Genomic DNA, 288,358 nt, shown 5'->3' with positions numbered 1-288,358 from the left:
GAGCACGTCAAGCTCGGTAACATCCTTTGGCCCAACTGTACGCTGAAATATCTGGGGTTGTCCATTTCTGGCACCTTGAGAGCCCTTGACTCTGAAGGGTCCATTATCGGCAGCGCATGCTATCAGCTGCCAAAACAAGCTCTGGAATTTTGTTTCCCTTCTTGAGTTCTTCATTTAAGATAACTCTCAGAATTTTGACCAAACATTTGGTTAACTGTGTGAAAATATCTCTTCTTGTGTTCGCTATCAAATTTTGTTTGAAGTGACTTGGGATGTTTGATGATTTATTAAAGGTGCGACATAAATAAAAGTTATTGCTCTTCCCCTGCTTTAAATTGGTTTTTATTTATTGTCAAAGAAACAGAGCATAAAGAGCCTTTTTCCTCCGCAGATGCTGCTTGGCCCACTGAGTTCTTCCATTGTTTTTTTTTGTTCCATATTCCAACATCTGTAGTCTTTTTTTTGTCTTCTTCCATTGTTTTTTTTTGTTCCATATTCCAACATTTGCAGTCTTTTTTTGTCTTCTTTGCTTATAATGAGTTTGATTAATCAGTTAATTATTCACAGATGTACCCAAGTAATAGCTCTGGCCATGTCATAAAATGGAATGGACAAAAAGAGTCCAACTCTCTCTCTGTGTTATCTCTTGATATTCTCCATTAATGATGTATTTGAAAGTGAGTAAAGAGGGACAAAGCTTACTTCTGAAGATCGAACCGCCTCATTTTTAAGTTGCTGATATTTTCCCTCTGCTGCTTGCAGGCACATTTCTTGTGATGGTTACTGCTTCAAATTTTTTATCTGTTGAACAGCACGTTGTTGGACATGTCATTGTCACAAATAATCCTTCCAAAAGGAGCACTGCAGTAACAAAAGGTAAAAAGAGTGACACTTTATTGCTCTTCCCCTGCTTTAAATTGGTTTTTATTTATTGTCAAAGAAACAGAGCATAAAGAGCCTTTTTCCTCCGCAGATGCTGCTTGGCCCATTGAGTTCTTCCATTGTTTTTTTTTGTTCCGTATTCCAACATCTGCAGTCTTTTTGTTTGTCTTCTTACATTGAAATTGGACATCTAACTTTTCAGATTCGAATGTTAAATTTGTTGGTAAATTATGTACCGTTGTGGGTAAGGTTCAGTTCACCAGCTGCCTGGTCCAGGTTTGTGCAGAGCAGGATGAGCTGATCTCCCTCTCGACCTCAGCTGGATGCGATAAAGTTACTATGCCATTTCATGCCAGGCCTCTGCCTGGAGGCCAGCTACAAGCACGAAGGGAAAACTTGAAACTTCCCTTTCATAGTTGAATTCATATTGAGCGGTGCCTCGTAGCGCCTTCTGGATCCAATGGAGGCGGGGCGACTGGTGCCGTAGCGCCACCCATCATAAATACCCTGCAGAGCAATAGCCATCCACCCTACCCTTAATCCTCACACAGCTGGAACTGCTGTGTTTCCCAGCACAGTTCCAGCTCCGTGGGGGATTATGGGTAGGGAAGATGGCCATTGCTCTGCCACATTTTGAGCTGCAGAGTGGCCTGGTGAGGCTGTCACAGCCCGCACTGGCCACCCCCTGACAGCTCCTGCCTGCTCCCGCTGCCCTGACAGCTCCCACTGGCCGCCCCGTCTTGAGGGGGTCATGGAGGGAGAGGGGTGAGTGGAGAGATGGGTTATGAATTATGGTGTCATCAGCCTTCCCCTAACCAGCCGCTTGCAGCGGCTGCATATTCAAGCCAGGCAGTGGAGCGCAGTGCTCTGCCGATTATCCTTCCCTGAGAAGGGTTGGACTCGGCACTTCTGAACCGGCCAAGGCACATTCAGAAAGGTAAGCCTTTATAGTCGGGCATTTTCCTTGCTTGGAAGGGCCTACAATTACACAGAACCATGTCCGTTACCATGTAATTGTGCTCACATGAATCATATAGCCAAGTAAAAGGTCAGATTTTTAGCATCTTGCTGAAATCACATCTTTGTCCAAACCACAATCAGAAAGACATAGATTGTACTGATTGCTCAAAGTTAAGATCGGAGTAATAAGATTTTACATCTCAACAGCTTTCTTCATGCAATGTAGTACATTATTTAAACATGAAGGTTTTCAAAAGTTGTTTAATGAAAAGATTATTCATCTTTTACAGATTCACAAAATATAAGGAGTGGTGCCAGAAGTAAAAGAGCTTTACCTGAAGTAAGTGATTATTGATGTTCCAAAATCAAATGTAATTTATGAGAGTTTTCAAGGTAATTACCACTGGTTTGTGGTTGCTGAGTTAATGTTTGTTGATTTATCGATGACTGATTACAAATCCGCACAGTAGCAATATTTGCAATACTTTCGAGCAGCCATTCTCAGAAGCGGCCATATCCCCCTCCCCATCCACCCCACCAGGGGCCACAGCACATGTAAGGGAGCCACGGACTGAAATCCTTAATAACGGGGGCCTGAGGTGTATGGGGGGGGTGGTGCATAGGAACTGAACGGATTAAATGTAAGGGCTTTGCTGTTAGGCTTTACTACATAGTTGCCAAGCAACGTGAGATTTTTTTAAGGTTGGTGGCATTTGGAGACTGTATGGAATGACCTAGCTAAATGCAGAAAATTAACAATGTTTTCAGAACGCTTCTTGCAGCAACATGATTGTGTTTCACATGGAGCTGCCTTTTGCTATGTAGTTGGTAGAAGAGAAGAACAGAAGAAATCAACTAAACAATTGCTTCACAGAGAAGGGAGCCCATAAATTTTGAGCAGAGTCCAAAAGGGGCCATAACCAAAAAAAGGGTTGAGAATGGATGTGACCAATCATCTGCTGAATGTGTTTAATTTTCCACGACAGACTATGAATTATTTTCACAGATGCTCTGGGCAACAGTAGAATAAAGGGTTCATGCAGGGTTCAGCAACCCTTTGAGTTTAGTAGGTCTTCTTCCACCCAGATTCAAGGACAGTGTAATTGATTATTATGACCACTGATGATCGATTGTTCTCAGAGGCTGACAGCATCTTGTTTACCAACAACATACCAGGTTCCTCTTTGGATTTGGTCAATTGGAGCAAAAGATCTCCTTGGTCCTGAGATGGTTCCTAAAGCAACGTTGTTGTTCCTGACACTGCAACAGCACCCAAGAGTAATACAAGGAAAAGTTCAAACATGTAATTTATGTCAAAGGGCATCATTGTAATTAGGCACATAGACAAGATGGTTTCCAATCATGAGTGAGGTCATGCCTACCCTGGTTGATTTAGTGAAGGTCTGTACATTTTCTTCAGCTGATTGATCTCCTTGCATTGGGACAAATGAAAGGTTCAAGAGTCAGGTGCTGGGTATACAGAATGAAAAGGTCAGCAGGGTCCTGGAGGATGGATTGCTGCTAGGCCCCTTCAGACGAGGTCCTTTCCTGCTGGGCCTGCAAACTCCGGGAGATGTGGTGCTGAAGGACGACATGAATATAGTCCTGATAAATTCCTGGTGCGATGAACTGTGGACTTTCAGGGGAGGGATTGTTTGTGTCTTGGAACTAAGGAAAACTCTGTTGTGGCTGAGCTTCCACTTTGTGGGATGTTCAACTCTTCTTCTGCCACCCTCCCTTGTGTGCCACTTCCAAACCATGTGGACACACACCCTATTGAGATCTTTCCGTTGCTATCTGACAGCGTGGGATCAACCCCCATTTCCACTCCATATGTGCAGCATTGTTTATGAAGACCAATCTCTTTATTGTCACATCACTTGTACTTCAATGCAGCTGAACTTGCTGACTCCTTCCAGCGTTTCTAATGCCCAGAAACTACAGTATTTAAATGTTGTACGATAGCTTCCTCTTCATTAAAACACCCTGCACTTTATAGAATGCTGTTACTTTTATTTCTTTTGCTACCTTTGCTCTCCTGCACTAGCCTGTCCTGACCTGCCTTCTTACGCGTATGAGATTCTTTACAAGGCACTGCCATAAAAAAGCATATTTAAAAGAATAGAAAAGTTTGACTGGACAACCATTTCTACTTTGCAGTGGTGGTGGGGGGGGGGGGGGGGGGTGGGGGTGGAAATGACCAATAGGGCATCAAAATTAGCAAGTCACTTATTTCAATATAGAATCCAGGAGGGATTCCAGTTGAGATGAATAGGAATTAACTTCACAAGAAAGGAAGGGAATAAAGCATCATCTCCACCATAAACCAGGTGGGCTGGAAGTCCTGTTTCTGTGCTGTAATTTCTCTCTGATGATAGAGAAACAGAGCGCTGAAACAGGGCCTTCGATGCACCAAGTCTGTGGTTGTGCTCGTCCAACCTTCTCCTTATGTTCCCACCACTTCTCCTCCTGGATTTTACTACTCAGCTGTTCACTAGGGGGGCAATTTAGAGAAGTCAATTAACCCATCAACCTGTGTGTTTTGGGGACGTGGGAGGAAGCTGGACCATCTGGACATGACCAATGTAGTCACAGAGAAAACATGCAAACTCGATGCAGACAGCAGTGGAGATCAGGACTGAATCTTGGTTGCTGAATTATGAGGCAGCTGCTCTATTAGCTGCTCGTGTGTGGTCTGCATTAGCTGCTCTATTAGCTGCTCGTGTGTGGTCTGCATTTGCTGCTCTATTAGCTGCTCGTGTGTGGTCTGCATTAGCTGCTCTATTAGCTGCTAGTGTGTGGTCTGCATTAGCTGCTCTATTAGCTGCTCGTGTGTGGTCTGCATTTGCTGCTCTATTAGCTGCTCGTGTGTGGTCTGCATTTGCTGCTCTATTAGCTGCTCGTGTGTGGTCTGCATTAGCTGCTCTATTAGCTGCTAGTGTGTGGTCTGCATTAGCTGCTCTATTAGCTGCTCGTGTGTGGTCTGCATTTGCTGCTCTATTAGCTGCTCGTGTGAGGTCTGCATTTGCTGCTCTATTAGCTGCTCGTGTGTGGTCTGCATTAGCTGCTCTATTAGCTGCTCGTGTGTGGTCTGCATTAGCTGCTCTATTAGCTGCTCGTGTGTGGTCTGCATTTGCTGCTCTGTTAGCTGCTCGTGTGTGGTCTGCATTAGCTGCTCTATTAGCTGCTCGTGTGTGGTCTGCATTTGCTGCTCTATTAGCTGCTCGTGTGTGGTCTGCATTAGCTGCTCTATTAGCTGCTAGTGTGTGGTCTGCATTAGCTGCTCTATTAGCTGCTCGTGTGTGGTCTGCATTTGCTGCTCTATTAGCTGCTCGTGTGTGGTCTGCATTAGCTGCTCTATTAGCTGCTAGTGTGTGGTCTGCATTAGCTGCTCTATTAGCTGCTCGTGTGTGGTCTGCATTTGCTGCTCTATTAGCTGCTCGTGTGTGGTCTGCATTAGATGCTCTATTAGCTGCTCGTGTGTGGTCTGCATTAGCTGCTCTATTAGCTGCTCGTATGTGGTCTGCATTTGCTGCTCTATTAGCTGCTCGTGTGTGGTCTGCATTAGCTGCTCTATTAGCTGCAAGTGTGTGGTCTGCATTAGCTGCTCTATTAGCTGCTCGTGTGTGGTCTGCATTAGCTGCTCTATTAGCTGCTCGTGTGTGGTCTGCATTTGCTGCTCTATTAGCTGCTCGTGTGTGGTCTGCATTAGCTGCTCTATTAGCTGCTAGTGTGTGGTCTGCATTAGCTGCTCTATTAGCTGCTCGTGTGTGGTCTGCATTTGCTGCTCTATTAGCTGCTCGTGTGTGGTCTGCATTAGCTGCTCTATTAGCTGCTAGTGTGTGGTCTGCATTAGCTGCTCTATTAGCTGCTCGTGTGTGGTCTGCATTTGCTGCTCTATTAGCTGCTCGTGTGTGGTCTGCATTAGATGCTCTATTAGCTGCTCGTGTGTGGTCTGCATTAGCTGCTCTATTAGCTGCTCGTATGTGGTCTGCATTTGCTGCTCTATTAGCTGCTCGTGTGTGGTCTGCATTAGCTGCTCTATTAGCTGCTAGTGTGTGGTCTGCATTAGCTGCTCTATTAGCTGCTCGTGTGTGGTCTGCATTTGCTGCTCTATTAGCTGCTCGTGTGTGGTCTGCATTTGCTGCTCTATTAGCTGCTTGTGTGTGGTCTGCATTAGCTGCTCTATTAGCTGATCGTGTGTGGTCTGCATTTGCTGCTCTATTAGCTGCTCGTGTGTGGTCTGCATTTGCTGCTCTATTAGCTGCTCGTGTGTGGTCTGCATTAGCTGCTCTATTAGCTGCTAGTGTGTGGTCTGCATTAGCTGCTCTATTAGCTGCTCGTGTGTGGTCTGCATTTGCTGCTCTATTAGCTGCTCGTGTGAGGTCTGCATTTGCTGCTCTATTAGCTGCTCGTGTGTGGTCTGCATTAGCTGCTCTATTAGCTGCTCGTGTGTGGTCTGCATTAGCTGCTCTATTAGCTGCTCGTGTGTGGTCTGCATTTGCTGCTCTGTTAGCTGCTCGTGTGTGGTCTGCATTAGCTGCTCTATTAGCTGCTCGTGTGTGGTCTGCATTTGCTGCTCTATTAGCTGCTCGTGTGTGGTCTGCATTAGCTGCTCTATTAGCTGCTAGTGTGTGGTCTGCATTAGCTGCTCTATTAGCTGCTCGTGTGTGGTCTGCATTTGCTGCTCTATTAGCTGCTCGTGTGTGGTCTGCATTAGCTGCTCTATTAGCTGCTAGTGTGTGGTCTGCATTAGCTGCTCTATTAGCTGCTCGTGTGTGGTCTGCATTTGCTGCTCTATTAGCTGCTCGTGTGTGGTCTGCATTAGATGCTCTATTAGCTGCTCGTGTGTGGTCTGCATTAGCTGCTCTATTAGCTGCTCGTATGTGGTCTGCATTTGCTGCTCTATTAGCTGCTCGTGTGTGGTCTGCATTAGCTGCTCTATTAGCTGCTAGTGTGTGGTCTGCATTAGCTGCTCTATTAGCTGCTCGTGTGTGGTCTGCATTTGCTGCTCTATTAGCTGCTCGTGTGTGGTCTGCATTTGCTGCTCTATTAGCTGCTTGTGTGTGGTCTGCATTAGCTGCTCTACTAGCTGATCGTGTGTGGTCTGCATTTGCTGCTCTATTAGCTGCTCGTGTGTGGTCTGCATTAGCTGCTCTATTAGCTGCTCGTGTGTGGTCTGCATTAGCTGCTCTATTAGCTGCTCGTGTGTGGTCTGCATTTGCTGCTCTATTAGCTGCTCGTGTGTGGTCTGCATTTGCTGCTCTATTAGCTGCTCGTGTGTGTTCTGCATTAGCTGCTCTATTAGCTGCTCGTGTGTGGTCTGCATTTGCTGCTCTATTAGCTGCTCGTGTGTGGTCTGCATTAGCTGTTCTATTAGCTGCTCTATTAGCTGCTCGTGTGTGGTCTGCATTCGCTGCTCTATTAGCTGCTCGTGTGTGGTCTGCATTAGCAGCTCTATTAGCTGCTCGTGTGTGGTCTGCATTAGCTGCTCTATTAGCTGCTCGTGTGTGGTCTGCATTTGCTGCTCTATTAGCTGCTCATGTGTGGTTTGCAGTAGCTGCTCTATTAGCTGCTCGTGTGTGGTCTGCATTTGCTGCTCTATTATCTGCTCATGTGTGGTCTGCATTAGCTGCTCTATTAGCTGCTCGTGTGTGGTCTGCATTAGCTGCTCTATTAGCTGCTCGTGTGTGGTCTGCATTTGCTGCTCTATTAGCTGCTCGTGTGTGGTCAGCATTAGCTGCTCTATTAGCTGCTCGTGTGTGGTCTGCATAAGCTACTCCATTAGCTGCTCGTGTGTGGTCTGCATTTGCTGCTCTATTAGCTGCTCGTGTGTGGTCTGCATTAGCTGCTCTATTAGCTGCTCTCGTGTGTGGTCTGCATTTGCTGCACTATTAGCTGCTCGTGTGTGGTCTGCATTAGCTGCTCTATTAGCTGCTCGTTTGTGGTCTGCATTAGCTGCTCTATTAGCTGCTCGTGTGTGGTCTGCATTAGCTGCTCTATTAGCTGCTCGTGTGTGGTCTGCATTTGCTGCTCTATTAGCTGCTCGTGTGTGGTCTGCATTAGCTGCTCTATTAGCTGCTCGTGTGTGGGCTGCATTAGCTGCTCTATTAGCTGCCGTGTGTGGTCTGCATTTTGCTGCTCTATTAGCTGCTCGTGTGTGGTCTGCATTAGCTGCTCCATTAGCTGCTCGTGTGTGGTCTGCATTTGCTGCTCTATTAGCTGCTCGTGTGTGGTCTGCATTAGCTGCTCCATTAGCTGCTCGTGTGTGGTCTGCATTTGCTGCTCTATTAGCTGTTCGTGTGTGGTCTGCATTAGCTGCTCTATTAGCTGCTCATGTGTGGTCTGCATTAGCTGCTCTATTAGCTGCTCGTGTGTGGTCTGCATTTGCTGCTCTATTAGCTGCTCGTGTGTGGTCTGCATTAGCTGCTCTATGAGCTGCTCCTGTGTGGTCTGCATTAGCTGCTCGTGTGTGGTCTGCATTAGCTGCTCTATTAGCTGCTCGTGTGTGGTCTGCATTAGCTGCTCTATTAGCTGCTCGTGTTTGATCTGCATTATCTGCTCTATTAGCTGCTCGTGTGTGGTCTGCATTAGCTGCTCTATTAGCTGCTCGTGCGTGGTCTGCATTAGCTGCTCTATTAGCTGCTCGTGTGTGGTCTGCATTAGCTGCTCTATTAGCTGCTCGTGTGTGGGCTGCATTAGCTGCTCTATTAGCTGCCGTGAGTGGTCTGCATTTTGCTGCTCTATTAGCTGCTCGTGTGTGGTCTGCATTAGCTGCTCCATTAGCTGCTCGTGTGTGGTCTGCATTTGCTGCTCTATTAGCTGCTCGTGTGTGGTCTGCATTAGCTGCTCCATTAGCTGCTCGTGTGTGGTCTGCATTTGCTGCTCTATTAGCTGTTCGTGTGTGGTCTGCATTAGCTGCTCTATTAGCTGCTCATGTGTGGTCTGCATTAGCTGCTCTATTAGCTGCTCGTGTGTGGTCTGCATTTGCTGCTCTATTAGCTGCTCGTGTGTGGTCTGCATTAGCTGCTCTATGAGCTGCTCCTGTGTGGTCTGCATTAGCTGCTCGTGTGTGGTCTGCATTAGCTGCTCTATTAGCTGCTCGTGTGTGGTCTGCATTAGCTGCTCTATTAGCTGCTCGTGTGTGGTCTGCATTTGCTGCTCTATTAGCTGCTCGTGTGTGGTCTGCATTAGCTGCTCTATTAGCTGCTAGTGTGTGGTCTGCATTAGCTGCTCTATTAGCTGCTCGTGTGTGGTCTGCATTTGCTGCTCTATTAGCTGCTCGTGTGTGGTCTGCATTTGCTGCTCTATTAGCTGCTCGTGTGTGGTCTGCATTAGCTGCTCTATTAGCTGCTAGTGTGTGGTCTGCATTAGCTGCTCTATTAGCTGCTCGTGTGTGGTCTGCATTTGCTGCTCTATTAGCTGCTCGTGTGAGGTCTGCATTTGCTGCTCTATTAGCTGCTCGTGTGTGGTCTGCATTAGCTGCTCTATTAGCTGCTCGTGTGTGGTCTGCATTAGCTGCTCTATTAGCTGCTCGTGTGTGGTCTGCATTTGCTGCTCTGTTAGCTGCTCGTGTGTGGTCTGCATTAGCTGCTCTATTAGCTGCTCGTGTGTGGTCTGCATTTGCTGCTCTATTAGCTGCTCGTGTGTGGTCTGCATTAGCTGCTCTATTAGCTGCTAGTGTGTGGTCTGCATTAGCTGCTCTATTAGCTGCTCGTGTGTGGTCTGCATTTGCTGCTCTATTAGCTGCTCGTGTGTGGTCTGCATTAGCTGCTCTATTAGCTGCTAGTGTGTGGTCTGCATTAGCTGCTCTATTAGCTGCTCGTGTGTGGTCTGCATTTGCTGCTCTATTAGCTGCTCGTGTGTGGTCTGCATTAGATGCTCTATTAGCTGCTCGTGTGTGGTCTGCATTAGCTGCTCTATTAGCTGCTCGTATGTGGTCTGCATTTGCTGCTCTATTAGCTGCTCGTGTGTGGTCTGCATTAGCTGCTCTATTAGCTGCTAGTGTGTGGTCTGCATTAGCTGCTCTATTAGCTGCTCGTGTGTGGTCTGCATTTGCTGCTCTATTAGCTGCTCGTGTGTGGTCTGCATTTGCTGCTCTATTAGCTGCTTGTGTGTGGTCTGCATTAGCTGCTCTATTAGCTGATCGTGTGTGGTCTGCATTTGCTGCTCTATTAGCTGCTCGTGTGTGGTCTGCATTTGCTGCTCTATTAGCTGCTCGTGTGTGGTCTGCATTAGCTGCTCTATTAGCTGCTAGTGTGTGGTCTGCATTAGCTGCTCTATTAGCTGCTCGTGTGTGGTCTGCATTTGCTGCTCTATTAGCTGCTCGTGTGAGGTCTGCATTTGCTGCTCTATTAGCTGCTCGTGTGTGGTCTGCATTAGCTGCTCTATTAGCTGCTCGTGTGTGGTCTGCATTAGCTGCTCTATTAGCTGCTCGTGTGTGGTCTGCATTTGCTGCTCTGTTAGCTGCTCGTGTGTGGTCTGCATTAGCTGCTCTATTAGCTGCTCGTGTGTGGTCTGCATTTGCTGCTCTATTAGCTGCTCGTGTGTGGTCTGCATTAGCTGCTCTATTAGCTGCTAGTGTGTGGTCTGCATTAGCTGCTCTATTAGCTGCTCGTGTGTGGTCTGCATTTGCTGCTCTATTAGCTGCTCGTGTGTGGTCTGCATTAGCTGCTCTATTAGCTGCTAGTGTGTGGTCTGCATTAGCTGCTCTATTAGCTGCTCGTGTGTGGTCTGCATTTGCTGCTCTATTAGCTGCTCGTGTGTGGTCTGCATTAGATGCTCTATTAGCTGCTCGTGTGTGGTCTGCATTAGCTGCTCTATTAGCTGCTCGTATGTGGTCTGCATTTGCTGCTCTATTAGCTGCTCGTGTGTGGTCTGCATTAGCTGCTCTATTAGCTGCTAGTGTGTGGTCTGCATTAGCTGCTCTATTAGCTGCTCGTGTGTGGTCTGCATTTGCTGCTCTATTAGCTGCTCGTGTGTGGTCTGCATTTGCTGCTCTATTAGCTGCTTGTGTGTGGTCTGCATTAGCTGCTCTACTAGCTGATCGTGTGTGGTCTGCATTTGCTGCTCTATTAGCTGCTCGTGTGTGGTCTGCATTAGCTGCTCTATTAGCTGATCGTGTGTGGTCTGCATTAGCTGCTCTATTAGCTGCTCATGTGTGGTCTGCATTTGCTGCTCTATTAGCTGCTCGTGTGTGGTCTGCATTTGCTGCTCTATTAGCTGCTCGTGTGTGGTCTGCATTAGCTGCTCTATTAGCTGCTCGTGTGTGGGCTGCATTAGCTGCTCTATTAGCTGCCGTGTGTGGTCTGCATTTTGCTGCTCTATTAGCTGATCGTGTGTGGTCTGCATTTGCTGCTCTATTAGCTGCTCGTGTGTGGTCTGCATTAGCTGCTCTATTAGCTGATCGTGTGTGGTCTGCATTAGCTGCTCTATTAGCTGCTCATGTGTGGTCTGCATTTGCTGCTCTATTAGCTGCTCGTGTGTGGTCTGCATTTGCTGCTCTATTAGCTGCTCGTGTGTGGTCTGCATTAGCTGCTCTATTAGCTGCTCGTGTGTGGGCTGCATTAGCTGCTCTATTAGCTGCCGTGTGTGGTCTGCATTTTGCTGCTCTATTAGCTGCTCGTGTGTGGTCTGCATTAGCTGCTCCATTAGCTGCTCGTGTGTGGTCTGCATTTGCTGCTCTATTAGCTGCTCGTGTGTGGTCTGCATTAGCTGCTCCATTAGCTGCTCGTGTGTGGTCTGCATTTGCTGCTCTATTAGCTGTTCGTGTGTGGTCTGCATTAGCTGCTCTATTAGCTGCTCATGTGTGGTCTGCATTAGCTGCTCTATTAGCTGCTCGTGTGTGGTCTGCATTTGCTGCTCTATTAGCTGCTCGTGTGTGGTCTGCATTAGCTGCTCTATGAGCTGCTCCTGTGTGGTCTGCATTAGCTGCTCGTGTGTGGTCTGCATTAGCTGCTCTATTAGCTGCTCGTGTGTGGTCTGCATTAGCTGCTCTATTAGCTGCTCGTGTGTGGTCTGCATTTGCTGCTCTATTAGCTGCTCGTGTGTGGTCTGCATTAGCTGCTCTATTAGCTGCTAGTGTGTGGTCTGCATTAGCTGCTCTATTAGCTGCTCGTGTGTGGTCTGCATTTGCTGCTCTATTAGCTGCTCGTGTGTGGTCTCCATTTGCTGCTCTATTAGCTGCTCGTGTGTGGTCTGCATTAGCTGCTCTATTAGCTGCTAGTGTGTGGTCTGCATTAGCTGCTCTATTAGCTGCTCGTGTGTGGTCTGCATTTGCTGCTCTATTAGCTGCTCGTGTGAGGTCTGCATTTGCTGCTCTATTAGCTGCTCGTGTGTGGTCTGCATTAGCTGCTCTATTAGCTGCTCGTGTGTGGTCTGCATTAGCTGCTCTATTAGCTGCTCGTGTGTGGTCTGCATTTGCTGCTCTGTTAGCTGCTCGTGTGTGGTCTGCATTAGCTGCTCTATTAGCTGCTCGTGTGTGGTCTGCATTTGCTGCTCTATTAGCTGCTCGTGTGTGGTCTGCATTAGCTGCTCTATTAGCTGCTAGTGTGTGGTCTGCATTAGCTGCTCTATTAGCTGCTCGTGTGTGGTCTGCATTTGCTGCTCTATTAGCTGCTCGTGTGTGGTCTGCATTAGCTGCTCTATTAGCTGCTAGTGTGTGGTCTGCATTAGCTGCTCTATTAGCTGCTCGTGTGTGGTCTGCATTTGCTGCTCTATTAGCTGCTCGTGTGTGGTCTGCATTAGATGCTCTATTAGCTGCTCGTGTGTGGTCTGCATTAGCTGCTCTATTAGCTGCTCGTATGTGGTCTGCATTTGCTGCTCTATTAGCTGCTCGTGTGTGGTCTGCATTAGCTGCTCTATTAGCTGCTAGTGTGTGGTCTGCATTAGCTGCTCTATTAGCTGCTCGTGTGTGGTCTGCATTTGCTGCTCTATTAGCTGCTCGTGTGTGGTCTGCATTTGCTGCTCTATTAGCTGCTTGTGTGTGGTCTGCATTAGCTGCTCTATTAGCTGATCGTGTGTGGTCTGCATTTGCTGCTCTATTAGCTGCTCGTGTGTGGTCTGCATTTGCTGCTCTATTAGCTGCTCGTGTGTGGTCTGCATTAGCTGCTCTATTAGCTGCTAGTGTGTGGTCTGCATTAGCTGCTCTATTAGCTGCTCGTGTGTGGTCTGCATTTGCTGCTCTATTAGCTGCTCGTGTGAGGTCTGCATTTGCTGCTCTATTAGCTGCTCGTGTGTGGTCTGCATTAGCTGCTCTATTAGCTGCTCGTGTGTGGTCTGCATTAGCTGCTCTATTAGCTGCTCGTGTGTGGTCTGCATTTGCTGCTCTGTTAGCTGCTCGTGTGTGGTCTGCATTAGCTGCTCTATTAGCTGCTCGTGTGTGGTCTGCATTTGCTGCTCTATTAGCTGCTCGTGTGTGGTCTGCATTAGCTGCTCTATTAGCTGCTAGTGTGTGGTCTGCATTAGCTGCTCTATTAGCTGCTCGTGTGTGGTCTGCATTTGCTGCTCTATTAGCTGCTCGTGTGTGGTCTGCATTAGCTGCTCTATTAGCTGCTAGTGTGTGGTCTGCATTAGCTGCTCTATTAGCTGCTCGTGTGTGGTCTGCATTTGCTGCTCTATTAGCTGCTCGTGTGTGGTCTGCATTAGATGCTCTATTAGCTGCTCGTGTGTGGTCTGCATTAGCTGCTCTATTAGCTGCTCGTATGTGGTCTGCATTTGCTGCTCTATTAGCTGCTCGTGTGTGGTCTGCATTAGCTGCTCTATTAGCTGCTAGTGTGTGGTCTGCATTAGCTGCTCTATTAGCTGCTCGTGTGTGGTCTGCATTTGCTGCTCTATTAGCTGCTCGTGTGTGGTCTGCATTTGCTGCTCTATTAGCTGCTTGTGTGTGGTCTGCATTAGCTGCTCTACTAGCTGATCGTGTGTGGTCTGCATTTGCTGCTCTATTAGCTGCTCGTGTGTGGTCTGCATTAGCTGCTCTATTAGCTGATCGTGTGTGGTCTGCATTAGCTGCTCTATTAGCTGCTCATGTGTGGTCTGCATTTGCTGCTCTATTAGCTGCTCGTGTGTGGTCTGCATTTGCTGCTCTATTAGCTGCTCGTGTGTGTTCTGCATTAGCTGCTCTATTAGCTGCTCGTGTGTGGTCTGCATTTGCTGCTCTATTAGCTGCTCGTGTGTGGTCTGCATTAGCTGTTCTATTAGCTGCTCTATTAGCTGCTCGTGTGTGGTCTGCATTCGCTGCTCTATTAGCTGCTCGTGTGTGGTCTGCATTAGCAGCTCTATTAGCTGCTCGTGTGTGGTCTGCATTAGCTGCTCTATTAGCTGCTCGTGTGTGGTCTGCATTTGCTGCTCTATTAGCTGCTCATGTGTGGTTTGCAGTAGCTGCTCTATTAGCTGCTCGTGTGTGGTCTGCATTTGCTGCTCTATTATCTGCTCATGTGTGGTCTGCATTAGCTGCTCTATTAGCTGCTCGTGTGTGGTCTGCATTAGCTGCTCTATTAGCTGCTCGTGTGTGGTCTGCATTTGCTGCTCTATTAGCTGCTCGTGTGTGGTCAGCATTAGCTGCTCTATTAGCTGCTCGTGTGTGGTCTGCATAAGCTACTCCATTAGCTGCTCGTGTGTGGTCTGCATTTGCTGCTCTATTAGCTGCTCGTGTGTGGTCTGCATTAGCTGCTCTATTAGCTGCTCTCGTGTGTGGTCTGCATTTGCTGCACTATTAGCTGCTCGTGTGTGGTCTGCATTAGCTGCTCTATTAGCTGCTCGTTTGTGGTCTGCATTAGCTGCTCTATTAGCTGCTCGTGTGTGGTCTGCATTAGCTGCTCTATTAGCTGCTCGTGTGTGGTCTGCATTTGCTGCTCTATTAGCTGCTCGTGTGTGGTCTGCATTAGCTGCTCTATTAGCTGCTCGTGTGTGGGCTGCATTAGCTGCTCTATTAGCTGCCGTGTGTGGTCTGCATTTTGCTGCTCTATTAGCTGCTCGTGTGTGGTCTGCATTAGCTGCTCCATTAGCTGCTCGTGTGTGGTCTGCATTTGCTGCTCTATTAGCTGCTCGTGTGTGGTCTGCATTAGCTGCTCCATTAGCTGCTCGTGTGTGGTCTGCATTTGCTGCTCTATTAGCTGTTCGTGTGTGGTCTGCATTAGCTGCTCTATTAGCTGCTCATGTGTGGTCTGCATTAGCTGCTCTATTAGCTGCTCGTGTGTGGTCTGCATTTGCTGCTCTATTAGCTGCTCGTGTGTGGTCTGCATTAGCTGCTCTATGAGCTGCTCCTGTGTGGTCTGCATTAGCTGCTCGTGTGTGGTCTGCATTAGCTGCTCTATTAGCTGCTCGTGTGTGGTCTGCATTAGCTGCTCTATTAGCTGCTCGTGTTTGATCTGCATTATCTGCTCTATTAGCTGCTCGTGTGTGGTCTGCATTAGCTGCTCTATTAGCTGCTCGTGCGTGGTCTGCATTAGCTGCTCTATTAGCTGCTCGTGTGTGGTCTGCATTAGCTGCTCTATTAGCTGCTCGTGTGTGGGCTGCATTAGCTGCTCTATTAGCTGCCGTGAGTGGTCTGCATTTTGCTGCTCTATTAGCTGCTCGTGTGTGGTCTGCATTAGCTGCTCCATTAGCTGCTCGTGTGTGGTCTGCATTTGCTGCTCTATTAGCTGCTCGTGTGTGGTCTGCATTAGCTGCTCCATTAGCTGCTCGTGTGTGGTCTGCATTTGCTGCTCTATTAGCTGTTCGTGTGTGGTCTGCATTAGCTGCTCTATTAGCTGCTCATGTGTGGTCTGCATTAGCTGCTCTATTAGCTGCTCGTGTGTGGTCTGCATTTGCTGCTCTATTAGCTGCTCGTGTGTGGTCTGCATTAGCTGCTCTATGAGCTGCTCCTGTGTGGTCTGCATTAGCTGCTCGTGTGTGGTCTGCATTAGCTGCTCTATTAGCTGCTCGTGTGTGGTCTGCATTAGCTGCTCTATTAGCTGCTCGTGTTTGATCTGCATTATCTGCTCTATTAGCTGCTCGTGTGTGGTCTGCATTAGCTGCTCTATTAGCTGCTCGTGCGTGGTCTGCATTAGCTGCTCTATTAGCTGCTCGTGTGTGGTCTGCATTAGCTGCTCTATTAGCTGCTCGTGTGTGGTCTGCATTAGCTGCTCTATTAGCTGCTCGTTTGTGGTCTGCATTAGCTGCTCTATTAGCTGCTCGTGTGTGGTCTGCATTAGCTGCTCCATTAGCTGCTCGTGTGTGGTCTGCATTTGCTGCTCTATTAGCTGCTCGTGTGTGGTCTGCATTAGCTGCTCCATTAGCTGCTCGTGTGTGGTCTGCATTTGCTGCTCTATTAGCTGTTCGTGTGTGGTCTGCATTAGCTGCTCTATTAGCTGCTCGTGTGTGGTCTGCATTAGCTGCTCTATTTGCTGCTCGTGTGTGGTCTGCATTTGCTGCTCTATTAGCTGCTCGTGTGTGGTCTGCATTAGCTGCTCTATTAGCTGCTCGTGTGTGGTCTGCATTTGCTGCTCTATTAGCTGCTCGTGTGTGGTCTGCATTAGCTGCTCTATTAGCTGCTCGTGTGTGGTCTGCATTTGCTGCTCTATTAGCTGCTCGTGAGTGGTCTGCATTAGCTGCTCTATGAGCTGCTCCTGTGTGGTCTGCATTAGCTGCTCGTGTGTGGTCTGCATTAGCTGCTCTATTAGCTGCTCGTGTGTGGTCTGCATTAGCTGCTCTATTAGCTGCTCGTGTTTGGTCTGCATTATCTGCTCTATTAGCTGCTCGTGTGTGGTCTGCATTAGCTGCTCTATTAGCTGCTCGTGTGTGGTCTGCATTAGCTGCTCTATTAGCTGCTCTCGTGTGTGGTCTGCATTTGCTGCACTATTAGCTGCTCGTGTGTGGTCTGCATTAGCTGCTGTATTAGCTGCTCGTTTGTGGTCTGCATTAGCTGCTCTATTAGCTGCTCGTGTGTGGTCTGCATTAGCTGCTCTATGAGCTGCTCGTGTTTGGTCTGCATTTGCTGCTCTATTAGCTGCTCGTGTGTGGTCTGCATTAGCTGCTCTATTAGCTGCTCGTGTGTGGGCTGCATTAGCTGCTCTATTAGCTGCCGTGTGTGGTCTGCATTTTGCTGCTCTATTAGCTGCTCGTGTGTGGTCTGCATTAGCTGCTCCATTAGCTGCTCGTGTGTGGTCTGCATTTGCTGCTCTATTAGCTGCTCGTGTGTGGTCTGCATTAGCTGCTCCATTAGCTGCTCGTGTGTGGTCTGCATTTGCTGTTCTATTAGCTGTTCGTGTGTGGTCTGCATTAGCTGCTCTATTAGCTGCTCATGTGTGGTCTGCATTAGCTGCTCTATTAGCTGCTCGTGTGTGGTCTGCATTAGCTGCTCTATTAGCTGCTCGTGTGTGGTCTGCATTTGCTGCTCTATTAGCTGCTCGTGTGTGGTCTGCATTAGCTGCTCTATTTGCTGCTCCTGTGTGGTCTGCATGAGCTGCTCGTGTGTGGTCTGCATTAGCTGCTCTATTAGCTGCTCGTGTGTGGTCTGCATTAGCTGCTCTATTAGCTGCTCGTGTTTGGTCTGCATTATCTGCTCTATTAGCTGCTCGTGTGTGGTCTGCATTAGCTGCTCTATTAGCTGCTCGTGTGTGGTCTGCATTAGCTGCTCTATTAGCTGCTCGTGTGTGGTCTGCATTAGCTGCTCTATTAGCTGCTCGTGTGTGGTCTGCATTAGCTGCTCTATTAGCTGCTCGTTTGTGGTCTGCATTAGCTGCTCTATTAGCTGCTCGTGTGTGGTCTGCATTAGCTGCTCCATTAGCTGCTCGTGTGTGGTCTGCATTTGCTGCTCTATTAGCTGCTCGTGCGTTGTCTGCATTAGCTACTCCATTAGCTGCTCGTGTGTGGTCTGCATTTGCTGCTCTATTAGCTGTTCGTGTGTGGTCTGCATTAGCTGCTCTATTAGCTGCTCGTGTGTTGTCTGCATTAGCTGCTCTATTTGCTGCTCCTGCGTGGTCTGCATTTGCTGCTCTATTAGCTGCTCGTGTGTGGTCTGCATTAGCTGCTCTATTAGCTGCTCGTGTGTGGTCTGCATTTGCTGCTCTATTAGCTGCTCGTGTGTGGTCTGCATTAGCTGCTCTATTAGCTGCTCGTGTGTGGTCTGCATTTGCTGCTCTATTAGCTGCTCGTGTGTGGTCTGCATTAGCTGCTCTATTAGCTGCTCGTGTGTGGTCTGCATTAGCTGTTCTATTAGCTGCTCTATTAGCTGCTCGTGTGTGGTCTGCATTAGCTGCTCTATTAGCTGCTCGTGTGTGGTCTGCATTTGCTGCTCTATTAGCTGCTCGTGTGTGGTCTGCATTAGCTGCTCTATTAGCTGCTCGTGTGTGGTCTGCATTTGCTGCTCTATTAGCTGCTCGTGTGTGGTCTGCATTAGCTGCTCGATTAGCTGCTCGTGTGTGGTCTGCATTAGCAGCTCTATTAGCTGCTCGTGTGTGGTCTGCATTAGCTGCTCTATTAGCTGCTCGTGTGTGGTCTGCATTCGCTGCTCTATTAGCTGCTCGTGTGTGGTCTGCATTTGCTGCTCTATTAGCTGCTCGTGTGTGGTCTGCATTAGCTGCTCTATTAGCTGCTCATCTGTGGTCTGCATTAGCTGCTCTATTAGCTGCTCGTGTGTGGTCTGCATTTGCTGCTCTATTAGCTGCTCGTGTGTGGTCTGCATTAGCTGCTCTATTAGCTGCTCGTGTGTGGTCTGCATTAGCTGTACTATTAGCTGCCGTGTGTGGTCTGCATTAGCCGCTCTATTAGCTGCTCGTGTGTGGTCTGCATTAGCTGCTCGTGTGTGGTCTGCATTAGCTGCTCGATTAGCTGCTCGTGTGTGGTCTGCATTTCCTACTCGATTAGTTGCTCGTGTGTGGTCTGCATTTTGCTGCTCTATTAGCTACTCATGTGTGGTCTGCATTAGCTGCTCCATTAGCTGCTCGTGTGTGGTCTGCATTTGCTGCTCTATTAGCTGCTCGTGTGTGGTCTGCATTAGCTGCTCTATGAGCTGCTCCTGTGTGGTCTGCATTAGCTGCTCGTGTGTGGTCTGCATTAGCTGCTCTATTAGCTGCTCGTGTGTGGTCTGCATTAGCTGCTCTATTAGCTGCTCGTGTGTGGTCTGCATTTGCTGCTCCATTAGCTGCTCGTGTGTGGGCTGCATGAGCTGCTCTATTAGCTGCCGTGTGTGGTCTGCATTTTGCTGCTCTATTAGCTGCTCGTGTGTGGTCTGCATTAGCTGCTCCATTAGCTGCTCGTGTGTGGTCTGCATTTGCTGCTCTATTAGCTGATCGTGTGTGGTCTGCATTAGCTGCTCCATTAGCTGCTCGTGTGTGGTCTGCATTTGCTGCTCTATTAGCTGTTCGTGTGTGGTCTGCATTAGCTGCTCTATTAGCTGCTCATGTGTGGTCTGCATTAGCTGCTCTATTAGCTGCTCGTGTGTGGTCTGCATTAGCTGCTCTATTAGCTGCTCGTGTGTGGTCTGCATTTGCTGCTCTATTAGCTGCTCGTGTGTGGGCTGCATGAGCTGCTCTATTAGCTGCCGTGTGTGGTCTGCATTTTGCTGCTCTATTAGCTGCTCGTGTGTGGTCTGCATTAGCTGCTCCATTAGCTGCTCGTGTGTGGTCTGCATTTGCTGCTCTATTAGCTGATCGTGTGTGGTCTGCATTAGCTGCTCCATTAGCTGCTCGTGTGTGGTCTGCATTTGCTGCTCTATTAGCTGTTCGTGTGTGGTCTGCATTAGCTGCTCTATTAGCTGCTCATGTGTGGTCTGCATTAGCTGCTCTATTAGCTGCTCGTGTGTGGTCTGCATTAGCTGCTCTATTAGCTGCTCGTGTGTGGTCTGCATTTGCTGCTCTATTAGCTGCTCGTGTGTGGTCTGCATTAGCTGCTCTATGAGCTGCTCCTGTGTGGTCTGCATTAGCTGCTCGTGTGTGGTCTGCATTTGCTGCTCTATTAGCTGCTCGTGTGTGGTCTGCATTAGCTGCTCTATGAGCTGCTCCTGTGTGGTCTGCATTAGCTGCTCGTGTGTGGTCTGCATTTGCTGCTCTATTAGCTGCTCGTGTGTGGTCTGCATTAGCTGCTCGATTAGCTGCTCGTGTGTGGTCTGCATTAGCTGCTCTATTAGCTGCTCGTGTGTGGTCTGCATTAGCTGCTCTATTAGCTGCTCGTGTGTGGTCTGCATTAGCTGCTCTATTAGCTGCTCGTGTGTGGTCTGCATTAGCTGCTCTATTAGCTGCTCGTGTGTGGTCTGCATTAGCTGCTCTATTAGCTGCTCGTTTGTGGTCTGCATTAGCTGCTCTATTAGCTGCTCGTGTGTGGTCTGCATTAGCTGCTCCATTAGCTGCTCGTGTGTGGTCTGCATTTGCTGCTCTATTAGCTGCTCGTGTGTGGTCTGCATTAGCTGCTCTATTAGCTGCTCGTGTGTGGTCTGCATTTGCTGCTCTATTAGCTGTTCGTGTGTGGTCTGCATTAGCTGCTCTATTAGCTGCTCGTGTGTGGTCTGCATTAGCTGCTCTATTTGCTGCTCGTGTGTGGTCTGCATTTGCTGCTCTATTAGCTGCTCGTGTGTGGTCTGCATTAGCTGCTCTATTAGCTGCTCGTGTGTGGTCTGCATTTGCTGCTCTATTAGCTGCTCGTGTGTGGTCTGCATTAGCTGCTCTATTAGCTGCTCGTGTGTGGTCTGCATTTGCTGCTCTATTAGCTGCTCGTGAGTGGTCTGCATTAGCTGCTCTATGAGCTGCTCCTGTGTGGTCTGCATTAGCTGCTCGTGTGTGGTCTGCATTAGCTGCTCTATTAGCTGCTCGTGTGTGGTCTGCATTAGCTGCTCTATTAGCTGCTCGTGTGTGGTCTGCATTAGCTGCTCTATTAGCTGCTCGTGTGTGGTCTGCATTAGCTGCTCTATTAGCTGCTCGTGTGTGGTCTGCATTAGCTGCTCTATTAGCTGCTCTCGTGTGTGGTCTGCATTTGCTGCACTATTAGCTGCTCGTGTGTGGTCTGCATTAGCTGCTCTATTAGCTGCTCGTTTGTGGTCTGCATTAGCTGCTCTATTAGCTGCTCGTGTGTGGTCTGCATTAGCTGCTCTATGAGCTGCTCGTGTTTGGTCTGCATTTGCTGCTCTATTAGCTGCTCGTGTGTGGTCTGCATTAGCTGCTCTATTAGCTGCTCGTGTGTGGGCTGCATTAGCTGCTCTATTAGCTGCCGTGTGTGGTCTGCATTTTGCTGCTCTATTAGCTGCTCGTGTGTGGTCTGCATTAGCTGCTCCATTAGCTGCTCGTGTGTGGTCTGCATTTGCTGCTCTATTAGCTGCTCGTGTGTGGTCTGCATTAGCTGCTCCATTAGCTGCTCGTGTGTGGTCTGCATTTGCTGCTCTATTAGCTGTTCGTGTGTGGTCTGCATTAGCTGCTCTATTAGCTGCTCATGTGTGGTCTGCATTAGCTGCTCTATTAGCTGCTCGTGTGTGGTCTGCATTAGCTGCTCTATTAGCTGCTCGTGTGTGGTCTGCATTTGCTGCTCTATTAGCTGCTCGTGTGTGGTCTGCATTAGCTGCTCTATGAGCTGCTCCTGTGTGGTCTGCATGAGCTGCTCGTGTGTGGTCTGCATTAGCTGCTCTATTAGCTGCTCGTGTGTGGTCTGCATTAGCTGCTCTATTAGCTGCTCGTGTTTGGTCTGCATTATCTGCTCTATTAGCTGCTCGTGTGTGGTCTGCATTAGCTGCTCTATTAGCTGCTCGTGTGTGGTCTGCATTAGCTGCTCTATTAGCTGCTCGTGTGTGGTCTGCATTAGCTGCTCTATTAGCTGCTCGTGTGTGGTCTGCATTAGCTGCTCTATTAGCTGCTCGTTTGTGGTCTGCATTAGCTGCTCTATTAGCTGCTCGTGTGTGGTCTGCATTAGCTGCTCCATTAGCTGCTCGTGTGTGGTCTGCATTTGCTGCTCTATTAGCTGCTCGTGTGTTGTCTGCATTAGCTGCTCCATTAGCTGCTCGTGTGTGGTCTGCATTTGCTGCTCTATTAGCTGTTCGTGTGTGGTCTGCATTAGCTGCTCTATTAGCTGCTCGTGTGTGGTCTGCATTAGCTGCTCCATTAGCTGCTCGTGTGTGGTCTGCATTTGCTGCTCTATTAGCTGTTCGTGTGTGGTCTGCATTAGCTGCTCTATTAGCTGCTCGTGTGTGGTCTGCATTAGCTGCTCTATTTGCTGCTCGTGTGTGGTCTGCATTTGCTGCTCTATTAGCTGCTCGTGTGTGGTCTGCATTTGCTGCTCTATTAGCTGCTCGTGTGTGGTCTGCATTAGCTGCTCTATTAGCTGCTCGTGTGTGGTCTGCATTAGCTGCTCTATTAGCTGCTCGTGTGTGGTCTGCATTAGCTGCTCTATTAGCTGCTCTCGTGTGTGGTCTGCATTTGCTGCACTATTAGCTGCTCGTGTGTGGTCTGCATTAGCTGCTCTATTAGCTGCTCGTTTGTGGTCTGCATTAGCTGCTCTATTAGCTGCTCGTGTGTGGTCTGCATTAGCTGCTCTATGAGCTGCACGTGTTTGGTCTGCATTTGCTGCTCTATTAGCTGCTCGTGTGTGGTCTGCATTAGCTGCTCTATTAGCTGCTCGTGTGTGGGCTGCATTAGCTGCTCTATTAGCTGCCGTGTGTGGTCTGCATTTTGCTGCTCTATTAGCTGCTCGTGTGTGGTCTGCATTAGCTGCTCCATTAGCTGCTCGTGTGTGGTCTGCATTTGCTGCTCTATTAGCTGCTCGTGTGTGGTCTGCATTAGCTGCTCCATTAGCTGCTCGTGTGTGGTCTGCATTTGCTGCTCTATTAGCTGTTCGTGTGTGGTCTGCATTAGCTGCTCTATTAGCTGCTCATGTGTGGTCTGCATTAGCTGCTCTATTAGCTGCTCGTGTGTGGTCTGCATTAGCTGCTCTATTAGCTGCTCGTGTGTGGTCTGCATTTGCTGCTCTATTAGCTGCTCGTGTGTGGTCTGCATTAGCTGCTCTATGAGCTGCTCCTGTGTGGTCTGCATGAGCTGCTCGTGTGTGGTCTGCATTAGCTGCTCTATTAGCTGCTCGTGTGTGGTCTGCATTAGCTGCTCTATTAGCTGCTCGTGTTTGGTCTGCATTATCTGCTCTATTAGCTGCTCGTGTGTGGTCTGCATTAGCTGCTCTATTAGCTGCTCGTGTGTGGTCTGCATTAGCTGCTCTATTAGCTGCTCGTGTGTGGTCTGCATTAGCTGCTCTATTAGCTGCTCGTGTGTGGTCTGCATTAGCTGCTCTATTAGCTGCTCTCGTGTGTGGTCTGCATTTGCTGCACTATTAGCTGCTCGTGTGTGGTCTGCATTAGCTGCTCTATTAGCTGCTCGTTTGTGGTCTGCATTAGCTGCTCTATTAGCTGCTCGTGTGTGGTCTGCATTAGCTGCTCTATGAGCTGCTCGTGTTTGGTCTGCATTTGCTGCTCTATTAGCTGCTCGTGTGTGGTCTGCATTAGCTGCTCTATTAGCTGCTCGTGTGTGGGCTGCATTAGCTGCTCTATTAGCTGCCGTGTGTGGTCTGCATTTTGCTGCTCTATTAGCTGCTCGTGTGTGGTCTGCATTAGCTGCTCCATTAGCTGCTCGTGTGTGGTCTGCATTTGCTGCTCTATTAGCTGCTCGTGTGTGGTCTGCATTAGCTGCTCCATTAGCTGCTCGTGTGTGGTCTGCATTTGCTGCTCTATTAGCTGTTCGTGTGTGGTCTGCATTAGCTGCTCTATTAGCTGCTCATGTGTGGTCTGCATTAGCTGCTCTATTAGCTGCTCGTGTGTGGTCTGCATTAGCTGCTCTATTAGCTGCTCGTGTGTGGTCTGCATTTGCTGCTCTATTAGCTGCTCGTGTGTGGTCTGCATTAGCTGCTCTATGAGCTGCTCCTGTGTGGTCTGCATGAGCTGCTCGTGTGTGGTCTGCATTAGCTGCTCTATTAGCTGCTCGTGTGTGGTCTGCATTAGCTGCTCTATTAGCTGCTCGTGTTTGGTCTGCATTATCTGCTCTATTAGCTGCTCGTGTGTGGTCTGCATTAGCTGCTCTATTAGCTGCTCGTGTGTGGTCTGCATTAGCTGCTCTATTAGCTGCTCGTGTGTGGTCTGCATTAGCTGCTCTATTAGCTGCTCGTGTGTGGTCTGCATTAGCTGCTCTATTAGCTGCTCGTTTGTGGTCTGCATTAGCTGCTCTATTAGCTGCTCGTGTGTGGTCTGCATTAGCTGCTCCATTAGCTGCTCGTGTGTGGTCTGCATTTGCTGCTCTATTAGCTGCTCGTGTGTTGTCTGCATTAGCTGCTCCATTAGCTGCTCGTGTGTGGTCTGCATTTGCTGCTCTATTAGCTGTTCGTGTGTGGTCTGCATTAGCTGCTCTATTAGCTGCTCGTGTGTTGTCTGCATTAGCTGCTCTATTTGCTGCTCGTGTGTGGTCTGCATTTGCTGCTCTATTAGCTGCTCGTGTGTGGTCTGCATTAGCTGCTCTATTAGCTGCTCGTGTGTGGTCTGCATTTGCTGCTCTATTAGCTGCTCGTGTGTGGTCTGCATTAGCTGCTCTATTAGCTGCTCGTGTGTGGTCTGCATTTGCTGCTCTATTAGCTGCTCGTGTGTGGTCTGCATTAGCTGCTCTATTAGCTGCTCGTGTGTGGTCTGCATTAGCTGTTTTATTAGCTGCTCTATTAGCTGCTCGTGTGTGGTCTGCATTAGCTGCTCTATTAGCTGCTCGTGTGTGGTCTGCATTTGCTGCTCTATTAGCTGCTCGTGTGTGGTCTGCACTAGCTGCTCTATTAGCTGCTCGTGTGTGGTCTGCATTTGCTGCTCTATTAGCTGCTCGTGTGTGGTCTGCATTAGCTGCTCGATTAGCTGCTCGTGTGTGGTCTGCATTAGCAGCTCTATTAGCTGCTCGTGTGTGGTCTGCATTAGCTGCTCTATTAGCTGCTCGTGTGTGGTCTGCATTCGCTGCTCTATTAGCTGCTCGTGTGTGGTCTGCATTTGCTGCTCTATTAGCTGCTCGTGTGTGGTCTGCATTAGCTGCTCTATTAGCTGCTCATCTGTGGTCTGCATTAGCTGCTCTATTAGCTGCTCGTGTGTGGTCTGCATTTGCTGCTCTATTAGCTGCTCGTGTGTGGTCTGCATTAGCTGCTCTATTAGCTGCTCGTGTGTGGTCTGCATTAGCTGTACTATTAGCTGCCGTGTGTGGTCTGCATTAGCCGCTCTATTAGCTGCTCGTGTGTGGTCTGCATTAGCTGCTCGTGTGTGGTCTGCATTAGCTGCTCGATTAGCTGCTCGTGTGTGGTCTGCATTTCCTACTCGATTAGTTGCTCGTGTGTGGTCTGCATTTTGCTGCTCTATTAGCTGCTCGTGTGTGGTCTGCATTAGCTGCTCCATTAGCTGCTCGTGTGTGGTCTGCATTTGCTGCTCTATTAGCTGCTCGTGTGTGGTCTGCATTAGCTGCTCTATGAGCTGCTCCTGTGTGGTCTGCATTAGCTGCTCGTGTGTGGTCTGCATTAGCTGCTCTATTAGCTGCTCGTGTGTGGTCTGCATTAGCTGCTCTATTAGCTGCTCGTGTGTGGTCTGCATTTGCTGCTCTATTAGCTGCTCGTGTGTGGTCTGCATTAGCTGCTCTATTAGCTGCTCGTGTGTGGGCTGCATGAGCTGCTCTATTAGCTGCAGTGTGTGGTCTGCATTTTGCTGCTCTATTAGCTGCTCGTGTGTGGTCTGCATTAGCTGCTCCATTAGCTGCTCGTGTGTGGTCTGCATTTGCTGCTCTATTAGCTGCTCGTGTGTGGTCTGCATTAGCTGCTCCATTAGCTGCTCGTGTGTGGTCTGCATTTGCTGCTCTATTAGCTGTTCGTGTGTGGTCTGCATTAGCTGCTCTATTAGCTGCTCATGTGTGGTCTGCATTAGCTGCTCTATTAGCTGCTCGTGTGTGGTCTGCATTAGCTGCTCTATTAGCTGCTCGTGTGTGGTCTGCATTTGCTGCTCTATTAGCTGCTCGTGTGTGGTCTGCATTAGCTGCTCTATTAGCTGCTCGTGTGTGGTCTGCATTTGCTGCTCTAATAGCTGCTCGTGTGTGGTCTGCATTAGCTGCTCTATGAGCTGCTCCTGTGTGGTCTGCATTAGCTGCTCGTGTGTGGTCTGCATTAGCTGCTCTATTAGCTGCTCGTGTGTGGTCTGCATTTGCTGCTCTATTAGCTGCTCGTGTGTGGTCTGCATTAGCTGCTCGATTAGCTGCTCGTGTGTGGTCTGCATTAGCTGCTCTATTTGCTGCTCGTGTGTGGTCTGCATTAGCTGCTCTATTAGCTGCTCGTTTGTGGTCTGCATTAGCTGCTCTATTAGCTGCTCGTGTGTGGTCTGCATTAGCTGCTCCATTAGCTGCTCGTGTGTGGTCTGCATTTGCTGCTCTATTAGCTGCTCGTGTGTGGTCTGCATTAGCTGCTCCATTAGCTGCTCGTGTGTGGTCTGCATTTGCTGCTCTATTAGCTGTTCGTGTGTGGTCTGCATTAGCTGCTCTATTAGCTGCTCGTGTGTGGTCTGCATTAGCTGCTCTATTTGCTGCTCGTGTGTGGTCTGCATTTGCTGCTCTATTAGCTGCTCGTGTGTGGTCTGCATTTGCTGCTCTATTAGCTGCTCGTGTGTGGTCTGCATTAGCTGCTCTATTAGCTGCTCGTGTGTGGTCTGCATTAGCTGCTCTATTAGCTGCTCGTGTGTGGTCTGCATTAGCTGCTCTATTAGCTGCTCTCGTGTGTGGTCTGCATTTGCTGCACTATTAGCTGCTCGTGTGTGGTCTGCATTAGCTGCTCTATTAGCTGCTCGTTTGTGGTCTGCATTAGCTGCTCTATTAGCTGCTCGTGTGTGGTCTGCATTAGCTGCTCTATGAGTTGCACGTGTTTGGTCTGCATTTGCTGCTCTATTAGCTGCTCGTGTGTGGTCTGCATTAGCTGCTCTATTAGCTGCTCGTGTGTGGGCTGCATTAGCTGCTCTATTAGCTGCCGTGTGTGGTCTGCATTTTGCTGCTCTATTAGCTGCTCGTGTGTGGTCTGCATTAGCTGCTCCATTAGCTGCTCGTGTGTGGTCTGCATTTGCTGCTCTATTAGCTGCTCGTGTGTGGTCTGCATTAGCTGCTCCATTAGCTGCTCGTGTGTGGTCTGCATTTGCTGCTCTATTAGCTGTTCGTGTGTGGTCTGCATTAGCTGCTCTATTAGCTGCTCATGTGTGGTCTGCATTAGCTGCTCTATTAGCTGCTCGTGTGTGGTCTGCATTAGCTGCTCTATTAGCTGCTCGTGTGTGGTCTGCATTTGCTGCTCTATTAGCTGCTCGTGTGTGGTCTGCATTAGCTGCTCTATGAGCTGCTCCTGTGTGGTCTGCATGAGCTGCTCGTGTGTGGTCTGCATTAGCTGCTCTATTAGCTGCTCGTGTGTGGTCTGCATTAGGTGCTCTATTAGCTGCTCGTGTTTGGTCTGCATTATCTGCTCTATTAGCTGCTCGTGTGTGGTCTGCATTAGCTGCTCTATTAGCTGCTCGTGTGTGGTCTGCATTAGCTGCTCTATTAGCTGCTCGTGTGTGGTCTGCATTAGCTGCTCTATTAGCTGCTCGTGTGTGGTCTGCATTAGCTGCTCTATTAGCTGCTCGTTTGTGGTCTGCATTAGCTGCTCTATTAGCTGCTCGTGTGTGGTCTGCATTAGCTGCTCCATTAGCTGCTCGTGTGTGGTCTGCATTTGCTGCTCTATTAGCTGCTCGTGTGTTGTCTGCATTAGCTGCTCCATTAGCTGCTCGTGTGTGGTCTGCATTTGCTGCTCTATTAGCTGTTCGTGTGTGGTCTGCATTAGCTGCTCTATTAGCTGCTCGTGTGTTGTCTGCATTAGCTGCTCTATTTGCTGCTCGTGTGTGGTCTGCATTTGCTGCTCTATTAGCTGCTCGTGTGTGGTCTGCATTAGCTGCTCTATTAGCTGCTTGTGTGTGGTCTGCATTTGCTGCTCTATTAGCTGCTCGTGTGTGGTCTGCATTAGCTGCTCTATTAGCTGCTCGTGTGTGGTCTGCATTTGCTGCTCTATTAGCTGCTCGTGTGTGGTCTGCATTAGCTGCTCTATTAGCTGCTCGTGTGTGGTCTGCATTAGCTGTTTTATTAGCTGCTCTATTAGCTGCTCGTGTGTGGTCTGCATTAGCTGCTCTATTAGCTGCTCGTGTGTGGTCTGCATTTGCTGCTCTATTAGCTGCTCGTGTGTGGTCTGCACTAGCTGCTCTATTAGCTGCTCGTGTGTGGTCTGCATTTGCTGCTCTATTAGCTGCTCGTGTGTGGTCTGCATTAGCTGCTCGATTAGCTGCTCGTGTGTGGTCTGCATTAGCAGCTCTATTAGCTGCTCGTGTGTGGTCTGCATTAGCTGCTCTATTAGCTGCTCGTGTGTGGTCTGCATTCGCTGCTCTATTAGCTGCTCGTGTGTGGTCTGCATTTGCTGCTCTATTAGCTGCTCGTGTGTGGTCTGCATTAGCTGCTCTATTAGCTGCTCATCTGTGGTCTGCATTAGCTGCTCTATTAGCTGCTCGTGTGTGGTCTGCATTTGCTGCTCTATTAGCTGCTCGTGTGTGGTCTGCATTAGCTGCTCTATTAGCTGCTCGTGTGTGGTCTGCATTAGCTGTACTATTAGCTGCCGTGTGTGGTCTGCATTAGCCGCTCTATTAGCTGCTCGTGTGTGGTCTGCATTAGCTGCTCGTGTGTGGTCTGCATTAGCTGCTCGATTAGCTGCTCGTGTGTGGTCTGCATTTCCTACTCGATTAGTTGCTCGTGTGTGGTCTGCATTTTGCTGCTCTATTAGCTGCTCGTGTGTGGTCTGCATTAGCTGCTCCATTAGCTGCTCGTGTGTGGTCTGCATTTGCTGCTCTATTAGCTGCTCGTGTGTGGTCTGCATTAGCTGCTCTATGAGCTGCTCCTGTGTGGTCTGCATTAGCTGCTCGTGTGTGGTCTGCATTAGCTGCTCTATTAGCTGCTCGTGTGTGGTCTGCATTAGCTGCTCTATTAGCTGCTCGTGTGTGGTCTGCATTTGCTGCTCTATTAGCTGCTCGTGTGTGGTCTGCATTAGCTGCTCTATTAGCTGCTCGTGTGTGGGCTGCATGAGCTGCTCTATTAGCTGCAGTGTGTGGTCTGCATTTTGCTGCTCTATTAGCTGCTCGTGTGTGGTCTGCATTAGCTGCTCCATTAGCTGCTCGTGTGTGGTCTGCATTTGCTGCTCTATTAGCTGCTCGTGTGTGGTCTGCATTAGCTGCTCCATTAGCTGCTCGTGTGTGGTCTGCATTTGCTGCTCTATTAGCTGTTCGTGTGTGGTCTGTATTAGCTGCTCTATTAGCTGCTCATGTGTGGTCTGCATTAGCTGCTCTATTAGCTGCTCGTGTGTGGTCTGCATTAGCTGCTCTATTAGCTGCTCGTGTGTGGTCTGCATTTGCTGCTCTATTAGCTGCTCGTGTGTGGTCTGCATTAGCTGCTCTATTAGCTGCTCGTGTGTAGTCTGCATTTGCTGCTCTAATAGCTGCTCGTGTGTGGTCTGCATTAGCTGCTCTATGAGCTGCTCCTGTGTGGTCTGCATTAGCTGCTCGTGTGTGGTCTGCATTAGCTGCTCTATTAGCTGCTCGTGTGTGGTCTGCATTTGCTGCTCTATTAGCTGCTCGTGTGTGGTCTGCATTAGCTGCTCGATTAGCTGCTCGTGTGTGGTCTGCATTAGCTGCTCTATTAGCTGCTCGTGTGTGGTCTGCATTAGCTGCTCTATTAGCTGCTCGTGTGTGGTCTGCATTAGCTGCTCTATTAGCTGCTCGTGTGTGGTCTGCATTAGCTGCTCTATTAGCTGCTCGTTTGTGGTCTGCATGAGCTGCTCTATTAGCTGCTCGTGTGTGGTCTGCATTAGCTGCTCCATTAGCTGCTCGTGTGTGGTCTGCATTTGCTGCTCTATTAGCTGCTCGTGTGTGGTCTGCATTAGCTGCTCCATTAGCTGCTCGTGTGTGGTCTGCATTTGCTGCTCTATTAGCTGTTCGTGTGTGGTCTGCATTAGCTGCTCTATTAGCTGCTCGTGTGTTGTCTGCATTAGCTGCTCTATTTGCTGCTCGTGTGTGGTCTGCATTTGCTGCTCTATTAGCTGCTCGTGTGTGGTCTGCATTAGCTGCTCTATTAGCTGCTCGTGTGTGGTCTGCATTTGCTGCTCTATTAGCTGCTCGTGTGTGGTCTGCATTAGCTGCTCTATTAGCTGCTCGTGTGTGGTCTGCATTTGCTGCTCCATTAGCTGCTCGTGTGTGGTCTGCATTTGCTGCTCTATTAGCTGTTCGTGTGTGGTCTGCATTAGCTACTCTATTAGCTGCTCGTGTGTGGTCTGCATTAGCTGCTCTATTTGCTGCTCGTGTGTGGTCTGCATTTGCTGCTCTATTAGCTGCTCGTGTGTGGTCTGCATTAGCTGCTCTATTAGCTGCTCGTGTGTGGTCTGCATTTGCTGCTCTATTAGCTGCTCGTGTGTGGTCTGCATTAGCTGCTCTATTAGCTGCTCGTGTGTGGTCTGCATTTGCTGCTCTATTAGCTGCTCGTGAGTGGTCTGCATTAGCTGCTCTATGAGCTGCTCCTGTGTGGTCTGCATTAGCTGCTCGTGTGTGGTCTGCATTAGCTGCTCTATTAGCTGCTCGTGTGTGGTCTGCATTAGCTGCTCTATTAGCTGCTCGTGTTTGGTCTGCATTATCTGCTCTATTAGCTGCTCGTGTGTGGTCTGCATTAGCTGCTCTATTAGCTGCTCGTGTGTGGTCTGCATTAGCTGCTCTATTAGCTGCTCTCGTGTGTGGTCTGCATTTGCTGCACTATTAGCTGCTCGTGTGTGGTCTGCATTAGCTGCTGTATTAGCTGCTCGTTTGTGGTCTGCATTAGCTGCTCTATTAGCTGCTCGTGTGTGGTCTGCATTAGCTGCTCTATGAGCTGCTCGTGTTTGGTCTGCATTTGCTGCTCTATTAGCTGCTCGTGTGTGGTCTGCATTATCTGCTCTATTAGCTGCTCGTGTGTGGGCTGCATTAGCTGCTCTATTAGCTGCCGTGTGTGGTCTGCATTTTGCTGCTCTATTAGCTGGTCGTGTGTGGTCTGCATTAGCTGCTCCATTAGCTGCTCGTGTGTGGTCTGCATTTGCTGATCTATTAGCTGCTCGTGTGTGGTCTGCATTAGCTGCTCCATTAGCTGCTCGTGTATGGTCAGCATTTGCTGTTCTATTAGCTGTTCGTGTGTGGTCTGCATTAGCTGCTCTATTAGCTGCTCATGTGTGGTCTGCATTAGCTGCTCTATTAGCTGCTCGTGTGTGGTCTGCATTAGCTGCTCTATTAGCTGCTCGTGTGTGGTCTGCATTTGCTGCTCTATTAGCTGCTCGTGTGTGGTCTGCATTAGCTGCTCTATGAGCTGCTCCTGTGTGGTCTGCATGAGCTGCTCGTGTGTGGTCTGCATTAGCTGCTCTATTAGCTGCTCGTGTGTGGTCTGCATTAGCTGCTCTGTTAGCTGCTCGTGTTTGGTCTGCATTATCTGCTCTATTAGCTGCTCGTGTGTGGTCTGCATTAGCTGCTCTATTAGCTGCTCGTGTGTGGTCTGCATTAGCTGCTCTATTAGCTGCTCGTGTGTGGTCTGCATTAGCTGCTCTATTAGCTGCTCGTGTGTGGTCTGCATTAGCTGCTCTATTAGCTGCTCGTTTGTGGTCTGCATTAGCTGCTCTATTAGCTGCTCGTGTGTGGTCTGCATTAGCTGCTCCATTAGCTGCTCGTGTGTGGTCTGCATTTGCTGCTCTATTAGCTGCTCGTGTGTTGTCTGCATTAGCTGCTCCATTAGCTGCTCGTGTGTGGTCTGCATTTGCTGCTCTATTAGCTGTTCGTGTGTGGTCTGCATTAGCTGCTCTATTAGCTGCTCGTGTGTTGTCTGCATTAGCTGCTCTATTTGCTGCTCGTGTGTGGTCTGCATTTGCTGCTCTATTAGCTGCTCGTGTGTGGTCTGCATTAGCTGCTCTATTAGCTGCTCGTGTGTGGTCTGCATTTGCTGCTCTATTAGCTGCTCGTGTGTGGTCTGCATTAGCTGCTCTATTAGCTGCTCGTGTGTGGTCTGCATTTGCTGCTCTATTAGCTGCTCGTGTGTGGTCTGCATTAGCTGCTCTATTAGCTGCTTGTGTGTGGTCTGCATTAGCTGTTCTATTAGCTGCTCTATTAGCTGCTCGTGTGTGGTCTGCATTAGCTGCTCTATTAGCTGCTCGTGTGTGGTCTGCATTTGCTGCTCTATTAGCTGCTCGTGTGTGGTCTGCATTAGCTGCTCTATTAGCTGCTCGTGTGTGGTCTGCATTTGCTGCTCTATTAGCTGCTCGTGTGTGGTCTGCATTAGCTGCTCGATTAGCTGCTCGTGTGTGGTCTGCATTAGCAGCTCTATTAGCTGCTCGTGTGTGGTCTGCATTAGCTGCTCTATTAGCTGCTCGTGTGTGGTCTGCATTCGCTGCTCTATTAGCTGCTCGTGTGTGGTCTGCATTTGCTGCTCTATTAGCTGCTCGTGTGTGGTCTGCATTAGCTGCTCTATTAGCTGCTCATCTGTGGTCTGCATTAGCTGCTCTATTAGCTGCTCGTGTGTGGTCTGCATTTGCTGCTCTATTAGCTGCTCGTGTGTGGTCTGCATTAGCTGCTCTATGAGCTGCTCGTGTGTGGTCTGCATTAGCTGTACTATTAGCTGCCGTGTGTGGTCTGCATTAGCCGCTCTATTAGCTGCTCGTGTGTGGTCTGCATTAGCTGCTCGTGTGTGGTCTGCATTAGCTGCTCGATTAGCTGCTCGTGTGTGGTCTGCATTTCCTACTCGATTAGTTGCTCGTGTGTGGTCTGCATTTTGCTGCTCTATTAGCTACTCGTGTGTGGTCTGCATTAGCTGCTCCATTAGCTGCTCGTGTGTGGTCTGCATTTGCTGCTCTATTAGCTGCTCGTGTGTGGTCTGCATTAGCTGCTCTATGAGCTGCTCCTGTGTGGTCTGCATTAGCTGCTCGTGTGTGGTCTGCATTAGCTGCTGTATTAGCTGCTCGTGTGTGGTCTGCATTAGCTGCTCTATTAGCTGCTCGTGTGTGGTCTGCATTTGCTGCTCTATTAGCTGCTCGTGTGTGGTCTGCATTAGCTGCTCTATTAGCTGCTCGTGTGTGGTCTGCATTTGCTGCTCTATTAGCTGCTCGTGTGTGGTCTGCATTAGCTGCTCGATTAGCTGCTCGTGTGTGGTCTGCATTAGCTGCTCTATTAGCTGCTCGTGTGTGGTCTGCATTAGCTGCTCTATTAGCTGCTCGTGTGTGGTCTGCATTAGCTGCTCTATTAGCTGCTCGTGTGTGGTCTGCATTAGCTGCTCTATTAGCTGCTCGTTTGTGGTCTGCATTAGCTGCTCTATTAGCTGCTCGTGTGTGGTCTGCATTAGCTGCTCCATTAGCTGCTCGTGTGTGGTCTGCATTTGCTGCTCTATTAGCTGCTCGTGTGTGGTCTGCATTAGCTGCTCCATTAGCTGCTCGTGTGTGGTCTGCATTTGCTGCTCTATTAGCTGTTCGTGTGTGGTCTGCATTAGCTGCTCTATTAGCTGCTCGTGTGTTGTCTGCATTAGCTGCTCTATTTGCTGCTCGTGTGTGGTCTGCATTTGCTGCTCTATTAGCTGCTCGTGTGTGGTCTGCATTAGCTGCTCTATTAGCTGCTCGTGTGTGGTCTGCATTTGCTGCTCTATTAGCTGCTCGTGTGTGGTCTGCATTAGCTGCTCTATTAGCTGCTCGTGTGTGGTCTGCATTTGCTGCTCCATTAGCTGCTCGTGTGTGGTCTGCATTTGCTGCTCTATTAGCTGTTCGTGTGTGGTCTGCATTAGCTGCTCTATTAGCTGCTCGTGTGTGGTCTGCATTAGCTGCACTATTTGCTGCTCGTGTGTGGTCTGCATTCGCTGCTCTATTAGCTGCTCGTGTGTGGTCTGCATTAGCTGCTCTATTAGCTGCTCGTGTGTGGTCTGCATTTGCTGCTGTATTAGCTGCTCGTGTGTGGTCTGCATTAGCTGCTCTATTAGCTGCTCGTGTGTGGTCTGCATTTGCTGCTCTATTAGCTGCTCGTGAGTGGTCTGCATTAGCTGCTCTATGAGCTGCTCCTGTGTGGTCTGCATTAGCTGCTCATGTGTGGTCTGCATTAGCTGCTCTATTAGCTGCTCGTGTGTGGTCTGCATTAGCTGCTCTATTAGCTGCTCGTGTTTGGTCTGCATTATCTGCTCTATTAGCTGCTCGTGTGTGGTCTGCATTAGCTGCTCTATTAGCTGCTCGTGTGTGGTCTGCATTAGCTGCTCTATTAGCTGCTCTCGTGTGTGGTCTGCATTTGCTGCACTATTAGCTGCTCGTGTGTGGTCTGCATTAGCTGCTGTATTAGCTGCTCGTTTGTGGTCTGCATTAGCTGCTCTATTAGCTGCTCGTGTGTGGTCTTCATTAGCTGCTCTATGAGCTGCTCGTGTTTGGTCTGCATTTGCTGCTCTATTAGCTGCTCGTGTGTGGTCTGCATTAGCTGCTCTATTAGCTGCTCGTGTGTGGGCTGCATTAGCTGCTCTATTAGCTGCCGTGTGTGGTCTGCATTTTGCTGCTCTATTAGCTGCTCGTGTGTGGTCTGCATTAGCTGCTCCATTAGCTGCTCGTGTGTGGTCTGCATTTGCTGCTCTATTAGCTGCTCGTGTGTGGTCTGCATTAGCTGCTCCATTAGCTGCTCGTGTGTGGTCTGCATTTGCTGTTCTATTAGCTGTTCGTGTGTGGTCTGCATTAGCTGCTCTATTAGCTGCTCATGTGTGGTCTGCATTAGCTGCTCTATTAGCTGCTCGTGTGTGGTCTGCATTAGCTGCTCTATTAGCTGCTCGTGTGTGGTCTGCATTTGCTGCTCTATTAGCTGCTCGTGTGTGGTCTGCATTAGCTGCTCTATGAGCTGCTCCTGTGTGGTCTGCATGAGCTGCTCGTGTGTGGTCTGCATTAGCTGCTCTATTAGCTGCTCGTGTGTGGTCTGCATTAGCTGCTCTATTAGCTGCTCGTGTTTGGTCTGCATTTGCTGCTCTATTAGCTGCTCGTGAGTGGTCTGCATTAGCTGCTCTATGAGCTGCTCCTGTGTGGTCTGCATTAGCTGCTCGTGTGTGGTCTGCATTAGCTGCTCTATTAGCTGCTCGTGTGTGGTCTGCATTAGCTGCTCTATTAGCTGCTCGTGTTTGGTCTGCATTATCTGCTCTAGTAGCTGCTCGTGTGTGGTCTGCATTAGCTGCTCTATTAGCTGCTCGTGTGTGGTCTGCATTAGCTGCTCTATTAGCTGCTCTCGTGTGTGGTCTGCATTTGCTGCACTATTAGCTGCTCGTGTGTGGTCTGCATTAGCTGCTCTATTAGCTGCTCGTTTGTGGTCTGCATTAGCTGCTCTATTAGCTGCTCGTGTGTGGTCTGCATTAGCTGCTCTATGAGCTGCTCGTGTTTGGTCTGCATTTGCTGCTCTATTAGCTGCTCGTGTGTGGTCTGCATTAGCTGCTCTATTAGCTGCTCGTGTGTGGGCTGCATTAGCTGCTCTATTAGCTGCCGTGTGTGGTCTGCATTTTGCTGCTCTATTAGCTGCTCGTGTGTGGTCTGCATTAGCTGCTCCATTAGCTGCTCGTGTGTGGTCTGCATTTGCTGCTCTATTAGCTGCTCGTGTGTGGTCTGCATTAGCTGCTCCATTAGCTGCTCGTGTGTGGTCTGCATTTGCTGCTCTATTAGCTGTTCGTGTGTGGTCTGCATTAGCTGCTCTATTAGCTGCTCATGTGTGGTCTGCATTAGCTGCTCTATTAGCTGCTCGTGTGTGGTCTGCATTAGCTGCTCTATTAGCTGCTCGTGTGTGGTCTGCATTTGCTGCTCTATTAGCTGCTCGTGTGTGGTCTGCATTAGCTGCTCTATGAGCTGCTCCTGTGTGGTCTGCATGAGCTGCTCGTGTGTGGTCTGCATTAGCTGCTCTATTAGCTGCTCGTGTGTGGTCTGCATTAGCTGCTCTATTAGCTGCTCGTGTTTGGTCTGCATTATCTGCTCTATTAGCTGCTCGTGTGTGGTCTGCATTAGCTGCTCTATTAGCTGCTCGTGTGTGGTCTGCATTAGCTGCTCTATTAGCTGCTCGTGTGTGGTCTGCATTAGCTGCTCTATTAGCTGCTCGTGTGTGGTCTGCATTAGCTGCTCTATTAGCTGCTCGTTTGTGGTCTGCATTAGCTGCTCTATTAGCTGCTCGTGTGTGGTCTGCATTAGCTGCTCCATTAGCTGCTCGTGTGTGGTCTGCATTTGCTGCTCTATTAGCTGCTCGTGTGTTGTCTGCATTAGCTGCTCCATTAGCTGCTCGTGTGTGGTCTGCATTCGCTGCTCTATTAGCTGTTCGTGTGTGGTCTGCATTAGCTGCTCTATTAGCTGCTCGTCTGTTGTCTGCATTAGCTGCTCTATTTGCTGCTCGTGTGTGGTCTGCATTTGCTGCTCTATTAGCTGCTCGTGTGTGGTCTGCATTAGCTGCTCTATTAGCTGCTCGTGTGTGGTCTGCATTTGCTGCTCTATTAGCTGCTCGTGTGTGGTCTGCATTAGCTGCTGTATTAGCTGCTCGTGTGTGGTCTGCATTTGCTGCTCTATTAGCTGCTCGTGTGTGGTCTGCATTAGCTGCTCTATTAGCTGCTCGTGTGTGGTCTGCATTAGCTGTTTTATTAGCTGCTCTATTAGCTGCTCGTGTGTGGTCTGCATTAGCTGCTCTATTAGCTGCTCGTGTGTGGTCTGCATTTGCTGCTCTATTAGCTGCTCGTGTGTGGTCTGCACTAGCTGCTCTATTAGCTGCTCGTGTGTGGTCTGCATTTGCTGCTCTATTAGCTGCTCGTGTGTGGTCTGCACTAGCTGCTCTATGAGCTGCTCCTGTGTGGTCTGCATTAGCTGCTCGTGTGTGGTCTGCATTAGCTGCTCTATTAGCTGCTCGTGTGTGGTCTGCATTAGCTGCTCTATTAGCTGCTCGTGTGTGGTCTGCATTTGCTGCTCTATTAGCTGCTCGTGTGTGGTCTGCATTAGCTGCTCTATTAGCTGCTCGTGTGTGGGCTGCATGAGCTGCTCTATTAGCTGCAGTGTGTGGTCTGCATTTTGCTGCTCTATTAGCTGCTCGTGTGTGGTCTGCATTAGCTGCTCCATTAGCTGCTCGTGTGTGGTCTGCATTTGCTGCTCTATTAGCTGCTCGTGTGTGGTCTGCATTAGCTGCTCCATTAGCTGCTCGTGTGTGGTCTGCATTTGCTGCTCTATTAGCTGTTCGTGTGTGGTCTGTATTAGCTGCTCTATTAGCTGCTCATGTGTGGTCTGCATTAGCTGCTCTATTAGCTGCTCGTGTGTGGTCTGCATTAGCTGCTCTATTAGCTGCTCGTGTGTGGTCTGCATTTGCTGCTCTATTAGCTGCTCGTGTGTGGTCTGCATTAGCTGCTCTATTAGCTGCTCGTGTGTGGTCTGCATTTGCTGCTCTAATAGCTGCTCGTGTGTGGTCTGCATTAGCTGCTCTATGAGCTGCTCCTGTGTGGTCTGCATTAGCTGCTCGTGTGTGGTCTGCATTAGCTGCTCTATTAGCTGCTCGTGTGTGGTCTGCATTTGCTGCTCTATTAGCTGCTCGTGTGTGGTCTGCATTAGCTGCTCGATTAGCTGCTCGTGTGTGGTCTGCATTAGCTGCTCTATTAGCTGCTCGTGTGTGGTCTGCATTAGCTGCTCTATTAGCTGCTCGTGTGTGGTCTGCATTAGCTGCTCTATTAGCTGCTCGTGTGTGGTCTGCATTAGCTGCTCTATTAGCTGCTCGTTTGTGGTCTGCATGAGCTGCTCTATTAGCTGCTCGTGTGTGGTCTGCATTAGCTGCTCCATTAGCTGCTCGTGTGTGGTCTGCATTTGCTGCTCTATTAGCTGCTCGTGTGTGGTCTGCATTAGCTGCTCCATTAGCTGCTCGTGTGTGGTCTGCATTTGCTGCTCTATTAGCTGTTCGTGTGTGGTCTGCATTAGCTGCTCTATTAGCTGCTCGTGTGTTGTCTGCATTAGCTGCTCTATTTGCTGCTCGTGTGTGGTCTGCATTTGCTGCTCTATTAGCTGCTCGTGTGTGGTCTGCATTAGCTGCTCTATTAGCTGCTCGTGTGTGGTCTGCATTTGCTGCTCTATTAGCTGCTCGTGTGTGGTCTGCATTAGCTGCTCTATTAGCTGCTCGTGTGTGGTCTGCATTTGCTGCTCCATTAGCTGCTCGTGTGTGGTCTGCATTTGCTGCTCTATTAGCTGTTCGTGTGTGGTCTGCATTAGCTACTCTATTAGCTGCTCGTGTGTGGTCTGCATTAGCTGCTCTATTTGCTGCTCGTGTGTGGTCTGCATTTGCTGCTCTATTAGCTGCTCGTGTGTGGTCTGCATTAGCTGCTCTATTAGCTGCTCGTGTGTGGTCTGCATTTGCTGCTCTATTAGCTGCTCGTGTGTGGTCTGCATTAGCTGCTCTATTAGCTGCTCGTGTGTGGTCTGCATTTGCTGCTCTATTAGCTGCTCGTGAGTGGTCTGCATTAGCTGCTCTATGAGCTGCTCCTGTGTGGTCTGCATTAGCTGCTCGTGTGTGGTCTGCATTAGCTGCTCTATTAGCTGCTCGTGTGTGGTCTGCATTAGCTGCTCTATTAGCTGCTCGTGTTTGGTCTGCATTATCTGCTCTATTAGCTGCTCGTGTGTGGTCTGCATTAGCTGCTCTATTAGCTGCTCGTGTGTGGTCTGCATTAGCTGCTCTATTAGCTGCTCTCGTGTGTGGTCTGCATTTGCTGCACTATTAGCTGCTCGTGTGTGGTCTGCATTAGCTGCTGTATTAGCTGCTCGTTTGTGGTCTGCATTAGCTGCTCTATTAGCTGCTCGTGTGTGGTCTGCATTAGCTGCTCTATTAGCTGCTCGTGTTTGGTCTGCATTTGCTGCTCTATTAGCTGCTCGTGTGTGGTCTGCATTATCTGCTCTATTAGCTGCTCGTGTGTGGGCTGCATTAGCTGCTCTATTAGCTGCCGTGTGTGGTCTGCATTTTGCTGCTCTATTAGCTGGTCGTGTGTGGTCTGCATTAGCTGCTCCATTAGCTGCTCGTGTGTGGTCTGCATTTGCTGATCTATTAGCTGCTCGTGTGTGGTCTGCATTTGCTGATCTATTAGCTGCTCGTGTGTGGTCTGCATTAGCTGCTCCATTAGCTGCTCGTGTGTGGTCAGCATTTGCTGTTCTATTAGCTGTTCGTGTGTGGTCTGCATTAGCTGCTCTATTAGCTGCTCATGTGTGGTCTGCATTAGCTGCTCTATTAGCTGCTCGTGTGTGGTCTGCATTAGCTGCTCTATTAGCTGCTCGTGTGTGGTCTGCATTTGCTGCTCTATTAGCTGCTCGTTTGTGGTCTGCATTAGCTGCTCTATGAGCTGCTCCTGTGTGGTCTGCATGAGCTGCTCGTGTGTGGTCTGCATTAGCTGCTCTATTAGCTGCTCGTGTGTGGTCTGCATTAGCTGCTCTATTAGCTGCTCGTGTTTGGTCTGCATTATCTGCTCTATTAGCTGCTCGTGTGTGGTCTGCATTAGCTGCTCTATTAGCTGCTCGTGTGTGGTCTGCATTAGCTGCTCTATTAGCTGCTCGTGTGTGGTCTGCATTAGCTGCTCTATTAGCTGCTCGTGTGTGGTCTGCATTAGCTGCTCTATTAGCTGCTCGTTTGTGGTCTGCATTAGCTGCTCTATTAGCTACTCGTGTGTGGTCTGCATTAGCTGCTCCATTAGCTGCTCGTGTGTGGTCTGCATTTGCTGCTCTATTAGCTGCTCGTGTGTTGTCTGCATTAGCTGCTCCATTAGCTGCTCGTGTGTGGTCTGCATTTGCTGCTCTATTAGCTGTTCGTGTGTGGTCTGCATTAGCTGCTCTATTAGCTGCTCGTGTGTTGTCTGCATTAGCTGCTCTATTTGCTGCTCGTGTGTGGTCTGCATTTGCTGCTCTATTAGCTGCTCGTGTGTGGTCTGCATTAGCTGCTCTATTAGCTGCTCGTGTGTGGTCTGCATTTGCTGCTCTATTAGCTGCTCGTGTGTGGTCTGCATTAGCTGCTCTATTAGCTGCTCGTGTGTGGTCTGCATTTGCTGCTCTATTAGCTGCTCGTGTGTGGTCTGCATTAGCTGCTCTATTAGCTGCTCGTGTGTGGTCTGCATTAGCTGTTCTATTAGCTGCTCTATTAGCTGCTCGTGTGTGGTCTGCATTAGCTGCTCTATTAGCTGCTCGTGTGTGGTCTGCATTTGCTGCTCTATTAGCTGCTCGTGTGTGGTCTGCATTAGCTGCTCTATTAGCTGCTCGTGTGTGGTCTGCATTTGCTGCTCTATTAGCTGCTCGTGTGTGGTCTGCATTAGCTGCTCGATTAGCTGCTCGTGTGTGGTCTGCATTAGCAGCTCTATTAGCTGCTCGTGTGTGGTCTGCATTAGCTGCTCTATTAGCTGCTCGTGTGTGGTCTGCATTCGCTGCTCTATTAGCTGCTCGTGTGTGGTCTGCATTTGCTGCTCTATTAGCTGCTCGTGTGTGGTCTGCATTAGCTGCTCTATTAGCTGCTCATCTGTGGTCTGCATTAGCTGCTCTATTAGCTGCTCGTGTGTGGTCTGCATTTGCTGCTCTATTAGCTGCTCGTGTGTGGTCTGCATTAGCTGCTCTATTAGCTGCTCGTGTGTGGTCTGCATTAGCTGTACTATTAGCTGCCGTGTGTGGTCTGCATTAGCCGCTCTATTAGCTGCTCGTGTGTGGTCTGCATTAGCTGCTCGTGTGTGGTCTGCATTAGCTGCTCGATTAGCTGCTCGTGTGTGGTCTGCATTTCCTACTCGATTAGTTGCTCGTGTGTGGTCTGCATTTTGCTGCTCTATTAGCTACTCGTGTGTGGTCTGCATTAGCTGCTCCATTAGCTGCTCGTGTGTGGTCTGCATTTGCTGCTCTATTAGCTGCTCGTGTGTGGTCTGCATTAGCTGCTCTATGAGCTGCTCCTGTGTGGTCTGCATTAGCTGCTCGTGTGTGGTCTGCATTAGCTGCTGTATTAGCTGCTCGTGTGTGGTCTGCATTAGCTGCTCTATTAGCTGCTCGTGTGTGGTCTGCATTTGCTGCTCTATTAGCTGCTCGTGTGTGGTCTGCATTAGCTGCTCTATTAGCTGCTCGTGTGTGGTCTGCATTTGCTGCTCTATTAGCTGCTCGTGTGTGGTCTGCATTAGCTGCTCGATTAGCTGCTCGTGTGTGGTCTGCATTAGCTGCTCTATTAGCTGCTCGTGTGTGGTCTGCATTAGCTGCTCTATTAGCTGCTCGTGTGTGGTCTGCATTAGCTGCTCTATTAGCTGCTCGTGTGTGGTCTGCATTAGCTGCTCTATTAGCTGCTCGTTTGTGGTCTGCATTAGCTGCTCTATTAGCTGCTCGTGTGTGGTCTGCATTAGCTGCTCCATTAGCTGCTCGTGTGTGGTCTGCATTTGCTGCTCTATTAGCTGCTCGTGTGTGGTCTGCATTAGCTGCTCCATTAGCTGCTCGTGTGTGGTCTGCATTTGCTGCTCTATTAGCTGTTCGTGTGTGGTCTGCATTAGCTGCTCTATTAGCTGCTCGTGTGTTGTCTGCATTAGCTGCTCTATTTGCTGCTCGTGTGTGGTCTGCATTTGCTGCTCTATTAGCTGCTCGTGTGGGGTCTGCATTAGCTGCTCTATTAGCTGCTCGTGTGTGGTCTGCATTTGCTGCTCTATTAGCTGCTCGTGTGTGGTCTGCATTAGCTGCTCTATTAGCTGCTCGTGTGTGGTCTGCATTTGCTGCTCCATTAGCTGCTCGTGTGTGGTCTGCATTTGCTGCTCTATTAGCTGTTCGTGTGTGGTCTGCATTAGCTGCTCTATTAGCTGCTCGTGTGTGGTCTGCATTAGCTGCACTATTTGCTGCTCGTGTGTGGTCTGCATTCGCTGCTCTATTAGCTGCTCGTGTGTGGTCTGCATTAGCTGCTCTATTAGCTGCTCGTGTGTGGTCTGCATTTGCTGCTGTATTAGCTGCTCGTGTGTGGTCTGCATTAGCTGCTCTATTAGCTGCTCGTGTGTGGTCTGCATTTGCTGCTCTATTAGCTGCTCGTGAGTGGTCTGCATTAGCTGCTCTATGAGCTGCTCCTGTGTGGTCTGCATTAGCTGCTCATGTGTGGTCTGCATTAGCTGCTCTATTAGCTGCTCGTGTGTGGTCTGCATTAGCTGCTCTATTAGCTGCTCGTGTTTGGTCTGCATTATCTGCTCTATTAGCTGCTCGTGTGTGGTCTGCATTAGCTGCTCTATTAGCTGCTCGTGTGTGGTCTGCATTAGCTGCTCTATTAGCTGCTCTCGTGTGTGGTCTGCATTTGCTGCACTATTAGCTGCTCGTGTGTGGTCTGCATTAGCTGCTGTATTAGCTGCTCGTTTGTGGTCTGCATTAGCTGCTCTATTAGCTGCTCGTGTGTGGTCTTCATTAGCTGCTCTATGAGCTGCTCGTGTTTGGTCTGCATTTGCTGCTCTATTAGCTGCTCGTGTGTGGTCTGCATTAGCTGCTCTATTAGCTGCTCGTGTGTGGGCTGCATTAGCTGCTCTATTAGCTGCCGTGTGTGGTCTGCATTTTGCTGCTCTATTAGCTGCTCGTGTGTGGTCTGCATTAGCTGCTCCATTAGCTGCTCGTGTGTGGTCTGCATTTGCTGCTCTATTAGCTGCTCGTGTGTGGTCTGCATTAGCTGCTCCATTAGCTGCTCGTGTGTGGTCTGCATTTGCTGTTCTATTAGCTGTTCGTGTGTGGTCTGCATTAGCTGCTCTATTAGCTGCTCATGTGTGGTCTGCATTAGCTGCTCTATTAGCTGCTCGTGTGTGGTCTGCATTAGCTGCTCTATTAGCTGCTCGTGTGTGGTCTGCATTTGCTGCTCTATTAGCTGCTCGTGTGTGGTCTGCATTAGCTGCTCTATGAGCTGCTCCTGTGTGGTCTGCATGAGCTGCTCGTGTGTGGTCTGCATTAGCTGCTCTATTAGCTGCTCGTGTGTGGTCTGCATTAGCTGCTCTATTAGCTGCTCGTGTTTGGTCTGCATTTGCTGCTCTATTAGCTGCTCGTGAGTGGTCTGCATTAGCTGCTCTATGAGCTGCTCCTGTGTGGTCTGCATTAGCTGCTCGTGTGTGGTCTGCATTAGCTGCTCTATTAGCTGCTCGTGTGTGGTCTGCATTAGCTGCTCTATTAGCTGCTCGTGTTTGGTCTGCATTATCTGCTCTATTAGCTGCTCGTGTGTGGTCTGCATTAGCTGCTCTATTAGCTGCTCGTGTGTGGTCTGCATTAGCTGCTCTATTAGCTGCTCTCGTGTGTGGTCTGCATTTGCTGCACTATTAGCTGCTCGTGTGTGGTCTGCATTAGCTGCTCTATTAGCTGCTCGTTTGTGGTCTGCATTAGCTGCTCTATTAGCTGCTCGTGTGTGGTCTGCATTAGCTGCTCTATGAGCTGCTCGTGTTTGGTCTGCATTTGCTGCTCTATTAGCTGCTCGTGTGTGGTCTGCATTAGCTGCTCTATTAGCTGCTCGTGTGTGGGCTGCATTAGCTGCTCTATTAGCTGCCGTGTGTGGTCTGCATTTTGCTGCTCTATTAGCTGCTCGTGTGTGGTCTGCATTAGCTGCTCCATTAGCTGCTCGTGTGTGGTCTGCATTTGCTGCTCTATTAGCTGCTCGTGTGTGGTCTGCATTAGCTGCTCCATTAGCTGCTCGTGTGTGGTCTGCATTTGCTGCTCTATTAGCTGTTCGTGTGTGGTCTGCATTAGCTGCTCTATTAGCTGCTCATGTGTGGTCTGCATTAGCTGCTCTATTAGCTGCTCGTGTGTGGTCTGCATTAGCTGCTCTATTAGCTGCTCGTGTGTGGTCTGCATTTGCTGCTCTATTAGCTGCTCGTGTGTGGTCTGCATTAGCTGCTCTATGAGCTGCTCCTGTGTGGTCTGCATGAGCTGCTCGTGTGTGGTCTGCATTAGCTGCTCTATTAGCTGCTCGTGTGTGGTCTGCATTAGCTGCTCTATTAGCTGCTCGTGTTTGGTCTGCATTATCTGCTCTATTAGCTGCTCGTGTGTGGTCTGCATTAGCTGCTCTATTAGCTGCTCGTGTGTGGTCTGCATTAGCTGCTCTATTAGCTGCTCGTGTGTGGTCTGCATTAGCTGCTCTATTAGCTGCTCGTGTGTGGTCTGCATTAGCTGCTCTATTAGCTGCTCGTTTGTGGTCTGCATTAGCTGCTCTATTAGCTGCTCGTGTGTGGTCTGCATTAGCTGCTCCATTAGCTGCTCGTGTGTGGTCTGCATTTGCTGCTCTATTAGCTGCTCGTGTGTTGTCTGCATTAGCTGCTCCATTAGCTGCTCGTGTGTGGTCTGCATTCGCTGCTCTATTAGCTGTTCGTGTGTGGTCTGCATTAGCTGCTCTATTAGCTGCTCGTGTGTTGTCTGCATTAGCTGCTCTATTTGCTGCTCGTGTGTGGTCTGCATTTGCTGCTCTATTAGCTGCTCGTGTGTGGTCTGCATTAGCTGCTCTATTAGCTGCTCGTGTGTGGTCTGCATTTGCTGCTCTATTAGCTGCTCGTGTGTGGTCTGCATTAGCTGCTGTATTAGCTGCTCGTGTGTGGTCTGCATTTGCTGCTCTATTAGCTGCTCGTGTGTGGTCTGCATTAGCTGCTCTATTAGCTGCTCGTGTGTGGTCTGCATTAGCTGTTTTATTAGCTGCTCTATTAGCTGCTCGTGTGTGGTCTGCATTAGCTGCTCTATTAGCTGCTCGTGTGTGGTCTGCATTTGCTGCTCTATTAGCTGCTCGTGTGTGGTCTGCACTAGCTGCTCTATTAGCTGCTCGTGTGTGGTCTGCATTAGCTGCTCGATTAGCTGCTCGTGTGTGGTCTGCATTAGCTGCTCTATTAGCTGCTCGTGTGTGGTCTGCATTTGCTGCTCTATTAGCTGCTCGTGTGTGGTCTGCACTAGCTGCTCTATTAGCTGCTCGTGTGTGGTCTGCATTAGCTGCTCGATTAGCTGCTCGTGTGTGGTCTGCATTAGCAGCTCTATTAGCTGCTCGTGTGTGGTCTGCATTAGCTGCTCTATTAGCTGCTCGTGTGTGGTCTGCATTCGCTGCTCTATTAGCTGCTCGTGTGTGGTCTGCATTTGCTGCTCTATTAGCTGCTCGTGTGTGGTCTGCATTAGCTGCTCTATTAGCTGCTCATCTGTGGTCTGCATTAGCTGCTCTATTAGCTGCTCGTGTGTGGTCTGCATTTGCTGCTCTATTAGCTGCTCGTGTGTGGTCTGCATTAGCTGCTCTATTAGCTGCTCGTGTGTGGTCTGCATTAGCTGTACTATTAGCTGCCGTGTGTGGTCTGCATTAGCCGCTCTATTAGCTGCTCGTGTGTGGTCTGCATTAGCTGCTCGTGTGTGGTCTGCATTAGCTGCTCGATTAGCTGCTCGTGTGTGGTCTGCATTTCCTACTCGATTAGTTGCTCGTGTGTGGTCTGCATTTTGCTGCTCTATTAGCTGCTCGTGTGTGGTCTGCATTAGCTGCTCCATTAGCTGCTCGTGTGTGGTCTGCATTTGCTGCTCTATTAGCTGCTCGTGTGTGGTCTGCATTAGCTGCTCTATGAGCTGCTCCTGTGTGGTCTGCATTAGCTGCTCGTGTGTGGTCTGCATTAGCTGCTCTATTAGCTGCTCGTGTGTGGTCTGCATTAGCTGCTCTATTAGCTGCTCGTGTGTGGTCTGCATTTGCTGCTCTATTAGCTGCTCGTGTGTGGTCTGCATTAGCTGCTCTATTAGCTGCTCGTGTGTGGGCTGCATGAGCTGCTCTATTAGCTGCAGTGTGTGGTCTGCATTTTGCTGCTCTATTAGCTGCTCGTGTGTGGTCTGCATTAGCTGCTCCATTAGCTGCTCGTGTGTGGTCTGCATTTGCTGCTCTATTAGCTGCTCGTGTGTGGTCTGCATTAGCTGCTCCATTAGCTGCTCGTGTGTGGTCTGCATTTGCTGCTCTATTAGCTGTTCGTGTGTGGTCTGCATTAGCTGCTCTATTAGCTGCTCATGTGTGGTCTGCATTAGCTGCTCTATTAGCTGCTCGTGTGTGGTCTGCATTAGCTGCTCTATTAGCTGCTCGTGTGTGGTCTGCATTTGCTGCTCTATTAGCTGCTCGTGTGTGGTCTGCATTAGCTGCTCTATTAGCTGCTCGTGTGTGGTCTGCATTTGCTGCTCTATTAGCTGCTCGTGTGTGGTCTGCATTAGCTGCTCTATGAGCTGCTCCTGTGTGGTCTGCATTAGCTGCTCGTGTGTGGTCTGCATTAGCTGCTCTATTAGCTGCTCGTGTGTCGTCTGCATTTGCTGCTCTATTAGCTGCTCGTGTGTGGTCTGCATTAGCTGCTCGATTAGCTGCTCGTGTGTGGTCTGCATTAGCTGCTCTATTAGCTGCTCGTGTGTGGTCTGCATTAGCTGCTCTATTAGCTGCTCGTGTGTGGTCTGCATTAGCTGCTCTATTAGCTGCTCGTGTGTGGTCTGCATTAGCTGCTCTATTAGCTGCTCGTTTGTGGTCTGCATTAGCTGCTCTATTAGCTGCTCGTGTGTGGTCTGCATTAGCTGCTCCATTAGCTGCTCGTGTGTGGTCTGCATTTGCTGCTCTATTAGCTGCTCGTGTGTGGTCTGCATTAGCTGCTCCATTAGCTGCTCGTGTGTGGTCTGCATTTGCTGCTCTATTAGCTGTTCGTGTGTGGTCTGCATTAGCTGCTCTATTAGCTGCTCGTGTGTTGTCTGCATTAGCTGCTCTATTTGCTGCTCGTGTGTGGTCTGCATTTGCTGCTCTATTAGCTGCTCGTGTGTGGTCTGCATTAGCTGCTCTATTAGCTGCTCGTGTGTGGTCTGCATTTGCTGCTCTATTAGCTGCTCGTGTGTGGTCTGCATTAGCTGCTCTATTAGCTGCTCGTGTGTGGTCTGCATTTGCTGCTCTATTAGCTGCTCATGTGTGGTCTGCATTAGCTGCTCTATTAGCTGCTCGTGTGTGGTCTGCATTAGCTGTTCTATTAGCTGCTCTATTAGCTGCTCGTGTGTGGTCTGCATTAGCTGCTCTATTAGCTGCTCGTGTGTGGTCTGCATTTGCTGCTCTATTAGCTGCTCGTGTGTGGTCTGCATTAGCTGCTCTATTAGCTGCTCGTGTGTGGTCTGCATTTGCTGTTCTATTAGCTGCTCGTGTGTGGTCTGCATTAGCTGCTCGATTAGCTGCTCGTGTGTGGTCTGCATTAGCAGCTCTATTAGCTGCTCGTGTGTGGTCTGCATTAGCTGCTCTATTAGCTGCTCGTGTGTGGTCTGCATTAGCTGCTCTATTAGCTGCTCGTGTGTGGTCTGCATTTGCTGCTCTATTAGCTGCTCGTGTGTGGTCTGCATTAGCTGCTCTATTAGCTGCTAGTGTGTGGTCTGCATTAGCTGCTCTATTAGCTGCTCGTGTGTGGTCTGCATTTGCTGCTCGATTAGCTGCTCGTGTGTGGTCTGCATTAGCTGCTCTATTAGCTGCTCGTGTGTGGTCTGCATTTGCTGCTCTATTAGCTGCTCGTGTGTGGTCTGCATTAGCTGCTCTATTAGCTGCTCGTGTGTGGTCTGCATTAGCTGTACTATTAGCTGCCGTGTGTGGTCTGCATTAGCCGCTCTATTAGCTGCTCGTGTGTGGTCTGCATTAGCTGCTCGTGTGTGGTCTGCATTAGCTGCTCGATTAGCTGCTCGTGTGTGGTCTGCATTTCCTACTCGATTAGTTGCTCGTGTGTGGTCTGCATTTTGCTGCTCTATTAGCTGCTCGTGTGTGGTCTGCATTAGCTGCTCCATTAGCTGCTCGTGTGTGGTCTGCATTTGCTGCTCTATTAGCTGCTCGTGTGTGGTCTGCATTAGCTGCTCTATGAGCTGCTCCTGTGTGGTCTGCATTAGCTGCTCGTGTGTGGTCTGCTTAGCTGCTCTATTAGCTGCTCGTGTGTGGTCTGCATTAGCTGCTCTATTAGCTGCTCGTGTTTGGTCTGCATTATCTGCTCTATTAGCTGCTCGTGTGTGGTCTGCATTAGCTGCTCTATTAGCTGCTCGTGTGTGGTCTGCATTAGCTGCTCTATTAGCTGCTCTCGTGTGTGGTCTGCATTTGCTGCACTATTAGCTGCTCGTGTGTGGTCTGCATTAGCTGCTCTATGAGCTGCTCCTGTGTGGTCTGCATTAGCTGCTCTATTAGCTGCTCGTGTGTGGTCTGCATTAGCTGCTCCATTAGCTGCTCGTGTGTGGTCTGCATTTGCTGCTCTATTAGCTGCTCGTGTGTGGTCTGCATTAGCTGCTCTATTAGCTGCTCATCTGTGGTCTGCATTAGCTGCTCTATTAGCTGCTCGTGTGTGGTCTGCATTAGCTGCTCTATTAGCTGCTCGTGTGTGGTCTGCATTTGCTGCTCTATTAGCTGCTCGTGTGTGGTCTGCATTAGCTGCTATATTAGCTGCTCGTGTTTGGTCTGCATTAGCTGCTCTATTAGCTGCTCGTGTGTGGTCTGCATTAGCTGCTCTATTAGCTGCTCGTGTGTGGTCTGCATTAGCTGCTCGATTAGCTGCTCGTGTGTGGTCTGCATTAGCAGCTCTATTAGCTGCTCGTGTGTGGTCTGCATTAGCTGCTCTATTAGCTGCTCGTGTGTGGTCTGCATTAGCTGCTCGATTAGCTGCTCGCGTGTGGTCTGCATTAGCTGCTCTATAGGCTGCTCGTGTGTGGTCTGGATTAGCTGCTCTATTAGCTGCTCGTGTGTGGTCTGCATTAGCTGGTCTATTAGCTGCTCGTGTGTGGTCTGCATTTGCTGCTCTATTGGCTGCTCGTGTGTGGTCTGCATTAGCTGCTCTATTAACTGCTCGTGTGTGGTCTGCATTAGCTGCTCTATTAGCTGCTCGTGTTTGGACTGCATTAGCTGCTCTATAAGCTGCTCGTGTGTGGTCTGCATTAGCTGCTCTATTAGCTGCTCGTGTGTGGACTGCATTAGCTGCTCTATTAGCTGCTCATGTGTGGTCTGCATTTGCTGCTCTATTAGCTGCTCGTGTGTGGTCTGCATTAGCTGCTCTATTAGCTGCTCGTGTGTGGTCTGCATTAGCTGCTCTATTAGCTGCTCGTGTGTGGTCTGCATTTGCTGCTCTATTAGCTGCTCTGTGTGGTCTGCATTAGCTGCTCTATTAGCTGCTCGTGTGTGGTCTGCATTAGCTGCTCTATTAGCTGCTCGTGTGTGGTCTGCATTTGCTGCTCTATTAGCTGCTCGTGTGTGGTCTGCATTAGCTGCTCTATTAGCTGCACGTGTGTGGTCTGCATTAGCTGTTCTATTAGCTGCTCTATTAGCTGCTTGTGTGTGGTCTGCATTAGCTGCTCTATTAGCTGCTCATCTGTGGTCTGCATTAGCTGCTCTATTAGCTGCTCGTGTGTGGTCTGCATTAGCTGCTCTATTAGCTGCTCGTGTGTGGTCTGCATTTGTTGTTCTATTAGCTGCTCTATTAGCTGCTCGTGTTTGGTCTGCATTAGCTGCTCTATTAGCTGCTCGTGTGTGGTCTGCATTAGCTGCTCTATTAGCTGATCGTGTGTGGTCTGCATTAGCTGCTCTATTAGCTGCTCGTGTGTGGTCTGCATTAGCTGCTCTATTAGCTGCTCGTGTGTGGTCTGCATTAGCTGCTCTATTAGCTGCTCGTGTGTGGTCTGCATTAGCTGCTCGATTAGCTGCTCGTGTGTGGTCTGCATTAGCTGCTCTATAGGCTGCTCGTGTGTGGTCTGCATTAGCTGCTCTATAGGCTGCTCGTGTGTGGTCTGCATTAGCTGCTCTATTAGCTGCTCGTGTGTGGTCTGCATTAGCTGGACTATTAGCTGCTCGTGTGTGGTCTGCATTTGCTGCTCTATTGGCTGCTCGTGTGTGGTCTGCATTAGCTGCTCTATTAGCTGCTCGTGTGTGGTCTGCATTAGCTGCTCTATTAGCTGCTCGTGTGTGGACTGCATTAGCTGCTCTATTAGCTGCTCGTGTGTGGTCTGCATTAGCTGCTCTATTAGCTGCTCGTGTGTGGACTGCATTAGCTGCTCTATTAGCTGCTCATGTGTGGTCTGCATTTGCTGCTCTATTAGCTGCTCGTGTGTGGTCTGCATTAGCTGCTCTATTAGCTGCTCGTGTGTGGTCTGCATTAGCTGCTCTATTAGCTGCTCGTGCGTGGTCGGCATTTGCTGCTCTATTAGCTACTCTGTGTGGTCTGCATTAGCTGCTCTATTAGCTGCTCGTGTGTGGTCTGCATTTGCTGCTCTATTAGCTGCTCGTGTGTGGTCTGCATTAGCTGCTCTATTAGCTGCTCGTGTGTGGTCTGCATTTGCTGCTCTATTAGCTGCTCGTGTGTGGTCTGCATTAGCTGCTCTATTAGCTGCACGTGTGTGGTCTGCATTAGCTGTTCTATTAGCTGCTCTATTAGCTGCTCATGTGTGGTCTGCAGTAGCTGCTCTATTAGCTGCTCGTGTGTGGTCTGTATTAGCTGCTCTATTAGCTGCTCGTGTGTGGTCTGCATTAGCTGTTCTATTAGCTGCTCGTGTGTGGTCTGCATTAGCTGCTCTATTAGCTGCTCGTGTGTGGTCTGCATTTGCTGCTCTATTAGCTGCTCGTGTGTGGTCTGCATTAGCTGTTCTATTAGCTGCTCGTGTGTGGTCTGCATTGCTCGTGTGTAGTCTGCATTTGCTGCTCTATTAGCTGCTCGTGTGTGGTCTGCATTTGCTGCTCGATTAGCTGCTCGTGTGTGGTCTGCATTAGCTGCTCTATTAGCTGCTCGTGTGTGGTCTGCATTATCTGCTCGATTAGCTGCTCGTTTGTGGTCTGCATTAGCTGCTCTATTAGCTGCTCGTTTGTGGTCTGCATTAGCTGCTCTATTAGCTGCTCATGTGTGGTCTGCATTTGCTGCTCTATTAGCTGCTCGTGTGTGGTCTGCATTAGCTGCTCTATTAGCTGCTCGTGTGTGGTCTGCATTAGCTGTTCTATTAGCTGCTCTATTAGCTGCTCGTGTGTGGTCTGCATTCGCTGCTCTATTAGCTGCTCGTGTGTGGTCTGCATTAGCAGCTCTATTAGCTGCTCGTGTGTGGTCTGCATTAGCTGCTCTATTAGCTGCTCGTGTGTGGTCTGCATTTGCTGCTCTATGAGCTGCTCCTGTGTGGTCTGCATGAGCTGCTCGTGTGTGGTCTGCATTAGCTGCTCTATTAGCTGCTCGTGTGTGGTCTGCATTAGCTGCTCTATTAGCTGCTCGTGTTTGGTCTGCATTTGCTGCTCTATTAGCTGCTCGTGAGTGGTCTGCATTAGCTGCTCTATGAGCTGCTCCTGTGTGGTCTGCATTAGCTGCTCGTGTGTGGTCTGCATTAGCTGCTCTATTAGCTGCTCGTGTGTGGTCTGCATTAGCTGCTCTATTAGCTGCTCGTGTTTGGTCTGCATTATCTGCTCTATTAGCTGCTCGTGTGTGGTCTGCATTAGCTGCTCTATTAGCTGCTCGTGTGTGGTCTGCATTAGCTGCTCTATTAGCTGCTCTCGTGTGTGGTCTGCATTTGCTGCACTATTAGCTGCTCGTGTGTGGTCTGCATTAGCTGCTCTATTAGCTGCTCGTTTGTGGTCTGCATTAGCTGCTCTATTAGCTGCTCGTGTGTGGTCAGCATTAGCTGCTCTATGAGCTGCTCGTGTTTGGTCTGCATTTGCTGCTCTATTAGCTGCTCGTGTGTGGTCTGCATTAGCTGCTCTATTAGCTGCTCGTGTGTGGGCTGCATTAGCTGCTCTATTAGCTGCCGTGTGTGGTCTGCATTTTGCTGCTCTATTAGCTGCTCGTGTGTGGTCTGCATTAGCTGCTCCATTAGCTGCTCGTGTGTGGTCTGCATTTGCTGCTCTATTAGCTGCTCGTGTGTGGTCTGCATTAGCTGCTCCATTAGCTGCTCGTGTGTGGTCTGCATTTGCTGCTCTATTAGCTGTTCGTGTGTGGTCTGCATTAGCTGCTCTATTAGCTGCTCATGTGTGGTCTGCATTAGCTGCTCTATTAGCTGCTCGTGTGTGGTCTGCATTAGCTGCTCTATTAGCTGCTCGTGTGTGGTCTGCATTTGCTGCTCTATTAGCTGCTCGTGTGTGGTCTGCATTAGCTGCTCTATGAGCTGCTCCTGTGTGGTCTGCATGAGCTGCTCGTGTGTGGTCTGCATTAGCTGCTCTATTAGCTGCTCGTGTGTGGTCTGCATTAGCTGCTCTATTGGCTGCTCGTGTTTGGTCTGCATTATCTGCTCTATTAGCTGCTCGTGTGTGGTCTGCATTAGCTGCTCTATTAGCTGCTCGTGTGTGGTCTGCATTAGCTGCTCTATTAGCTGCTCGTGTGTGGTCTGCATTAGCTGCTCTATTAGCTGCTCGTGTGTGGTCTGCATTAGCTGCTCTATTAGCTGCTCGTTTGTGGTCTGCATTAGCTGCTCTATTAGCTGCTCGTGTGTGGTCTGCATTAGCTGCTCCATTAGCTGCTCGTGTGTGGTCTGCATTTGCTGCTCTATTAGCTGCTCGTGTGTTGTCTGCATTAGCTGCTCCATTAGCTGCTCGTGTGTGGTCTGCATTCGCTGCTCTATTAGCTGTTCGTGTGTGGTCTGCATTAGCTGCTCTATTAGCTGCTCGTGTGTTGTCTGAATTAGCTGCTCTATTTGCTGCTCGTGTGTGGTCTGCATTTGCTGCTCTATTAGCTGCTCGTGTGTGGTCTGCATTAGCTGCTCTATTAGCTGCTCGTGTGTGGTCTGCATTTGCTGCTCTATTAGCTGCTCGTGTGTGGTCTGCATTAGCTGCTCTATTAGCTGCTCGTGTGTGGTCTGCATTTGCTGCTCTATTAGCTGCTCGTGTGTGGTCTGCATTAGCTGCTCTATTAGCTGCTCGTGTGTGGTCTGCATTAGCTGTTTTATTAGCTGCTCTATTAGCTGCTCGTGTGTGGTCTGCATTAGCTGCTCTATTAGCTGCTCGTGTGTGGTCTGCATTTGCTGCTCTATTAGCTGCTCGTGTGTGGTCTGCACTAGCTGCTCTATTAGCTGCTCGTGTGTGGTCTGCATTTGCTGCTCTATTAGCTGCTCGTGTGTGGTCTGCATTAGCTGCTCGATTAGCTGCTCGTGTGTGGTCTGCATTAGCAGCTCTATTAGCTGCTCGTGTGTGGTCTGCATTAGCTGCTCTATTAGCTGCTCGTGTGTGGTCTGCATTCGCTGCTCTATTAGCTGCTCGTGTGTGGTCTGCATTTGCTGCTCTATTAGCTGCTCGTGTGTGGTCTGCATTAGCTGCTCTATTAGCTGCTCATCTGTGGTCTGCATTAGCTGCTCTATTAGCTGCTCGTGTGTGGTCTGCATTTGCTGCTCTATTAGCTGCTCGTGTGTGGTCTGCATTAGCTGCTCTATTAGCTGCTCGTGTGTGGTCTGCATTAGCTGTACTATTAGCTGCCGTGTGTGGTCTGCATTAGCCGCTCTATTAGCTGCTCGTGTGTGGTCTGCATTAGCTGCTCGTGTGTGGTCTGCATTAGCTGCTCGATTAGCTGCTCGTGTGTGGTCTGCATTTCCTACTCGATTAGTTGCTCGTGTGTGGTCTGCATTTTGCTGCTCTATTAGCTGCTCGTGTGTGGTCTGCATTAGCTGCTCCATTAGCTGCTCGTGTGTGGTCTGCATTTGCTGCTCTATTAGCTGCTCGTGTGTGGTCTGCATTAGCTGCTCTATGAGCTGCTCCTGTGTGGTCTGCATTAGCTGCTCGTGTGTGGTCTGCATTAGCTGCTCTATTAGCTGCTCGTGTGTGGTCTGCATTAGCTGCTCTATTAGCTGCTCGTGTGTGGTCTGCATTTGCTGCTCTATTAGCTGCTCGTGTGTGGTCTGCATTAGCTGCTCTATTAGCTGCTCGTGTGTGGGCTGCATGAGCTGCTCTATTAGCTGCAGTGTGTGGTCTGCATTTTGCTGCTCTATTAGCTGCTCGTGTGTGGTCTGCATTAGCTGCTCCATTAGCTGCTCGTGTGTGGTCTGCATTTGCTGCTCTATTAGCTGCTCGTGTGTGGTCTGCATTAGCTGCTCCATTAGCTGCTCGTGTGTGGTCTGCATTTGCTGCTCTATTAGCTGTTCGTGTGTGGTCTGCATTAGCTGCTCTATTAGCTGCTCATGTGTGGTCTGCATTAGCTGCTCTATTAGCTGCTCGTGTGTGGTCTGCATTAGCTGCTCTATTAGCTGCTCGTGTGTGGTCTGCATTTGCTGCTCTATTAGCTGCTCGTGTGTGGTCTGCATTAGCTGCTCTATTAGCTGCTCGTGTGTGGTCTGCATTTGCTGCTCTATTAGCTGCTCGTGTGTGGTCTGCATTAGCTGCTCTATGAGCTGCTCCTGTGTGGTCTGCATTAGCTGCTCGTGTGTGGTCTGCATTAGCTGCTCTATTAGCTGCTCGTGTGTGGTCTGCATTTGCTGCTCTATTAGCTGCTCGTGTGTGGTCTGCATTAGCTGCTCGATTAGCTGCTCGTGTGTGGTCTGCATTAGCTGCTCTATTAGCTGCTCGTGTGTGGTCTGCATTAGCTGCTCTATTAGCTGCTCGTGTGTGGTCTGCATTAGCTGCTCTATTAGCTGCTCGTGTGTGGTCTGCATTAGCTGCTCCATTAGCTGCTCGTGTGTGGTCTGCATTTGCTGCTCTATTAGCTGCTCGTGTGTGGTCTGCATTAGCTGCTCCATTAGCTGCTCGTGTGTGGTCTGCATTTGCTGCTCTATTAGCTGTTCGTGTGTGGTCTGCATTAGCTGCTCTATTAGCTGCTCGTGTGTGGTCTGCATTAGCTGCTCTATTAGCTGCTCGTGTGTGGTCTGCATTAGCTGCTCCATTAGCTGCTCGTGTGTGGTCTGCATTTGCTGCTCTATTAGCTGCTCGTGTGTGGTCTGCATTAGCTGCTCCATTAGCTGCTCGTGTGTGGTCTGCATTTGCTGCTCTATTAGCTGTTCGTGTGTGGTCTGCATTAGCTGCTCTATTAGCTGCTCGTGTGTTGTCTGCATTAGCTGCTCTATTTGCTGCTCGTGTGTGGTCTGCATTTGCTGCTCTATTAGCCTCTCGTGTGTGGTCTGCATTAGCTGCTCTATTAGCTGCTCGTGTGTGGTCTGCATTTGCTGCTCTATTAGCTGCTCGTGTGTGGTCTGCATTAGCTGCTCTATTAGCTGCTCGTGTGTGGTCTGCATTTGCTGCTCTATTAGCTGCTCATGTGTGGTCTGCATTAGCTGCTCTATTAGCTGCTCGTGTGTGGTCTGCATTAGCTGTTCTATTAGCTGCTCTATTAGCTGCTCGTGTGTGGTCTGCATTAGCTGCTCTATTAGCTGCTCGTGTGTGGTCTGCATTTGCTGCTCTATTAGCTGCTCGTGTGTGGTCTGCATTAGCTGCTCTATTAGCTGCTCGTGTGTGGTCTGCATTTGCTGTTCTATTAGCTGCTCGTGTGTGGTCTGCATTAGCTGCTCGATTAGCTGCTCGTGTGTGGTCTGCATTAGCAGCTCTATTAGCTGCTCGTGTGTGGTCTGCATTAGCTGCTCTATTAGCTGCTCGTGTGTGGTCTGCATTAGCTGCTCTATTAGCTGCTCGTGTGTGGTCTGCATTTGCTGCTCTATTAGCTGCTCGTGTGTGGTCTGCATTAGCTGCTCTATTAGCTGCTAGTGTGTGGTCTGCATTAGCTGCTCTATTAGCTGCTCGTGTGTGGTCTGCATTTGCTGCTCTATTAGCTGCTCGTGTGTGGTCTGCATTAGCTGCTCTATTAGCTGCTCGTGTGTGGTCTGCATTAGCTGTACTATTAGCTGCCGTGTGTGGTCTGCATTAGCCGCTCTATTAGCTGCTCGTGTGTGGTCTGCATTAGCTGCTCGTGTGTGGTCTGCATTAGCTGCTCGATTAGCTGCTCGTGTGTGGTCTGCATTTCCTACTCGATTAGTTGCTCGTGTGTGGTCTGCATTTTGCTGCTCTATTAGCTGCTCGTGTGTGGTCTGCATTAGCTGCTCCATTAGCTGCTCGTGTGTGGTCTGCATTTGCTGCTCTATTAGCTGCTCGTGTGTGGTCTGCATTAGCTGCTCTATGAGCTGCTCCTGTGTGGTCTGCATTAGCTGCTCGTGTGTGGTCTGCGTTAGCTGCTCTATTAGCTGCTCGTGTGTGGTCTGCATTAGCTGCTCTATTAGCTGCTCGTGTTTGGTCTGCATTATCTGCTCTATTAGCTGCTCGTGTGTGGTCTGCATTAGCTGCTCTATTAGCTGCTCGTGTGTGGTCTGCATTAGCTGCTCTATTAGCTGCTCTCGTGTGTGGTCTGCATTTGCTGCACTATTAGCTGCTCGTGTGTGGTCTGCATTAGCTGCTCTATGAGCTGCTCCTGTGTGGTCTGCATTAGCTGCTCTATTAGCTGCTCGTGTGTGGTCTGCATTAGCTGCTCCATTAGCTGCTCGTGTGTGGTCTGCATTTGCTGCTCTATTAGCTGCTCGTGTGTGGTCTGCATTAGCTGCTCTATTAGCTGCTCATCTGTGGTCTGCATTAGCTGCTCTATTAGCTGCTCGTGTGTGGTCTGCATTAGCTGCTCTATTAGCTGCTCGTGTGTGGTCTGCATTTGCTGCTCTATTAGCTGCTCGTGTGTGGTCTGCATTAGCTGCTATATTAGCTGCTCGTGTTTGGTCTGCATTAGCTGCTCTATTAGCTGCTCGTGTGTGGTCTGCATTAGCTGCTCTATTAGCTGCTCGTGTGTGGTCTGCATTAGCTGCTCGATTAGCTGCTCGTGTGTGGTCTGCATTAGCAGCTCTATTAGCTGCTCGTGTGTGGTCTGCATTAGCTGCTCTATTAGCTGCTCGTGTGTGGTCTGCATTAGCTGGTCTATTAGCTGCTCGTGTGTGGTCTGCATTTGCTGCTCTATTGGCTGCTCGTGTGTGGTCTGCATTAGCTGCTCTATTAACTGCTCGTGTGTGGTCTGCATTAGCTGCTCTATTAGCTGCTCGTGTTTGGACTGCATTAGCTGCTCTATAAGCTGCTCGTGTGTGGTCTGCATTAGCTGCTCTATTAGCTGCTCGTGTGTGGACTGCATTAGCTGCTCTATTAGCTGCTCATGTGTGGTCTGCATTTGCTGCTCTATTAGCTGCTCGTGTGTGGTCTGCATTAGCTGCTCTATTAGCTGCTCGTGTGTGGTCTGCATTAGCTGCTCTATTAGCTGCTCGTGTGTGGTCTGCATTTGCTGCTCTATTAGCTGCTCTGTGTGGTCTGCATTAGCTGCTCTATTAGCTGCTCGTGTGTGGTCTGCATTAGCTGCTCTATTAGCTGCTCGTGTGTGGTCTGCATTTGCTGCTCTATTAGCTGCTCGTGTGTGGTCTGCATTAGCTGCTCTATTAGCTGCACGTGTGTGGTCTGCATTAGCTGTTCTATTAGCTGCTCTATTAGCTGCTTGTGTGTGGTCTGCATTAGCTGCTCTATTAGCTGCTCATCTGTGGTCTGCATTAGCTGCTCTATTAGCTGCTCGTGTGTGGTCTGCATTAGCTGCTCTATTAGCTGCTCGTGTGTGGTCTGCATTTGTTGTTCTATTAGCTGCTCTATTAGCTGCTCGTGTTTGGTCTGCATTAGCTGCTCTATTAGCTGCTCGTGTGTGGTCTGCATTAGCTGCTCTATTAGCTGCTCGTGTGTGGTCTGCATTAGCTGCTCTATTAGCTGCTCGTGTGTGGTCTGCATTATCTGCTCTATTAGCTGCTCGTGTGTGGTCTGCATTAGCTGCTCTATTAGCTGCTCGTGTGTGGTCTGCATTAGCTGCTCGATTAGCTGCTCGTGTGTGGTCTGCATTAGCTGCTCTATAGGCTGCTCGTGTGTGGTCTGCATTAGCTGCTCTATTAGCTGCTCGTGTGTGGTCTGCATTAGCTGGACTATTAGCTGCTCGTGTGTGGTCTGCATTTGCTGCTCTATTGGCTGCTCGTGTGTGGTCTGCATTAGCTGCTCTATTAGCTGCTCGTGTGTGGTCTGCATTAGCTGCTCTATTAGCTGCTCGTGTGTGGACTGCATTAGCTGCTCTATTAGCTGCTCGTGTGTGGTCTGCATTAGCTGCTCTATTAGCTGCTCGTGTGTGGACTGCATTAGCTGCTCTATTAGCTGCTCATGTGTGGTCTGCATTTGCTGCTCTATTAGCTGCTCGTGTGTGGTCTGCATTAGCTGCTCTATTAGCTGCTCGTGTGTGGTCTGCATTAGCTGCTCTATTAGCTGCTCGTGCGTGGTCGGCATTTGCTGCTCTATTAGCTACTCTGTGTGGTCTGCATTAGCTGCTCTATTAGCTGCTCGTGTGTGGTCTGCATTTGCTGCTCTATTAGCTGCTCGTGTGTGGTCTGCATTAGCTGCTCTATTAGCTGCTCATGTGTGGTCTGCATTAGCTGCTCTATTAGCTGCTCGTGTGTGGTCTGCATTAGCTGCTCTATTAGCTGCTCGTGTGTGGTCTGCATTTGCTGCTCTATTAGCTGCTCGTGTGTGGTCTGCATTAGCTGCTCTATGAGCTGCTCCTGTGTGGTCTGCATGAGCTGCTCGTGTGTGGTCTGCATTAGCTGCTCTATTAGCTGCTCGTGTGTGGTCTGCATTAGCTGCTCTATTGGCTGCTCGTGTTTGGTCTGCATTATCTGCTCTATTAGCTGCTCGTGTGTGGTCTGCATTAGCTGCTCTATTAGCTGCTCGTGTGTGGTCTGCATTAGCTGCTCTATTAGCTGCTCGTGTGTGGTCTGCATTAGCTGCTCTATTAGCTGCTCGTGTGTGGTCTGCATTAGCTGCTCTATTAGCTGCTCGTTTGTGGTCTGCATTAGCTGCTCTATTAGCTGCTCGTGTGTGGTCTGCATTAGCTGCTCCATTAGCTGCTCGTGTGTGGTCTGCATTTGCTGCTCTATTAGCTGCTCGTGTGTTGTCTGCATTAGCTGCTCCATTAGCTGCTCGTGTGTGGTCTGCATTCGCTGCTCTATTAGCTGTTCGTGTGTGGTCTGCATTAGCTGCTCTATTAGCTGCTCGTGTGTTGTCTGAATTAGCTGCTCTATTTGCTGCTCGTGTGTGGTCTGCATTTGCTGCTCTATTAGCTGCTCGTGTGTGGTCTGCATTAGCTGCTCTATTAGCTGCTCGTGTGTGGTCTGCATTTGCTGCTCTATTAGCTGCTCGTGTGTGGTCTGCATTAGCTGCTCTATTAGCTGCTCGTGTGTGGTCTGCATTTGCTGCTCTATTAGCTGCTCGTGTGTGGTCTGCATTAGCTGCTCTATTAGCTGCTCGTGTGTGGTCTGCATTAGCTGTTTTATTAGCTGCTCTATTAGCTGCTCGTGTGTGGTCTGCATTAGCTGCTCTATTAGCTGCTCGTGTGTGGTCTGCATTTGCTGCTCTATTAGCTGCTCGTGTGTGGTCTGCACTAGCTGCTCTATTAGCTGCTCGTGTGTGGTCTGCATTTGCTGCTCTATTAGCTGCTCGTGTGTGGTCTGCATTAGCTGCTCGATTAGCTGCTCGTGTGTGGTCTGCATTAGCAGCTCTATTAGCTGCTCGTGTGTGGTCTGCATTAGCTGCTCTATTAGCTGCTCGTGTGTGGTCTGCATTCGCTGCTCTATTAGCTGCTCGTGTGTGGTCTGCATTTGCTGCTCTATTAGCTGCTCGTGTGTGGTCTGCATTAGCTGCTCTATTAGCTGCTCATCTGTGGTCTGCATTAGCTGCTCTATTAGCTGCTCGTGTGTGGTCTGCATTTGCTGCTCTATTAGCTGCTCGTGTGTGGTCTGCATTAGCTGCTCTATTAGCTGCTCGTGTGTGGTCTGCATTAGCTGTACTATTAGCTGCCGTGTGTGGTCTGCATTAGCCGCTCTATTAGCTGCTCGTGTGTGGTCTGCATTAGCTGCTCGTGTGTGGTCTGCATTAGCTGCTCGATTAGCTGCTCGTGTGTGGTCTGCATTTCCTACTCGATTAGTTGCTCGTGTGTGGTCTGCATTTTGCTGCTCTATTAGCTGCTCGTGTGTGGTCTGCATTAGCTGCTCCATTAGCTGCTCGTGTGTGGTCTGCATTTGCTGCTCTATTAGCTGCTCGTGTGTGGTCTGCATTAGCTGCTCTATGAGCTGCTCCTGTGTGGTCTGCATTAGCTGCTCGTGTGTGGTCTGCATTAGCTGCTCTATTAGCTGCTCGTGTGTGGTCTGCATTAGCTGCTCTATTAGCTGCTCGTGTGTGGTCTGCATTTGCTGCTCTATTAGCTGCTCGTGTGTGGTCTGCATTAGCTGCTCTATTAGCTGCTCGTGTGTGGGCTGCATGAGCTGCTCTATTAGCTGCAGTGTGTGGTCTGCATTTTGCTGCTCTATTAGCTGCTCGTGTGTGGTCTGCATTAGCTGCTCCATTAGCTGCTCGTGTGTGGTCTGCATTTGCTGCTCTATTAGCTGCTCGTGTGTGGTCTGCATTAGCTGCTCCATTAGCTGCTCGTGTGTGGTCTGCATTTGCTGCTCTATTAGCTGTTCGTGTGTGGTCTGCATTAGCTGCTCTATTAGCTGCTCATGTGTGGTCTGCATTAGCTGCTCTATTAGCTGCTCGTGTGTGGTCTGCATTAGCTGCTCTATTAGCTGCTCGTGTGTGGTCTGCATTTGCTGCTCTATTAGCTGCTCGTGTGTGGTCTGCATTAGCTGCTCTATTAGCTGCTCGTGTGTGGTCTGCATTTGCTGCTCTATTAGCTGCTCGTGTGTGGTCTGCATTAGCTGCTCTATGAGCTGCTCCTGTGTGGTCTGCATTAGCTGCTCGTGTGTGGTCTGCATTAGCTGCTCTATTAGCTGCTCGTGTGTGGTCTGCATTTGCTGCTCTATTAGCTGCTCGTGTGTGGTCTGCATTAGCTGCTCGATTAGCTGCTCGTGTGTGGTCTGCATTAGCTGCTCTATTAGCTGCTCGTGTGTGGTCTGCATTAGCTGCTCTATTAGCTGCTCGTGTGTGGTCTGCATTAGCTGCTCTATTAGCTGCTCGTGTGTGGTCTGCATTAGCTGCTCCATTAGCTGCTCGTGTGTGGTCTGCATTTGCTGCTCTATTAGCTGCTCGTGTGTGGTCTGCATTAGCTGCTCCATTAGCTGCTCGTGTGTGGTCTGCATTTGCTGCTCTATTAGCTGTTCGTGTGTGGTCTGCATTAGCTGCTCTATTAGCTGCTCGTGTGTGGTCTGCATTAGCTGCTCTATTAGCTGCTCGTGTGTGGTCTGCATTAGCTGCTCCATTAGCTGCTCGTGTGTGGTCTGCATTTGCTGCTCTATTAGCTGCTCGTGTGTGGTCTGCATTAGCTGCTCCATTAGCTGCTCGTGTGTGGTCTGCATTTGCTGCTCTATTAGCTGTTCGTGTGTGGTCTGCATTAGCTGCTCTATTAGCTGCTCGTGTGTTGTCTGCATTAGCTGCTCTATTTGCTGCTCGTGTGTGGTCTGCATTTGCTGCTCTATTAGCCTCTCGTGTGTGGTCTGCATTAGCTGCTCTATTAGCTGCTCGTGTGTGGTCTGCATTTGCTGCTCTATTAGCTGCTCGTGTGTGGTCTGCATTAGCTGCTCTATTAGCTGCTCGTGTGTGGTCTGCATTTGCTGCTCTATTAGCTGCTCATGTGTGGTCTGCATTAGCTGCTCTATTAGCTGCTCGTGTGTGGTCTGCATTAGCTGTTCTATTAGCTGCTCTATTAGCTGCTCGTGTGTGGTCTGCATTAGCTGCTCTATTAGCTGCTCGTGTGTGGTCTGCATTTGCTGCTCTATTAGCTGCTCGTGTGTGGTCTGCATTAGCTGCTCTATTAGCTGCTCGTGTGTGGTCTGCATTTGCTGTTCTATTAGCTGCTCGTGTGTGGTCTGCATTAGCTGCTCGATTAGCTGCTCGTGTGTGGTCTGCATTAGCAGCTCTATTAGCTGCTCGTGTGTGGTCTGCATTAGCTGCTCTATTAGCTGCTCGTGTGTGGTCTGCATTAGCTGCTCTATTAGCTGCTCGTGTGTGGTCTGCATTTGCTGCTCTATTAGCTGCTCGTGTGTGGTCTGCATTAGCTGCTCTATTAGCTGCTAGTGTGTGGTCTGCATTAGCTGCTCTATTAGCTGCTCGTGTGTGGTCTGCATTTGCTGCTCTATTAGCTGCTCGTGTGTGGTCTGCATTAGCTGCTCTATTAGCTGCTCGTGTGTGGTCTGCATTAGCTGTACTATTAGCTGCCGTGTGTGGTCTGCATTAGCCGCTCTATTAGCTGCTCGTGTGTGGTCTGCATTAGCTGCTCGTGTGTGGTCTGCATTAGCTGCTCGATTAGCTGCTCGTGTGTGGTCTGCATTTCCTACTCGATTAGTTGCTCGTGTGTGGTCTGCATTTTGCTGCTCTATTAGCTGCTCGTGTGTGGTCTGCATTAGCTGCTCCATTAGCTGCTCGTGTGTGGTCTGCATTTGCTGCTCTATTAGCTGCTCGTGTGTGGTCTGCATTAGCTGCTCTATGAGCTGCTCCTGTGTGGTCTGCATTAGCTGCTCGTGTGTGGTCTGCGTTAGCTGCTCTATTAGCTGCTCGTGTGTGGTCTGCATTAGCTGCTCTATTAGCTGCTCGTGTTTGGTCTGCATTATCTGCTCTATTAGCTGCTCGTGTGTGGTCTGCATTAGCTGCTCTATTAGCTGCTCGTGTGTGGTCTGCATTAGCTGCTCTATTAGCTGCTCTCGTGTGTGGTCTGCATTTGCTGCACTATTAGCTGCTCGTGTGTGGTCTGCATTAGCTGCTCTATGAGCTGCTCCTGTGTGGTCTGCATTAGCTGCTCTATTAGCTGCTCGTGTGTGGTCTGCATTAGCTGCTCCATTAGCTGCTCGTGTGTGGTCTGCATTTGCTGCTCTATTAGCTGCTCGTGTGTGGTCTGCATTAGCTGCTCTATTAGCTGCTCATCTGTGGTCTGCATTAGCTGCTCTATTAGCTGCTCGTGTGTGGTCTGCATTAGCTGCTCTATTAGCTGCTCGTGTGTGGTCTGCATTTGCTGCTCTATTAGCTGCTCGTGTGTGGTCTGCATTAGCTGCTATATTAGCTGCTCGTGTTTGGTCTGCATTAGCTGCTCTATTAGCTGCTCGTGTGTGGTCTGCATTAGCTGCTCTATTAGCTGCTCGTGTGTGGTCTGCATTAGCTGCTCGATTAGCTGCTCGTGTGTGGTCTGCATTAGCAGCTCTATTAGCTGCTCGTGTGTGGTCTGCATTAGCTGCTCTATTAGCTGCTCGTGTGTGGTCTGCATTAGCTGGTCTATTAGCTGCTCGTGTGTGGTCTGCATTTGCTGCTCTATTGGCTGCTCGTGTGTGGTCTGCATTAGCTGCTCTATTAACTGCTCGTGTGTGGTCTGCATTAGCTGCTCTATTAGCTGCTCGTGTTTGGACTGCATTAGCTGCTCTATAAGCTGCTCGTGTGTGGTCTGCATTAGCTGCTCTATTAGCTGCTCGTGTGTGGACTGCATTAGCTGCTCTATTAGCTGCTCATGTGTGGTCTGCATTTGCTGCTCTATTAGCTGCTCGTGTGTGGTCTGCATTAGCTGCTCTATTAGCTGCTCGTGTGTGGTCTGCATTAGCTGCTCTATTAGCTGCTCGTGTGTGGTCTGCATTTGCTGCTCTATTAGCTGCTCTGTGTGGTCTGCATTAGCTGCTCTATTAGCTGCTCGTGTGTGGTCTGCATTAGCTGCTCTATTAGCTGCTCGTGTGTGGTCTGCATTTGCTGCTCTATTAGCTGCTCGTGTGTGGTCTGCATTAGCTGCTCTATTAGCTGCACGTGTGTGGTCTGCATTAGCTGTTCTATTAGCTGCTCTATTAGCTGCTTGTGTGTGGTCTGCATTAGCTGCTCTATTAGCTGCTCATCTGTGGTCTGCATTAGCTGCTCTATTAGCTGCTCGTGTGTGGTCTGCATTAGCTGCTCTATTAGCTGCTCGTGTGTGGTCTGCATTTGTTGTTCTATTAGCTGCTCTATTAGCTGCTCGTGTTTGGTCTGCATTAGCTGCTCTATTAGCTGCTCGTGTGTGGTCTGCATTAGCTGCTCTATTAGCTGCTCGTGTGTGGTCTGCATTAGCTGCTCTATTAGCTGCTCGTGTGTGGTCTGCATTATCTGCTCTATTAGCTGCTCGTGTGTGGTCTGCATTAGCTGCTCTATTAGCTGCTCGTGTGTGGTCTGCATTAGCTGCTCGATTAGCTGCTCGTGTGTGGTCTGCATTAGCTGCTCTATAGGCTGCTCGTGTGTGGTCTGCATTAGCTGCTCTATTAGCTGCTCGTGTGTGGTCTGCATTAGCTGGACTATTAGCTGCTCGTGTGTGGTCTGCATTTGCTGCTCTATTGGCTGCTCGTGTGTGGTCTGCATTAGCTGCTCTATTAGCTGCTCGTGTGTGGTCTGCATTAGCTGCTCTATTAGCTGCTCGTGTGTGGACTGCATTAGCTGCTCTATTAGCTGCTCGTGTGTGGTCTGCATTAGCTGCTCTATTAGCTGCTCGTGTGTGGACTGCATTAGCTGCTCTATTAGCTGCTCATGTGTGGTCTGCATTTGCTGCTCTATTAGCTGCTCGTGTGTGGTCTGCATTAGCTGCTCTATTAGCTGCTCGTGTGTGGTCTGCATTAGCTGCTCTATTAGCTGCTCGTGCGTGGTCGGCATTTGCTGCTCTATTAGCTACTCTGTGTGGTCTGCATTAGCTGCTCTATTAGCTGCTCGTGTGTGGTCTGCATTTGCTGCTCTATTAGCTGCTCGTGTGTGGTCTGCATTAGCTGCTCTATTAGCTGCTCGTGTGTGGTCTGCATTTGCTGCTCTATTAGCTGCTCGTGTGTGGTCTGCATTAGCTGCTCTATTAGCTGCACGTGTGTGGTCTGCATTAGCTGTTCTATTAGCTGCTCTATTAGCTGCTCATGTGTGGTCTGCAGTAGCTGCTCTATTAGCTGCTCGTGTGTGGTCTGTATTAGCTGCTCTATTAGCTGCTCGTGTGTGGTCTGCATTAGCTGTTCTATTAGCTGCTCGTGTGTGGTCTGCATTAGCTGCTCTATTAGCTGCTCGTGTGTGGTCTGCATTTGCTGCTCTATTAGCTGCTCGTGTGTGGTCTGCATTAGCTGTTCTATTAGCTGCTCGTGTGTGGTCTGCATTGCTCGTGTGTAGTCTGCATTTGCTGCTCTATTAGCTGCTCGTGTGTGGTCTGCATTTGCTGCTCGATTAGCTGCTCGTGTGTGGTCTGCATTAGCTGCTCTATTAGCTGCTCGTGTGTGGTCTGCATTATCTGCTCGATTAGCTGCTCGTTTGTGGTCTGCATTAGCTGCTCTATTAGCTGCTCGTTTGTGGTCTGCATTAGCTGCTCTATTAGCTGCTCATGTGTGGTCTGCATTTGCTGCTCTATTAGCTGCTCGTGTGTGGTCTGCATTAGCTGCTCTATTAGCTGCTCGTGTGTGGTCTGCATTAGCTGTTCTATTAGCTGCTCTATTAGCTGCTCGTGTGTGGTCTGCATTAGCTGCTCCATTAGCTGCTCGTGTGTGGTCTGCATTAGCAGCTCTATTAGCTGCTCGTGTGTGGTCTGCATTAGCTGCTCTATTAGCTGCTCGTGTGTGGTCTGCATTTGCTGCTCTATTAGCTGCTCGTGTGTGGTCTGCATTAGCTGCTCTATTAGCTGCTCGTGTGTGGTCTGCATTAGCTGCTCTATTAGCTGCTCGTGTGTGGTCTGCATTAGCTGCTCGATTAGCTGCTCGTGTGTGGTCTGCATTAGCTGCTCTATAGGCTGCTCGTGTGTGGTCTGCATTAGCTGCTCTATTAGCTGCTCGTGTGTGGTCTGCATTAGCTGGACTATTAGCTGCTCGTGTGTGGTCTGCATTTGCTGCTCTATTGGCTGCTCGTGTGTGGTCTGCATTAGCTGCTCTATTAGCTGCTCGTGTGTGGTCTGCATTAGCTGCTCTATTAGCTGCTCGTGTGTGGACTGCATTAGCTGCTCTATTAGCTGCTCGTGTGTGGTCTGCATTAGCTGCTCTATTAGCTGCTCGTGTGTGGACTGCATTAGCTGCTCTATTAGCTGCTCATGTGTGGCCTGCATTTGCTGCTCTATTAGCTGCTCGTGTGTGGTCTGCATTAGCTGCTCTATTAGCTGCTCGTGTGTGGTCTGCATTAGCTGCTCTATTAGCTGCTCGTGCGTGGTCGGCATTTGCTGCTCTATTAGCTACTCTGTGTGGTCTGCATTAGCTGCTCTATTAGCTGCTCGTGTGTGGTCTGCATTTGCTGCTCTATTAGCTGCTCGTGTGTGGTCTGCATTAGCTGCTCTATTAGCTGCTCGTGTGTGGTCTGCATTTGCTGCTCTATTAGCTGCTCGTGTGTGGTCTGCATTAGCTGCTCTATTAGCTGCACGTGTGTGGTCTGCATTAGCTGTTCTATTAGCTGCTCTATTAGCTGCTCATGTGTGGTCTGCAGTAGCTGCTCTATTAGCTGCTCGTGTGTGGTCTGTATTAGCTGCTCTATTAGCTGCTCGTGTGTGGTCTGCATTAGCTGTTCTATTAGCTGCTCGTGTGTGGTCTGCATTAGCTGCTCTATTAGCTGCTCGTGTGTGGTCTGCATTTGCTGCTCTATTGGCTGCTCGTGTGTGGTCTGCATTAGCTGTTCTATTAGCTGCTCGTGTGTGGTCTGCATTGCTCGTGTGTAGTCTGCATTTGCTGCTCTATTAGCTGCTCGTGTGTGGTCTGCATTTGCTGCTCGATTAGCTGCTCGTGTGTGGTCTGCATTAGCTGCTCTATTAGCTGCTCGTGTGTGGTCTGCATTATCTGCTCGATTAGCTGCTCATCTGTGGTCTGCATTTGCTGCTCTATTAGCTGCTCGTGTGTGGTCTGCATTAGCTGCTCTATTAGCTGCTCGTGTGTGGTCTGCATTAGCTGCTCTATTAGCTGCTCTATTAGCTGCTCGTGTGTGGTCTGCATTCGCTGCTCTATTAGCTGCTCGTGTGTGGTCTGCATTAGCAGCTCTATTAGCTGCTCGTGTGTGGTCTGCATTAGCTGCTCTATTAGCTGCTCGTGTGTGGTCTGCATTTGCTGCTCTATGAGCTGCTCCTGTGTGGTCTGCATGAGCTGCTCGTGTGTGGTCTGCATTAGCTGCTCTATTAGCTGCTCGTGTGTGGTCTGCATTAGCTGCTCTATTAGCTGCTCGTGTTTGGTCTGCATTTGCTGCTCTATTAGCTGCTCGTGAGTGGTCTGCATGAGCTGCTCTATGAGCTGCTCCTGTGTGGTCTGCATTAGCTGCTCGTGTGTGGTCTGCATTAGCTGCTCTATTAGCTGCTCGTGTGTGGTCTGCATTAGCTGCTCTATTAGCTGCTCGTGTTTGGTCTGCATTATCTGCTCTATTAGCTGCTCGTGTGTGGTCTGCATTAGCTGCTCTATTAGCTGCTCGTGTGTGGTCTGCATTAGCTGCTCTATTAGCTGCTCTCGTGTGTGGTCTGCATTTGCTGCACTATTAGCTGCTCGTGTGTGGTCTGCATTAGCTGCTCTATTAGCTGCTCGTTTGTGGTCTGCATTAGCTGCTCTATTAGCTGCTCGTGTGTGGTCTGCATTAGCTGCTCTATGAGCTGCTCGTGTTTGGTCTGCATTTGCTGCTCTATTAGCTGCTCGTGTGTGGTCTGCATTAGCTGCTCTATTAGCTGCTCGTGTGTGGGCTGCATTAGCTGCTCTATTAGCTGCCGTGTGTGGTCTGCATTTTGCTGCTCTATTAGCTGCTCGTGTGTGGTCTGCATTAGCTGCTCCATTAGCTGCTCGTGTGTGGTCTGCATTTGCTGCTCTATTAGCTGCTCGTGTGTGGTCTGCATTAGCTGCTCCATTAGCTGCTCGTGTGTGGTCTGCATTTGCTGCTCTATTAGCTGTTCGTGTGTGGTCTGCATTAGCTGCTCTATTAGCTGCTCATGTGTGGTCTGCATTAGCTGCTCTATTAGCTGCTCGTGTGTGGTCTGCATTAGCTGCTCTATTAGCTGCTCGTGTGTGGTCTGCATTTGCTGCTCTATTAGCTGCTCGTGTGTGGTCTGCATTAGCTGCTCTATGAGCTGCTCCTGTGTGGTCTGCATGAGCTGCTCGTGTGTGGTCTGCATTAGCTGCTCTATTAGCTGCTCGTGTGTGGTCTGCATTAGCTGCTCTATTAGCTGCTCGTGTTTGGTCTGCATTATCTGCTCTATTAGCTGCTCGTGTGTGGTCTGCATTAGCTGCTCTATTAGCTGCTCGTGTGTGGTCTGCATTAGCTGCTCTATTAGCTGCTCGTGTGTGGTCTGCATTAGCTGCTCTATTAGCTGCTCGTGTGTGGTCTGCATTAGCTGCTCTATTAGCTGCTCGTTTGTGGTCTGCATTAGCTGCTCTATTAGCTGCTCGTGTGTGGTCTGCATTAGCTGCTCCATTAGCTGCTCGTGTGTGGTCTGCATTTGCTGCTCTATTAGCTGCTCGTGTGTTGTCTGCATTAGCTGCTCCATTAGCTGCTCGTGTGTGGTCTGCATTCGCTGCTCTATTAGCTGTTCGTGTGTGGTCTGCATTAGCTGCTCTATTAGCTGCTCGTGTGTTGTCTGCATTAGCTGCTCTATTTGCTGCTCGTGTGTGGTCTGCATTTGCTGCTCTATTAGCTGCTCGTGTGTGGTCTGCATTAGCTGCTCTATTAGCTGCTCGTGTGTGGTCTGCATTTGCTGCTCTATTAGCTGCTCGTGTGTGGTCTGCATTAGCTGCTCTATTAGCTGCTCGTGTGTGGTCTGCATTTGCTGCTCTATTAGCTGCTCGTGTGTGGTCTGCATTAGCTGCTCTATTAGCTGCTCGTGTGTGGTCTGCATTAGCTGTTTTATTAGCTGCTCTATTAGCTGCTCGTGTGTGGTCTGCATTAGCTGCTCTATTAGCTGCTCGTGTGTGGTCTGCATTTGCTGCTCTATTAGCTGCTCGTGTGTGGTCTGCACTAGCTGCTCTATTAGCTGCTCGTGTGTGGTCTGCATTTGCTGCTCTATTAGCTGCTCGTGTGTGGTCTGCATTAGCTGCTCGATTAGCTGCTCGTGTGTGGTCTGCATTAGCAGCTCTATTAGCTGCTCGTGTGTGGTCTGCATTAGCTGCTCTATTAGCTGCTCGTGTGTGGTCTGCATTCGCTGCTCTATTAGCTGCTCGTGTGTGGTCTGCATTTGCTGCTCTATTAGCTGCTCGTGTGTGGTCTGCATTAGCTGCTCTATTAGCTGCTCATCTGTGGTCTGCATTAGCTGCTCTATTAGCTGCTCGTGTGTGGTCTGCATTTGCTGCTCTATTAGCTGCTCGTGTGTGGTCTGCATTAGCTGCTCTATTAGCTGCTCGTGTGTGGTCTGCATTAGCTGTACTATTAGCTGCCGTGTGTGGTCTGCATTAGCCGCTCTATTAGCTGCTCGTGTGTGGTCTGCATTAGCTGCTCGTGTGTGGTCTGCATTAGCTGCTCGATTAGCTGCTCGTGTGTGGTCTGCATTTCCTACTCGATTAGTTGCTCGTGTGTGGTCTGCATTTTGCTGCTCTATTAGCTGCTCGTGTGTGGTCTGCATTAGCTGCTCCATTAGCTGCTCGTGTGTGGTCTGCATTTGCTGCTCTATTAGCTGCTCGTGTGTGGTCTGCATTAGCTGCTCTATGAGCTGCTCCTGTGTGGTCTGCATTAGCTGCTCGTGTGTGGTCTGCATTAGCTGCTCTATTAGCTGCTCGTGTGTGGTCTGCATTAGCTGCTCTATTAGCTGCTCGTGTGTGGTCTGCATTTGCTGCTCTATTAGCTGCTCGTGTGTGGTCTGCATTAGCTGCTCTATTAGCTGCTCGTGTGTGGGCTGCATGAGCTGCTCTATTAGCTGCAGTGTGTGGTCTGCATTTTGCTTCTCTATTAGCTGCTCGTGTGTGGTCTGCATTAGCTGCTCCATTAGCTGCTCGTGTGTGGTCTGCATTTGCTGCTCTATTAGCTGCTCGTGTGTGGTCTGCATTAGCTGCTCCATTAGCTGCTCGTGTGTGGTCTGCATTTGCTGCTCTATTAGCTGTTCGTGTGTGGTCTGCATTAGCTGCTCTATTAGCTGCTCATGTGTGGTCTGCATTAGCTGCTCTATTAGCTGCTCGTGTGTGGTCTGCATTAGCTGCTCTATTAGGTGCTCGTGTGTGGTCTGCATTTGCTGCTCTATTAGCTGCTCGTGTGTGGTCTGCATTAGCTGCTCTATTAGCTGCTCGTGTGTGGTCTGCATTTGCTGCTCTATTAGCTGCTCGTGTGTGGTCTGCATTAGCTGCTCTATGAGCTGCTCCTGTGTGGTCTGCATTAGCTGCTCGTGTGTGGTCTGCATTAGCTGCTCTATTAGCTGCTCGTGTGTGGTCTGCATTTGCTGCTCTATTAGCTGCTCGTGTGTGGTCTGCATTAGCTGCTCGATTAGCTGCTCGTGTGTGGTCTGCATTAGCTGCTCTATTAGCTGCTCGTGTGTGGTCTGCATTAGCTGCTCTATTAGCTGCTCGTGTGTGGTCTGCATTAGCTGCTCTATTAGCTGCTCGTGTGTGGTCTGCATTAGCTGCTCTATTAGCTGCTCGTTTGTGGTCTGCATTAGCTGCTCTATTAGCTGCTCGTGTGTGGTCTGCATTAGCTGCTCCATTAGCTGCTCGTGTGTGGTCTGCATTTGCTGCTCTATTAGCTGCTCGTGTGTGGTCTGCATTAGCTGCTCCATTAGCTGCTCGTGTGTGGTCTGCATTTGCTGCTCTATTAGCTGTTCGTGTGTGGTCTGCATTAGCTGCTCTATTAGCTGCTCGTGTGTTGTCTGCATTAGCTGCTCTATTTGCTGCTCGTGTGTGGTCTGCATTTGCTGCGCTATTAGCTGCTCGTGTGTGGTCTGCATTAGCTGCTCTATTAGCTGCTCGTGTGTGGTCTGCATTTGCTGCTCTATTAGCTGCTCGTGTGTGGTCTGCATTAGCTGCTCTATTAGCTGCTCGTGTGTGGTCTGCATTTGCTGCTCTATTAGCTGCTCATGTGTGGTCTGCATTAGCTGCTCTATTAGCTGCTCGTGTGTGGTCTGCATTAGCTGTTCTATTAGCTGCTCTATTAGCTGCTCGTGTGTGGTCTGCATTAGCTGCTCTATTAGCTGCTCGTGTGTGGTCTGCATTTGCTGCTCTATTAGCTGCTCGTGTGTGGTCTGCATTAGCTGCTCTATTAGCTGCTCGTGTGTGGTCTGCATTTGCTGTTCTATTAGCTGCTCGTGTGTGGTCTGCATTAGCTGCTCGATTAGCTGCTCGTGTGTGGTCTGCATTAGCAGCTCTATTAGCTGCTCGTGTGTGGTCTGCATTAGCTGCTCTATTAGCTGCTCGTGTGTGGTCTGCATTAGCTGCTCTATTAGCTGCTCGTGTGTGGTCTGCATTTGCTGCTCTATTAGCTGCTCGTGTGTGGTCTGCATTAGCTGCTCTATTAGCTGCTAGTGTGTGGTCTGCATTAGCTGCTCTATTAGCTGCTCGTGTGTGGTCTGCATTTGCTGCTCTATTAGCTGCTCGTGTGTGGTCTGCTTTAGCTGCTCTATTAGCTGCTCGTGTGTGGTCTGCATTAGCTGTACTATTAGCTGCCGTGTGTGGTCTGCATTAGCCGCTCTATTAGCTGCTCGTGTGTGGTCTGCATTAGCTGCTCGTGTGTGGTCTGCATTAGCTGCTCGATTAGCTGCTCGTGTGTGGTCTGCATTTCCTACTCGATTAGTTGCTCGTGTGTGGTCTGCATTTTGCTGCTCTATTAGCTGCTCGTGTGTGGTCTGCATTAGCTGCTCCATTAGCTGCTCGTGTGTGGTCTGCATTTGCTGCTCTATTAGCTGCTCGTGTGTGGTCTGCATTAGCTGCTCTATGAGCTGCTCCTGTGTGGTCTGCATTAGCTGCTCGTGTGTGGTCTGCGTTAGCTGCTCTATTAGCTGCTCGTGTGTGGTCTGCATTAGCTGCTCTATTAGCTGCTCGTGTTTGGTCTGCATTATCTGCTCTATTAGCTGCTCGTGTGTGGTCTGCATTAGCTGCTCTATTAGCTGCTCGTGTGTGGTCTGCATTTTCTGCTCTATTAGCTGCTCTCGTGTGTGGTCTGCATTTGCTGCACTATTAGCTGCTCGTGTGTGGTCTGCATTAGCTGCTCTATGAGCTGCTCCTGTGTGGTCTGCATTAGCTGCTCTATTAGCTGCTCGTGTGTGGTCTGCATTAGCTGCTCCATTAGCTGCTCGTGTGTGGTCTGCATTTGCTGCTCTATTAGCTGCTCGTGTGTGGTCTGCATTAGCTGCTCTATTAGCTGCTCATCTGTGGTCTGCATTAGCTGCTCTATTAGCTGCTCGTGTGTGGTCTGCATTTGCTGCTCTATTAGCTGCTCGTGTGTGGTCTGCATTAGCTGCTATATTAGCTGCTCGTGTTTGGTCTGCATTAGCTGCTCTATTAGCTGCTCGTGTGTGGTCTGCATTAGCTGCTCTATTAGCTGCTCGTGTGTGGTCTGCATTAGCTGCTCGATTAGCTGCTCGTGTGTGGTCTGCATTAGCAGCTCTATTAGCTGCTCGTGTGTGGTCTGCATTAGCTGCTCTATTAGCTGCTCGTGTGTGGTCTGCATTAGCTGCTCGATTAGCTGCTCGCGTGTGGTCTGCATTAGCTGCTCTATAGGCTGCTCGTGTGTGGTCTGGATTAGCTGCTCTATTAGCTGCTCGTGTGTGGTCTGCATTAGCTGGTCTATTAGCTGCTCGTGTGTGGTCTGCAATTGCTGCTCTATTGGCTGCTCGTGTGTGGTCTGCATTAGCTGCTCTATTAACTGCTCGTGTGTGGTCTGCATTAGCTGCTCTATTAGCTGCTCGTGTTTGGACTGCATTAGCTGCTCTATAAGCTGCTCGTGTGTGGTCTGCATTAGCTGCTCTATTAGCTGCTCGTGTGTGGACTGCATTAGCTGCTCTATTAGCTGCTCATGTGTGGTCTGCATTTGCTGCTCTATTAGCTGCTCGTGTGTGGTCTGCATTAGCTGCTCTATTAGCTGCTCGTGTGTGGTCTGCATTAGCTGCTCTATTAGCTGCTCGTGTGTGGTCTGCATTTGCTGCTCTATTAGCTGCTCTGTGTGGTCTGCATTAGCTGCTCTATTAGCTGCTCGTGTGTGGTCTGCATTAGCTGCTCTATTAGCTGCTCGTGTGTGGTCTGCATTTGCTGCTCTATTAGCTGCTCGTGTGTGGTCTGCATTAGCTGCTCTATTAGCTGCACGTGTGTGGTCTGCATTAGCTGTTCTATTAGCTGCTCTATTAGCTGCTTGTGTGTGGTCTGCATTAGCTGCTCTATTAGCTGCTCATCTGTGGTCTGCATTAGCTGCTCTATTAGCTGCTCGTGTGTGGTCTGCATTAGCTGCTCTATTAGCTGCTCGTGTGTGGTCTGCATTTGTTGTTCTATTAGCTGCTCTATTAGCTGCTCGTGTTTGGTCTGCATTAGCTGCTCTATTAGCTGCTCGTGTGTGGTCTGCATTAGCTGCTCTATTAGCTGCTCGTGTGTGGTCTGCATTAGCTGCTCTATTAGCTGCTCGTGTGTGGTCTGCATTAGCTGCTCTATTAGCTGCTCGTGTGTGGTCTGCATTAGCTGCTCTATTAGCTGCTCGTGTGTGGTCTGCATTAGCTGCTCGATTAGCTGCTCGTGTGTGGTCTGCATTAGCTGCTCTATAGGCTGCTCGTGTGTGGTCTGCATTAGCTGCTCTATTAGCTGCTCGTGTGTGGTCTGCATTAGCTGGACTATTAGCTGCTCGTGTGTGGTCTGCATTTGCTGCTCTATTGGCTGCTCGTGTGTGGTCTGCATTAGCTGCTCTATTAGCTGCTCGTGTGTGGTCTGCATTAGCTGCTCTATTAGCTGCTCGTGTGTGGACTGCATTAGCTGCTCTATTAGCTGCTCGTGTGTGGTCTGCATTAGCTGCTCTATTAGCTGCTCGTGTGTGGACTGCATTAGCTGCTCTATTAGCTGCTCATGTGTGGTCTGCATTTGCTGCTCTATTAGCTGCTCGTGTGTGGTCTGCATTAGCTGCTCTATTAGCTGCTCGTGTGTGGTCTGCATTAGCTGCTCTATTAGCTGCTCGTGCGTGGTCGGCATTTGCTGCTCTATTAGCTACTCTGTGTGGTCTGCATTAGCTGCTCTATTAGCTGCTCGTGTGTGGTCTGCATTTGCTGCTCTATTAGCTGCTCGTGTGTGGTCTGCATTAGCTGCTCTATTAGCTGCTCGTGTGTGGTCTGCATTTGCTGCTCTATTAGCTGCTCGTGTGTGGTCTGCATTAGCTGCTCTATTAGCTGCACGTGTGTGGTCTGCATTAGCTGTTCTATTAGCTGCTCTATTAGCTGCTCATGTGTGGTCTGCAGTAGCTGCTCTATTAGCTGCTCGTGTGTGGTCTGTATTAGCTGCTCTATTAGCTGCTCGTGTGTGGTCTGCATTAGCTGTTCTATTAGCTGCTCGTGTGTGGTCTGCATTAGCTGCTCTATTAGCTGCTCGTGTGTGGTCTGCATTTGCTGCTCTATTAGCTGCTCGTGTGTGGTCTGCATTAGCTGTTCTATTAGCTGCTCGTGTGTGGTCTGCATTGCTCGTGTGTAGTCTGCATTTGCTGCTCTATTAGCTGCTCGTGTGTGGTCTGCATTTGCTGCTCGATTAGCTGCTCGTGTGTGGTCTGCATTAGCTGCTCGATTAGCTGCTCGTGTGTGGTCTGCATTATCTGCTCGATTAGCTGCTCGTTTGTGGTCTGCATTAGCTGCTCTATTAGCTGCTCGTTTGTGGTCTGCATTAGCTGCTCTATTAGCTGCTCATGTGTGGTCTGCATTTGCTGCTCTATTAGCTGCTCGTGTGTGGTCTGCATTAGCTGCTCTATTAGCTGCTCGTGTGTGGTCTGCATTAGCTGTTCTATTAGCTGCTCTATTAGCTGCTCGTGTGTGGTCTGCATTCGCTGCTCTATTAGCTGCTCGTGTGTGGTCTGCATTAGCAGCTCTATTAGCTGCTCGTGTGTGGTCTGCATTAGCTGCTCTATTAGCTGCTCGTGTGTGGTCTGCATTTGCTGCTCTATTAGCTGCTCATGTGTGGTCTGCAGTAGCTGCTCTATTAGCTGCTTTTGTGTGGTCTGCATTTGCTGCTCTATTATCTGCTCGTGTGTGGTCTGCATTAGCTGCTCTATTAGCTGCTCGTGTGTGGTCTGCATTAGCTGCTCTATTAGCTGCTCGTGTGTGGTCTGCATTTGCTGCTCTATTAGCTGCTCGTGTGTGGTCAGCATTAGCTGCTCTATTAGCTGCTCGTGTGTGGTCTGCATAAGCTGCTCCATTAGCTGCTCGTGTGTGGTCTGCATTTGCTGCTCTATTAGCTGCTCGTGTGTGGTCTGCATTAGCTGCTCTATTAGCTGCTCTCGTGTGTGGTCTGCATTTGCTGCACTATTAGCTGCTCGTGTGTGGTCTGCATTAGCTGCTCTATTAGCTGCTCGTTTGTGGTCTGCATTAGCTGCTCTATTAGCTGCTCGTGTGTGGTCTGCATTAGCCGCTCTATTAGCTGCTCGTGTGTGGTCTGCATTTGCTGCTCTATTAGCTGCTCGTGTGTGGTCTGCATTAGCTGCTCTATTAGCTGCTCGTGTGTGGTCTGCATTAGCTGCTCTATTAGCTGCCGTGTGTGGTCTGCATTTTGCTGCTCTATTAGCTGCTCGTGTGTGGTCTGCATTAGCTGCTCCATTAGCTGCTCGTGTGTGGTCTGCATTTGCTGCTCTATTAGCTGCTCGTGTGTGGTCTGCATTTGCTGCTCTATTAGCTGTTCGTGTGTGGTCTGCATTAGCTGCTCTATTAGCTGCTCATGTGTGGTCTGCATTAGCTGCTCTATTAGCTGCTCGTGTGTGGTCTGCATTAGCTGCTCTATTAGCTGCTCGTGTGTGGTCTGCATTTGCTGCTCTATTAGCTGCTCGTGTATGGTCTGCATTAGCTGCTCTATGAGCTGCTCCTGTGTGGTCTGCATTAGCTGCTCGTGTGTGGTCTGCATTAGCTGCTCTATTAGCTGCTCGTGTGTGGTCTGCATTAGCTGCTCTATTAGCTGCTCGTGTTTGGTCTGCATTTTCTGCTCTATTAGCTGCTCGTGTGTAGTCTGCATTAGCTGCTCGATTAGCTGCTCGTGTGTGGTCTGCATTAGCTGCTCTATTAGCTGCTCGTGTGTGGTCTGCATTAGCTGCTCTATTAGCTGCTCGTGTGTGGTCTGCATTTGCTGCTCTATTAACTGCTCGTGTGTGGTCTGCATTAGCTGGTCTATTAGCTGCTCGTGTGTGGTCTGCATTATCTGTTCTATTAGCTGCTTTATTAGCTGCTCGTGTGTGGTCTGCATTAGCTGCTCTATTAGCTGCTCGTGTGTGGTCTGCATTTGCTGCTCTATTAGCTGCTCATGTGTGGTCTGTATTTGCTGCTCGATTAGCTGCTCGTGTGTGGTTTGCATTAGCTGCTCTATTAGCTGCTCGTGTGTGGTCTGCATTAGCTGCTCTATTAGCTGCTCGTGTGTGGTCTGCATTTGCTGCTCTATTAGCTGCTCGTGTGCGGTCTGCATTAGCTGCTCTATTGGCTGCTCGTGTGTGGTCAGCATTAGCTGCTCTATTAGCTGCTCGTGTGTGGTCTGCATTAGCTGCTCTATTAGCTGCTCGTGTGTGGTGTGCATTAGCTGCTCTATTTGCTGCTCTATTAGCTGCTCGTGTGTGGTCTGCATTAGCTGCTCTATTAGCTGCTCATGTGTGGTCTGCATTAGCTGCTCTATTAGCTGCTCGTGTGTGGTCTGCATTAGCTGCTCTATTAGCTGCTCGTGTGTGGTCTGCATTAGCTGCTCCATTAGCTGCTCGTGTGTGGTCTGCATTTGCTGTTCTATTAGCTGCTCGTGTGTGGTCTGCATTAGCTGCTCTATTAGCTGCTCGTGTGTGGTCTGCATTTGCTGCTCTATTAGCTGCTCGAGTGTGGTCTGCATTAGCTGCTCTATCAGCTGCTCGTGTGTGGTCTGCATTAGCTGTTCTATTAGCTGCTCGTGTGTGGTCTGCATTAGCTGCTCTATTAGCTGCTCTATTAGCTGCTCGTGTGTGGTCTGCATTCGCTGCTCTATTAGCTGCTCGTGTGTGGTCTGCATTAGCAGCTCTATTAGCTGCTCGTGTGTGGTCTGCATTAGCTGCTCTATTAGCTGCTCGTGTGTGGTCTGCATTTGCTGCTCTATTAGCTGCTCATGTGTGGTTTGCAGTAGCTGCTCTATTAGCTGCTCGTGTGTGGTCTGCATTTGCTGCTCTATTATCTGCTCATGTGTGGTCTGCATTAGCTGCTCTATTAGCTGCTCGTGTGTGGTCTGCATTAGCTGCTCTATTAGCTGCTCGTGTGTGGTCTGCATTTGCTGCTCTATTAGCTGCTCGTGTGTGGTCAGCATTAGCTGCTCTATTAGCTGCTCGTGTGTGGTCTGCATAAGCTGCTCCATTAGCTGCTCGTGTGTGGTCTGCATTTGCTGCTCTATTAGCTGCTCGTGTGTGGTCTGCATTAGCTGCTCTATTAGCTGCTCTCGTGTGTGGTCTGCAGTAGCTGCTCTATTAGCTGCTCGTGTGTGGTCTGCATTAGCTGCTCTATTAGCTGCTCATGTGTGGTCAGCATTAGCTGCTCTATTAGCTGCTCGTGTGTGGTCTGCATTAGCTGCTCTATTAGCTGCTCGTGTGTGGTGTGCATTAGCTGCTCTATTTGCTGCTCTATTAGCTGCTCGTGTGTGGTCTGCATTAGCTGCTCTATTAGCTGCTCATGTGTGGTCTGCATTAGCTGCTCTATTAGCTGCTCGTGTGTGGTCTGCATTAGCTGCTCTATTAGCTGCTCGTGTGTGGTCTGCATTAGCTGCTCCATTAGCTGCTCGTGTGTGGTCTGCATTTGCTGTTCTATTAGCTGCTCGTGTGTGGTCTGCATTAGCTGCTCTATTAGCTGCTCGTGTGTGGTCTGCATTTGCTGCTCTATTAGCTGCTCGAGTGTGGTCTGCATTAGCTGCTCTATCAGCTGCTCGTGTGTGGTCTGCATTAGCTGTTCTATTATCTGCTCGTGTGTGGTCTGCATTAGTTGCTCTATTAGCTGCTCGTGTGTCGTCTGCATTTGCTGATCTATTAGCTGCTCGTGTGTGGTCTGCATTAGCTGCTCTTTTAGCTGCTCGTGTGTGGTCTGCATTAGCTGCTCTATTAGCTGTTCGTGTGTGGTCTGCATTGACATATTGCACAACTTGAGATGGTTTCTGTAGCATAGATAAAAGCTCAGACCTAACTGGAGGGAGAACTAACACTTCCTCTGGTGAATCTCAGTTCACTACAGGTTCCTTTGTGAAGTGAGTCCTTACTGGGAACTGCTACACTAACAGATGCAGATTACTCGTTCTGCAATATATCCTCTGATTCAATCTATCATATCTCGGCGAACTCTTATTATGTTATCATTTGCTCACACCGTTATGTATGTAACCGCAGCTTTCTTAAGATCTTCTACCTTCCATACTTGTTTCAAGATGCTCCGGCTCACGAAACATCATCAGCGCTTCAAAAAGAAAGTCCCATTGGTGCTGCTGACGTGGCATGTTGAATGCGGGATGCTTGGATCGCCTTTAGCATTTTACAGCAGGCAATCAGAGCAAATGATGGAACGCCAAATAAGTCTTTGCAGCATCCATCGTCAACCTAATTCACACATCCCTTGTGGGATCCTGTGAGATCTACATGTGCAGATTGGATGCCCTGGAGTGTGGAATAGGATATTTCTTGCTGAGAGCTTAACAGCGTCTTCAGTCTACCGACCACCAGACATGCTCCATGTTGATCTACAGATTTTAATGTCCACCTTATTTTTATTTTGGCAACCACAATTTTTCTGCTGAGACTCACTTTAAATAGCCATTGCTTCTATAATCCCTTGCTTTTGTTTTACTAAATGCTTAACAAGCTTATTCCTGGCTCTTGCAACTTGTATTTTTTTTCTCAGGCTCATATTTGAAGTTTGTAAATCTTTGTGCCATTTATACTTTTTTTATTACTTTCAACTTACCCCCCCCAACCCCACGTCTGTATGGCCATACAACTAATGGAAATTTGCCCTTGTTCAATTTACAAATCACAACATGAAAATTTGAGAAACAGAATAAAATTTGTTCTCATGGAATTTATGTGGAAAAAAAATAAATACAACATTTTATTTTTTCAACTCATGTATCATGACAGAGAGGTGGGCTTGCCTTATTGGAATTGGTGATGTGAAGTGTTCACTTAAAACCCCTCTCTGTAATGTGGGAATCACTTGGAATGGGGAAATGGGAGATACTCCGTGTAAAAAGGTGTGTCTAAGTATGAGGAAGTGAGCAGGAATGCTGCCTGGGTTCGGATTTGCCCACAATAGCAGTGAGATCAGCAGATGCTAGTGGTGAGCCAGCATCTCCCTCGTTGAGTAGAGCAGATGACATTAATGAACCTGAAAGGACCATGACAAGGGGTAGGGATCACCTGACTGCTTATGCTGGCCGGCTTGCCCAGTTAACTCTTTCCCCAAATCTGATGTTTAGGAATATATTAAAGAATTTGTTGACTACGTAGTAAATAAAACACATTATTTTGAAATTAAAATTGCACAAATAAAATGTGACTCTCCTTTACCTTTACACCAAGGATGATGACAAGGCCATTAAAATGATTAATCTTGTTTTATAGTATTTAAGGATTTGTACCACGAGATGTCCCGCTCCAGAGTCGGATATGACAGAGAAATTATTGGAAACTCTTCCACACTCTGAGGATTTTTTTACTGATGTTCCTGCAACTGAGGTCATGCAGGTAGAGGAGAGCATAAGATCATTTTATTTTTGCTGTACTTGAGAACTAACTTCCATATTGGCAAAAGGATGGGAGAAATGAAAAGAAAATATCCTCTGATGTTGAGAGAAACATCATGAACCTTGTACTGTAACATCCGTAGGGAAGTATGTGTTTATTCTGAATGCATGAATGATATTTTTGTGCTTTGGGGACTAAAGAGGAAAAGAGAAACATCCTTAGAGGGAGTGTGAGAGGTAATAGTATCTGCCACATGCTCAAACAATCTGTATGTTTGTTGAGGAAGGGGATAATCATTGTTATAATCTACAATTAGATCCACAGTTCATAAATGATCAAGTTTTCACATTCATTTGTATTTGTTCCCATTATTCCACACCAGCACCACAAACAGCGATTGTTGTTCTCACCACTGAAAGTCATTTCAAGAGATTTGGAAAGTAATGGTACATTTCACCACATTCCCATTTAAACAATAGAACAAATCTCCTGGGCCTGATCAGTTACATCTGTGGGGAAGCTAGAGAAGAAACTGCAGGTGCCCTGGCTGAGATTAAGTACAGGCGAGGTGCCAGAAGACTGGAGGGTGACAAATGCTGTGCCTCTATTCAAGAAGGGCTGCAAGGAAAAGCCTGGGATCTACAGGCCAGTGAACATAACATCTGTGGTTGGTAACTTACTAGAGAGTATTCTGAATGAGAAGATTTACGTGCACTTGGATGGACAAGGGCTGATTAGGGATAATCAGCATGGTTTTATGAGTGGGAGGACATGTGCCACAGATCTAATTGTTTTTTTCTATATATTGATTCAGCAAGGCATTCTATAAGGTTCCATACAGTAGACTCCTCTGGATGGTTAGATTGCATGGGATCTAAGGAGAGCTAGCAGAATGGATAGAAAGTTGGCTTCAAGGGTGATGGTAGAAGGTTGGATCTGGAGGCCTCTGACTTGTGATGTGTCACAGGGTTTGATGCTGGGTCCATTGTAGTTTGTCATCTATATCAACAAGTTGGATACAAAAAATGTACATCGCGTAATTGGCTAATTGGCGGATAATAACCAAGGTATCTAAAGATGGTTGCTAAAGACAGGATCTTGATCAATTGGGCAGGTGGACAGAGGAATGGTTGGTGGGATTTAATGCAGTCCAATGTGAGGTGATGCATTTTGGGAAGTTTGCCATGGGTAGGACCCTTCACATTGAATAGTAGGGATCTGAGGTATGTTGTAGAATAGAGGGAGCTTGGAGTACTGGTACATAGTAACTTAAAAGTAGTGTCACGGGTAGATAGAATGGTCAAAAAGGCCTTCATCATCAGAATATTGAATATAGAAGTTGGGAGCTTGTGTTGTAGTTGTATAAGGAATTATTGAGCCATCATTTGGCATATCGAGTTCACTTTGGTTACTGTGATAGAGTGTCAGGTTGGAGAGGGTGCAGAAAAGATTTTCAAGGCTGTTGACAGAACTTGGGGGGCCTTGACTATAGGGAGGCATTGAGCAGGTTAGGAGTGCAGAAGGATGAGAGGTGATCTCAATGAGGTGTACAAAATAATGAGAGGAATAGATTGAGGGAACTTGGTCTTTTCCCCAGAGTAGAGAAATTGGTGACCAGAGGACATGGGTTTAACGTGAGGGGGGAGAGATTTAACAGGATCCTGAAGATTAACTTTTTTTGCACAGAGTGTGGTGGGTGTATGGAATGGGCTGTCAGAGGAGGTGGTTGAGACCGGTTCTATTGCAACTTTGAAAAAGCTTGGACAGATATATGGATAGGATGGGGCCAAAGTGATATGAGCCAGATACAGGCAGGTGGGACATTTTGATCAGCATAGGCTGGTTGGGCTGAAGGGCCTGTTTCCAGGCTGCGTTTCTCTGTCTATGACCGCAGATTGTAGTTGATAAAATAGACAAGCAGATGCACATTCCTTAGAGTGAGAAACACGTCTCAGTGACTTTTTGCAGAGAAAAGGAAACCTGAAATAACCAATCTGATAATGAAACCTAATTTTAATGCTCTCCAATTTATAAACGGAGACTAGCAGTCTGCATTCTCAAGTTTGATAAAACAATCTTATTCGTTATCATTGTAAACTTCAATGTTGCTATCCCAAGCAAAGCAAAATGTCAGTCAGCGAAAGATTACGGTGTGCATAACTGAGTCAAGGTTATTAATTATGGAAGTTAGCATTATTAATCAAAATTATTGAAAATATGTGGGGGGAAGATCTGGAAGCAAATAATTATTTAAACAATTTAAAAATATCCAATTATTTAAAGATATTTACTGTATTTTAAATATAGTGAACATTTATTTTGAGGTGAAGGTCTGGTATTTCACACTTGGGGAGAGCCAATATATCTGATTCATTGAGATATTCCAAACTGCAATGTTAAATTCTCAAAAGTTCCAAATGAAACGATGTACTTTCTTTTCACATCAACCATCAAAGTGGTTTTGCATGTATTTGGGGAGGGTAACAGGTTGCACCATAAAATTCTGCTTTTGTCTTCATTTCCTACATGGTACTTCTTCCACCAGTCACTCCTCTGCTTTCATCTGTTTAGTCCACTGATCAGCATTTCCATCTTCCTCAAATATTTTATTTCTCATTTATTTCTCTAAGGTAATTGAAAACGTCTTACATAACCTTTCCGCGATAGCAGCAAATTCATCCTCCTCGAAGGGCATAATGAAAGCAAACACGTACCTTAATTATATAACCTCCCATCCTGACAAACTGACAGTCACATCACAGGTAGGATGAGCTTGTTTTGCTGTTGAAATGCTTCACCAATGAGAAACAACATTTAGTTGTAATGGCAAATCGCATCTTTCATTGAGGGTGGCAAGGTTAGCTTAGCGGTTAGCGCAATGCTATTCCAGCGCCAGCAGCCCCGGTTTGAATGCGATGTCACCTGTAAGGAGTTTGTATGTTTTCACCGTGTCTGCGTGGGTTTCCTCAGAGTGCTCCAGTTTCCTCCCACCCTTCAAAATTGTACAGGTGTTGTAGGCTATTTGGGCAGCATGGGCTTGTGGACTAGAAGGTTCTGTATGTCTAAATATTTTTTTTAAAGTAACATTTACAGAGGCTAACTTTTTTTTAAAAAAGCTTTCCCCAGATCTGAGCATCTCTGAAGGCATAATTTATTGGCCTTGCACGGTTAATTGATCTGCGGGCCATTTTAGTGTCACCATGGGTGTGTGGTCATATGCAGGTCAGGGTGAGGTCAGCAGATTTCCATCACCAATGGATGTTAGTGAATCAGATGAGTTCTTATTCATATTTACTATGATTATACACTTTTTAAATTCCTAATTACTTGAGTAATTGGATTTCCCTATCTGTTGAGGTGGGATTCAAAATCATTAGTCTGGGCCTCTCGAATACTAGTCAGCATAAGACTTTGTTGGTTTAGCAACCTGCTCAATGACAAGCTGCCTTTTCTCTTAGTTTTGCATTTGGAACAATGGCTGAGATGAGTCCATTCACACAGGAACAATGATGAGTTTCTGATGAGTTAGCTCAGGGAAACATTGAGATCCGTGGCATAGAAGAAGCTATTGTGTCACTACTGACTGAACCACTGCTGTTGAGACTAATCCTATTGTCCATTTCTCTCATCTCACCCCTCTCAGTGCTCATCCCCAACTGCCTCAACCAACACTTGACTCCACCATTTTTCAATAATGTTCTTTTCTTTTAATCTTAATACTTTAAATCTCTTACCTTTTGATCTTTCAGTTGAGGGAAATAGACTGTTCCTCTTGGGATGCTTGTCATGTCACAGTCCTCAATTAGATATGGTCTTCGCCTCCCACATTCTAAAGAAAACAACCCCAGCCAAGCTCATCATAATTCATCTCTATGCATGATTACCTCTCAGATGTCATCACACTTACTAGTAATGCGATGATTCGAACTATCCATGGCACTCCATCTAGCACATAAACATATTATAAATTCTATCAAAACCTTTCCCTCCCCATGTTTCTCTTTGTGTTCTGTAATTTTCCTTGTAATATGCAAAATCAACTTCAGGATAATTTATTAAACTATATTTATATAAAAGATTATTGTTTTAGTAATTTTAGGCTCAAATTTAACAATTGTGGGTAATTTAAACATATATTCCAGATGTCAGCTTTGAGCTCTAGTCATGCTTAGGTTTTTTTGAGCCTCCACTAATGCCTTACAGGATTATCATTCTAAAATTGAGTAATGCTTCCGAACATAAGCACTTCTCTGCTCAATGCATTCCTTAGGATCAGGAATATAGCTGATCTAGCGAAAGGCCAATCACCAGCAGTTATGGCCCTGCATAGGGTCACTCTGACTTTCATTTAACATTATAAGTTGTTACTCCAAAAACCAATAAAGTTAGGGATCCAGCCATCACTTGGCATTTGGTATTTTCAATAGACTTTCAAACTTCACTACATAGTGGACATCCTGATATGCGCCTTGTGGAACGGGCACCAGCTAATGGTAGATGTCTGAAGAGAAGTCCTCCTGAACTTGAAGACTTTTGAGCAATGAGCAGCTGAGATGCAGAACAGTTTCTGTGCCACCTTCCTTGTCCTCTGGATTTTCTGTTTGGTTGTCGAAATGTGTGGAGAGGATTGCAATGTTATGAAACAACTTCTTTTGAGCGTTAACTATTGAACAGATCTGGGGGGGAAAAATTAACAATGCTTGCCTGACAGCACTTGTTGAAACATACCTGTAACTTGGAGATTCACCTGTTCCTTTTTTCCAATCAGGACACAGCCAGTAAATCACTTCTGATGCTGAGTGACAAGCTAAACAATCTTCCAAATCTTAAGTCCAGTGACATCATGTGGAAACTCTCTGCAGCAAAGTCAGGTCTTTATGGGATTAGCAATCTGATAAATGCTTCAATTACAGCAAATGATTTAAATATGAAGAAAGAAAAGGTAAAGATCCTTCTAATCATAGAACTAAAAGGCTCGGAAAATAAAACAAATGTACAGTACAAAACAAAGGGGCAGCATAGTCACCTTGCAGAGGATTCTATTGCATGTCGGAAACTAATCAGATTTCATGTGAAACTTCAAGAAAGAATGCATGTAGTCTTACTGGACTCATGAGAGTATTGATAGGATGTCAAAAACTGGAAGGGAATTATGGGTGAAACTTGCAGCAAAACAACATTTGTGTAAAACCCACATGGTGAAAATGAGGACTTCAACAATAAATATAACAATGAGAGCAATAACATCCTCTGGGACAGATCTCTTCCACACCATATAAAAAACACCAAGATTGTTTTCCACTAATAAAATATCAAGCATGTCGAAATATAATTTCATTAATTTTGTTTTAAGGATGCCGCATATTACCAGCAAAGTTCCCATGCCACATGTTCCCAGAATAGACTGCTGAGACAATTCTGTTTGTGGGATTTGCTGGTCATTGGTGACGTTCTCCCTGTGACTGTGTGGGTTTCCTCTGGGTGCTCTGGTTTCCTCCCGTGTTCTAAGATGTGCGGGGTTAGTACGTTAATTGGTCACATGGGTGTATTTAGATGGTGCGGGATCATGGACCGGAAGGACCTGCTACAATGCTGAATATCTAAATTAAAATAAATTTAAATCAGAAGGCAAATATGAAGACAAATGGTATTTTAGACTTTATTGCAAGAGATTTTGAGTACAAGAATAAAGATGTCTTACTGTCATTATATGGGGTTTTGATGAATCTGTACACTGTTGATGGTTGACCTCACTACCTAAGGAAGGATGTGCATGCAAATGAGGGGGTTGGAACAAAATGTTCCTGAGATGAAGAGTTAGACCTGTGATGAAAGATTTAGCAGACTTGGCCTATACAATCTGGAATGAAAGGTGAAACCAAATCTGTGCAGGGCATCTCAGGGTAGATGCAGGAACTATATCTCTTGAGTATCTAGGACCAGGAATTGTGTCTTAAAATAGGGGTTGGCCATTCTGGATGGAGAAATGTCTTCATCCTGAGAGTAGTGTACATTTGAAATTCTCCACTAAAGAAAGTCATGGAGTTTCAGTATTTCAATATGTTCAAGGCTAGCACTTGTAGATTTTTGGACATCAAGAGAGTCGAGGGACATAGAACTTGTACTGAGACAAAGGATAAGATATTACCTTGGGCGATATGGTTAGCACAATGCTGTTACAGCACCAGCGACTTGGGTTTGAATCTGCCAATGTCTGTAAGGTGTTTGTACTGTCTGTCTGTGTGTGTTTCCTCTGGGTGCTCCAATTTTCTCCCACCCTTCAAAACATACGGGGGTTGTAGGTCAATTGGGGGTAATTGGGCAGCTTGGGCTCATGGGCTATTACCGTGCTGTATATATGCCTAAATTTCAAAGCATACATGAGGGGCCAATTGGACTACTACTTCTCTTTGTTCTAAAGAGTCATCAATACGATTGGACAGCAGACAAGAGCAGGTGTATTAACAATTCCTCACTATGAGCTCTTCAGCGCTTGACGTCCTGTTTTGCGGAAACTGCCAAAATATTTGGCCTGGAAGTCAGCCTGAAGAAAACTGAGGTCCTCCATCAGCCAGCTCCCCACCATGACTACCAGCCCCCCCACATCTCCATCGGGCACACAAAACTCAAAACGGTCAACCAGTTTACCTATCTCGGCTGCACCATTTCATCAGATGCAAGGATCGACAACGAGATAGACAACAGACTCGCCAAGGCAAATAGCGCCTTTGGAAGACTACACAAAAGAGTCTGGAAAAACAACCAACTGAAAAATAAGCGTATACAGAGCCGTTGTCATACCCACACTCCTGTTCGGCTCCGAATCATGGGTCCTCTACCGGCATCACCTACGGCTCCTAGAACACTTCCACCAGCGTTGTCTCTGCTCCATCCTCAACATTTATTGGAGCGCTTTCATCCCTAACGTCGAAGTACTCGAGATGGCAGAGGTCGACAGCATCGAGTCCACGCTGCTGAAGATCCAGCTGCGCTGGATGGGTCACGTCTCCAGAATGGAGGACCATCGCCTTCCCAAGATCGTGTTATATGGCGAGCTCTCCACTGGCCACCGTGACAGAGGTGCACCAAAGAAAAGGTACAAGGACTGCCTAAAGAAATCTCTTGGTGCCTGCCACATTGACCACCGCCAGTGGGCTGATATCGCCTCAAACCGTGCATCTTGGCGCCTCACAGTTTGGCGGGCAGCAACCTCCTTTGAAGAAGACCGCAGAGCCCACCTCACTGACAAAAGGCAAAGGAGGAAAAACCCAACACCCAACCCCAACCAACCAATTTTCCCCTGCAACCGCTGCAACCGTGTCTGCCTGTCCCGCATCGGACTTGTCAGCCACCAACGAGCCTGCAGCTGACGTGGATATTTACCCTCTCCATAAATCTTCATCCGCGAAGCCAAGCCAAAGAAAGACTATGACCATAGTATTTGCAAGGATTAATGGATAAGTGAGGTCACAGGGTGTGGCTTTGAGAAAATTCTGTTGGATCTGATAGATTTTTTTGCAGCAAATAATGAAATTCTGCAAGTTTTTGGGAAGACTTTTGTGTCCACTGTCTTATTTTTCTTAGGGGATTACTGAGTGCCCTGAATGAAGATAGATTCCGCTGGGAAGGAGAGGATTGTTCAGTGATGTGGTATTGTCATGGCTGAAACCAACGTGAGTGGACAAGTGAAGTTGGAAACGGTCATGGCAGAATTGCAAACATTCGATACAATTCAGAGGGGAGAATTAGAGGAAAATAACTTTATGAATTATAAAATACAGCAAGAAAGAGGACTAGTGCAATATCTTCAGGAAGTCAGGATGCAGGACAGTTAGGAAAGAACAAAGTAGTCGTTCATGGTACAATGGATAATTGCAGCCATTGGTGTACTTGATGCATATCATTAGCCTATGTTATATTTCATGTTAACGACGTTTATAAATTGTTCAATACAATGTTGTGGAGACAGGAGCAATAATAGTGCAGGATTAGATGTCTATAGCTTGTGTGGAGAATAGGGCTCCTGGAAATCCAGATGCTTGGAGTGGATGCTTAAGATACTTTCAATATGAATAGTATCATGCCATTAAATGATTAACCGATGGTACAGTTTTAGATGTAAATAGTTTGTATGCTTATTTTTTAAGACAGTGATATAGTTCATATGAGGTTGGTGCACTTTAGAGAACTGATTGTACACTATGGCATGTTCTTTGATATATTCTTGGGTCAGCCACTGTTTGGAGATAATTGGCTTCAATTAGAGTTTTATTGGTGCTCTTGCCCTGTTATCTGTTTTAGAATGTACCAACCTTCAGGCAGTATATAAACTGAATTGACTAAAATTGTTCTAGGTCATCCTTCTTCAATTTATGAAGGAATATAGTTAAATATTTTTTAAGGAATATATGGGTCAGCACAGCATTGAGGGCCAAAGGTCCTGCACTATGCTGTAGTGTTCTATAGTTTAGTAGAAAGACAAGAACTTTGAGTATATTTTGAATTTGTCCACCTTTCATCAATATTTACCCTCAAGTTATCGTAAAGCAGATCATCACGTTTCTTGCTTTGGGAATATGTTTTGTGTAAATTGACTGCCCAAATTCTGATGTTGCCACAGTTATTATACCTCAGATGTATTTCATTGGATGTCGTGAAAGGCACCTCTGTAAGTTAATGTTCCATTTTGTTCCACCAGCTCATAAACATGGCTGAGATCATGGCTTTTCAAAACTAAACAGTTGACTTTAATACAGTGTAATTTGAAGATATTTGCACAAATCTCAAACTATTTGTAATTATAAAATAAATCTATTATTCCCTTAAATTTTGTACTTAGATGACAAATGTATCCAAGATTCTCCTCACATCCATGGATAAAATGCATTCTTCTCTTGAGAGTCTTTTACACAAAGAGGACCCTACATTGCTTTTCCATACAAATTCCTTCAGCCTAATCTTAAACAGGTAAAGATCGAAGAGAAATAATTTTATGTAACTGCAAAAGATATTTTAAGAGCTTGTGTGTCAGTGATTATTGAAATTTGAGAGAACAAATAGAATTCGAGTTGTGAAAAATTGCATTGTAAATAGGATGGGTTTCTGGTTGTATAATTAGACTAATGAATGTATCAAAACAAAATGGAACCCTTAACAGCATTGATGTACAGAGGGATCTGGGGGTTCAAGTCCACAGCTCCCTTCAAGTATATATGGTGGTAAAGATGTCAAATGGGATGCTTAGCTTGAAGCATAAGAAGACCAAAAGATATAGGAGCAGAAATAGGCTATTCATCCCATGGAGTCTACCCGCCATTTAATCCTGAGCTGATCCATTTTCCATTCAGCCTCAGTGCCTGGCCTTTTCCTCATAACCTTTGATGCCCTGGCTAATCAAGAAGCTATCACTCTCTGCCTTAAATTCATCCAATGACCTGACCTCCATAACTGATTGTGGCAACAAATTTCACAGATTATCCACCGTCTGGCTGAAGAAATTCCTCCACGACTCTGTTCTAAGTGGAGCCCTTCAATCCTGAAGTTGTGCCCTCTTGTACTATACTCTTCCACCATGGGAAATGACCTTACTACATTTGTTCCGTCCATGCCTTTCAACATTTGAAATGCTTCAATGAGATACCCCCCTCATTCTTTTAAATTGCAAGTACTGACCATAAGCTGTCAAACACTCCTCATATGAGGTTACATTGCAGCGATATAAAACTTTGGTCAGGTTGCACTTAGATTATTACATGCAATTCTGGTCTTCCGATTACAGGAAGAATGTGGAAGTTTTGGAGATGGTGCAAAAGATATTTACCTGGATGCTGTAAAACACAAAAGTCTGCAGACCTGGATGCTCCCTGTATTAGGGGATATGAGCCACAAAGAGAGTTTGGCCAAACCTGGGTTGTTTCTTCTGGAGTGTTGGAGACTTGAGGGGAGACGATAGAAGTTTATAAAGTTATGGGAGGCATAAATAGGGTAGACAGAATCTTTTTCCCAGAATAAAAATATCAAGTTCTAGAAGGCATGGATTTAAGGTAAGATCGTAAAGTTTAAAGATGTGTTGGGCAATTCTTAAACAGCAAAGGGGGTTCTCAGGAGTTGTGGTGAAACCAGATAAAACAGTCCAATATAAGGGGCTTTTAGATAGAGAAATTAAGATGCTGTGTATGAAAGGATATTTGCAGGCAGAAGAGATATAATTTAATTTGGACTTTATGCATGACATGGGCATCATGGGCTGAAGAGCCTATTCCTGTGCTGTGTGTTCTATGTCCTTGAAACCATGAATGATATTTCAACTGAACAGTACAGATACATTTACAAATCAGATGAATGTATAGTCAGAAATCCAGACCACATGAGAATCTGGACTCTTTGAAAACTCTCAAACTTTTAAAATTTAGCAGGCTTTTATGTGTGTGTGTGTGTACCAGCATTTTTCTTTTTCTTTAAAACTGCTCATTTTCAGAAATAAATCATGCTGTATTTAATAATGAATAAACTATCAAAATTTACCTGTTCATCTCTTTATTCCTCCTTAAATTTGAATTTAAAAGTACTGCCCGAGAATCCGGAAAATCCAAAAATCCAACCCATCACAACCCTGATCTCAGTCTGGATTTTCTTTCATCAAAGCACAGCTAAACTAATGCAGAACGAAGCAAATGGAATTCTCTTCTTTATTTCTTTAGGCTTAATTCAAATGAGTTGAAATCAAGCAATGTTAGCACTGAAGAAAAGAATCCATTTAGCTGCACTTTTCCAGATTCTACAGATTTCCAGAATATTTCCGATAAATATATTCAGTTTAAAGTAAGTATCATCTCAGTCTTTATGATGAATCCGATGTTTAAATGATAATGTTCTGTTTTGGATTTACTTGGATGTGGTTGTATTAACATCCTACCTTATGGGGTTGAGTCATGAATTTGACCAATATTACATTAGTGGTGATAAACAAAGACTACATACTGTTGGTGGTTCTCATTTTGTCTCTGGATCTTCACATCTTAATGAACCACAGTTGGCTGTAGTCTGTGGGGATTCTTGAAGATTCATTCAACAGGTGGTAATGTGTGAAAGTTAGGGAATGTGTGTATTCAGTGTTGGGCATTCTGAACCCAATGATGCCCCATTGATGCCCTCATCTAAAATATGGTGCATTTAAGGAGTGATCTGGATGGTGATTAGGGCCACAAAGCTCCAAGTGGAAACCAAAAGGGAATTTTTGGATTGGTCAGAAACATTCCTGCTCCTTCCCTTTTCAGATTCAAGATACCTTTATTAATATGAAGGCCTAACGCACTTTTGGAAAACTGCCAAATGCTGTCCTCACAAATCTCTCTGTCCTTATCACACAACATTTATGTGTTACCTCTCTAACTGTATATTCTGAGAGCCAAAAACATTGTCCTATACAGTACAAAGCCTCTTCTATGTTATAGTCTATACTCTTACCTCCTATTCCCACAACTTATAATTTTTTGCTCTAACTGCCAATCACGCTAAATACAATCTATAACTCAACAATCAATTTTCCACCAACCAACACCGTGTGTGTGTGTGTGTGTGTGTGTGTGTGTGTTGCAAGTAGAAATAAGCTCCACAATATCCCTTGATATGGATAGAGTATTCACAGTGCCAGGAGTTTGTTAATTACCTCATGAATCTTTCTGCTCCTTCTCCAAGGGAAGATTGGAAACGATGGCTGAAGTAACTTCTCAACACAATGGATAGGTTGAAGAGGTGCCCAGTTTAACAAGAAGTCCACTGATATAGGGTTGAGGTTATTGCACTTGAGTGTGTTATGATACACAATCAACCAGCATAAGGGGCAGTCTCAGGTTTTCCTCTTCATTCTAGAATGTAAATCCTCAACCACTTTCTCTAATTCACATAGAACAGCAGAGGAACCAGTCCTGTGGGCTGCAACATGTATACTGACCTTGATGGTACGTAGTCTGCATTCCTCCATTCCCTTCCTAGCCATATGTCTGTCTAAATGCCCCTTAAACATTCCTATACCATCTGCTTCCTCTACTTCTCCTCGTGGCCGGCTCCAATGCACCTACCACACTCTGTTGAAAACTTTCTTTGTAAATCTCCTTTAAACTTTCTCTCACCTTAAAGCTTGAATCAGAATCAGGTTTATTGTCATGAACATGTATTTAGTTGTTTAAAAAAAACATGAATGGAGCTGTTAAAGACAAACTTTTAATCACATGGCAAAGCGTAGGAACTCTGTTACAGCCAGAAACAGCTAGTCTTACCCCAAGAGAGTCTCTCTCTCATGGCTTACAAATCATATCTTTCATACCTTCAGACCCCTACGTTTCTAGAACATTCAAACAGACCATAGATCTATCTAGGGTATAGGGCAACCATGGCACATGATGGAGGTGCCACTGTCCTTGCCTACCCTGCCCAATATCGAACTTCCAAGCCCAACAAAGCACCACTCCAGCACCTCATCGGGCTGCTCCAGGACCACTCCGGCACCTCACGGGCCGAATCAGCGTGATGGTGGCTCAATAGCCATCTTTGCTACCCATAATCCCCTATATAGTTAGGACCACTCTACCAGCGACAGGAAAATGGGAATTCCTGTCACATGGTGCCACCTGCTCCTAGGATCTGCAAGGTCGAGATTAGATGGGGAGGAGGGGATGACGGATGGGGCTAGGTTGGAATGTAGCCCCATCCATTGCGTCACGCCCCCACTCCCAATGCCCGACTGCCTTGGCCTCACTGATCAAACCATACAGTCCCATTGTCCCTCCCTCTCTTACCCCTCTCTCCCTCTCTCTCCCACCTCTCCCTCTCTCTCTCTCCACTGTCTCCTTCCTTCCTCACTCTCTCCACCACTCATTTTGGGAGCGCGCCCTAGCTGTTGGGAGTATGCCATTTTGTGTCAAACTCATTTCCTTGGGCCTTGTGCTTATTTCCTTCCTCCTCTGTGTTTGGAATCGTCCCAGGACAGAGAGAGAACCCCTCCCCCCACCTGCAGAGGCAGGTAACCCAAACCAAACTGTGCTACCCCAGGGACAAACACCCAGAGAAATCAATGTTTCAGTTCAAGAAATTTTTCACCAGACATTTTGGAAAGTTTCTCCCTCGCTCTCGGTTTGATCCTGATGGATCTGTTGGAGCTGTTGGAGGGGGTAGAGGGTTTGGTGACAGTGGAGAGGGTCTAAGTGCCCAGGGAGTGGGGGTTGAAACAATCCCATGAGCCGATCTTACAGAGAAGGGCAAGTGGGTTGTTTGTAACACGTTGCACACATGGTCTGTCTGTCCCGGGATGCAGCGAGCACTTTTCTCCTCCCTCCCCCTCTCTTCCCCATTCTTTCTCCCTAGGGTGCTGGGCAACTAGTATCTAGGACTAAATGCATGTGGTCCCCACTTCCTCCTGGAATTGAACCCCATCCAGGATAGAGGGTCTCTTTTAAATCAGCAAGCTCATGGTTCTGTCAGCCGTATCACAGTTTCATCACTGTGTACCATCCCAGAAACATCACACCCTCAAAAGTTGCCCAAAACCCCATAAGCATAAAACTTCCCATGGCCGATCTTCAAATCTAGCCTATTTGTGCGTGGAAATCGCCAAACTGGCAACTTTATTTGCAATTTATTTTTTATATATAATGGGGGTGAGGAGGGGGGGGGATAGGTGTGGTGTGCAATTTCAGTGTTTGCCATAGGCATATTTTACCTAGATACCCCAATGGAACAGTCTGCCCCATATAAGTACATATTCCTTAGAATTCTCCTGGGATTTCTTAATCAGTATCATGCCCAATGGTTAATAATCTTTTACTACCTTACTATTCACGCATGTCATAAAATTTCCCTCCTATTTGAAGCTTTCAACCAAGTAAAAAGATACTGATGATCTATTCTAGACCATCCATTCTCAATGGGGGCCCTATAACCCCCCCCCCCCGCCAGGGCCACAGCACATTTTAGTAAAAGCCTCGTTTTCTTTTCACCTCACGTAACATGAGTTTTTTATGTAGTCGGTAGGAGAGAAGTACAGAATAATTCAAAACTTGACTGCTTCACAGGGAAGGGGACCCATAAACTTTGCTCAAAATCCTGACAGGGGCCATAGTCAAAAAATGGCTGATCTGGACATTCTCTCACCCTATCCTTGTTTTTTGGTGCTTTCTTTCTACTGGACTTTTATACTGCCAAGCAGAGTTTTTCATATTGCTTCGAAAGGTCAAAATAAATACAAGATCCATACTTCAGGGGAGGAATCATCAATTAATTGTACAGTATTCACATTTGATGTGATCCAAGAACTTGGGCCTCATTGAATAAAAGGACAGTGACCAGTGAAAGATCTGATCATTCCAAATATCAGGTTTATTGGGTTGTACACAAGACCACAGTTAATTCAGGTTAACCGTGTGTGGAAATATTTACTGTATTCCATGGTTTTGCCATAACATCCATTTGATAACACTCGTGTAACAGCAGTAAATACCATGGGTGAAACCATATCAGAATTACTCGTGATGAATTTCTCTGACCTTAATCACTTGTGTCTTCTAGATGGTTAATTATAGAGAAAATCCCTTAATCTGGCTTGAACAAAGTAATGTCAGTGGACCTATGACGAATATATCTTTATCTTTGAATGGAAGTGAAGTAAAACTTGAGAATATGAAAGATACCTTTGAGGTAAATAGAATTAATAAGGAAGATGTGGATGGGTGTAATGTAAAATGCCATTTTTGTTTTTATTTACACATGGGGAAGTTTTTCACTCTTGGAGGCTAATTCAAATTTAATGGCATCTTTCCTTTTCTTTTCAGATTATACTTCCTAGATCCAATGCAACACGGACTTTCTCAACGACATTTACCACATTTACAAAGCCGGTCTTTCAGAGGTTGAATGTAGCAGATACTGAATCCGTTTTAATCATCTCAGTAGCAACTGAGCCTGTTATTTCAGTGCATCTGTACCTCAGCTATGGGTACAGAGCAAATGAGACCCATTATGACTTTGAAACTAGCTTCTTTCCAGAGAACAGTAGTGAAGGTAAAGTGGTACGGCATTACTTTGTTCTTCTGAAACCATGAGTGCAGCGACAATGGGATTAGTTTCTTTGGTAATTACAGTATTTGTGTCGAGTAAATTTAAACATGGATAGAGGAGGAGGAGAAGAGAGAGAATACAATGGAGTGGAGAGTAGGGGAACAGAAGAAAGGAAATGGGCAGGGGCCAGTAAAGAGGCAAGTTAGGTGGCACAAACAGGAATGTAGAGGGAGGGCACTGGGATGGGATTGAGTATAGGGAAATGGAAGAAAACTCGAGGAAAACTCGAGGAGATGGATGGGTTGACTCTGTCTAAATGAGGGGAATTGCAATGAACAGAGGAAACTGAGTTACTGCCAGTAGAAGGGCTGGTATTCATTCAAGGTGATACAAGTTCAAATTGGGTTGAGAGAGCTCAGTATTGCAGATCTGCACAAGGGATCTGCAATATTCATAGAACAGAAGGCACCTTGTTCCCACGGTGCGATTTACAAATTGTGGAGTTTACAATTCACCAACCGTGAACCAACTTTTGCCATTTCATCCAGTGATTCCCAATAAAACCTCAATATACCTTCCACTTGCTGGCCAGAAAATATTGACTTATCCCAATGTTTGAGATGTTCATTATATTAAAACAACAGTCATGTTCTTAAAGGGAAGAGAAACTGTGAAATGTATCGAATATATGAATGCAATACAATTGTAAACCTTTGCAACAAAAGGATTAAAAATCAGGAAATATATTAACTTTATATTTTAATTATCGCATGCATACCTTTAGCAATTCAATTTGAACGGTCACAATAAATCAACATCCTGGAGCAGGATCTGACTTAAAACATCGATGATTTCTTTCTCCCGCCCCCCGTCCCCGTCTCCACCCCTCCCCCCCCCACCTCGGATGTTGCTTGAGTTGCTGAGCTTCTTCTGCAGATCGTTTTGTGTTCAAATCCCAGCATCTACAATCTAGAGTGTCCATGAACTCAAAAACTAACTCAAATTACTTCTATAATAATTGATTAGAAATATTGAGATTTTTCTCAGAAGTATTAAAAATGTTAACAGAAGATTTAAAAGAAGTGTTTACATTAAAGTGCTGGAGATTGTGGTGCACTGTTAGACAGGTAAAAACTGAACAACAGGCTTTAATCCACAAAAACCTTCACAGAGCCAGGCTGGCTGTGGCTGCAGTAACTCAGTGTGAGGCCTTGGGAGGGCGGTGCAGGCTTATAATCCCAGAGGGTGATTGACACCCGACTGGGTGGGGCTTGATTTATTCAGGCTGTTAGAAATAGAAGTACCTTTAAAGAACATTTATTTTACAACAATGCAAAGTTGGGTGCTTCCCTTTACCCTGGGAATACACACATACACTGGGGCTCACCCAACTTTTATACAGTTGATTTCAGTATAGGAATACCCTCCCCCTTACATTCTTCTGCCTCCTGCTGGAGAGGCTTGGCATTAGGCAATCCTTCCTGCCTACGTGCAGTTTCAGTAGACTTGGAGGACCAGGGGGTATCCTGTCGGTGTCCCTTCATGTTATTGTCCTTATTCACACCTTCCTGATTCTCGGGGCTACAGTCTCTTGGTATGCAGAGTTGGCTCATCCTGTCTAGGGTTGGCTAATTTAATATGTATAAATCTGTGTAAGGTTAGCTAATTAGATATGTAGGACTTGGTACTTCTGTCCAGGGCTAGGAGACCCTTATCTGATCCAGACTACCTCAACTTCCTACATTCTATTGTTCCTTACCACTCCTTATCTTAGACTTATGGTGGCTCTTGTCACAAAGAGTAGAAGATTCTTATGTTAATCGTGCTGACTCTGCTTTCCTGCATCCTAATCCCCAAGCTCATCCTGTTTGTACTGGTTACAGCCATTAACTGATGTATGAATTTTAGTTTCCTTCATGTTCATAATTTTAGATCAGTTTTCCCATCTCTCACAAGGCCGACTGATTGGCAGCCGGCCAGGTGTTGTCCTGTCCCCTTACACTCCTGCAGGTACAGAGGTTTCCCCCTGCAGTAGGCTGGTGGTGTACCACCACAGAAATTTATTCCAGTACTGTTTAAAGGAAGTAAATATTTATGCAAGTGGGATCATTGATAATCAAAGAAGATGCATTTAAAATTGTTGGAAAACAAACCAATGAGGAAATCAGATCATTATTTTGTATGCAGTGAGATTTAATAATCTGGAATAGATATCTGAGTCATGTTATGGAAATGGGTTCAATTGTAACCTTGAAGACAAAGGATAAATTAAGTACTACAGAGATGAGGGATTAAGAATGGGAAAAGAGTTAGCACAAGTTCCTACTTGTGTACTTAAGGACTCAGTCCTTTGACCCCTACTTTCAGTAATACTGTATATGTCAATGAGTTAAAGTATGGGAGATGTTGAAGAAGTTTATCGATGTTCAAAAATATGCCGTGGTTTTTCAGTGAGGACTTTTCTATGATAATTCCCTTAATTTCATTTATATTGGAATTTTACAATGTCAAATATTCTTTATCTATTTTTAGCTGAAATGTACAGTTGGATTATTCATCCTGAAATGTTAATGGGCAGGAATGGAACTTATTACTTGACCGTCAAGCCTCTCCTGAAGGCAAATGTTTCAGAGGTCAATGCTACAACCTTCACTGTGACTACTTTCAATGCAAAATGCTTGTATTGGGATGAAGTCAATCACGTTTGGTCAACACAAGGATGTAAGGTGAGATGAATGGAGGACTACTAATGTGATACACTATCAAGAACTCAGAAGACTAGAGTTATGGAACTATAGGTTTTTATTTATAATCAAATTGTGCTGAGACCCAGGCTTTCTGGGGAGGGGTTATGGTGTTGGAGCCTTTATACAAGGTCAAGAGGGAGGAGCCATGGGTCCAGCCACAGGTCAGGGTGGAGCCAGATTAAAGCGTGTACAGCAGTTCATATCAATGTTAAACCATTGATTTAAAGGATCAAAAATAATTACAGGGCTGTTGGTTGAGCTTCACTGGGTAAATGTTGAGATCTTTGGTGATGGAGGCTGGATCAATGGGGACAGGTGAAAGACTTTTTAGACAGGCACCTGGATGCAGAAAAAAATAGAGGGATGTGGGAGTAAGATTGGGAAGGTTTAGATTGTTGAATAGGTTTATATAGGTTGGCACATCATGGGCCAAAGGGCCTGTTCTGTGCTGTAATGTTCTATCTTCATTCCAAGGAACAGTATAAACTTTCACTTACAAAGGTGCAGAATATTCAAGGATAGAAAGCATGATTTGTTAAGGACATGTCTTTTTTTAATTTAATTTTTTGAGGTGGGTCGACAGAGCAAGGTTTTTGATAACGTTCTGCCAGGTTAGCCAAAAAAAGTGAAGTCTATGGGATGAAAGGCAATTTAAGAAATGTCGGACTCTGGCTTTACCTTACTCTTAATTTAGTCTATGTGTAGTCTGAGTCCAGCATGTTCTTTGAATGAAGTGATAGGAGAAGGTATTTGGTTCAACAGTCAATTTATTACACAGCACAAGAATAAAACTTAACAGAGCTCTGGGTCAATCGTTAGTTCATAGGTCACCTGCACAGTGAGCTACTCCCCAAGACTGACCCCTATTGTCCAGTTGGCTCAGTTTATATAGATCAACCTTATCATACAGAACAAAAGTTGGCTTCCTTTGCTTGATTTCATTATCATACAGAACAAAAGTTGTCTTCCTTTGCTAGATCTTTTTGCATAAGGGTTATCACAAGTCATCTCCTGTTTTGCAGATATCTGGGGTGTAGCACTCCCATCTTAATCCTCCAAGCCAGACTATCCTGTTGATTGGATCAGAAATTAATTCATCCCCAGATATTTCTAATCACCATTCTGTCCCTGTCTGGCCAATTTCTGCTGTTCTCTTTAACACCTCCTCAGTTTGAGCATTCCTCCTAAATCGTTTTATGCATTTCCTCTCCCTGTATTTGGGAGCAGACCATTTTGCTCAGCCAACTTTGCTCCATGCTGTGATTGCCACTTAATCACATTGCTCTTTTTCCCTGAACCATGCAGTAAATATAAACTTATTAATTAATCATTTCTTTCATGTTTTAACCTCTAGATTCCAACAGAAATCTAAAATGAGCTCACTGGCAGGAAGCAAAGGATGGAAACAGAAGTTGGCAACAGGAGCAGCACTTTGAGCCTGATCTGTCACTGAACATGATCACGGCTGATTATCCAAGCTTAGTACCACCTTCCTGTCTCTTTCTCCATGCCCTTCATCTGTTCAGACTTTAGAACTATACCTAATTCCTTCTTAAATATTTTAAATGATTTTGCCTCAACTTCTTTTACTGTTAGAGAATACTGTGGTATTTCAGGTGAAGAAATTTCTCTTCATCTCGATTCTAAATAACCTTCTTTCTTTTTGAATATTTTGGATTTTCAAAGACTCCTGTAAATTCGACAAACAATACCTTACATTTTATCCCCACGACACGCAATATAATTTATGGAGTCCATCTTTTCCCCACTCCCTTGCTCCCTTCCCGTCCCCATCCCTTAAATTATACAAATCTTTGGCTTGGCTTCGCGGACGAAGATTTATGGAGGGGGTAAAAAGTCCACGTCAGCTGCAGGCTCGTTTGTGGCTGACAAGTCCGATGCGGGACAGGCAGACACGATTGCAGCGGTTGCAAGGGAAAATTGGTTGGTTGGGGTTGGGTGTTGGGTTTTTCCTCCTTTGCCTTTTGTCAGTGAAGTGGGCTCTGCGGTCTTCTTCAAAGGAGGTTGCTGCCCGCCAAACTGTGAGGCGCCAAGATGCACGGTTTGAGGCGTTATCAGCCCACTGGCGGTGGTCAATGTGGCAGGCACCAAGAGATTTCTTTAGGCAGTCCTTGTACCTTTTCTTTGGTGCACCTCTGTCACGGTGGCCAGTGGAGAGCTCGCCATATAACACGATCTTGGGAAGGCGATGGTCCTCCATTCTGGAGACGTGACCCATCCAGCGCAGCTGGATCTTCAGCAGCGTGGACTCGATGCTGTCGACCTCTGCCATCTCGAGTATTTCGACGTTAGGGGTGTAAGCGCTCCAATGGATGTTGAGGATGGAGCGGAGACAACGCTGGTGGAAGCGTTCTAGGAGCCGTAGGTGGTGCCGGTAGAGGACCCATGATTCGGAGCCGAACAGGAGTGTGGGTATGACAACGGCTCTGTATACGCTTATCTTTGTGAGGTTTTTCAGTTGGTTGTTTTTCCAGACTCTTTTGTGTAGTCTTCCAAAGGCGCTATTTGCCTTGGTGAGTCTGTTGTCTATCTCATTGTCGATCCTTGCATCTGATGAAATGGTGCAGCCGAGATAGGTAAACTGGTTGACCGTTTTGAGTTTTGTGTGCCCGATGGAGATGTGGGGGGGCTGGTAGTCATGGTGGGGAGCTGGCTGATGGAGGACCTCAGTTTTCTACAAAAACCACATAAAGACCGGTGAAATCTACAGTCGCCTTCAAGCTAGAGAACCCCAGGTGTTAAATAAAGATGGGTGGGGACAAAACTGCAGGTCTGTCCCACATTCCCCAATTCACACTCTTAGTCATTTACTTACCAGGATGGATTGTTTCTTTTCGCTTATTCATTTATTCGGGTGGGGAGGGGTTAGAGGTGGGGAGTGTAGATTTTATCTGCGCACCTATGTGCACAGATACAGTTGTCACACTTCAATGAATGTGTCATATCTCTTCTGTAAACTGTAGGCGATTTTCTCCAGGGGAATGCAACACTTTATTTCCTTATTTCCATCGTGTGATGTTTAACTGGGAGTCAGACTTCCACACAACCACTCTACACTTCCTGGTGATTGACAGGGCAACCTTCACAAACTGAATTTGGTGATTGGGCAGACTAAACTGTACTACCCCCAATGTCCCCTAGAAGGTACAACTCCAGATCTTGTGGAAAATCCATTTTCATAATTTCCCCCAGGTCTTCCCAGAAGGATCTCACCTTTGTACAATGCCAGGTGGAGTGGACAAAAGTTCCAACCTCCATACCACATCTACCACATCTAAAGCACATTTCTGAAATTTCTGGCTTTGGTTTGTGTAATTTTTGCAGTGTGAGATATGACTGATGCAAGAAATTATATTGCACCAGCATGTGTCTGGCATTGACAATTCCTGTCATGTTATTCAGACACAAACTTCCCACCATTGTTCATCAATTGTTATGCCCAAGTCCAACTCTCATCTTTCCCATGACCGATGTAAGCCTGGTTTCAGGCCCTCACTTTAGAATATGGAGTGCATCTTAGAGATAAATTTACACACATTCCCCTAAATAACCTTCTTAAGCAAACTTCTTAACTGTGCTTCCTAAAGTCCAAATCCTTTATACATACAATAGAAGGTCCTCTCCAATTCTCAGTTTCTGGGAGAAACATCCTAACTGCTACATCTACTGTTGTTTTCACATGAGGGAACTGTTCTAATCTACCATCTGTCACTTTCACAAGTCAACTTAAAGCCATTCCTTTCTCCTGGCTCTTCTTCTCTATGGATTAGAAACCCTTATTTCTCTTCCTACCTCGTACTGTGGGATGAGCAGCCATTTATGCACTGGGCCTTAGCAATGGAATTTGTAGTAGATGGATCAGGACTGAATGTAACATTATTCCATGTGGGACTATGACAAAAAGGACATAGAATGATCCATTTCAGGAGGTCGTTCAATTTCAAATTCTGTGATTGTTGGAAAAGTTTTGTTGTTTTGTGGCAGCAGTATTGTGTATTACAAGTGCAAAATTGCCATAGATTCTTCTTCTTTGGCTTGGCTTCGCGGACGAAGATTTATGGAGGGGGTAAAAAGTCCACGTCAGCTGCAGGCTCGTTTGTGGCTGACAAGTCCGATGCGGGACAGGCAGACACGATTGCAGCGGTTGCAGGGGAAAATTGGTTGGTTGGGGTTGGGTGTTGGGTTTTTCCTCCTTTGCCTTTTGTCAGTGAGGTGGGCTCTGCGGTCTTCTTCAAAGGAGGTTGCTGCCCGCCAAACTGTGAGGCGCCAAGATGCACGGTTTGAGGCGTTATCAGCCCACTGGCGGTGGTCAATGTGGCAGGCACCAAGAGATTTCTTTAGGCAGTCCTTGTACCTTTTCTTTGGTGCACCTCTGTCACGGTGGCCAGTGGAGAGCTCGCCATATAACACGATCTTGGGAAGGCGATGGTCCTCCATTCTGGAGACGTGACCCATCCAGCGCAGCTGGATCTTCAGCAGCGTGGACTCGATGCTGTCGACCTCTGCCATCTCGAGTACTTCGACGTTAGGGATGTAAGCGCTCCAATGGATGTTGAGGATGAAGCGGAGACAACACTGGTGGAAGCGTTCTAGGAGCCGTAGGTGGTGCCGGTAGAGGACCCATGATTCGGAGCCGAACAGGAGTGTGGGTATGACAACGGCTCTGTATACGCTTATCTTTGTGAGGTTTTTCAGTTGGTTGTTTTTCCAGACTCTTTTGTGTAGTCTTCCAAAGGCGCTATTTGCCTTGGCGAGTCTGTTGTCTATCTCATCGTCGATCCTTGCATCTGATGAAATGGTGCAGCCGAGATAGGTAAACTGGTTGACCGTTTTGAGTTTTGTGTGCCCGATGGAGATGTGGGGGGGCTGGTAGTCATGGTGGGGAGCTGGCTGATGGAGGACCTCAGTTTTCTTCAGGCTGACTTCCAGGCCAAACATTTTGGCAGTTTCCGCAAAGCAGGACGTCAAGCGCTGAAGAGCTGGCTCTGAATGGGCAACTAAAGTGGCATCGTCCGCAAAGAGTAGTTCACGGACAAGTTTCTCTTGTGTCTTGGTGTGAACTTGCAGGCGCCTCAGATTGAAGAGACTGCCATCTGTGCGGTACCGGATGTAAACAGCGTCTTCATTGTTGACTGCTCAACAATCAGACTGCTCAAACTACAGGGGAATCACGTTGCTCTCCATTGCAGGCAAAATCTTCGCTAGGATTCTACTAAATAGAATAATACCTAGTGTCGCCAAGAATATTCTCCCAGAATCACAGTGCGGCTTTCGCGCAAACAGAGGAACTACTGACATGGTCTTTGCCCTCAGACAGCTCCAAGAAAAGTGCAGAGAACAAAACAAAGGACTCTACATCACCTTTGTTGACCTCACCAAAGCCTTCGACACCGTGAGCAGGAAAGGGCTTTGGCAAATACTAGAGCGCATCGGATGTCCCCCAAAGTTCCTCAACATGATTATCCAACTGCACGAAAACCAACAAGGTCGGGTCAGATACAGCAATGAGCTCTCTGAACCCTTCTCCATTAACAATGGCGTGAAGCAAGGCTGTGTTCTCGCACCAACCCTCTTTTCAATCTTCTTCAGCATGATGCTGAACCAAGCCATGAAAGACCCCAACAAAATGCCATAGATTACATTTCTGTAAATAAACTATTTAAAAATAAATGATTAGTGCAAAAGAAGAGGAAAAAAAAAAATTTCACGTTGAACATACAATGATTTCCCTTCATTTTATTTTCCTCACTGCAGGTGGGTCCGAGATCCAACCCAGAAAGGATACAGTGCCTTTGCAATCACTTCAGCTTATTTGCCACCTCTTTCATTCTCTTGCCCAATACAGTGGATGTCACAGAAACGGTCGAGTTATTTTCTCAAATCAAAGACAACTCTGTGGTTGTCTCATTGCTAGCTGCTGTCATTGGATTGTACATCATCTTGATCATATGGGCTCGAGCGAAGGATAGGCAGGACTTAGTGAAGGTAAAAAAAATTGTTCAGAAGGTACTGTGATTTCAAAATTTATTAATATTAGTGAATTGAAAATATCCATAAGGCACATTCGTGAATTTGTTCCAAAATTTGTCACTATATATTAAATTCAAATAAGGTGAGAAACCAGTCTTAAATTATGAAAGTGAAATAAAATTGTTGAAAAATATAAATATTAATTTTCCCAATAAATAGGGATTGTAGAATAGTTTGACACTAACAGAAAGTAAGCATAAATTTGACCAAACTTAGAAATCAGATCAACTGTGTAAAGGAACAGGACTTAGATCAGAACCAGGGCTTCATATGCTCGCATGCTGTTTAATCACTCTGGTGCACACAGAACAGATAATATGGGTAAGATTCTGCTTTGATATAGTCTTATGTCCCTTGCTTTCAATCACCTTGCAAATAAATGGGTAATTGGTGAACTGGTGTCCCATTTTTAGTGATGAGAAATGATCCTGAACAATAATTAGGTCATCTGCTGCCGCATTGTCTTAAAATAAACATATGCCTAAAGATAGAACATTTTATGTTTGTCAATCTAGACCTCAGCATGATGTTCAGGAGCATTAATAGCTTTTCCTTATTTTGTTGCACATAGGTGAAAAGAACTGTTCTTGCAGATAATGACCCATTTGCTGAATACTTTTACTTGGTGAAAGTCTTCACAGGGCATCGAAGAGGAGCAGGAACTACATCTAAGGTCAATGGGAAATTTCTTCAAATGGTGTGAATGTTGAACAACAATTAAATGTTAAAAATAAGGGGGAGGGGGGTTTAATTCAAAATAAACTATAAATATGGAGAGGATAAAGTTGTTAAGAGTTGCATGTTAAGGACAACTAAAGAACCTGTTTCATAAATTGCAATTTTTAATGTAACCAAATGAAGTCATTTTTCTATTCTTTTGATTTGATACAGGAGGAATGGTGTAATTTATTGGTAATCTTTACCTATCTCAAAAAATGATTATGGCGTTAAGCTTCATTTAAACTTAAACATTATGTGGATTCATGAATCCTGGTTCAATGGCATCAAAACATTAGCAAAGTCCTTGGAGGAAGCTTTCAGGATGATTGTGTTCCATAATATTGCTGATCTTGTCTTTGGTGACGTGTGTGTGTGTGTGTGTGTGTGTGTGTGTGTGTGTGTGTGTGTGGGTGTATGTGTGTGTGTGGAGGGGGTGTGGGTGTGTGTGTGTGTGGAGGGTGTGGGTGTGGAGGGGGTGTGTGTGGAGGGGGTGTGTGTGGAGGGGCTGTGGGTGCGTGTGTGGAGGGGGTGTGGGTGCGTGTGTGGAGGGGGTGTTGGTTTGTGTGTGTGTGGAGGGGGTGTGTGTGGAGGGTGTGTGTGTGTGTGTGTGTGTGGAGGGTGTGTGTGTGTGGAAGGGTGGGTGTGTGTGTAGAGGTAGATGACATGTTAATAACACAAACAAAAATGAATGTATCTTTTATCTTGGATTGCCTCTCGTATTTCCCTCCTGGTCTCATGAAACCACCTGTCATACTACTGCCCTGAACAAGCTGATTTCTCTTCCCCACACCCTTCTACTCTGCACCTCCCCACTTAATATAAGCAACTTGGAGAGATGGGAAGAAATCTGAGGATCCCAATACAACTGTTGAAATGCACCTCGACTCTGAGTTGAAACAAAAGGGAAGTTCTTTGCAAAGCAGAGATTTCAAACAATCCAATAAGCTACAAACCTTGGTCAGGGGCAGAGAGGTAAAATTAGTTAAGAAGATGTTGAACTAAGTGAGGTATCCAAAGTTGTTGAATTTGATCGTGACAATATTTCGCAGCAAGAATTTACTGATATCTGTGACCCAGTGTTGGGTAAACTAATTACTCCTCACAAGATGGTAAAGAGTTATGTTGTCATTTGGTGTTGACTCTATATCCTTGGTGAATATTGCTAAGGAAAAACATGTGAAAATGAGAAACGAAGACGGTTTGCTGGCCAATGCCCAAGTTAATGGCCCAGAATGGAACAGAAAGTCATTGCTGGAGGTTCTCTTGATAAGATCGGGTTGGTAAAAGTTGATCTAAATGATCATTATTGCACTCAACTAAACAATGTTAAACCACTGTCCACTGCCACTGAACTACTTGGTGACCAACCATTTAGATACCATATTAGTTCAGTTTAGGAGGCAAAGAAAAAGATATCTCATGTGCAGGATGACAATTTGTATTTAAATTGATGAAGACAAAATTCATAGAAAGATGGACTTGTACAATGTGGCAATTGTAGAATGAATGAGATAGAGGCAGGGATTTGAAAATTACTGGAATAATTAGAGTTAACCATGCACATCTGATGGATTTGGTAATAACTCCACTGATCCAAGAAAGTCCATTCTTACATGAATGAAAGAATGAAAATAGTTGAAGGTGATGTGACTTGGGCATGGACACAGAATGAATGTGCGCTGGGACATTCAGTCACGTGTTTGAAAAAGGTATGAGGTTTCGTTGAAAAAAACCCAAGATTAAGACACTAAAGTTTAGAATTTGCTTCTTAATAGCCTAGATGGTCCATATGTTCCCCTGGCAACAATACTACATTATTTGTTTTCCTCAACTTGTCACAAAACCCAAGAAATTATTTAAAAAAAATCTTATTTGAAATTTATCTGAACTTTCAGACCCATTATCACACAGAAATTTGAGCCTGGGAATTTAGAAGTAATAAATGTCTCCGCTCATTCACAGGTAGTTATAACAATCTATGGTTCAGCTGGTAGCAGTGACTCCCACCATTTGACTGACCCAAACAAACCAGTATTTCAGCAAAGTTCAGAAGATGAGTTTCTTCTTGCCACTCCCTTTCCACTGGGGGACCTCACCAGCATCAGACTGTGGCATAACAACTCAGGACCAAGCCCATCCTGGTAAGTGCCAGTTCAAGTTCATTATCGTCATCCAATTGTAAAGTATAACTGGATGAAACAGTGTTTTTCGGTCCTCAGTGTAAAAACATGCAAACACATATATACACATGTATACAGTACATATACAGGATACCTTGTATAACACAGTTTTGAACAGCACAAGTTTTGATATAATGTGGTTTATAATTTTAATATAATAATAACTGAAAATTGTTCAACTTTATTAATATTGCATTACCAACAGCGGCACAATAATTTAACGTGTCAGCGACAATGTTTGCTGCTCAGCTGTGTTCATTCAACTTCATTATTGCTTAACTTGTTTTAGTATCGCTCTTGACCCTGAGCTGCCCTGTAATATTTTAATTGTGTTGTACAAAAGTGCACCCTTACAAACAATATGAGCGGCAAAAGGAAATGCAGTGAAGGTAATACACGTAATAAACTTAAGTGGCTGACATTGGAAAAGAAACTGGAAATTATTAAGCAACGTGAAGATGGCGCATCATTTGCTAAAATAGTGCAAGGCAAAGGCATGAATGAATTGTCTGTTTGAACTCTAATCAAGAATAAAGATAAAATTAAAGAACATGGAATGGAAGCAGCATCTTGTATGACCTAAGTGATTGTCAGACATAGAAGTTCTGCAATGGAAAATATAGAATGCCTTTTAATAATCTGGATTGAAGATTGCAACCAGAAAATAATTCCATTAGGTCAAATGACAATTCAAGCTAAAGCAGCAAGCCTCTATTGGACATGAAAATAATGATGCAGCTGCAAGCTTTCCGACTGAACTAAAAGAAGTGACTGACCAAGGAGGCTACAAAGATGAGCAAATTTTTAATGTTGACGAAACTGGGTTATCTTGGAAAAAGATGCCATCATGCACTTTTTTTAATCTCCAAAAGAAAAATCTCAACCAGGCTATAAAGTTTGAAAAGACCAATTGATACCTCTACTTGACAGAAGTAGACTTCAAATTAAAGCCTCTACTTGTGTACCATTCCGAGATACCAAGGGCTCTTAAATGCTATGCAAAAAAGTCCACTTCCTGTAACATGGCGATTAAATAAAAAAAGCCTGGGTGACAAGATAATTGTTCGAAGAATGGTTCACAACCTATTTTTGTCCTGCAACCGAACATTACTACAGAGATAATAACTTGGATTTTAAAATGTTATTGTTTTTTGAGAATGCCCCAGCATGTTTATATCAAGATCAGCTGCAAAATGATGATGTTAATGAAATTAAGGAATTCACCTTAGAGGAATTATCAACATTTATTGGGAAAACCAATGATACTTGCGATTACATTATGGACATAAAACCAAACATTGAGAGAAGCATTAGAGTTCGGCAAGAATTGCAAGATGCTATTTGATTTTATAAAGGTATCCATGATTTTTAAAAAAAAAGACTAAAGTGCAAACTACATTAAACAAACATTTTCTTAATGTTCACTTATTGCCAATAAAGATCTTTGTCATTTTTCAGTTTTATATATGGTGCATGCTCACACCAAGACACAAGAGCAACTTGCCCGTGAACTACTCTTTGCAGACAATGTCGCTTTAGTTGCCCATTCAGAGCCAGCTCTTCAGCGCTTGACGTCCTGTTTTGCGGCAACTGCCAAAATGTTTGGCCTGGAAGTCAGCCTGAAGAAAACTGAGGTCCTCCATCAGCCAGCTCCCTACCATGACTACCAGCCCCCCCACATCTCCATCGGGCATACAAAACTCAAAACGGTCAACCAGTTTACCTATCTCGGCTGCACCATTTCATCGGATGCAAGGATCGACAACGAGATAGACAACAGACTTGCCAAGGCAAATAGCGCCTTTGGAAGACTACACAAAAGAGTCTGGAAAAACAACCAACTGAAAAACCTCACAAAGATAAGCGTACACAGAGCCATTGTCATACCCACACTCCTGTTTGGCTCCGAATCATGGGTCCTTTACCGACATCACCTACGGCTCCTAGAACGCTTCCACCAGTGTTGTCTCCGCTCCATCCTCAACATTCATTGGAGCGACTTCATCTCCAACATCGAAGTACTCGACATGGCAGAGGCCGATAGCATCGAATCCACGCAGCTGAAGATCAAACTGCGCTGGGTAGGTCACGTCTCCAGAATGGAAGACCATCGCCTTCCCAAGATCGTGTTATATGGCGAACTCTCCACTGGCCACCGAGACAGAGGTGCACCAAAGAAGAGGTACAAGGTCTGCCTAAAGAAAGCTCTCGGTGCCTGCCACATTGACCACTGCCAGTGGGCTGATATTGCCTCAAACCGTGCATCTTGGCACCTCACAGTTCAGCGGGCAGCAACTTCCTTTGAAGAAGACTGCAGAGCCCACCTCACTGACAAAAGACAAAGGAGGAAAAACCCAACACCCAACCCCAACCAACCAATTTTCCCTTGCAACCGCTGCAACCGTGTCTGCCTGTCCCGCATCGGACTTGTCAGCCACAAACGAGCCTGCAGCTGACATGGACATTACCCCTCCATAAATCTTCATCCGCGAAGCCAAACCAAAGAAGAAGAAGAAAGATATCCCTTTTAAATATTTTAATCACATGTTTGCATAAGAGTTCTAGATAAAAGAATAAATAATTATAGGATTGGAACGTATTACATAAAAGTACAATGTAATAATGCTTCAAACATGGTGGTCCTCCATTACACTGAACCTTTTTGGATCATATTACTGTGTTATACAAATAAATAAATATTGTTAAATAAAAAGTAGATTCTCAGAGGGATTGTATGAGCAGTTCATCAGTTGTTCAGCATTCTCACTGCCCATGGGAAGAAGCTGTTTCTCAGCCTGGTGATTCTGGCTCTGATACTCCTATATCTCTTTCCTGAGTAGCTGGAAGATGCTGTGTGCAGGGCGGTAAGGGTCCTTAACAATTATGTGAGCTCTCTACAAGCAACGATCCCACATAAATATTCAGTCAAAGATTATTTATTGATGTTTTCCTTGGTGATTTCACTATTCAACAGACCTCTACCTCTACAAGGTGCATGCTTAATTATTTTTAAATCTGATGGCGCGCAACTTGTACAAGCAAAGATAACTGCAGAATAGATTCACGTGCTGCTTTTAACATCTCCCACGTTCTAGGTATGTTAATCATGTAATTATACAAGATCCAGAAACAAAGCAACAATGGTACTTCTTCTGCAATTGCTGGTTGGCTGTTGACCTTGGAGAGTTTGTCCTTGACAAGATCTTCCCTCTTGCTTCTGAGGCAGAAATGAAAGACTTCCGGTAAACTTCTAGATGAATAATTTGGCTTATATATTTGATTGAATTTCTTTCTCTTGTTTGCTTTTTCCTAACAAGTGGCAACGTGTAACAGTTTGAGACAGTCCATCATTAATAATGAATGTTAGTGTGAAATCCTCCTCAGACTTGTGGCAAATCACTTGATTTTAATTAGTCACTTTTGACTGTTTATTTTTCTTTCATTAATCATTGTCAAGACATTTTAAACAGTATTTTATCATTAAAGTTAAATCAACTAAAATTCTGATGCAAATTTCATACCTTGAAGTCAATGCAGCCATCATTGATATACAATGCCTGAACCTCATTTTCTCAATGTTCATCTTCTTGTTTAAATCCCTCCAAGACTGGGCCCTTTGCTGTTTCGTCAATTCATCCAATCTCCTCGGAAATTTGGCAGCATGTGGCAGGCATGCTGCACAAGATGATGGTTTTCCTACTTAAACCACAACACCAGAAATTCAATCACTGATAAACTGTTTTCGTTGTCAGATGTACCTATGTAATTTCCCACCTTGTCTAGGACAGTGAGGTCTAACGTGTGTATATATTGGTCATTCACTGACCATCCAAGTTTTCTTATTACCACTATTCAGCACTGCATGATTTAAAAGGGCTTCGTTGCTCAGATCCTAACTTGGTGTTGGCATCCTACTCAGTCAGGTCCGATTTAGGTTAATAAATTACTGTCCTTGCTACAGTATGCACCGTCTCTCCTCCCTGCTCCCACCTCTCTACCAAGATGGCAACTCCATCTCCCCACAAGCTTACGATCCACAGCCTCTTCCCCATGGCCTACAAACTCAGTCCTAGTCTTTGGTAGGCTGAACTCCATCAACAAATCAAGGGACTCACTTACTGATCATCTGGTAACCCTCCCACGTTCCCCCTCAAAGCAGTACTGATGACCTCACCTACCCCTTCCCTAGCAATTACTCCACTCGAGACCCCACATCCACCAGTTCTCTCCACCCCAACCACCATTCATGATGCCTCAACCTATCAGCAGCATGGTTGGCGAGGCAGTTAGTGCAACGCCTTTACAGTGCCAGCGATCGGGTCCAAACCGGGGATCGAGTCCTGAGCTGTCTAATTAATTTATAGATTCTCCCCGTGTCTGTGTGGGTTTTCTCCGGGAGCTCTAGTTTCCTCCCACCGTTCAAAATGTACCAGGGATAGAGGTTAATAGGGTGTAAATTAGGCAGCATGAACTCTTGGGGCTGAGGTGGCCTGTTACCATGCTGTATGTCTAAATCTATCACTAATTACAGCTTTCCAACTGACTGACTACCTGTCCACCCACAACCAGCAATCACAAAGCCCCACACCATGCATTACTGGCAGTGGGCCCTTACAATGCACAACACTATCTCTCCCCCGTGACCACAGACCGAACCCCAGCCCTTAGTTTTCCAGAACCACTGACTGACAAAGTCATTTTATAAAACATCTCAATGTCATCTCAGTCAGAAAAGAACTTCCCCTAATATGATGAAAAGTGTGTCAAAGTAGTTGAATGCTCAAGTTACAAAAAGGATGCTTGCTGGAAATACAGGATAGGGCTTTCAAAATTTTACTGAAAAAATAATGATTAAAGATTGGTGTAGCAAAGCTTGTCTAGTGAAGGTTATAAAGCCTAAAGAAAGACCATCTTGTATTTGTAATTTCTGGATGCCTCAAAATGCTGTACATCTCATTCTAGTGGGAGACCATTTAGAATGATAAATTACCCCTTGTTAAGCCTATTAACTACAGGAAGTCCCCAGATTATGAACAAGATCCATTCCTACGTCTGTCTTTAAGTTGAATTTGTAGATAAATTGGAACAGGTACGTAGGTTTCTTATTTAGTCAAATGTTTGTCATAGTACTATATAAAAAAAATTAAAGAAACAGTTCTTAAAGCAGTTTAGGTCGAAAAACAAAAGAAATAAGATCTTGATGTTACAGAGTATTTAGAGGTGGTTTGGGAGGAATTGTTAGAGCAGCTTGTGCACACATGTTTTAAAAACAGAATATTTGCAGGACTTTTGCAGAATGTGTTTTGCAGGAGGTAACAAAGTATCGACAACAGCTTGCTTGGGAGAGCATGTGATCTTTGCAGGCGGAGGAGAACTGTTTTGCTCTCAGAGAGGGAGGGTGTGAAACAGAGAGAGAGGAGACAGAAATCAGTTCCAGTAGGAGAAGCTGGCAAACTTCGGAAGGCTGCCTGGCGATCTGAAAGGTGACCTGAAAGAAAGAGGATAATCTGGAGAACCCTGAAGGGGGAAAGTTTCGTTAGCAAGACTGATTGAGAAGGAATCAGTTGTGGGTGTCCTGGAAAAGCAATCTCTCTCTGAAAACCAGCGAGAACCCTCCTGAGTGGTGACCATTTGCCTGTTCAGCACCAAACACTGGTGAACTTTGTTAATGCTAACTTCTATGCACAGAGCAAGAATTGCCTGCAACCAGTGAGATTGGACTGTGATGCAAATAACTTTTCTAATCTTAATTATACATTACACATATCTGCACTTAGTATTAGAGGGGGGATTAAGTAGTTAGGTAGGTAAAGTAATAAGATAAAGTTCAATTCTGTTTTCTTGTTCAATTGTAATTAAAAACGACTCTTGTTGAAGTAACCCTGTGTTATGGTGCCTATCTATTGCTGCTGGTTTTGGGGTCCTCTGGATTAAAAGTTAACACTCTCATTTTGTCGATGTCTTGCATACCGGAAGGGGCATTCGTGAGGTAACGTTATGCAAATGTGCGGATTGGGGCACAATTTGTTCATAACTATGAGTTGTCCGTAAGCTGAATGTTCATAACCCGAGGACTCCCTGTATTTCCAAAATGTTGTAATTTTATTGCTATCTATTTTGTTTACACGGGGAAAGCCGCAATACAAATCGTATTAGCAACGTAATAAAGAATTCTAGAATTTCCATTTAGATTTCATAATGTTTCTGCTATTTTATTCCAAGAACTTGTGGCTCATAAATCATTTTTGCTAATATCTTGATGTGGATCAAATGTACTTTAACATGGCATAACTTGCTTGTTAAATATGTATTAAGGGTGTAATGGTCTCAAAGAAATGATGAATCATGTTAATACAATTTAACATATTGCAGGAACTTGTTCTTTATGAAGACAGCTGAAAGCTTCACAGATCAACATATCTGGTTCTCTGTCATTGCTCGCCCTCCAAGGAGTTCCTTCACCAGAGTGCAACGTGTTTCTTGCTGTTTCTCCCTCCTGCTCTGTACAATGCTGACCAACATCATGTTCTGGGGCAGAGCAGCTAATGAAAATGAGCAGAATAAGGGTAAATGTCAGTGGTGAAAATGAGGTAACAGAACATGTTGGCATTGCACAGTGAACTCTTGAACAGATACTTTAGAATCATATTTCCAGTAGAGCCAGTTTTCTTTCAATGTGACTGACAAAAGACAAAGGAGGAAAAACCCAACACCCAACCCCAACCCACCAATTTTCTCCTGCAACCGTGCCTGCCTGTCCCGCATCGGACTTGTCAGCCACCAACGAGCCTGCAGCTGACGTGGACATTTACCCCCTCCATAAATCTTCGTCCGCGAAGCCAAGCCAAAGAAGAAAGATTCCTCAGTAAAAATCCATCTCCCAGTAGCTCCTAGTTTTATGTTTACCAGCACAGTCTTGGCAAGCTGTGGATGGCATCAAATTGAAATGAACCTGTCCGTTCCTCTAACCTACGTGGACATATTTTTTAGCAGGATTCACGTGATCAAATCAGCTGATTTGTCTAGAGGCCTACCTCTGGGTCTCATCCCTGACCAGTAATCAAACATGGTATCTGTAAAACTAGTAATGCTAATAAATATGTTGGTTTTTTTCTCCAGTTTAATTTGCAATAAACAGGACTCCACCACCCCTGCATCCCACCACTGTTTTACGAATCTCACAGTAGAATTCCTGCTTGAATGCCAGCTAAATATTATTAAGTACATTGTTTCTTGAATCCCACCTTCACGCTTTAGTGAAAAGGGTGCCACTTTCAGGTTAAATTTAGGTTCTGTATCCATCAAGAACTTAAAATTCCTGGACGTCAACATCTCCAAGGATCTGTCCTGGAGCCTCCACGACGATGCAATCACAAAGAAGGCTCGCCAGCAGCTACACTTTGTGAGGTGTCTGAGGCGGCTCGGTATGTCACCAAAGACTCTCATAAACCTCTACAGGTGTACCATGGAGAGCATTCTGGCTGGTTGCATCACTGTCTGGTATGGAGGCACCAACTCTCAGGACAAGAATAAACTCTAGAGGGTTGTTAACTCAGCCTGAGACATCACAGGCACCAGACTTCACTCCGTTGAGGACATCTACATGAGGCGGAGCCTTTAAAAAAGCAGCCTCTATCGTCAAAGACCCCCACCACTCAGACCATGCCCTCTTCATTCTGCTGCCATCGGGAAAGAGGTACAGGAGCCTAAAGACAAACACTCAGTGACGCAAGGACAGCTTCTTTCCCGCTGCCATCAGATTCCTGAACAATCAATGAACCAAAGACACTGCCTTACTTTTCGTGCACTAATATTTTAATTCCCCAGGAATGAGGAGAGGCAACAGCTAGTCAGTGAGATTTTATTGACCTGCATGTATCTTTTATTTATTGCAGATGGTGGTGCTGTCATCTGGAAGGAGTTATTCATTGGGATTGAAAGTGCCTTCATTATTTTTCCAGTGAATCTTGTAATTGTACAAATTTTTCGCAACGCACGTCCAAAGCCAATTAAGACGAGGAGGATGTTAAAGAAATCAGGCGGCGTCCGTGATTTATCCCAGTGTCAATGGACACCTGAAGATTTAATGATGGTGAGATCTCCCTTTTGTGTTTGCTTTACATGATGTGATTGACCTTGGATAGGTGTTCACAGGGTTTTGTAAAACTCCACATGGTCAGAAAAGTATCAGTTTCCAAATTGCTAGAAAGGTTATTTTCTCTTGCAATTTATTAAATAAACTTGCATTTTCTCTTCAGACATTTTACAGGTTTGTTGCTTCAGCACTCTTCTGTATTTGTAGCGATATGTCAACAGTTTATCCTGGGAACATTCTGCAGTGATTGGAAATTTCATTCTATTTCTGAAAGACCATTTCCTGAAGAAAGCACTGTGGACATGATAAAGATTCTACAGGATATGTACACTAAATACAAAGGAGAATTGGGCAGCAAGCGGAATCTTGTCATGATGCAGAGTTATGACTTTAGGAGTCTCTTGTCTGGCTCTACAAGGTTATCTGCGTGAAATTACTGATGAATCTTGACCATCAGGAGCCAACCTTATCAGGGAAGTGGAAGAGAGGGCCTAGAGGTTAAAAGCAAGAGGACAAAGAAGATTGTGAGAAGAAGAATTAAGGTAGAAGAGGATGCGAATTCGGAGAAATAAGAAAAGGGGCGAGAAGTGGTTTGGTTATGACTTCGCTACAGATTACAGTTGAGGAATTATTTTCCCTATTTGTATCCGTTTATCTTTCAGAGATTGAAACAAGCCTGTGTCTTTTTTCACAGCTCATTAGCCCTGCATTCTCAGCACCATTTGCCAGGCTGCAAACAACTGGTAAAGTTATTTGCTGCTGCTTCACCCTTTATATTTTGTGTTCTTCCTAATCATCCACAGTCCTTGATGAAGGTACTGCATCTGCTCTAATCAGTAAGGTTGAAGCCAATTCTCAGACTGTGATGAAAATTGATGGTGCTGGTGAACGGAAGCCACTTTTTGAAGATTGAGTTAATGTTATGTTCAATCTGTGGTGCTTAATATTTCAAATGTGAACTTTTGTTCCCTTCTAAAGAACAATACTCCCCACCAAAAACAGGACATTTATACATAGAAATAAAAGAAAATACAAGTTTACATCCCTAAGGGTTGAAATCATTTTTTTTTTAATCTTTAGGCCATCAAAAAGATTGCGAGGTGTTTGCCAGGAAAATTAAAAAACGCCATGCCATCGCTGGAAGAAGATATTCTAAACACAAATGACATGAATAAATTGTTGGCATTAATAGCAGACATTATTCAACACTACCATGAAATTGAGGATTCTGAGACCCAGGAAATTGCTGTTCCGGATCAGGGTCAGTCGATAGGTTTATCTGTTGCATTTAGAGGGCGAGAATGAAGCATTTATTCCCACAGCAATGCTATCAAGGCAAGGACAATGAAAACTTCATGACTGCTCCTGTTAGCTGCAGGTATTAAAGATGTAGATCTAAGGTGGGTTGTGGAGATGAGATCCACCACCAGGTTTTAATTTGACTATGGCAGGGTTATCTGGAGAGACATAAAAGCCTGCTCCTCTTCGAGTGTTCTGGAGACAACCTCGATTTCCCCTTAGAGGAACAAGAAATTAATCTTTGGGACCCTTAAGAAATAGTTAAACCCCTGGACTGCAGACTGCGCAGTGTTGCAGCTCTGAGGCCCAGTTCCGTTCCCACCTCCAGTGCCCTCGGTGGAGTTAGCATGTTCTCCCTGTGATTGTGCAGGCTTGTTCAGGCTTCCTCCCTCATCCTAAAAACGTTCTGGGAGATTAATTGGCCTTTGTAAACTGGAGGCTGGAAGGAAAACAAAGAGAAGTGGGGTGAGATTAATAAGGTAGTTCAGTTGGAAGATCAGAGGGGCTGAATGGCTTTTTCTTGCATCTTACTGAGTCACACCCTCTTCCCAGCACAGACATGCCAGTCAGAAAGTCGGCAATACCGTCCAAATTTGAAGATCCGTAGCTATTTAAAGACATTCCATCTGATTCAGCAGGAAGAACATTGACCATTTGTTAATAAACCCTGGGGCTGATGTTGCAGTTGGAAAGGAAACTTTTAAAAACACAAGCTGAAATCCCAGCTAAATCCACACAACATATCACCGCTATATCATCATTTTAACACCTGGAAATGCTAAGCAGATTGGGTAATATCTGTGCAGGGAAAGGTCAGGTTCCATTTCATGTTGTATCAGAACTGGCATGAGTTGTGAAAGCAAGGCCGTTTTTTTGAAGCTGGTGCTTTTGTTTTCGGTACAAAGTGGCAATGTAGATATAATTGATGCAGGACTGGGAGTATAGCTAATCAGTGATGTGAATGTTACATCACCCAGAGAAGGATGCTTTGGGAACGATCATTTAAAAAATAACCTCAATGAAATGTCGAGTCCATATTCCACTCAAATGATAGCTTGAGTCACTTAAGTATAGTTTTTTTTAATGTGAGGGGGTAATCGAATTTCTATCATTGTTATCCAGAGGTAATAATAGATTCTCAATGATGAGATTTTTTTTGAAAATAGAGCGAAATAATTAAATTCTAAATAAAAGCAAGAGACATTGAAGGAGTTTGTAGGACACTTTTCCCCCAAATAATGGCGACGGTTGTATTTTCAGAAAGTGATTCTTGTGTCGACTCCAGTCTCGATCATCAAAATGAGGGGAATGGTTCGATGGTTGGTAATCCTGAAGAAAATGATGAGTTTGCTTCCAGCAATTCTGACAAACACAAGGACCAGATCATGCGATACTTCTTTCACTATGTGAATCTTTTGCTTCAATTTGTGGAAACTGAGCTGCAAGAGATGGGCGTCAAGAAATTTCGCAACCCCTACACCCAGATCCATGCTTCCGATCAAGTTCAGAAGATGATACACTTCATCAAGTCCGCAGTTACCGCTGACGACGATAATTCTGACGATGATGGCAGCAGTGTGAAAGGGTAGCGTTGACATTTTCAAATGCCTACTGTTTGATGTTCATAGTTTGAAGAAATTTTTTAAAGTGGGGTGGCATGTTTAACGTAGCAGTTAGCACAACACTGTTACAGCGTTCAAACCCCGTACTGTCCGTGAGGAGTTTGTACGTTCTCCCCATGTCTGGGTGGGTTTCCTCTGGGTGGTCTGGTTTCCTCCCACCCATCAAAATGTACTGGGGTCGTAGGTTAATAGAGGTATTTGTGCAGCACAGGCTTGTGGTCCAGAAGGGCTTGTTACCTTGCAGTATGTCTAAACTAAAATTTTACAAAAGCAATGATGAATGTTGAATATTTCTGCAGAGATGGTACATGGGTGTTGGAAATTCCAGGACTACTGTATCCACATTCATGATTTAAAGTACATGTGATTTCCATGAGTCTTGAGTCAAAAATCCATGTATATAAACTGTCATTACAAATTGTATTCATTGCCCTATGTGTAAATTCCATTTAACAGTCGTTTGAAAATGATTGAACAGGGATGCTGCGCCTGGAAGTGAAAAGAAAAGCTGGAATTTGGAAAGCCTCCCGTGGTGGTTTGTTTATGTCGGCTGGCTCCTGGTCTTCCTCACAAGCGGCGTCTCGGCTTTCTTCACTCTGCTCTACAGCTTGGATTATGGCAAAGAACAGTCCATTCAATGGTTTGTGTCCATGACCGTCAGCTTCCTCGAAAGTATTTTCATCATACAGCCAGTAAAGGTAATGGCAGAATAGTCGGAATGAAATTAATCTGAAAATGTAATGAAAATCAGCCAGAAAAGCAGTGATTTCCAGCTTTTAACAAGAATGAGTTTATGGTCATATACATTGTGCAATGCATTGAGATTCATATTTGCTGCAGCCAAACAGGTATTTTGTTTTTTAAAAAAACCCAAATGCAATAGTGTTCAGTAAATAGTAGTGCAGAAAGAGATAAATGTGCAAAAGATGGATCATTAATTTTCACCAATAACACAGTGCAAGATGTGATGTTAAAATAGTGCAGGCCTTTTTGTGGTGCTGGGGCAGTTTGTATTTACTATAGGAAAGGAAGGCCTCATGAGTCTGAAGCTAGAGGTTATGGCTCTAAGGCTTCTGTACCTTTTTCCTTATGGCAGCAGTGAGAAAAGGTTGTGACCAAGGTAATGGCCTGCTTCTTGAGGCAGTGCTTCACATAGATGTCCTCAATGTTTGGGAAATCAGAGCTCAGGATGGGCTAGGCTATGTTTATTGCCTCCTGGGCTTTTGAAATCGGGCTGTGATGCAGCCACTCAGTATACATTCCAAAATACAGCTATTGAAATTTACGATCTAGCTAATATTGCCAAATACACTGAGGTCAGCTGGCATTCTGAATCTTGTGGAGACACAAAGCAATCTATGATTGGATGGAGGCAGGCTATCTATAAGCTGCAGTGTCTAAAGGACTGTTGCCCTTACTTTAAATTGATCAGAATCTTTGTTGTCAGAATTCTGTTAAAGCCCAAATAGACGGTGGCCAGTGGTATAGCAAGGGTGGGGGGGGTGGGGGGGGATGCAAGGGAAGCGACATTGGTGCCTTTCTCATCCTGGTCTGAAGCAGCCATCACCCCCCCCAAACTGGTTTGACACCGCCATCCCCCCCCCCATCCTGCCACGCCGAAAAATCAGTGAGGCCCACCATTCAACCACTGTCCATCTGGCATATGTCGTGTCGCTTTTTTTTATGTGATCGCTCCCCCTAACTTTAAAACCTGGTTATGCCCCTGATGGTGGCTGCAGTAAGATGAACAGAACTGGTGCTATTGATGGGGATAATTCATCCTGGAAACTTTCCCTCTCCTGTACCCTGTAACAGCAGAAATGAATGGAGATTTGGAAGCGGAATAATGCATTCATAGAGAGAGCACTGGCAATTAGAACAAGAGAGTGCTTGCAAAAGGATCGTCCTTTGGTCAAGCTTGGGTTTTTTTTCTGTATTGAGGGTATGTGTGCCTTTAGAGCACGAGCAACAACCATAGTATTTATGACATAATTTGTACAAGCAAACAAGTATTTGTTGCAGAAATAGCAAGAGGCCATTCACCCCCTCGAGTCTGTTCTGCCTTTAATAACATCACTTCTCTAATTAATGCTGCAATTTTGTAACTGACCATTCTTTCTAGAATAGTTCAAACTTGTAAAAGTCTACAAGGAATGGTGAAGATGTTACCGAAGAGCCTTTTCAGTACTGAACGGATTGATAGAAGTTTTAGCGAGAACTGATTGATAGATGTGGCCTCCCCAGTTAACTTCACCATTGAAGTTCTCCCTGCACTTGCTTCATCTGCAGCAGTGCTGACCAGTCAGGGGTGATGCTGATAATGAGCCACATAGTTATCCTTTGCATGCAGTATATGCAATTCAAATGTAGGCTGTATTTTAGTGAACAGGTCTTGGTGAATGGCACCTGCTAATCTGAACCTATTTTCACAGTGACCAGCTTGAACCATGTTGTAACCAGTTTTGTTTCTTTCTTCAAGGTTTTACTTGTTGCTGCTTTTGTTGCTCTTATTATCAAAAAGGTTGAGAGAAATGACACTGCTCAAAATTTCAATGAGGATTTTCTATCGACTGAGTGTAAGTCTTAATGCGATGACGAATTTGTATTGAATAACAAAATACAGTAACACAGTGTCTGTAAACGAGCGACTTGGCTGCTCATTTGCAGGGCTCCCTTGCGGCTGACATAGCCCTGCCACAATGTGCCATGAAAAGCTAGGTTAGCAGCAGATCTTTACTCCTCTATCCTAAACTGGTCATCTCTTTTCTCCTGGCTTGGAATAAATGGAGATGAGAAGCAGGATCTGACTTCACAAATGTCAGGAGATGGGTGCCAGAACCATGGGACAGATCTCTGATAACTCGAACAATTAATGATATTGCACAAGTGAGGCCATTCTTTGAAAAAGCTATCCAGTTCATCCTTCTTCATGGTCCTACAAATTATTCCCTTTCATTTTGATCCAAATTCTTGTGTGACAATTAATAAGGAATGCACTTTGACTATCTCCAAAGACAATGTGTTTCAAATCAAAACAGCTGGTTCAATTTTTTTTCTTGTGTGGTCTGTGGTTCGTCTGCCATTCATCTTGAATCTGTGTCCCCCTTGCTGATCCTTTCTCCAATGGAAATGGTTTCACTGTTTCCTCACTTTGAACACCTCCATCAAATCCCTCATTCTTCTGTGCTGCAGAAACACAAACCCAGCCTCACTAGTTTCTCCACATAGGGGAGGTTGTTCATCCCTGGGGCCATTCTCGTGCACTCAGCATTAGCTGGGATACTCCGGATGGAGCATAGCCAGCTAAGATAACTTCTTGCACTCAACCCCCCCACCCCTCACCCCCTCCTTCTGTTTATGAAAGGATCCCAAAGATCTTTTCAACAACTTTGCTCTGCATCTTCAAAGATTGTTCTTCCTGGACACTCCTCAGTATTGGCATGGAAACGAACCCATCATCCCAGTTCATCCGTGCCAAACAAGATGCTTTCCTGAGATAAGCCCATTTGTGTGGCTTTACCTCTTAACCTTTCTCATTTTGTATCTATTCTAAATGTCCTTTAAAAATTGTAATTGTTCTCGCCCCTACCACTTCTCCAGGCAGTTCATTCCATGTATCATTGCTCTGTACAAAAAAACCTGCCCTGAGCTCCCCTGTAAATCTTTCCCCTTCCACCTTAAATCTAAGTCCTCAAGTTTTAGACTTCCTTGGGGAAAAAGACTGCCTATCTACCTTATCCATGTTCATTATTGTAGGTTATCCCTCAGCCTTCTTCACTCCAGGGAAAACCATCCCAACCTGTCAAATCTCTCCTTATAACTCAAGCACTCTAAACCAGATGACATCCTTGTGAATCTTTTCTGCACTCTCTAGTTCCATCACATTCTATGGTGTGCCACCGGAAGTGCAATAATAAACCAACTGTGGTCTAAGTTTTGTGTCTGTATAAGGGCTTCCCAAACTCTTTGGCTTCCCAAACTCTGCACAGAGAAACCTATCCTTATGCAGGTTTTATTTCCTATGTGTCTGTCCATGTTGTCTATCACTGACATTCATTACTGCATTTCCAAGTTTTGTAATACATAATGTCTTGTGTACTCACAGTTTATGCTGAAAAGGTCAGTGGTCTTAGTACAGACCCTAGGAAGGCAAGACATCAACCCACATGATTCTTCAGTCAAAAAGATAACTGTTCATCACTGATCTTTGCTTTCTACCCTTCAGCTAATTAGATGTCAACAATATGCACAACACCCCTTCCTTTGATACTATGGCCTTCATTATTTTTCATAATTTTTCATAGAATTCCATAGACTCATTGCAATATTTCACTTTTAAAAAAATCAATACTCAAAACAACTTTTCTCTTAAAAAAAAATCCATGCAGGTTTCTCAGTTATTAACCCATATTTTACCAATTGATTTTGTTGTGGTTGCAAGCTTGTTTACCTGCATTACATTGACTGGTCATTGTCAAGTCATTGGGTGTATTTAAGGCAGAGATTGATAGGTTCTTGATTAGCCAGGGCACCAAAGGATGTGGGGAGAAGGCCGGGTAGTGGGGCTGAGTGGGAAAATGGATCCGCTCATGATTAAATGGCAGGGCAGATTCGATGGGCTGAATAGCCTATTTCTGCTCCTATAGCTTAAGGTCTTGGGGTTCATTATTACTAGATTTTTAGGGTTCTTTGTTCAGCAGTTATGTGGGCTCCTCCATTGGCCCCTCAGGAGCACCAGCTGTAGTCTTCCCTCAGAGATGTGAAGAGCCACAAACCACGGTTGAAAAGCTGAATGACTGAGGGTGGGAGTTGAATCCATCTGGTCTTCTACCGGTGAAAAGTTGCAGATTGTTACCATAGGGAAATCTCTGGGCTAGAGAAAACAATGCAACAAGTAAAGAAAGGGGAAGATGGCAGCTTCCAGCACATCCCACAGAAGCTGCCATCAACCCACAGAGTGGACACTGACCCCAGTAATGACCCAAACCCCTTGCTCCAACCGCAGTACAACCCTGAGACCCACATCTTAGTGCTGAATAGACTGCTCTCCCCAGCACCAGCAACCATAGGAAGCCTCTCCACAACAGGCCATGGGGTGATTCATTACAGGTGGGGGTGGGGATGTCAGCGGGGGCCAGGGTTTCATATCGCAACTTAGTACAATAGTATGCAGCTGAGTTGATGTATGCTATCATGTCCATGAGTATTTGGACTATAGAATCAACAACCCATAATGACCCAACACTCTGTGAGGAAGCAGTGGGTGGAGTGTCAGTGTAATAGACAATCAGTTGGCATTTTTGAGCAAATAGCTCAATGATGTGTTTCTTGCATCAAAAATATGAAAGGGATCAACTCAAGAAAAAAATATATTTGGATTAACTGTGCAGTTCCAGTAGATTATCTTGAATGTTAACCACAGTGAGGCCTTTGATGCCTGAGTGTCTTTGACATAATTTACAAACTGATTCTCTTACCTTGAAATTTTTCTTTCAATATTGTTATTAGTTTCATCACATAAATGTTACATACAATAATAACAAATCTTATAGAATAATAAAAATGGTATTGTAACCTATGTTATATTAAAAATGAGTGGGAAAAAGACTAAACTACGAACCTTGAAATTTCTAATTTCATCATCAGTTTTTGAACTGTCCTGTTGAAATCCTCAGGGTATATTTGATTAGTATAATTTAAACAGTTGAATATGATTATGAACTATACAGGTCATTGATATGCAAGGAAAAGCAAGGACAGGAATCATTGTCATTCAGTAGAGAGTTTTCACAGGAAGTTGTGTGGTTTTTAATCTTTTATTTCTGTGTGGATTTATTTTCTGTGTGGTGCATATCTGAAGTTATCGTAATAATGATGAGCGCAACTTCATCCGTGCACCACTAGATTTTAACAATGCAGGGGTGGAAGGGTGGATCTGCACCATTTACAGAAAATAAATTTGCAGAACTTCACTGTGGCGGAGTGGGCATCTCGGTGACGGGGGAGTGGGCGCCTCAGTGACGGGGGAGTGGGCGCCTCGGTGACGGGGGAGTGGGCGCCTCGGTGACGGGGGAGTGGGCGCCTCAGTGACGGGGGAGTGGGCGCCTCGGTGACGGGGGAGTGGGCGCCTCGGTGACGGGGGAGTGGGCGCCTCGGTGACAGGGGAGTCACTGTGGTGGAGTGGGTGGTGAAGCTCTGCCTTAATGTCGAGAATACGACCACAATCATTAGCGAGAGCTATTTCGATGGGTTTATTGAAATGGTACGGAAAGCCAATTATGTTTTATTTCATACACTTAAAAATGTAGTTTTAATATGCTTTCCAAGTTGGAAATCTTCTAAAAAGTATCAATTCACAAAAAAATGGAAATGTGATGGAAATTAAAGTTACAGGAGTTGGATACATGCCAGATGTACTTACCAAGTACCTCAACGATAAGAGAAGAAAGTGATATGAATATCATGTTGACGTCAGACCTGTATCTATCAAACTTTGAAATACAAAGGGGATGGAGGAATGTTTAGGGGGGGACATTAGTCATCAATAGAAATTTTTTTTTAAAACAGACAATTGTGGAATGCCTTGCCAGGGGTCGTGGTGGAGGCTGAAACATTAGGGGCATTTAAGAGAGGCATATGGATGAAAGAAAAATAGAGGGTTATGAGATAGAGATTTTTTTTGTTTTTCTGGGGGGTGGGGTAGGTATATAAAGGTTGGCACCACATCATTGTCTGAAGGACCTGTACTGTGCTGCAATGCTCCATGTATCAATTGCAACTATTAATGCTACTTGTATATGAAATGTCTATTAGCTGAAGCAGGAGACAAGTTGATTCCCAATCATTCCAAAAGAACTGATAGCACTATTTACAAACCCCCAACACTAAAAACCGTGGAGGAACTGAAAACACTGCACATCAAACAAAAGAAAATGTATGGCTTGGTTAAAGATATAATTGGTACGTACATTTATTTACTATATGTAATCGTTGTTTCTCTCCATCTCAGAAGCTGCTGTATTGCAAATTTTGTGAGAATTTTTTTGTCCTTCCAAAGATCAATTCGATAAGGAAGCAGGAAGAGAATAAAAGTATTATTTTGTTTCTATTATGAATTTCTGAGAGCATTTAGATTGGAACTGTGCAAAACCCATGAAAACAATCCCATTACTTTTTAAAAAGTTACCAATTCCAGAAAAAGTCACTGTATATGTGTGAAAAATAAATAGTGTATATCATGGCTAATGTGATTTATGCTGTGAAAAATAAAAAATTTAAAAAAAAAAGTTACCAATTCTTAAAGATTGGTTCTCTACTGTAGGGCAGCAATGATCTGAAATGTGGCACTTGGTGGTTGAATGTTGACCTTTGTTATATTTTTGCCACATTATCACTATTTCCAACTCCTTTGCTTCACGTTTTATGAAGCGGAGCCTTTGAACAAAACGGTTGAGTTTGATGACCTGGGATATGGCTGGTAGGCCATTAAGCAATCCGAGTAATGCCCACATTGTGAAAGGGGTTGTGTTCCTAGAAAATGGGCCACTTGGTGATTGTACGTGATGTGAAGCTAAGCCATCTTCATGTGTCAAGAAACGTGACCCCCCCCCCCACATAAATTTCATGAGAGCAAATTTAATTTAGTGTCGCTAATTTTTGGGTAGTTATTTGTGAATTCTTTAATGGCAATTTTCATAACCCAAACAGCTGTAATACAGGGGTCACCTGTTCTTTGGTGAGCCAACCACCAGGCCTTTTCACTCCACTGTGTAAAATGAAGATTCTCGGGAAATTTTCCTGGGAACCCTCCTGCGGTGTGAAAAGGTCGGCCCTGGAATTTTAAATGGGTCGGCAGCCCCACCTTGTAGGTGGCCCCGGGAATTTTCCTGGACTACCCTCTTCCTGTGGTGTGAAAAGGCAAATGGCCGAGCCGGGGAAGCCTCGTGACATCACCATGTAGGTGATTAAAATTAAAATACGCCTACCTCCTGAAACAGCAGGCCGCTTCACTCACGCAGCAGGATTCCCAGAGCAGGGGGTGGGGGGGGGGGAAGAGAGGGAGTTAGCTAGCGAGTGGGCAGGCGAGCAACCAACAGATGGACAGGGACTGAATTTACTCTCACTCCAGTGAGTGTGTAATGTGTCATTGGTTAGGGGCAGGACCCCCTAAATTGCCAAGGAGGACGAATTTGGACTGCAATATGAAAGGTTCCGGGGGCCCCTGGGAATTTCACCAGGACAAAGTAGGGTCATTACTCACCTGCTGTGTGAAAACGGCTACTGATTCTAAAGTTGTGATCAGGCTTTTATATCATTATGGCCAATGTGGAAAAATAAAGACACACACATTTCTTCTTTTCTTTAGCTCATGTGTTATTTCTGGTGTCATTGTCGATTATTGCCTATGGAGAACGAAATCCTCATTCATTTTATTTAAACAAAGTCCTCAATGATAGTTTTACCAAGAAGTTCAATGGCTCGATAACTGTCAATGACTTTTACAACTGGTCTGAAGAAGTCTTACTCCCCAACTTGTACGGAGCTCATGAAGGTAATGTTAGGATTGTAAAAACAATTTTACCTTTAAGTGCCAACTTCCACCCTGACCTCAGATTCATCTGGTGATCTCTCCCCTTTCTTGATATCTCTGTCTCCACCTTGGGAGATAAGCTTTCCCCTAACATATTTTACAAACCCACTAACTTCCATAACTACCTCGACTACACTTCTTCACACCCAGATCCTTGCAAAGATTCTATTCCTCTCTCTCAATTTCTCTGTCTTCGTTGTATCTGTTCCCAGGATGAGGTCTTGCCATCCAGATCATCCAAAAAGTCCTCCTCCTTCCAAAAACATGGCTTCCCCTCAGCTCCTCCATTTCCCGCTCATCTGCCCTGGTTCCTTCTGCCCCCAAGGCATAACAAACAGAGGATTCCCCATGTCTTTACCAGCCTTTACATCCAACACATTATCCTCCATAATTTCCACCATCTACAACATGATCCTACCACCAAGCACATCTTCCCATTTCTTCCCCTCTCCACCTTCCTCAAGGATCGCTCCCTCCATGACTTACTCGTCCACTTGTCTCTTCCCATTAATCACCCACTTGGCACTATCCCCTTGTAGTGGTACACCGGCGGCCTACCACAGGGGGAAACCTCTGTACCTGCAGGAGTGTAAGGGGACAGGACAACACCTGGCCGGCTGTCAATAAGTCGACCTGAATGGATCAAGCCCCATCCGGTCGGGTGTCAATCACCCTCCCGGATATAAGCCTGCGCCGGCCTCCCGAAGTCCCACTCAGAGTTACTGCAGCTACAGCGAGCCTGGCTCTGTGGAAGTCTTTGTGGATTAAAGCCTGTTCTACAGTCTTTACCTTGTGTGTGTCTGATTCTGGCTAACAGTGCCCCATACCCCTGCAGCTGCAGGAAGTGCCACTTGTGCCCACACCTCCTCCCTCACCACCATTTGGGGAAACACCTCACTTGTGTATCTGGGTGAGTTATCTACTGCATGTGGTGCCCCAGTTGTGGCCTTCTTTACGTCGGAGAGGCTGGACGCAGACTGGGAGATCGCTTTGCTGAGCACCTTCGCTCTCAGATCTCCCAGTGACCATCCATTTCCACTCTACTGACCAAGACCACCTGTAAATTGGAGGAGCAACACAATTTTCCATCGAGGGCCTCTCCAATTGGATGGCATTAACATCGACTTCTCCAGTTTCTGCTAACCTACTCTCCATTTTCTCTCTCTCTCTCTCTTCCCTTTCCCTTTGTTTTCCTTTCCTCTAATTCCCCACCCATTCCCTCTTCGATCACAGAGCTTTCCCTTCCACCGCCCCACCAACCCAGTTGGCGCTGTGCCCTCCCTCCCTTATCCATCTATTACTTCCTACATGTGGGACTGTGTTTTCCCCCCTGCTCCCCCTCACCAATTTGTTCAGACACCTGCCTACATTTTGTCATCCGTTGATGAAGGGCACCAGCCCGAAACGTTGGTTATGTACCTTTATCTTTGCGATATAAATTACACTGTTTGACCTGAGTTTCTCCAGCATTGTATTTTTGCACCAACCATGGTATCTGCAGACTTTTGAGTTTTACTTTTTTTTAAAGAAAAAGAATGTTTACTTTGGTCTTTTGATTCCCATTGAAATGGTTTGTAAATTTGAAATCCTGGATTTCCTTCTTCAAGGACTTTACTTATATCATTGTTCAGTAATTGGTAAACATTTGTCATAAGTGTACTGGTTCTAGGAGCTCTCGATATGCTGTCAAGTGTTTCTATATTATAGTTAATATATTACTTTAATATTTTCCCTAGACATCCCAAAATGACATCTGAAAATGGACCAAGTGCCATGTAATATTTTATATTCATAAATTGTCCTGTCACTGTTCCCAAGCATCATGTGCAAATAAATGTGATGATTGGGCTGCAAATCACATCATCACCGTGCGCTTTTTAACCAGGTTTTGTAACCGATGGGAATTCAAAGCTGATTGGCAGCCCTCGCATCCGCCAGGTGAGAGTGAAGCCAGCACCTTGTCCGGTGCCAACCAGGTTGCTGGACAGTATTGAGGAATGCCGCGCCCCCTACTCCTACAGCAATGAAGAGATGTTAGACTTCGGAAACCTGAGTGAAAATGCTGACTCCTCAAACCTTCGTTCCTCCTGGCAATATCAGAGTGAAGTACAGCTGAATGGATATCCGGTTTGGGGAAAGCTCGCAGTTTACCGAGGAGGTGGCTTTGTCGCTGAGTTGGGAACAGAGCTCAAAACTGCATCCAGGTAATTAAAAATAGTAAGGATAAAAACTTATTTTCCTTTAGGATCTGAATCATGGAAAACATACAGGAAAACTCCTGTTATCCGGAATCCACACAGCGTGCAATCTCAAGCAACCGTAAAATTCACTTATCACGCATCTACAAATCCGCATCTGTGCCGGATACCAGGGGCTTTACTGTAAAATAGATTATATGGTGCAAGTTTATTGTTATCACAGATAGTGGTGGCCTTTTCAAATCCTGACCTAACGCAGGCCATAATTAGATTTTCACATTGATCATTGCGGAGGGCGATTAATCAACCTTCAACTACATTTATTGTAAGAAAATAAAAACTGCAGATACTGGAAACCCAAAATAAACAGAAGCTGCTGGAAACCTGGGTAAGCAGGTAGACAAGAGAGATGACGTCTTTGGTGAAAGTCGTAGCTGTGAAGCCGGCGAGGTTGACTCTCATTCTGTAGTTGCTGCCTCACCACCTGCATCTATTAGATTTTGTTCCTTTGCATGAATCTGAATAAAAATGTTTGAAATGTTCTTACTTTCTCTATTTGTTCAAAATATAGTCATTTAATTCATCTAATGTTTATGTCTCTCTGTTATAGAGGAGTATTTTGTAACAGTTCATTTTTTAACCAATTAGATGGCATTCCTCTCCCTGCCTTAACTGAACCAATGGATAAGATCATTAAAACACAGTACAGGCCCACCATGTTATGCCAATCTATATATACCTAAAAAAATCTAAACCCTCCAATATCCATATGCCTGTCTCAGAGGCTCTTAAATGCCCCTATTGTTCCAGCCTTCACCTTCACCCCTGGCCATGCATTCCTAGCATCCAGAATTCTCTGTAAAGAAACATGCTGATGCCTCCCCTAAGACTGCAAGCAGAGTTTGCAGGACATTTGATGCTGTAATTGTGCTTATACTTTTACGGAGTCCAGAGGACCCCAAAACCCAGCGGCAATAGGTACGCACCACAACTCAGGGTTACTTAAACAAAAGTAGTTTTTAATTATATTTGAACAAGAAAACAGAATTAAACTTTAACTTATTACTTAACCTAACTACTTAATCCACCCTCTAATACTGAGCGCAGGTGTGTGTGATGTATATTTAAGATTAGAAAAGTTCTTTGGATCACAGTCCAATCTCACTGGTTGCAGGCAATTCTTGTACTGTGCACAGATGTTAGCATTAACAAAGTTCACCAGTGGCAAATGGTTACCTCTCAGGAGGGTTCTTGTTGGTTTTTAGAAAGAGATTCCTTTTCCAGAATGCCCACAACTGATTCCTTCTCAATCAGTCTTGCTAACGAAACTTTCCCCCTTCTGGGTTCTCCAGATGATCCTCTTTCTTTCAGGTCACCTTTCAGATCGCCAGTCTTCTCCTTTGACCAGGCAGCCTTCCAAAGTTTTCCAGCTTGTCCTTCTGGAACTGAGTTCTGTCTCCTCTCTCTCTGTTTCACACCCTCCCTCTTTGAGAGCAAAACAGTACTCCGCCTGCAAAGATCATATGCTCTCTCAGGCAAGCTGATGTCGATACTTTGTTTCCTCCTACAAAAAGCATTCTGCAAAAGTCCTGCAAATATTCTGTGTTTTAAAATGTGTGTGTGCAAGCTGCTCTAACAATTCCGCCTCTTTGGCTTGGCTTCGCGGACGAAGATTTATGGAGGGGGTAAAAAGTCCACGTCAGCTGCAGGCTCGTTTGTGGCTGACCAGTCCGATGTGGGACAGGCAGACACGATTGCAGCGGTTGCAAGGGAAAATTGGTTGGTTGGGGTTGGGTGTTGGGTTTTTCCTCCTTTGCCTTTTGTCAGTGAGGTGGGCTCTGCGGTCTTCTTCAAAGGAGGCTGCTGCCCGCCAAACTGTGAGGCGCCAAGATGCACGGTTTGAGGCGTTATCAGCCCACTGGCGGTGGTCAATGTGGCAGGCACCAAGAGATTTCTTTAGGCAGTCCTTGTACCTTTTCTTTGGTGCACCTCTGTCACGGTGGCCAGTGGAGAGCTCGCCATATAATACGATCTTGGGAAGGCGATGGTCCTCCATTCTGGAGACGTGACCCATCCAGCGCAGCTGGATCTTCAGCAGCGTGGACTCGATGCTGTCGACCTCTGCCATCTCGAGTACCTCGACGTTAGGGGTGTGAGCGCTCCAATGGATGTTGAGGATGGAGCGGAGACAACGCTGGTGGAAGCGTTCTAGGAGCCGTAGGTGGTGCCGGTAGAGGACCCATGATTCGGAGCCGAACAGGAGTGTGGGTATGACAACGGCTCTGTATACGCTTATCTTTGTGAGGTTTTTCAGTTGGTTGTTTTTCCAGACTCTTTTGTGTAGTCTTCCAAAGGCGCTATTTGCCTTGGCGAGTCTGTTGTCTATCTCATTGTCGATCCTTGCATCTGATGAAATGGTGCAGCCGAGATAGGTAAACTGGTTGACCGTTTTGAGTTTTGTGTGCCCGATGGAGATGTGGGGGGGCTGGTAGTCATGGTGGGGAGCTGGCTGATGGAGGACCTCAGTTTTCTTCAGGCTGACTTCCAGGCCAAACATTTTGGCAGTTTCCGCAAAGCAGGACGTCAAGCGCTGAAGAGCTGGCTCTGAATGGGCAACTAAAGCGGCATCATCTGCAAAGAGTAGTTCACGGACAAGTTTCTCTTGTGTCTTGGTGTGAGCTTGCAGGCGCCTCAGATTGAAGAGACTGCCATCCGTGCGGTACCGGATGTAAACAGCGTCTTCATTGTTGGGGTCTTTCATGGCTTGGTTCAGCATCATGCTGAAGAAGATTGAAAAGAGGGTTGGTGCGAGAACACAGCCTTGCTTCACGCCATTGTTAATGGAGAAGGGTTCAGAGAGCTCATTGCTGTATCTGACCCGACCTTGTTGGTTTTCGTGCAGTTGGATAATCATGTTGAGGAACTTTGGGGGACATCCGATGCGCTCTAGTATTTGCCAAAGCCCTTTCCTGCTCACGGTGTCGAAGGCTTTGGTGAGGTCAACAAAGGTGATGTAGAGTCCTTTGTTTTGTTCTCTGCACTTTTCTTGGAGCTGTCTGAGGGCAAAGACCATGTCAGTGGTTCCTCTGTTTGCGCGAAAGCCGCACTGTGATTCTGGGAGAATATTCTCAGCGACACTAGGTATTATTCTATTTAGTAGAATCCTAGCGAAGATTTTGCCTGCAATGGAGAGCAACGTGATTCCCCTGTAGTTTGAGCAGTCTGATTTCTCGCCTTTGTTTTTGTACAGGGTGATGATGGTGGCATCACGAAGATCCTGAGGCAGTTTACCTTGGTCCCAACAAAGCTTGAAAAACTCATGCAGTTTGGCATGCAGAGTTTTGCCGCCAGCCTTCCAGACTTCTGGGGGGATTCCATCCATACCTGCTGCTTTGCCACTTTTCAGTTGTTCGATTGCCTTATATGTCTCATCCAGGGTGGGAACCTCATCCAGCTCTAGCCTTTGGGGCTGTTGAGGGAGCTGGAGCAGGGCGGAATCTTGGACTGAGCGGTTGGTACTGAAAAGAGATTGGAAGTGTTCTGACCATCGGTTGAGGATGGAGATCTTGTCGCTGAGGAGGACTTTGCCGTCTGAGCTGCGCAGCGGGCTTTGGACTTGGGGTGAGGGGCCGTACACAGCCTTTAGAGCCTCGTAGAAACCCCTGAAGTCGCCAATGTCCGCGCTGAACTGTGTTCGTTTGGCGAGGCTAGTCCACCACTCATTTTGGATCTCCCGGAGTTTGCGCTGAAGATGGCTGCATGCGCGACGGAAGGCTTGTTTCTTCTCTGGACAGGACGGCTTTGTAAGGTGAGCCTGGTGGGCAGCTCGCTTCTTTGCCAGCAGCTCCTGGATTTCCTGGCTGTTTTCGTCAAACCAGTCCTTGTTTTTCCTGGAGGAGAAGCCCAGTACCTCTTCAGTGGATTGCAGTATGGTAGTCTTCAACTGATCCCAGAGGGTTTCAGGGGACGGGTCCGTGAGGCGGGTTGCAACGTCGAGCTTTGCTTTGAGGTTTGCCTGGAAGTTTCCTCTCGCTTCGTCTGACTGCAGTTTTCCAACATTGAACCTCTTTCTGGGGGCTTTATTGTTCCTGGGCTTTGGCTTGAAGTGAAGGTTGAGCTTGCAGCGAACCAGCCGGTGGTCAGTGTGGCATTCCGCGCTAGGCATGACCCTGGTGTGGAGCACATCTTGTTTGTCACTTTCTCGCACCAGGATGTAGTCCAGGAGGTGCCAGTGTTTGGATCGGGGATGCATCCAGGTGGTCTTAAGGCTGTCCCTCTGCTGAAAAAGGGTGTTTGTAATGACAAGCCGCTGTTCTGCGCAGAGCTCCAACAGGAGGCGCCCATTGTCGTTGCACTTGCCGACGCCATGCTTGCCCAGGATTCCTGGCCAGGTTTCTGAGTCTTTGCCGACACGAGCGTTGAAGTCGCCCAGGATGACAACCTTGTCGGCTGTAGGGGTACGTTGGATGAGGTTGCGCAGGTCGGTGTAGAACTTGTTCTTTTCTGCTGGTTCCGCCTGGAGGGTTGGAGCATAGACACTGATGAGGGTGATGTGACGCTTGTTTTGAAGTGCGAGTCGCATGGACATGATTCGGTCCGAGAGGCCTGTCGGAAGGTTTTCGAGTTTGGAGGCAATGAAGCTCTTGACCATGAAGCCTACACCAGATAGGCGTCGTTCATCCGAAGGCTTGCCAGACCAGTAGAGTGTGTAGCCCGCGCCGCGTTCTTGGAGGCTGCCTACATCTGCCAGGCGGACTTCACTGAGAGCGGCTATGTCGATGTCAAGTCTGAGGAGTTCATGTGCAATGAGGGCAGACCGACGTTCAGGTCGGTGGCTGTCAGTCTTGTCTAGCATGGTTCTGATGTTCCAGCATGCTAGCTTGAGTTTGTGAGCATCTTTTGAGGGGGAGGACGTGGAGGGGGAGGACGTGGAGGGGGAGGACGTGGAGGGGGAGGACGTGGAGGGGGAGGACGATGAGGGGGAGGACGTGGACCTGTCCTCGGGCCTGCGCAAAGGAGCTTTTAGGTGGAGTGCAGTGCGCGCAGTACTGGCCCCACCCTTTACACCCATGGTTCGTGTGCCGTGGCCAAGCAAGCTGGGACGTGGCAGCGAGGTCCTTGGGTCGTAGGTTTTATATCGGAGTGGCCTTCTCCTATGCAGGTTTCTTACCCGGGCTGGAGGGGCCTGCCTCCCCTCCTAGGTCGGTCCATACTGCCCGGACCGGGGCCGAGGCCGCCGCAGTTCACCCTGTGCCTGGACTGGGGCCACCGCCTCCCACTCCCTGTCCGGACCGGGGCCTCCGCCTGCCTCACTCGACCGAGGCCGGGGCCGCCGTCTCCCCCTTGCTCCTGCCCGTATCGTGGCCGCCGCCGTCTACCCTTCGCCCGGACCGGGGCCGGGGCCGCTGCTGCTCTCCCTGTGCCTGGACTGGGGCCGCCTAAACCACCTCTAAATACTCTGTCGTAACACCATTTAACGTTACTGCAATGTTGGCTTATATTAACAAATTTAAAAAGCAACGGCGTTACAGCTTCCTTACAGAACGATGTATTATGTCGCTGCTGAAGGTGTGATTAGTAATTAAAAGCTTCAGTTTCATGGATTCTCCCACCTCATTCGTCGTGTTCATGATGGAATAATTTGTGAAGAAATTCCTAGGGTAATTTAGAAAAGCAGGCTTTAGATTGTATTTGAAATGCCATGCATGTTGCTGTACAAGATGACTCGTGTATGAGACAAACCTCCTGAATTTCCACCTAAACAGTAGGTTTTGAGCTGTACTCACTGTATAAGATTACCCCAGGTCGGGTACTTATTGCTGACCAGTGGAGTGATGCTGCTAGGCACATTTAATACAGTAATTCACAATATTTTAAAAGCAAGTTACCCAGTAAAGGTTTAAATTGTATGAGCACAGTTTAAAATTAACCACCGTCGGCTCCTTTAACAGGCTGTTGTAAGCCTTTATGCCTCAGTCTGGGCAACAAACAACCTGCGGGAGGAACTCAGCAGATCGCACAGCATCATGGGGAGAAAATCATTATTGATGTTTTTATCTCACCCCGACCTACCGAGTTCCTTCCGCAGATTATTTCTTGCTCCAGATTCCAACAACTGTAGTCTCCTATGTGACTAAATATGGGCAATATTACCAGGTTACAAGGTTTCAAAAGCTGATAAACCAAAGTCAAACCTGCAATCAGTGGATGGCAGGAGAGGAGGTCATTAATAAAGTCTGTACTCGAGGCAGCACAAGGAGGTGTACATGAAAGGATACACATGAAGGATGCAAGAGGCTCAGATGAGGGGTAGAGAGGAAGGGAGATAGATGCCAGGCAGGTGAAGTGAGAGAGGGAGGGAGACAGAGGTAGAGGGATGGGCTTGAGAGAGGGTGTGGGGGGGGGGGGGGGTGGAGAGCAAGGGAGATGACAGCTACTTGCCCACTTTTGCAAATCAATGGCCATCCTCCTTTTGTTTCCACTTCAAGCCTTCTCGTCTCAACCAAAGGGTTAGAGAACTATTCTTTCCTCCTTCCATCCCTTTCTCTTTATCTCGCATCCCACAGTAATCTCTCTCTTTTTCTTCCTCAAACTCTCTCATCACTTTATTTTATCCCTTTCCATCCCCACGCCCACCCTTTCCCTTCCACAGTTGCTCCTGCTTCCATTCAGATGGAGGTGAGGGATTAATTTCTTTTAGAGATGCAGCATAGCAGGCCCTTCTAGTCCATGAGCCATGCTGCCCAATTACACCCATGTGACCAATCAACCTACCAAACCCATACGCCTTTAGAAAGTGGGAGGAACAGGAGCACCTGGAGGAAGCCCACGCAGACACAAACCTCTTACAGACAACACCTGGATTCGAACCCTGGTTAATGGATCTGTGATAGAATCTTACTAACCGTCCTGTCCAGTGGGAGATGAGGGAGTGTTCGATAACAATGTCAAGATGGAGGACCAGATGTGGCCCCAACTGATGATGTGTTCCATCTCTTTATGGATCCTTCTGTAATACCACATTTAAAATAATTATTGTTATGAAACAATCATTTAAAGCTTTTTTTTGTTTGATAAACTGAATCTATTCATGACCACTTCCTCCATCTTGGGTTTAGTTACTTTTCCTTTGTGAGATGAGATATTTAATAAATGATTTAAAAGTTCATATGGCTCTCTTTGTTGCTTTTCTGCCTCGAATGTACTCATTATAACTGGGGAATTCTCCAAAACTCTTGCTGCATTTCATTTTCACTACCACATGTACACTCATGAAGACCAGACAAGTGCCATCAATTAGTTATTCATGGATAATGTTCTAACTAAACTTGACCCTTTACACATTCAGCTGCACCATCCTGAACCACTGCAGCTTTTATTGACTGGTTGCTAACACACAGCCATCACTTTCTTGGAAAGTCATTATTTGAATCCTTCTTTCTAAGCATAATTACAGATTTTTATATGTTTCATCCACCAATCTCAAAATTGAGAGGAAATAAAGTTTGACTTTTCTTTGCAGAGTTATTAAGTATCTGAAGGACAACAGCTGGGTTGATATGTACACCAGAGCCATCTTTACAGAGTTTACAGTCTACAATGCAAATGTCAATCTGTTTTGTGTAGTCACACTGATGCTGGAGATGAAAGCTATTGGTAAGGCACAAAAATTATTGTACAGGGTACTTTAATTTCAATTATTAAAAGGATGACACTGTAAAGGAACTAAGTGGAGGAAGAATATAAAATCCATGCATGTAATGAAAATTATTGTTCTTGAGTATAAACAGCAGGGCAGCGTTTCTCAATGACTTGTTTCCATATTGTGATCTCTTTACAAATCACATCGTCAGTAATATGAGTTGTGCCTGTTTAGGTTCAGAAGTAGCTGGTAATACCTTTGACTGATGTTATTCTTTAGTGCCTCTGCTTTACGGTCTTTGTTCAATCCTCACTTCCTAATTCAGGACACATTGACTGAGATTGTATAGCATCACGAGATGAGACCTTAAGGCAAATCTTACTCACTAAAGTAGGGACCAGATGATTCCATTTTTGCTTCTTGGAAAAAAATGTAGTGGTGAACTCTCAGGGAAGTAAATCACTCGTGGATCCTGTCCACACTCTTGTTCCAAAGAAGGTTCAAGCATGAGGAGGCAGCAGAAGGATGATGACCCTGATCTGGACACCCTGCTGGGGCCCACTTCCTCTGCTGTTTTCATCCTGGCAGCCGGATAGCTTGGCAGGAAGACGATGACAGCCAAACAAGCAAGTCGAGCAGCATCTGTGATTGACGGATGCATGACAATTGAGGGGGATGCTGTCTCAGCATGTGTACACCCACGTCCTATCAGTTGCACTGGACCTCTGTTCAGCTAGTGGTCTCATCAATCACATTCTTGGATAGGAGCTGCAGCTCTCACCTCTATCTCTTTCTAATGAAATGCAATTTGCAGTTTTATAAATCTCTGGTGAGAACTTGAGAGTATTGTGTTCAGTTCTGGTGACCTCATAACAGCAAGGATGTGGAAGCCATGGATAGAGTGCAGAGGAGATTTACCAGGATGTTGCCTGGATTAGAATATGTGTCTTATGAGGCAAGGTTAGCAGAGCTAGGACTTTTCCCTTTGGAGCAAAGAAGGATGAGAGATTACTTAAAAGAGGTCCACAAGATTATGAGACAGAGATAAGATAGACACCCCACACCCTTTTGCCAGGGTGGGAGTAGCAAGCGACATAGGACCTTGTACAAAATGAAGGGAGGAAAGTTTAGGGGAAACATCGGGGGTAAACACAGAGAGTAGTTGGGTGCCTGGAATACATTGCTAGGGGTGGTGGTGGAGGCCGAAACATTAGTGGCATTTAGAGACTCTTAGACTGAAAGAAAGTTAGAGGGTTATAAGCAGGGAGAGTTTCAGTTTTTTTTGGGGGGGAGGGTTAGATATATAGAGGTCACAACATCGTGGGATGAAGGGCCTGTACTGTGGTGTAATGTTCTAACCTTGGGAATCTGCTCATCCCATAGTATAGTGTATAAAATTCTATGTAAATAAACTAACTCAACAATGCTAATTGTTTCTGGTCCATGTAGTGTAACATAGCAGCAAAGTTATTATACTTTGCTCGTCAACCCAGAGACATGAATTCAATCCCAAGTAGCCATTCAAATCAATGGACAGCTCGGGAGGGAGAATAAATCCTGGCTTTGCTCGTGATAACTATAACCCAGAAATGACTGCAACAAAAATCACTGACATTAGTAAAAGGAGACTGTAAAATTGGGATTTTATAAACTAATTAATAAATCAAGTCACATTTATTTGTCGTTTGTACCATAACCATTACAGTGCACAGTAAAAATGAGAATGGAGTTTCTCCGGACCGTGGAGCTGGTTATTTACATGGATAAATTACATCAGAAACTGTTTTTCATATCACTTATAAATATCATGATACATATGCTAGCCCTATGTCCCCAGAGCTCAGAAGCTTCATGGCTTGGCAGGGGGTGGGGGGGGGGGTAACTGTCTCGCAATCTGGTTGTGAGGGCATCTTCCTGGGTGGCAGGAGGGAGAATAGATTGCGGGAGGGGTATGTGGAGTCTTTCACACCATTTATGGCTTTCTGCAAACAACGGTCGTTATAAATGTAAATATACTGAAGAACTTGCCATTTGTAAATAATGCATCCAGTTAGTTATAAAACATGACAACGGAGTACAATATTCTTTCGTCTTCCTAACAATGAAAAACTGTAATAAAAATAAGTGAAATAAAATGTCATGCTCGTATAAAACCATGGTTATATCTTTGAAAATTATCTCCGTTGGTACTCTTCTTGGGGTGTGATATGCTTATCAAGAATGGTTATCAGGACTTGTGAATATTTGTGGATTAACTTCATGGGCTTGTTGGTGATACTGCAGTGCCTCCAGTATGGAGGCGGTTACCAGTGATGTGATGCCAGCAGTCAGTTTTGCAGCTGAATCTTTTGGCCTCTTTGGCTGGACACTCCTTTCCCCCTCCATAACCTCCAGTAGTTCCTAAGATTTTGAGTAGTTATAGAAGTTGCTTTCATGCTCCGTTATACATGGGGATGTGTCTTTATATCAAGCGCAGAACAAAAGAACATCACCAAACCTTGGGTGTTGTCAATCCTCATCAGTTGCAAACTTTCTTCCTCAGGTGTCTTTTTTGGCAATGTGGAGATGGAGATCATCCGCTTGTACCACCATATTGACAAAAGTTATTCTTCCATCATTGGAGCAGAAATTATTTTCATGCTTGTGGTTATTTATTATATGGTTATGCAGGTAGGTAGGTGAGATGTGGGTCGCCACACTATATATTATTTTATTAATGTGCTAAACATTAAAATTTGGAAAACTGTTTATGTATTATCATAATTTCCAGCTCTTCTTGCCATGGTTTTCTTTATAATTGAACTAGTACATCAATTGGCAGAGAACTCGAAAAAGAGTGGGTAGCACAGTGACTTACAGCGCCAGTGACCCAGGTTCAAATCCAGCACTGTCTGCAAGGATTTCTTCCCGTGTTTGTATGGGTTTCCCATGGATGCTCCAGTTTTCTTCTTTCCACCTTTCAAAATGTATGGGAGTAGTAGGCTAATTGGGGTATTTGGGCGGCAAGGGCTTGTGGGCAGGAAGGGCCTGCTACCATGCTTCACACATACTGTATTTCAACGATTAGATCATATGAAGCACGCCAAGGATGAAGACAGAGTGTTAACACACATCACGCAGGTTTGATTGGGACTAGGAACTTGTTAACTCTCAATCCTAGAATGACCGCAAGCTGTAGGGGACTGCAGCATCAACCAATTTGCTTGAGGAATTCAACAGATCTGACACAATCTGTGGAGGGGGAATGGGCAGTTAACTCTCCACTTCCCTCTGCAGATGCCGAGTTCATCCAAGCAACTTGCTCTTTGTTCGAGATTCCAGTATCTGCAGTTTCTTGTCTCTCTTCTGTGGAAAACTAAATGTTACTGTACATGTAAACTCTAGAAATAGATGGGGAAAAGGGGATGGGTACAGTAGGAGCTCTTGATATTTGCTATTTTACCTAAAGTGTTAATTCTTTTGTTTTAAACTAAAATAACAGCTAAAAGTATTTTGTCAAAAATTTGTGCTGAAATTCAGTGACTATATCCTATTCTCCTAGCCTTTCGATTCAGATTTGTTGTCAGAGTACATACGTGACATCACATACAACCTTGAGATAACTTTTTCCTGTGAACGAGACAGAATTACCACTAATTGGTAGCAAAAAAAACTACACATGTAAATAAATAAAGAACTATAAACAGATAATGAAATGTAAAGCAAACTGCAATACAGAAAAGAAAAATTTAAAAATCAATGAAGTGCAAAAGTAAGAGGCCTTAAATGAGTCTCTGAGTTTGTCGTTGAGGAGTCTGATGGTGGAGGGGGAGCAGCTGTTTCCGAACCTGGTGGTGTGAGACGGGGCACCTATGCCTCTTTCCTGATGGCAGCAGCGAGAACAGAGCATGTGCTGGGTGGTGTGGATCCTTGGTGATTGTTTCTGCTCTTCAACGGCAGTGTTCCCTGTAAATGTTCTTGATAGTGGGGATGGTTTTGCCTGTGATGTCCTGGGCTGTGTCCACTACCTTTTGGAGAGCTTTATGCTTAGGGGTATTGGCATCCCCATACTAGACCATAATGCAGCCGGTCAGCACACTTTCTACCACACACACATAAAAATTGCCATGGTTTCTGATGTCATACCAAACCTCCGCAAACTCCTGAGGAAGTAGAGGCCCTAACGTGATTTCTTTGCAATGCCATTAGTGTGTCGGGTGCAGGAAAGATCCACTGAGATAGTGACTGCCAAGAAAGGAAATTTGCTCACCCTCTCCACCTCTGATCCCCCAATGATCACTGGATCGTACATCTCTGATTTTCCCTTCCTGAAGTCAACAATCAGTTCCCTGGTTTTGGTGACATTGAGAGCATTGTTGGTGTCCCATTCATCCAAGTTAGCTTTAGTCAGCTCATATGGGACTGGACCAAATGTCACTCTATAACAATCACTGGTCTACTCTGCACACATTATAATCAACCTATCTATAGGCAAACCATCATTGTTTTCAAAATCTCCAGTGTTAATTAAAACTTTTGGAAAATTCGATTTGGTGTTTATAACTTATTCACTCCTGAGGCAATTTACTTGTTTCTGGTCCATGATTGTATTCATTTGCTGGTAAATTCATTTAAAATGTTCATGTTAAGTTCTGCTAGTTAAGCGCCAATGGGCTACTTAATGATTTATCTAAACTAGAGACTTTCCTCCGCCTTCAGTAGAGGTGATTGGAGAGTGGCCAAGATCCTGTCCAATTTTTTATCCTGGAATGAAGGCAAATCAGTACGTCAGCTATTCAGCATACGACCTTGCAGGTTTGTACCTGTGGTGGTACAGGGGTCAACCTCTGTACCTGCAGGAGTGTAGCCTGTTGTTCAGTCTTTACCTTGTGTGTGTCTGATTCTGTCTAACAGCACACCACAGTACCGTTCAGCAAAACATTTTATTAATCAGCTGAGCTAACACAAGGTTTACCACATTGTCAGGCAAAGTCACAATAAAGAGATTAATCCTGCAGTTTCAAACTTTTTGGAGCTGGGACATAGTAAAACAAGGACAACGCAACTCTAAAAGCTGATTAGATCAAGAAACATTTATTGTTAGCTTATCTTGTGTTATCTTGTTCTCAGGGAAAACTGCTAAAACAGAAAAGACTGAAGTATTTCTGGAACAAATGGAACATCATTGATATGACCATTATATTGTGCAGCTGGAGTTCATTTGGACTATATATAAAGCGAGCAGTGCTTGGAACTAGAGTTATAGAGGACTATCTCCAGAATCAGGACAGGTAGCTGGATTATTTAACTTATTCGCTGTAGAAAATTGGAGCTTTGTATTGTGATTGCTACCCATGTGAACTGTTCCAGAATTGATCTGGCTGGTGACCTCACTCATTGTTACATTCAACTTTAAATATTCTTGTGACAGAGATGATACATTTAACATTTTGACTCTAATGCTGGTCTGGTAAGTATAAACACTTTGTCTGGAACAAAAAGCTTGGAAAGATAAATCTCATTCCTGATTAAAGTGGGAAGTAGCAGCTGGAATTCTGCTCCTCTGGGAGCAAGACGAAATAGTTGCAAAATAATACTTTAAGCAATAAATGCCATTCAACTACTGAACTGTGCATGGTAGTTGCAAAACAGCAATCTTCATCTGTTCAACCTTTCTGAACAAAAATATTTGAACATGATGGTTATTGGAGATGGTAAATGTTTTGCCATCCTTTAGCAGCTTGCATACAAGCTCCTACAAGTTTGTGAGAAACGTCTGCTTTATACATCAACCAGGTTAAGCAGTAAAAAAAAATCTGAGCTGTTAATTTCATGCATCATGAATTCTGAGATTACCTTTGTGCATTAACTTCCAAGGCATTGGTTTCTCTTAAATGCTGCATTTTTTTTTGTTTTCTCTACGTTAACCATCAATTCACATTTTAAAAGAAATTCTAATTCATCATTATACCTTTTTTAGTCTCAATTTTGGCTGAACAATTTGCCAGCAAAAGTCTTTGTTTATACATCTTGTGTTTGTTCTAGGTTATCTAAGTGCCAGCTATTGGCCTTTAATTTTTTTTTTGTAGTTCTTTATTTATCGCACTATGAACTATATCAAACAATATATTTACAGATGCATCTCTTTAAATATTCACAGTGACATTTTCTCTTTTTTATCCCCCCATCCCTCTCTTCCCCCTTCCCACCCCCCTCCTCCCCCTTCCCACCCCCCTCCTCCCCCTTCCCACCCCCCTCCAAAAACAGTAAATATTGGACATATAAAATACAATAAAACAATATCTTTATACAAAAGGAATACAAACAAAAAAGACGTATCATCTACTTATTCACATTAAATCTGATCGTGTTTATCTTCTTATCATTTTAGATGGTGGTGGTCCTAGGCCTGCTCTTTCTGTTCCATATATGGTTCCCAGGTTTCCCCAATCATTATAACTTTGTCTTTTAAATTATGTGATTATTTTTTTCCAATGGGAAACACTTAAACTTGGTTATATATCCCATTAATGTTTATAGTCATTTAGTCCAACGTGGCCATCTTGTATCTTTATTTTCACTTCTTTTCCACCTCCAACCCTTTTTTCCATTACTGCTTTTTAAGTTTACCTTTTTAATCTCAATATATGACAACGCATTTAAGACATGAAATACCCCAACAATCCCCACAAGCAATACCCCTTTAACCCCAAATGAACCTCCCCTCCTTGGGATTGCCTCCTGTCTCTTGATGGCATCCACAACTCCCCTTTCCATTCGGTTTGCGAACTTACTCGCAAGCGTCAACCGATTTCGCAGTGACCCTTATTCTCCCCCCACCAGAGAACACTATTTTCCTATACTTATAACAAAGCTCTCTCTTTTTTTTTCCTTCTTCCCCTTCTCTTATCCATGTTTAAATCTTTATATATACATTATCTTTACTTTATATTTATTATATATTTTTGTATATTTTCTTGCCGGTCATCCTTCTTGTCACTCCTCCTCCTCCTCTCTTCTCTTGTCCTGCAAATGTACAGCAAATTCTTGGGCTTTCTTTGGGTCTGAGAACTGTCTATTCCATTCCCCAGGAATAAATACTTTGAGTACTGCTGGATGTCTTAATATAAAGTTATAACTTTTCTTCCATAAGATTGTTTTTACCGTGTTGAATTCCTTCCTCTTCTTTAAAAGTTCGAAGCTTATGACCAGGTAAAAAAATATTTTTTGTCCCTTATATTCCAAGGGCTTATTGTCTTCTCTAAGCTTCTTTCTTGTATGTTTTCTCTTGTCGTATACCTTAGAAATTTTGCCAATATGGATCTCGGTTTTTGATGTGGTGGTGGTTTCAGTACTAGCTCTCTATGCGCCCTTTCAATTTTGATTTCTTCATGTGAGTCTGTTATTCCCAGCACCTTCGGGATTCATCCTTTTATAAATTCCTTCATACCTGACCCTTCTTTGCCTTCTTTCAGGCCCACTATTTTTATGTTGTTTCGCCTACTGTAGTTTTCCAATACATAATTTTTTGGTGACAAGTCTTGTGTCTCTTTAATTTTTTTTGCTCTCTTCCAACTTCCCTCTTAAATCATTTATCTCCATTTCTACAGCAGGTTCTCATTTCTCCACATTTTCTACTCTTTTCCCTATTTCAGTCATGACCAACTCTAAGCTTTACATTCTGTCTTCAGCTCTTTTCATTTTTCTTTTGATTGAACTAAATTCTAATGATGGCCATTCTTTTAATGACCTCATTTGTTCTTCGAAAAAGGCTTTATCTAAACTTTGTCCTATTTTACCTTCTTCTTTCCTTTGAAATTCTTGGTCTTCTTCCTCCTCTTCTTCTGTGTCTGTATCTATGTCTGTGTTGTTGTCTTCTCTTCTCTGTATCTTTGTATCTTCATCCTTCAATGGTGAGCTGCTTCTGTATCCTTGCTGGGTCTCCAGCTGGTGTGTCTTCTGTTGTTGGGCCTTCCGCTGCAGGTCCACCTGCTGCTGGACCCCCTGCTGCAGGCCGACCCACTGCTGGGTCTCCTGCCGCAGGTCGTCCCCCCTGCCGGTCGCGTCATTGCCACATCCTCTTCCCGCCCTTCGTTCTCTTTCTCACCATTCTTCCTTTCTTCTTTCTTCTTTACTTCCCCCAGCCGAATGCCCCAATACTGGGCGTCTCTCAGCTGGCCACTCCGCAGCTGGCCGCTCCTCAGCTGAGTCCCCTGACTGTCGGCGTTGGCTTTTTTTTTTACTTGCTCACTGCGCATGTGCAACTTTTCACGCATACGCAGTTGCACACCTCTGGCTCTGAGAGGCATTTTTGAAGTCTGCCGGTTGAGAGGATACCGCTCCTCTGGGGACTCACCAACGTCAGAGATCAGCCGCTCCTCTCCACAGTGGCTCTCTGCTCCTACGTGCAGGTAAGACCTTCTTCCTTCTTCTCCAGTGATTTTCCTTCTTCCTTTTTCTCTGTTATTCTTACTTTTTCTCTTTTGGGTCCCATCTTCTGTCTCTTCTCTGTAACTTTCTCTTCCTGTATTTTATGTTTATTGAGCTGTTTTCGGCTGCATCATGTTGAAAAGGCTGCACCATTTCATCAGATGCAAGGATCGACAATGAGATAGACAACAGACTCGCCAAGGCAAATAGCGCCTTTGGAAGACTACACAAAAGAGTCTGGAAAAACAACCAACTGAAAAACCTCACAAAGATAAGCGTATACAGAGCCGTTGTCATACCCACACTCCTGTTCGGCTCCGAATCATGGGTCCTCTACCGGCATCACCTACGGCTCCTAGAACGCTTCCACCAGCGTTGTCTCTGCTCCATCCTCAACATCCATTGGAGCACTTTCATCCCTAACGTCGAAGTCCTCGAGATGGCAGAGGTCGACAGCATCGAGTCCACGCTGCTGAAGATCCAGCTGCGCTGGATGGGTCACGTCTCCAGAATGGAGGACCATCGCCTTCCCATGATCGTGTTATATGGCGAGCTCTCCACTGGCCACCGTGACAGAGGTGCACCAAAGAAAAGGTACAAGGACTGCCTAAAGAAATCTCTTGGTGCCTGCCACATTGACCACCGCCAGAGGCCTCGCAAAACTGTGTAAAAGAACTGGACAGCCTAATCAAGAAGACAGTGAAGGAGATCCTCCATCTCCCCCCAGAAACAGCAGATGGGGTCCTGTATTCCAGGAATAGAGATGGTGGACTTGCTCTCCCGAAACTGGAAACGCAAATACCATTTGCGGTGATTAGGAAGAGGTTAAGTCTCAGCTTCTCGCCTGACAAGGTCATTGCTGCGTCTTTTCGAATGGCCGACGTGAGCAATGATGAACAGATCGAGAGACTCAAAAGTCTCTCATCGCTCCGAGAGATCGAGCGATATCAGCGGGGGAACAGCAGGCCGGTTCCCCATACTGATGATCAACAGGGGAACAACACGGTTCCCCAGGAAGACGAGTCGGACAGAAGCTTTGACACTCTGATGACCGAAGTCGGGACCGCCAGTGGGCTGATATCGCCTCAAACCGTACTTGTCTCCTCAACATGATTATCCAACTGCACAAAAACCAACAAGGTCGGGTCAGATACAGCAATGAGCTCTCTGAACCCTTCTCCATTAACAATGGCGTGAAGCAAGGCTGTGTTCTCGCACCAACCCTCTTTTCAATCTTCTTCAGCATGATGCTGAACCAAGCCATGAAAGACCCCAACAATGAAGACGCTGTTTACATCCGGTACCGCACGGATGGCAGTCTCTTCAATCTGAGGCGCCTGCAAGCTCACACCAAGACACAAGAGAAACTTGTCCGTGAACTACTCTTTGCAGACGATGCCGCTTTAGTTGCCCATTCAGAGCCAGCTCTTCAGCGCTTGACGTCCTGCTTTGCGGAAACTGCCAAAATGTTTGGCCTGGAAGTCAGCCTGAAGAAAACTGAGGTCCTCCATCAGCCAGCTCCCCACCATGACTACCAGCCCCCCCACATCTCCATCGGGCACACAAAACTCAAAACGGTCAACCAGTTTACCTATCTCGGCTGCACCTTAACTTTCATGCATTCACTAACTGAACTCTAATATGCGAACTGCGCATGCACCAAATGAAGACTCGCGCGTGTGCACAGGAATCAAGATGGCCATGCTCAGCCTACCGATCCTGGGACGCCGACTAACAAGGTAAGTTCACTCATTTTGGCTTGCTCTTGCCCTGTAGCCCTGTTGTAGTTTGTCAAATACAACATAAGCTGCGTAAATTTTATTTTTTTTTCTTATATTTTTAACAAATGTTCCGTCGTATGAGCAGATGACGTAAATCACATAGATCGCAAGTTGGGGAGTACCTGTATTTATAATAAAAATCATTCTATTCCTGTGCATAACCTTCCACTGTTTTAGTTATATTTACATATAGTAATTTAATATTTATAGGGAATAACCTCTTTCCCTCATCATTATTTTAATATTGGTTATGATGCATCTGAAGATCAGCAGCCCAATTTGTGGATGTTTCACCAATTGTGCATTAAAAATGATCAGCCAGTCTATTTTTGGTTAGGGCAGTGGTATTAACCAAGGTTCTGGGTGAAATTCCTTCTACTTGGAACTGAAAAGCAGAGTACAACCTCCTTCATTTCTTTGCCAGATTCATTCTGAGATGGTACAGTAATTATGCCAGCTTGAATCTCTAAAGTACAGATGTTTCATTGTGACAATACCTGTTAATTTTCATGAGAACTACATTCCAGAAACCGCTGTGGAGCCCCCATACCCCAAATACTGACTATTCCCCACCAGCTTGCAGGGTCTTTCTTCAGAGTGGGATGGGTCACAAACTCTTAACCATTGGAAGGATATTTAATATTTTATTCATAGCAAACTACCTGGGCATTTAAATTTGAAATATGGATATACGGCACAGAAACAGGCTATTTCAGTCCATGTTGCCCAATTTACACCCAATTAACCTACACCCCACCCCAGTATATTTCAAATGGGGGGAGGAAACTGGAACCCCCGGAAAAAACCCACACAGACATGGGGATAACATACAAACTCCTTAAAGATAGCATGGGATTCAAACTCCTGTCCCGATCGCTAGTGCTGTAAAGGTGTTGCTGTAAAGGTGTTGCTCTAACTGCTACACCAACCAAAGGAATTTCACCCCCCCCCCCCCCCACACAGGAGTCAAAATTGAAATTCCTTGAATAACACCTATTAGCAGGAAAATTAACTTGCTCATTAGCAGAAGAATTGATGGTTCATAAATATCATCAAGCCAAGTCATCAAGTCAGTATGAATTGGGGACAACGACTCTTCCTCACTAACAATTCACACAGGCGCACCCCAAGGACATGTGCTTAGCCCACTGCTCTACTCGCTATACACTCAAATTTGCTGATGACACCACGGTTGTCAGTAGCATCACAAACGGCAATAAGGAAGCATATAGGAGGGAGATGGATCAGCTCGTTGAGTTTGAGGTCGCACCAACAACCTTTCACTCAATGTTAGCAAAACCAAGGGGATGATTGTGGACTTGAGGAGGAAATCAGTATATGAACCAGTCTTCATCAAGGGGTCAGCAATGGAGAGCGTCAACTTCAAATTCCTGGGTTTCAACATCTCTGAGGATCTGTCCTGGAACCTGATCAATCACGAAGAAGGTCGCCAAAGGTATACTTTGTAGGGAGTTTGAGAAATTCCATGGACATTTTTATGAAGTGTCAATTTCTTTAATTCCTAAAAAGGATAAGAACCTGAGCTTCCTTTAGCCAATATCATTACTGAATGTTGATTCTAAAATTCTTTCCAAGATTTTAGCTAATAGATTGGAAAATATTCTTCCTCAGATTATCTCCATAAACCAAACAGGATTTATAAAGAATCGATATTCACATTTTAATATCCATAGATTAATGAATATAATTTAATCCCCATCATTTAAAACTCCAGAATATGTGGTGTCATTAGATGCAGAAAAGGCTTTTGATAGAGAGGAATGAAAATATCTGTTTGAAGTTTGAAAACATTTAATTTTGGCCGTGGTTTTATCTCTTGGATTAATTTGATTTATCCAGCTCCAGCCATTGGTCTAATTATAAATAATCAAAAATCTTCACTTTTTAGGTTATTTTGAGGAACTAGACAGAGTTGTCCTTTTAGCCCTTTACTATTTAATTTAGCTTTGGAACCCATCACAATAGCACTTTGGGATTTCAGTGACATTCGGGAAATTAATAGAGGAGATGAAATTCACTGTATCTTTATGTGCAGATGATCTTTTAGTATATATTTCAGATCCTGAGAAATCTATTCCTCCAATGTTGTCTTTGCTTTCCCTATTTGGAAGTTTCTCTGGATATAAATTGAATCTTTATAAGAGGGAATTATTCCCAATAAACATGTACCTGTTTATAATCACTCACCTTTTAGAGTGGTTTAAGATCATTTTACCTATTTAAGGATTAAAATTTCCAAAACATTTAAAGATCTATATTAATGTAACTTTCTTCCTTTGGTAGTTTGTGTGAAACAATCTCTTTCTAAATGGTCTCCATTGGCTTTATCTTTAATAGGTTTTATTAATGCAAGTAAAATGATAATCTTACCTAAATTTTTGTATTTATTTCAAGGAGTCCCAGTTTTTACTCCAAAAATCCTTTTTTTATATATAATATTGACTCTAAAATATCTTCTTATATTTGGAATAAAAAGAATGCCAGATTTTATCTAGCACCATTTCTTTTAATTATTTTTTCAACCGTCTATAATTGATCAAGCCTTTTCTTTTTGGAAAGTTAAAGGAATCATTTATTTTTCAGATTTGTTTGTAGATGATAGCTTAATGTCTTTTCAACAATTATTCAATAAATATAATGTACATAAGTCATCTTTTAGATACTTCCAAATTAGAAATTTTTTTAATACTTTACTGCCTAACTTTCCAACATCGTCCCAACTGGATTTGATTGATACTTTTTTTTCATTTGAATCCTTCTCATAAGTAACATTTATAATAAGTTATTAAGATTGGAATCAAAATCTAGTGACAAAATTAAAAGGGCCTGGGAAGAGGAACTTAAGTCACATCTTCCAGCAGAATCATGGGAGAAGATTTTTGGATTTGTTATTACCTCTTCATATGTGCTCATCATTCTTTGATTCAGTTTAAAGTGCTACATCGGGCTCATATGTCGAAAGATAAATTGGCCTGTATTTTTTCTAACATTAGTCCTATTTGTGATAGATGTAAATCAGAAATGGCTTCTCTAACTCGTATGTTTTGGTCATATGGAGAGGTATTGGATAGATACTTTTTGACTTTTTTCAGCTATACTGGATATTAGTTTGTAACCTCATCCATTGACTCCTCTTTTTGGAATTATGGTTCCAGAATTGGGACGAGTTCCCATTTCCACACATCGGGTTGTAGCCTTTTCTATGTTGTTGGCTAGAAGAGCTATTTTATTTAAATGGTAATATTCTAATCCATCTACTTTGACTCAATGGTTCTCTCAAATTATGTCATGTTTAAGTTTAGAGAAAATTAGGAGTTGTACATTTGATACTTTCGTTAAATTTGAAGAGACTTGACAACCTTTTATGAATTATTTCCACGTGACTTCGTTAGTATAATTATTTCCCCTCTGGACTATATTTAATTTTATTTCTTTTCTCTTTGTTGGTGAAGACCAGATGATATTTTTTATTAATAAATTCTCAGAATAGGCTGCCCAGTCTTTTTCTTTTTTTTTCTTAGATTAGGTAGGGTTTTATATAAATAATTTTTTTTCTTTTTTTTTGCAGATTTCAGTTTGAGGAGATGAGAACATATTCATTAATTGTGGTGTAATGCGATATGTTCTATCATATGATGTCAAAGCGTGATTTTTTTCCCTTTTTGATTCTATTCTCTTATAATGTTTACCTATAATATGATTAATAAAAAAAGATTGAAAAAGAAAGAGGAGGTTTGGTATGTAACCGAAGACACTCAGAAACTTCTACAGGTGTACCGTGGAGAGCATTCTGGCTGGTTGGATCACTGCCTGGTATGGAGGCACCAACTCTCAGGACAAGAATAAACTCCAGAGGGTTGTTAACTCAACCTCCGACATCACGGTCACCAGACTCCACTCCATCAAGGGCATAGTGACATACATAACATAGTGTCTTAAAAAAGTAGTCTCTATCCTCAAGGACCCCCACCACCCAGGTCATGCCCTCTTCACTCTGCTACCACTGGGAAGAAGGTACAGGAGCCTAAAGACGAACACTGAGCAGCACAAGGGCAGCTTCTTCCCCACTGCCATCAGATTCCTGAATGATCAATTAACCACAGACACAACCTTATTTGTCTTTTTTCTTTCTACTATTTTTATTTATTTTGTAAGGTGATTTATATAAATGTTTGCAGTGTGATGCTGCTACAAAACAACAAATTATGTGACATGTTCATGACGATAAATTCTGGTTCCATAATAAGGGGCCACAAGAACTATGAAGTAGTAGATTTGAAACCATGATGATAAATTCTGGTTCCATAATAGGGGGCCACAAGAACTATGAAGTAGTTTGGTATGACTTTCACCAAGAATTCGTAAAACTGCAAAATTAAGGGTTCACTGTTGATTTAATCATAAAACATTTATTTTCAGAGTCATTATGTATATAAACCATTGGTAATTGTGGTTACTTCCAGGTTTATCAACTTCTATGAGACTGCAATTACTGATTCAGCACTGGGTTATGTGATTGCTTTCCTGGTCTTACTGGCTACTGTTAAATTCTGGAGTCTGCTGCACTTGAATCCAAAGATGCATTTGATTACTTCTTCCCTCGAGAGAGCCTGGGGAAACCTTCTGGGCCTTCTGGTCATCATGCTGGTGTTGTTAGTCAGCTACTCTTCTATAGTAAGCACTTTCTATTTCCACTCCCTTGTCTCCATAACCTCCCCCCCTCTCCTCCAGCCCTCTGAGATCTCTCCCTATTTTAATTGCATTGCTGCCATAAGCCATACACTCAAGAAATTTCTCTCTATGCCTCTTTGTTATTTTTAATGTATTCTTAAAAAAATACTTTTCTGATTATTTTTGAAGCTTTGTTTGGTGGAATATCCAGGGATGTTTCACCTGCCTAAACAATACACATAAATGCAAATTGTTGTTACCGTAGAAAAATATTTTATTACAGTTACTCATACCAACAAAAGTCACAAGCACATATAAATATGGAGAGGATATGGGTGGAAAAGTGGCAGATGGAGTTCAATCTGCATAAGTGTGAGGTGATGCATTTTGGAAGGTCAAATCTCAAGACAGAGTACATGGTCAATGGTCAGATATTTAATAGTGTGGAAGAACAGAGGGTCCTTACGGTCCAAATCTGTACACCTCACAAGGTTGCTGCACAGGTTGATAAGATAATTAAGAAGGCCGATGGAATGTTGGGCTTCATTAGTCAGGGAATTGAGGTTAGGAGTCGTGAGGTGACGTTGCAGCTCTATAAATCTATGGTGAAACCACACTTGGAAATATTGTATTCAATTCTGGTCACCTCATTACAGGAAGGTGGTGGAGGTTTTGGAGAGGGTGCAGAGGAGATTTACCAGGATGTTGCCTGGATTGAAAAATCTGTCTTCTGAGGCAAGGTTAGCAGAGCTAGGGCTTTTCTCTTTTGACTGAAGAAGGATGAGGGGTGACTTAATAGAGGTCTACAAGGTTATGAGAGGCATAGATAAGGTAAACAGCCAGCACCTTTTTCCCAGAGCGCAAGTAGCAAACACCAGAGGACATCTGTACTAATTGAAGGGAGGAAAGTATAGGGGAGATGTCAAGGGCAATTTTTTTTTTTACAGAGTTGTGGTGCCTGGAATGCACTGGCGGGGGTGGTGATGGAGGCTGGAACAATAGGGGTATTTAAGAAGCTCTACTCTTTGCAGACGATGCTGCTTTAGTTGCCCATTCAGAGCCAGCTCTTCAGCGCTTGACGTCCTGCTTTGCGGAAACTGCCAAAATGTTTGGCCTGGAAGTCAGCCTGAAGAAAACTGAGGTCCTCCATCAGCCAGCTCCCCACCATGACTACCAGCCCCCCCACATCTCCATCGGGCACACAAAACTCAAAACGGTCAACCAGTTTACCTATCTCGGCTGCACCATTTCATCAGATGCAAGGATCGACAATGAGATAGACAACAGACTCGCCAAGGCAAATAGCGCCTTTGGAAGACTACACAAAAGAGTCTGGAAAAACAACCAACTGAAAAACCTCACAGAGATAAGCATATACAGAGCCGTTGTCATACCCACACTCCTGTTCGGCTCCGAATCATGGGTCCTCTACCGGCATCACCTACGGCTCCTAGAACGCTTCCACCAGCGTTGTCTCCGCTCCATCCTCAACATCCATTGGAGTGCTTTCATCCCTAACGTCGAAGTACTCGAGATGGCAGAGGTCGACAGCATCGAGTCCACGCTGCTGAAGATCCAGCTGCGCTGGGTGGGTCACGTCTCCAGAATGGAGGACCATCGCCTTCCCAAGATCGTGTTATATGGCGAGCTCTCCACTGGCCACCGTGACAGAGGTGCACCAAAGAAAAGGTACAAGGACTGCCTAAAGAAATCTCTTGGTGCCTGCCACATTGACCACCGCCAGTGGGGTGATATCGCCTCAAACCGTGCATCTTTGCGCCTCACAATTTGGCGGGCAGCAACCTCCTTTGAAGAAGACCGCAGAGCCCACCTCACTGACAAAAGGCAAAGAAGGAAAAACCCAACACCCAACCCCAACCAACCAATTTTCCGCTGCAACCGTGTCTGCCTGTCCCGCATTGGACTGGTCATCCACAAACGAGCCTGCAGCTGACGTGGACTTTTACCCCCTCCATAAATCTTCATCCGCGAAGCCAAGCCAAAGAAAGAAGATATGTAGAAGTGTAGATGAAAGAAAAAGAGAGGGTTATGGAGGGTTTTTATGTAATATATCGATTGGCAAAGGATCATGAGTTGAAGGGCCTTTACTATGCAGTAATGTGCTATGTTCTAAATGAATTCACTGTTAAATCAATCTGTGGGGTTTCTATATCACATCATCAATATTATGACCAAATAAAGGAATTTTCTTCTCTTCCACAGTGTAACCTGGTACTGGGGTTGAACTTGTCTTCCTACAGAACCTTCAGTAGTGCAATTGTAACAATCATCCGCCTGCAGCTTGGAGTCTTCAACTATGATGAGGTGAAACTTGCAATATCACTACAGATTAGTGATAGATCACTGCATTCTCATCCTTTGTACATGTCTGCAATATAGTTCAATTACTGCGAGTAAATGTTTAATTCGGCCAATTTTGTATCATAAAGTATATTGGTAAAATTCACCCAGTTTATCTAGTGCTTTAATCCGATCCCAAAAGCCCATTAAAGCCTTTTTTAATTTATCTACTTCCTTAACACTAATTATTATATTTATAACTTTCATTTAAATGTTTACACCTTTCAGAAGTAGCAAGTCTGGGTAGTGAGAAGACTGTTAAGGGATGGACAAAAAGGTTAGCCTTCATTTAATTAATTAGATAGCAACATTAAAATCACCTGCATTTCTACAGTGCATTTAGCACAGTGAAACACAGTGTTATCAACAACATTTGATGCTAAATCCTCATTGATGAAAAAAGGTAGATGTCAGGAAGATTGTAGGTTGGATTTGGCAGAACTCTACTGTGTGTAGGAGGTGACATGACAATGGAATTGGAGACAGGGTGTTCACAAACAGCCATTGGAAGATATCTGAGGGTTGTAAGGTTGAAGCATGTAACAGACATGGGGAGAAGTGACTGAGAGATTTGGAAACAAAAGTGAAAACCGGTTTGCCGAACTGGCTGCCAATGTAGGTCGGGAGTAAAATAGGTGAATGAGGCTGATTGGAAGAAGCTGAGGATTGCTATAAAAGTGAGGGACTGTGTAGCAGAATGGTTGTTGAGGGGGCGGTCCTCATCAGAGTGGGCTGAGTCAGAGTGGTAAGGCTTTGGCTCAACAGGCTTTGGCAAGAACAGGAAAGAGGCGCGGGATAGTAGGAGTTGAAATAGGAAAGTGCCACTCTATTCAAAGAACAAAAAGGGTTCAGCAGGTCGGCACAGGAAAGGGCAAGTTTTGGATATCAAATATTTTGTCCTTCTAGTCATAAACAGTGGAATGGAAGTCAAGGCAGGGAAATGCTCTTGCAGAATGTGGGTCGTTGGGGAAGCCAGCAGTATCCCTGATGACTTCATCTGAGAGTGGTCCAGATGCATCCAGCTGCAGCTCCTGACAAGCTGAGTTAAGGAGTTAGAGCTGGAGTTGGATGAACTCCAGATCATTCGGAGGCAGAGGAGGTGATAGACTAGTTACAGGGACTCTATCACACTTAGGAGGCAGGAGGAAGGTAGATGGATGATGGTCAGGAGTGGAAAAGGGAACAGGTAGGCAGTGCCATTCCCCTCAATTACAAGTATACCATTTTGGATACTTTTTGGGGTGCCGAACTACCAGGGACCAGCCATAGTGATCAGGTCTCTGGCACAGAGTCTAGTCCTCTGGCTAGAAGGGAAGGGAGGAGAAGAGGGAAGTTTTAGTGATAGGGGATTCCATAGTTGGAGGGGTGGGGGACAGATAAGAGATTCTGTGAATTAGATCATTTCCCAGATGGTATGTTGCCTCCCTGGTGCCAGGGTCTGAGATTACTCAGATAGAGTTCACAGCATTCTCAGGAGGGAGGGTGAACATCTAGATGTTGTGGTCTACATAGGGACCAATGACATGGATAGGAATGGTGAGGAAGTCCTGCAAGGAGAGTTCAGGGAATTAGGCGCTAGGTTGAAGGACAGAACCTCCTGGATCTCAGGATTGCTACCCATGCCACGTGCCAGTTTGGATAGAAGGAGAGTAATGTAGCTAAAGACATGGCTTAGGAGGTAGAGCTTCAGGTTTCTGGATCATTGGGCTCTCTTCCATGGAAGGTGGGTCCTGCTCCAAAGGGACAGGTGGCATCTGGAGCTGGAGGGGGACTAAAGTTTGCTAGTGCTGCTCCAGTGGGTTTAAACTAAATTTGCAGGGCAATGGGAACCAGAGTGCCTGAGCAGATAGAGGAGTGGAGGAGGGAAAAGATTATTAAAAACTGATGCACCATTAGAAGTTGATGGGTTTTACATGGTGCAAATGTTCTCAGGAGCATCTATTTCAAAGCAAGGGGTATTATAGGAAAGGCAGACAAGCTTGGAGCGTGGATTGGCACGTGGAATTATGACATTGTGGCCATTAGTGAAACTTCTTTGCAGGAGGAATAGGACTGGCAGCTCAATGTTGTTTTTGATGCAATAGAATGGGGGGAGGGGGAGAATGAAAGGAGGAGGAGTGGCATTGCTCATCAGGGAAAATATCACAGCTGCGCTCAGGCAGGACAGACCAGAGAACTCATCTACTGAGGCCATATGGGTGGAGCTGAGGAACAGGAAAGGTATGACCACACTCATGGGATGGTATTATAGATGCTCCAATCGTCAACAAGAATCAGAGGAGCAAATCTGTAGAGATAGCAGACAGTTTCAAGAAACACAAGGTTGTGATAGTAGTAGATTTTAATTTTCCACATACTGATTGGGACTCCCATACTGTAAAAGGGCTGGATGGCTTGGAGTTTGTCAGATGTGTTCAGGAAAGTTTTCTAAATCAATATATAGAGGTACCAACTAGATTGGATCTCCTTTTAGGGAAATAGACAGGACAAGTGACAGAAGTACATGTAGGAAACCTTTTTGGGTCCAGTGATCATAATGCCATTAGTTTCAAGTTATTTATGGAGAAGGATAGGTCTGGGCCTTGGGTTGAGATTCTAAATTGGAGAAAGGCCAATTTTGAGGAAATGAGAAAGGAGCTTGAATTTGCGGATTGGGGTAAGTTGTTTTCAGGCAAGAATGTGTGAGGTAAGTGGAGAATCTTCAAAGCTGAAATTTTGAGAGTACAGAGCTTGCATGTTCCTATCAGGATTAAAGGCAAGATTAGCAGGCATAGGGAACCTTGGTTTTTGAGGAAAATTGGGGATCTGGTTTGGAAGAAGAAAGAAGTGTACAACAGATATGGGCATCATGAAGCAAATGACAATGAGGTACTTGAGAAGTATAAAAATGAGAAAAACCTCAAGAAAGCAATCGGGAACCTATACTGATTAAAGAGGAGGAGGTGTTTGCTGTCTTAAAGCAAATAAGGGTGGATAAATCCCCAGGGCCTGACAAGATATTCCCTTGGAGCCTAGTGTAGATGTTGCAGGGGGCCTGGCAGAAATATTTAAAATGTTCTTAGCCATGGATGTGGTGTTGGAGGATTGGAGGGTAGCTCATGTTGTTCCATTGTTTAAAAAAGGCTCCAAAAGTGACCCTGGAAATTATAAGCCAGTGAGGCTGCTATCAGTAGTAGATAAATTATTGGGAGGTGTTCTGAGATGTACAATTATTTGGATAGCCAGAACTGATTAGAGATAGTCAACATGGCTTTGTGCATGGTAGATCATGTTTAACCAAACGTAGAGTTTTTCGAGGAGGTTATCAGGAAAGTTGACAAAGGAAAGGCTATGGATGTTGTCCACCTGGACGTTAGTGAGGCCTTTGACAAGGCCCCACATGGGAGGTTGGTCAGGAAGGTTCAGACACTAGGTATTCATAGTGAAGTAGTGAATGGGATTTGGCAATGGCTGTACGGGAGAAGCCAGATAGTAGTGGTGGGTGATATTGCTTCTCAGACTGGAGGCCTGTGATTAGTGGTGTGCCTCAGGGATCAGTGCTGGGACCATTGTTGTTTGTCATTTATATCAATAATCTGGATGATAATGTGGAAATTGGATTAGCAAATTTGTGGATGACACTAAGATTGGAGGCATTGTGGACAGCGAAGCTTTTCAAAGCTTGCAGAGGGATCTGGACCAGCTAGACAAATGGGCTGAAAAATGCAGATGGGATTTAATGCAGACAAGTGTGGGGTGTTGAATTTTGGAAGGACAAACCAAGAGAGGATATGGTAAATGGTAGAGGATCTGAAACTACAGATATATAATTCCCTGAAAGTGGTGTCACATGTGGATAGGGTTGTAAAGAGAGCTTTTGGTTTATTGGCCTTCATAAATCAAAGAATTGAGTGCAGGAAATAGGATGTTATAGTAAAGTTGTATAAGGCATTGGTGAGGCTAAATTTGGTGTATTGTGTGCAATTTTGGTCACCTAACGACAGAAAAGATATCAATAAGATTGAAAGAGGGCAAAGAAGATTTATTAGGATGTTGCCCCGACTTACAGAGAAAGGTTAAACAGGTTAGGATTTCATTTCCTGGAAATGAAGAATAAGGGGAGATTTGATAGAGGTATTTAAAATTATGAGGGGGATAGACAGAATAAATGTAGATAGGCTTTTTCCACTGAGGGTAGGTGGGCTACAAACCTAAGTGAAAGGGGAAAAGTTTAGGGGAAACATTAAGGGGACCTGCTTCCCACAGAGTGGTGGGAGTGTGGAACGAGCTGCCAGCTGAAGTGGTGAATGCGGGCTCAATTTTAACATTTAAGAAGAATTTGGGCAGGTACATGGATGGGAGGGCTATAGATTAGGTGCAGGTCAGTGGGACTAGTCAAAAAAACATGTTCAGCACAGACTAGAAAGTCCGAAGAGGCAAGTTTCTATGGTTCTTGGTGCAAGTTTAAAGAAGTTGCATAAGATGCAAGGTCAAGTCTTGAGTCACACAAGGTCAAGAGTGACAGATGAGATTTCATCAGTCAGATGCATAAAGTTATCGATGGACTTAGGAGATCTTGGTGATGGCATGGGGTAGAATATCTGCTGACCTGGCAAACATCTTGATTCAGATTGATGAACGCAGAGAGTGTTGAGGATCAGTGACCAGGGAATAGACCTTGTGGTGGGGCTAAAGGTCATCGTTTCGGACTTACAAACATTTAATTGGAGAAAATTTCTGCTGATCTTGGAATGGGTGTGGCCAAATTGATTTAGGTTTGCTTTGAGATGGTGGTGGAATGTGGGGAGCTGAAGAGGAGATAGGTTGCTTCTGCCAGTGTTGTGGAAGGAACAGTGTAACAGGACCCCAAGTGGAACTAATGGCTGCAAACGAGACATTGCAGCTTTACAGAGATGCATGGATCACAGCTCAGGTGAGGTGTGAATGTTGGCAGGTGTGATGGACTGGTGAATGTTGTGTCAGAATGAGCTGACTGATGGCTCTGTAGGGAACCACTATTATACCTTCAGCACAAATCACGTTTTTGTATGTTGAACCTCCTACTCCCATTGAACATCATGTTGGAACACATGTTATTATTGCCAAGAGGGTTAGAGAACAAAAAGATGACACCATTTATTTGACCAACTTTGTGGGAAAAGAGAATGTAGACAAGTGCCTATTTCACTTTATTGCTTTAAAAAAACTTCAATCTTTGATAGCAGGTGCAGTGGGGTAGCCTCCCCAAACCTCCACATTTGGCAAGATCTAAATGGGCATTGCCCTGGTCCAGTGCAGCATCTTCAGAGGATTTCCGTCCTCCTGCCATCACCACCTCGTCAGTGACTCCCTCAAACTAAGTTTGAAGAACTCAGCTGCATGACATTTTGTTTTGTTTAGGTGCTGAGAACGAATCCAGTCTTGGGTGCATTTATCATCAGTACCTGTGTGATCTTCATGACGTTTATCCTAATAAATGTCTTTATTTCGGCCCTTCTCGTGTCCTTCAGTGAGGAGCGGCACAATCCTATGGTACGTACCCAAACACGGCCTGGGAAACCAACGGCTGAGCAATTTTCTCAGTGTTGTGAATCCTTGGAATCGTCCTTCTGAACTGGTGGTTACTCAGATCAAGACTGTTTACTTTTGGAAACTGAGAGGGAGTGGGTAAGAGTGTGAGTGACAGTGGTGGAGGATATTTCCTAACAGCAAAGGAAAATAGTATATTTCTGCTGAGTTTTTTCTGCATCACCTGACCTTGAGTATCACAGTGGGTTCAGCATTCTAGGACTCCAATGGCTACAAGCCAAGGTTGGTGAGCCAGAAATTTCAGCATCATTTAATTCAGGGTTGGCCAACCTTTTAATGCAGACATACAGCACGGTTACAGGCTATTTCAGCCCACGAGTTCTGTCGTGATACACCACTAGCCTACTGTAGGGGGCGATCCCTGTACCTGCAGGAAGACCACCAGAGGAAAGACTACACCTGGCTGGCTGTCAATCAGCTGACCTGAATAGACCCCTAGAGGGCTAACTCCGCCTGGCCAGCTGTCAATCACCCAACCAGGACATAGTCCTGAGCCAGTCACTCAGGAGCCACCATCACAGCCACTACTGTAGCAGAGACCTTTAGCCAAATAAAGCCTGTTGTACGGTCTTCAAGCTTGTGTCTGTTCACTGCTGCTGCAGTGCATTACAAGTATGTACCAGGGTGTGGGATCGTTGGGAGGCACGGACTCGAAGGCCGAAATAGCCTGTTACCATGCTGAACGTCTAAAAATCAAAAGATTGGTCACCCCCTGTTTCTTTTTTTTTTAATTTGGATTTATTTTGTCTCATTTGGTCTGTTTAAGATTTTAAAGGTTCCTTTTATTGTCACAAAATATTTTATTAAAAATGTAACATACATGATATACTTCAACCTTTGTCTGCTGTAAGTCATCATGAGCATTGCCCAGTGCTCCTAACACTAGAGGAAAGAGAAGCAGAAGAGGATCCCATCAGTTTACTATGCAAAACTGGAACAATTCTCATCTTTCAGCAAATCTGCTGGGGGTCGTGTACTCATGGAAATTAAAGTGAGCTGAAGGTCAAAGCTAGATCAGTGAAAGATTAAGAATATGATGTACAGCAAATGTATTAATTCCATAACCTTTTGAGAAATTTAAAGATAGAAAGACGTGTTAAAATTGATCTTTATTTTTCAGCCTTTGGAGGATGAAGAAATAGTTGACTTACTACTGGGAAAATTATGTGCTATTGTTGGAATTCAAAGGAAGAAGGGAAACTCTCCGTCAAATGATGGAAGCAAGGGAATTATTGCTCCAATGAGAACAGGCAAACTAACAGTGGAGAAAACCAGGGAATGTGTTGATTCCTTGTAGGATGTTTCAAAAGAAAGATACCATGAGGTTCAAATAATAAGGATGGAATATTTCATAACTAAATTAAAGCATTTTTAATACATTCTGAGAAGGCTAATATTATATAACGTTGCTAATGTGGTGTAAAGCCTGATTTTGATGTTCTGGAACACGGGAAGGGGAAGGAAGTCATTTAGCCTTTTTGAAACAGGAACAGAATGGTGGAAAACTCAGAGGGACTGGCAGCAGCTGTGAAGGTAGAAAGGTGGATGTCAAAGACCTGCTGAATTCTTCATGTAATCGAGTATTTGCAATCTCATCTTCATTTACACTTCTGAACCTCTTTTGTTATTGCAAGGTAAGGACTAATCTCTACTTCATTTTCTAGGTTTTGTCTGTAGCCCTTGAAGCCTATATTTTAAATAATCTATTGGCGACGGGCATGAACATTGTAGTTAAATCAATCACACAATGTAAAAACAGGCCCAGCTTGCCCATAATGACCAAACTGTCCCCACCCTCCTGTCTTTCTCCCATATCCCTCTAAACTCATCCTATCCATGTATCAATCTTATTTTTTTATTAAACTTTGAAATACTACCTGTCTCAACCACCATTTTCTGTGTTTAAAAAAAAAGTTACCCCTCAGTTTCCTGCTAAATCTCTCACCTTCAGCTTAAACCTGTGTCCTCTGGTTACTGATTTCCCCACGATGGGCAAAAGACTCTCTGCATTCACCCGATCTATTCCTCTCATGATTTTCTATATCTCTTGAGTTTACCTCTCATCCTCCTGAGCTCCAAGGAATAAAGCCCCAGTCTGCTCAACTGTTCCCTTCAGCTCACGCCCTCGAGTCTGGCTACATCCGTCTAAATCAATGGTTCTCAACCTTTTTCCACTCACATACCACTTTGTAAGAGATTGCTTAAGGTGGTGTGTGGGTGGAAAGAAAATGTTTGAAAACCACTGTTTTAATTGTTCCTAATTGACTCGTTATGTGCAAAGTTTCATAACTCCAAAGGAAATGGGCAATGACAATTTTTCTCAAGCAAAATATTTCAGTAACTGTTGGGTCTAGAGCAGTGATTCTCAACCTTCCCACTCACTACCGCCTTAAGCAATCCCTTACTAATCACAGAGCACCAATGGCATAAGGATTACTTAAAGTGGTACGTGAGTGGAAAGATAAAGAACCACTGGTCTAAATCTTCTCCACACCTTCTCAAGCTTGATAAAATCTAGCACAGAGATCTAAAATGAACACAATACTCCAACTGGGACCTCATCAACATCTTCTACAACATGACCACCTAACTTCTATGCAAAAGCCTTTTTAACCACCCTATCTAGATACAGAACCATTATTTCTCCTGACAAGCCTTTAGCATTAAAATAGGCACAACTCTGGAATTTTACCAGAAATGACTCCATCTCTGTAACTTTAACTTGAATATAGTTTCTAGATTTACTCATCAGTGGAAATGGTGGTTATTTAATTTATTTTTTATTTGGACATACAGCACGGTAACAGGCCGTTTTGGCTCACGAGTCCATGCCGCCCAATTCACCCCTTATTAACCTACAACCCCCAGTAAGTTTTTGAATGGTGGGAGGAAACTGGAGCCCCCGGAGAAAACCCACGCAGACACGAGGAGAATGTACAAACTCCTTACTGATGGCACGGGATTGGAACCCCGGACCAGTCCCGATTGCTGGCACTGTAAAGGTGTTGCACTAACCGCTACGCCAACCGTGCTGCCCTGTATATATCCCATAGCATCTTCTCATTACTTTCTACGCTCTTCTCCTTCCTATGTCATTACATCAATATGTCACTCATAATCTGTACCCATGAAACAATGCTAAAAATTGTGGAAGGACAAAATTAATCAAAGTCGAAGACTTTATCACTCACATTGTATGATGTACTGTTGATATCATTGTTTCCATGAGTTTCTGTTTGAAGATTAGTTTCTTAAAATATTGGATGAGTTTACAATTTCAGTAACATTGCAATTATCAATAAAATAAATTCACTACGTCCTAAATCTCATTGGCAAATAATTCAATGCCAAGATGTTTGATGTAACCATGTTCCACCTGTACCAGACCACGACAACTTGCTTTGGTATTCATGTTCATTTTGGGCTTTTTCAAAGTAAATTATGTTTTACTATTGTTTGAATTGTACTTAATATATCATAGAGGCTCCTGCATCATTTAATCTTAAATAAATTCATGTTTGACACTGCAAAGCTTTCTATGTGGATATGAACCCAGACTCTGAGATTTACCTTGCAATGTTAAAGTGCATGTCAACAGTGAGATGGTGGGACCACATTCTATTATCTACAGCATTGTGGATGAATAAAAAATATTCTTTATGCAACATATGACTCTCTAGCTTCCAGCAACAACTAGAATTGATAACCAGTGGGGAAAATGCCATTGGCATTTTCCCCTCCGGATTTGATTTAAAATGCAAAAAGCTACACACTGGAAATCTGGAACAAAACCAGAAAATATAAGAATTATGCAGCAGATCTGGAGAGCATCTCGAGATTCTGTTTCCATTTAAAATTCCTGAGATTCATGTTCAGCTTGACAATTTTACTGCAGGAAAAGTGCAGTTGGCAGTGTTCTGGATGAAGGGTTTTCTAACTGTCTATATACGTGCTTAAATAACCCATATCAGTTAGGTTGGTGCAAGTTATAAGAACGGTGTAGCAGAACATTCACAATAACCACACATCCTTCTCCAAATCAGTGATACGCTATAACTCATAATTAGAGGGAGTTTCCTTGGTCCCAACAAAGCTTGAAAAACTTATGCAGTTTGACATGCTGCCAGCCTTCCAGACCTTTGGGGGGATTCCATCCATACCTGCTGCTTTGCCACTTTTCAGTTGTACAAAAACAAAGGCGAGAAATCAGACTGCTCAAACTACAGGGGAATCACGCTGCTCTCCATTGCAGGCAAAATCTTCCCTAGGATTCTCCTAAATAGAATAATACCTAGTGTCGCCGAGAATGTTCTCCCAGAATCACAGTGCGGCTTTCGCACAAACAGAGGAACTACTGACATGGTCTTTGCCCTCAGACAGCTCCAAGAAAAGTGCAGAGAACAAAACAAAGGACTCTACATCACCTTTGTTGACCTCACCAAAGCCTTCGACACCGTGAGCAGGAAAGGGCTTTGGCAAATACTAAAGTTCCTCAACATGGTTATCCAACTGCACGAAAACCAACAAGGTCAGGTCAGATACAGCAATGAGCTCTCTGAACCCTTCTCCATTAACAATGGCGTGAAGCAAGGCTGTGTTCTCGCATCAACCCTCTTTTCAATCTTCTTCAGCATGATGCTGAACCAAGCCATGAAAGACCTCAACAATGAAGACACTGTTTACATCCGGTACCGCACGGATGGCAGTCTCTTCAATCTGAGGCGCCTGCAAGCTCACACCAAGACACAAGAGAAACTTGTCTGTGAACTACTCTTTGCAGACGATGCCGCTTTAGTTGCCCATTCAGAGCCAGCTCTTCAGCGCTTGACGTCCTGTTTTGCGGAAACTGCCAAAATGTTTGGCCTGGAAGTCAGCCTGAAGAAAACTGAGGTCCTCCATCAGCCAGCTCCCCACCATGACTACCAGCCCCCCCACATCTCCATCGGGTACACAAAACTCAAAACGGTCAACCAGTTTACCTATCTCGGCTGCACCATTTCATCAGATGCAAGGATCGACAACGAGATAGACAACAGACTCGCCAAGGCAAATAGCGCCTTTGGAAGACTACACAAAAGAGTCTGGAAAAACAATCAACTGAAAAACCACACAAAGATAAGCATATACAGAGCCGTTGTCATACCCACACTCCTGTTCGGCTCTGAATCATGGGTCCTCTACCGGCATCACCTACGGCTCCTAGAACGCTTCCACCAGCGTTGTCTCCGCTCCATCCTCAACATTCATTGGAGCGCCTTCATCCCTAACATCGAAGTACTCGAGATGGCAGAGGCCGACAGCATCGAGTCCACGCTGCTGAAGATCCAGCTGCGCTGGGTGGGTCACGTCTCCAGAATGGAGGACCATCGCCTTCCCAAGATCGTGTTATATGGCGAGCTCTCCACTAGCCACCGTGTCAGAGGTGCACCAAAGAAGAGGTACAAGGACTGCCTAAAGAAATCTCTTGGTGCCTGCCACATTGACCACCGCCAGTGGGCTGATATCGCCTCAAACCGTGCATCTTGGCGCCTCACAGTTCGGCGGGCAGCAACCTCCTTTGAAGAAGACCGCAGAGCCCACCTCACTGACAAAAGACAAAGGAGGAAAAACCCAACACCCAACCCCAACCAACCAATTTTCCCCTGCAACCGCTGCAACCGTGTCTGCCTGTCCTGCATCGGACTTGTCAGCCACAATCGAGCCTGCAGCTGACGTGGACATTTACCCCCTCCATAAATCTTCATCCGCGAAGCCAAGCCAAAGAAAGGGAGAGGGAGTATGGCCACGTGTATGAATTTATAAACAATAGATTGGATCCTGTCATGTATTCCATTATATCTGGTCATAAAAAGCATTGTAAGGAGAAGCAGAGGAGACACTACAGGATGGTGATCCTGGCAGTGGACCAGTGAGCGGCTCAGGGGCCCACCCAAGCTGTGGGTGGCTCGCGGTCGGGGGGACCCTCATTGGCTGAGGGATGCTAGAGACTGGCTCATGGGAACCAGTTATCTGAGCTGGGATTCGAGAAGTACTGAGGGCAAGAAGGTCTCCCGAAGGGCCTTGGGCATTGAACGCTTTCTGATCATATCGGAGGATTGGATCCAAATCTCGGGTTGCCGAAAAATTGAACAGGAGTCTGTGTGGCTGCAGGAACACAGGAGGCGAATCGCTCAATGTCTCTGAAGGGAGTCTCTTTTGGTTCTCTTTCTTTCGTACTGTAAAGGGAACACTAATGGTGACTTTTTGTATGCCTCATGGCAGGCAAAAGTTAAATTATATCATGTTACATTTTAATGTATTATTACGTAACAGTAAAAGGAACCTTGATTGTACATCAATAGTTAAAATAACTTTTACAATAGTGTTCATTTCTTACCTGAACTGTTCATTCTTCACTGATGTAATCCATTGGATTGATGAAATCCAGCAAGCTTCAATTGTTTAGATCCTACTGAAGGAGACGAATGCCACGTTTACCCATCTGAGAGCTAAAAGGATAATCTGTAACCTATGTGCATTGTTTGAAATGGATTTATTGCTGTAATGTTTAAAATACTTTAGAGCGTTTACATCAGACAACTGGAACCAAAGGCTGAACATGCATTATTGTTGCAACATTACAAGGTATTCATTCTAAATTGAAATCCACACCTGTCAATGTGAATTTTGAGCATAAAATTTTATTAGTTATGCTTCACATAATTCCAAATGCATGACATTCCCATGCTCCTTAAAGCTGAACATGCAAAAGTGGTGCCCTGTGACAAGATGATAGAAATGGTAAAGAATCACACACTGAAATACAGAAGCCCCTGTGATGAAGGGTCCGTGGTAATGGAACTCCTTGGCAAATATTCTAGGAAGACAAAAGCATAATCTGGGTTGTTTGAGAACATGCCCCAGTGGTACAAAATTCACAATTATTGCTTTTCTTTTCAGAGGAGACCTTGTATTTGGGCACTTTTACACAGCCACTGAACAGTGGAAAATTTCTGCTCCGGTGGCAGTGTAAAAATGTCGGGATGGAATATTTTATGCAAATTCCAACCTGTAATCTTTCTACCATACCCCTACATATTTTTACAGAGCAGCTGCAGTGTAAAACGACTGGAGCCACTCTGTAAGAAACAGGCCTAATAAATACAACATTCCTCCTCCAACAAACTCCGCAACACAGGAAGGCTGTGTAAAAGTGCCGCTGTGTGAACAACCACATCGGGACACATTGGAACACTAAAAAAAAATTTCCAGAATAATTCCGGTTTCTGTGTAAAGATGCCAATTGACACAAGGCAGGAGATTTCTCTGAACAATTCTTTTGCACGTAATGGCAGATCAAATTTTTCCTGTTCATTAAATTTGCAAATAGCAAGAGAAAACAGTTGTATTGCAATAATTCTCCATCCTGGAAACAGAATAGGAAATGAAGTCCAATGAAAACCAGATCCCTGATCCTTCAATTAGAGGAAGAGGGCTTGATTTGATTGCTGAAATGAAGGGGGTTGATCAGAAGTTGGAAGAGATTCTTTCAGGGAAACAGGGAGACACTTTGAATGCCTCTGTGATTGGCAGAAATATTAGTTCTGGTTTATTGGCATCTTTAACGAGAGAAATCTGGGGCATTCCATAAATCTTTGGGAAGCTAATCTGTGGGAATTTTTTTATTTTTTTTTAAACACAGAAACTTTGGAATTATTCTGAAAGAATTTAGCATATTTACCTCTGGTGTGCCCCGATGTTGTCATTTACACAGAGGCACTTTTAGGGCACCTTCACACAGGCTTCCTGTGCTGTGGAGTTTGTTGGAGGGGGAATGTTGTCTTCATTAGGCCGGTTTCTTACAGAGTGGCTGCGGTCAATTTACACTGCAGCCACTCCGTGAAAATGTATAGGGGTATGATGGAATTTGCATTAAAAATTAGTTATGACATTTTTACACCACCACTGAAGAAGAAATTTTCAGCTGTTCAGTGATTGTGTAAAAGTGCCTGGTGTTTCAGGTATCCAAGCTAAACAAACACCACAGGCAGGTATTTAAGAAGCAGTTCTATTATAATTTAAAAGTTTTTCTTATTAATTTTTCCTTATTTTTACTAGTCTTTCCCTTAAACAACACCAATGCCTAGAGCTACAGGTAGATCAATACCATATTAAAATCTTCTGCTGTGATTATACTGTAGATAAGCTTGGATGGCTACATTTTCAATAGATGAGTGGTCTTTTTTGGTGGGGAAGGTTGTTGTTGATAGTCATGGTTTAAAATTAGGGAGAAGGGAATATTTGTCTACAAACTCTTTCAAGATGTTATAAAACTGACTAGAACATATGCAAGCTATAAACGCCATGTTCGGGGTCTAGAACTTTATTGTTCCAGGTGAGAGGATTTCCCACCTCTGCGAGCTCCAAAGTGACAACAAAATTTCTCCCACAGTAGATCTATTACTTCCTGATCTTCAGATGGCTGGAAAATAAAGGCCAATTAGATCTCAAAATATACAAATAGAATACTAATAATACACACAATCCATCAGATTTTTATAAATGTAATTACAATAAACAGTCATTAACAATTTTATGGTAAAATATTATGGGCTCTTCTATAAAATGCAGCAATGACTACAAGATGTATGCCAGTTTCCATTTTGCTCTGGTGATTTTTTCTTCTTGTTTAGTTATCTGACTAAATCTAGTAATTTCATTAACTGGAGCAAAATTACTTTGGAACTGGGCATCATGGCCAAATTGATTTTTACAAACAGCTAATGTGGTGATATGACCATCAGCCGACTGAAGGAGGTGATCTCTGTACCTGCAGGACCACCTAAGGGGCTGTCAATCATCCGACCTGAATAGACCCCCTAGGGGGTTGACTCCACCTGGCCGGCTGTCAATCAACCAACCCGAATATAGACCTGAGCTGGCCCCTCCTAAGCCCGTCACATGGGGAGCCACCAAGGCATGAACTGGTGTTCAGACTTTTACAGGAATAAAGCCTGTTGTACAGTCTTTCGAGTTTTGTGTTTGCTTGCTCCTACCTCAGCACATCACAGCTATATTTTTGTTTAATTCATGGGATGTGCACATTGCTGGCTGGGCCATCACTAAGCTACCCTTGAAATGATGGGCTGTACTCCTGAACTAAAGTGGAGGGTGGCAATATAGTGGCCCATGGAATTATAATGATCTGCTGTTAATGGTGAGAATCTTCCAGCCAAACAACTCATGATCATGAATTAAGCTATTACCCTCCATTTGCCTTTACTGCTTCTCTGCCAAATGGTGAAGGATACATAAATTAACCAAGAGGGGACAGTGCATGTTAACCCATAAGGCATTTCCATGCTCAGATTTGACGATATCATTTAATTGGGGGGGACGTGGGTGGAGGAGGGAGAGGTAAATATTCATGTTAAGGGCTCTCAGAACATCCTGTTTATTGAAATCCATCGTGATACCACTAGCAAACCTGTGCTGATAGCAGAATATATAATAGAGACACCTTGGTGTCTAATCTGACCTGCTGAGGACATCTAGCTGCTTGATCAGTCTGTGGAACAGATCTGTTAATTTTCCAATACTGAAAGGGCTAACTAATCAGCTTTATTTTTAATCACTGTGGTGACTTGATACAGCTTGAATGACCTTTCTGCATGCTTGGTTTTCTCTGAACCCGAAAGCCTTTTATAACCATTACCACACAGCTTTTTATTCTGATTTAATTAACTAAATTTCAATCCCCCCTTTGTCTCTGGATGACATCCGGGTCTCAGTATTTCCAGTCACATAGCAACTGGACATAACCAACATATCCTTGTCAATACCTGGTTTCACATTGCTCATAAATATAGACTTTCAAGGGGCTTTGGAAGATTATTTTAAATCTGGCAGCAATTGCCACAAATGAAAGAAAGACCCAGATTGTGAGTTCCAGGATTGATTGACAGATGAAATTCAACTGTGTTTGGATTAGAGCCTCCAACTTTCCCAGGTAGGGTCAGCAAGGAGGCATGGATGTGGTAGGTGCTCTTACAAAGGAAGTTCCCCGTTCTACTATACACAAGGCCACAAAACCAATGGAGCCCATTTACAGTGATGCGTGTGGACACTGACAGTCCATTCCAGGCTGTGCCCCAGATAGGGAAAATTCATTTCATAATTTAATGACCCTTTATATTTAATGACCCTTGATAAAGTGCTTCCACCAATGCCCATGATCGGTACCAGTTTCCATTGAACTTTGTGACTGCATGTCCAGAATCTGCCCGAGCTCATGGACATACTCCTGATTTATTTTGATGACATGACGTTGAACCGGAGGAATCAGCTCCACAGGCCACAAGCTGGTGAATCCTTGTAATTTTATCTGAAATACTGGTCTGAGAGCTAGCAAAGATTTTGAAGTGATGTTTAATTTCCACTGATCCCAGACCCTCCTCAACCATTCCAGAAACCAATTAATTCAGAATGGACCATGGCGTATACCTCAAATCATCCTTAGCACCTCAATTAAAATACTGACATTCAAGGGGCCACTATTTGTCTCATCTTTTTGCAAGAGTAAATCTGAAATTGATCTACATCCCTCTCTTCATCGACAAACTATCAGGAAATATTTCAATCTCACTAAATGACCAACATTCATGACTGGATGCAAGAAAACGTTCACCTACTGTTGGAGAATGTCGTTCCAGTGTGAAGGTCAGCAGAAGCAATGAAAGGACAAGATTTAAAACCAAGAAGGTCATGCAGACAATGGAGGTAGTAAAGATTATTGCACCAGCAACAGGATTAACTTCCATCATCTGGAGGTAGGGAAAAAGCATGAAAAGCCAGTTAGAAAAGCAGGAATTAATTTCATCTGGCAATGTGATCCAGTAGTTTACAAGTAGGGTAACTATCAGGCAACATTCAGTCAGAGTGGAGGGATTATGGTTTCATTCTGGGAGATGTCTCCTTGCCTGGAAACTACTACATTTGAAAATAGAAGATAACAGCTGAATGATCAGGTTCAAGATAGTTGCTAATTAGTTCAACAGGGACATTGGTAGTCAGAGAAAAGGCATTCCTCTTTCCCAATTTCTGACTTTGGGAGCCTGATTTACCATATTGTCAGATAAAGAATTTAGCTCATGGAGATAAGAGTTTGTGAAATTCTACTGAAGAAACCCCAGCCAGGGCTAACCAGTTATAAGCTGCTTGGAGTCCTCATTGCAAATATTGTCTATGCGCTACCAGGCAAACAGCGCTAACTATTTTCATTTACCACTAGAAGCCAATCTCAAGGCATTACTCTAATGTATTGAATATACCTTCATTTCTGGGCTTGGAGGAAGTGGACGTTTTGCTAGATCAATGTTCATAGCTTTCCCCAAGTCTCTTAATGCTATTAAATCGATTAGTTCTTCAATAAAAGCATAAACATTTATTTACCCAATCAGATCGGAACTGCAACCATCTGACAAAGAGTTATAATTTTTGGCAGAGGCAACTGTGAAGCACAAGATCTTCTAGGTATGAATTCCAGCAAGTGTAATAACACCACGAGGTCACCAGGGGTCATCCCGGTGACCTTGTATATAAAGCACTTCAGAGCTACAGTCTAACCTTCCAGGTTCGTCTTGCAGAGAGACAAACCCTCAGAGTACATATTAGTTTATTAAAGCTGTCTGCTGGTGTAGTTATTGTCAGTACAATTTGATAAATTAATATGATAGCTACTAGGATGGAAGCTGCTTCTGCTCCAATGCGCATTCCCGACCACCTGGAGACTCTTCCGAGGATGACTAGCATGCACGTGCATCCGAGGAAAGAGACAGCAAGGGACCCCTGTACTGAAATTGTGGTGTAATGCGGGAAAGACCATAGAAATACGATAGGGCAGGTAAGAAATGGCCAAGAGCCCTGCCCGCCCATGGGTTCGCCGGTACAGGCGCCGCCGACCTAAACCCCGGTCCAATCAGAAAGGGGCCACTACAAGCGTGGGTGGAAGGATCTCCAGAAATCATGCTCCCGATTGCCATGTATGTGCAGAATTCCCAACCACTCCAGAGCCAAGGAAAGCAGACACCTCTACCGTCACTCCCCCTGCAGCAGTTTCCCCAGTACCACGGAGACCTGATGCTACCGCTGGGATCCCCCTAAACCCGCTGCAAAAATCCCAAAGCCAGAGACTCCTCCAGCAGACACAAGCCCCACAGAGGCTCTACCAGTGGCTCCCAGTACCCCAGGGTCCACCCTTGCTACACCTAAGGGACCAGAGACTGCGGCTTAGCCATGTGCTGTGACCAGACAGACTGGAGCTCGACCCCAGAAATCCGGGAGCCGGCACGAACTTCGGCCGCTGGCAGAGATGCTTTCTGAATTACGTGGAGAGTACTGAGGCATTAGATAAAGAGCTATTAATGCTGCTGTTAGCGCAACTGGGAGACCACCCTTACTCCCTTATACAGGATGCCAGGTCCTACCCAGAGGCAATGAGCACTTTACAGAGGCATTACAGTAAGGGGCATAGTGAACTCCACTCCCGGTACAGGCTCATGACCAGGTCACAAGTAGGGGAGTCTCTCTGAAAGACCTGGCGAGAGGCTGCAACTTTAAACAGTATCAGCTCAGGAGTATGCAGAAGACCTTATTTGGGACAGAATTGTTGCGGGCATATGGTCCACTGAGAGGAGACATCGATTGCTGGAGAAAGGAATGGTGGGGCTAGATAAGGCAGAGACTATTGCAGAAGCTTTAGAAAACACCAGGAAAGAATTGGAGGAGTACACACAGGACCCTGGGGCTGGGACAAACGTCACACTGTTGGACTCTCTAGCCCCGAAAAGAGAAGTATCCTGCCTCACAGGAATTCACAGCAGCAGCAGCACATCTTGAAGGTCCCAAGTGCTTTTTCTGTGGACAAAGAAAGCACCCCAGAGCCCTCTGCCCTGCCAGAGAAAATGTCTGTTCCGACTGCGGAAAACATGGGCATTATGCAAAACTCTGCAGAACCCCCAAGGCCACAGCCAAGGCCCATTCTCATGCTAATGAGAGGCGGGAAAGCTCTTCTTTCTCCACAGACAAACAGAAGAAGAAGAATGCCATGTGCAGCCGGCCATCTTGGACAAATGCTACAAACCAAAGGACACAATCTTCAGGAGATGAATATGATGCCGAGTACTACTGGATGGAAGGACATGAAGGCCACGCCAGACTTGCTTCCCTACGCATGAATCAGGCGAGTCCACACAATTTATCTGATACCACTGTGTGCATCAAAATAAATGATGTGAGGGTAAATTGCTTAATAGATAGTGGAAGCACTGAAAGTTTTATTGACCAGGGGTTAGTCAACCGCCTTGCATTCCCCACATGCCCGAGTGAACACCAGATCCTGTTAGCAGCCAGCAGCCTTGCGGCTGAGGTAAAACAGTTTTGCGGGGTTACTCTGGAAATCCAGGGCACAAAATACAAAGGGTTCAAATTACTCGTACTCCCTCACCTCTGTGCCCCGGTACTATTGGGGTTAGTGCGAGTATGAGACAGCTTTAATAAACTAATATGTACACGAAGAGGCCTTGTCTCTCTGCAAGACGAACCTGGAAGGCTCGACTGTAGCTCTGGACTGCTTTATATACAAGGATGACCCCTGGTGACCTAGTGGTGTAATTACATATCACCACATTGTGGACAGACTATTCACTCTGATTTATATCCCAGGTCCACTGGGATTTATTCCTCGACCCAAGATTTAAAGTGAGCAATGTAGCAAATCTTTCTGTGGGTTTAAGATTGACACAGCCAGTAAAATGCACGGGCAGTGCAGTCACAGTTAATTCATCGACGGGAATCCTTTTTAAGGCACCAGATACGAGTGCCAGCTTCTGTTCAGTTCCTGGCCCAGGCATTAACAGTTGTCCCAGACTGAACATTTGATGAGAAATGCTCAGTAAACTTCATTCATTCCAAAATACCTTACCTCACTAGGACTGGAGTGTCCTAACTGGAAACTGAGCATCGATAAAGCTGCCTTGAAGAATGTAGCATACGACGATAAGTATGGGCCAAACAGCACATAGGACTGCAGCATATTTTAAAAAAAAAATCAGATTAGTTAAGTATCTTTGGTCCAGTAGCTTTTTTCTGCACTAAGAGTACAGAAATTCTGCCTGGCCCACAGGAAAAAGAATGTCAGGGTTGTATGTGCTCTGACAATGTATGTGAATTTTGATGTCTCCCTAATATAGTTTAACTTCTACTGCTAAACTGAATCCGTTGTATCAATATAGAAACACAAGAACTGCTGGTTCGTGACCCAAGGTTCCTGGCCTGACACTTCTCTCTGTAGGTGCTGAGTCCCCACCAGTACGTTAACATCAATAACAATTTTGACAAAGTTTACATTTCTGTACCAATGAAGTCCCATAACAAGACCTTAACCGGCTAGAACTATCTGTTAGCTGAATGTTCACCATTCAGGCGTCCATCTAAATGTACCCAACATTTTTTTGAATTTGGGCCTATGCGAGATAACCCCGATTCAGTGCTTCAGTTTTCCTGTCACTAGTGAAATGGGCGAATTATCCTGACCACTGGCTAGAGTGGAAATATTTACATCTTTTTATTGTCTATTCCTTTTTTACTTCTGGTGAACCAGCTATATTCTTTTGGTATTTTGTACAATTAATTCAAATATTCCATTTTTTGTTTAGTATTAGAGTGTATTGACTCATATTATAAATGATATTTTTTCCCCTAAATTATCAGTACGTGTCATAGAACCCCAATGAAACTTCAGGAATGAACAGTATGTGGCAGAACTTCAAGCTTCAACCCCCAAACACAACCAAGTAGGTGCAACTTTACAAGTTATTTCTATAATTAATGTAACCTCCTTGCATGGATTCAACCTTTTTGTGGTTTAAACCTCCTGGACAACAGAAAAACATTTACACCTCACTCCAACTGAAAGAGGGGAAAATCTCTTTAAGGGCTCAAGGTAGTCTCGAAATATTCCTCAGCCTCTTAACAGATTTCAGATTTATTGTCAGAGTGTATACATGACATCACATACAACCCTGAGAATCTTTTTCCTGTGGGCAAGGCAGAATTACCACTTATTGATAATGCAAACCAAAAACTGTACATTGAGTATATATGTAAACAAATAAATGTAAAACTGAGAGGTTAAAAAAACCCAATAAAGTGCACAAGTAAGAGTCCTTAAATGAGTCCCTGATTGAGTTTGTCGTTGAGGAGTCTGATGGTGGAGGGGTAGCAGCTGTTCCTGAACCTGGTGGTGTGAATCTTGTGGCACCGATACCTCTTTCCTGATGGCAGCAGCGAGAACAGAGTGTGTGCTGGGTGGCACGGATCTTTGATGATTGCTGCTGCTCTCCGACAGCAGTGTACCCTGTAGATGTTCTCGATGGTGGAGAGGTTTTTGTCTGTGATGTCCTGGCTATGTCCACTACCTTTTGCAGATATTTACACTCAAGGATATTGATGTCCTCCTACCAGATTGTCATGCAGCCTATGTGCTCCAACAAGCTATGGAGGTGGGATTATGGTCACAAGGGACAACAAAAAAAAAGAAACAAAATCTTAGTGGAGTTTTGTGATATGTTCAGAATGTTTAGCTACTTATGAAGTCACGTAGAAAGAACAGCATTGACTGGATACTGGCACCATTGATAATGTGGGCCTCAGGAGAACAAAATGAGATTTGGACACTTGCTAATTTTGGCTACAGCCACTTGAAACAATCCAGGTTCATTTACTGCACCCAGACTGCACCCAGACACATTTCTAATTCCTGAACCATTACAAATGCAATACAACATTAATCATAACTACTTCACAGTCATAATAGGTTCTTACCACACTAGAGTAAGCCACAAGCAATAGTCCTATAATAAAAAATAAACTTCTGAGTTCCTTCCAGGCTCTCTGCACCGCAGATGTGAGTAGATACATCTTTGGGTACAGATCCAACAGACTCCAGAGCTTCACAGTGTTCAGTGCCACCAACAGAGAGACGGAGTAATTAAATGCTGAATTAATGACAGCCAGCCCATGGAAGTTAATATGACTGCAGAAAAAATAGATGTGAAAGGTTGCTGAATGATAAGGGAAGACTGTGCAACAGAACGTAGGCATCTCCAGCACCTACAACATATACAATTTTCACATACAAATTCAGTTAAAAAGAAAATTTATAAAGGCCCAAACGTAAAAAAAAATCATTCCTTTAATTTAATTTCGACATACAGCATGGTAACAGGCCCTTCCGACCTATGAGCCTGTGCCGCCCAGTAGGACCCAGTTGACCTCAACCCCGCACGTTTTGAAGGGCGGGAGGAAACCGGAGGAAACCCACACAGACAACGTACGAACATTTTACAGACAGCGCTGGATTTGAACCCCGGTTGCTGGCACTGTGTAAGAGCGTCTCGTTTACCGCTACACTAACATTGTTTCCCACAATTATCTCAAACCATAATGTCAAGGATAGAAATATGTTGGAGGAACTAAAGATTTATTGTTGAAGTACCTTTGAGGATTTTTAAGATAAAGATCTAGAGTTCCCCTTTCGAGCAATATTCGTTTCAGAATCAATGCAAATCCACTCCAGCTGCACAGAATGATGGACAGTTCCATCAGATTAGCTTTCTCCATGAAATACTTCCAGCTCTGCTTTTTCAGAAGTTTTACCTGGGGAAAAAAAAGGCACATTTATATTCTTGTGCAAGTGAAAAATATGCAAACGATGAAGCTTAAATAGTTTTGATAGTTTACCAATTTGGAAGTGAAAATCTGGCTAATGTGGTTTAATTTATATCAGTATCTTCGACACATTTCCTTCACGTCTATTTTCACAAAGGCTGACATCTCGAACAAAAGTCACCTGTTTTATTGGGTTAGTTCCATAAACATTTTGTAGTTACCTGTAGCACCATGTGATAAACAATGAACAGCATGTATGCAACCTTTACTGCAGAGAACAGAATTGTAATATCCTGGTTAAGGGACAATTGCATGCTTTCCAGATCAGTAGAAGTTGTAAAGGCTCCTGAATAAATAAATTAAAACAGACAGAGATATAAAGACACTAGCAGAGAGATAAATGGCATGTTCAGCATTTGCAATAAAAATAAAATTTAATTCTGGTTGTTTTGTTTTATCTTTAACTTGACTAATACCTGCTCTAGTGTTGTAACATCAGCTGTAAAACATGCGATTCTGAAAGGCTATCTTTTGAACATCCCCAAGTATATTTGGGTGTAATTGGGGAACATGGGTTTAACTGGATAGAATTGGCTGCTACCAAAGAAAAGGACCTTGGTCACAGTGAGGTCAGAATAGAACAGGCTTGTGTGCTGGACTATGTTGAAATCAAGAAAGTGGAATTGCTGGATCTTCTTAAAAACATTAGGATTGTTAAGTCCCTGGGACCAGACCAGATATATATCAAGTTGTTATAGGAAGGGAGGGCAGAAATTGCTGGAGCATTAGCAATCATCTTTGCATCCACAGGGGAAGTGCTGGAAGATTGGAGAATGGCAAATGTTGTCCCCTTGTTTAAAAAAGGTAATAAGGAGAGTCCTGGGAATTATAGATCAGTGAGTCTTACATCAGTGGTGGGCAAACAATTGGGGAGAATTCTTAAGGTCAGGATTTACGAGCATTTGGAGAAGTACAGTCTTCTCAGAGATAGTCAGCATGGCTTTGTGAGGGGAAGATTGTACCTCACAAGCCTAATTGAGGAGATAACAAAAGAATTATGAAGGTAGGATGATAGATGTGGTGTACTTGGATTTTAGTAACACATTTGACAAGGCCTCAATGGGAGATTCACTCACAAAGTCATGACACGTGGGATCTATTGAACCTTGGCTGTGTGAATTCAGAGTTGGCTTGCTTGTAGAAAGCAGTAGTGGACAGAAAATATTGCCTAGAAGTCAGTGACGAGTGGAGTTCTGCATAAAAGTAAAATAGCTTTGGTTTCCAAATGACGTGGACCTAGAAGGATTGGTCAGTAAGTTTGTGGATGAAACAAAGGCTGGAGGTATTGTGAATAGTGTTGAATGTTGTTTTAGGTTACAACAAGATGAAGAGTTGAGCAGAAAAGTGGCAGATGGAGCTCAATCTAGATAAGTGTGAGATGGAAAAGTGGCATATGGAGTTTAATCTGGATAAGTGTGAGGTGATGCATTTTGGAAGGTCAAACTGGAAGGAGGACTATATGGTCAATGGAAGGATACTTAACAGTGTGGAAGAACAGAGGGACTTTGGGGTCCAAATCCATAGATCTCAAGGGTGTCGTGCAGGTGGATAGGTTAGTTAAGGTGGCCTATGATATGCTGGGCTTCATTAGTCGGGAGATGGAGTTCAGGAGACTTGAGGTAATGTTGCAGATCTACAAATCTCTGGTGAAGCTAATCTTAGAATATTGTGCTCAGTTCTCATCACCTCATTACAGGAAGGATGTGAAGCTATGGAGATTTACCAGGATGTTGCCTGGATTGGAAAATATGCCTATGAGGCAAGGTTAGCAGAGATGAGGCTTTTCTCTTTGAAGCAAAGAAAGATGAGAGGTGATTTAATAGAGGTCTACAAGATTACGAGAGGCATACATGAGGTAGACAACTAGTACCTTTTTTCCATGGTGAGAGTAGGAAACACTAGAGGACAACGGTACAAAATGAACGGAGGAAAGTTTAGGGGAGACGTCAGGGACATTTTTTTTTAAACCAGGGAGTTGTGTGTACCTAGAATGCATTGCCAGGAGTGGTGGTAGAGGTTGGAAGAATACGGGTACTTAAGAGATTCTTAGACAGGCACATGGATGAAAGAAAATTAAAGGGTTATGAGGGAGGGAGGGAGGATTTAATTTTTTTGGTAGGTATATATATGTCAGCATAACATCGTGGACTGAAGGGCCTGTACTGTGCTGTGATGTTCAGTGAATGATTGTGAAATCATGTTGCAATAATAATATGAGAAAGAGAAACATCATCCAATGTTCATTTGAGTTGTTCCTAGCCAGATTCACCACAAGAAAAGCTTGCAACAACATACTTATACAAAGTAAGGAAAGTCCAAACAGAACTGGCTATAGTTCTGGCTTTGATCATAAAGCAAGCAACTAATTTCATATGATTCCTTACCCATGCCATTGGTTTCCAATGTCTGTACAATCACACAGAACAGATTTACATTCGCATTATACACTGTGAACTCAACAAAGACGGCCCTTGAGTAACTGTCTATCCAATTGCTTTCAGCTAAGTATTTAACAATCCTGCAGGATAAATCAGATTAAAAAGTATTGTAAAACCAAAGCTATTTTACTTTTATTCAGAAGTGAACAAACAGACAGCCTCAAGGAAAGTATATCTGCCGAAAGTCTGATTTACCTGGATGCATTCTCCATTTCTGTGGTCAGGTCAACCACGTAACCACTTCCGCGGTACAATGCAAGTTTTCTCCAGAATGGATACTGCTGTAAATTTGATTGGTATCGCCAGACGTAATGGAGATTGGAATCCTGTCCTGATACGTTACTTGTCCACCGCTCACCATAATTTGACATATCCTCCTCATCATAAGAATATGGTACCTCACATTGTTTTACAAAACTCTTTAATACTTTCAATGCAGGACAAGCGTGTTGTTTTACTCTCAGCTGTTGAATGCGAGGACTTCCAAGTAGTTTTGAGTAGCCATCTGTTAAAAATCCTGGCAACAAAATCAGAGGTGTTATTTCTTGGATGGGGTTCATTTTGGATTTCTGGAAGGAACATCATCAAATTACACTTGAAAAACGACAATTGATACTCATGAAGATGGGATTAAACTGCAATTTTTCCTGCAATCTTTGACAGCAAGAATTCAAATAGAATATGCTTACCTTTATAACTTCCATATAGTTTGGGCAGTAACAGTGTGTTGGCCCAGAAGTAAAAATCATTGATGCTTTGGATATGACTGAACGAAGGAGCAAATGTCTGGTTAATGATGCTGTTGAGGTGAAATGAGTTGTGATTTTGTTCTCCGTAAGCAACAGTTAGCAACAAGGAGAGAAACACCAAATGAACTGAAAAATAAAAAATGCACATCAGAACAGTAAGATGAGAAAAGTTTCAGTTTGTAAATGTTGTTACGAAAGCGTCAGTGATAACGATGCCAGCCAAAATCAGCCAATAGGCCGACGTTGTTCTTTACATGTTTGTATGGAATAGAAAAATCATACCCAGAATTTCCTGGATCCGAGCATACATTTTCTTCTCCTTTCTTTTCCTCTCTTTTATGTGTTCTACAAATTGAACTGGTGGTGGATGGTAGATTTTACTGTTTCGATTTGCCAATAAAACATTTGCACGAGTTCCTTTGAATTAAAAAAAATCCTTTTTAAGCATGTGAAAAGATCAAGGCTGGCCATTCAAGGTGAGAACACATTGGAAAATGTTATTTGATTCCACATTTATACATTATTAGTTTACATTCTGGTCATTCTTGAGATGGGATCAATGGTATTCAATAGAGTGACATCATTGTAAAGTGGCTTTGCCCAGAAACTGGGGACACTCCAAGAATTGAGGCTCTCCAGACATTTAAGCAGGCATTTGCAAACACAATGTGCACACCAGGCATTGGATGGGCAGGGTGTGAATGAAGTGACACAATTCCTTGGACAAAACCCAACAATTAGAGTGTTGCAAGAAACATAGTCATGCATTTCCACTTTAAGCAATACAATGGTGTCTCACATTGGAGCAGGTTTCCATACACTGCAGCTGCACCTCACATAAAGAGCTTTCACATCTGCAGACTGACTGTCGACTGTGTGTTGCTGAGAAGGGAGGAAGCAATGTGGAGTGTAAAGTGGCTGCTATTGAGTATCTGTGTGATTTATGTTGTAGGGAGAAGGTGTGTGTGTGTGTGTGTGTATACGCTAAACGGTGTTATGGTCGTGTGCGCATGTACATACGTGTTTGTGCGTGTGCACGCTGAGTGGTGTTATGGAGTGTGCATGCAGGATGAATGATGTATAGCTTGTTATGCACGTGCATACTGAGTGGTGTGTGTGTGTGTGTGTGTGCAGGTGGTGTGTCTGTGTGGGGGGAGTGGGTACACACACACACGCCCTGAGTGGTGTTATGGTGTGTGCTTGAGTGCTTGTGGGTTTGTGCTGATGCTAGTTCAGTGCAGTACCATTTGTGGGAGCACGCTCTTTGACATATTTTGTCTCATCATTCCTCTGTCAGATTTCACTCGAAACAATTCAACCACCACTTCTTCTTTCCCCTTGTTTCAAAAGACTACCCAGTATCTCTCCAACTCATCAACAAGCTGCAGGCAGGAATTCAAACTCACACCTCTGGTCAATGATCCCGAACACTGGTTACGAGTCCAGGGTATACTATGGCATTGATGCTGCAATCTTTGATCCAGATTGGTGATGGAGGAAGGACGGTCCCTCCTCTCCTCCAAACTCACAGCTAGTGGAATGCAAAACAGCAGCACACAACACATCCAGCAGTGTCGTGAGGGACAAGGGAGTTCTCTTTGAGGTTTGGAGATCTTTATTAATGAGTGTAGAATGTCCATTCAGCTGCACTAATTGAAACCTCAGACTTCCATTGGAGGTAGTGTCGGGGACTGTGAATGGCCTTCAGATTTTCAGTGCTATACCCAAGATGCCAGGCATCAATGGGCAATTTCTAATTGAACCCTGCAGGATTCACATTCCTACCAAAGTTTGGACGAATTTCTATACAAAGCAGATTTTAACTAATTAGGAATGAGCAATTTTCAATACAAATTTAAAGCATTATTTTCTTTTACGCAGTTTAATGTCAATCATCACGGGAAATTCTGAGTACATCTGATATTCATTCAATATCCAGCCCCACTCTTCCCTGTCAAAAATCACTACCAAAGATCATTTAAAACAGTAATGCTGAACTCTCTGCTTTTGTCCTCTAACTATCATTTTCTTCAACCTCTCTTTTGGCTCTTCCACTTCCAACAAGTTCTTATGAATACCTCTATAATCGAGATGGTATGAGTCAACTCCTGCTGCTTTGCACACGTCACCATTCTTGTCCTTCAAAGCAAGCTGGTCATGTGCCTGTGAGCTCCGCGCAAGGCCAACCAGCATCCTCACTTCCTTTCCCATCGACTCTCATCACACCACCAAGTTCAACGGGTTCTGACCTCCATCTGACAGCTCCATCCTTCCACCAAACTGCTAACCACTAACTGCAAAACTTCCATTCTTAGATTCCAGGAAAGCTGACATTGCAAATTTTCTTAATGTAGAGCTTTACCTCCCAATTTTAACAACAACAGAAAGGAAAACTAAAATTTCTTTCTTCTCTGACATTCTCTCTTTTCCAATAGAGTCTGCCTGTGCACTCCCCAACCTCCCCTCCCCCTGGATAAAAACATCTGCCTTTCCAAAATCCTATTTTGTTCCAACAAAGTGCTTAGAGATTACTACCCAAATACATGCCATTTTTTTTCTGCAATGCTATAACACCCAACTTTTAATAGATGCCAAAGTGGCTTCCTCCTACATTAAGAAGGATGTCTGTATGAGTTCATCATGGATTACACTAAAAATTGCAGATGTACCTGTCGTCAAGTGGAATGTCTCTTCGCCATCATAATGATCCACCTTTCTCACAAACAATGCAATAAAGGCAGCAGTGCAAAGAACCTTCAAGGCAAAAAATTCAGCAAATGGAATGAAAAACATACAAGGGAAATAAAATGTCATGTTTTTAAACAGAAATTAAGTACGTGTATTTACTTAAGTGAGAATTTCATTTTTAGACGTTATAATTTTCTTAATGCAGAGCATTTTACTCACTACTTTAACAACAATAGCGGCAGCGGAGGTGAGCAGCATTACGAGGTGGAGTTGAGTGGTCTGCGTGAGAAGAGGGTGCAGAGCCCAGGCCTAGTGGGGCCCCGGTGGAGGAGCAGTAGCCGCAGAGTGAAGTCCAGGCCAGCGAGACCCAGTATAATGTTGTTGTAGAGCATAATAGTTAGAAAGAGTTTTGTTGGTGATGTATCACTATTTTCAGTGATCTCCTGGAGCTTTGCTCGATTGCCACTAGGGAGTTGGGGAGGAATTTTCCAAAGTTTTTTCCCCTGTAATTGACTTCAGGGTTTTCCCTTTGGTTTTTTTGCCTTCTTCAGGAGCCACACCACCAGCATAAGTAGGTAGAGAGGGGGTGTGGTGGTGATAGAGAGCTGGGTGAAGAGCACGGGATAGAGAGAGAGAGAGCAAGTATAGGAATGGAGCCCAGGGCAGTGGAATACTCCTCTTGTATGATGTGGATTTTTAGGGAAGTTGGTAATATCCAGCTGACGCTCCTGACAAGCTGTGCTGAGGCTTTGGAGTAGGCGCTGGATAAACCAGAGCATTCGGGAGGTAGAGGATGTGATTATAGGTGTGATAGTACAGATTCTATCACCAATGTGTATATGTACAGATTGTAGTGTAGGATGACTGTGATTGGTTGAGAGCATAGCCACACCTACTGGCAGGTCTTAAAGGATTGCTCCTAGCCAGACCAGGTCATTCTGGACTGACCAACCTACATGTGATATGCTCCAGTCTTTTAGTTAATAAAAGCCTCGGTTTGGATCAACAAGTCTTTGGTTCTTTCGACACGCTCTACAATAGGGACACGATTACACCTAGGAAATGGGTAGAGGGTAGTTGGGTTAGTTTTGAATACTATTGAGGGGGATGTCCAATGGGGTACAAGCTATGGCAATCAGGTCTCTAGCATGGAGTCCAGAGACCTGTGGCTAAGAAGGGAAGGGGGAAAAGAAACCGTAATGATAGGGGATTCAATATAGTTGGAAAGGCAGATGAGAGGTTTTGTGGAAATCAGGAATCCTGGATGGTATGTGGTCTCCCTGGTGCCAGGGTATGGGATATCTCAGATCGGGTTCATGACACTCTTAGGTTGGAGGGTGATCAGCCTGATGTCGTGGTCCATGTAGGGACCAATGACATAGGTAAAAAGGGTGAGGAGGTCCTGCAAGGAGAGTTCAGGGAGTTCAGTGCTAGATGGAATAGTATCTACAGGTGTAGTGATCTCTGGATTGCTTCCCATGCCACATGCTAGAGAGATGAGGAATAGGAGGAGAAGGCAGCTTAACACGTGGCTGGAGATATGGTATAAGAGAGAGGGCCTCAAGTTTCTAGATCACTGGGCTGTGTTCCAGGGAAGGTGGGATCTGAACTGGAAGGGGATGAATATCCTGTGGGTAGGTTTGTTAGTCTTGTCCCGATGGTTTTAAACTAGATTTGCAGGGGGAGGGGAACCAGTTTGTTAAAGCAATTAGCGAGAAGGAGGAGGCTAAAGATCATGCGAGGGCTTCATGTCTAGACAGAAATCAAAGATTTGTATGTGACAGAAATTTTCTTTGGTGTGTTTATTTTAATTCAAGAAGTATTGTTAGAAAGGATGATGAGCTTAGGGCATGGATTGACATGTGGGATTATGATATTGAGACTTGACTGCAGGAGGGGCAGGACAGGCATCTTAATGTTCCGAGATTCCGTTGCTTCAGGCGTGATAGAGAGGGAGGGATGAAAGGGGGAGGAGTGGCATTGCTAGTCAGGGAAAAATATCTCAGCTTTGTGAAGTCAGGACAGCCAGGAGGACTTGTCTACAGAGGCCATAGAGATGAAGTTGAGGAATGGGGAAGGTGTGCCCACACTAATAGGGCTGTATTATAGTCCACCCAATAGTCAGAGAATTGGAGGAGCAAATCTGTAGAGAGATGGCAGACTGATGGAAGCAGCAGAATGTTGTGATAGTGGGAGATTTTAGACTTCCCACATATTGACTGGGACTCCCGTACTGTAAAAGGGCAGGATGGTTTGGAGTCTGTGAAATACGTTCGGGAAAGTTTTCTAAATCAACACACAGAGGTACCAATGAGAGAGGAGACAGGACTTGATCTACTATTAGAGAACAAGACAGATCAGGTGACAGATGTGTGTGTAGGTGAACATTCTGGGTCCAATGACCATAATGTCATTAGCTTCAAGTTATTTATGGAAAAGGATAATTCTGGTCATCATGTTGGTATTCTAAACTGGAGGAACACAAATGTTGTGGAAATGAGAAAGGATCTAGAAAGAGTGGATTACAATATGTTGTTTTGTGGCAAGGGTGTGATAGGTAAGTGGATGGCCTTCAAGGGAGAAATTGTGACAGTGCCGAGTGTTCCTGTTATGATTAAAAGCAGAGTTGCCAGGCATAGGGAACCCTGGTTCTCAAGAAATATTGGCGATCTGGTTAAGAAAAAAAGGGTAATGCAAGTATAGGCAACAAGGAGCTAATGAGGTATTTGAAGAGCACAAAAAAAGCAAGAAAACACTAAAAAAGAAATCAGAAGGCAAAAAGAAGACATGAGGTTGCTTTGGCAGATAATATTAAGGTAAACCGAAAGAGTTTCTAGAAGTATATTAAGAGGAAGAGGATAGTAAGGGACAAAATTAGTCCCCAAGAGGGACAGAGAGGTCGACTACGTGTGGAGCTTCATGCAAAGGGGGAGATCATAAACTTTTTTTTGCATCAATATTTACTCAGAAAACTGGTATAGTGTATAGGGAAGGAATGGTAACAAACAGAAGAGCCATGAAACAGATGGAGATTAGGGTGGAATAGGTGCTTGCTGCCTTACAGTGAATAAAGGTAGATAAATCACCTGGGGTGGAAATGATATTCCCTCAGATCTTGAAGTGTAGAGATCTCAGGGGCCCTGGCTGATATATTCAAAATGTCCTTGGCCATGGGTGAGGTCCCAGAAAATTGGAGGGTAGCTCCAAAAATAAACCAGGTAATTATAGGTCGGTAAGCCTGATGTCAGTGGCAGGTAAAATGTTGGTGTGAATTCTGAGAGACAGGATATATAGGTATTTGGACAGCCATGGGCTGATTAAGGACAGTCAGCATGACTTTGTGTGTGGTAGGTCGTGTTTAATTAATCTTGTAGAGTTTTTTGAGGAGATTACCAGTAAGGTAGATGAGGGAAGGGCTGTGGATGTTGTCTACATGGACTTTAGTAAAGTCTTTGACAAGGTTCTACATGGGAGGTTAGTTCAGAAGGTTCAGACACTGGGTATTCAAGGAGAGGTTGTAAACTGGATTCAAAATTGGCTATGTGACAGAAGAGAGAGGGTGGTAGTGGATGGGTGCTTCTCAGATTGGAGGCTTGTGACTAATGGTGTGCCTCAGAGATCTGTGTTGGGACCATTGTTGTTTCAATGATCTGGATGATAATGTAGTGAATTAGATCAGCAAGTTTGCTAATATCACAAAGATAGGAGGTGTTGTGGACAGTGAGGAAGATTTTCAATGCTTGCAGAGGGATCTGGACCAGCTAGGAGAATAGGCCAAAAAAAATGACAGATGGACTTTAATGTAGACAAGTGTGAGGTGGTCTATTTTGGAAGGGAAAACCAAGGTAGGAGATATACAGTTAATGATAGGGCACTGAGGAGTGCAGAGGAGCAGAGAGATCTGGGAATGCAGGTACATTATTCCCTGAAGGTGGTGTCAAAGGTGCACAGGGATATAAAGAAAGCTTTTGGTATCTGAGCCTTTATAAATTTAAATATTGAGTATAGGAGTTGGGATGTTATGTTGACGTTGTTTAAGACATTGGTGAGGCCAAATATGGAGTATTGTGTGCAATTCTGAGCACCTAACTACAGGAAGGATATCAATAAGATTGAAAGAGTCCAGAGAAGATTTACTAGGATGTTGCTGGGTCTTCAGGAGTTGAGTTACAGGAAAAGATTAAGCAGGTTAGGACTTTATTCCTTGGAGTGAAGAAGAATAAGGGGAGATTTGATAGAGGTTTACAAGATTTTGGAGAAGTATAGACAGTGGATATGAATAGGCTTTTTCCACTTAGATTGGGGGAGATAAATATGAGAGGTCATCGTTTTAAACTGAAGGTCAGGGGAACATTAGGGGGAAATTCTTCACTCAGAGTGGTGGGAGTGTAGAATGTGTTGTCATCTGATGTGGGAATGTGGGCTCAATCGTGTGTTTTAAGAATAAATTGGATAGGTACATGGAAGAGGCCTGAAGGGTTATGGTACAGGACAGTGAGACTAGGGAGATGATGGTCAGCACAGATTAGAGGGACCAAATGACCTGTTTTCTGTGCTGCAGTGTTCTATGATTTATTTATTTTGTTCCACTGAAAGTCTTTGGCAACTCTAAAGGAAGGAAGCACAGAACTCTACAGATTATGTGATTGTAGTAAGAACACAAAATGATGAAAGGCTCAAGTCTGAAACATGTGTTTTACATCTTTATCTCCTATGGATGCTGCATGACCAGCTGAGTTCCTCCAGCATTGCTGTGCTCTGATTTCTGGCATCTCTAAATATTTAATTCCAACATTGCAATATCATCGACATAGGCTGGTTCCTTAAAAATGCTCCAGTGGGATTTGAAAGGGCAATCTCACATCTAAAAACCAGCTAATTTATCAGACTTGCAAAGTGCGAATAGTCTGATTACAACTCTTGACTTAGATCAAATTGATGCATGCTAAAGCCTTTCAATAAGCTACTTTTCACTGGTTGTTATTCACATCTCATGCAGTTTAATTTTTATGCTAATTATATTTATGCTAATGCTAATAACATTATAATTTCAACCCTTCTCTTCAGGCCTCTTATATTACCTTTACTGGCTGAAGAATAAACATACTTTGAAACAAAGAGGTAGCCATGGAGATTAACCACTTGATTGATTGGACTTTGCCGTATGCTAGCCCATATAACATGGTGAAGAAGGCAGACGTAGCACTCGTTACCATCACGAAGAACCAAGCAATGTAGACAAACCACCAGGGCAGCCCATTAAAGCCCCTTTGTTTACTTTTGTCCTCTTGATCAGGACGAGATGACAGCTTGTTCAATCCTTCCCAGGTAGTCGTGGTAACCCTGTCATTAAAAACAGCTTAGTACAATGAAATTACATTTTCACTTCAATCGTAGAAATGTAAAACCAAAATATCTTACATGGGGACACATGTTTTTTTTAAACTCTACATCATAAGGAGATTTTCTGAATTGGTGGTAAATATTTTCATGAATTTTGGTGATACTGGATCAGCTGCAAGGAATCAAAATGACTTTGGATCAGAAATGAAACCACATGGTCATGGAGAGAGCTGTGATTCTGCTTCACTGACCCATCAGATCATGGCGGATCAGTATTTCCATTCCATTTCACGGGCTTTTCAGCACAGCCCTTGTACCCTGACCTGAAACTTTGTAAAGAACATATGAAATAAGTGAGATGACAAAGGGGGGGTTTGAAATGCCTTTGGGGTGAAACACAAAAGTCTGCAGATGACACGGTGATTGTGGTAAAAACACAGATGTGGGAGGAATTCAGCATCCAAAGGAGGTAAAGATAATATTACTGACATTTTGTTAACAGGCAGGCTAAGTTACATTCTCTCTATTTTTGCAACAAAATAGAATGACTATGCCTCAGAGTTCAGATTATCACAGGAGATCAATTAATAACAAGGATGAATTGTTAAGTGACAATGCAGTTCTACGAAATAAAACGTTTGCCAGGGTTAGTCCTTAGTTCAAAACAAAAATCCTTAGGAATTTCCTCTGCACTATATTTAAAGGATAACATAATGCATGGAAGGATTTCTACAGGCATGTTCCTTTATAAAGTGGGACCTGACAGTCAAAATATATATCAGTCATTATTGCATTCCAAATTTTATATTTATTGTTTTTACTTATGATATCCATGAATCAGATAATACTCCATTTGACCAATTTGAATTAATGACCTACATTTTCTGTGCTTCTGAAACTCTGTCCCAAATGATAAAGATCTATGTAAAACATTTACTTTATTAATTGCGAGGACCACCAGGATTTAAGGAAATATTTCACAAATGAAAACAAACTCGGCCGACTCTACCTTTCACTAAATGAATCCTTGTACCGAGGGGTGCTTTTCAGGAAATGGGTCATTTTCCGCATCTGATCGACTGCATGCATTTGGCTGTAAGGATTCTTGAATGCGTTTATACTCATCTGATTTAAATTCTCTTCCAATTGTTCCAATAATGTGCACAGGCGAGATAATTCCAGATTGGGTCTTTGATTCTTCAAAAGAGCTGTGGGATTTTCTGCAATAATCACATTTAAAACTATATTTACATTAAACTATTCTGACCTTGCACTGCTATTGAGACCAAATATTTTCCATTTGGATTTAACTGAACCAGTAATTAGTGGCTTCTAATGTGACTAAAAATAATTAATGAAGCGAAGTACCAGCTTTATGCTCCAGAAAACAGTTTCTACTGTCCATAGGGAAAATGCCAAGGTTACAACTTGTAATTTCCTGAAGCACATTAATTCCTTAACATGTTGTAGCAAAAGAAGTGCTCTAAGTGTCAGGTCATTTCAGGGGTGTGGATGCAGTTATTCTGTGGTGGATTGATGAGAGGTGACAGAGAATAATGAAGAACATATTAACACATGAATTACAATTGAAATGTACAGAAGATGGGTCACCTACAAGCTTTTAGAACCCATTGCATTGGTCAGAACATCTCTGAGGGGCAGGTCATCATCCTACAGGAAGCAGCACAGAATGTAAATGGGATGTCCATAGTGGATAAAGTTCAATCATTTAGTCTACCATATTACTTTGTGCAAAATGTCAACAATACCAAGGAAATGATTGTGGACTTCAGGAGGAAGTCAGGGGAACATGACCCAATCCTCATCGATGGCTCAGTAGTGGAGAGGGTCAACATCTCCAAGGATCTGATCTGGAGCCTCCATGTTGATGTAATCACAAAGAAGGCTTGCCTGCAGCTATATATTGTGAGGTGTTTGAGGAGATTCGGTATGTAATTGAAGACTCTCGTAAACTTCTATAGGTATACCGTGGAGAGCATTCTGGCTGGTTGCATCACTGCCTGGTAATGGAGGTGCTAACTCTCAGGAAAAGAATCAACTCCAGAGGGTTATTAACTCAGCCTGCGACATCACAGGCACCAGACTTCACTAAATCGAGGACATCTACATGTCAGTGTCTTAAAAAAGCAGCCTCTATCCTCAAGGACCCCCATCACCCAGGCCATGCCCTCTTCACTCTGCTACCATCAGGAAAAAGGTACAGGAGCCTAAAGATGAGCTCTCAATGGCACAAGGGCAGCTTCTTCCCCGCTGCCATCAGATTCCTGAACAATCAATGAACCAAAGACACTGCCTTACTTTTTGTGCTCTCTTTTTTTAATATATATAATGTTGTAAGATGGTTATAATATGAATGTTTGCTCTGTGACGCTGCTGCTAAACACCGAATTTCATGACTTGCTCATGAAAATAACTCCTGATTTTTAAATTCTGATTATTCAACATGACAGAATTTCTAGACAATGAATTCAACAAAGGAAAAAAATAAATAAATAAAAAATTTTTTCTTAAAAATCGCTGACCATCTTGACAAAGCTCCTTCATGCATTGATATAATAAAATGCATTGTTAAGATAAGACCATAAGACAGGAGCAGAAATAGGCTACTCAGCCCTTCGAGTCTGTTTAATCATGAGCTGATCCATTTTCCCACTCAGCCCCAATGCCCAGCCTTCTCCCCATATCCCTGGCTGAGCAAGAACATTTCGATCTCCGCCTTAAATGCACCCAATGCTTTGGCTTCGACAACCGCCTGTGCCAACAAATTCCAGATTTACCATCCTCTGGATAAAGAAATTCCTTTACGTATCTGTTCTAAGCAGGTACCCTTCAATCCAGAAATTGTGCCCTCTTGTCCTAGGCTCTCCCGCCAAGGGAAACAATCTTTTGACATCTACTCTGTCCATGCCTTTCAGCATTCGAAATGTTTCAATGAGGTTCCCCCTCATTCTCCTAAATTCCAATGACTACAGGCCAAGAGCTGTCAAACACTCCTTGTATGACAATGCTTTCATTCCCAAAATCATCCTTGCGAGCCTCCTCAGAACCCTCTCCAACATCAGCACATCCTTTCTTAAATGACGAGCTCAAAACTGCTCACAATGCTCCAAGTGAGGTTCTAGAGAAAGTCTGCATTAAAAGTTGGTAAAGTGCTACTTAAATCCACTGAATTCAAACAAAGTTAGTTCTGTGGTCAGAATAATTTCTGAACATCTTATCTTTTCCACTATACATTAAGTTTTTACATGATCTCCGGTAATTATTGTTCTTATTCAGGTCCTTGGGCATCCATGTGGAATGTCAGATGGTCTATTTGTTTAAATACGAAAAAAGCAATGAAATTGCAGTACTCCTCTTTACCCTCATTCTCCCTCATAGTTTGTTGTTCCACACTCATCTGGAGAACGTTGGACATTAGCACTAAAAGCTGGTTGACATCGCCAGCACAACTGATGTCCTCTTCCAATGCTGGCACACCATCCTTCACAGTGCTGGAGACAAGGTTGATGATCTGTTTAATATCCTAGCAGAAAGGCAAGAAATATTACACGAGAAAGCACAAGAAGCACATAAACAGCAATTTGTTTCTGTTTTACAAAAATGGACTCCTGCCTGGGTGAAGAGAGGAAATGAATCAGTTAGGTAGCATGGTTAGTGAAACGGTTAGTGCAACGCTGTTACAGTGCCAGTAACCTGGGTTCAAATCAGCGCTGTCTGTAAGGAGTTTGTATGTTCTCCTTGTGTCTGCATGGGTTTCCTTCCACCCTTCAAAGCATACGGGGCTGTTGGTGACGTGATATTGGGGTGGCATGTATGTATGAAAATGATACAGGGAGTATAGGGTGTGCCTGAAAACAACTACTAGATTTCAGGTCATTATGTTCAGTCTGTCATGCTTTCTTCTCAAACAATCCTCATTCTCCCTACGTGAGCACTTTGCTTTCCCTTGTATTTCAACTGAGAGGCTTCTTTAAGGCTCAGTTGCACCAACTAAGAACAAAATGGTTGACTGCCTTTACCCTTAATGCTGACAAAAACTGCAACCTATGCAGTTTTAACAATAAGGAGAACAAACAAGCTGAGCAGAACCTAGAGAGTTGACACTGACCACAGTGATTTTTCCACACACAATCTGGATGCTCAAGCATGATGTCTTTTCGTAGATTTACAGAGTGCAGACGTAGGCCTTTCTGCCCAAGATGTCCCTGCCGATCACCGCTGGGCCCATCTGACTAATCCAGTACTGCCTTGTTCTAGGGCTTGCCTATTTAAGCACATGTCTAAATGCCTCTTAAACATAATGATCAGATTGGTTCCACCAGCTCTGATGGCAGGATGTTCCAGATATCAACCATTCTCTGTAATAAAAAAAAATTACCCCTTAGATCCCCTTTAAAACTCTTACCTCTCACCTTAAACCTACACCCTCATATTTGACACTCCTCAAAAGGGAAAAAGATTTTGTCTTTATACTCTATCTAGGCCCCTCATAATCATATATCCCTCCATCAGGTCACCCCTCAACCTCCTTTGCTCCCAGGAAAACAAGCCAAGTCCATCAAATCTCTCCCCATAATAAAAAAATCCTCCAATCTAGAGAGCAAATCTCTTCAGCACAATTACTTCCTTTCTAGTCTGGTCCAGAACTGCAAGTACTACCTACCAGTGTATGTGGAACCAATGTAGTTGGAGTCATTTGCCCTGTGAGAGCAAAAGTTACATTTTGCACACCATGCACTGATTCCTGAATGTATCAACTTGAGGCAATAATTTAATCCCATGGTACCGAATAATCATGTCAACATGATGAAATTTCTGGGCCACTTTTTCCAATAAAAAACCTAATGAAATAGTTTGCATCCAAGAGTGCTTAAGGAAGTAGCCCAAGAAATAATGGATGCATTAGTGGTAATTTTTCAAAACTCTTTATATTCTGGATTAATTCTCAAGAATTAGAGAGTGGCAAACATAACCCCCCCCCCCTCTCTTTTTTATGAAAGGAGGGAGAGAGAAATTGGGAAACTATAGACCAGTTATCCTGACATAGATAGTGGGGAAAATGCTAGAGTCAGTTATTAAAGATACGGTTGCAGCACGTTTGGAAAGTAGTGGTATCGTTGGACAGAATCCACGTGGTTTTATGAAGGGAAAATCATGTCTGACGAATCTAATAGAATTTTTTGAGGATGTAACTAGCAGAGTGGATAAGGGAACCAGTGGATGTGATATATCTGGACTTTCAGAAGGCATTTGATAAGGTAGGTCCCGCACAGGAGATTAGTGTACAAACTTAAAGTGCACTGTTTAGAAGGTATGATATTGAGGTGGATAGAGAATTGATTGACAGACAGGAAGCAAAGAGTAGGAATAAACGGGTCTTTTCAGAATGGCAGGCAGTGACGCAGGGCTCCGTGCTGGGGCCACAGTTGTTTACAATTACTTAGATGTGGGAATAGAAAGCAGCATCTCCAAATTTGCAGACAACACGAAGCTGGGTGGCAGGGTTAGCTAGGTAGAGGATGCTAAGAGGATGCAGGGTGACTTGGACAAATTTGGTGAGTGGGCCAATGCATGGCAAATTCAATATGATGTGGATAAATGTGAGGTTATCCACTTTGGAGACAAGAACAGGAGAAAAGATTATTACCTAAATGGTGTCTGATTAGGAAAAGGAGAGATGCAACGAGACCTGGGTCTCACTGTGCACCAGTCGTTGAAAGTGGGCATACAGTTACAGCAGGCAGTGAGGAAAGTGAATGGTAGGTTGGCATTCATACCAAGAGGATTTGAGTACAGGAGTAGGGAGGTCCTACTGCAGCTGTACAGGGCCTTGGTGAGACCACTCCTGGAGTATTGTGCCCAGTTTTGGTCTCCTTATCTGAGGAAAGACATCCTGGCCATGGAGAGAGTGCAAAGAAGGTTCACTAGATCAATACCAGGGATGGCAGGACTTACATATGAAGAAAGATTGGATCGATTAGGCTTATACTTGCTGGAATTTAGAAGATTGAGGAGGGATTTTATAGAAACATACAAAATTCTTAAGTGATTGGATAGGCTAGATGCAGGAAGGTTATTTCTGATGTTGGTGAAAACCAGAACCAGGGGACACAGTTTAAGGATAAGGGGGATGTCTTTTAGGACAGAGATGAGAAAAAAAAATTTCTCTCAGAGAGTGGTGAATCTGTGGAATTCTTTGCCACAGGAAATAGGTGAAGTCGGCTCCTTATCTATATTTAAGAGGAAGTTGGATTTGGCCCTTGTGGCTAAGGGGATCCGGGGTATGGAGAGAAGCCAGGTACTGGGTACTGAGTAGATGATCAGCTATGATTATAATGAATGGCAGTGTAGGCTTGAAGGGCCAAATGGCCTACTCCTGCACCTATTTTCTATGTTTCTATAGTTGCCAATTTTTTTCTCGAGACCTTGCATCTCTGACTGAACTCTTTTAATGATTATGTTAGAGCCAAGGATGTCATATGCAACTACAATGAATGATCTTTAAATGCAAATCAATAATTTCTGGTTTCACTTTAAATCCAAGGTTAATTGGCATGCAATACCAAAGTTCTAGAGTTTTTTTTTAAATCATTTGTAAATGGTAATATTTTTCTTTCCAAATTAGCAGTAGAAGTGCTGACCTGCATCAGGGACTCCGGAGTAAGGGGGTGTGCACTGAAGCTGGGTGATGAGGAGGACTGCGCGTTTTTGGCCTTTAATGCATTTGTCTCCCTGGGACGCAGGGATCTGAAAATCTGAACAATTCCTAAATTGATGGGGAACATGATGATGGCACTCTCAATCCCAATCATGAACTCTCTCATGAAAATACTGAGTTCTCCTGTAAAAGAGAACAAAAGGACAATATCATATACAAGCACAAATTCCAGTTGCTGAAATATGATCAATTAAAAGTAACTAACTGAAAAATAACAACATTCTTTCTACAAGCTGGCCCCAAGTTTGAAATAGCCAAACCTAGTCATTGTCTTTGACACCCTAAGACCTCTGCCCCTAGGGTTGTTGTGTCACCCATTGCAGTAACTCATGGTATCACCCACCCCCCACCCCCCACCCACCCACGGACCTCCTCCCATACCAGACTATAAAGAATCCTTAGTAATGATTTTTTGTACTAATGTTACACATCAATCATAACTCCCGTGTATCACTGAAGGTGATGGCAACAGAACTGAGATAAACAACTGGCAAAATTTAAATGTCGTATGCACAGCCTAAATCCATTGACATAGTTTGATGCGGCGAAAGTGAAAATTTAGTAAGAAAACATTATTAGTCACATTATTAGTAACTGAGCGGAAGCCTTTTTTTGATTTTTCTCTTTCTTTTCCTTTAATTACTACTTAATTCCCAAAAAAAGTTATTGATTTAGGTTCACGAATACTAATTATCACAATATTGTAGCTAAAACACCAAAAACTGACAAAAGCAGCAGCAAATGAAAGCAGCAGCGCGTGTCTGTAGCACATACAGATGACGTGATTTGAAGCGTCGTTGTCATTGGGGACTGATGACAGCTCCGACCGGAGCGCATTACAAGGTTCAAAAAGTAAATGAGCATCGAGTTTTAGCCTTATAGGTATATTGATACGTGTCAGCTGAGCTTATGAAAAATGTTTTTGTTTTTATAACTACAGGAATTTTTCATTAAAAATAAATAAATTTCCACTGAAACACTGCACAAAAAGTATATAGACAGTCATTTTAGTGTTGGATGGTGTGACCCAGTGCTGTCCAAACACCCCCCCACCTCCCCCACCACCATCCAGTGATATGTCCAGCAACAAAGCATTGGCCATGACTCCTTAACACAGAGAAAGGGATGACAGTCCTTACCTCTGAAAATAAATTACTTGATATTTCTCTGATACATTCACACTAATGATTCATGATTATGACTCTAAAGTTCATGCTTTGGTAACCATGACTTCAATTGGCTTACATCAAGTTCAGTATCTCAATCCACTCTGATCTTTAAGTTCTCACGCATCATTACCTTTTCATGTTCTTATCATCCAAAGTACAGGGGTGATCAGAAAGTCCTCAATACATTCTGTGGATGTCATATATTTTTTCATTTCATAAAGCAGCAAAATAAACAGCCTCGTAACATATTAGATTATGAACAGAAAAATGCAATAAGTCATGTTGAGACTTGAGCCTGATTCTTCTGGCAAGGCTCATCCCTCAATGGGGGTCCTTGGTGGCACCAGATTACAACAGCTTGGTTTAGATCCTTCATCAAAGGCAAACAGAGGAAAAGATGGGAGCAGGTATAACCAGACACAGAGGAGGGGGAAGGTAGGTGACAGCATTTCATGGGATTACTGTACCATCCTGAGGGGCTGGTCCAACAGAACACAGAGCAGTATAACAACAGGAACAATCCCTTCAGCTGATCATGGGGCCAGATTGAACAAATCCCATCTGCCTGCCAGAGTCTATATGCCTTCATTTCTTGCCTGTTGACATCTGTTTAAATGCCTCTTAAATATAGCTATCACATCTACTTACATCACATCCTTTAGGAAAAACAAGAGATTTTACATTTAAATATATTTTAAAAGTTAGCCTCTCTTATTTCAGAATTCAAAACCTACAAATTGTTTAAATGAACTATCTCTATTGTTTGTATTCCTGTTACCCAGAGTTGTGTACTGCAACGAGTCATCGGGAGATGTGCCCCAAAACATAATGTTGGTCAGCATTGAGCCAAGGAGGAGCGATAAGCAGCAAGAAACTCGTTGGACCCGGGTGAAGGGACTTCTTGCTGGGCGCTCAATAACAGAAATCCAGATGTGTTGATCTGTCAAACTTTCAGCTATCTTCATGAAGAACACGTTTCTGCAGCATTTAAACAAAAACATTAATACAGGGATTATTTAATGCCCTCAGAACACAGTGCATACAAGTTTATGCAAGATTACAGTTTCATGAAGGGGTGAAATTTTCTTTGATTAATGTTGGCATTACTAACATTAAAACAGGATCTTCAATATTAATGGCTTTCACCAGTCAACCACACTGAATTAAATGTTCATGGAGAACAAGGGAAAATAAAAACAAACAAGCACAGATAACTAGGAAGAGCGTAGAACCACAAATCCGATATATTTAATTGATTACTGGAAGTGCTTCAGTTCCTCGTCAGAAGCTGCATGGAATACTTTGTCCAGTACATTTTCTCCAATGTCGACTGCTAGCCACGAATTGCAGATAAAATACCACTGTTGGCCTGCTTTAACATCCACCACAGTCACATGATTCACATACCTGCAGGAGAAGAAAAGTTGAGCATCAAAAACTGAAAGATAAATGGAAGGAAATAGAAAATAATGAATTAACACAGAGACATGTTCAATCCTGTGCAATATGCAGTGCAGGGAAATATCGACCCACTTGCAGCCATTCACTCCTCTACCCAGATGGTCATCCATCCAGATGGTCCTGTGAAAAACCAGCATTTCTGATGGTGGTGTTTTTCTCGAACTGCTGCAGTCATTTTGGGGACAACTTTCCAGAACTTAGACCCAGTGATGACAAAAAGCCAGTGATGTTTCCAAGTCAAGATGGTGCAAACCAGGATGTGTACGTGCAGTTGATGGTGTTCTCTTCTCCTTCCTAGTGGGAGAGCTTGTGGGCATACAATGTGATGTGCTGTCAGAGTAAGGAGGGGAGTGACGACAGTGCATTTGGTGGGTGACGTACAAGGCAGTCACTGTGGAGAACTTGCTAACCAAGCCAGCTGTTTTGTGTTGTATGGTGTTGAGTTGCTGGCAACTCCTCATTTGTGTCCTGTAGAAGGTGGAAAGGCCTTGGCATTTCCAGGGTCGGTGGAGGGTAGGAAGTTAGCCATAACAGGAAGCAATGTCTGACCTGATATCACTGTAGAGATGATGTTAAGGATTCAAAGGGCTACCTCTGTTGAGTATGCCTTGCCAGATGGACAAGATGTAGTCAGGCATTGTGATAGTAGTCTGGCACATCATCTAGAAGACTGGACTCTGGCAATATGGTTATTTCAGGCTATGTCTGGACTCAAGTAAGATAACTCCCCCAATTTAGGCATCAGCACCCAAATCTTTGAGAGAAAGAAGGACTTTGCAAGGTCAACTGGGTTAAGGGCAACGTAGCTGGGTCCAAATTCTGTGCATTGGTTGATGACAGGTGGTCTTTTCATTTTTATCCCTTACCTGCTTCAAAGTAATGGTAGCTGGGCAGCATTGCTGTGCTACTTCAGAGGGCACTTAAAAATCAATTATATGATTATTCCTATACAAGCCAGACTGTGTAGGGATGGAAGGAATATTCCCTCAAGGAACATTAGTGAACCTGACTTTTTAATCCTGACAATCCTAACTTAAGACATGTTGATGCTATTTTTCCTTAAATTCCAGATGGATTTAAAAGCCGCCAGCTACCATGGTGGGATTTAAATTCAGGTCCATGAATTGTTGACTCAGGATTCTGGAGAATAATAATGCACAATCATGAATCAATTCCAGATAAATGAACACAATGGTATTAAAAACAGAAAATAGCTACAGAACTTCAACTGTCAGAAACACAATAATGTATAATTCATTATACATTATAAAACAGTTTGTTTCATAAAACAAAAATACAGAACAATGACGTGTAAAAATCATCCCCTAGTACATACATGTTAAAGGTGCCATTTTTGACAGAGTTCCTTTCACTGACTCCCAATCAATCTCTTACCCACTTGATGATGAAACAAAGTCATTTTACTCAAGTTTACTCGACTCTCAAAGACCTGATGTCAAACTTTAATATCTGGGATGTTATTTTAGGGATGTATGTGTCATTTGTTCAATTCTGACTTAATTCTTCCTTGATTTATCGGAGTTTTTTTTAAATTTTTGACAGGAAACTGTAATACAATTATGAAACTTCTCTTCCTCCATTTATTTGCATGTTCAATGAGCCTATCTGCTAAATGTGTTGAGAAATTTGTAGAAGCTAGGCTGTAAAACTCCAGTTTACGCTATATACTATATAGAAGATATTACATACCAAGAAGGACTTGATCCTGAATTGTCATGCCATAATCTTATGTACTGAAGGTTGCCCAGTGAAAAGAAAGTAGTCAGAAGGAATTCATCAGATCCACCTCTCTCAAGGACGGGTTTCTCAGGATCAGTCAGGTGATGAGGATCACTCTGTCCCTCAGAGCCACTGAGCAGAATTATCACCTGTCATGGAACAGCACACTTAAATCATCTCCAGAAATTTATAACAAAATAAAAAGATTTTGAATTTATTTTGTGCATTTTGATCATCGCATGCATTCTAGATGGCACATAACAGGAAGGCTGTGGAGAGGGTGCAGGTGAAGTTCATAGCGGGGATAGCGGGCAAACTGATAGAAGTTTGTAAAATTATGAAAGTATGAGATGGGGTAGATAGAGTCTTTTCTCAGGGTGGAAATGTCAAACACTAGAAAGCATGGATTCAAGATGAGACGGGGAAAGTTTGAAGAATTGTAAGGTAAGCTACTTTGCACCCAACTGAGAAATGACTTTGATTCAAATTAAATAAACTGAGAGGAAGAAACAAGCAAGAACTTTGTTCCACAATTCAGTATCAATTATGGCTTTTAGACTGCATGTAACAGCACAATCAATGAAATTTGTCATTACATGAGCAGTCTAAAAAGAAAAGTGCAGGAATTTTTAGTCAATTCCTGCACCGCAATTTATCCTGCAGGACCCCAACTACTTTACGGGGGAAGCCTGCAGTCTAAATCGCACCACAAACTCATTTCATGAATTCGACATCCAGCTGACGATGCAGCCATGTTGCTCCACGTAAAAGCACCAGGATTAACGCACACAGGAACTTAAGGCATGCAGTGTAGATGAACACAAGGTGAGTAATTATGTTCATTTATGTTAAATTTTTCACAGATTTCTCCAACATTGTTGTCTAATAAAAACTCTAAAGACTTCATCAAACCTTAGCTGTGGTGGTTGCCCCTCTGCGGAAACCGGTGTGGACTTTGATCAGGTAACCATATTGTGCAAGTGGGTCATTATCACGCAAGACTGTCACTTTCACCTGAAAACAAAAAGTCCACCATCAGTGAAGGACAAGCATCCACGTCAAGAGGAAATGTAAATGAGCACACTGAAATAACCAGCTCCAGTCAGGATCTAATACGAACAGATTGATTGTCAGAGTGCATAGATGACATCTCATAGCCCTGAGATTCTTTTTTCCAGTGGGACAGGCAGAATTTCTACTTATTGGCAGAGCCAAAAAAACAGTACTCAAGAAAAAATATACAGTATATGCAAAAGAGAGAAATAACCACAAACCGACTGTGCAACACAGAAAATAAATATTATGTAATAAATAATGTGCAAAGTAAGAACCCTTAAACGAGTCTCAGATTGAGTCTGTCAGTTCCTGCACCGCAATTTATCCTGCAGGACCCCAACTACAGCCACAACAAGATTCTATAACCAAAATGAGGTACTGGTTTTATTCTACTTGTGTAACATATTCCAACATTTAAGTTGGGAATGCACACATCCTTCCTGTATTTTATCTTTACAATCGCATCTTCTTCCCTATAATGTCCAGTTTGCCATTTTTGGTCCGAACCTTTACCAAAGCTAACATTTTACACTTTCAATTTTTCAGTTAATTTTCTTCTTCACTCTTTCATTTGCTCTCCAGTTACAGTGTAGATGTGAAAAGTTAATACAGGTACCTAACCTTTTATCTGGGATTTTGAACACCGGCACAAACCCGCACTTTTTTCAGTAGATGACAACGAAGATGGAATTTGGCATCAAACATGACCTGACGCGACCCTCACTCAACTCCCATGTATCCCGTCACGCTCTGCGTCGATAATTTTTGGTATCGTCACCTAATAAGTGGCCCTTCATGGTGCACACCGTCGCTAATTAGTACATTTATCACTTTATAAGAGCAACTCTCTGTCAGGTATTATCGCTGATTAGGGCGATCATTACTTTATAAGAGCCCCTCCCTGTCGAGCATCATCGTCACCTGCCCTATATTTGCGATATTTGAGTTGCAATGTGCGTTTACTGCATTTGCACAGTTTGAGATGTCGGAGTCAGTTTTACTGTAAGATTTTTAAAAAACAAGTTAGTGACATTATGGCCTTTTATGGACTTTATTTATCCAAATTCATTTAACATCCCACACCCCCTGTTTTGTTAATTTTTGAAACATCACTTTTGCTTAAAGGGACTGCCATTTTAAAATGATTCCAAAATCTGGAAGATTCTGAACAATGGCAGGTATCCATTCCTGACAACCCCAGATTAAAGGTTAGGCACCTGTACATGAAAGGATAAATTGAAGCTGACAGGAGGGTCATGAGGAATCTATTGGACGATTTAAACCTGCTTTGATTTGAGTTTGAGGCAGAGCGGAGAGTGGTAACACTACTGTTGAGGATAAGGAATCTCAGGTTTGTATGTGATGTATGTTCTCTGACAATAAATGAGAAATGAGAAGCCTTTGTGAGGAAGCAGGTTTGGTTCAATGGGACAAAAATTACCAGAAGGCAAACCATTCTATTCACAAAGACAGAAACCTTTATATACAAATGACTGAAATAATTTTAAGTTTGGATATCCAACAAGCAGTTTGACTGTGAAACCAAAGAAAGAGTCAAAAAGAAACAAGTAAAAATTAAATCTTCACTTCTACCCACTATCTCCATCCCCAAATTCTGTACTTAGGAAAAAGAAGTGAGGCAAGGAAAGATTCAGGGAGACATCAGGGATAAGTTTTTTTAGTTTTTAAGTGTAGAGTATGTCTGGAATGAATAGCCAGGGGTAGTGGTGAAGGCTGGAGCAATAGGACCATTCAAGAGACTCTTAGATAGGCACATGAATGAAAAAAAGTGTTATGAGATCGGGAGGAATTAAGTGTTTTTTGGGTAGGTATATATAGGTTAGCTCAACAATGTGGGCCAAAGGGCCTGCACTGTGCTATAATTTTTTTTTGTTCTATGTCCTATGCTCCAAGTTAAGGATTTTTATTTTAAGTACTCGAGAGACAATGTCACGTCTAGGAAAAGATCATACAAATTCAATTATCATTCCAATGAATTGGACCCTTGCCTTGCTTAGTTTAGCATTACATAAAGATTTCACAGCCTTATAAAATTGATCCTAAAATCTCATCCACAAATATCCACACAACTGGCTGTGACACTGGAAAATAAGATGAAATAATGGAAATAACTTTTTATAGAAAAAAAAAATTAAAAGCATCACCGAGTTTAGAGATTCAATGTGTAACCAAGTCCTTTCCCCATCTAATCTGCATTATTAATCCAATATTGATCATGGAAATATCCCCTCACCTTGTTTAAGTCATTTTTATCTTTCATTCGAGCCCAGACCACTGCAATAATGTAAACACCAAAGATGCTGCCCACCAGTGACACCACCACAGGGTTTTGATGAGTTTGGGCAAATAATTCTGGTATCTGTGTCAAGTCCAGAGCATTCGGCATAACTATGAAGGTGGTTCCAAAGAAAGTCAGATGGTTGCAAAGACAATGAGTGTAGTCAGGTGTTGTCTTTAGCCCAACCTGCAATAAAATAAAGGCAGACTGTGTGACAGACCGCTACCCACCCAGTGTGACACTGTAGTCTGGATTATGGAGGGTCATGTGAACCCTCCATGTGGAATCTGGTGGAAATGTGAACTGTGGAGGGGCATCTGGAACCTGATCAGAAGTCACCTCACCTGTCAATAAAGGTCAAGCTTTGCCCACAGGTCAATGCATATCTGGTCACTGGCCCTTTTAATTGCCTCATTGATACTTGGGCCGGACTCTCCAGCTGATGACACTATAAGGCCCACCATGTGTGAGCCATCCTCTTCTTTTTCTTCTGGGACGAACCCAAGCTCCCCTCCAGGTTGGGAACCGTGGGCAATGTTGGTGCGCAGGCAAAGGGTTGAGAGCTGCAGTATTGTGTGCCTAATGTCCCTAGTTTAGTTAGATAAGAGCCTTGCCTGCCAGGATATCAAAGGGTGGTGGGTATAATATGTTGCAACTTGATTGTAAAGCCTTCTACCTGCGAGTGATTGTGAGAGTATCGTTTAATCTGGTGTGTATGTGTGTCTTTTACCCCTGTTGTGTCTTCACTACATGGGTAAATAAAAACTACTCTTCAATCAGCTGCATTCAGACTTGTTACTCTTGGGACCCATCGAGCTGGTTTCACACTCACTACAGACACTTAAGCCGTTACACGCACAATGCATCACACACATCATTACACATGCAGTGCTATACTCTTGCCATTAACAGAAATTTCAAACTGCATGTAATAAAGCAGAAATACTGTTCAGCCTACTGCCCATGCTAATATTACGAGTATAATACAGTCTGTATTCCTATTTAATGAAATGTTACATTTTACTTCATTAAATCCATTACAAAAATATGAGATCTATTTGATTTCAAAGGGTACACCAGATAACAAATCTGCTCTCACAGCCCATCAACACCTGATGGGATATGCACCAATATAGATAATTTATTCAACAGGGAAAAAGATTGAGTTAAACATCATTTCAACCATATAAATAAGCATTTAATGCTCCAGTGGTGGTCTCACACCTCCATAAAAGAAATGTCAAAAATTCCCATGCACTATTGTTTACAATCTGGGACTGTACACAATTTATAGAGTTTTGTTTTAAATTACAAACCATTTATTTGTCTGAACAACTTACTTGGCATTGATCAGTTGACCAATTTTGTCGTTGCCAGAACAAACACTGTGTCGCAAAGACATTGACAGTGTAGTTTATAGCCTCTGCCTGGGCAGTCTCCGGAGATGTGACCATCACATAGTAAACTCCTACTCCATGTATTAGCATTCCAGGAGTCAAAATCCAGGTATATATGTTATCTTTGGAAGCACAAATCAATGTTAGATGTTCAGAAGAAAGTCAAGTCTACAAAATATAATATAATCAAATATGAATTCCTGAACATCCCCATACACATCCCAACAGATTTTTATTTACTGTCTCTTCCAGTTCAAATGTTTTTTTTAAACCACCTGACTGTACATATACAACCCATTGAAATAAAATCAGAATCAGGTTTATTGTCATGAACATATGTCATGAAATTTGTTGTTTTTCCATCAGCAGTATTATGCATTACAAGTGCAAAATTGCAATAAATTACAATTCCTAAATACAAGATTTTTTTTAATTAGTGTGCTGTAATGTAAATAAATATTGGGAGAATTTGGTAAAATTAGAGTAGGTTACATACATACACACATTTTAAAACAGATCTTATTTGAAATACTGAAGAATTCATATTCAGTGAACTTTACAGAAACTATGGTAGGTGATAATTGAAATGACGACATAAAATGAATAGACCATTGTCTTGGACTGGAGACACTTTGGCCATTTGCAAGGATCTACATGGGGCACACAGAAAGGTCACTCCTGGGTTCTTGTTTACCTAAAACAACAAATGTAACTCCTATTGCTTGCTGGAGAAGGTGACGGTTTTGGTGGCAAGTGCGAGAATGAAGGACATGTGGCTAGCAGTTTGGTATCTCAGATGAAGAGAGAGACTGAACAGTCACAGCTGAAGCAAGCAGGAAAAGCTTGGTAGAATTGAAACAGAAAGCTCCAGAGCGGCAGATGGCTGGAAGTGCTATCTGTCTGATGTTTCTCTTGGAATAAGTAGAACAGAAAGGAACTTTGTACTAGCCTGAAAGAAAGAGGTTATCATCTGGAGAACCCTGATGGGGCAAGTTTCATCAGCAAGACATTGAGGTGACTAATGGTGGTACCTCAGTTGTGGAAATCCTGGAACAACAAATCTCTCTCCGCAAACCCTACAAGAACATAGGAACATAAGAAGTAGGAACAGGAGTAGGCCAAAAATGGCCCATCGAGCCTGCTCCACCATTCAATACGATCATGGCTGATCTAATTTATGACCTAACTCCACCTACCTGCCTTCTCCCCATATCCCCTAATTCCTCTATCATGTAAGAATTTATCTAACCAAATTTTAAATATGTTTAATGAGGCAGCCTCAACCACTTCCCTGGTTAGAGAATTCCAAACATTCACTGCTCTCTGGGAAAAACTATTTTTCCTCATCTCTGTCCTAAATCTACTCCCCCGAATCTTGAGACTGTGTCCTCTCGTTTTAGTTTCCCCGGCCAGCTCAAAAAACCTTCCTACATCTATCCTATCCATACCCTTCATAATCCTATAGGTTTCTATAAGATCTCCTCTCATTCTTCTGAACTTGAGCGAATACAATCCTAGATGATTTAATCTTTCATCATAAGTCAACCCCTTCATCCCAGGGATCAACCTAGTAAACCTCCTCTGGACCGTCTCCAAAGCCAGTATATCCTTCCTCAAATATGGAGACCAGAACTGGACACAGTACTCCAGGTGCGGTCTCACCAGTACCTTATACAGTTGCAACATTACCTCCCTACTCCTGAATTCAATTCCTCTAGCAATGAAGGCCAACATTCCATTTGCCTTCTTAATAACCTGCTGCACCTGCAACCTAACTTTTTGCAATTCATGCACAAGCACTCCCAAGTCCCTCTGCACAACAGCATGCTGTAGTTTTTCACCCTTTAAATAATATTCAGCTCTTTTATTTTTCTTGCCAAAATGGATAACCTCACACTTACTAACATTGTACTTCATCTGCCAGACCTTTGCCCACTCATCCAGCTTAACTATATCCCTCTGCAGACTCTCCACATCCTCATTACAATTTGCTCTTCCACTCAATTTGGTGTCATCCACAAACTTGGCTACACCACATTTTGTCCCCTCCTCCAAGTCATCAATGTAAATGATGAACAGTCGTGGGCCTAACATTGACCCCTGCGGCACCCCACTTACCACTCTCTGCCAACCTGAAAAACTCCCATTTATCCCAACTCTTTACCTCCTGTCAGACAACCAATTTTCAATCCAGGCCAATATACTTCCCTGGACTCCACTTTCCTGTAACTTACTGAGAAGTCTCTTGTGCGGCACCTTATCAAACGCTTTCTGGAAATCCAAATATACAAAATCAACCTGTTCTCCTCTATCCACCGCACCCATTATATCCTCTAAGAAACCTTCCTTAGCAGTAAACATTTACCTTTCGAGCACCAAAGCCTGGTGATCTTTATACATGTTAAATTCTGTGCTCAGTATAAGAATTGCCTGCAACCAGAGAACTTGGAAGAAGGAGAAGTGAGATTGAACTGTGAACCAAAGAACTTTTCTTAAATTTACACACACATTACATACACGTGTGCTTAGAATTAGAAGGGGGCTAAGTTGGGTTTAGTTAAGTTAATAGAGATAAGTTAAAGTTTGATTCTGTTTTCATGTTTCAAGATAATTAAAAACAACTTTTAAGTAACCATTTGTTATGGTGAATATCTATTGCTACTGGGTTGTGGGGTCCTTTGGGCTCTTAACAACATAGAAAAGGAAATGTGAGGTGGTGCCCATTGGTTCATTGTCTAGAGAAATACAATGCACACACACACTACACAAAACAAGCATATAGTTTATTGCAAGCACACGATGGGAGCAATATGGTCAAACAGTTTATATTTGGGACTAAGAAGAGATATAATTGAGAGATTATGGTAATTGCCACTAATTACATTTCAAACTAAACCTCTATTGTTACTTGTTCCACTCATTGGAAGAATATGACTTTAGGCCACAAAATATTATACAAAAAGAAAGGGAAGGATCCCACATCTGCCATCGGGTACAGCGGAGTGATACAGCATGAAAACATCTGGCATGGTTAGCGGCACAGAAAATGTAGTGATTAGCACAACGCTGTTACAGCGCCAGCGATGGGGGTTCAAATCCGGCACTATCTGTAAGGAGTTTACACCTTCTCCCCGTGTCTACGTGGGTTTCCTCCAGGTGCTGTGGCTTTCGCCTATCCTTCAAAAATGTATGAAGGCTGTAGGTTAATTGCGTGGCACAGGCTTGTTGACCGGAAGGACCTGTTACTGTGCTGTACATCTAAATTTAACTTTAATCACACATCTTTGCCACTAACAACATTACCATGCAAATCACAGCTGTTCATAAAAATAACCATGTCATCCTTTGGATGTGAAGTGGTGAAGACTTTCACACGACCCACTCCTCAGGAGAGAAGGGGGAGGAACATCAACCAGCAATGCAAGTAAAAAGAGCAGTAACTGCAGATGGTTCAAAAGTACAATTGGAAAAAGTGCTGGAAATGCTTGATGGTCTAACAGCGTCTGGGAAAAAGGATCAGTTATCAGAACTAGGAAAAATTATAAAACTATAGGTTGCAGAGAGGGGGAATAAAGAATAATTGGAACAACTCTGGTAGCCTGGGGACCAGCAGAGATAGAATTGTGGTGCCAATAGAGTGGGGATCATGAAGGGTTGTTCATTGTGGATGATCTGTCTAGAGAAGAAAAGAGAGAGAAATGGACAGAAGAGAGAGAGAGAAGGACAATGCCTCAACTGTGAGATACTACACACTGCAGTGGTTGCCAATCTGAATCAAGAGTCTGAATCCTATTATGGACATTATCCCAGTACATTGCGCACACACCCGTTTCTCCAACTTCTGGTGGCAGTGAGTGGGGAGAATTAGAATGATTAACTTTGGAGCCATTATTTACTGCCAGATGTACTGAGATACAGTGAGCATCTAAATTTATGTAGAATAAATGAAATGGATTGAATGGCCTTTCATCCACAGTTATGAACTGATCAAAGCAGTAATATTCTGGGCGAGAATCAAACTCTCAACCCTTCACAGTCAAATTGTTGGAAACGTTGAAAATCTGAAACAGCGGGTTGTTGGACATCCACATCTGTAGGTAACATCCATAAAGTGAAATGGTTAGCTTGATATTTTAGGAGTTCATTCTTCTGAAGAATAAACCTTGAAAAATCATAAACAATCAATTGTCTTCACAGTTAGCACTTAATTTACTCTGAATAATTAGCAATTCTGATGCTTTCATTTGGATTCCTATCATTTTCATCCTCCCACTGGGATCCAAACTGGAAATAGTAACTACTTAACTGATCATTTAACAAGAGATGAGATGTCACTAAAAAATTTTCTGAAGATAATATTCCTAGGAATGAAAATTTCCCACTTATATAATATTAAAAATGGAAAAAGATATCAATTTACCTCCATGGTCATCTAGAATGGGAAGAGCTGTGTGCAGCTCAAACGCTGTCTCAGTTGGTATATACTGAAAGGCAAGAAACAGCTGAAGTGGGCACTGTTTTTCTGGTTTTATATTGATTACCACCGTGTCTTCATCAGAAGTGACATTTAGTTCCATAGTCAAGGGGTTTGTAAATGACATGAACACTTCGGTTACATTATTCCTGAAAAGATTAATCTGTAAATAAAAGAAGAACTATCAAAAGCATTCATCAACATTGCAAGATTTTAAAGTCTGAAGAAGAGAAAGAATGAAGAGTTAAGTGATGGTGACCACAATCCTGGCCCAAGTTGTGACTCAGTCACTCAGCACTTACTGAGACTAGCTAATTAAACTCTCATGAAGTCCAAGGCTTAATCAACTTTGTTCTAACAAAACCCAGACTCTACATTATTTGAAGACATTGATAAATACTCCAGATTTTAACAAGATTCAATTTCAGATGCTGCCAATAATCAATTATGACAAGCTGGAAAGTGCATGGTTTGTCACAGATGGATATGCCCCACATCTGTTTGACCTGCTGAGTTTCTCCAGCATTTTATGTTTTTACTTGTTATCCAAGAAGAACACAAACATCACTTCAGTGGATTTTAGCAGGAACATGATGCTTTAATACAATAAAAAGCGGGGATAGTAAGGAACATCTTGTGTGCCCGATAGTCAGAGTATAGCTTTTAGTCAGATTTTAATAAATGCACATTTGATTAACAGTATATTCAGTATAAAAGACAAAGGAGGAAAAATCCAACACCCAACCCCAACCAACCAATTTTCCCCTGCAACCACTGCAACCGTGTCTGCCTGTCCCGCATCGGACTTGTCAGCCACAATCGAGCCTGCAGCTGACGTGGACTTTTACCTCCTCCATAAATCTTCGTCCGCGAAGCCAAGCCAAAGAAAAAGAAGAATATTCACACTAACTTTGAAAAACAATCACTTGCTGGAACTCGAAAGGTATTGACACAAAGCCCGAATAATAACAGGGATTACCTCCATGTTCTCTGATAAATTGTAGACTGCTACTTCAGAGTCATTACTGTCCAGCAGAGACAAACTGCCCACGTTCCCGGTGAGCTGTTTATCACCAATTGATGAAAAAGGATTGAATTCAAAACCAGCCAGCTGTAAAACAGATAGAGGTCTTCACAATCTGAAAATAACAGTTCATTTTACAGGTTAATCAATTAACTAGCTGAATGGACGGCTTCTGTGCCATCTATCCTACTTCAGGACATTATGCCAAGAAGAAAATGCAATGACTCACTTTTATTTGAATTGAAGCATCTGCATCAATGACGTGCTTTAGAGCATGTTGGGAGGGAAAGGTGAAGCTTACACGGCCAGGTCCTGGAGTAGACACCGTGCTGCTTGACAAGTCAACTGATCTATTCCTGTGATAAAAACATGCGTCACTTTCCAGTGCTAATATGTGCTTTGTCCATTAATACTCTGGTATTGACATGGGACAAATCTTCTGTAGCTCTGAGATCCCCCAATGCCTGAGCCCTGGGCAACGTGGTTTGTCCATCACCCTGACGTAAATTTAAAATTTAAACATACAGCATAGTAACAGCCCCTTTCACCCCACGAGCCTGTGCCGTCCAATTACACCCAAATGACCTACAATCCCTGGCACATTTTGAAAGGTGGGAAAAATCCAGAGCCGCCGGGGAAAACCTACGCAATCCCAGGGAGAATGTACAAACTCCTTATAGACAGTATAGGATTTTAACCCCAGTCCCAATCGCTTGCGCTGTAACAGCATTGGGCTCACTGCTCCGCTAACTGTGCTGCACTGGGAGACCTGCTCCCCACACAGCTCCAAGGCCTTCAATACTCCACTAGTTCTGTTACAACCTCTATTCAAGAACCCAGTCACATTTTATCTGCCAGTAGATCCGCAGGGATTTCAGGTGAAGAACGACTGCATTCCAGTAATTATTACATTATTTCACTTTAAGAGCAATATGTTTTCATCAGGCTGTGGGTCTGACTCGCACTGATCACAGCCCCAAGCCCACCCATCTCAATCATTTCCAGCTCCAGTTCCTAGATCCACTAATCACTAACCCATCAAACTCCCCAAACTTCCTGGTCACTAGATCATTGATCAAGACAGCGGCGCTGTGTAGTGATATGTATAGACTGCTGCTGCTCTGTTTGTAAATGGCTGGCCCGCCCACTGATGACTTGACCCCACGTAACCCCTCCCCTGTGACCTGGCCATATGGAGCACATGGAGTTGGGCCAGCTGAAATCTAAATGTGTATTAAAGCCTCTCTCAGTCTTTAGAGTCATTGAGAGTGCGTATCACGCTGCTGTGATGCAGACCCAGGAAGAGCAGGGAAGCAGAGATGTATCTTTCAGCATGCCTCTGCAGGGTCCAACTGCCTGGTTATCCTGCCCAAACATGGAGTTAAACAGGATGCACAGTGATTGTAGTTTAATATTAAAAATGTGCTGGAGAAACTCAGCAGGTCACATAGTGTCCATAGGAAGCAAAGATATATAACCAACATTTCAGACCTGAGGCCTTTTGTCAAGGTATGAGCAAAAGCAGGCAGGCACCTGAATAAAAAGGCTGGAGAGGAAGGGAGATAAGGGCAGGGAGAAGAGCACAGGCCAACACACAAGAGATCATAGATGGGTATGGTGGGAGGGCAGAAGAGATGATAGGAGAGGGATAGCTCTCTGAATGGAGAGGGAAGGGGGTGGAGAATTAGAGGAAAGGAGATAGAGGAACACCCTGGGGAAGAGAGGGAGGGAGAGGGTCCTAATGGCATCTGGAGAGGTCAATCTTAATGCCATCCTGTTTGAGAGTGCCATAAGGAATATGAGGTGTTGTTCCTCCAATTTGCGGGTGGCCTGTTTGGCAGTGCATGAGGCCATGGTCAGACATGTTGGTGTAGGAATGGGATGGGGAATTGAAATAGTTGACCACTGGGAGGTCTCTGCTATTATAATAGACAGTGAGAAGGTGCTCAGTGAAACGATCTCTTAGCCTGTGTCCAGTATCCCCGATGTAAAGGAAACCACAACAGGAGTACTGGATACAGTAGAGGATTCCTGCAAATTCACAGGTGAAGTGTTGGTTCACTTGGAAGGACTGTTTGGGATATGAATGGTAGTGAGGGAGGAGGTGTGATTGCATGGATCATTTCCTTCAGTCACAGCGGTAGGAACTGAGGGGGCAATTGGTGGTAAGCAATGAGTGGACAAGAGTCATGGAGGTAGCTGTCCCTGCGGAAGGCAGAGAGGGGAGGAGTGGGGAGAATGTGTCTCATAGTGCGATCACATTCTAGCTGGTAGAAATTGCAGAGATGGACTGGTAGGTGAAAACAAAGGGATTCCTGTGCTTGTGTCTCGGGGCAAAGGGGACCAAGACAGATGTCGAAGAAATAGAGGGGTGTGGGTTAGAGCTGAGACAGAGAACATCTCAGATAATCTGGCATGGAAGACCTCATCCTGGGAACAGAAGCAATGGAATTGAGAGAAAGAAATTGAATCCTTACAGTGGACAGAGTGTGAAGAGTAGCTGTGGGTATTGGTGGGCTTGTAGAAAATGTCTGTAGAGAGGCTTGTCTCCCAAAATGGAGACAGAGAGATCACAAGAGTGTTGCCAGAGATGGAGCAGAACACTGCTCTACACTAGTTTAAACTTTCTGTGGAACAGAGACAATTGAGATATATTTTTTTACTATCAAAGCCCCACAGAGTGCAGCACCCATCATGATGGTGTTCATCCTCACCAGTCAGTCCAGAACTCAAGGGCATGGGCTCCACAGAAGCAAGTGCAAGAGAATAACCTCCATCCCTAACCCATGCCCATCAAGAAATAGCCTGGGTGAAGGCCTGGCATGGAACTTGGCAGCCAAAAGCATCACTAGGCCACAGGTTCTTGGAAACCTGATATTAGTTCCAGGATTCACAAGGGTGCTGATGGGGAGCAGGGCACCCATGGGTGCTCACAGCCCTCTAATCAGTTCAGGAGCTCAGATCAGGAGTCAAAGAGGCAAACGGAGCACCGGTTCACAGGTTCAAGAGGTCGTGTGGCCATAGAGGTTACAGGAGCACAGGAGGCAGTGGAAGTGGAGGAGGTGATGGGACCCACGGACACGATGGCCCAAGAAGGACTTATTTTGCTTCTCTTTCTGCTCTTGATTGTAGTACTGGACTAGTGGCTCATCTTTGTGTACCTTTACAGGGCAGACAGAAGAAAACAAATGTTGTGCCCATGACAACAAAGGAATCTCCCGAATCCTGAAAATAACAAATATCCCCATTCCAAACATCCCTTCAGCTCAGACTAGAAGGGCCAAAAGGCCTGCTTCTATGCTGTAGTGTTCTTTGGTGCTGATGCTCTATAGGATTAGGAATGTGATAAAACTGAGCAGAGTTATATCTCTTTGTCGCTAAATGTCACATGGGTTGTGATTCGATACAATTATAATCAAATATGATTTGTGCACCACTTATTCTGAAAGGATGACTGGGGTAAAAAAAACACAGATATTCTTTGCCTTTGTCGAAGAAGCACTTGGCATTTTTAAGCCATTGTCTTTTTTGTTTTAAAATGTTTAATACCTCAATGAAATTTAAAACTAAAAGATCATATCAGTTTTAAATCTGTCAATAGCCTTTATTTTAAGGTTCAACTTTCAGTAGCAATATTAATGTGTTACCTGCTCAGGTATATGCTGAATTTCATTCCCTGCAGAATAACTGGTTTATCTCCTTCCTTAATCATGGCTAGAAATGCATCTTGTATTTTGTCCAGAGACTGGATCAGATTGCTTGTAACGGTTGCCATCTAATGGAAGGACAGTAAGCATTATTTCTTTGCATTTATTTTGTTAAGACATTGTTCCCCTTCATTTCACTTCTATCACTCATGGAGGTGCCAGTGAGAAATATTTTTCTTTTTCTGATGATCTTGAAATAGTGCAGAAGGTTGGGGTAGGATAAAGTGGGAGAAGAATTTCTGATCTGTGTTCAATAACTTTCTTCATCAGTGCACTTCCAGCCCCACAAGAAAGAATGGAGTGAAACCCAAAAGTCTGCAGACACTGTGATTGTAGTAAAAACACAAAAATGAGGACACTGTGAGACCTGCTGAGTTCCTCAGGCAGTTTTGAGTTTTCACCACAAATATATATTGTTTGGTCTGATCGGATCTGATGAAACAGGGAATTCCAGTGGGGGATCTTTCAGGGAGCAGTAATCGTGGAGAAGGTCAAGAGTGAGAACCTATATTTAAAAGAATGTTAATTTCAATGGATTGAGAAATGGAACTAGCCAGGTTAAAACTGGCATCTAGAATGTACAGTACATTTCCCTACATTCGAAAAGCTTGGGACCGGATATATTTCCAGTTAACTGGATTTTTCGGATAACCGATTAATGGCTTTAAGTGGCCCAGAAGAATCAGCAGAAAACTTGTATCAGTGGTTAAACAACAACAAAAAACAATGGAAGGCTTTTCAAGCAGGAAACATTTAATTCTTACCTAAAAACATGATATCTATAATTCTCACTGTACAAAGCACGAGAGCTCCGGTGGATTCAATGGTGCTAACAGGTGGATTAGAGCCCCACATGAGCATGTAGTGTGAATTTTTTTTTCAAACTTGTGATGTCATGTGGCCATAGAAAAAATAGTTCAGGTAATTGAACTTTTTGGTGAATCGTATTTCAAATATGAGGAAATGTTCTGTACAAACAAAACTATGTTAACAATAGGGAAAGACAAATGATGCCAGATGCTGGAATCCTGAGCAACCAAAGGGGGAAGTCAGCAGGTTAGACAGCATTAATGGGAAGGAATGGTCAGTCAATGGTTAAGTCAAGACCCTTTATCGGATGAAGATAAAATAAAGATTTAAAAACTGAAATACATATATAGAGGAGGGTGGATCCACAGGAGATAGAGTATAGGAAAGAGGAAGAAACAGGTAAGGGGGGAAAAGTTAAAGTAAATTCTGGGTAGAGGACAAAATAAAACACACTTTTATTACTTTATAAAGTAATTTGGGAATGTTCTTATAAGTAAAGCCATTGTTAGTAACAATGGAGTTTTGCAATAAGTCCACCTGGGGCTCTGAGACAAGGATATTTATACAGGCTCACTTCCTCAATCACATTATCTTACAACTACAGTACTTTTTAATACATGAACTCCTCAGACTTGACATCGACATAGCCGCTCTCAGTGAAGTCCGCCTGGCAGATGTAGGCACCCTCCAAGAACGCGGTGTGGGCTACACACTCTACTGAATGAACGACGCCTGTCTGGTGTAGGCTTCATGGTCAAGAACTCCATTGCCTCCAAACTTGAAAACCTCCCGACAGGCCACTCGGACCGGATCATGTCCATGCGACTCCCCCTTCAAAACAAGCGTCGCATCACCCTCATCAGTGTCTATGCTCCAACCCTCCAGGCGGAACCAGCAGAAAAGGACAACTTCTACACTGACCTGCGCAACCTCATTCAACGCACCCCTACAACCGACAAGGTTGTCATCCTTGGCAACTTCAACGCTCGCGTCGGCAAAGACTCAGAAACCTGGCCAGGAATCCTGGGCAAGCATGGTGTCGGCAAGTGCAACGACAATGGGCGCCTCCTGTTGGAGCTCTGCGCAGAACAGTGGCTTGTCATTACAAACACCCTTTTTCAGCAGAGGGACAGTCTGAAGACTACCTGGATGCATCCCCGATCCAAACACTGGCACCTCCTGGACTACGTGCTGGTGCGAGAAAGAGACAAACGAGATGCGCTCCACACCAGGGTCATGCCCAGCGCGGAATGCCACACTGACCACCGGCTGGTTCGCTGCAAGCTCAACCTTCACTTCAAGCCAAAGCCCAGGAACAGTAAAGCCCCCAGAAAGAGGTTCAATGTTGGAAACCTGCAGTCAGACGAAGTGCGAGGAAACTTCCAGGCAAACCTCAAAGCAAAGCTCCACGATGCAATCCGCCTCACGGACTCATCCCCTGAAACCCTCTGTGATCAGCTGAAGACTACCATACTGCAATCCACTGAAGAGGTACTGGGCTTCTCCTCCAGGAAAAACAAGGACTGGTTCGATGATAACAGCCAGGAAATCCATGAGCTGCTGGCAAAGAAGCGAGCTGCCCACCAGGCTCACCTTATAAAGCCGTCCTGTCCAGAGAAGAAACAAGCTTTCCGTCGCGCATGCAGCCATCTTCAGCGCAAACTCCGGGAGATCCAAAATGAGTGGTGGACTAGCCTCGCCAAGCGAACCCAGCTCAGCGCGGACATTGGCGACTTCAGGGGTTTCTACGAGGCTCTAAAGGCTGTGTAAGGCCCCTCACCCCGTCTAAAGCCTGCTGTGCAGCTCAGACGGCAAAGTCCTCCTCAGCGACAAGATCTCCATCCTCAACCGATGGTCAGAACATTTCCAATCTCTTTTCAGTGCCAACCGCTCAGTCCAAGATTCCGCCCTGCTCCAGCACCCTCAACAGCCCCTAAGGCTAGAGCTGGATGAGGTCCTCACCCGGGATGAGACATATAAGGCAATTGAACAACTGAAAAGTGGCAAAGCAGCAGGTATGGATGGAAACCCCCCCAGAGGTCTGGAAGGCTGGTGGCAAAACTCTGCATATCAAACTGCATGAGTTTTTCAAGCTTTGTTGGGACCAAGTAAAATTGCCTCAGGATCTTCGTGATGCCATCAACATCACCCTGTACAAAAACAAAGGCAAGAAATCAGACTGCTCAAACTACAGGGGAATCATGCTGCTCTCCATTGCAGGCAAAATCTTCGCTAGGATTCTCCTAAATAGAATAATACCTAGTATCGCCGAGAATATTCTCCCAGAATCACAGTGCGGCTTTCGCGCAAACAGAGGAACTACTGACATGGTCTTTGCCCTCAGACAGCTCCAATAAAAGTGCAGAGAACAAAACAAAGGACTCTACATCACCTTTGTTGACTTCACCAAAGGCCTTCAACACTGTGAGCAGGAAAGGGCTTTGGCAAATACTAGAGCGCATCGGATGACCCCCAAAGTTCCTCAACATGGTTATCCAACTGCACGAAAACCAACAAGGTCGGGTCAGATATAGCAATGAGCTCTCTGAACCCTTCTCCATTAACAATGACGTGAAGCAAGGCTGTGTTCTCGCACCAACCCTCTTTACTATCTTCTTCAGCATGATGCTGAACCAAGCCATGAAAGACCTCAACAATGAAGACGCTGTTTACATCCGGTACCGCACAGATGGCAGTCTCTTCAATCTGAGGCGCCTGCAAGCTCACACCAAGACACAAGAGAAACTTGTCTGTGAACTACTCTTTGCAGACGATGCCACTTTAGTTGCCCATTCAGAGACAGATCTTCAACGCTTGACGTCCTGTTTTGCAGAAACTGCCAAAATGTTTGGCCTGGAAGTCAGCCTGAAGAAAACGGAGGTCCTCCATCAGCCAGCTCCCACCTTGACTACCAGCCCCCCCCACATCTCCATTGGGCACACAAAACTCAAAACGGTCAACCAGTTTACCTATCTCAGCTGCACCATTTCATCAGATGCAATGATCGACAACGAGATAGACAACAGACTCGCCAAGGCAAATAGCGCCTTTGGAAGACTACACAAAAGAGTCTGGAAAAACAACCAACTGAAAAACCTCACAAAGATAAGCGTATACAGAGCCGTTGTCATACCCACACTCCTGTTCGGCTCCGAATCATGGGTCCTCTACTGGCATCACCTACGGCTCCTAGAACGCTTCCACCAGCGTTGTCTCCGCTCCATCCTCAACATTCATTGGAGCGCCTTCATCCCTAACATCGAAGTACTCGAGATGGCAGAGGCCGACAGCATCGAGTCAACACTGCTGAAGATCCAGCTGCGCTGGGTGGGTCACGTCTCCAGAATGGAGGACCATCGCCTTCCCAAGATCGTGTTATATGGCGAGCTCTCCACTGGCCACCGTGACAGAGGTGCACCAAAGAAGAGGTACAAGGACTGCCTAAAGAAATCTCTTGGTGCCTGCCACATTGACCACCGCCAGTGGGCTGATATTGCCTCAATCCATACATCTTGGCGCCTCACAGTTTGGCGGGCAGCAACCTCCTTTGAAGAAGACCGCAGAGCCCACCTCACTGACAAAAGACAAAGGAGGAAAAACCCAACACCCAACCCCAACCAACCAATTTTCCCCTGCAACCGCTGCAACCGTATCTGCCTGTCCCGCATCGGACTTGTCAGCCACAAACAAGCCTGCAGCTGACGTGGACATTTACCCCCTCCATAAATCTTCGTCCGCGAAGCCAAACCAAAGAAGACGAAGAAATGGTTCATCAAAAATGGATTCAAAGCAATATGTGAAGCCAGCCACCCTGTCCTACAGTCCTTATCAAAGGTTGTTTATCAGAATGACTCCTTATAAAGTATGTTAAGTTCAAACGTCTTATCGCCCTATGGTTCCTGACCTGAAATTGCCTCTAAAGCTGTTTGTCACACACTTGGCCTTCTGTCTGGTCAAATATTTGTCAACCATTGCTTTAACTGTGAGATTCAATGGTTCCATTCATAAGATGTGATCAGTTCCAGTAGCTCCATTACAGATAATTACTCAACTGTACCATTGTGAAGATAAATAATCAAATTCTCTCAGGAACCATGCAAGAATCAAGGAAATCCCAGCTGTAAAAATACCTTAAGGTGAAGGGGTGGGGAGGGGGAAAAGCACTCTTGTAGAAACAAAAAAACAAACAAAAATTACTTTTCTCAATGGGTGAGGAGAAAAGAAAAGTTAAAGAGAGGTGAAAAAAGTAGGCTGAGAAGAGATGCAAACATTCGGATGAAATGGGGTTGAGGGTTACCTATGCTTGGTTAAAAAAAATCAACGTTCATACCGTTCGGCACAAAAGGAGAAATACAATATGTTGTTCCCCAAGTTTATGTTTGGCCTAATCCTAATGAGGCCAAGGTCATTGCAGGAATGACTGGGGGAGTGAACATGGTTGGCTACAGGAAACCCAAGTTTAGAACCACAAATAGAGCACATTTCAATTTTAGGTAAGCCCAGCACCATCTGGTTCATAGAACATGCCCCTCAGCCCACAATGTTGTGCCAACCCATAGATACCAAAAAAACCTAAACCCTCCCTACCTCAACCTTATTTTTTCTTTCATCCATGTGCCTGTCAAAGAGTTTCTTAAATTTCCCTAATGTTCCACCCTCCACCACTACCCCTAGCAATGCATTCCAGGCACCCACAACATTCCGTGTTTAAAAAAAAATACCCTTGATGTCTCCTCCAAACTTTTCTCCCATCACCAATACAGATATCCTCTGGTGTTTTCTACTCCCAACTGTCTACCTTATCTATGCCTCTCATAATCTTGTAGACCTCTATTAGGTCATGTCTCACCCTCTTTGGTCCACAGAGAAAAGTCCTAGATCTGCTAACCTTTTTCCAATCCAGGCAACATCCTAATTAATCTCCTTTGGACCCTCTCCATAGTTTCCACATCCTTCCTGAAATGAGATGACCAGAACTTAACCATTATTCACCAGAGATTTATAGAGCTGCAACATAACGTATCAACTCGAACTCATGAAGCCCAGCATACCATGGTTCTTCTTAACTATCCTATCAACTTGCGCAGCAACCTTGAGAGATCTGTGAATTTGAACCCCAAGGTCCCTCTGGTCCTCCACTCTGTTAAACATCATACCAATAACCATGTACACTGCCTTCAAGTTTGAACTTCCAAAATGCATCACCTCACACTTATCTGGATTGAACTCCATATGCCACTTTTCCACCCAACTCTGCATCCTACCTATAACCTACAATAACCTTCTACATGATTCACCTCCAACCTGCAGACTTACTGACTCATCCCTCTATTTCTTCGTCCAGGCCATTCATAAAAATCACATAGAGCAGGGGACCTAGTACAGATCCCTGTGGAACTCCACTAGTCACAGTCCCTCTGTTTCCATCTCTTCTTGACCTATTCCCTGACTTAATTTTCTTCCCTCATCAATTTCTTTTCCCTTCCCTTTTCCTTATGGTCTGTCCACCTCCTGTTCTATACTCTATTACCTCTGGACCCCTCCCCCAGCTTTGTTCCCCCTTTATATGTATACTTCACTTCTTCATCTTTAACTTAGTCATGAATAAGGGTCCTAACTCAAAACCTTGACAGATCATTTCTAAAGATGAAAATGTTCTGCCTGACAAGTGGAGTTCCTCCTGTAATTCATCATTTGCTCTTTATTAACAATGACTGATGGACAAAAATGTCCTACAACAGTGCATGGCCCTGGAATGTTTCCACTACAGGGAAAAGCCATGCCACAAAATCCAGATAATCACCAAAATGATAGTAACCTTCTAATCCAGGGTTTCCTAACCAGGGGTGCGAGATAACATTTCAGTTTTTTTTATAAATCAATATTCCTTCAATTTGGATAATATGTCAGATGATGAAGAGCTGAAGGAAGATCTTATTGAACTGCACACAAATCGTGTTCTTGAAATGCAGTTTGAAAGCAAAACTTTGGAACAATATTGGTGTTCGGCAATGGACATGTTTCCAAGACTTTGTGAAAAAGCACTAACTGTGCTCATCCCATTCTCGACGACCTACTTATGCGAGTCTGGATTTAGTGCCCTTTTGTCAATCAAGACAAAATCTAGAAATTGCTTGGGTGCACAGGCAGACGTGCCGATTGCTACCAGCAACAAAGTGCCAAGTTTTGAAAAACTCTTAAGCAATAAACAGGAACAAAAGAGTCATTAAATTTAAATTAGTTTATGAACATTTGAACATTAGTTCTTTAATTTTTTAAGAAATTTCATGCATGGATGAAAAATTATTTTTTGTAGGGTTTATGCAACTTTTAATTTGTTGTAATTTTTTTTCCATATGTTTCATTTTTGTTTATATATTAAAAATTGATTATACAAATTTGTTTTGGTCACCTTCACCTTTATTCTTAAATAAGTTATTACTTTAAGGGGTGCGAGAACATATTAAAATTTTTTAGGGGTGCGGGGCATAAAAAAGGTGCGGGGCATAAAAACTGTTCTAATCCATCTCAGTAACTGAGGATGTGACAAAGGGTTGGAGGATTGCAAATGTTACACCTTGTTTGATTTTTTTTTTTAACTCATTGCATCTTTAATGTGAAGCATCAACTTTGTTTTCCCTTCCACAGATGTTGCCTGGCCTGCTGAGTGGTTCCAGTAATATTTTGGGGTTTTTTTTTTTAATTTCTGGTTTCCAGCATCTAGTTTTTGATTTCCAATTTAACCTCACTGGAGGCAAGGCTGCTGGAGATGATAATAATGTGAGACGGTATTAGTTATTTGGATAAGCTTTAGTTGCCCATTCAGAGCCAGCTCTTCAGCGCTTGACGTCCTGCTTTGCGGAAACTGCCAAAATGTTTGGCCTGGAAGTCAGCCTGAAGAAAACTGAGGTCCTCCATCAGCCAGCTCCCCACCATGACTACCAGCCCCCCCACATCTCCATCGGGCACACAAAACTCAAAACGGTCAACCAGTTTACCTATCTCGGCTGCACCATTTCATCAGATGCAAGGATCGACAATGAGATAGACAACAGACTCGCCAAGGCAAATAGCGCCTTTGGAAGACTACACAAAAGAGTCTGGAAAAACAACCAACTGAAAAACCTCACAAAGATAAGCGTATACAGAGCCGTTGTCATACCCACACTCCTGTTTGGCTCCGAATCATGGGTCCTCTACCGGCACCACCTACGGCTCCTAGAACGCTTCCACCAGCGTTGTCTCCGCTCCATCCTCAACATCCATTGGAGCGCTCACACCCCTAACGTCGAGGTACTCGAGATGGCAGAGGTCGACAGCATCGAGTCCACGCTGCTGAAGATCCAGCTGCGCTGGATGGGTCACGTCTCCAGAATGGAGGACCATCGCCTTCCCAAGATCGTATTATATGGCGAGCTCTCCACTGGCCACCGTGACAGAGGTGCACCAAAGAAAAGGTATAAGGACTGCCTAAAGAAATCTCTTGGTGCCTGCCACATTGACCACCGCCAGTGGGCTGATAACGCCTCAAACCGTGCATCTTGGCGCCTCACAGTTTGGCGGGCAGCAGCCTCCTTTGAAGAAGACCGCAGAGCCCACCTCACTGACAAAAGGCAAAGGAGGAAAAACCCAACACCCAACCCCAACCAACCAATTTTCCCTTGCAACCGCTGCAATCGTGTCTGCCTGTCCCGCATCGGACTGGTCAGCCACAAACGAGCCTGCAGCTGACGTGGACTTTTTTACCCCCTCCATAAATCTTCGTCCGCGAAGCCAAGCCAAAGAAGAAAAAAAGAATATTATGTTCAAGTAAACACAGATTTGTGAATGACAATTATTTGATCTGAGAAGGTTCAAGAAACAAGTACTTGTATGTGAGGAGAATATGAAGATTCAAAAGGCATTAGATAATGTTCCAATTAATACATTTATTTGGAAAACTAATGAAACATAAAATTTGGCACAAAAAATCGTAACGAGATACCAATTCTGAACATCTCTACTGCCTCTTTAATAAAGGAAGGATATAAAGGTCTAGTGCAGCAGTTTTCAAACTGTCCCTCCTAAACTCACAATCCACCTTAACTAATCCCTATACGAGGGGAATCACGTGATGGAGTAGTGGCCGGACGGTGAACTCCAGCCCTCTCCAGAAAAGTCAAAAAAAAAAAGAAAAACACAAAGGCACAGAAATAAAAGTTAAAGAAAAGTGAGTATAAAGGTGGAAAGAAGATGGCGACAAAAAAAGAAAAATCGAAATCAACGGTAAGAAGAGAGGAAGAGAAGACAATGGAGGAAGAAGGAGAAGGCCTTACCTGTTCGAAGAGGCCCGCGGTGGAGAGAGAAACCCGCTCCCTCAGGTCGGTAAATAATGGACTACAAAAATGGCTCGCTGAGGCGAGTAAAAGTGCGCAACCGCGCATGCGCATGAAAAAAAACACACCGACGGGAGGGGTGACCAGCTGGGGAGTTGATCTCCACAGCCGGCAACGACAGCTGCAGAACACCTGCAGCAAGAAGAGAACACAGAAGATAATGAAAACAAGAAAGAAGAGACGAAAAGGGCAACAAAGAAACAACAGATGGCCAACCCAGAGGAAGAAGAAGAGGAAGAGGAAGAGTACAGTGAAATAGAAGAAGAAGGGAAAGGCAAGATAAAGGATATACTTTCTCTTATTAAAGAATACATGGAGTCATTTAAAGAATGGCAAACACAGGAATTTAATGATTTAAGAAGAAGAATAAACAACACAGAAGAGAAAATGAATAAAATAGATATGACCTTAACAGAAATGGAAAAGAAAATGGACAAGATGGAAGAGCGGGAAGTAGCAGTAGAAATGGAGGTAGAGGACTTAAAAAAGAAATTAGAGGAATCTAATAAAAAAGTTATAGAGACACAAGAACTGTTAGCCCAAAAAATAGATATAATGGAAAATTATAACAGAAGAAATAACATAAAGATAGTGGGCCGCAAGGAAGATGAAGAAGGCAAGAATATGAGAGAGTTTATAAAAGATTGGATCCCTAGGATCCTAGGATATCCAGAACTACAGCAAGAAATGGAAATAGAAAGGGCACATAGAGCATTGGCCTTTAAACCACAACCACAACAAAAACCAAGATCTATTTTAGTAAAATTCCTAAGATATACTACAAGAGAAAAGGTACTGGAGAAGACAATGGAAAAAGTAAGAGAGGGCAACAAGCCACTGGAGTACAAAGGGCAAAAAATCTTCATTTATCCAGATATAAGTTTTGAACTCCTAAAGAAGAGAAAGGAGTTCAATACAGCAAAGGCGATTTTATGGAAGAAAGGGTATAAATTTATACTAAAGCATCCAGTGGTATTGAAAATATTTATTCCAAGACAACAAAACAGACTATTCTCGGATCCAGAAGAAGCACGAAAATTTGCAGAACAATTACAAAATAGACTGAGGGATGAAGACGTGTAATGAGAGTAAAAATGACCACGATTTATATGTATGTGGGTAAAGAGGTATACGTGTGTATATGTATAATGTGCATACGTGAATGTATCCGTATTTAGAGGAAAATATAGATAGTATAGACAAGAATTAATAAGGGAAGGAAATGGAATAGAGGGAATAAGGAGGGAACTAAAAGAGTGACCTTTGTTACATATGAAAAGTGAAATCTTTTCTGGGGGGGGGCTGGGTGGGGAGGAGTTGCGGTCACTGCAAAATCAGCTGACGCTTGCGAGTGAATTCGCAAACCCAAATGGAGAGGGGAGATGTGGTTGTCCGACAAGGGATAAAGGACAACTCAGGAGGGGAAGGGGAGACTGGGGCTAAAGAAGTTTTAAATAGGAGAATAAGGAAAATGTTTGATGTTTTAGGAATGTTGTCTTATAAAGGGTTTAAAATAAGAAAACAGAAATGGAAAAGGAGGAAAGGTAATGATGGAAAAACGGAAAGGGAAGATAAACAAAGTATAAAATGGCTACGTTGAACTATATGACTTTAAATATTAATGGAATACATAACCAAATTAATAGGAAGAAACTGCTAAATTTACTGAAAAAAGAAAAAATTGATATAGCATTTGTGCAAGAAACACACTTAACTGAATTGGAGCACAAGAAATTAAAGAGAGATTGGGTAGGACATGTAACAGCAGCATCATATAATTCAAAAGCAAGAGGAGTGGCTATATTAATTAGTAAAAATGTGCCATTTAAAATAGAAGAGGAAATAATAGATCCAGCAGGGAGGTATGTAATGATAAAATGTCAGATATATTCGGAGTTTTGGAATCTACTCAATGTATATTCACCTAACGAAGAAGATCAAAAGTTTATGCAAGATATCTTTTTGAAGGTAGCAAATACGCAAGGGAACATATTAATGGGAGGGGATTTCAACCTGAATTTGGATTCAAATATGGATAAAACTGGGAAAAAAATTAACAGAAAGAACAAAGTAACCAAATTTATAATTAAATCAATGGAAGAAATGAAGCTTTAGGATATATGGAGGAAACAACACCCAAAAGAAAAGGAATATTCATATTACTCGGCTAGACATAAAACATACTCAAGAATAGACCTATTTTTGTTATCAGCTAGTATGCAAGATAGAGTAAGAAAAACAGAATATAAAGCTAGAATACTATCGGACCATTCACCCTTAATATTGACAGTAAAGCTAGAGGACATCCCTCCAAGAATGTATAGATGGAGATTAAACCCCATGTTACTTAAAAGGCAGGATTTTAGAGAATTTATTAAAAAACAAATAAAAATGTATTTTGAAATAAATACGGAATCAGTGGAAGATAAGTTTATACTATGGGATGCAATGAAAGCATTCATTAGAGGGCAAATAATAAGTTATGTAACCAAGATGAAGAAGGACTATAATCAGGAAACAGAGCAGTTGGAAAGGGAAATAGTAAATATAGAAAAAAAATTAGCAATGAAGGAAGATACAACTAAAAGAAGAGAATTGGCGGATAAAAAAATAAAATATGAAACACTACAAACATATAAGGTGGAGAAGAATATAATGAAGACAAAACAGAAATATTATGAACTGGGTGAAAAAACGCACAAAATCCTAGCATGGCAGCTTAAGACAGAACAAGCTAAGAAAATGGTATTGGCATCAAGGAAAAAAGACAAACAAATTACATATAATCCAAAAGAAATTAAGGAAAACTTTAGAGAATTCTATGAACAATTATACCGAACTGAAAACGAAGGGAAAGAAGGGAAAATAGATGAATTTCTGACTAAAATTGAACTACCAAAACTACAAATAGAGGAACAAAATAAATTAACAGAACCATTTGGAATAGTAGAAATACAAGAGATAATAAAAAAATTACCAAATAATAAGACACCAGGAGAGGATGGATTCCCAATAGAATTCTACAAAACATTTAAAGACTTATTAATTCCGCCCCTCCTGGATGTAATCAACCAGATTGATGAAACACAAAGCTTACCAGATTCATGTAAAACAGCAATAATTACAGTAATACTAAAGCAAGGGAAAGATCCACTCTCACCAGCGTCATATAGACCAATATCTTTACTAAACACAGATTATAAGATAATAGCTAAACTATTAGCAAACAGATTAGCAGAGCATGTACCGAAAATGGTAAATTTAGACCAAACTGGATTTATCAAAAAAGACGCACAACAGACAATATTTGTAAATTTATTAACTTAATTCATGCAGTAGAAGGAAATAAAGCACCTACAGTAGCAGTTGCTTTAGACGCAGAGAAGGCCTTTGACAGAGTAGAATGGAATTATTTGTTCAAAGTATTGCAAAAATTCAATTTACCGGAGAAGTATATTAATTGGATTAAAGCATTATATAAGGGACCGTTAGCGAAAGTGACAGTAAATGGACATGTATCAAAGCAATTTAACTTAAGCAGGTCAACGCGGCAGGGATGCCCGCTATCACCTTTATTGTTTGCGTTAGCTATAGAACCACTAGCAGAATTGATAAGAATAGATAATAATATAAAAGGAATAAAAATAAATGACAAGGAATATAAAATCAGTCTATTTGCAGATGATGTTATAGTGTACTTAACAGAACCAGAACTATCAATAAAAGAATTATATAAGAAATTGAAGGAATATGGAGAAGTGTCGGGTTACAAGATAAATGTAAATAAAAGTGAAGCAATGCCTATGAATAATGCGGATTTCTCAAAATTTAAGAAGGAGTCTCCATTTAGATGGCAAATGCAGGCAATAAGATACCTAGGTGTACAAATAAACAAAAATCTCGGCCAACTATATAAACTCAATTATTATCCACTAATGAAAAAATTACAGGACGATTTAGAGCATTGGAAAGATTTGCCACTAACACTAATAGGAAGGATAAACTGTATTAAAATGAACATTTTTCCAAGGATATTATACTTATTCCAGGCATTGCCAATACAACTGACAGAAAAATTCTTCAAGGAGTTGAAGAAAATAATAAGGAAATTTTTATGGAGAGGGGGGAAACCGAGGATAGCACTAGATAAATTAACAGAATGGTATAAACAAGGAGGCTTACAACTGCCAAACTTTAAAAATTATTATAGAGCCGCACAATTAAGATACCTATCAGATTTTTATCAAACAAGGGAAAAACCAGACTGGACGAGATTAGAATTAGATAAAATAGGGGAAAAGATACCTGAACACGTATTATATAAATGGGATGAAAAATTGGTACAACATAGAAGTTCTCCAGTATTACATCATCTCCTCAATATTTGGAAGAAGATTCATGTAGAAAGAAATAAAACAAATTATCAATTACCAAAACTAATATTGACGCAAAACAAGTTACTCCCTTTTACAATAGATAACCTTTCCTTTAGAGAATGGGGAAAAAAAAGGGATTAAAAGAATAGAAAATTGTTTTTCAGGAAATAGATTCTTATCCTTTGAACAAATGAAAGATAAATACAATATAACTCAAGATACAGCGCTGGCATATTACCAATTGAGATCCTACTTGAAGGATAAATTAGGAAGCAGTTTGAGTTTGCCAGAGGGAAGTAACCTTGAATATGTGATCACAGATATAATGATAATCAAAAGATTTATAACAAATATGTATATTAAACTGCAAGAAAAGGAGAATGAGGAAACAAATGGTAAAACTAAACAAAAATGGGAACAAGATTTAAATATAAAGATAAAAAAGGAAACATGGGAGAAATTATGTTCTGGAACGATGAGAAATACAATAAATACGAGGTTACGTATGATACAATATAACTGGATACACAGACTATACATTACACCTCAAAAGTTAAATAAATGGGACCCAACAGTATCTGATAGATGTTTTCGATGTAAAAAAGAAATGGGAACAACAATTCATGCAATCTGGACATGTGAGAAAGTAGAAAAATTTTGGGAAGATCTCAATCAGATATTAAATAAAATAACAGAAAACAATATACCAAAGAATCCAGAGATCTTTCTCCTAAGTAACATAAAAAACAAAGAATTTGGAATTGATTTGGAGGATGCACAAAAAAGATTTGTTAAGATAGCTCTAGCTGCAGCAAAAAAATGTATTATGTCAACCTGGAAATTGGAAGATAATTTGAAAATACAACAATGGTATATAGAAATGAATAAATGTATTCCATTAGAAAAAATAACATATAGTTTAAGAAATAATATTGAAATATTCGAACAAATATGGGAGCCTTACATTAAATACAATAGCGAAAACCTACCGGGGACAATCATTACCTAAGTTGATGGAAGGAGAAGGAAAGGAAAGAATGGACTCAGTAGAATCTCTGGTGCATTTTTGTTGAGTGACAACATTGTCTGACTGGTTTAATGTATCCTAGATTGTATACCTTAAATGGATGGGAGGGGGGGGTGGGGGGGTGGGTTGGGAGGAGGGAGGTGGGGGGGGAGAAAATGTCACTGTATATGTGTGAAAAGGAAAAAGTGTGTATCATGGCTAATGTGATTTATGGTGTGAAAAATAAAAAAATTTTTTAAAAAAAGTAATCCCTATACCATAAGTACTCTGTGCTTGGTAAGAGATTACTTAAGCTGGTATGTGAGTGGGAAGGGAAGGTTGAGAACCATTGCTCTAGACCCAATTGTTACTGAAATTTTGCTTGAGAAAAATTGTCATTGGACCATTTCTTTTGGAGTTAGGAAATCGTGCACATAACGAGTCAATTAGGTACAATTAAAACAGTGGTTTTCAAACTTTTTCTCTCTACTCACATACCACCTTAAGTAATCCCTTACTAATCACAGCATTTATGACATAGGGATTGTGAGTTTGAGTTGGGGGGGGCAGTTGAAAAACCACTAGTCTAGAGAGAATGCAGAAATTGTTTTGTAGAATGCTCACTGGGATCAGTTATCTTCATAACTTGGGTTGTTCTCCTCATATCAAAATGATTTCAGAGTGGGTTGGTTGGAAATGTTCAAAATCATTGGGCCCCTGAACTAAGACAACAAAGTGTAACTGTTTCCATTGATAGAGGAAAGTAAACCTGAAACAATGGATTTACAGAGATGGGCAAATTAGAGAAAAAAAGTTTCTCACTGCAAGTAGATTTGGAAGCTATGGAGAGCGGGCTTAGGAAATTTATTAGAATGTTGTCTGGATTGGGAGAATGTGACTTATGAGGCAAAGTTAACAGAGTGCGGGCTTTTCTCTTTGGAGTGAAGGTGACTTAATAGATTTCTAAAAGATTATGAGAAGCATAGATAGGGTGGACAGATAGAAGCTTTTTGCCGAAATGAGAGAGGAAAAACCAGAGGACATCTGTGCAAGGTTAGGGGAGGAAAGTTGAGGGGAGACATCAGTAATTTTTTAAAAATACACACATAGTGGGTGCCTGTAATGCATTGCAAGGGTTGGTGGTGGAGGCTGATACAATGGGGACATTTAAAAGACTCAGACAGGCACGTGGAATCAAAAAAATGGAAGGTTATGGGTGTGAGGTAGGGAAAGTTTTGTTTGTTAAGAGCGTGTATAGAAGCCGGTCTATACTGTGCAGTAATTCTCTACTTTTGTATTACAATTGCTGTGCATTTTCAGCATACAGTGCATTGTCAAATTACAGATGTTGGTTATGCGTCTTAACTCAAAAGCTCCAGATCAAATGGGAAATCTGCATTGTTCCTCCTCCAGTTTAGTGATGCTTTGCCAGTCATTTGTATTTTTTGTCAAGTAGGGGATCATCTGAATTCTGTAGATGTGACAAATTTATCAAGTACAGATACAATCTACTGAGGAAATTGGAGGTTTTCATTATGTCTGATTTAATTGCAAGTGTAATCAACAAGGTTGTCAAATTTAATCACTATGTTTTCCAAAAGTCATTTCACATCTAGGCAATCTCAGACACTTTTCTCACATTGACCAGACGGCTCCAGTGCACAATAGAAAGGTGTTAAGGTATAAATGAATTTTGCAGATACCATTTAGAAGGATCTGTACAATCGATACCACGTAAATGATTTCAGCTGCAAAATGACACTTTATCCTGTAGCTAAGGCTGAAAATTCATAACGCTTTTTGAATAATCCAATTGTTGACATCAATAAGAGGAGCAAGGTTTATATCTATTAGTACTACATTTTCTCAAATATTGGTCTATGCTTTCAAATGTACAGTAAAATCCCTATTATCCACAGCCTCAACCAACTGGCAAAAACCAAACAATTGTGGAAAATAATTGGTAAAAAAATACAGAAGTTTAAAATTGGCATGCCTCGCCAGTAGTTATCCATTCACACAACACACAGTCTCAAGCAACAAGGAAATTCACTTCTCTGGCATCTGCCAATCCCTGCAGGTGCCAGATACCAGGGACTTTACTGTAGTTCACTCTGTAAAACATTGAGATTTTAATGAGAAACAAAAGAACTGTAAAATACAAGTTACTTCTATTATCTTCATGTGTCCCCCATCAAATCTGATGTTTTCAGCTGCTGTATGCAGGTTAATAGTTTACCATGTCTCTTTTGTAGGTGTTGGCTTCAGGTTCCCACTCCATTGCTTCCAACAACTGATCCACTGCATCAAACAAAGAACTGGCCATCAAGTCTATTCCTTCAGAAGAGCTATTAGCTTTATCTTGAAGGAGCAGCAATTGTAAACTCAGGGACAGAAGTACTTCACTGGCTTTTACCTAGAGAAAGTTGCAGAGTGTAAATTAATAAAATTAAATCCAAAAAAAGCTAATAAATATTTTGATCATGCTATCTTCTTATTTTCCAAATTAATAATTGACATTCTGAAAACTGCTTTATGCCTGAAAATAGATCATCGCTGTTTGCACGCCATGAGGATTGCTATAACTGAACAAGTTGTGGTTTTGTGTTGCAGACTGGATCAGGTGAGAGTTTATTCAAGATATTTGCAGCATCCAGCCTTCTACCAGCTCTTCCGTGGCATCCATCGACTTTGGACAAACACAATTACTGGAGGCAAACGGCAACTGTGTACCTTCCATTCTGAAGGGTTATTTCACTTTATATATTTCTATTTATTTTTGGTCATTTCCAACAAGTGTACTGCATCCTTACTTGTGCCTTTAATGTCAGATCACTGCTGGTGTTGATCAGCTGATCCAGACATGCCAATGCCTTCTCCACTTTTGTAAAACCTTCCTCACTTCTCAACATGCAGTTGTAATGCAGCAGTTCCTCTTCTGTCGTCTTGTCAAGATCCAAGTGAGTGTAGGAGAAACAACAGATTCATGAGAAATTATGGCACCGCACCCAGATTTTCACCATTCCTCCACACTGCTCTTTCCCCTCCCTCCACCCTTTCAGGTTGCTGTACTTGCAAATAAGATAGTACTGCCCACTCTCTCTGTGGCCCACATCACGTTTGTGAAGCTGTTAATGTCCTCATCCATAGCTGTGCAAGCAATGTAATATTGACTTAAGAGACAGACATCGCAAGAACACAGCCAATGTTCAGATTTTTGTTATGCCATTCGTGTTTTTTTTTTAAAACACTAAGGCCCTAGTTTTCAAGCATAATATCATGGGTTTGCACCTAACTTGTTATGATTTCAACCCTGGACATTATGTTTGTTTGCTGCTTATTCCAATGTGGTCAAGGGGAGAGAGAGAAGAGAGAATGCAACTGAGCCAGCGGAAGAGAAGATCAGCAATGGTATCCAACAAATCTTTGTAACAGAACAGAGTTCTGTGAATTCTGCATGCTGTAGACCTGTTGAGTTAAATGACCCTCCCTCTCATTTGGAATTTACTTCCTATTTCATACCCTTGAGAAAATAGCCAAAGGGGTGCTAATGAATTGCACAAAAACAAAAATATACAAAACTGGAGAAACTCATCAGGTCAAGCAGTGTTCTTCATATAACAAAGGTAAAAAGATATGACCGACATTTCAGGCCTGAGCCCTTTATCAGGGTAGGGGCAATATCAATAAACGTCCTAACAAAAATCTCAAGCCCGAAAAGCTGGTTGTGTATTTTCACCTTTGCTATACAAGGACACTGCTTGATCTGTTGGGCTTCTCCAGTTTTGTGTGTTTTTCCTTCAACACGCTGTTTTCAGATTTTACTTCTGCACAAGAACAAATACTTACTTCTGGAGAACCATTTCGAGTCAGTAATGTGGAGGCAGTAACATCTTGTGCACTTCTAGTTGGAGTAAATTTCCTACAATTATTTGCCATCAAACAATCATTTAAGGTAGGTGGAACTCCTTGGATAGTGGATGGCCTTGTAGGGGAATGATTTTTCCTGGATGAATGTGATGGGTAAGTATTTGTCGTGATCAACTTCAATGGGAAATCCTTCTCAGTTTGAGATGGCATTCGCCCATCTTCTTCTTCTTCTTCTTCTTCATCCTCCTCCTCCTCTCTCTTTGGCTGTGACAAAAGACAATTTGCAAACACTTGCTGACAAGCAATAATTCTATTTGACACAGAATACCCAATATATGATGAAGGCTCTTCTGCGAACAGACCAACAGGTGACTTTAACATTTGTGTAGCTGTGTAAGGAGCACAAATGACAATGAAAATAAAGGTTCACAGTAAGCAAGGGCAGCAAGATATCATTGCTATAGGATTCATTCAGGAGCCTGTCAGTGCATGCTTTTGTATATTTAATAAGGGAAAAAAATGGTGGTGCTGCCACTGGTGCAGACCTGCGGAGAGTGGGGAACGGAGACACAGCACACCACCACGGAGTCCTATGGGCCAATCCAACTGTCGATGGCTCTGCACAGGTTCTGTATAGCCGATAGTGGTTTATTTTAAAATCCTCCGCCTGTGATCGGCAGCAGCCACAAGGGGTTGCAGATTCCAGGAAAGTAGAGCACCAGAAAACCAACCGGCCTGTTGGCAACTTGAACCCATGCAGGTGACTGCAGTCAAGGGTCTTGCACCAGGCTGCAGTCTGCTGGATACTGGCTAGAGGGGTACCCGGTATCTTACCGAGATGAGAGAGGGTGCTGAGGGCTTCCTGATCATGTCAGTGGTTTGATTTTGAACTGAAGGTTCTGTGGCTGAAGAGGCTGTGGGAATGTGGAGGTGAAGCCATGGACATTCAGTGACTCTGGAGGGACTTTGTTCTGCTTCCCTTTCTCTGACCAATTTCTTGCTGATGGTGAATCTGTCTTTAGGTAGACTAAGAGAAATTTGCATTTTCTATTTTATTACTTGACAATAAAAGAATCTTGAATCTTAAGTCTTCTCCCCAATGGGCAAAATCAAAATATGAATTATTGTAATGCCATTTAATGTTCATGATTTTGTGTTCTTCATTTATCTATGCATCCCATCAACTTAAATGAACAAAAATGAAATTTAAAATTTAAAGCAGGGTTTTGGGAGAGATAGATAATTAGCAAATATTTAACGTCTGAGATACTTCTATCAAAGATTTATTTATTTATTGACTTGATTTGCTGGAAAAAACATCTCGAACTTGATGAATTGATTTCCCACCAACTATCTCAGGCACATGGACAAAACCAAGAGGAGCTTTAACATTCTCTTTCCCACAAACGATAAGGATGCCAATAATACATTACTTACGGATATGGAACACATTAAAGCTTCAGTAATCCACTTATAATTCAAGCATGAAAACTGTATCTGAAGGAAACCAGCTTTGTGTAACCGATTAAATAGTGCGTAGTCATGAATTAAAACTGCTTACCTCATTTGGATTTTCCTTCTTTAAATCTGTAAAAGTAAATGGAAGCATTAAAAAATATAGCAAGAACTTGTCATTTTTCTTCTTATTCATTTACAGAACATTGATGTCATTGGCAAGGCCAGCGTTTATTTACCTTATGGAAGCAGGAGGTCAGTCACCTTGTTGAATAGCTCGAGTCCAGGTGAAGATCAATTCACAAGATCATTAAGCAGGGTTTCCAGGATTTCGGACAAGCTACAACAAAGGACTGACAAATTGCTGGAGAATTCAAGGAATTCCCCTCCATAGATGCTACCTAATCTGTTGAGTTTCTTCTATTTGTTGGTTTTAAATCGATGCTGGTGGCTTTGCACAGGCTTTAAATGGCCCTTTAAAGGAGCTGATGATGTTTGTAAGTAAATCCTGCAACTGTGGAGGTTTATGCACAAGATGGCGGCACTTGTGCTTGGCTGCAGCTACAGGGGGTTGGGGGGAAGGAGTTGCAGACTCTGGGGACTGTCAAAGGGCACCAGAAAAGTGGAGAACACACCTGTTGAGGAGAAGCAGAGGAGGTGACCCTATAGGATGGTGATGACAGCAGCGGATCAGCGAGGGGATCAGAGGCTGAAGGACCCATGCAGGCTTCAGGCAACTTGCATTGGGGGACCCGCATGAGGGCTGTTAGAGACTAGCTCATGGGAACCAGGTATTTTAACTGATTTTGATTGTGCACATTATCAAGTTCCTGAAAAATGAAATGAATCTTTCATTTCCATGCTCTATCATTTATTCCATTCACTTTTGATGGCCAGATCAATTTAAAATAATCCCAAAATTCTAAGAAAATAAATGATATTTTATTTTAGTTTAATAGATTTAGACCTGCTCTGCTGCTAAGCTCTTTGTTGCAATGCTCCATAAGACATAGGAGCATTCCACCTTCCATCAGCCAGCTCCCCACCATGACTACCAGCCCCCCCACATCTCCATTGGGCACACAAAACTCAAAACGGTCAGCCAGTTTACCTATCTCGGCTGCACCATTTCATCAGATGCAAGGATCGACAATGAGATAGACAACAGACTCGCCAAGGCAAATAGCGCCTTTGGAAGACTACACAAAAGAGTCTGGAAAAACAACCAACTGAAAAACCTCACAAAGATAAGCGTATACAGAGCCGTTGTCATACCCACACTCCTGTTCGGCTCCGAATCATGGGTCCTCTACCGGCACCACCTACGACTCCTAGAACGCTTCCACCAGCGTTGTCTCCGCTCCATCCTCAACATCCATTGGAGCGCTTTCATCCCTAACGTCGAAGTACTCGAGATGGCAGAGGTCGACAGCATCGAGTCCACGCTGCTGAAGATCCAGCTGCGCTGGATGGGTCACGTCTCCAGGATGGAGGACCATCGCCTTCCCAAGATCGTGTTATATGGCGAGCTCTCCACTGGCCACCGTGACAGAGGTGCACCAAAGAAAAGGTACAAGGACTGCCTAAAGAAATCTCTTGGTGCCTGCCACATTGACCACCGCCAGTGGGCTGATAACGCCTCAAACCGTGCAACTTGGCGCCTCACAGTTTGGCGGGCAGCAACCTCCTTTGAAGAAGACCGCAGAGCCCACCTCACTGACAAAAGGCAAAGGAGGAAAAACCCAACACCCAACCCCAACCAACCAATTTTCCCCTGAAACCACTGCAACCGTGTCTGCCTGTCCCGCATCGGACTTGTCAGCCACAAACGAGCCTGCAGCTGACGTGGACTTTTTACCCCCTCCATAAATCTTCGTCCGCGAAGCCAAGCCAAAGAGAAGAGACTTAAGGTGGTGTGTGGGTGCGAAGGGAAGGTTGAGAATCACTGCTCTAGACCCAATTGTTATTGAAATATTTTGCTTGAGAAAAATTGCCATTGTCCCATTTCCTTTGGAGTTATGAAACCGTTCACATAACGAGTCAATTAGGTACTGAGAGCAAGAAAGGCTCCCGAAAGGCCTTGGGCACTGAATTTTTCCTGATCATGTCAGAAGTTTGGACCTGGGGCTTGGGTTGTCAATGAAATGAACAGGGGTCTGTGTGACTACAGAGGCTGCAGGAGTGCCAGAGAAGAATTCACGAACACTCAGCGTCTCTGAGGGGTCTCTCTTCTGCTTCTCTTTCTTTCGCACTGTAAGGGGTGCCAGGCAATACTAATGGCAACTCTTAAGGCAAGCAGAAAGCAAATTTCAGAGATTAGGGCTTAGAATGTCACTAAAGACTATCTAAAACTTATGCAGGTGTACCATGGAGAATATTCTGTCTGGTTGCATCACTGTCTGGTATGACAGTCTTCCAAGACAAGAAAAAAAACTCTAGAGGGTTGTTAACTTGGCCTGCGACATCACGGGCAGCAGAACTCACTCCATCGAGGACATCTATAAGAGGTGGTGTCTTAAGAAAGCAGCCTCTATCCTCCAGGACCCCCACCATCCTCTTCACTCTGTGACCATTGTAAAAAAGGTACAGGAGCCTGAAGTCAAGCATTCAGCGACACAAGGACAGCTTCTTCCCTTTGGCCATCAGATCCCTGAATGAACAATGAACTATAGATACTACCTTACTTTATCTTTTCTTTGCACTATTTTTATTAATTGTGTAATGTGGTTTATGGAAATGTTTGCTCTGTGCTGCTACAGCTAAACAAAAAAATTTCATGACATGTTCAACGCAATAAATTCTGATTCTACTTCTGATCGGAAATAATTTGATTTGAAATTACAATGACCACTTGAAGAGCAAATGAAAATCTAGGATCTGAGGCCTGGAAAGGTAGAATGAAGAGTTGTTGGAATTGATGAGCCTTCAGAGATAAGGAGGGAAAAGGCCGTGGAGGGATTTTTTAAAAAGCGCTGTAGTGTCACACTGTATTTAAGGGGAAATGCACAAGCTTGAGAAAGAAATAGAAGAATGCTGCAATGTGGTTAGACGGTGAGAGATCAGATGAGGATTGTGTGGAGTTAACATCAGTGCTGATGTGCCAGGCCAAAATGCCTGTTAACATGATGCAAATTTATTATAACTTAATAAAGCCAACAGTGCTCCACACTTCAAATGACAAATGATCTGCAGACAATGGAATGGCAGAACAGCTGTCCTTAATAACATCCTTTGGTCATATTAATTTGAACATGTGTTTTTTTCCCCATAACTAAAGCAGTTAGCTCAAATGAATAGAATTTCTTACTTTACAAGCATGATATGTTTGGATAATTAATTACTCTTCCAAACAGGAAATTCTCCAGTTACCATTCTCAAATTATAAATTATGTGTTTCATGCTTCTGTTCTTTTATAAATGGCTTTGAGTTGTATTATCATTGCATTTAATTTAGGAAATATTCTATTTATTGTTAACAATGAATCATTTAAATACATGTTAGTGATTTAATAAAATGTTTATTTATAAAGCATAATATTACTTGTGCACATTATCAAGTTCCTGAAAAATGAAATGAATCTTTCATTTCCATGCTCTATCATTTATTCCATTCACTTTTGATGGCCAGATCAATTTAAAATAATCCCAAAATTCTAAGAAAATAAATGATATTTTATTTTAGTTTAATAGATTTAGACCTGCTCTGCTGCTAAGCTCTTTGTTGCAATGCTCCATAAGACATAGGAGCATTCCACCTTAAGTAATCCCTATACCACAAGTGCTCTGTGATTAGTAAGAAATTACTTAAGGTGGTGTGTGGGTGCGAAGGGAAGGTTGAGAATCACTGCTCTAGACCCAATTGTTATTGAAATATTTTGCTTGAGAAAAATTGCTATTGTCCCATTTCCTTTGGAGTTATGAAACCGTTCACATAACGAATCAATTAGGTACGATTAAAACAATGGCTTTCTAACTTTTTCTTTCCACCCACAGACCACCTTAAGCAATCCCTTACTAATCACAGAGCACCGATGGCACAGGGATTACTTAAAGTGGTCTGTGAGTGGAAAGAAAAAGGTTGAGAACCACTACAAAACTGATCAAAATCTACTTCCAATAAAGGCCAATTAGTTGTATCATAGGTTTTAGTGATCTGTATACACAGAATCCAGGCCTCTCTCAATAACATCTTTCAATCTTTCATCATTTAAAAATTACTCTGTGTTTCTATTTGAAAGTAAATCCACAAAAATCTGTCGATTCTGTGGTGGACATACACAGTGCTGAAGAAACTCAGCAGGTCAAACAATGTCCTTTATGTAGCAAAGGTAAAAATACATAACTGATGTTTCAGGCTTGAGTCCTTCATCAAGGTATGAGGGAATGTTGGCAGGTGTCCGAACAAAAAGATAGGAGGGGGGAAGGGGAGGTGTGGTAAAGGCAAGAAATGATAGGTGGAGAAGAGAGGGTGGGGACAGAAGCAATCAAAGGGAGGAGGGGTGGCTTGGTGGGTGGAGGGGGAGGGGTAGAAATGGAAAAACTGTAAAGGGAGAGGGAAAAGAAAAGGCAAGCAAGTTAGCAGAAAGTTGAGGCCTTTCTATTAGTCTCTATTTTACAATATTTCTACATTTTATTCCATCTGCCATGTCCTTCCCATTCATTCTGTTCATATCCCTCAAAACTATGCTATCCTTCTCATAGTCCATACTATCACCAATCACCAAACATCTATATTAATTGTGATTTCCACTTCCCCAAAGTTGTGAACAGCTGAGAACCTGCCAATGGTCCTTCTAACACCTGCTGGTCACAGCTTTCCAATTTGATAATAACTATTCCTTGTCTATATTTATTTCTTTCCTTTTTAATATTTTTATTGATTTTACACAGATAAACATGCATGTACAAATCATTTATGAATGCACAATAATAATGACAAATTACATAACTCAACAAAATATAAAAGCACATAGACCACATGCATAATACAAAAGTACATCAAAAAGAAAATTTTTTATCACGTATAGGCATGGCTCTAAACCCCATCCCCAAATCAATCTCTATTTATTAATCCATTAACTTATCCTCAGTCTATAACAGCACACCATACAATGTGCTCCAATTTTGTTTAATAACCTCTTGTATTGCATCTTATCAAGGACTTTCTGACAGTCACCTGGTTGATCCTTTTCTAATCTGCTGCTTACAACTGGCACACTTTTAGACACAAATCTTCCAAAAGATTTTTTGCCAGCCTCCCAATTTACTCCCAACCAAAAAAGGCAGCTGATCCAAAACACTACATCCATATCCTGACATGCACAAGGTCCTATTCACTCATCACCACAAACGGAAATATCTGAAGTACCGTGACGTATTTCTGAAACAGTGCCAATTAATTTCCACTCTAAGGCAAACAAACAGCTTTTTGATCCATCAAATGGGGAACGTTATTGCATTAAAAGGGGTTGTATAATTCATTACATGTTGTTGTTAGTGTGGCAGTCACTGTTGGCAGCTGTGCTGATCCCTTCTCCCATATAATATCTGGTTTGGTATCTGTACTTGGTGAAACACTCAGTCAGAAGACTCCACTCTGGTAACGGGTTTTGTCCTACAGATTCTGTCTGATCTGCAGTGTATATTCAGATTCTGTTTGCACCTGTTTTTATTTCTGCTGACATTAATTATCAAAGGTCTATGAGATTCCAAACTATAAAAGAACAAAAGAATGCTATAAACCAGTCTTAATTACTTAGTACACAACAACCTACCATCACTAAAAAGTTACAAACTCCAGCACTTTTGTCTATTACTAACTTTTGTGTTTGTGCAAATAGATCATTTAATTTTTTTTAAAATCACTGCATGCTTCAGCCATGTTTATTTCTAAATTAAGCAATAGGCAAGCCCTCTTCCGTAATACAGATACATTTTGAAAATTACCAGTGAGATTTGTTCCTAAATATCAGATTTAACCAATAAATTTACTTTTATTAAATATATGCTGAGAAACATTTATGCATTTTTCAGCCATTTCAGTTTTGGAAGCAAAAGAAAAGGGTTACTTACCAAATTCACAGATAAAGGGAAACTTACAGCTGCAGCTGGTCGTATCCCAATCCCTATTCATCCCTGAAATGTAATTACATGGAGGTGATGGATTGGCCTTCTTTCCAGGAGTTTCATCTCTCTTCATCTGTTCCAATCCATCCAGACCACATTCCACAGGGTGCACTGGAAGTAAAAATAAAACTATTGTCATAACGAGTACATCTCCAAGGTATTTGCATTCTCCCATACAAACTTCAGCTAGTAATCGATAGCCTAGAAACATCTTTACTACATTTTAAAAGCATCAGAAGCTATTTTTAAAAATCCATATGCACTGCAGTCGTGAAAACACAGAAATGCTGGAGGAACTCAACAGGCCTCATAGTGTCCATAGGAGGTATAGATACATTACCCATGTTTTGGGCCTGAGCCCTTCCTCAGATTCAACATACGCTAATGTTTTCATTGACTGCAAGTTCTTGCAGCTGCTGGCATTTAGCTATATAATTGTGATGCAGAGAGCCAATATTTACAGCAGCCTTCGGGTTACTTGGAGTTATTGCTGCTGGAGGCTACAATAATGGGAGACTTCTTTGAGGAGACAGAGCTAGACCTACGGTAGAGTGAGGTGCTCTAAAAATCTCAATAAGGAGATGAGGTTTTAGTTGATAATATTTTTCAATTAAATCCTTCTCAGAAAGGATTAATTGGAATTATATATGATAGATTATTAAAATTATGTCCAGTACTTCATGATAAGATTAAAATTGGCTTGGGAACTGGAACCTGCAAGACCTTTATTTGAAGATCTATAGGTCAAGATTTTTAAACTGGTAAATATATCTTTTCTATGTGTCCAACATTCATTAATCCAATTCAAAGTGGTGCATCATGTTTGCATATCCAAAGATAAATTGGCTAGAATTTTTTCTAACATTAACCCTATTTGTGACAGATGCAAATGTGAAATTGCTATGTTTTGGTCTTGTTTATCCTTCGAAAACTATTGGAAAGAAATTTTTAATATCTTTTTAGCTATACTCCAGGTGGAGCTTTGATCTAATCCAATAACTGCTCTTTTCGGGGTAATTGACTCAGACATGGGGAGTTTTTCATACCTGTTCAATGGGTTGTGGCCTTCTCTACATTGTTGGCTAGAAGAGTCATCCTTTGCAAATGGAAAGACTCTAGACCTTCAGTGGTTTTCTCATATTATGCCTTGTTTAAGCTTAGAAAAAAATTAGATACAGTATCATGTATTTGATTCATCGGTGAAATTTGAAGATACATGGTGATCTTTTTATGTTTTATTTTCATATGATGTAAATGTTTTTAATGTGATTAGATGTATTTACTCTTCCAGATGAGATATATAGTTTTACCTTTGTTTTTTGATTTACGGTAGGTAGGAACCAAAAACTATAAAATACATGTAACCCTCAGGGTAAGCTGTTCAGATATTTTTTTTATTTATTAGAGTAGGTTAGGTTGGGTTTTTTTAAATACTTTTGATGTTTTTAATTTTCATCCAGTGCAGTGGAGGGGACCGATTGTATACATATGTGATATTGTTTTTTTAAGTTTCATTCCATTGTATTGTATTTCTTATAAAAAAACAATAAAAAAGATTTTTTTAAAAAGGAGTAATACCATACGAGTTCAGTCCAAGGATACCTGGACCTTTGACAAACCATTTCCACAAGGCTGCACCATCTGGCCTGTAGATTAACACTTCTCCCCTTAATACAGAGCTTGAGAGACCTCTTTATTGGAACAAGCCATGAAATATGAACAAGATCTATCTTAGCAACCAAGAACATTCCAGAAGTAGAAGACTAAGAGTGAATACAACTTTAATTTCTAGAAGCAGAACAGGCCTTCATGCGAGGCTGTAGCTGAGGTCCCAGGAGCTCATCAGATCTCAGTGAGGACAAGAAGTGCAGTTTGCATGCTTGGCCTTTTAAAAACAGTAGGTTAATAAAAGTTGGTTGTCTTGTTATTAAACAAGAACTGTTGCTTTGTAGGGAGGGGGGTGCGAAGGAGGGAGGGAAGGGGGGGGAAAGGGGAGAAAATGTCACTGTATATTCAAGAGAAAAATGTTTGTGTGTATTTTGGTTAATATGGTTCATAGTGTGAAAATTTTTTTAAATTTAAAAAAAGAACTGTTGCTTTTAGACAAATAGGGTTAAAAAGCAAGAGGGTATTGGGTGATTGGGGTTTCTCTGATGGGAGATCAGTGACCAGTGGGATTCTACAAGAGTTAATGCTGGACCTCTGATGTCTGTGATTATAAGGTATATAAATAATCTGGATGAAAATGCAGGAAGTCTGATTAGTAACTTTACAGACGACACAAACAATAAAGGACAGAAGGTTGTCAAATGATACCACAAGAAATACATCAGTTGGAAAATTAACTATAAAAAAGGTGAATGAAGTTTAATCCAGACCCACTGTATTTTAGGAGATCGAATACAAGGGCAACTACTGCTGTTATTTTGGGATTCAGCCATAGCTCCTGAGAAGTGTTAATGCAAGTGAAAGGGCGTACACCATGCTTGCCTCCATCAGTAAGAGTGCTGAATACAAAAGTCAGGAAATCATGTTGCAGGATACAGAATACTATTTAGGCCACATCTGAAGTATATCACTGCACCACAGGAAGTATGTGGAAGCTTTAGAGAGAGTGCAGAAGGGGTTCACTGGGATGAACCAGTGGATTGGAAAGTATTCACTTAAAGGAGAGTTTGGATAAACTTGTAATGTTTTCTCTGCAGGGTCAAAGGCCCAGGGTGACTGAAAGAATGATATAAAATTATGAGAGACATAAATGGGGCAGTCATTTTTCCTTGTATGAAAAAAATCAAGTACTAGAGGGCATAGGTTTAAGGTGAGAGGGAGTAAGATTAAATGAGGTTTGCAAGGTTTACAAACACAGAACAGCGGGTTCCTGGAATGCAATTAAACAGTTTTTTGAGCTATGTAAAGGAATGTTGTCCAGTGAAACTTGATTTTTAACATCTAATCACATAAACAAGGTTAAATTGCAGGAATAATTTTTAAGGAAATACAGCTGGTAATGAAAACAATGTAAATTTGTAGTTTTGTGATGTCGAGAGCAATGAATAAGACCTTTAAATCTATTTTAGAACCATAGAACATTACAGCACAGGAACTGGCTCTTCAGCCCTTCTAGTCTGTGATAAATTATTTTTCTGCCTAGTCCCACTAACCTGCACCCAAGGCCATATCAACCCATATCTTCCCCACCCCCATCCTTCTTAAAAGTCAAAATTGAGCTCGCGTTCACCACTTCCACTGGCAGCTCGTTCCACACTCCCACCACTCTGTGTGAAGAAGTCCCCCCTAATATTCCTCCTAAACTTTTCCCCTTTCACCCTTAATCCATATCTTCTAGTTTTTATCTCACCTAACCACAGTGGAAAAAGCCTGTTTGAATTTACTCCATCTATACCCATCCTAATTTTGTACACCTCTATCAAATCTCTCCTCATTCTTAGACACTGCAGGGAATAAAGTCCTAACCTTTTTAACCCTTCCCCATAACTCGGGTCCTGAAGTCCCAGCAACATCCTATTAAATCTCTCTGCACTCTCAATCTTTTCTTTCCTGTAGTTCAGTGACCAAAACTACACACAATACTCCAAATTTGGCCTCACCAATGTCTTATACAACTTTACCATAACATCCCAACACCAATACTCAATACTTTGATTTGTGAAGGCCAACATTGCTAAAAGCTCTTACAACCCTATCTACCTGCAAAACCACTTTCAGGCAATGATGAGTCTTTATTCCCAGATTTTATGAAATTAGACTGATTCACAAAATATCCTCATCCAGGAGGAATAAAGTTCATAATTTTATTTGACCAGAAGTCAGGATGGGAAAACTTTTGAGATAAAATAGGTAGAATGTAAATAGTTACACATATGTAATATTCCTTCTTCTGTTTCTTGAAAGGGTATCCCAATAAATGTCCTACAATCCTAGATAACTTTCACCCTGAACATTTCCTGATCTCAAATAGGACTTGTGCTTCACACATTTCCATTAAACAGGTTCTCCGGTTCTTGCCATATTGGTCTCTTACCTGGACCATCCAGTTTCTGACTTGATTTTTTTTCAAATAACACCGAGTCAACCCACCACCTCTTTTTGTTTGGCACCTGGTTCTGCAGAAAGTGGAAGGTATTCTTCTGGACAATGGCGAGATTCCCATCTTCTTGCTCACAGTGCTTCTGAGCATTATCAAAACTCATCTGCTGCTCCACAAACTCATAGCACAAATCGTGGAATTTCTTCTGGTGCTGCGAGCAGGGTTTTGCCCCGATGAGCACAAAAGAATAAAACATTAGGAACAGTTGTAGACTCATTGTAAGGCTTGAGTACAGCATCTGATTTGGTTCATCAGACATCTACTGTATCCAACACTGAAAGATTTAAAGTAGGAAGTGATCTTTGCAACATGTTCATCAGTCTGCAATAGATCAAATTTCTACATCAATAACAGATAATTGTGAGATCTTAATTGATTTATGATAAATAATAGAGATTACTAGAGAAGAGTAAATGTTTCATTGAAATTCAAAACCAAGAAGGAAAGGAGAGTTGTTTAGTTATTGAGCATTCAATTCTATTACAATTAATTTTACAGTACACTTGGCTGTTTTCTGTAGCACTGCAAACCAGTAACACTGAGGGTTGGGATGAAGAGCAGGAAAGAGAAGGAAAAAGGAGAGAAGACCTAACAAGAAGAACATTGTACACCAACCCATATTATTTTATTTCCAAATCCAGGAAATTCCACAGAAGTAATGACAGAAATGTTCAATAGAAGCCAGCTTTTGTATTCTCACTAGGAAATATCCCCTTATCTCAACAAAATTGGCTTGAACAAGTAGTCAACAGAAATTCAAATATGGAAAAGTACAACATTCCTAGAAAAAATGCTTGGCTCATTCTCTGTATCCTCATGTTTCTTAAGATTGTGCCAGTTTTTTTTTTTGTCCTGACTGCACTCCTGTGTTAAATTTAGAACATTTCTGTTCTACAGGTTGTTAGGGCTTGCTTTCTCAGTCTGTAAATTTGCAAAAAAAAACCTGGTCAGAAATGTCTGTATCTGTTGTCTTTGCAAATTATAACTAACATGTCAATATTTGCAGTGTTATTGGAATGGGCAAGTATGTTCACCAACCAGACCATTACGGCCCAATCTAAACAAAAAGGTGGCCTCAGGAGCAGGTAGTATCCTTGCTGAAGATCCAAACCTTACTGCTGTGAAGCTTTAGTCACAAATCCACCCATTGCCCATTTGGGAAAAGGAGGACTTGCTGAGATGTCATCAGACTGACAAGGGCAAGGTGATGCATTTTAGGAAGTTAAACCAACCCAGGACACATCAGTTAACGGCAGGACCCAGGGGTGTATTAAACATACTTGGAGATACAAGTACATTGTTTCCTGTTAGTGAAGACATAGGTAGACAAAGTGGTGAAGAAGGCAGATGGTATGCTTACCTTCATTCGGCACTGAGTACATCATGTTACAGTTGGTAAAACGTTGGTTAGGCAATAACTGGAGTACTGTATGCAGTTGCAGACACCACACTTTAGGAAGGAGGTTATAAAGAAAAGGTACAAGAAAAAAAAATCCCAAGGATGCTATCTGAACTGGAGGGTTAAGTCATCAGGAGAGATTGGATGGCTAGGACAGTTTCCATGGAGCGCAGGAGGGTGAAAGGTTACTTGCAGAGGTTTCAAAATCATGAGGAACATAGAATAGATAATGTCTTTTTTTCCTGGGTATTAAGGTCCAGGCAAGAGGACATAGAACTCAGAGAGCAAAGATTTCATTTGAGAGAGGAAAGATGAAAGGGTATCTGAGGAGTAATTTTTTTCCATGCCAATGGTGCTGGGTTAAATGAAACAACCTGCCATTGGAAATGGAGGCAGATACATTTCCAATGTTTAAAAGTTATCTGTACGGGTACAAAAGAATAGAAAAATGTTAGAAAGATGAGTGGGATTGCATTATGGAGGCATCTTGGTCAACATGGACAAGTGGAGCTGAATTAACTGAGAAAGGGGACAAATCTGACTAGAGTAACTGCAGACATGTCTCCATGCAGCCTGCCACAGGGAAACCAACCTCCCTCTTCAACTATCCCCTCTCAGTTATATAAATGGGTCGAAAAATTAGTACAACATAGAACTTCTCCAGTATTACATCATCTCCTCAATATTTGGAAGAAGATTCATGTAGAAAGAAATAAAATAAATTATCAATTACCAAAACTAATATTGACGCAAAATAAGCTACTCCCTTTTACAATAGACAACCTTTCCTTTAGAAAATGGGAACAAAAAGGGATTAAAAGAATAGAAAATTGTTTTTCAGGAAGTAGATTCTTATCCTTTGAACAAATGAGAGATAAGTACAATATAACTGGAGATACAGCGCTGGCATATTACCAACTGAGATCCTACTTGAAAGATAAATTAGGAAGCAATTTGAGTTTACCAGAGGGAAGTAACCTTGAATATGTGATTACAGATACAATGTTAATCAAAAGATTTATAACAAATATGTATATTAAACTGCAAGAAAAGGAGAATGAGGAAACAAATGGTAAAACTAAACAAAAATGGGGACAAGATTTAAATATAAAGATAAAAAAGGAAACATGGGAGAAATTATGTTCTGGAACGATGAGAAATACAATAAATACGAGGCTACGTATGATACAATATAATTGGTTACACAGACTATACATTACACCGCAAAAGTTAAATAAATGGGACCCAACAGTATCTGATAGATGTTTTCGATGTAAAAAAGAAATGGGAACAACAATTCATGCAATCTGGACACGTGAGAGAGTAGAAAAATTTTGGGATGATCTCAGTCAGATATTAAATAAAATAACAGAAAACAATATACCAAAGAATCCAGAGATCTTTCTCCTAAGTAACATAACAAACAAAGAATTTGGAATTGATTTGGAGGATGCACAAAAAAGATTTGTTAAGATAGCCCTAGCCGTAGCAAAAAAAATGTATTATGTCAACCTGGAAATTGGAAGATAATTTGAAAATACAACTATGGTATATAGAAATGAATAAATGTATTCCATTAGAAAAAATAACATATAGTTTAAGAAATAATATTGTAATATTCGAACAAGTATGGGAGCCTTACATTAAATACAATAGCGAAAACCTACCGGGGACAAACATTACCTAAGTTGATGGAAGGAGAAGGAAAGAAAAGAATGGACTCAGTAGAATTTCTGGTGTATTTTTGTTGAATGACAACATTGTCTGACTGGCTTAATGCAACCTAGATTGTATACCTAAAATGGGTGAGGGGGGGTGGGGGGGTGGCTTGGGAGGAGGGAGGGGGGGGGGAGAAAAAGTCACTGTATATGTGTGAAAAAGAAAAAGTGTATATCATGGCTAATGTGATTTATGGTGTGAAAAATAAAAAATTAAAAAAAAACTATCCCCTCTCAGTGGGTTAACAGCTGCTCTCCAAAAACTAGTATGGATTCCTTCCCTCTACTGGCATAATGGGCATGATCTTCACCGCATGACAACTCCAAACTCACAGGAGGATGGGAGGTCTGAAGAGTCAGGGTACCTGACCTTTTCTGAACTCACCAAACAGGGAATGTGAAACACTCTCCTCAAGTAAAATGGACCTCCATCTTGCGTTTGATTGACGATGGCAGGCAAGGCATAATCTTAATCAATTTCGTGTTTCATTCCTAACCAATGGGCCTAAAACAGCCTCCAGGCATAATGCTGACCAGTATTGACCCTGGTCGTGTCACTGGAAGAACGTTTTTTTCAATCTTTCGCTGCTCGTCACCTCGACTAAATTTCCTGCTACAGTGGAACTGGGCAACAGCTCTATCACTTCTGCTCCTAATCCAAGGTCACCCTAACCTCACCTACTGTACACAATGCTTCAGAGCAGTTCTCCAATTCTTTCACTAAAGTGCATGCTTTTTACATTGTTACAAGCCCAAAGGACCCCAAAACCCAGCAGCAATAGACATTCACCAAGACGTGGTTTTTTTAAAAAGCTATTTTTAATCAACTTTAAACATGAAAACAGAATCAAACTTTAACTTATGTTTATACTTAACTAACCCAAATTAACCCCCTTCTAATTCTAAGCACATGTGTATGTAATGTGTGTGTAAATTTAAGAAAGGTTCATTGGTTCACAGTTCAATCTCACTTCTCCTTCTTCCAAGTTCTCTGGATGCAGGCAATTCTTATAATGTGCACAAAATTTAACATGTATAAAGATCACCAGGCTTTGGTGCTCAAAAGGTAAATGTTTACCGCTCAGAAAGGTTCTTGTAGGGTTTGCAGTGAGAGATTTGTTCTTCCAGGATTTCCACAACTGAGGTACTACCATTAGTCACCTCAATGTGTCGCTGATTAAACTTGCTCCATCAGGGTTCTCCAGATGATAACCTCTTTCTTTCAGGCTAGCACAGAGTTCCTTTCTGTTCCACTTATTCCAAGAGAAACATCAGATAGCACTTCCAGCCACTGCTCTGGAACTTTTCATCAGTTTCAACCAGCTTCCTGGCTTGCACTGCTCAGCTGCTTTTCAGTGTTACACACACACACAAGCTGAGAGGGCTTCGCTTCTCTCCCTCTCTCTCTCTTAAACTGAGACTGCCAGAAAACCCATGTGACTCTCTCACTTGCAAAATCCCCACCTTCTTCAGCAAACAGGAGTTCTTCTCCTTGGTTAAGATGTTGTCTTAGATAAACAAAACCCAGGAGTGACCTTCCTGTGAGCACTTTGCAGAAAGGTACTTGTAGCCAGTTTGTCTCCTCCAAAACAATGGTCTTTCATTTTATGACATCAGTTCAATTAGCTGTGTGGGAGAAGCCAGTGAATGGCCGTGGACAATTACTTCTCAGACTGGAGGCCTGTGACTAGTAGTGTGCTGCAGGGATCGGTGCTGGGACCAGCGTAGCTTGTCATCTAGATCCACAATCTGGACAACAATGTGGTGATTGGATCATCTCAGATATCTTTGCTCAGGGTCAGTGCTGAGGAAAGGATGTTCAAAGATAAAGCTGTCAAACACAGAGCAAGGCCCACAGATGATGCCTGCCCTCCTCCACTGTATGCTTCTGAGATCTGGACTACCTTAAAGATTAGAGAGATTCCACCAGCAATCTTTCTGCAAAATCCTACAGTAGTTGGTGAACTAACATCTGCATTCTCTCCCAGATTAACATCCCCAGCACAGAGAACCAAAGTACGCTCAGTCACTGGAAGGAATGCTGGAAAGCAGAACATGCATGACTTGGAAAAAGCTACCAGACTTCATCCATTTTCAGAGTTTGGGACTTTACCCAGCCTAACACTGGGATAGATGGGAGACTACTGTCATATACACACATACAAAATCTGACTTACTGCACCACACCTGAACCGTGGAAGTGGAGATGTGGATGCAAGTGTGGCACCTCCTGCAGCCACAGGGGAAGATGCTGGGGGCAGCTCAGGAGGTGCCATAATTGTGCCCACACATTCTCCCTCACCATGTTCCGGGGTTCTGAACAGGCCTTTGAAAAGAAGCTTCACTTGTCTAACCGTAGGGTCCCTTTGTAGCCTTCTTTCCATCAGAGAGGTTGGGCGCAGATTGGGAGATCGCTTCACTGAGCACCTTCACTCCATCCGCACCACAGACACCTCCCTGTAGCCAACCATTTCAGTTCAGTGTCACACTCACATCTCTGACCGAATGTACTGTCCCACCAAGACCACTGCAAATTGGAAGACACCTGACTTTCCGTCTGGGCACTCTCGAGCCAGATGGCATCAACTTAGACTTTTCTGGTTTCTGCTTGCCTACTTCCTCTTCCCCCTCCCACCTTCCAGTCCTCCTCCCTACCTTCACCCAGCCATCCCTCCTCCCCTTGAGCGCTGCTGTCCCCTCCCTCCCTTCTCCACCTATCACCTCCTGCCTTTGCATCCATCCCTTCTCCCCTCTTTTGTTCAGACGCCTGCTGACATTTTTCAAAACCTTAATGAAGGGCTAAAACCCGAAACACTAGTTATGCATTTTTACCTTTACTATATAAAGGACACAGCTTGACCTGCTGAGTTTCTCCATCTTACTAGAAATTAAATTACCACAGTACATATCAAAACAGAAAGAAACAATAAAAATAAAGACCGAGAAATATTGCTCAGTGTATGTTTTCCGTAAACAATGTTCAGGTGCAAACAAGACAGGCAACCACACCGAGAATCACCCTCCAATAATATTATTCAAAGAGAATATTATGCTTGACGGGAACATTTCGGTGAGTAAGTGGTTTTTGGTGCCGACAGAAGGAACATCACACGCCCGCCCCGACGGGACAGAGCTCTGGCCCCGAGACCCACGTGGCGCTCCGCCTCCCCCGTCTCCTGGAGCGGGCGGCCAGCAGCTCCGAAGAAGCGGACAGCTCGCCGCTGGAACGGAAGTGCGGCGGATTCTCTTCAGCATTTGCGCCACTTGCCGTAAGTCTGGTTTGCGGGTCCGCCTGTTCCGGGAGCTCAGGGCAGCTCTTGTCAGGAAAATGGTTGCGAACACGTTGAAGGTAGGAGGGAAGGCATATTGTAGCGGCCGGATCCTGGTCCCGGTCCCGGGAAGTGGGGTCCATGTGTCCGGGCTTTGCAGAGCATCTTCAAAGCTCACGAGACACGTCGGGATGGGGACACATGCTGTAGCTCGTTGCTACATTTTGACAGGGCGCGAGTTCCTGGGAGAATTGGGGAGTTAACACGACTGTATTTGCACAGCTTTTCATTTCAAATTGGGGGTGAAGCGTCCTGGGCATAAATTAACATCCTTGGTTCCAACTTCGGACCTCTGACCACATTTCAGAAGGACCCGTGCTGAGGGCAGGTTGGAAATTGATGGAAGGGACTGAATGAAGAGGATATTGTCATATACCAGTTAGGTGACATTGTATCAGTCTTTCATTTCTATATTTTATTTCTCTTGCAGAGACGTTTGAAAGAGGCTGTTCAGGTCCTGGGCAGCGGCACCTGTCTGTTTTTTGCTTATTGCACTGCAGTTGGGGATGAAAAGTTTTATGCTAACCATCTGATGCCTGCACTGCAGAGGTTCCTGGATCCAGAAATAGCACACGCTTTTGCTGTCCGTTTTATTTCCTGGGGATTAATCCCTTGGTCAAAATATAAGGATTCTTCTGCCTTGGTAAGGGCTCCAAGTAACTAAAACAACAATCTGTGCAAGGAGTGAAGTGGGACAGAATATTTATTGGCTTGAAAAAACTGTTTTGAGTTTAACGCAGTTGGTCTGACAAAGTGGAGAATGGGATTGCTCTGAGAGCCAACATTGACTCTCTAGAACAAATGGCCTCCTCTTATTTTGTTAGAAGTGTAATAGGGAATTATTGCACTGTTCTTATCCAGTGTGTTGCTGCATTATTAACACATGGGAGTAATCTGAGTTTTCTTTTCAGAGTGTAACATTTTCCTGATTAATCTCACAGGCTTGTCTATGAATGTTTTGTTGAAATAACCATACTGTTTATCAATGCTTTAAAAAAAACTTTAACATGTCTTCAGTATAGAAAGCTTTCTTTTCACTCTTTGCAAGAAAGTGGCAGTATGGCTAAAATGGGTAAACCTGTCTTCTTAAAATTGGCATAGGAACAAAAATATAATCCTAATTTTGCAGATAGAAGAGGATGGCAATTTGAATGAATGTATTGGTAATCAAATGTAACCCTTTACTGCTTTTATAGCTGGCATTATATGTGAACATTTTCTATTGCAATTGAGAGAAAATTAGTTTGATTCATGGCTTTGCTCAATGAAACATCATAATTCCTGCAATACTGTTTAATGCACCAGATAAAGAGCCCATTGGTATCTAGCATTCATGTTCCTTCCACCAACTTTTCCTATCTTGCTTGGAGAAGATAGTCCAGCTTTTTCTTGTCTAATGTCACACCATCTACTGTCACAAAGTGCATGTGATCACCTGCTTCACTTTGCCTTCTAACGACTGATTCATCCTTTTAATTTCTTGAAATGGTAAAGGTGATTTGAGTGACTTAAATGTATAAAATTTTCAGTCAATTCTCAGCATCTTGCTCCTTCTGTAAATGCTAGAAAGGAAAACTGACAGCTTTGCAAGTGACATTCTTTTGAAAATTCTTGATTATTGCCCATCACTGCAGCTGACATGCGTGCAGAGAAATGTCGTTTATTTTTATGTCCCTTTAGCGGTTTTCGGGAGTTAATCCTGGATGCTCTAAGACAGTGGTGTTCAAACTGCCCCCTTAAACTCACATTCCACTTATGCCATCGGTGCTCTGTGGTTGGTAAGGAATGGCTTAAGGTGGTATGTAAGTGGGAAGGGGAGGTTGAGAACCACTCTAGATCCAATTGTTACTGAAATATTTTGCTTGAGAAAAATTGTCATTGGCCATTTCCTTTGGAGTTATGAAACTGTGCACATAATGAGTCAATTAGGTAGGATTTAAAACAGTGGTTTTCAAACTTTTTCTTTCCACTCACATACCACCTTGAGCAATCCCTTACTAATCACAGAGCATTTATGGCATAGGGATTACTTAAAGTGAAATGTGAATTTGGGGGTTGGGGCAGTTTGAAAACTACTGCTCTAAGACAATCCTGGAGAACTACTATCAAAAGTGTGTGTGTGTATATGTGTGTGTGTGTGTGTATATATATGTGTATATATATATATATATATATATATATATATATATATATATATATATATATGACTAACCCATTCTTCAGTGATCACTGACAGTTAGTTTGTTTTAGGAGGTAAATGTATTTGGCCGAAAATTCAAGAACCCAGTTGGAATTGCTGCAGGCTTTGATAAACATGGGGAGGCAGTGGATGGCCTTTACAAGATGGGGTTCGGATTTGTGGAGGTGGGAACTATCACACCACAACCCCAGGATGGTAATCCCAGGCCGAGGGTTTTCAGATTGGACCATGATCAGGCTGTCATCAACAGGTAGTGTCAAGTACTTGTGTTATAGTTTGTAAAAGATGTCTGTTTGTAACAAGTAGGTTTGAAAGACTACTGAATGATGTGATTATGTTTAAAGTAAATGAATTGACAGAGACCACTGACACTATGGTTAAATTGCTCAGGAATACGTGGACCTCATGCACAGTATGTCTTTTGAATGTGAAAAATGAGTGTGGTTACTAATGTTGGCATTGTTATCTCTCTCCACCACCCTTTGGCTCTTACAAATCAGAGGAACTGTGAAGTGCCTTCCTCCACCTTAGCTTGCAGTAGAAATGTATCTCGCCTTGCATTTGATCATTTGCAAGCCATGATCCTAAACGCTCCAAGTTGCATCATTCCTGTCACTTTTTCCCAAATGATTTCACCACAAAATGAAAATGAACTAGAGCACCCTCTCCAGAACCAAGTTCACACTAACCTCTGGTTGAGCTGCAGTATGCAAATGATGCTTGCATATCATGTGAATGGATGCTGAGCCTCAAGACATCATCAGCTTGTTGTCTGAGATCTTCCCTTCCTACCTACTCCTGCTGTACAGCAAGTCCCTCTAACTCTGACAATGAAAATATTCAACACTTCCTGGCTGTCAGGAACCATCTCTTGGCAAAGGCAGAGTTCGATGATGAAGTTCACAGATTAATTCAGTACACCTCCATGGCCTTTGGTCATCTAGAAAAAAAGTATATTTAAATATCAAGATCTCAAAGCTCAATGCATAATAAAGATTTCTATCATATATGTTCTGAGATACCTACAGGAGCATCTCAAAGCACTGGAGAGGTAGCCCACAATTCTCTGGCAGAATAATCAAACCAATATCATCATCTTCTACTGACAAAACAAGCATCATGGTTTTGTTACACTTCGATGGTACAGTTGGGCAGGTCATTTCACTTGTGTATCTGATAACATACTCCTGAGTCAGAAAGGAAGCAATTCAATGATCTGCTCAAACCAGTCTTTAAAGATTGCAACATCTCCACTGTTTTGAGAATCCAAAGCCCATGATGTTGGGAGAAAGCATTTTTTTTTTAAAATTTAGACATATAGCATGGTAACAGACTCTCTGGCCCATGATCCTGTGCCGCCCAATTAACCCACAACCCCCATACATTTTGGAGAGTGGAAGGAAGCACCTGGAGGAAATCCATGCAGACATGTACTGGATATGAATCTGGGTCTCTTGACCAAGTATTAGAATCATATACAAGCCCAGTGTAAACTTTCCAAACTACTCATCTGCCTATCCCACCAAACAGACCAAATTTCGTTCTGTTGAAAAAACAGTTTCCACAGAAGTCACAGATCAGGAGAGGAAGCAACTGATCCTTGACCCTAAACGACTGCCTGAGTGGAGCTGTATCCCACATCGGAGGAGTCACTAGTCTGTGTTAGTGCCTGAGTGGAGCTGTATCCCACATCGGAGCAGTCACTAGTCTGTGTTAGTGCCTGAGTGGGGATATATCCCACATCGGAGCAGTCACTAGTCGGTGTTAGTGGCTGAGTGGGGATATATCCCAGATCAGAGCAGTCACTAGTCTGTGTTAGTGCCTGAGTGGGGATATATCCCACATCAGAGCAGTCACTAGTCTGTTTTAGTGCCTGAGTGGGGATATATCCCACATCGGAGCAGCCACTAGTCTGTGTTAGTGTCTGAGTGAAGATATATCCACATCAGAGCAGCCAATAGGCTGTATTAGAGTTTGTGCTGCCAACCTGGATACATAATGGTGAAGCAAATTCTGTTGTTATTGCATAGCTCGGTGACAGGGGTATGAACCTGACCCTGACTTCTGTGTGTGCAGAGTTTACATATTCTCACTGTGACAGTAATTTTCCTTAGTTCTCTGGTTTCCCAAAAAACACACTGGTAGATAAATATTACTGTAAGTTGCTTCCCTTGACAGTTAGAAGCAGATTTGGGGAAGTTGAGGTGCATGATGGAAAATTGGTTTGCCAGGAGGTTGTTAGATATAATCCATTGCAATCCTGGAGCTTGAGATTTGGGAATCTCTTCCTGTTTCTATTTTTGAGTGTGGACATTTCTTCATATATGGACCAGCAATACTTGGTCCTCGGATGTATTCACCCACTGCTCTGCTTCAAAGAGAAGTATCTCTACATAGAACACTACAGCACAGTACAGGCCCTTCTGCCCTTGATGTTGTGTTGACCTATATATTCCTAAAAAAAGTACTAAACTCTTCTTACCTCATAAACCCTCCACTTTTCCTCCATCCATGTCTCTGTCTAAGAGTCTCTTAAATGCCCCTAATGTTTTAGCCTCCACCACCATCCCTGGCAAGGCATTCCAGGCACCTACAACTCTCTGTGGGGTGGGGGGGGGGGGGGAAAGAGAAAAAAAAAACTTACTCCTGATGTCTCCCCTAAACTTCCCTCCCTTCACTTTGTACACATGTCCTCTGGTTTTTGCTGTTCCTGCCCTGAGAAATAGATGCTGGCTGTCCATCTTATCTATGTCTATCATAATCTTGTAGACATCTATCAAGTCTCCTCCTATCCTTCTATGCTCCAAAGATAAAAGTCCCAGCTCTGCTATCCTTGCCTCATAATGCTTGTTTTTCAATCAAGATAATATCCTGGTAAATCTCCTCTGCACCCTCTCCAAAGCTTCCACATCCTTCCTACAATGAGATGACCAGAACTGAACACTATACTCTGTGTGGTCTTATTAACAGAGATTTGTAGAGTTGCAACATGACCTTTCTAATAGGGATATTGAGTTCAGGAGTAATGAAGCCCAGCAACCCATAAGCCTTCTTTACTATCTTATCAACCTGTACAGTCCCTCTGTTCATCCACACTCTTAAGTAAATGACCATTAACCCTGTACTCAGCCTTCCGGTTTGTCCTTCCAAAATGGATCACATCATACTTATCTGCCATTTTTCTGCCCATCTCTGCATCCTGTCTATATCTTCTTGTAACATTTGACAACCTTCAGCTCCATCCACAACTCCTCCAACCTTCATGTCATCGGTAAACATTCTTCCACCTCTTCATCTAGGTCATTTATTAAAAATCACAGAGTGGGGGTCCCAGAACAGATCCTTGCAGCACTCCACTAGTCACTGACCTCCAGGTAGAATACTTTTCTTCCACTGGTACTCTTTGCTTTCTTCCTGCAAGCCATTTTTTTTATCCGCACAACCAAGGTTCCACTGATCCCGAGCTTCATGACTTTCCGGATGAGTCTCTCATGGGGGACCTTGTCAAATGCCTAACTAAAATCCATATTGACAACATCTACCACCCTAGCCTCATCAATTTTTTATGTTACCTCTTCAAAAAAAAACTCAGGCTCATGAAGCACAATCTTCCTTCACAAAGCCATCCTGATTGTCCTTGAATATATTCTTCTCCAATCTTCTCATGGATCCTATCCCTAAGAATCCACTCCAATAGTTTGCGCTTCAATGTGAGACTCACTGATCGAATCATTCCCACGATTCTCCTTATTACCGACTATATTTGCCTTTTTCCAACCCTCCGGCTCCTCCCCTGCGGTCAAAGAGGACTCAAAGATCATAGCTACTGCCCCAGCTATCTCTATCACTTCCCCCATGGACATCTTCTTAAAAACATCAAGATTGATCTAACACTTCCTCTTTCTTATCTCCACATTGTCCAGTACATAAGCCTGTTCTGTTTCGACCTCACCCTGATAAAGGCCCTTTTCTCTTGTGAATATTGAAGAAAAGTATTCATTTAGGGCCTTCCCAACCTCCTCCGCCTCCAAGGACATGTTGCTGCCTTTATCCTTTTGTGACCCCACCTTCATTCTCATCATTCTGTTCTTCACAAACACATAGAACACCTTGGGTTGACCTTACCCTACAGGCTAAAGCCTTCTCGTGCCCCCTTTGAGGTCTCCTAAGTCCTTTCTTAAGCTCCTTTTGGCTACCATATATTTTTCATGAGGCCCTCCTGTTTCCTGCTTTCTATATCTATGGTTCCCTTTTCCTACCATCTTTTCCTTGTCCCAATGGGACAGATACAATTGTGGGGGATGGTGCGTAAGGAATACTGTGAGCCAGCATAAATTCTTTGCATCAAATGGCTTTCTATGACATGTTTATTTTAGTGATTTACATCCATATTTTTAAATACAGATGATTTCCAATTTAATAAGCAAATGTAATAATAATTCAGCTACCAGTTTTCTTCAAGACTTTTGTAGGGTTTTAAGCATGACTCTTCTGTTTAACTCAGAATATGATAAAGATGTGCACAACTTCAAAAGATTTAAGTTGAAGACTTAAAAATATAATTTTAAAAATAAATTCAGACATTGGATGATAAAGGATTTGGTATTTTATATAATGTTTTATCTTTGAATTCTTCTCAACAAAAAGAATTCTTCTCAATAAGGCATTCAACAACATTTTATTGAAACAAAAATGATTTAAATAAAATCATATATAAACAGTTAACTACTACATAGTCTTGTCCCTTGTCGTCTTTTCCCTTCACTGAAAAGACTTCCCCGCTCCTGTATCATTATCCAACCTGATGCAGGTCCAGTAGTAAATTACAGTATCTACTGGGAAACTGCATTGAGTTTGTTTTATCACTGGACTCCAATAACACAATGGGACTTTTGAAATAGGTGGCAATAAATACAGAATAAATTTATGCCTTAGCATCTGATCTCCAAACTTGGTGGTTCCAATAGCTTGCATCACCCAGCTTACAGTATGGAACTCTCAGCATTTCCAAGGTCTGGCACGGTGAATCCAGTAGTTTATGGGTTACTACAAGGTCAAGTTACTTGTAAAAATCTAAATGGTTTGCAAATTTAAAAACTGCCATCTCTGTCTGATTTTTTTTTTCCCCCTACTTCAGTTGAGCCACTCAGCTCCAGAAGCTTGAAGTGAAATGTGGGAGAGATTTCCTCACTATGGTTCAGGACAAGATTTGGGGATGCCCTGCACATCCAATCTTAAAATGTGCCAGTCACCATTTTCGTGCTATAATTGGGACATTTAGTTATTCATTCATCCATCAGGTATGGGCATTGCTACCATCTACTTGGTGGCTCTAATAAGAAGGTGGTGAATTTTCTTCATGAAGCATTTGCCCAGCAGTTTGATATAATGGAATGACTTGATAGGCCATGCCATAAAACAGCTAAGGAATCAATAATGTGGTACATTGATCATACAGAAGCTGTCAATCTAATTGTGAAAAGAAGGCACATGGTGATGAACAGCTACCAAACAATCATTAACTTGAAAGGACATTATCAGCCACACAGTGCACTTTCTTGCATCCAAATGAAAATTAGCTGTTCCACATGATATTAATACAGGATCTTGATATAACTGCCAGAATGAACATGCTGAAAGCAAGGCACTTTCCAAATTCCTTTAGGGGGAAAAAAACAGATGCAACTTGTTTTACAACAGCTGGTACTGGCAGTGTGGTCTCATTTCCAGTGTAGTTTATGCTCCATCATGTGAAATGGCAGCACCATTGTGCCATGTGCAACACATTAATGACAACTTAAATGGGATACCTTTGACACACTTTGAGCTAAGATTGAAATAGAAATTGCCCAAACACTCCAATATGTAACAAAGCCTCTCTCATTTCTCCGTTGGCATCAAATCAGGAAATCAAGTTCAATGCAGTGATTAAAAGCCTGTAGTAGCAACAGCATTAGTATTGAGAAAGCAGAGTTATAATATTACAACGTAGGGCAAAATAAATGAGAAGTGAATTAAACTGTACCATGCATGACAGCTCTAAATTCTGAGTGATCATTTGGGAATTATTGTGATCAAGCAGACATCCAAGAGAAAAATATTTCATTAACGTTCCTAACTTTAATAATTGCAAATCCTGAATGTAATATTTTTCTTTAAGCATCTTCAGTCAGAAATGCAGAATATATAATGCTATTTGAACTCATGAAATGTCATTACTGTAATGTGTCATACACAAACGAGCTGGAGAAACTCTGCAGGTCATTCAGCATCCATAAGAAATAAAGGGCAAGCAACATCCTGGATCTGAGCCCTTCATAAAGGCATGAGCAAAAAAAGAGGCAGATGTCTTGAACAAAAAAGGATGGGGAAAGGGAATGGAGGAAGGAGGAAGAGCACAGAGTGAAAATCCACTCCAAAAGCTCTAAGCACATCTGATGTAATGAATCAGAAAACACTTCTTGTGAGGGGAGGAATTTCAAAGGTTTGCAGTTTTTCTTCAATATCTTATTGTTTAGAAAATGCCTTTTTAATTATCTACAAAACCAGATACGGCTTTAACAGTCATGGGCTTACTGTTGTACAAAGAAGGCTTCAGCTTCGGTCAGAAATCCAGCAGCAGCTCGCAAAAGGTAAGGGCAGAAAAAAACATTGAATCACAAGCTATTTTGTCAATTAAATAGAATTTACATTTTTGTTTAATTTTAAATTTATCCACACGCAACTAATTCTGAGCTCTGTTTAAGTTTATTTTTTCTGTGGGCCTCTGCAGAATTTCTCTGATTGCATGCATTATGAAATGTGATCAATGGTTCTGTGAGAAATGTGCAGTATTGGCTGGAGACAATTCAGTTTGTAGCCACAGGGTGACAGCAGATTTCAGTGATTTTTTTTTTAACAAAATTGTAACTCAAGACTGCAGGTCTGGAGCAAAGACTAAGAAATGCTGGAAATCGTCAGATGATCAATCCCTATTTGCAGACAGAATAAACTAATATTTTGTATGTGACCTGAAATTTTAGCTGTTTGCTAATATGTTGGTTATCCAACTGCACGAAAACCAACAAGGTCGGGTCAGATACAGCAATGAGCTCTCTGAACCCTTCTCCATTAACAATGGCATGAAGCAAGGCTGCGTTCTCGCACCAACCCTCTTTTCGATCTTCTTCAGCATGATGCTGAACCAAGCCATGAAAGACCTCAACAATGAAGACGCTGTTTACATCCGGTACCACACAGATGGCAGACTCTTCAATCTGAGGCGCCTGCAAGCTCACACCAAGACACAAGAGCAACTTGTCCGTGAACTATTCTTTGCAGACGATGCCGCTTTAGTTGCCCATTCAGAGCCAGCTCTTCAGCACTTGACGTCCTGTTTTGCGGAAACTGCCAAAATGTTTGGCCTGGAAGTCAGCCTGAAGAAAACTGAGGTCCTCCATCAGCCAGCTCCCCACCATGACTACCAGCCCCCCCACATCTCCATCGGGCACACAGAACTCAAAACGGTCAACCAGTTTACCTATCTCGGCTGCACCATTTCATCGGATGCAAGGATCGACAACGAGATAGACAACAGACTCGCCAAGGCAAATAGCGCCTTTGGAAGACTACACAAAAGAGTCTGGAAAAACAACCAACTGAAAAACCTCACAAAGATTAGCGTATACAGAGCCGTTATCATACCCACACTCCTGTTCGGCTCCGAATCATGGGTCCTCTACCGGCATCACCTACGGCTCCTAGAACACTTCCACCAGCGTTGTCTCCACTCCATCCTCAACATTCATTGGAGGGGAGGAGTCACGTGATGGAGTAGTGGCCAGTCTGGGAATTCCAGCCCTCTCCCGAAAAGTTTAAAAAAAAACACACAAAGCACAAAGATACAAGATTAAAATTTATAATGAAGTAAAAATAAAGGTGAGAAGAAAATGGCAGCGAAGAGAGAAAAGTCAAAAACAACGGGAAGAAAAGAGGAAGAAAGAATGTCGGAAGAAGAAGGTGAAGGCCTTACCTGTCCGAAGAGGCCTGCCACGGAGAGAGAGGCCCGCTCCCACAGGTCAGTGGAAGTCCCGGGCTCGGGACTACAAAAATGGCTCGCAGAGCCGAGTAAAAGTGCGCAACCGCGCATGAAAAAAAACACACTGACGGGAGGGGGGAACAGCTGCGGAGTCGATCTCCACAGCTGAGAGAGACACCTGCAGCACAGCAGCAGGTGCAGAACACAGACAATAACGACAACAAGAAAGAAGAGGGTAAAAAGAAAACAAGGAAACAACAGATGGTCAACCCAGAGGAAGAAGAAGAAGAACAGAAAGAAGTGGAAGAAGAAGAGAAAGGCAAGACAATGGATGTATCTTTTTTTTTAAAGAATATATGGAATCAGTGAAAGAATGGCAATTACAAGAATTTAATGAGATAAAAAGGAGAATTAAGAATGCAGAAGAAAAAATGAATAAAATGGAAATGACCATATCAGAGATAGGAAAAAGAGTGGAAAATATGGAAGAACGAGAAATAATTGTAGAAATGGAAGTAGAGGACTTAAAAGAGAAATTAGAAGAATCTAATAAAAAAGTTAGAGGCACAAGAGCTGTTAGCTCAGAAGATAGATATAATGGAAAACTATAATAGAAGAAATAATATAAAGATAGTGGGCCTTAAGGAAGATGAAGAAGGCAAGAATATGAGAGAATTTATAAAAGATTGGATCCCCAGGGTCCTAGGAAGACCAGAACTACAGGAAGAAATGGAAATAGAGAGGGCACATAGAACATTAGCCGCGAAACCACAACCGCAGCAAAAACCAAGATCCATTTTAGTAAAATTCTTAAGATATACAACAAGAGAAAATATATTGGAGAAAGCAATGAAGAAAGTAAGAGAAGACAAAAAGCCACTGGAATACAAAGGTCAAAAAAATTTTTTCTATCCAGACATAAGTTTTGAACTCCTGAAGAAGAGGAAGGAGTTCAATACAGCAAAAACGATCTTATGGAAAAAAGGATATAAATTTATGTTAAAGTACCCAGCGGTACTTAAAATAGTTATTCCAGGGCAACAAAACAGACTATTCTCGGATCCAGAGGAAGCAAGGAAATTTGCAGAACAACTACAAAACAAGCAGAGAGATGAAGACATGTAATGAGAGTAAAAATGACCACGAACTATATGTATGTGTATAAAGAGGTATATGTGTGTGTGTATATATATATATATATATATATATAGTGTGTATACATGAATGTATCCATATTTAGAGGAAAATATATAGAGTATAGACAAGATTTAATAAGGGAGGGAAAGGGAATAGAGGGAATAAGGAGGGAATTAAAAGAGTGACCTTTGTTACATATGAAAATTGAAATCTTTTCTTGGGGGGTCTGGGTGGGGAGGAGTTACGGTCACTACAAAATCAGTTGACGTTTGCGAGTGAATTCGCAAATCCAAATGGAGAGGGGAGATGTGGTTGCCTGACAAGGGATAAAGGGCAACTTAGGAGGGGGAGGGGGAGGGGAGAATGGGGTTAAAGAAGTTTTAAATAGGAGAATAAGGAAAATGTTTGATGTTTTGGAAATGTTGTCTTATAAAGTGTTCAAAACAAGAAAGCAGAAATGGATAAGAAGGAAAGGTGATGATGGAGAAACGGAAAGGGAAGATAAACAAAGTATGAAATGGCTACACTGAACTATATGACTTTAAATATTAATGGAATACATAACCAAATTAAAGGAAGAAACTGCTAAATTTACTGAAAAAAGAAAAAAATTGATATAGCATTTGTGCAAGAAACACATTTAACTGAATTGGAGCACAAGAAATTAAAGAGAGATTGGGTAAATTTTGGGAAGATCTAAACTAAATATTAAATAAAATTACAGAAAACAATATACCAAAAGATCCAGAGATCTTCCTCCTAAGTAACATAAAAAACAATTGATTTGGAATTGATTTGGATGGTGCACAAAAAAGATTTGTTAAGATAGCTCTAGCCGTAGCAAAAAAATGTATTATGTTAACCTGGAAATTGGAAGATAATTTGAAAATACAACAATGGTATATAGAAATGAATAAATGTATTCCATTAGAAAAAATAACATATAGTTTAAGAAATAATATTGAAATATTTGAACAAATATGGGAGCCTTACATGAAACACAATAGAGAAAACCTACCGGGGACATTCACTACCTAAATTAACGAAAGGAGAAGGAAATGAAAAGAATTGACTCAGTGGAATTTCTTGTTTATTTTTATTGAATGACAACATTGTTTGACTGGTTTAATGTATCTTAGATTTTGTACTTTAAATGGATGGGGGGGAGGTAGGGAGGGTGGGATGGGAGGAGGGAGATGGGGGGAGAAAATGACACTGTATATATTTGAAAAGGAAAATGTATGTATCATGGTCAATGTGGTTTATGGTGTGAAAAATAAAAAAATAAATTAAAAAAAAAAACATTCATTGGAGCGACTTCATCCCTAACATCGAAGTACTCGAGATGGCAGAGGCCGACAGCATCAAATCCACGGTGCTGAAGATCCAACTGCGCTGGGTAGGTCACGTCTCCAGAATGGAGGACCATCGCCTTCCCAAGATCGTGTTGCATGGCGAGCTCTCCACTGGCCACCGTGACAGAGGTGCACCAAAGAAGAGGTACAAGGACTGCCTAAAGAAATATCTTGGTGCCTGACACATTGACCACCGCCAGTGGGCTGATATCGCCTCAAACCATGCATCTTGGCGCCTCACAGTTCGGCGGGCAGCAACCTCCTTTGAAGAAGACCGCAGAGCCCACCTCACTGACAAAAGACAAAGGAGGAAAAACCCAACACCCAACCCCAACCAACCAATTTTCCCCTGCAACCGCTGCAACTGAGTCTGCCTGTCCCACATCGGACTTGTCAGCCACAAACAAGCCTGCAGCTGACGTGGACATTTACCCCTCCATAAATCTTCGTCTGCGAAGCCAAGCCAAAGAGATGGGTGTGAGATGTCAACAAAAGAACTTGCCTATCTTTTCAGCTCATCAATTGAGACAGTTAATTTAGTACCTGTACCAAAGTACTCAATGGAAAGCAGTCAGGTAAGAGAAGTTTACCCTGGGGCTAACTCCTCTTTACCCCTCTGTAGAGCTCGTCGAAAGAACCAAAGACTTGTTGATCCAAACCAAGGCTTTTATTAGCAAAAGACCGGAGCTCCGGAATGATCCGACCTGGCTAGGGACACAACCCTTTAAGGCCCAAACAATAGGTGTGGCTTAGCTCTCAGCCAATCGCTGTAAGCACAGTCTAGATACAGTAACTATATACACTATGTACATTGGTGATAGATCTGTACTATCACATTCACCCCTTCTTGGAGAATTGACCCTGGGAAAAAAAAAACAAAAACGAGGGAGAATGAAAAGGAAGGGGTAGGTCAAGGACTGTAGCGGTCAGGGGGTCTGACCATCCGGCGTGACCGCCGTGGTGCCGGGATTGGGGTCGCTGGAGTGGTGTCGCCAGCGGGCTCATCGGGTGCGACTGCTCCGTCGCTCAATTCCCCAGTTGTTTTGTCGGCAGGGTGGCCCGAGTCATTGGGGTGCTGTTGGTCCTTCTGTTGCGGCACGGGGCCTGGAGCATAAGGAGTTGGGGGGTTTGCTGGGTCTACCGCGTCCTGAGCTAGGTCCCGCACCGAAACAGTGTCCTCCCGCCCGTCTGGGAACTCCACGTATGCGTAATGTGGGTTCGCGTGGAGTAGAGTCACTCGGTCGACCAAGGGGTCGTTCTTTGAGTGCCGGACGTGGCGTCGCAAAAGGACGGGGCCAGGGACGGTGAGCCATGCCGGTATAGTGGTTCCCGATTCGGATTTCCTCGGGAAAAGGAACATCCTTTCGTGGGGGGTGGCATTTGTTGCAGTACATAGGAGGGAGCGGATGGAGTGTAAGGCACTAGTGAGAACCTCCTGCCAGTGAGAGGTGGGGAGACCTTTAGACCGGAGAGCCAGTGTAACCGCTCTCCATATGGTGGCATTCTCCCTCTCGACCTGGCCATTACCGCGTGGGTTATAGCTCGTGGTCCTGCTTGAAGCAATACCACACTCCAGAAGGTACTGTTACAGCTCTGCACTCATGAATGAGGACCCCCTATCACTGTGGATGGAATTGGGGTACCCGAAGATGGTGAAAATACTGTGAAGGGCCTGTATCACTGAGGTGGCAGTGGTGTCTGGGCAGGCCACAGCGAATGGGAAGCGGGAGTATTCGTCGATGGCCGTAAGGATGTAGGTATTACGGTTGGTCGACGGTAGGGGTCCCTTAAAGTCTACGCTAAGACGCTCGAAGGGGCGGGTGGCTTTGATGACGTGGGAGTTATCCGGACGGAAGAAGTGGGGCTTGCATTCGGCGCAGATCGAACAGGCTCGGGTCATGGAGCGGATCTCCTCAACTGTGTAGGGTAAGTTGCGCGCCTTGACAAAGTGAGCAAACCTAGTGACCCCTGGATGACAGAGCGCCTCATGGAGTTTCCGTAGTCTGTCCATCTGTATGCTGGCGCACGTCCCCCTGGAGAGCGCGTCAGGCGGGTCGTTGAGCTTACCAGGCCGGTACAGGATGTCATAGTTAAAGGTGGAGAGTTCGATTCTCCATCTGGCGATTTTGTCGTTTTTTATCTTACCACGCTGGGTGTTGCTGAACATGAAGGAGACCGCGCGTTGATCAGTCAACAGTGTAAAGCGCCTCCCAGCGAGGTAATGTCTCCAACGACGTACCGCTTCAACTATGGCCTGGGCCTCCTTCTCGATCGAGGAGTGTCTACTCTCCGGACCCTGGAGGGTTCTGGAGAAGAAGGCTACAGGCCGACCGGCCTGGTTCAAGGTGGCTGCCAGGGCGAAGTCGGATGCGTCGCTCTCGACTTGAAACGGGACAGACTCATCGATCGCGTGCAGCGTCGCAGCAGCGATGTCAGATTTGATTCGATCGAAAGCCGCTGTGGCTTCGGTCGAGAGGGGAAAAGAGGTGGTCTTGATAAGAGGACGTGCCTTGTCGGCGTAGTTTGGAACCCATTGGGCGTAATACGAGAAAAGGCCCAGGCAGCGTTTGAGAGCTTTCTGGGTATGTGGGGGGGGTAAGTCCATTAAGGGACGCATGCGGTCAGGATCTGGCATGACTATCCCGTTTTCCACCACACAACCTAGAATAGCGAGTCGTGTGGTCCGGAAAACACACTTGTCCAAATTGTAAGTCAGGTTTAGCTGACGGGCAGTTTGAAGAAATTTGTCTAGGTTGGCGTCATGGTCCTGCATGTCGTGGCCGCAGATGGTGATATTGTCCAGATACGGGAAGGTAGCGGTTAGCCCGTTCTGGTCCACCATCCTGTCCATTTCCCGCTGGAAGACCGCGACACCATTTGTGACCCCGAATGGTACCCTGAGAAATTGATATAGCCGCCCATTCGCTTCAAAGGCCGTGAATGGTCGGTCCTCGCAGCGGATCGGGAGCTGGTGGTAGGCCGAACGTAGGTCAATAGTGGAGAAAATGCGGTACTGGGCGATCTGGTTCACCACATCCGTGATGCGTGGCAGGGGGTACGCATCCAGGAGTGTGAAGCGGTTAATGGTCTGGCTATAGTCGAACACCATCCGTAGTTTTTCCCCATTCTTGACAACCACCACCTGGGCTCTCCAGGGGCTTGAACTGGGTTCGATGATGCCCTCATCCAGCAATCTACGCACCTCACTCCTAATGAATTGCCTGTTTTCGTAACAATATTGCCGACTTTTGGTGGCCACAGGCTTCCAGCCAGGGGTGAGGTTTGCGAAGAGTGCTGGCGGGGCAATCCGGAGTGTGGAAAGGCCGCAGGATTGGCCCCGGGGCACGGGGGCGGGTTGCTCGGGTGCTTCGGGAGTGGGGCGATGGCAGACCGAGAGGGGGGCGTGGGGTCCCCCAAAGTGTAGGGACACCGTTTGGAACTGACACTGGAAGTCTAATCCCAGCAACACTGGGGCGCACAATTGGGGAAGGACGAATAATTTAAAGTGGGTGACCGTCACGCCCTGTACTTCCAGCGTGGCGATGCAATACCCCTTTATCCCAGTCGAGTGCGACCTCGTCGCTAATGAGATCCTCTGGGTAGTGGGGATAATGTCAAGTCCCCAACGGAGGGCCAGATCTGGCTGGATAAAACTGTCAGTTGACCCAGAGTCAAATAAGCAATTGGTGTAGTGTCCATGCACTTTAATCAGTTCCATTGCTCTGGTGAGGGGATGAGAGCATTGCTGGTTTAATGTTATTGAAGCAGTTGACAGGCGAGTTTTGCGCGATGACGTCACGCAACGGGATGACGTAGTCAACGCTCGAGGAGCAGGTTGGATAACCTCCCGGAAGTGCTGTTGTGGCGGGTGAATGGTAAGTAGTGGGGTTTGTAGTTGTTCGCGATCGGCGGTCGGGCCCTGGCGGTCGTCAGCGATGGACGCTAGGGTGAGCACCTGGTTGGCCGCGGGGGTGGCTGCGGCGGCGGTAGCGTCGGCCCCGGGGGTGTCTGTGGCGGCGGCAGCAGCGGCGGTAGCGTCGGCCCCGGGGGTGGCCGTGGCGGCGGCAGCAGCAGCGGCGGTAGCGTCGGCCCCGGGGGTGTCCGTGGCGGCGGCAGCAGCGGCGGTAGCGTCGGCCCCGGGGGTGTCCGTGGCGGCGGCAGCAGCGGCGGTAGCGTCGGCCCCGTGGGTGGCTGTGGCGGCGGCAGCAGCGGCGGTAGTGTCAAGTGTTCCGCACGGGGGCGAGAGGCAGGCCATCACCATGGTTGCGACGGTAGGTTGCCCCTTCCGGGTTCGGCGTCTCCGTGACGTCAGGCGTTGCCGTGCAGGGGAGCCCTCGCTCTCATTGGACGAGAGCTCTGGGGAAGAAGAGTTTGAATGGGATAGTGGCGGTTGAGCTTCACACGAGGCACTGTGTTTGCTGGCGGCCATTTTAGACCTACAGACTGCAGCAAAGTGGCCCTTTTTAAGGCACTTCTGGCACCTGGCTTTTCTTGCTGGGCACTGGGACCTGCTGTGCTTGTCCCTCCCGCAGAAATAACATTTCGGGTTCGCAGGGGGCAGGGTAGCAGCAGCCGACAGGCCGTCAGGGGTAGGGTAGAAGGGCACTCTACTCACATCGGAACGAGGGGTCCAGTCCCTAGAGAGCTCGGTGGACTTTAAGGCTGCATCCTCCATTGTGATTGCAATCCGGGCCACGTCCTCTAGTTTTTCTACCCCTTGTTCGAGCAAGCGCAGCCTCACTTCGTTCGATCGGAGCCCGGCCACATAGGCATCCCGGACGAGATCGTTTGTGATCTCGGCAGCAGTTTTGTCCACACAGTTACAGTCCTTGCCCAATGCCTTTAATACTTGTAAATATGCCCTGCTGGACTCGCCGGGCTGTTGCTTCCTCGACGCAAGCATGAGCCGGGCATGAACTCTGTTCACCGGTTGATCATACAGTTCCTTCAGTACCTTTATGGCTGCGGTGTAAGTGGTCTCATCCTGGATGTTCTCGTAGACTCTCAAGGACACCATAGACAGCAATGCTGTTAGACGCTGGTTATCCTCCTCTACCTGAATGAATCTCAGGAAGTTTTCAAAGTTCAGCAGCCAGAACTTAAAGGCTTTGAAGGCTGTAGCTGATGTGGGTCGATATCAAGTTTTTCTGGCCGAGTTAAACGCTCCATCCCTTTCAAAAAAAATTCTTTTTGCTAATAAAATTGTAGAGCTCGTCGAAAGAACCAAAGACTTGTTGATCCAAACCAAGGCTTTTATTAGCAAAAGACCGGAGCTCTTCACAGGTGGCCGACCAGTCCGGAATGATCCGACCTGGCTAGGGACACAACCCTTTAAGGCCCAAACAATAGGTGTGGCTTAGCTCTCAGCCAATCGCTGTAAGCACAGTCTAGATACAGTAACTATATACACTATGTACATTGGTGATAGATCTGTACTATCACACCCTCAGAGATCAACAAATAATTTTGTTTTTATGTCCTTCTTACAATGTTTTGCTTTTGCTATAAAGCAAAATGATTTTAAATTATTAAAAGATTAACTTCAGCTTGTAAAAATCTTCCAAGATATCTTGAAGATGGAAAGATTATTCTTTCTGCAACTCAAACTGGATTTGTAGCTTCTGCAAATTCAGTTCTTTAGAGCAGCCATTCTCAACCTATTTTAGCTATAGCCCCCATGGGACTCTGCTCAAAGTTTGTGGGCCTCCTTCCCTGTGAAGCAGTAATTTAGTTGGTTTCTTCTGTTCTTCTCTCCTACTGACTACATTAAAAAAAAATTATGATTTCCGAAAGAATGGCTGCTTCAGGTGATTAATGGAGTTACGCAGTCAGTCCTTCTCCATTTCACCCTTGTATACTTCAGCAAATATGAACAGATAAAATGTTTCACGGGGATTAACAAATTAATTTTGGTAACCTCATCTGAAATTGCAGTTCCAGCTATTATTTTTTTGCTGTAGCAATTTGGGGAATTGATGAAGAAAGCAAGCAATAATACTGGGCAAGTGCAAGTGACCTTGAGGAAGATATCTCTCCCTAGATGTTTATGGATAATATTTTTGTAATCTGTTGTATTCCAGTGTTTCAGAAGTAATATGTGATTAATAACTGCATTGGAATGTCCTTAACTTTCAAAATTGAAACTCCCCTTATTTATAAATCAAGAAATCTTCTTATGGCAAAAGATTGTCTAAATTGTTTTCTGTTTTTAAGGAGGAAGACCTTTGGGCATAAATCTTGGGAAGAACAAGCTCTCAAGGGACGCTGCAGCTGATTACGTAGAAGGAGTCCGAGGGCTGGGTCCATTAGCTGACTACCTGGTTGTGAATGTGTCCAGTCCAAACACCCCAGGCTTAAGAGCACTTCAGGCCAAGGAAGAGCTCCGCAGTCTGTTAGAAAAGGTCATTAAGGCTTTCTCTTTGTGTTTGATAAAGTGGCTAAATCCAAGATATCCTGTGGCTCACTAGCATGGCACTTTCAGGCAATGGTCAGAATTTATAATTCTTAATGTCTACCCAACGGTGGTTAGTATTTAGTTGTGCCAGGGGCCAGTATGGGTCCCTGATCTTGGCAGCAGTGACCTGTCTGTGGTCCGAATATACTTGATGTCTGCCATTTTAGATTCAAGATTCCTTTAATGTCACGTAATAGTACAGAATATGTAATATTACACAAAATTTCCTTCTGCCTGCCCTAAACCAAAGAGTCACCATTAGTATTGCCCAGCACCCCTTACAGTAAGAGAAAGAGAAGCAAAAGAGAATCCCTTCAGAGTCACTATGTAGTGCTCCCACAGCCTCTGCAGTCGCACAGAATCGGGTTTGATTCATTGGCATCCCGAGCTCCAGATCCAAACCTCCAACCCTATCAGGAGATTTTCAGCAGGCGAAGCCCTTCGAGAACCCCTCTTGCCCTCAGCACCCTCTCAAATCCTGGCTCTGATACCTGGTTTCCATAAGCCCGTCTCCTCTAGCCTGTGCGGGTCCCCCGGCTGCAAGTCGCCTTCATCCTGTGTGTCCCTCAGCCGCTGAACCACCACCGTGGTCACAATCTGTAGGGTTGTCTCTTCTGTTGCGATTTCTGTACTAATTATCTTTTTAGGTAATGATAGAAAGGGATAATCTGAAAGTCAAACGGAAACCAGCTGTACTTCTGAAAATCGCTCCAGACCTGACAGCTGAAGATAAAAAAGATATCGCCTGTGTTGTAGCAGAGGTGAGGACAAAATGATTGCATCTCGAGTGCAGCAGGGTTGTTTTCCATGTGCACAGCTGGATCATGGTTCCATGCCTGCAGAAATGAACCAATGTGTTGATTGACTTTGGATTACCTTAAATTTTTAAGTGGAATTGTTAAAATGAGCTTTCCATTGGGGCAAAGGCTATGAAGGGAATTCCAGTGTAACCCATTGTCCCGCTGATTTAGTTAATGTTAACTTTTCACATTCCAGGTGTTTGGAGTGCGGTACATATTTTTTCTTCTGTGTTTCACAAAATGTGCCAAAGCATTGGGTGAACGGTGTCCACTTTTTCATGTGTTATCTCAATTATTAGAAATTGATAGGTATGGAATAGTCAGGGTGTCAAAGGTTATGGGGAGAAGGCAGGAGAGTGGGTCTGAGTGGGGGAATGGATCAGCTCATGATGAAATGGTGGAGCGGACTTGACAGGCTGAATGGCCTGCTCCTGCTTCTATACCTTGTGGCCTGAGGTGTGGTCTTATCCAGCTCCAGTGTGTAACCTTCCCATCAGTGTGCTCTGTTCTACTCTCAGCTAGGGGTTGATGGTCTTATCGTCACAAACACAACAGTCAGCAGGCCGAAGACTCTTCAGGACCCACAGCAGACTCAGGGTGGTGGCTTAAGTGGAGTGCCTCTCAGGGAAATGTCTACAAAAACTGTGAATGAGATGTATTCACTTACTGAAGGTATTCATCAGTAATTCTGATTGAACATGATTTAATACAATGACTAAATGCTTGATGTTAGCAATGTAGTTAAAAGTTTGGAACCAATTTATTATTTCAAATGCATTGGGCTGAAACAGTGTTCCCAAAACCAATAATTTGCTCTGTGGTGTTGTTGCAGAGTTCTCAGTAAGTGAATGTGCTTTGTTCCACTTCCTCCACCCCTGGGGGAATCGATGAGTATCCCTCCAATTCTCTCTGGTTGTGTATGATTGTCAAGTTAAATCATCCTTTAATTTCTGCAGTCCAGTAAAATCCACCAGTGAGAGGGAACTTTTCTCTTCCACTTCAGATGAGGTTTAATTACCTACCAAAGGATTTGAAATGAAATGGAAAGCTTCACGAATTGAAAACAATCCACCTCTGCTGAACCATGGACTAAAGATCCAGAGATTTGAACACAATGTTTTGGTTTCTCTGTAATTTTCTGGTACTTAACTACAGTGGTTATTGTTCAGTTGTAATCCTTGACAAAATATGATCAATAGGTTTGATTGTGGGGCCATCAGAAGTGGTCTTGACCCACTATTGACACTCTAAAGCAGGGGTGTCAAACTCAAATTCACAGAGGGCCAAAATTAAAAAACTTGGACTAAGTCGTGGGCCAAACTAAATATTTATTGAAAATTTTCAACAACATCTGCATGTTTTCTCTTCTTTCAACATATGTTTTTTTTTGTTTTGTTTTTTTTTAATTTTTTATTTTTCACACCATAAATCACATTAGCCATGATATACACTTTTTCTTTTTCACACATATACAGTGACTTATTCTCCCCCCCCCCCTCCTCCCAAGCCACCCCCCCACCCCCCCCCTCTCATCCATTTTAGGTATACAATCTAGGTTGCATTAAGCCAGTCAGACAATGTTGTCATTCAACAAAAATACACCAGAAATTCTACTGAGTCCATTCTTTTCTTTCCTTCTCCTTCCATCAACTTAGGTAATGTTTGTCCACGGTAGGTTTTCGCTATTGTATTTAATGTAAGGCTCCCATACTTGTTCGAATATTTCAATATTATTTCTTAAACTATATGTTATTTTTTCTAATGGAATACATTTATTCATTTCTATATACCATAGTTGTATTTTCAAATTATCTTCCAATTTCCAGGTTGACATAATACATTTTTTTGCTACGGCTAGGGCTATCTTAACAAATCTTTTTTGTGCATCCTCCAAATCAATTCCAAATTCTTTGTTTGTTATGTTACTTAGGAGAAAGATCTCTGGATTCTTTGGTATATTGTTTTCTGTTATTTTATTTAATATCTGACTGAGATCATCCCAAAATTTTTCTACTCTCTCACGTGTCCAGATTGCATGAATTGTTGTTCCCATTTCTTTTTTACTTCGAAAACATCTATCAGATACTGTTGGGTCCCATTTATTTAACTTTTGCGGTGTAATGTATAGTCTGTGTAACCAATTATATTGTATCATACGTAGCCTCGTATTTGTTGTATTTCTCATCGTTCCAGAACATAATTTCTCCCATGTTTCCTTTTTTATCTTTATATTTAAATCTTGTTCCCATTTTTGTTTAGTTTTACCATTTGTTTCCTCATTCTCCTTTTCTTGCAGTTTAATATACATATTTGTTATAAATCTTTTGATTAACATTGTATCTGTAATCACATATTCAAGGTTACTTCCCTCTGGTAAACTCAAATTGCTTCCTAATTTATCTTTCAAGTAGGATCTCAGTTGGTAATATGCCAGCGCTGTATCTCCAGTTATATTGTACTTGTCTCTCATTTGTTCAAAGGATAAGAATCTACTTCCTGAAAAACAATTTTCTATTCTTTTAATCCCTTTTTTTCCCATTTTCTAAAGGAAAGGTTGTCTATTGTAAAAGGGAGTAGCTTATTTTGCGTCAATATTAGTTTTGGTAATTGATAATTTATTTTATTTCTTTCTACATGAATCTTCTTCCAAATATTGAGGAGATGATGTAATACTGGAGAACTTCTATGTTGTACCAATTTTTCATCCCATTTATATAATACGTGTTCAGGTATCTTTTCCCCTATTTTATCTAATTCTAATCTCGTCCAGTCTGGTTTTTCCCTTGTTTGATAAAAATCTGATAGGTATCTTAATTGTGCGGCTCTATAATAATTTTTGAAGTTTGGCAATTGTAAGCCTCCTTGTTTATACCATTCTGTTAATTTATCTAGTGCTATCCTCGGTTTCACCCCTCTCCATAAAAATTTCCTTATTATTTTCTTTAACTCTTTGAAGAATTTTTCTGTCAGTTGTATTGGCAATGCCTGAAATAAGTATAGTATCCTTGGAAAAATGTTCATTTTAATACAGTTTATCCTTCCTATCAGTGTTAGTGGTAGATCTTTCCAATGCTCTAAATCGTCCTGTAATTTTTTCATTAGTGGATTGTAATTGAGTTTATATAATTGGCCTAGATTTTTGTTTATTTGTACACCTAGGTATCTTATTGCCTGCATTTGCCATCTGAATGGAGATTCCTTCTTAAATTTTGAGAAATCCGCATTATTCATAGGCATTGCTTCACTTTTATTTACGTTTATCTTGTAACCCGACACTTCTCCATATTCCTTCAATTTCTTATATAATTCTTTTATTGATAGTTCTGGTTCTGTTAAGTACACTATAACATCATCCGCAAATAGACTGATTTTATATTCCCTGTCTTTTATTTTTATTCCTTTTATATTATTATCTATTCTTATCAATTCTGCTAGTGGTTCTATAGCTAGCGCAAACAATAAAGGTGATAGTGGGCATCCCTGCCGCGTTGACCTGCTTAAGTTAAATTGCTTTGATACATGTCCCTTTACTGTCACTTTCGCTAATGGTCCCTTATATAATGCTTTAATCCAATTAATATACTTCTCCGGTAAACTGAATTTTTGCAATACTTTGAACAAATAATTCCATTCTACTCTGTCGAAGGCCTTCTCTGCGTCTAAAGCAACTGCTACTGTAGGTGCTTTATTCCCTTCTACTGCATGAATTAAGTTAATAAATTTACAAATATTGTCTGTTGTGCGTCTTTTTTTGATAAATCCAGTTTGGTCTAAATTTACCATTTTCGGTACCTGTTCTGCTAATCTGTTTGCTAATAGTTTAGCAATTATCTTATAATCTGTGTTTAGCAAAGATATTGGTCTATATGACGCTGGTGAGAGTGGATCTTTCCCTTGTTTTAATATTACTGTAATTATTGCTGTTTTACATGAATCTGGTAAGTTTTGTGTCTCATCAATCTGGTTGATTACATCCAGGAGGGGCGGTATTAATAAGTCTTTAAATGTTTTGTAGAATTCTATTGGAAATCCATCCTCCCCTGGTGTCTTATTATTTGGTAATTTTTTTTATTATCTCTTGTATTTCTACTGTTCCAAATGGTTCTGTTAATTTATTTTGTTCCTCTATTTGTAGTTTTGGTAGTTCAATTTTAGTCAGAAATTCATCTATTTTCCCTTCTTTCCCTTCGTTTTCAGTTCGGTATAACTGTTCATAGAATTCTCTAAAGTTTTCCTTAATTTCTTTTGGATTATATGTAATTTGTTTGTCTTTTTTCCTTGATGCCAATACCATTTTCTTAGCTTGCTCTGTCTTAAGCTGCCATGCTAGGATTTTGTGCGTTTTTTCACCTAGTTCATAATATTTCTGTTTTGTCTTCATTATATTCTTCTCTACCTTATATGTTTGTAATGTTTCATATTTTATTTTTTTATCTGCCAATTCTCTTCTTTTAGTTGTATCTTCCTTCATTGCTAATTTTTTTTCTATGTTTACTATTTCCCTTTCCAACTGCTCTGTTTCCTGATTATAGTCCTTCTTCATCTTGGTTACATAACTTATTATTTGCCCTCTAATGAATGCTTTCATTGCGTCCCATAGTATAAACTTATCTTCCACTGATTCCGTATTTACTTCAAAATCCATTTTTAATTGTTTTTCAATAAATTCTCTAAAATCCTGTCTTTTAAGTAGCATGGGGTTTAATCTCCATCTATACATTCTTGGAGGGATGTCCTCTAGCTTTACTGTCAATATTAAGGGTGAATAGTCCGATAGCATTCTCGCTTTATATTCTGTTTTTCTTACTCTATCCTGCATACTAGCTGATAACAAAAATAGGTCTATTCTTGAGTATGTTTTATGTCTAGCCGAGTAGTATGAGTATTCCTTTTCTTTTGGGTTTTGTTTCCTCCATATATCCAAAAGCTTCATTTCTTGCATTGATTTAATTATAAATTTGGTTACTTTGTTCTTCCTGTTAATTTTTTTCCCCGTTTTATCCATATTTTGATCCAAATTCAGGTTGAAATCCCCTCCTATTAGTATGTTCCCTTGCGTATTAGCTAGCTTCAAAAAGATATCTTGCATAAACTTTTGATCTTCTTCGTTAAGTAGATTCCAAAACTCCGAATATATCTGACATTTTATCATAACATATCTCCCTGCTGGATCTATTATTTCCTCTTCTATTTTAAATGGCACCTTTTTACTAATTAATATAGCCACTCCTCTTGCTTTTGAATTATACGATGCTGCTGTTACATGTCCTACCCAATCTCTCTTTAATTTCTTGTGCTCCAATTCAGTTAAGTGTGTTTCTTGGACAAATGCTATATCAATTTTTTTCCTTTTTCAGTAGATTTAGTAGTTTCTTCCTTTTAATTTGGTTATGTATTCCATTAATATTTAAAGTCATATAGTTCAGCGTAGCCATTTTATATTTTGTTTATCTTCCCTTTCCGTTTTTCCATCATTACCTTTCCTCCTTTTCCATTTCTGTTTTCTTATTTTCAACTCTTTATAAGACAACATTCCTACAACATCCAACATTTTTCTTATTCTCCTATTTCTATTTTCTTTATCCCCAATCTCCCCTTCCCCTCCTGAGTTGTCCTTTATCCCTTGTCGGACAACCACATCTCCCCTCTCCATTTGGATTTGCGAATCCACTCGCAAGCGTCAACTGATTTTGCAGTGACCGCTATTTCCCCCCACCCAGCCCCCCCCTCCAGAAAAGATTTCACTTTTCATATGTCACAAAGGTCACTCTTTTAATTCCCTCCTTATTCTCTCTATTCCATTACCTTCCCTTATTAATTCTTGTCTATACTATCTATATTTTCCTCTAAGTACAGATACATTCACGTATGCACATTGTCTCTATTCACTCTTATACCTCTTTACCCGCATACATTTCAATCGTGATCATTACCCGTCTTCATCCCTCAGTCTATTTTTGTCTTTACCCACATACATATCAATCGTGATCATTTTTACTCTCATTACCCGTCTTCATCCCTCAGTCTATTTTTGTAATTGTTCTGCAAATTTTCGTGCTTCTTCTGGATCCGAGAATAGTCTGTTTTGTTGTCCTGGAATAAATATTTTCAATACCGCTGGATGCTTTAGTATAAATTTATACCCTTTCTTCCATAAAATCGCCTTTGCTGTATTGAACTCTTTTCTCTTCTTTAGGAGTTCAAAACTTTTATCTGGATAAATGAAGATTTTTTGCCCTTTATACTCCAGTGGTTTGTTGCCCTCTCTTACTTTTTCCATTGTCTTCTCCAGTACCTTTTCTCTTGTAGTATATCTTAGGAATTTTACTACAATAGATCTTGGTTTTTGTTGTGGTTGTGGTTTAGAGGCCAATGCTCTATGTGCCCTTTCTATTTCCATTTCTTGCTGTAGTTCTGGACATCCTAGGGTCTTAGGGATCCACTCTTTTATAAACTCCCTCATATTCTTGCCTTCTTCATCTTCCTTAAGGCCCACTATCTTTATGTTATTTCTTCTGTTATAATTTTCCATTATATCTATTTTTTGAGCTAGTAGTTCTTGTGTCTCTTTAGTTTTTTTATTAGATTCCTCCAATTTCTTTTTTAAGTCTTCTACCTCCATTTCTGCTGCTATTGCCCGCTCTTCCATCTTGTCCATTTTCTTTCCCATTTCTGTTAAGGTCATATTTTATTCACTTTCTCTTCTGTGTTGTTTATTCTTCTTCTTAAATCATTAAATTCCTGTGTTTGCCATTCTTTAAATGACTCCATGTATCCTCTAACAAGAGAAAGTATATCCTTTACCTTGCCTTTCCCTTCTTCTAATTCACTGTACTCTTCCTCTTCTTCTTCCTCTGGGTTGGCCATCTGTTGTTTCTTTGTTGCCCTTTTCTTCTCTTCTTTCTTGTTTCCATTGTCTTCTGTGGTCTCTTCTTGCTGCAGGTGTTCTGCAGCTGTCGTTGCCGGCTGTGGAGATCGACTCCCCAGCTGGTCCCCCCTCCCGTCGGTGTGTTTTTTTTTCATGCGCGGTTGCGCACTTTTACTCGGCTCTGCGAGCCATTTTTGTAGTCCTATTTCTACCGACCTGAGGAAGCGGGCTTCTCTCTCCACATCGGGCCTCTTCGGACAGGTAAGGCCTTCTCTTTCTTCCTCCGTTGTCTTCTCTTCCTCTCTTCTTACTGTTGATTTTGATTTTTCTTTTTTTGTCGCCATCTTCTTTCCACCTTTATACTCACTTTTCTTTAACTTTTATTTCTGTGCCTTTGTATTTTCTCTTGTTTTTCCCGACTTTTCTGGAGAGGGCTGGAGTTCACCGTCCAGCCACTACTCCATCACGTGACTCCTCTGTTCTTTCAACATATGTAATGTTAAACTTTTTCTTATTAAAATAAATGTTTAATAATAGTTTGGGTTAAACTCTTTCCAGAAGAAGCATTAACAAATGAGAAATAAAATATTCAATAAATAATATTTCTCTATAGTCTTTAAGCTCCTTTTAAATGTATTTTTTTCACAAGCCAACAAGTCAAAAAAATAACAACTTGCTTCAATGAAAATCCAATCTGTCAACTATGAACAGTCCAAAGTTAATCAAAGAAAATATTAATCCAAGCTTAGCTTGCTACACTGTGATTTACTCTGATGCACCTGGGTCTAAACCAGGTACTTGGCATCTCTTCTTAGATGCAAGTTCATCAAACTCTGGGGTCAGAGTTTGCCTCCCACCTGTCTTGAAAGGTCCTGTTTTCTGTCTTTCGTTTGGCCATTTTCCGTAAGGGGTTTATTACGTGTGAGTTGGGCGACAGGTCGCAGATGCTAATGAAAGTAAAGAGAGGAGGTTGGGGCGATTAGCGGGCTGACGGGCCGGCGCCAACGCATTTGCAGAGCATTCTGGGATTTGTAGTATTAGCTGTGCATGCGCTATACTGGCATGGCAGCCAGCGGGCCAGCTCTAATACATATTTGATTGATCTTGCGGGCCAAATATAATTATATCATGGGCCAAATTTGGCCCACGGGCCTGAGTTTGACATGTGTGCTCTAGAGCTTCCAGCAAGATTTGTGGTAAAATTATGATTATAGCATTCCCTTTCCAACCCCAGGGCATGGACCCAATTCTAACTTTGCCACCTTGTCACAAACAAGATCAACGAGAATAGCACAGAGGGGGTTGATGCTCTCTTGTCTACAGACTTCTGATGGTTCTTTTAGTTGTAGAAGAAGAAAAGATAATGATTTTGAGGGTGATGTATTTGGGAGACTATATTAGTCGCCCTCCTTTGAATTTGTATTCAGCATGACCTTATTACAGTGGTGGAGAATCTTCGATGCATAATCCCTTCAAAGTATGACATAACGTTGATATTCCTATCACATACAAATCTGATCTAATGAGCCTTATAGCTGATTTGTTTTCTAGGAAGAGTCCCAATTATTGGAGTGGGTGGAATTAGTAATGGAGCTGATGTCCTTGAGAAGATTCGGGCTGGAGCCACCTTGATCCAGCTGTACACAGCCTTTACATATCAAGGGCCTCCTGTGGTATGCAAAATCAAACGGGAATTAGAGGAGCTGTTAAAGTAAGTTTTTTTTTTAAACTGTTCCAACGTCACTCTTCTTTACATAACGTCACCAGGCTGATCTATAACTGGATCTTTTGAATTGTGGCAACTGGAAAATCATCAACCACATCACTCTGATAGTGAGATGATCACAACTGGACACAATACTCTTAAGTAAAGTGTTTTGTAAAGTTGCAACATAATGTCCCAACTTGTATATTCTGTGCCCTGACTTGTGAGGGCGGCACAGTTAGCATAGCAGTTACCGCAACACCTTTACAGAGCCAGTGATTGGGACTGGACCAGAGTTAGAATTCTGCACTTTCTGTAAGGAGTTTGTACATTCTCCCTGTGTCTGCATGGGTTTTTTCCGGGGGCTCCTGTTTTCTCCCACCATTCAAAATGTACTGGGGGTATAGGATAATTGGGTGTAAATTGGGCAGCACGGACTTGTGGGCCAAAATGGCCTGTTACTGTGCTGTATATTTAAATTTTTTTAATTGAATCCCTTCTTAACTACCTTATTGAACCCCAAGATCTATCTGTTCATTAACATTCCTTAGTGCCCTACTATTTAATAAACACATGGTACTTCATTTGGCTTCCCAAAATGTGTCACCTTGCACTTGTCGGTACTAAATTCCATCTTTCAGCACCACCCAGCCCAACTTTCCATCTGATCTAAGCCTGTCATAGCCTTGGACAAACTTCCTTGCTATCCACAACACCACCAACTTTTGTGTCATCTGAAAATGTGCTCGTCATACTGTCTACATTAGCATCCTAGTTGTAAATATCTGTCTCAAAGAACAGTGGTTTCAGCACTGATCCCTGTGACGCTTCACTGATCACGGACTTCCAATCAGAATAACGTCCTTCCACACCTCTGCCAGCTAATACCAAGCTAACTTTGGATTCCACGTGCCTTTATCTCTTGGACCAGCCTAACATGCAGAACTTTATCAAATTACTTACTCAAGTCCTACTCTTGTATCTGTCGCCTTCCCAGGCTCTCTCTATCTCTCTTCCCTTTTCCCGCTGTCTCCTTTCACAGAACTAAATTCAAGTCTCATCTTTCCTCTTATCACATACATTTAACACCTTTTGTTGGTCTGGATTCCTCCCCCTGCCATTCTTCAGTCCTTATTCAGATGCCTTCCTGTTCTCTGAAGAAGGGCTCAGGCCTAAAATGTTGATCATATATCTTTACCTCCTTTGGATGCTGCGAGACCAGCTGAGATACCTCAGGATTTCTGTGTGTGTTTTAGACTATGTCTACTGCCCTATCTTCATAGTTATCTCTTCAAACAAATTCAAACACACCAGTGACGTAGGGGTAGCTTTCATCTAACCCTGGGAATTTATCAACCCTGACATAACACCTTCTTCTTCATACTGACCTGCTCCAGCTTCTCTATATATCCCTCTTGAAATCACTAACTGTCACATCCTTCTCCATGGTGTTCATTTAGGACCTCATCCTTATTGTCTGTCTGCTTTGATCCTTAGTTATCCTCTTGCTCTTGGCATACTTAAAGAAAAACTTGGGCTTCTTTCTTGCCAAGGATAATTTTGTGGATTTTTTTTTCTCTTTTAAGTTCACTCCTTCAGGATTTATATTTCTCAGTCTTTGTCCTTAACTGCATATTCCTGCCAAATGTTTCTCTTTTAATTGAATGTAATTTTGAATTTTAGAGTTACAAGTAATAGGCTCTTCCAGCCCACAAGCCCGTGCTGCCCAAATACACCAATTAACCTATAGCCCCAGTACATTTTGAAGGGTGGGAGGAAACTGGACCACCCAGAGGAAATCCATGTAGACAAGGGGAGACTCCATACAGAGAGCACCAGATTCAAACCCATGTCGCTGCTGCTGTAGCTTTGTGCTAGCCTCTATGCTAACTGTGACATTCCTGATTCTTTTTACTTAATTAAACTTTCAATATATTTCATTATCCCAACTTCTCTAGACTTCCTTTTAAAAGACCCCCACTTTTCAGGTATTACTTTACCCAAAAGCCTCTGATCCCAATTCACTCTCACTGGCTCCTGTCTTACATGACTGAAATTACCCTTCTATCCCATTTCAAGATCTTGATTTGTGGGTAGAACATTACAGCACAGTACAAGCCCATCAGGTAATGATGTTGTGCCGACTTGTACTGTATTTACAAAAAAAAATCCTCCATACTTCATAACCCTCTACTTTTATCTCATCAATGTGCCTGTCTAAGAGGCTCTTAAATGCTCCGATTTTTCCAGCCTCTTATGTATTCCAGGCACTCACAACTTTATTTTTTCAGAAAAAATCTTACCCCTAAACTTTTCTCTCTTCACTTTGTACAGATGTCCTCTGCTGTTTGCTACTCCCACTATGGAAAAAATGATGTTGACTGTCTACCTTATCTATGCCCCTCATAATCTTATTAAGTCACCTCTCATCCTTCTTTGCTCCAGGAAAAAAGCACCAGCTCTGCTAACCTTACTTTGTAGGACATATTTTCTAATCCAGGCAATATCCTGGTAAATCTACTCTGCACCCTCTCCATAGCTTCCACATCTTTCCTGTAATGTGACCAGACTGAACAGAATATTCTAAATGTGATCTCACCAGAGATTTATAGAGCTGCAACGTCACCTCACGACTCCTTTTTTTGTTTTTTAAATTTTTTTATTTTTCATTTGCATCAATACATGTATATAATTCTTCATCGTATAACAATACAATGTAATAAAAATTATACAAAATTAAATATTTTTTCTTTTTATTCCCCCACCCCCCCAAAAGAAAAAGAAAAGAGAGAAAACACCTGAATTTATTCATCATTCACTATTCATGTATTCCTAACATATCCTGTACATATTAATTGGGAGGAGTGGGTGTTATGGATGATGTGGATGGACTCCTATTGAGTCCGTGTATGGTTTCCAAATCATATAAAAATTCTCAAGTTGATTCCTTAAATTATATAATCTTTTCCATGCCATCTATCCAACCTTATAAAATTATCTACCTTCCATGTTACTGCCATACATTTCTGAGCCACCGCTATTGCTACACTCAAATATTTTTGTTAATATTTGTCTAACTTCAATTTAGTATCACCAAGCAAAAATATTTTGGGATCTTTTGGTAACTGTATCTTCGCCTCACGACTCCTGAACTCAATCCCTCGATAAGTGAAGCCCAGCATCCCATATGCATTCTTAACTACCCTATCAAACTGCGCAGTGACCTTGAGAGATCAATGAATTTGGACCCCAAGGTCCCTCTATTCTTCCACATCGTTAAGTATCCTACCATTAACTATGTTCTCTGCCTTCAAGTTTGATCTTTCTATAACTTCTTGAACCTTAAAGAATTATGCTCACTATTCCCAAAGTGTTCTCCCACTTTCTTAGATAAGATAAGGTCAGGCACTGCTTCATCTCTAAGAGGACTATCCATTTATTGTCTCAAATAACTTCCTTGACTGCACTTAACAAATTCTATCCCATCTAAGTCTCTTGCACATAGTTAATATTAAGTGTAAAATTCCCCTCTGCTATATCTCTATTGCTCCTAGATTTTTTTTTATGATTTACATAAATATCTGTGCCTCTAATTCCCGCTGACTACTGGGAGACTGATCGTATAATACAGCAAGCTGACCATTATTCCTAAATTCAAGCCATTTGGCTTCACTTACTGATCCCTGTGGAATATCCTCTTTAAGTACTGCTGTTGTTCTTCTTAATCAATAATGCAACACCGCCTTCAACTTTTGCTCTCTCCTCTTTCACACAGGCAACATCTGTCCCTGAAATTTAAATTTAAATTTACAAATATAGCACAGTAATAGGACCTCTCTGCCGACAAGCCTGTTCAGCCAGTTACATCCAATTGACCTGCAACCCCGGTACATTTTGAACAGTGAGAGGAAACTGGAGCATATGAAGGAAACCCACACAGACAAGGGAGGAACATACAAATTCATTACAGACAGTGCAAAATCGAACCCCCATCCTGCTCCCTGGAGCTGTAACCGTTGCGATAACCACACCATTAAATATTCAGCTGCCAGTTCTGCCTCGAACATGATTCCACTAACATTATGATTTCAGACAAAGCTTGTCTGACTCATTGCATTAAAGTAAATCCAACTGGGATCTTCAGCCCTCCTCTGCTCCTTTAAAAGCCCTACATTCTGGATTTGCTTCATTTATCTTTGTTTTTCTCTCCACTTATTGAATGAATTAAAACATGAACAAATGGGATCAATTAATTATATTTGCCTCAAGTATCTAAGTCCCACAGTTGAAGTTTTTCTTGTGGCTATAATTGTGCAGTCTCAGGCTTTGTTACCAGTAAAACCATAGTTCTTCATGAGAGATAAGTTCTATTTACTTTTGAAGGGAACAAGGATTTTCCAGTATTGCTGACGCAGTTGGTGCAGATCACAGGCCTGGGATGGACACAGATCGCGGACTTGCAGTGGATAACATTCAAGGTGCTCTTGCTTCTGAAATCGAGGCAGCCACCACATAGAAAGTCCTGAAGGAAGAGCAGCGATAAGGTGGCTAAATCGGCATGAGAAGATCATCTCAGCAGCATCAAGATTGCTGATGACAGTCTTTGAAAAAGTTAATGCCTGGGCAAAATAATAAGTGGAAGGAGTTTTTGATAAATCTGCTTCATCAAAATTTTAAAGAGTATGGAATATTGTATCCCTCTCTCACCTTTGTGCTTTTTTTTTGTACCATTAAGTAGATAAATAAATCAATCTGGATATATCCCACTGCAGTTACACAAATATCAGATTTGTGAAGCTGAAGGAGATTGACAGCAGGCAATACTGAGCTGAAGGGCCTGTATGTCTCTGAAACACTCTGATTGATGTCATCTAATGAACATCAGTTCTGGAAATGTAAGGCCATTGCAAAACTGAGTCACTTTGGAGTCAACTGTATGCCCCCTTCCTCTATATTGTGTTCCACCTTTAACTATTACTCTGTATTGATCACTTCCATTGTGTCCTAAAATCTGCAGAGCTTCAGTTCAGCTCTTGCTGTACATCAGTGAAATTTCAAACAAGCCTTTCAAAAATGGCAGCAACCAACCTAAGGCACGCACCAGTCATTTCACCAGTTTGGAGATAGCTTTGTAAGGAAACTGATTTGCCTCCACTCTTTACCAAGGGAAGTGGCTGCAGGAAAGGGCATCTCTCACAGCTCCAACTTGTCCTCCCAGTGATCAGACTGGAAGCACAAATGCTGTGGAATATGGGCCCTCCAAGAAGCCTGGAAAATGTTAAAATTTTCCTCTCCAGATTGGTCTGTAGAAAGCTGCACAGGTTTTGGGGATTGCCTCATTCTCTAAAGGTGCTCTGCTCATCCATCTGAGTGTGACCTCAATAGCACCGGTGGTCACTGGTCAGATAAATATTGCATACATTTCTATCCCTGCATTTCCGCTGAAGTCATTGTTGCAGGATAATGGCAGAGGTTATCTGATATCACATCATGGGGACTTCTGAGACTAGTATTTCATTCGATCTTGTATTTTCAGTTTAGATGCTCTTGACATTCCTGTTAAATCAGCGCAGTTAGAGGGGATAACATGAAAGATATTTTTTAATATCAAAATGTAGTGAATGGATAAAATAATGCAGTTTTATATATTTCAAAGCATGTAACTAAGTGACCAATTATTTCCATTCTAGGTGGTCATTACAGATTATAGATTCTGGCCTTTTGCCAATCATTTCTCTCAGACATCCAGGAGATCAGCTGAGGTCATTTGCAAATACCTTGAGCTTTACTTTCTTCTAGTGGTTCTACTTAATTCCTTCCCAGCAATTGTACTACCTGTTCCTCTGAATGAACTTGGCTTCTCTCTCCAGCACCATGTGCTCTGATCAATCTGGCTCCATTCACAGATGAGTAGTGAACATTTATACTTATAAACAATATACTGCATCAATAGTAGCCTGGTGCAGTCACTGACATGTCCAACACTGGGTAGAATATTACAATTGGTTGTATTCATTATTCACTTGTGCTTAGTATCCAGGTTTGACACAAGTATCACTGAAATACAGCAGGGTTCTCATTATTATGTCCTGTATTGTGGAAGCAGTTCGATAATAGCTTTGAGCCTCGATACAGCAGAATCAATCAAAGTGCAATTACAGAACATCCAACTTCAGATATTGAACATTGGCAGTGCAACAGATCTGGAAAGAAACAAGATGTTGGACATACTCTGCAGATCAGGTAGCATTAATGTTGTATAAGGCAAATAATGTTTTAGAACACCTCAGCACTGTACAGGTCCTTTGGCCCTCCATATTGTGCCAACCTATATATTCCTATCAAAAAGAAACTAAGCCCTTCCTACCTCCTAACCCTCTATTTTGGGTCAAAGTCCTTTCATCAGAATGGATTTCTCCTGAAACAACTTTGCTGACGGTCCTTGTAAATTACAACTTACAATAAATCTTTTTAAACCAGACTTAATGGATTTTTACTGCTCTGCTACTGGTTTCAAAGAGTTGATGCCTCTAGAGACAGTATTCACAGCATTTCATATAAATGTTAGGCTGTAATTATTTACAACACTACAATATAAATATTTGAGTAAGGTCATTATGAAAAAAAGAATAATTTGGAAATCCTTATAAAATACAGTTAAGCACCAATGTCTATCTTTCACTTTAATGAAGCCAGACTAGCAGATTTTCAGATTTCTATTAATATTCAGACACAGTTCTAATTTTTTTTTTGCATGCTACATGGTATAATAATACACTTCCAGTTAACCCAGAAAGATTAAAGGAAGTGTGGGTGCCCACAAGTTTCAAATGAACATGGGAAAACAGCCAGATAAGTTTCAAGAGAATGTAGGAACAGAATAAGGTGAGTTTTGAGGGAACATAGGAATTAGTGCAGCAATGAATTCAAAGAGAGCACACGAATTTTAAAGGAAGCAGAGGATGAGAGCCCTGGTGGAGTTAAAGAGAGCATGAAACTGGTGAGATATAGGATTATTAATGCCTGGTATATTAGGATGCAAGAACTGGCTCTGGTTGAAGGGTAGGTAGGAACCAAGACTGGTACGTTAAAATGAACATAGTAAGGGAGCTATATTGTCTAACCATTAGTTGGTTGGCTGTAACCAGATTTACACACTTTTAGAGGGGAAAGTTTAAGTGCTCCATCAATAGAATTACACCTGAATGGGCTTCAGATCTCTGTTCAATCATTGATGTTGAGAATGCTGATCTGTCTGATGGCATGTTACATCCCTTTACTGTGTACTCAAAATTCTCAGTCATTTTCCGCAGCCATTCAAAATGGGGGCATATGCACCAGCCCCCTCCCCTACCTGGGGCCAAAGATTGAAATCATAAAATGTTTTTTATGTATTTTTGTGGTGCTACACCACTGGCCTACTGCAGGGGGCAACCTCTGTACCTGGAGGAGTGTAAGGGGATAGAACAACACGGCAGGCTGTCAAGCAGTGGACTGGATCAAGCCCCACCCAGTCGGGTGTCAATCACCCTCCGGGATACAAGTCTGCGCCGGCCTCCCGAGGCCTCACTCAGAGTTACTACAGCCGCAGCCAGCCTGGCTCTGTGGAAGTCTTTGTGGATTAAAGCCTGCTGTACAGTCTTTACCTTGTGTGTGTCTGATTCTGTCTGCAGACGCCAGCGTTGAGATCAGGCAAGCGTGAAACGGGCAATTGCATTGCAGAACAGACAAACGCCAGGGATAAATCCTTGCAAGTACGAAATTGTTTAGTGTCCTGGTTAGGAGTGGTCTAGTGTGAAAGCCCAAACCCCTATTCCTATCCCGGACACTGAACTGCCGATTTATTGGAATGCAAGTGTGAAAGGGGCTTAAGGCTGCAACAAATCCATGAGCTCCAACCGTCCTGGTTTTCATGCCATTGGAATTAGTTGGTCGATTTGTGAAGTATTGTGTGCTTCTTGGAGTACACAGGCGTCTTCGCTCTCTGGATCAACGGAACAAAGGCCACCATCCCCAGTGACAAGGGATAGCCACTACGACGATAAATACTGCTATGTTCATTTAAGAATGTCTTCGGCACCCTGTTTCAGTAGAAATGTATACAAATCATAGCAAGAAAACATTTAATGATACATTATCCTTCCAGATTCTTTTTGAAATAGCATTTGACTGACGTTTCCATTATTACACAGAAAGAAGTCATAACGAAAATGAAGTCAAAGTCTTACATTTCTTAATTGTTCTAAATTTTTTAAATTTAAATTTCGATATACAACATGTAAACAGGCCGTTTCGACCCACGCCGGTGCCGCCCAATTACAGCGGATTGACCTACACCCCTGCTACGTTTCGAAGGTGGGGGGAACCGGAACCCCGGGGCAAATCCACGCGCACACGGCGAGAATGGACAGGCCGCGCGGGATATGAACCCATGTCCTGATTTTGGTGCTGTACCTGCATGGCGCTAACCGCTATGTTAACTGTGCCATCGTTTCTTAAACAGCCCTCCAAACCAAAGATTTAATTTTAAAACACGACTCGAAAGGAGCTATAAATATGACTGAGCAGTCTAAAGCTCTGTAGTCATGATGCATGGTTGTTGCTGCAGGTCATTGGAGCACAGCAAGCTCCCACAAACACGTTCACTGGAGGATAACTTTTTTTCCCAGGAAGTCAGTGATAATTGTACCCTTCCTGCACAGTTCCTGAAAGGCAGTATTAGTGCGCCATGGCTACCCGGATTCCCCATCTCCGGGGGTGAACGAGCATCCATCCAACCAGGGACGCGTGCTGACGTTAACTTCAAAAGGATGTTGTGTCAGGAGGAAAATTTGAAGATGTTGGATGACTTTGGAAAAGGTGGTCTCTGTCATCAGTCGGAAAGCGGTGGAGCCCTGCAGGAAAACGAAGGCCTTAGACTTTCAGGTTTTTTTTTTCAGACCATGTCGGAAAATTTTTGTGGAATAATTAGTGCATTTCTTTGCGGAACCTCCGGTCCCTGACGCTGTCGGTAATAAAGTTAAAGTAACTGTTGGAGGCCAGGAATCAAAATGCAAAGAAGAAGGTGCGCCAACGGCAGTCGCGGGTATTGGCCACCACAAAGGTGGTGATGGGACTGGAGGAGGCGGCGAACGCGATGGTCGGGACGGCGATGGTTTTTGCGGCTTCGATGTCGGCGCGACGGCCGGGGGAAGGTGCCTGATTCGATCAAGACCTTGAATTTCTTGGAACGGCGGCGGATGGTGCTGAAGGACAGCACGTTGACCACCCACGTGGCGGCCTAGAGGGTGAAGTCGAAGGCAGGGAAGAGCAGCAGGACGTTCCAGCCCGATACCTTCGAAGCCGTGGCCACGACCGCGTTGTTGCACATGCGGCTCCAATCGTTGGACCCCAGAGTGAAGTGGTCGCTGACCGGTAAGGCCGCCAGCCACGAACAGCAGATGATGGCCCCCATCCTCTTGTGGGTGAGCAGCAAGTTCTTGTGCTGGGGTTTCAGGATGGCCACGCTCTGTAGCAGAAAGATGAACACAAAGGTGCGGCCGGCGAACACCGGTCCGACCAGGTGGCAGGACTGGCTGCCTCCCCTGGTCGAGTGTCCCTGGGCCCAGGCGGACGGCTCTCCCCCGCTCACGATCTCGGTGTCGACGGAAAAGGGAACAACCAGGGCGAGAAAGACCCTCAGGTAACGGTGTGTGGTGCGCAATTGTCTAACCCCCAAGGAGCAGAGTGTGATGGCATTGCCTAGAACCTTCGCACAAGCCGGGAAGGTCATCAAGGACTCTGTTCTGCGGACCGCAAGCCCAGATGCACAAAGGCCAAGGCCCGGGTCGTCTCTGCGGCTGAGCCTCTCTGGTCGGGGCAGCCAGCACCTTCTGGGCTCAGGTGACTGAGGTCGGCCGGCAAAACCTGGCGAGTGGCTCTCCCGCCGAACAACCCAGAGTCGACCGCAATGTAGTCACGTGTAAAATAATGGGAGAGGGTCAAGTTCAACGCGCTAAGTAGCATTGTGGTTCTTCGGTGCGCAGTGCCCACCATTGTTAAAACGGCCACTTTGTGCACGCAACGATGAAGGGGGAGGGGGGGTGGAAAAGATTAAAGCAATGATCACATCTGAAATTGTCATTCCACACTCCATCAGCGGTCGAGTGCACTTATTTGGTGAAGAACTGCTTGATAGCGCGAGGGAATGTTGCCCTTTCATGGTTCAGCTCCGCAGACGCACGAATGTCAGGGACTCTTATGGGCAACACATTTTTATTTTGCTGACATAAATGGGGGAACATTCTGGCGACCTCATCCCGTGCTTCAACTTTCATTCCACCACATTGGCAGCAATAGTCACACTAATGCTCCCTTCACTCGCTCTTGGTTTAGTTTGTGAACTTTTCTAGCGACTCTGAAGTTGAATGAACTCCTGTGAACGCACTCTTACCCTCGAGTCCGGTTGGTGGGATGGGGCTCCATTTGCCGCAGACAGACGGGTGCAGATGTCGAACTGTTACTACCCTTTATCTCGGCGCTCCCAGCAGTAAAATTCCTTCTGTTCGCAAACCTGCATGAATGGGCGAAGCTTCACCATTCCACAGATGTTTCCACCACGGGATAGAAGGACACAAAATCAGGCTGGCTCTACAGACTTTCTTGTAAACGATCGGTGACGAGGAAGTGGATAGGGCAAGAGACGTTGCGGAACGGATGTGAATCCACAGCGAACACTGCACTGATTTGAGTGCTTCGGATGAACGCTGCAACTTCTTCAACCATTCTTTGACCAGTCCATTTCCCGGCGTGGCGTCTCTAATGGATAGTAATAGTTCAAAAAGGCCACGATGCACAATCTATATCGGACGGGACTAAGTACACACGAAGTACCAATGCTGAAGGAAATTGAGCATCGTGACGGCCTTTCAGAGAAAGGATTTAATGGGACACGAAACTTTACGTGAAACCTGAAGCATTGTACTCACCTCCAGTCGTTCCTCATGACAAACAAAGCTTTATACCTAATTCAAAGCAAACATAATAAATTCACAATCATTGGTTTTACTCAAGATTGGTGAAGATAAAGTCCAGAGAGCGCACTGAACTCTTCCGCCAAAATTAAGGCTGCTAATTGAAACCTACTGATGATCCTCATTGATAAGAATAATGTAAATTGAAGTCGAAACGAACCGATAGTATTATTCGATATTGGCAGGGATATCATTTACGTTTTTTAAATCCACTTCGTCTGACCTTCGTTCTAGGTGGTGCTGTCCCTGGGAAGTGGAGGGGCGACGGGGCAGGGGCCCTTGTTCAAAGGCTTCCATGCGGCTGTGACTCACTTTGAGAAAGAAACGAGCTGAAGTCCAGGGAGGTCAGGAGGTGGGAGAATCATGAGGGAAATAAATGGGGAAAGAATGACGTTGGAAGGTGAGTAAAGGGACAGGGGTCAGAGGGAAAAGTTTGAGGGAGAAAATTGGGGAAGTAGGATGAATGAGGGAAGGAAGCTGGAGAAGGAAGGAGATGGGACAGTGAGTGTGAGGGAGAAGCCTAGGGCAAGGACATGAGTTCGCTCCTGATGTCTGGGAGTGTGTGTGTCTGTATGTGTGTCTCTGTGTACCGAGGTATGTTTTAAGTCTCTGCAGAAGAGACTTAACACATTGAAACCAAGTTCCCAGCACACTCTATCCCTCTTCCCTGCCGTACACATTTG

General features: G+C 43.7%; 4 protein-coding genes across 5 annotated transcripts; 2 read left to right on the top strand and 2 right to left on the bottom strand.

The window, feature by feature from the left end:
- Positions 1-78,186: 78,186 nt before the first annotated feature.
- Positions 78,187-160,649, top strand: LOC138743837 (polycystin-1-like protein 2). Its single transcript, XM_069899439.1, is given in 31 exon segments — positions 78,187-78,383; positions 78,657-78,669; positions 79,376-79,498; positions 80,019-80,165; positions 82,129-82,260; positions 84,267-84,440; positions 88,338-88,465; positions 90,199-90,319; positions 94,061-94,189; positions 94,324-94,552; positions 97,082-97,275; positions 103,072-103,302; positions 103,919-104,020; positions 106,030-106,208; positions 109,343-109,489; positions 112,620-112,813; positions 114,143-114,339; positions 115,423-115,603; positions 116,902-117,226; positions 117,742-117,961; positions 119,743-119,839; positions 124,086-124,223; positions 125,629-125,814; positions 127,739-128,057; positions 135,574-135,707; positions 138,236-138,363; positions 140,803-140,963; positions 150,368-150,578; positions 152,799-152,900; positions 158,316-158,447; positions 159,625-160,649. Coding segments are annotated over 31 exon segments (5,148 nt in total). The 3' UTR covers positions 159,802-160,649.
- Positions 160,650-166,374: 5,725 nt separating this feature from the next.
- LOC138744703 (polycystin-1-like protein 2) lies at positions 166,375-251,262 on the bottom strand. 2 transcript variants are annotated; one of them, XM_069901266.1, is made up of 30 exons: positions 251,017-251,262; positions 237,520-237,684; positions 231,554-231,579; positions 229,972-230,256; positions 228,936-229,067; positions 228,362-228,538; positions 211,496-211,623; positions 208,078-208,204; positions 207,804-207,935; positions 206,771-206,987; positions 202,294-202,472; positions 198,511-198,612; positions 197,569-197,747; positions 195,658-195,804; positions 195,176-195,375; positions 193,152-193,351; positions 189,871-190,033; positions 187,499-187,709; positions 186,228-186,489; positions 181,128-181,212; positions 178,741-178,875; positions 178,399-178,584; positions 177,905-178,226; positions 177,656-177,789; positions 175,433-175,557; positions 175,039-175,199; positions 174,366-174,576; positions 172,465-172,566; positions 169,175-169,306; positions 166,375-166,965 (listed from the first exon to the last, which is right to left on the bottom strand). In XM_069901266.1, the coding sequence occupies exons 1-30, from the start codon at positions 251,051-251,053 to the stop codon at positions 166,867-166,869; spliced, it is 4,761 nt and encodes a 1,586-aa protein (XP_069757367.1). In that variant the 5' UTR covers positions 251,054-251,262; the 3' UTR covers positions 166,375-166,866. The 2 variants fall into 2 exon arrangements, with proteins under 2 accessions (XP_069757367.1, XP_069757368.1); XM_069901267.1 differs by lacking the exons at positions 166,375-166,965; positions 174,366-174,576 and having other exon boundaries at positions 169,221-169,306.
- dhodh (dihydroorotate dehydrogenase) lies at positions 248,088-283,142 on the top strand. Its single transcript, XM_069901268.1, has 9 exons — positions 248,088-248,147; positions 248,558-248,770; positions 250,378-250,577; positions 256,877-256,959; positions 267,050-267,237; positions 267,938-268,051; positions 268,609-268,762; positions 276,510-276,669; positions 281,047-283,142. Exons 1-9 carry the CDS (start codon positions 248,127-248,129, stop codon positions 281,177-281,179), a joined length of 1,266 nt encoding a protein of 421 aa, XP_069757369.1. The 5' UTR covers positions 248,088-248,126; the 3' UTR covers positions 281,180-283,142.
- Positions 283,143-285,630: 2,488 nt separating this feature from the next.
- LOC138743836 (uncharacterized) lies at positions 285,631-286,435 on the bottom strand. Its single transcript, XM_069899438.1, is given in 2 exon segments — positions 285,631-285,865; positions 285,867-286,435. Coding segments are annotated over 2 exon segments (804 nt in total).
- Positions 286,436-288,358: the final 1,923 nt, after the last annotated feature.

The sequence above is a fragment of the Narcine bancroftii genome, chromosome 10 (genome assembly GCF_036971445.1).
Source record: "Narcine bancroftii isolate sNarBan1 chromosome 10, sNarBan1.hap1, whole genome shotgun sequence".
NCBI lineage: Eukaryota > Metazoa > Chordata > Chondrichthyes > Torpediniformes > Narcinidae > Narcine > Narcine bancroftii.
The sequence above is the reverse complement of the archived record's forward strand: the minus strand, read 5'-3'. Positions and strand labels throughout refer to the sequence as shown.

Bases quoted from the DNA above. Each gene is read 5' to 3' on its own strand.
- dhodh (XM_069901268.1), top strand. From the start codon at position 248,127: ATGGTTGCGAACACGTTGAAG. The intron at 248,771-250,377 runs GTAAGGGCTCCA...AGTTTGTTTTAG, and splicing joins ATAAGGATTCTTCTGCCTTG to GAGGTAAATGTATTTGGCCG. The intron at 256,960-267,049 runs GTAAGGGCAGAA...TCTGTTTTTAAG, and splicing joins CCAGCAGCAGCTCGCAAAAG to GAGGAAGACCTTTGGGCATA.
- LOC138744703 (XM_069901266.1), bottom strand. From the start codon at position 251,053: ATGCAAGCATCATTTGCATACTGCAGCTCAACCAGAG. The intron at 208,205-211,495 runs GTAACACATTAA...TTTTTATCACAG, and splicing joins TTCAGCATATACCTGAGCAG to GAATAGATCAGTTGACTTGT. The intron at 187,710-189,870 runs GTAAAGAGGAGT...TGATTATTGCAG, and splicing joins AACTATGAGGGAGAATGAGG to AAAATCCCACAGCTCTTTTG.